The sequence below is a fragment of the Kogia breviceps genome, chromosome 20, assembly GCF_026419965.1.
Source record: "Kogia breviceps isolate mKogBre1 chromosome 20, mKogBre1 haplotype 1, whole genome shotgun sequence".
Taxonomy (NCBI): Eukaryota; Metazoa; Chordata; class Mammalia; order Artiodactyla; family Physeteridae; genus Kogia; species Kogia breviceps.
Window position 1 is genome coordinate 12,858,433 of NC_081329.1, and position 235,533 is coordinate 13,093,965.

At 40.6% G+C, this 235,533-nt stretch overlaps 2 protein-coding genes, 1 non-coding gene and 1 pseudogene across 4 annotated transcripts; all 4 read left to right on the top strand.

The window, feature by feature from the left end:
* Positions 1-58,175: 58,175 nt before the first annotated feature.
* On the top strand, positions 58,176-180,985 carry TLR3 (toll like receptor 3). 2 transcript variants are annotated; one of them, XM_067022635.1, is made up of 7 exons: positions 58,176-58,290; positions 77,519-77,653; positions 170,494-170,575; positions 172,662-173,113; positions 174,865-175,056; positions 177,255-179,107; positions 179,346-180,977. In XM_067022635.1, exons 2-7 carry the CDS (start codon positions 77,546-77,548, stop codon positions 179,572-179,574), a joined length of 2,916 nt encoding a protein of 971 aa, XP_066878736.1. In that variant the 5' UTR covers positions 58,176-58,290; positions 77,519-77,545; the 3' UTR covers positions 179,575-180,977. The 2 variants fall into 2 exon arrangements, with proteins under 2 accessions (XP_066878736.1, XP_066878735.1); XM_067022634.1 differs by lacking the exons at positions 58,176-58,290; positions 77,519-77,653 and adding an exon at positions 171,793-171,885 and having other exon boundaries at positions 170,226-170,585; positions 179,346-180,985.
* Positions 133,108-140,149, top strand: LOC131747595 (small ribosomal subunit protein uS11-like; annotated as a pseudogene).
* Positions 180,986-193,942: 12,957 nt separating the features above from the next.
* FAM149A (family with sequence similarity 149 member A) lies at positions 193,943-235,290 on the top strand. The gene is given in 17 exon segments (XM_067022298.1): positions 193,943-194,481; positions 201,018-201,080; positions 216,636-216,746; positions 217,031-217,169; positions 219,725-219,867; positions 221,445-221,570; positions 222,245-222,415; positions 222,999-223,189; positions 224,029-224,183; positions 227,813-227,916; positions 228,386-228,595; positions 230,524-230,644; positions 231,867-231,899; positions 231,901-231,970; positions 231,973-231,998; positions 232,085-232,163; positions 234,506-235,290. Coding segments are annotated over 17 exon segments (2,355 nt in total). The 3' UTR covers positions 234,580-235,290.
* On the top strand, positions 203,312-203,444 carry LOC131747635 (small nucleolar RNA SNORA31). The gene has a single exon (XR_009332964.1). It is a non-coding gene; the product is annotated as a small nucleolar RNA SNORA31 (small nucleolar RNA).
* Positions 235,291-235,533: the final 243 nt, after the last annotated feature.

Sequence of the window (235,533 nt, forward strand, 5' to 3'; positions counted from 1 at the left end):
TATGGATCTGTGTATTTAATTATTTTAATACACTTTTTATGTACTACAGAATTTAAAGTAAAATTCTAAAAATTCCTATTGTTTCCTACTGCAGAAAATGATTAACTCAATTATAATTTATTTGTAATATTAAAATACTTTAGGAAATCCAAACCAAATTTAAAATGCTTTGCTTTAAATCTCACCTTTGAAGTAGGAATAGTTTTGCTTCCTCAGTTAGATGGATCACATCCCACCCTTCCTTAAAATTTCACCTCTTCAGGGAATTTCTCATTATACATACCATTAACCATTTATACTTTCTGCAAAATCCCCACCCTTTAATACTGTCACCAGTCATATTCTGATTGATATATTTTCAAGACACCATCCCATTTATTTTTGTTTCTAGCAACTTGACTGAAAGAGTTGTATTGATACTTTGGACTTGTAAACATAGATACTTCCTTCATTTGCTGGTCCTCATCGATTTACTGTTTTGTGAGTATTGCATTTCCCTACCCATGTTAGGCCTCCTGCTTCAGTAGTAATTCCCTAACTTTACTATGCATAAGAATCCTGTGATTTGGGGATCCCATTTTCCTCTGTCTCCAAACAGATTCACAGTCGGAGGGTTTGAGCCTGCTCAGGTTAGCATACCTGCGGAAGAAAAGTGGGTGGGCCCTTCCCACTCCATATTCTTTTCAGCCTGCTCTGACTTAAGGTACTTTCCCTTAAGTTATTTTGAGTTTGCTACTCTTGAACTTGCCCCTGCCTTCAATGTCAGCCTCATATTCTACTCTTCATTCCCCAGGTTTCAGCAGTTTTGAATGACATCCCATTTCTTGCTTCCTTGCCTTGCAGATGGTCCTGCTTCCTAAAAGCTTCTCCGCCAGATCCCATCCTCCCCAGCACCTTTTGCCTCCATGCCAATCTGCCTCCGACTTTATCTTTCAACACCTTGCTCAAACAGACCACCTCACTAACGACAGCCACAGGCGGAGTTTGTAGGGGGCTCCTCTGCGCCTCCGGTGTACCTGGAATCTACCTCTACTATTACACACTTGTCATGCACCGTAGATTATTAGCAGTTTTCCTTTCTTGTCTGATCTCTCCACTGCTCTGTCTACTCCCCGAGAGCCAACCTGGTCCATGTCTTATTTGTCATACTTGGAATATTCTAAGTTTTCAGTACATTTTGAAGGAGAACCTAGAACCCTGTCTGAACAGGTGCTGAATGACTGGGTAGTGTGAGGTCTAGGTTTTAATTCGTCTTTTCAATACCATGCACTATTGACTTATTACAACTTCAGAAGATTTTAAGTGACTTTGATTAAATGTTGGCATTTTTTTTTAAGTTATCAAGAAACATCCTAAGTCCATCTGCTGTTTTAGGGTAGCTTTTCTTTTCACTGTATGTTTGAAAATGTCTTTATTCTACCCTTGTACCTGATTGTTTGGCTAGGTTTAAGAGTCTTTGGAGTCATTTTCCTTTGGAATTTTGAAGGTCTTCTTTTCTCTTGTGTCTTCTTGCCCCAGTACACCATCAGCTATACTCCACCGAAGAAGAGAACTGGAAACCTCCCAGAGCTGCTCAGGATTAGGAACCGGGAAGCTGCTAGGAACTGAGACAAATCTTTTTGGTCCGTGGTGTCCCTCATGGGACCTCTGTTCATCATTATAAATCACTGTGTGTGGCAGGGGGTGGGGACTGGGGAGGGATGGACGAGTGTTCTTTGCATGCTCTGGCTTCATCACCTTCTCCAAGCCTCTCCTCTCATGTGTAACTCTGGCTGCCATGACCCGTCACTGTCACCCTGGCCCTCTGGTCCTGCTCCACCACATGCAGAGCAGACTTTTTTTCTCCCTTCTAACTTGTTCATTGCTAAATACAGATTCCCAAGAAACAAATATGATCTTGCCACCTCATCTTTCTGAGCCAGAGGAGATACCTCATAAGTTGCCAGCAGCTGCATACCTGGGCTGCCCTAAGTCAGGTTCCCATCCTTGATCCCATCAGCTGTGGTAGGGACACTTGGCATCATAGAGTTTTCAAATATCTGCCAATACAATAGGCGCAAAGTAGCAGCTCATTATCATCTTAATTTGCATTTCTTTAATTACTGATGAAATTGAACATCTCTTCATGTTCAGCGGTCTTTTGTGTTACCTCTTCTATAAATTTCCTGTTCATACCTCTTGCCTGTTTTCTCTATTGAGGTTTGTTGTCTTAATGTAGAATTTTAAACAAAATGCCCATGAAAGGTATTTTCAAATTTTTTATATATTTAAACATTAAAATTAAATTTGTTATATAATTAAAAGTTAGTAAGTTACCCATTGATATATAAAGGGGAACCAGTAATTCACTGCTAATTGTTTTGGTTTTTATTATGCAGAATGTGGGTAAAAATCCCTGTTCAGAATTTTTTTTCGGTATGGAAGTGTATACTACCACAACCATGATATAAGAATGATTTTCTGAGACAAAATCTAAAGTCATATAAATCACATCCCCCTAAAATGTTGTCAGCAAAAGTGCCTTTCCAAATTAATATTACTTTTATGTTAAGAATAGCAAGTATCATGAAAGAAAAAGAAAGGCTGAGGAACTGTTGTCTGCAATGAACATGTATTGCTTGTAAAAAATGGAAAAGAAAAAAGGCTGCGGAACTGATGTAGATAAAAGGAGACTCAAGAGAGAAACTGAAAACAGTGTGTGATCCTGGCTTTGGCACTAGATGCCATCAAGTCTGCCATGGAGACAATAGGTGCATGTGAATATGGACTGTATGGTCTATAACAGCATTGTTTCCATTTCATAATATATTATGGTTTTGAAAATGTATATCTTTGTTCTTAGGAAACACATATTGAAGTATTTAGGGTAAAGAGCCAGGGGCTTTGCAACTTTCAGATGGTTCAGCAGAAAGAATAATAATGCGTAATAACGTCTTATGTGTGTGTGTTTGCGGTATAATTTAGCTCTTACAGCAAGAGATAGAAGATAGATTTATACCTACATAACCTGTGTACATCTATATCTGTCATTCTACCTACCTACCTATCTCTCTGTCTATCTATCGAGGGCTAACACAAATGTGGCAAAATACACCTGGTAAACCTTAGGTGAAGGATATTTCCAACTTAGTTTATTATTCTTTCCATCTTTCTGTAAGTTTGAAGTTCTTTGTTTTCAAGATTAAAAGTTTGAAAAATGGGGCTTCCCTGGTGGTGCAGTGGTTAAGAATCCTCCTGCCAATGCAGGGGACATGGGTTCGAGCCCTGGCCCAGGAAGATCCCACATGTGGCAGAGCAGCTAAGCCCATGCACCACAACTACTGAGCCTGCGCTCTAGAGCCCACATGCCACAACTACTGAATCCCGTGCGCCTAGAGCCCGTGCTCCGGAACAAGAGGAGCCGCCACAATGAGAAGCCCGTGCACCGCAACGAAGAGTAGCCCCCGCTCACCACAACTAGAGAAAGCCTGTGCGCAGCAATGAAGAGTAACCCCCGCTCGCTGCAACTAAAGAAAGCTCGTGCGCAGCAACGAAGACCCAACGCAGCCAAAAATAAATAAATAAATAAATTTTTTTTAAAGTTTGAAAAATGAAATAAAATGAGAATAAAATAGTGTTCAGAACAAGCACAGGTTTGAGATAAGATTACTTGATGAGAACGTTTATCAAAGTTAAAAGTAAAGTTGATAAGTTATAGACTAAGATGATGATGACCAATATTATGAAGACGCTACTTCGGCAGAGAGTATTAGAAACGTTTTGCACTTTCTTATTTATTTATTTATTTATTTATTTACTGGCTGCGTTGGGTCTTTGTTGCTGCGGGCGGGCTTTCTCTAGTTGCGGCGAGCCGGGGGCTACTCTTCGTTGCCGCACGTGGGCTTCTCATTGCGGTGGCTTCTCTTGTTGCGGCGCACGGGCTCTAGGTGGCTGGGCTTCAGTAGTTGTGGCATGTGGGCTCGGTAGTTGTGGCTCACGGGCTCCAGAGCGCAGGCTCACTCGTTGTGGCGCACGGGCTCAGGTGCTCCGCGGCATGTGGGATCTTCCCGGACCAGGTCTTGAACCCATGTCCCCTGGGCAGGAGGATTAACCACTGCGCCACCAGGGAAGTCCCATTTTGCACTTTCTTGAAAGAAGTTTGGTATTTCCCTACATTTATTGCTTATACTGATATAAGCCACTTATCCCTTGGTTCCCATATTGAAATCCTTCTTACTCCGGCCTCACTGCTGTAAAAATTCAGCAGGATCACTGTTGACTGAAGCAATATATTCTCCAGTCACACCTATTCCTGCAGACTCCACAGCTGGGTGACAGTCTTCCAAGGGATCCTGTCCCTGATATAGCAGAGAAGCTCTTTGTACAGCTTAAAGGATAGAACTTGAGCATGGTTTGTTTAATGGGGTAGCACAGACTGTTATAAAGCTTAGACTGAATTTTCTAACTCCTAGCAACACATAGAATATGCCAAAAGATCTTCCTAAATCTTGCATAATTAGATATGTTAGCAATAACATGAAAAATATGCTGTTAAATGGGACCAGGACGGGAAGTGTGACAGCTACCTTGGATGGGATTAGAAAGGGGCTTGGAGGACCTCTGTGAAGCAAATGGGATTTATTTCTAAGATTCCATCTTCCAAGAAACATATGCTGGGAAGCCAACTGAGTCACAGGCTATTAATCAAATGCCTTCATATCCTCTGAGGAAGTCTGACCTTGATTAGGATCCAGAATGACCTTCATAAATGAGAGATACCTGAAACCAAAACAAGCCCAGCAGAGTGAAGGCTTTATGGAAATCCACTTATTGAATGAATTACAAATGAGAAAATGATAACTGAAGAACAAAATCTTGCCAGAGGGTAAGGGATAAGAATATAAATGTCAGCTACATAAAACTGTTTTTAAAAGCCGAATATGAAGTGGAATCTATTAACACAAAAATACCGTATGTGCACCACAGAAGTAAATTCCATTCGTAGTTACCAGAACCCGCTAGAAATTCTGTATCCCCTCTAGATTAAGAGGAAGAGGAAACTGTAACAGAAGGTACAGAAAGAAGATTTGGCCAGGCTTAAATCCGGAGAACTTGGTCTTGCTGGCTAATAATAACAACATTGTTTTAAACATTTCAGGTTTATCAAGCTCTGGGCTTGCAAGTGCCTATAACATCAGGAGCTTTCCAGAATGACTTTATCTGAAAATGTCCATTAATATGTGTCAGTACCAGGTGGCAGAAAAAATCGTAGTGTTAGCCAATAACAAAAGAAAAAGCTAACCTACGATGAAACTTCCACACCCCCCAGTCCCCTAGCCCTGGTAACTGCCCCCCACAAACACACACACACACACACACACACACACACACACACACAAATGCATCTTGCTTGCCCCCCCTGCCCCCCAGAGAAAAGCACACTTGGCTTTTATTAAGCCCACAGGGCGAGAGATTCTTCGAGCCATATAGAAAAAGCTGCACTTGCTTCCAAGGAATTTGATTGTTTATACTTCATAATGATAAGCTTAAAAAGCTACCTAGAAGGAGGAGGCTGGTGGCTTTTACTGTCCTACAAGGGGCTGTGCTTTGTTCTCTGAGAGGCACTCTGACCAAATTAACAAAGTGTATCTCAAGGGACCTTTTCCGCTTACTATTGTTTCCTATGGAAACAGTGGCTCCCAGGTACCTTGTGGCGACGTGGCATAGAGCCTGACTCCACAGAAAACCATCGGGCTCTGCCGTCACCGCATTATTGAATTAGTAACGGAACACACCAGCCTCAGCAAACAACGCCTGGAGAGAAGCACTTTAAAACAAACGCTGTTGGTTTCACCTGAGCCACTGAAACAAATTATGATGCACAAGGTGAAACTTGGCAGCCTCTGTAAACTCTGAAAAGGCAGCCGCCAAAGCCCTCAGCAGCCAAACGCACAAATCTCAGAGGAATGAGAATTAGAGCCGGTCACCCTTTGCCCTTTAGAAGTACTTCTGATGCAATTGTTGAGTGAGATTTATTCATCAAAATGAGCAAATCATGAGGTCTGTGTAATACATGATTTGGTACATCTTTTAGAATCCAAGTGTCTGATACCAAATGAGAAAAATGTTGAAAAGAAACAAACAAAAAACCAAAGGCACAAAATGTACTGGACTTAGTAGATGCAGTTAAAAGCCTCCCAGTGACACAGTGAGAGCATACACAGCTAGAAAAAGTAAACGACCCGTGTGCCCTTGCAGAAAACTGGATGGGAGCTCCATTTTATCAGGGTAGAACTGTACCCCAGAATGGTAATTATTTTACCAAATCTATCCAAAGCAGAATTCATTTCCTGTGCTATCAAAAGTAAGACTTAGGTCCTAATTGCTGGATAGTTTCCTTGAAGTGATAGTTGGGTAGAATGTTCTCCTTTTGGACGTTTTCTATATCAAAGCAAGAAGATTAACTTTGTAAACAATCCTTGTGGGTTGAAATTAGCACAAAATATCATTTCACAAACCACTTTACTTTGGGCACGAGTGGGGATAAAGAATTCTAAGAGTTGATACCTAAACTGTATGTTGGAAGACATGGAGGTCTTAATGAGGGAAAGACATAGAAAAAAGTCTGTAAACCAAGGGAATAACATGTGTAAGCGTAAGATGTGTGAGGGGCTTTGGTGGACTTTCCTTCATAAATTGGGTGAAATGAATGTATCCCCTGAGTGCCTCACAGGAATTTTATGAGGATCAAATAAGATAATATGACTCAGCTTGGGGTGGCCCTCTCAGGAAACAGTCACATCTTTCTTCGAGGCTTCTACAGCTGGACTTTGAAAGTGACGCTACTCACAGACAGGGCCCTGGGGCAGCCCAGTTCCTGCTGGATTATACACTTCATGAGAGCAGGAATCATTTCTGTTTAGTCTTCACCCTTTTTCTGTTGCTTAGCATAGCACCCGGTATGCAGAAACAGACACGATGAATGAACGAATGAATGAACAGGCTGGGGAAGTCGCGGGTGAATTGTATCTTCCTCCATGGCCGCCCCTCCATTCAATCCAACAAACATTCCTTTAACCTGTACTACCTGCCAAGAACCTCATCCGGTGTCGGGTTACTAACTTACAGCTCTTGTTCTGAGTGCAGGAAAGTACAAGTGACCTAAGTAGTTACATTACAATGTGATTTGTTCTTCGGTACAATTCTACCCAGGGAGCCAGAGAAATATGACTAGTCCTGGAGCTTCTTGAAGGGGCCCGACTTGAAGTGGACCAAGAGGATTAGCAGGGGTTTGCCAGTCTGGGAACTCAGGGAAAGGATTGCCAGGCTGAGGAAGCAGCACGTGTGACAGAGACAGGAAAGCAAGTTCAAAGTTCGTACAACCTACATCGAGTGTAGCTAAAGCACAGGCTGGGGCAGGCGTGAGAGGAGATGAGGCTGAAAAGGTAGACGTGGGACAGTTTGTGAAATGTTTTGTTCTACATGTTCAGGACTTTGGACTTTATCTTTCAGGAAATGGGAAGCCATCATAGGGTTTTAAAAAGAACAAAGATGTGACCATATTTGTACTTTAGGAAGAGAGCTCTGGGACACGTTTACATAGGCAATACATTTTTAAAAAATATGTTAGTAAATGCTTTTTATTTTTTTTTATTTATTTATTTTTGGCTGCACTGGGGCTTCGTTGCTGCGCGCGGGCTTTCTCTAGTTGCGGCGAGCGGGGGCTACTCTTTGTTGTGGTGCGCGGGCTTCTCATTGCAGTGGCTTCTCGTTGCAGAGCACAGGCTCTAGGCATGCAGGCTTCAGTAGTTGTGGCTCGCGGGCTTTAGAGAGCAGCCTCAGTAGTTGTGGCGCACAGGCTTAGTTGCTCTGCTGCATGTGGGATCTTCCCGGACCAGGGCTTGAACCCGTGTCCCCTGAATTGGCAGGCGGATTCTTAACCACTGCACCAGCAGGGAAGTCCCTAGGCAATATATTTTAATGGAGCAACTCATAGGGCTGTATGTTTTTATTACTTTTTATAACTCCTCATTATCAGACATTTATTGAACATCTTTATCTGAGGTATTATATTAGGTGCCAAAGATGTGCCAGCAAAATGAAGGACTCATAAATCATAAGACACATCAATATTTTATGTTCCTCTAAAGAGAAAAAAAACTTACCAGTAAAATTGTAACACAGCGCTCTGTTTTATGTTCGAATTTTTATTATTTGTTGGAAGAGCTCTTTTAAATATATGTGGATTAAATTTCATCATCTGTCACTCTGGGCATACAAAAAAGAAAGAAGGAAAAAGATGGGAAAGTAGTTAAGATGTTCTTAAAATTCCTCACGCTCAGTGTTAAACTCCTCTGAATGGCATTTAGATGACCTCTCTCCCTCCCTGCAGCACACACAGTATTATCATCTATTTAGTAGTTTTCAAAATTTGGCATGTTTCAGAACCACTTAGAAAAGTGGTAAAAACAGAGGCCCAGGCCATGCTTTGCTCCAGCAAGCCTGGGCTTCTGTATTCTTTGCTGTGTTTCCAGGAGATTCTATGACGCCCAAAGTTTGAGAAGCACTTCTCTATGCCGTCAGGAGAGCTGCTGGCACAGGTGCACTGCTTAAAGTGGGTGTGCATCTTCTGTGTTCAGGACTCCCTGACACTCAGTGAGTTTCGATGTACGCGCACATGGCGAGGGTGGCATGAGTGCCGCTGCCTGGCTGAGAAGCGTATTGTTTCCTGGGATGTTTAAATGGCAGAAATGTGCATCTTAGGATTATTGAAAGATGATATTTTCTTTGAGAAATAGGACGGGAATTTTACAAAGTAGGCAGGGAGTACATTAAAGAGGATGTTTACTTGATTTCTGTCATAGGGAAGTGATTAAATAGATCATGGTTCCTCCACACCATGGGAGATGTTCAGTGTTTAAAAGTAATTAAGTAGTATGATATTTCCAAAATGTGTTCTGTGAGAGGCTATTCAAAAAGGGCACCACAGGCCAAAAAAAGTGTGGGAAAACCTGCAAACCATGTCTCTTTCTTAGTTTCATGGTGAACTCATACATCTTGAAAGCTCTGAGAAGACCTGGAGTAAAGATCCTATTTGACTTTTTAACAAAAAATGTTCCTATTTATAGCACAAAAGATGCTCGTATTATATTAAAAAAATCAGCATCAGCAATAAGCCCATTAAAATGTGCAGTAACAGGGCTTCCCTGGTGGCACAGTGGTTGAGAGTCCGCCTGCCGATGCAGGGGACACGGGTTCATGGCCCGGTCCGGGAAGATCCCACGTGCCGCGGAGCAGCTGGGCCCGTGAGCCATGGCCGCTGAGCCTGCACGTCCGGAGCCTGTGGTCTGCAAAGGGAGAGGCCACAACAGTGAGAGGCCCGCGTACCGCAAAAAAAAAAAAAAAAAAAAATGTGCAGTAACACAATTCCATTTTTGTAAGTAAAATCTGGGACATAGTGTCAAGGAAGAAAGGCAGTCAGGATTTACACTAAACATTAGCCATATTTAATAATGAGTGGATAATGTACGAAATTTCTTTACTTGTGTTTGATTGTATACTCTTCAATAAACTGACAAACTATCTATAATAAAACAATTATTAAAAACAATAATAATGATCGTGAAAAACATCAAAGAAAGACTTGAGTTTTACTGACATATTCTTCAGGGGAAGCTTCGATGAATATAAAGATAATTTCAGTGAGAAGGTGGGAATCTGTTTTATATGACTTTTTCAATCACATGAGACTGAGGGGAAAAAAAATGTTAGCCATAAAGTATAGTAAGAGGAGAGAAGAACAGAATAAATGTAGGCATTGGGTGCAATTTTATTTGGTCTTTTTTCAAGGTCATATATTTATGGAATCAAGATTTTTAAACGAGTGAGTCAGACTATTTTGTCTATGGTTTGATATAAAGGCCAAGTAGAGAATTCAGTGTATTGGATCTCAAAATTTTGTTCAGCTGTTGAAGAGAAATGACCTGAAATGAACAGTCTACAGCCTATACCTTCTCTGAGATAAGGAGTAGCTCTAACTAGTTAGGTGATCTTGGGTAACTTGCTTAACCTTCCTGGGACTTGTTTTTCACACCGAAATGGTATGGTTATTGTATTCGTTTCTTAGGGCTTTGTAACAAAGTGCCACAAACTGGGTAGCTTTCAACAACAGAACTATATCATCTCAGGGTTCTGGAGGCTGGAAGTCTGAGTCAAGATGTCAGCAGAGCCGTGCTCTCTCTGAAGTCTCCAGGGAAGGAGATACTGGCCTCTATTTAGCCTCTGGTGGTCGCCAGAAATCCTTGGTGTTCCTCGGCTAGTGGCAGTATAATTCCAATTTCTACCTTGATCTTTATAGAATCATCTTGCCTCTGGGTGTCTGTGTCCAAATTTCTTTTTCTTATAAGGACACATCATTGGAGTAGGGCCCACCCCGATGCTTTATGACCTCACCTTAATTTGACTACATCTGCAAGTGCCCTATTGTCAAATAAGGTCACATTCACAGATTCTGGGGCTTAGAACTTCAATATGTCTGTTTGGGGAACACAATTCAATCCATAACAGTTATGGTGTTATAATTATCATTCTTTTTGAGGAAAAAGTTGTTGCTCTCAATCCAGAGTTGGGGCTGTGAAGAACTAAAGCATGGACAGCTCTACTGAACTGAATTAATAAATGAGTGAATTCCCAGGAAATATATGGGAAGTATCAAACAAAATGTTTATTTAGATGCTTTTTTTTTTTTCCTCTGCTGAACTGACTAGAAGATTCTTCTACTGGATATAGACTGAATCTACCATTATAAAGTTGAAACAGAACGACACAAAGGGATATATCTGATATGTTGAAGAGATCCTGCCAGATCTCCTCCAGATTGATTGCTTTTTCCAGGAGAATCTTCCAAAGCCAAATTCTCCAAACCCACGTCCTCACTTCAAAATGCGTCCTCCCCCTCATGCGGGTGGTGGGCAGTCTGGTGCCCAGGTATGGATTCTGAGATCCATCTGTGGACTTGCATGTCCTCTTCAGTCATTTCTGAGCAAACATGTATGATTTCATTGTATCTACAAAGGCAGGCATTGCTTCTTAATTCAGACTCTCCCAGGCTTTACACCATTGTCTGGTTATAGGTCAAGTATAGCAGCTTCAGACCACCAGTCATCTAAAGCAGTTATTGCAGCTTTCTAAAGTGCCTAAAATCTCAGAGAATTATTAGGCACATGGAGAACATCTTTTTTGTTGTCATTCATTTTGTTCTGTGTGGTTTTTTTTTTAACTGTGTTGAAAATCATTTGTAATTTCAAAGCATGGTGTAATAGTCCCATCGCTGTGTCAATGTAATTTATTGAGCAGATTGCCATGTGCCAGGCTCTATGCTACAAGTTTTATAAATATTGAATCTGGTCCCCATAGTAGACCTACCAAGTAGGAATTATTTTTATTTGAGAGATGAGAAATTAGGCTTCAAAAAATCATAATCTCCGATGTCAGAGAATTACATGATCTTTCTACCATACTACATTTCTTATTGAAACACTTTGTAAATGAATTTTCTCTAAATGTAGAGACTCCTGTGCTTTGTTTGAGTCAGATTACTGGAAGTCAACTAGAAAGAAATCGTGATGTTTCAGGGATTTTTTTTTTTTGCCATTTATCCAGGATAAATCATCTTGGTCATTCTCATTATAGTTTCTGCATCATAGAATAAAGTATTATATTTTTTCATTGCTTTGAGGTACTGCACATAGGACTGTGGCAAGGCAGAAAGAATCATTAGAATTTAGATTATTATACTAGCAACAGTTATCACTTCGATATCAAACTGCAGAGTTGCTCCTGACATGAATGATACAATTGCTGCTTCCAGCTGTTCTGTACACTGGGTCTAAGTCTACTGTGAAGAAAGAAGAACAATGGTTTTGATTTTCTCTCAGTTGCAGTGACCTAGATTGCTCAAGATTTCCTCTCTCTGCTATAGAAAATCTTCACCTGAAACTCCTAAAAAGTGAAATATCTTAGGTCACCACAGGGAGTCTTTCTGCAGTTAATTAAACAAGTTAGCCCGAAAGCATTTAAAGTCCATGGCTTAACAAGCCAAACAGGAACTTGATTCAAACAAAATCAAAGTAGGGGGGCAGCGTTTAAGTCAGCAGTATTTAAATCAGTGACACCTCATCAAATGTGAACTCAAATCCTTGTAAATTCATTTGCCACATCAATGCATTTATAGCATAATAAACATTTCTTAGAGCTCAGATGCTCTGCAGAACTAGGGGAACTTTCTCTAATGTTTTTCTTTACATTTAGGACTTGGTCGAAATATTTTTTGTCAGAGTGACCTATAAGGTACACTCATCACGCTGAGGTTTGTGCACTTATTGACCATTAATACCTGTTATTCCAGTTACACTGGTCTATGATATACATCACCCCAGGACCACAGCACAGTGAGTCAGCATGTCATGGAAATATTTCTTGAGTATCCATTTGAAAATTCTCTTTTTCTTTGCCTTGTGCATTAGGCTTATACAAGTCATATTTTTGGAACAAAATAAGTTGGTCTTGTCAGCTGGTGAGTATAAGCAGATTTATTGAAAACGGAATTCAGAATATTTGAAACTATGATTATCTTGCAAAATCAGATAACATTCTATCTTTCCCTGATTTGCAGGGTCAGTGGGGGAAAAGGAAAGATAAAGGGCCAATGAAATCACACTAATTTATTCCCAACAAATATTTTTCTGAGTTCTGTGAAGCGTCGGGCACTATAATTAGGTGAAATAACATTAAAATAAGAACCAGAAGGCAAGATTTACTGTAAAATGTATCCCTAATTATGTGATCATGAACAAATCACAGACTTTATATTTCTCAGTTCCCTTATTTATAGATTGGGAATGGTTTGGGTTCCTGCCCCCTCCACGTCATTACGAGGATCAAGTGAATCTTTTAATTTGCTAGTATAAAGGACAGTGCAAATGGGATGCAGTTGGTTTTCCTTCTCCACTGCTACGGCTACCTGCCCCCCACCCCCCATCGGCACCATCCTTAGTGTCAGCATCATGATTAGCGCTGTGGTTGTTCTCTAGAAACAGATGATAAGGAGGGGATTTATTCAAGGAGGTTTACTGGGGAGTACCCTTAGTTATGATACCTGTAGGGGAGTGAGAGAGGGAACCTGGGACAAAGAGAGGAGGTGAACTCTCGTGAAGTTTCAATAGAGAACACAGAAGCTATGGTGCTGAAATAAGACTTCCAATTTGTCCCAAGTGAAGACACAGGGACTGGGCCTTTATACCCCCTCATCCATCCTGCAGGCTGCCTACATGAAGGGGGCATAACTTTGGGTGAAACCATTCTTGGAAAGAGACTCAGTTGTGAGCTTTCGGCAGTACATACTCCTGGGGGCTGGGTGGCTGAGCACTTGGTCCTGAAGGGGAGATAGGAGGGATTTTAGCATCCTCTAAAATTATCCTCCTCATCATCATTGCCATCACTTGGGGCTTGGAATAGCCTCTAAGAAATCCTTGGGGGCCCAGTCTTTTTACTTCTCTTATATAGCACAACAAAGAAAGAAAAGATAAAGCTGCCCTGATAGCAGTTAAGCACCACGTTATAGCTGAACCTCCAGAGCATCCTAGAAAGGCATGGGACTACGACCCACCCACAGTCGTGGTCCAAGAAGCAGACACATCACATAGTACATCAATTCCATGTCAAATATCTCTTGTCTCCACATTGATTGCCCTTTCATTTCCATTTCTTTAATTGAATGATAGATTCTCAGGGTCGGAGAGGGCTTTTGCTGATCAGTTGATGTAAGTGCTGCCTTGGGCTTGAGCTCTTCTTAGAACCCTGGCAAACACTGCCCAGCCTTTACTGAATGGACCAACTCCTGTGATGAGAGCTCCCTACATTCCCAAGCAGCCTATTCTGTTGTCAGGGACTTCATATGTGAGTGGAGTCTGCTTGCCCAGTTTTATGTTTTTTGTTTTTTGTTTTTGCGGTACGCGGGCCTCTCACTGCTGTGGCCTCTCCCACCGCGGAGCACAGGCTCCGGATGCACAGGCCCAGCGGCCATGGCTCAGGGGCCCAGCCACTCCACGGCATGTGGGATCCTCCTGGACCGTGGCACGAACCCGCGTCCCCTGCATCGGCCGGCGGACTCCCAACCACTGCGCCACCAGGGAAGCCCTGCTTTCCCAGTTTTTTTACCAATGGTCCCATTGCTGTCTTATGGAACAGTTGAACAGATTTAACCTATCCTCTACGTGTTCCATACACATTCTTTTTTAACTAAGTGTGCCTAGTTCCCAAAACTTGTTCCCAGTTTTTTTTTTTTTTTGGCCATGCTGTGAGGCATGTGGGATCTCAGTTCCCCAACCAGGGATTGAACCCGCGACTCTGCATTGGAAGCACGGAGTCTTTAACCACTGGACCACCAGGGAAGTCCTGTTCCCTGTTTGTAATAATTTAAAAACCTGTATCTGGCCTCTATCTTTTGAATATCTTCTTTTTCCTCCTAAACTGTGAAGATTGCACCAACTTTTCTCTAACCCATGCAAAGAATGAGAAAATCTTCATTCTTGCTACCATGCCTCTCTATTCATGTGACCTAGTATTAAAATAATAGACTCTAAGCGCCATATGTGAACACTGTGATGTGGTTGCTAAATAAAGCTCTGTTTTAAAGCCATTTATCTCTTAGTCTTGTACTAGTGCAGCTGGCTTTCTTTGAATGTTAGTGTAGGACTCTGCATAGACCTCGATAAAACTTAATTTTGTCTCTCATTCTAACTCTTGGAGATCTTGGTGGATCCTAATTTTGTTCTGGAATTTTTTTCCAGTACTATTAAGGTGATGACACACACAAATTAATAAAAATATTGGACAGGACAACATGGACTATTTAGAGAAAGAGAGAATGAATGAGAAAAAGTAATCCCTATATTCCATCCTCATCTTTACTCCCACCAGACACAAGGACAGACAAACCAAGAGATGACTTTGAAGGATTATATGAAGCAGATTGAACATCCCACTTTCCACAAGATAGGGGAGTGAGTTTTCCTTTAAGTTTTGCTTCCAATTTCTGTCACATAGTCTTTACTTATAAAATGTTAACAACTACCCCATACTTATGCACTGGAATAAAACATCCATGAAAAAATTATTTCATAAAGAATGTCAAGATATTTTTTCATTGATTATTAATTCCATCCATCTGCTTTGTACAATTCTCCACCCAACTTTTTGAGTGGTACCAAAGATGTATCTCTAAAGAAGATCAAATAAATCATTTGATTTTCTGATTTAAATCTTCAGTTGAAATGACTTTACCAAATTGGACTAAGAAGGAGAAGAGAAGTATAACTAATACTTTTGCAGTCTATATCTTTTAATTCGGTAGTTTTCACTATAATTTTCCCAAAGGTCCCAAGTCCATGTATGATATAATTTTAAGAGGCACAGTTGTAATTGCATATCACTTGATTACACATTTATACTGGCAATTTTGCAAGTCAAGTTGTATTCTTTTCACTTCACATTTTTTGTTATTTCTATCTCTGATTACTATTATTAACTTAGATGTAGCAAATTGAAAGAAAAATAGTGAGAAAATTCACATTCTCATTGGCCATCTAGATGCTGTCAGGTCATAGTTTGAAGAATGAGACACTGAGCTATTGGAGGTTTCCCAATTAATGAATCTGCAGGATAATCATATAGAGGCAGGAACTCCAGCACACATGTGAGGGACTATGAGATGATAAAGCACATTTTTGCTGAATTGTTCTTTGAATTACCCAATATCTGATTTTGAGTCTGCAAACAGAAAACGGTTATGGGAGGAAACAGCTGAATAAACATCATCATAAACACTGAAGAAATAGGGGCATATCTTTAGTGTGTTGGAAAGACCTCCTTTTGATCTCTGAAGTGCAACCTTGTCCAATTTAAGAAAGGGAGTGGTTTCTGCAGTAAAAGTAAAGAAGCTGAGGTCCAGAGGATAAAGGAAAACTTATCAGGACGGAGTCTTGCTGGTACTAATGCTTCTTTTTTTGAGGCACAACCTGAATAGCTCAGATTACTGCTGTTTGCCGAAGTAACATGGTTAATTATTTACCTTTCTCACCATTGGTTCAGATTCTTTTCCTATCAAACTGCTATGCCCAAACCCAAAACAAACAACCTCCCTAGAACAGTTAGTGATCATGTTAAACTGGGTTTGTGTGATGGTGGCACGACATTTTTCTATTCTTTCCCTCATGGTTTCTCTTGCTTCCAGTAACCATTCTGCTAGCGAAGGTCAGGAATAATTTGTGCTTCTATGTTGCTTGTACTTATGACTTGCTGTGACTTGGTTCTTTCTGATCTTTTAAACCTGCTCTTTAGACTTCTTCCTTATTTTTTGAGCTATTCTAATTCCTCCATTCAGTAGGGTATCTCAGATTTCACTAGAAAAAGAAGGCTGTTTTCCTACCCAAGGTTTTTCTGCTGTTTGGGTTTTTGATCATATGCTCTAAAACAGACCTAACATGATCATCTAGAGTTGGAATGATTTAATGATTGAAAATAATTAGACAGAAAAGCTGATATTTTGGGCCTTTCTCTTCTTTTCTGCAAGAATCCTTCCAGGAGAAGAGTGCTCTGTCCAAATGTGGCAGAAGAAGATTTGGTAGGTGGGGTGGGTGCAAGCAGGTGCTCCTTTTCTGTAGCAACTTTCAGTCTCAATTCCATGCTCAAAGGAAGCAGCCATTCTTATCCTTGATTTGGGGTCTGGCTTTTCCTACTTAAAGTATATCACTCTTGATCTTTTATCCTTACTGTAAAGGTCTTATGCAGTTGTATTTTTTATTATGACACCTGAAATCATTTTGGGGAAGCAAGGAAGATATAAAATAGGAAAGAAATAAGAAAGGAGTGGAGCCCAAAGGGGTTAAACAACTTGGCCGAGATTATACACTGTTAGCAGCCCATTCATTTGTTCAGTCATTCTAAAAAGGCTCATTAAGTATTTATTATGTCACACGTAGTAGGAGAGGTTTGGGGCATAGAATGGTAACCAAGACAGAGTCCTCAGGGAGCTTACAGTCTAGAAGAGAAGGCAGGTCTCTTGAGTCGCAAAGTTCTGCTCTTTCCACTGTACGCTGCCGTGTTATTGGTGCTTAAAAAATGCATTCCCTGTGTGTCTACCTAGGGCTGAATGGAAACAAAACTGTGAAGCTAGAAAGACCTCCATTTCCTCCTCTCTAAATTGAAACTAATAATAATATCTAACTTGCAGGGCTACAGATTAAATGAAATAATTCCTATGAAAGGCTCAGCACAGTGTCTAGCACATACTAGCTGTGCAGTAAATGTTAAATATTATTATTACTGTTATTGATGTTCTCTGGCTATAAATATAGTCAATCTTATAATTATTGTAACCCATTTTCAAAGTCTAAGTTGGGAATCGTTCCTGAACCAAATGAAATTCTCATCAATAATCATTAGTCTGAATTCAAGTGTAATGGTTGAGGTTTAGTATTTTCTGAAATTTACTTCTTGAAAAAATTCTTTTCCTCTCATAAAAGCAGAGTTTAGTGGGTTTGTTATTTATAAGATCTCACCTTTCTAGCTGTTACGGAGTGTTAAAAATATTACTGTACAAGCTGGAACATTTTTCTAAATTACATTTTTCTCATACATGGTCTTAAAATGGCTAATTCCAAAGAACAAAGAATAAGTCATCCATGGAGAGTGAAGTCATAATTTTATTTTTATCTCTCCTGTCTGAGTATAACTACCACAGCACATCACGTCCAAGTAATGCGAACATGTCTGGTTGGCACAGCTACAATAGCAGGACTGATAAGTAACTGATCAGCTTATTCACAGAATTCTTTTCATGGGGAGGTCACTGTCCCCTTTGTTCCTGAATGTTTCAACAAAGCTTGAACATTCCAGAAACTGGTCATTGAAATTAATTAAATGGCTTCATGTACACTGCTCCTGGGATTATCTTCTTGTAATACTGTGGCTTCTGTGCTTTTAAGTTTGCCTAATTAAATCCTTTCAAATGTAAGAAGTTAAGCAATTAGCACTACTAAACCACATAATTAATATATGCCTTAAACACACTTTTAAAAATAAAATGGTTTGGGGAAGAAAAATTTTGAGTAATAGATTACTACTACATATGAGGTACAAAGGGTTATCAGTGTCAACACCTATATGACTGTGGAATATTATCTTCATGTTTTTTTCATGTATAAAATGGGAATTACAGCACCTATGCACAGGCTTTTATAAGAATTTTCACAGGGCGCTTAATTGAATTAATATTTAATTTTGATGTTTAATTTTCAATTAATATTTAATACTAATTCTCAACTAATTTTTCTTTCAATTAATACAAAGTTAAATGTAATAAAATTCAATACTATAATTCTAATGGAAATAATTATTCTTAAATTTTGATTCAGAAGGCACTTGATGTTTTTGCATCACAAAGATAACGTCTAACTCCCTCACTGGACGAAAGGTTTCAGGAGTGTAAGCCTGCACCAAGTAGCACAGTTCCTGGCACGTAACACACACTCAACAGATAGTTCTAGAATTAATCAATGGATAATAGGAATATAAATTATGACATTAGAAATGTCAATTAATAGATATTCAGGTGATAAAATAATGGGTATACTAGCTTCTACAATATAAGTAAACACAAAATATAAAAAGTATACACATGAGACCCTAATTAGATAAACACATATATTTTAGAGTGTGCTTTTAGCATCTGTACATTTCTATGATGTGTTTAGGAACGAAATATTCCCCCTTGCTCTTGAAAAGTTTAGATTCATGAGGTGAAGAATAAAATATACACATATTACTCTCAAATCAGGCAGGATTTGATCAACACTAAATGTGTATACCCCTCTACAAGATACATGCTACTAGATCCTAAAATGAGAATTACTCTTCATGTTACCAAAATAGCGAATATAAATATTTCTATCTAAAATAATTTCAAGGTTGGCCTTAAAAATTTTAACACCAAAAATGACTGAGTTTAGATATTATGGAATATCAGTATACATTTAATTTGATTTGCACATGAGAAAAAAGTAATCATTTTTTGCTAGCAGCTGCACTACGGTTTTCAAACATATTCCCAAAGTAAAAATGTTTGTAAGTTATAAAATAGCCAAACCATGGAAGTTATAAAAAACATCAAAAATATCTCCAAAAGGGCTTCCCTGGTGGCGCAGTGGTTGAGAATCCGCCTGCCGATGCAGGGGTCATGGGTTCGTGCCCTGGTCCGGGAGGATCCCACATGCCGCGGAGCGGCTGGGCCCGTGAGCCATGGCCGCTAGGCCTGCGCGTCCGGAGCCTGTGCTCCGCAACGGGAGAGGCCACAGCAGTGAGAGGCCCGCATACCACAAAAAAAAAAAAAAAAAAAAAAAAAAAAAAAAAAAAAAAAAAAAAACTCCAAAAATAATTTTCAAGAGTTTTATGGGAAAAGGTGGAATGAAATAAAGCATGCAAGTTACTATAAAAATGTTCAAGGAAAATAAAAGAATATTTCAATTCCAGTAGAGCTCAAAATTTTATTGACTTGTAGGAGAAGGAATGAAACCATATCATCTTATATTCAGGTGAACCATTGACATTTTTCCCTGAGGAATCTAGACTACAGTAGAAAAAGAATTTCTCAACAGAACATTAGAATGTGCTTACATGAGTAAAAATTTTTATGGACATTGCTCAAAAAAGTGATAAAATGGAGAGATTTAAAATTTTGGGGTGTGTGTGTGTGTGTGTGTGTGTGTGTGTGTGTGTGTGTGTGTGTGTGTTTGCAGTAGTATTCAGCTAAGGGGCATTAAGTAATAGAAAAACACTTTGGTCAGTTCTCCTCCACCCAGAAACCAGCATAATGGCAGAGGATTCAAACTTCAATTTTTTGAAAGCCTCCCTTGAAGGTGGGAGACTGATTTTCTTCACAAGACAAAAAATCTCTGAAGAGACTCAGCCTGCCCTGTTGCCTTGAAGTTCCATAAACAATCTATTGTAGACTAAAGGGAAAATATGAAGTCTCTTGACATATTCATATGTCTCTTACTATGATAGTGAAGCTTAATTCTGGGAAACCTAAGCAAGGATATAATAAACAATGACTAAGGTCTCCAGCATAATGCTGCTAAAAAGATTCAGGGGAAGAGCTATCGCTGCCTACCTGGAACTCTGATCATGAAACCATGTTAAAAAAAAAAAAACCATTACAAGCATAATCCCAGAGCATTTTACTAAAATAGTTGGAAAATTAATGTGTTGAAATGCATATTGACACAATGAAACTAACTGAACGATGACGCCCTGTAGGTTTCCCCATTTTACACTTCTCAACATCTCCTTCTACACAAGCTTTATTTTCCACTTTGAAACAACAGCTACACTGCCAGGGTCTTTCCTGATCAGAGCAGATAAAAGTCAGCTTATAAAAGAGGCCAGGTGATATACAGAGAAAAAATAGAGATTCTGAGGGTAAATATATTATAAAATTATCTCATAAGTTTATTAAAAGCAACTTAAACAATAATAATAATTTTAAAATCAATTATCTATTAAGTGCTTACTATGTACTCATCACTAAGTGCTTTATAGAAGTCACTCATTTAATCTTTACAGTGAACCTAAGAGGTGGGTGTGAAATTTATCCCCATTTTATAGGCCAGGACACTAAGCCTCAGAAAGTTAGAAAACTTGCCAAGGGCACACAACTAGTAAGTGGCAGAGCCTTGATTCAAACCCAGGGAATGTAGCTCAGGGCCTAACACCGTAATGTCAGTAGCACTCAAGGATCAAGCTTCTCTTATCCAAGTAACTCCATAGAAAAAAAACGTATTTTGAATTTTAATGCCTGAAAGTGCAGAGATAAGAAGGAATTATGTGAGTAGTCAGAGTTTTGAAAAGATACACTTTTGCCTAAAACTGGGTGTGTGATGTAAGGACAGTCAGCCGGGATCTTCTGTCTCTACGTACTCGGTTTACAAACATGGCTAAGCTCCTACTTCTAAAACTGTATGGTACTTATGTCCACAGGACACTTGGAATAACCACCACTTACCACTTCTTAGTAGTGGATATTTGATTGAGTCTATCTTATCCACAAGGTGTTTTAAAAAAGAGATCTTACATTATTCCTATTATATCTCTTGCCTATGCATACTGAGTTGTTGATGAATTCATATATATATATACACACACATATGTAAGAAAAAAATACATAACTCTAATCTTGCTTATATGCAGAAATTGTTAAATTTACACGGATTTTTTGAATTTTACATAAAAGAATTCATCAACTCTTTATGCCCATAGAAATGCAAGTCCAAACACAGATGAAGGCCAAAGTATTTACTGGAGGTTGCAATGCCATTTACTCCTGAGCCAAGGTGAACCAGGGAATCTCAACCCGAAAAATGTTTTTGAAGTTGTTGATTTTTGGCTCTAGTGTTTTCCACGTTTTATAAACAGGGAGGCTATTGTTTTCAAAGGTCTTATAATAAATACCTTTTTTTCCCCTTAAGCATTTCAAAAACCTCAGAAGAAAAGCCAAGTATAAGGAAAATTCTCATACAATCCTTAATCAAATGTAACTAGGTTGAAAGAAGATATATGTGTTTTGCTTTGCTGAAGTGGCTTTCATTCTAATTAAGTTGAGGTAGATTATTCTTCTTTAGACTTATGAGCATAACCCCTAGTATGATTGTAACATTCCGGCAGTCAGATCTTTCCATACAAATATAACTCTTCGAGACATCTTGAGATATTGCTTTTGAAAAGCTTGTAAATCTCTATGTAGTGAATCATCATAAAAGTATTAAAATATGTAATCATAAATATGAAAAAGATCTAAGAGAAAAATTGCCTAAATTACTCAGACTATCCCCAAAAGGTATAGCTTTTTAAATAATAAAAAAACAGCATTGCTTCGAGAAAAGGAAGGATTCTGGATTCTTTTGCAGTCTGCATGGGCAAGTCATCTAACCTCTTCCATTTGAAGTGTTTTAATGTGGAGATGGTCTCCGACAGCTCCTCCACTGACCCAAGTCTAGGAGTCTGTATCCCTACGGAAATTCTGTGTCTTCCTTTGTAATGTTTCCCATTTGATGCTAATTTCTGCCATGCCAGGAAGTGCACAGTACCCGTATTATATGCACCCTGGGTCTGGCGGGCCCCTACTGTCCCATCAGCCTGAGCTGTCTTCCCGGCCTGCCAGCTGCAGTGGTCCAGCCGTAACTCGCGCCGCTCCTGTGGTTGTAGAAGCACAGCTGTGGCCTCTGCCACCTCATCTCCTTACGCGCAGACTGCCTCCCGCTCCCCCAGGGCTTAGGTAAAACCGCCGTCATAGCCAGTGGGGTTGGAGTCACAGCACATCACCGCCCAAGTCTGGCCCGATTCAACTCACTGACACAGTGGTTTCCCCAGGGGAGAACCTGCGATAGTCGGGGGAGTGACGCTGACCAAGGGAGAAAAGAGAGAGCGAAGAGCCGGCAGAGCTAAGATGTAGTAGTGCACTCCACGCGACCGAACAACAGCTCATATTTCCTTGAGAAACTCTGGCCAGCTCAGTAACGTATCACCTCATCTTTGCTTTTCCTCTTTCCCTGCCTCACTTTCAGTTTTCCCTCACTCTTACGTCTTGGGATTGCGGAGCTCCATCCCTCTCCCATAGAGTATTAGCTTAGTACATAAACTCTGCCAGGCTCTGGGTTCTAGAAAAACTGATTAAGACCTAGTAACAGTAACCGTACAGACTTCTCGGTCTTCACCTTGACACAGACCCTCTTATCACTAATAGCTCACCATGAGGGTCTGTGAATCCCTAGCATCTCACATCTGCTCACAAACAGGTCTGCTCATGTACCTCGTAGCATCGGGTGGTGTTGATTTACATGATATACATTTGTCCTTCCAGCAGGTCCCACTGTCCTCCATGCGGCATCAACTGGGCATCCCTTTCTTGCCCTGGCTTTGAGGCACAAAATCTTCAATGTCCCGATGCTACATGGTGGTATTTTGCAAGGGAGGAGAGAACATCTCTCTTTTTTATATTGTGCAGTCTGTCTTTAGAGAGATCCAGTAACAGTGGGGCCCATGCTCTGTTGTGAAAACAATGTTTTTTAACTGTCAGAAGGGAACTGAGTCAGAAGACAAATTCAAGAGGCAAATGCCCAGGATAACACCAGTACAACCCTCAGATTCAATTTCTGTCACTGTCAATTTCTGTCAATTTCTGTCACAATTTCTCTGGCAGAGAAAGAGGGCACATAGACCCGAATAACTTCCTGAGAATTTCCAAATGAGTCTCTTGACAAGGACCAAAGCAGATCTGGGAAAATCAGGATATTTTACCCAAGATTCATGCCCTTAATGCAGTTCTGGGGACTCTGGCAGTGGCCCCAGGTATCAGGTAGGAGAGCGGCAAGAGACTGTTTTTTATTTTTATTTTTTGTTGATATTTACCACATCCATGTGTCCTGCAGTCACTAGTCCAAAGAAAAAGCTCTAGAGCACTGGGTGTTCCCTAGGGAAGAGGCATGGGGGAGAGGCCAAGAGAAAAATGGAGCTTCTTCCCATGCATGGCAGTGCTTCATGTGCTTTTCTTTCTTTATAGTGTTGTTAGGAGTTGTTTTTTGATGGGATTGTCTTCTGAGTCTTGTACCATAAAGGGCACACTTATAAAACTCTAAGAAGCAAATTAAAAGCCAGTGGACCATACAGTAAGGCAGTCTGTATGAATTAAAATGTGGTGTGCTTTAAGTCTGGAGAGGTGAAACAAGAAATCTTAAGTTACTACCTAGGATCATTAGGTATTTGGCTTGATCAAAGAAGGGCCTTCAGAGGGGCAGAGTCATAAAGGCAGGGGACACTGGCACCAAAGAAAGTGGAGAGCATCACTGAGCATCAGTGAGCGGGTGGAGAAGTGAAGCATGGTGAAGCGTGTTTATTAGGTAGGATATAATCTGGTGCTCACCGTGAGTCATTTCCCATGGGAGAAGTGGAAAGAGTGGAGAAGAGCAGCTGAGCAGAGTTTCACACCAGTGCTTCCCTGTAAGTGTAGACGTACTTGCTGACAGCAGCAGAGCACAGGTGTGGCTCACCAGTCGTGAAGCTCGACAAGGAGGTTCTGTGCTGTTTAGCTTACTGGTAGAGTCATGGTATGTTATGGATAAACAGGGCCTGTTCATTTAAAGCATATTGTTTAGGTAAACAGAGAAAAGTCAGATCTTCCTGTATTACAGAAACGCTCTAAGAAAAAAAGTCAACTTCACATGAATGGGTCAAAGAGAATGCCAAAGTATTAAACACCTACTTATTTGTAGACCAAAAAAAAGTCTCTAATTCATGCTAGATGGAATCTGGCTGGCTTTTGGTGTGATTCTTTCATAAGCATCTCTCTTGTGTGGCCAACTGCTTGCACTCAGAAGAATAACAATGCTACTATCTTGCATATCTGATCCGCCACCCCTGCTATTAATTTCCTCTAAGCATGTCTGTAAGTTATCTGAGCATACAAAACCCTTTTAGTTCCATTCCAATCTTCTTTTTTCATCAAATACAAGTAGGCAGGAGGAAAGAAAATGTGTTACTCTTGGAAGAGAAATCAGAGATGGTCTTTCAGAAGTATGAAGTCCTGATCACGTTTTATGTACAACTGTACTGCATTTCTCTGGGAATTCTTTCTTTGCATATACCCAGTCTTTAAAAATAATTAAAGGGACCAGATGCATGTAGTACTTATGCATGCATGTATTCATTCATTCATTCAACCATTTATCAATGTTTGCTGTCTGCTCTGAATTGTCAGGCACTTGATGCCAAGACAAGGTGGCAGAATTCATCCTTTGAACATGATCGCACTCTTGCAGGGAAGACTGATTCATAAACTGACTTGATCACATGAATGGGAGCATCAAGAAGGTGCTTCTAGCTCAGACTGGGTGTGGGTGTAAGCAGAGGGTAAGGGAGAGGGAAGGGAGAGGGGGTGAAGCAAGGCTTCCTGGGGAAGGTGACACCTGAGCTGTGTCTTAAAGGATAGTCGGGCATTAAGTGGCGGAGGGCAGGAAGCATACCGGACAAAGTGGATGAAATGAAGAAAGGCCAAGCAGTGTCGCAGAAGAATAAAGGAAGTCAAAAGGCCAGGCCTTCCGTCTGCTGTTATGGGACTTGAATTTACCTTGTAGGTGATGCAAAGCATTGAAGACACTTGAGCTAGGGACTAATACAGAGTTATATTTTAAGAAACAGGCTGAAGAAGGGAACCCAGTTAGGCTCTTGCAAAAGATAACGAGGGCCTGAATGGAGGCAAGACATTTGAGGTCTTTGAGGGAAGTGCAGCAGTGAAATCTCTAGCACTTGCTCGTGTTTTGGAGGTGGGTGAGTTCGGGGGCTGGATTATTAGTGCTTCAATACCATTCTTTCCTTCTACACTCTTCCCCTATATCGAAGGTGCCAGAGCACTGACATTTTTGTCACTCTTTATCCAGCAGGGTCTCATGCTAGGTTCCCTCAAGTCATACTCAGGAAAGATTTAGAAGGCAATAGAGAAGGAAAAGGCATTATTATTCCAGCAGTCGTGAACAGGAGCATGTGTTTGGGTGGATGGCAGAATGACGTTTTGAGAGTGGCTCTTGGGTAATCTGCTGAGGATCACTCCATTTGGTGTTGTAGACAGCTGAGATCTTTGGTGGAAGTTCTTTGAAATTCCTATAATTTGTTTTCTTAAAGGCTAGCAGTGACTTCTCTGACCTTTGCTTCTTTAGTGCTTCTAATTGATTCTGTAATTTCCTAATTCCCTGTGTTAAATTCTTTCCTGCTTGAAATACCTAGAGTGGTTTCTGTTTTACTGAGCAAACTCTGATGGATGATACCCAGGTTTCTGGCTGACATAACCAGGTGGATGCATGAGTGAATTATAGAATTCATCCATCACTCATTTCTTCATTCCTTCAGTATTGAACATTTACTATCTGCCCAGGCATTGGTATATGTACTAAAGATATAGTCACTACTATCAAAATTATCAGTGAGCCTGCCCTCATGGAGCTTACCTTTTAGAGACAGAAAAAAAAAAAGAGTACCAGAAACCAATAATTAGGCAATGTCATTTCAGATGGTAGTAACTGTTAGGAAGAAAATAAAATAGGACTATAGGAAAGAGAATGTGTAGGCAGTAGAGTGACTAACTTAGACTGAATAGAGATAAATGTCACTATGGAGGTCACATTTCAGCCTGAATGACCTCAATGACCAAAAAGCATTAGTCATGCAAAGATTTATTTCTGGCATAAGTAGCAGCAAACTTGATTGTCTCAAGGAAGAGAATGGAGGCCCATGTGGCTAGAGCATAATGGCAAGGAGGAAAGTGCCAGGAGATGACGCCTGAGAATTAGGTAGGAGTCAGGTCATGTAGGGCCTTGTAAGCCCTTGTGAAGAGTTTGGAACAAGGCTTTAAAAGGTTTAAGCAAAGGAGCAACACAATCAGATTTGTGTTTAAAAAATTACCACTAGAGAAAACAGCTTGTTGAAGCATATGGAGCGGGTTGGATGAATGGAGTAAATATTAGAAATATTAAATCTGACATGCCTCTGGGACGTGCAGTTGGCATGAAGTTGGATAAATAAGCCTGCTGGGAAAGGTCTGGTATTGAATATGGAATTAGGAGTCATCTGCACATAGGGGACATTGGATACCCCAAGACTATATGAGGTAACACAGGGAGTGTATGTAGGAAGAGCAGAGCATCTGGTTGGAGCAGACTCTTTGGAATCTATAAGGGTAGCTGGAGTAGGAAGTTCCTACGAAAGAGATGCCGGAAGAAGCTCCCAAAAGGTGTGGGATCACGGAAGTCAAGAGAGTTTCAGTAATGGGAGTGACTGCTTAGTGATATGGGGTTTCCTTTGGGAGAGATGAAAATGTTTGGGACTAGATTGTAGTGATGGTTGCACAACATTGTGAGTTTCCTAAACGTCACTGCATTGTATGCTTAACGTGGCTAAAATGGTAACTTTTATATTATATATAATTTACCAAAATGAAAAAAGCTAAAATAAAAAATGAAATAAAATTTTAAAATGCTGGCAAGGATATATTAGAACAGTAACTCTCATTCACTGGTAGTGGGAATGCAAAATGGTACAGCCACTTTGGAAGACACTTTGGCAATCTCAGATATAGTGAAACATAAATTTCATGTAACTCACTAATCCTACTCCTAGGTTTTTGTCTAAGAGAACTGAAAACATGTGGCCACACAAAAACCTGTACATGAATGTTTCTAGGCGCATTGTTTACGATCAGTAAAACCTGGACCAACACACATATCCATCAGCTGGAGAATGGATAAATCAACCACGGTACATCATACAATAAAATGCTACTTGGCAATAGAAAGTAAAAACTACTGACGCATCCAAAAACATGGGCGAATCTCAAATGCATGATGCTAGTGGAAGAAGCCAGGCACAGAAGGCTACGTGTTGCATGTTTCCATTAATAGGACATTCTGGGAAAGGCAAAATTGTGGGGACAGAAAACAGAGTAGGAGTTGCCAGGGGCTGGAGTGTGGGAAAGACACTGGCTACACGGAGACACAAGGAACTTTTTTGGAGCGATGAAAATTTTCTATATCTTGATGTGATGAGAGTTATACGACTGCATGCCTTTTTCAAAATTCATATCACTATACCCCTAAAAAGGGTTAATTTTATTATAATAAATTATACTTTTATAAACCTGACTTTTAAAAAGGACTGAGAATACCAGTTGCTTAAGCCAAATGAAAGGGTATTGGCAACCCTATTACGAGCAATTTCATTGGTAGAGCCCGAAGCAAGAATGAGATCATAGCACCCATTTTATTCAACGAGGTAGAAAAGCAGGGCGTTCTGTGGAGAATGAGAGCGGGTCTCTGCTGAGTGCTACATTAATCAAGTTAAACTGCTGTGTGTCTTTTCCTCTAGGATTGTAATTCAAAACCAGGAAAGTTTGGGGAGCAGAACAGAAAGAGGGGGACATGGGGTAACGATTCAGAATCTCCAAGGGCATTTGTGTTTGAAAAATCTTACTTATGATATTTAATTTGGAGAAAGAGCCCTATTTGTCAAATAAAAACTAGGGAAAGTAAAGCTTGACAAAACCTTTTTGTTTGATGAGAATACCCAGGAAAAAAAAAAAAAAAAGACTCACTGTGGGATCATGGTGGCTGTGAGGATTCTTCAGTGTGGCAGGAGAGGCAATGGAGATGAGGTATTTTACGACAAAAGGGCACATAGGCTAAGACAACTAGAGAAATTCTGCCCCCTAGTCTTAACACTCATCTTGTAGTTAACGATAGGCACAATACTGATATTATTTTAATTCCTCTCACCAGCGCATATCTGAGTCTTAACTAACAAGAAACAATTTGTCTTACGATAAGAAAAAAGACTTAACTTTTATTTCTATCTACTGAGTAAATGGTGAAGTAAGTCACTTTCTTTGGGGTTGGTTGGAAGAAGTGATCTGATTTGGTCTCCGTGTGAAAACACCCTCCGTATCTTTTGGATTGAGGCACCAAATTCTCACCCTGCCCAGCGTGCAGGTGACTGCTGAGTGCTGACATGCTGGTACCATAAAATCAAGCCAACCGAGTGAGTCATGGTGACCGATTATAGCTCAGAATCCATCCTCACAGGGTCTGGGGTCCCCGTGTTTGGATCGTCCAGACATATCTCCCCTACTGCCACAGCAGCAGGTCCAAGCCAGACCTCGCAGAATGAGAAAGCGACACGTGGCATGTGTGAAATTCCCCTCCACTCTGGTCCTTCCCAGAACTGCTGTAGTGACGACTATAGTAACCTTGACTCCGTGAAGAATGTGACAACTTAAACCCCATAGACTACTTAGCAATGTGTTATTCCGGAGCAGTAAGTTGTACCCTAGGGCCCTGGAATGATGTCTAAACTGCGGAAGCTCACATCTAAGGAGACTTGTTCATCGGGCTTAAGAGACAGTGACTGAAATGTCTAGAACAGGTGGTATCTCTTACACAATGGAAACGATTTTTTTACTATCTTTTTTTTTTTTTTTTTCTTGCGGTACGCGGGCCTCTCACTGTCGTGGCCTCTCCCGTTGTGGAGCACAGGCTCCGGACGCGCAGGCTCAGCGGCCACGGCTCACGGGCCCAGCCGCTCCGCGGCACGTGGGATCTTCCCGGACCGGGGCACGAACCCGCGTCCCCTGCATCGGCAGGCGGACTCCCAACCACTGCGCCACCAGGGAAGCCCTACTATCGTAACTCATCGTTCACATTAGAACTAGCTGATTCTTTGTCATTCCACACACTTCTCACATTCATGCTGGGATGCAGGGTGGACCTGGTTGATACTCTAGGATCTGAACCATCCAGAAATTTAAGAATGCCAAAATTTGTCCCCAAGTCATGGCTTGGGATTGGGGCAGTCCAGAGAATTTGATCAACCTCGGAGGCCCCTGGGGACTATGCTTTAAACTCTAGCCTCAGATACCTCCAAATTATACAGGTACAGTAGAACAGAGGCAAAGAGCGTGTAGCTATGGCAGTTTTTTTATAAAGGCTCTAGGATTAAGGTCAAGTTTAATGGTCTCCATGGTGATTCAGTACTTCAAGGGCATTCTAGGGAAGTCAGTGTCATGTGGATAACAATCAACCTACGTTTCACCACGGATCCCCTAATATCATGAAATACAAATGGAAGTGGAAGTCAGCGCACTGGGAGGTGATGGTGGGTGATTTTTCAACTCGTGAAATCCCACTGTGACACACAATCTTAAAGTTTGCTTTGGCAGTTTGTTTTTTCATGTCGATGACTTCTGTGGCTCTGTGATTTTGAAACCAGGAAATCAACCTAAAGGGAACTTCGAATGAACAGAAATTTATGAAAAGTAAACTTTAAAAAGTATTAGGAAAATTGTCACAGAAATGAAGATTTTCATGGTTCATAATTAAACCCAAGTTTTATATGTCCTTTATATAAGGACAACTATATCTGTATCTGTATCTGTAACCTTTTTACAAGGACTCTTCCTGACAAAGAGTTTGGGTCTCTCCTCTGACTATTAAATCCAATGGGTACAGTTCCAGGCTTCATTCCTACAGATAACATATTCTAAACATCTTCAAGTTGCTTGAGATCATTAGATGCCCCCAGATGAAGCAAAGTATAACATCTACTGTGGCATTTCTACTACTGTGACTTATTTATATCAAAGAAGCAAATAATAGTGGCACACCCATGTCATAGTGACTTTGCTGCTAGCTGGTCTGGAAAAGTTTTGTTTTTGTTCTTTTGGATGATGCCCTTCAATCATGAGAGTGGTATCTGACCCTCCTCTTTAGTACAAGGACCACTGGTGTTCCATTTATCGGATCCACAGAGCACGTTCTTCCTACGCAGGGTCAGTAAAGTTCCTTCCACCTTGGCACACGCTTGTTGATCTTGTTGCCATTCCAGAGAGCAGGCACCATATGATGGACCCACGGGAGATTCCCGAGTCCACTGTGAATTCTGGCTCGAGATCTTGCAAGACACCCTTTGTAGTTTGGAGTAGGATTTTCCTTAATGGGAAAGTCTTTCTTCATTAGGTCTGTTCAGTTGACAAGTAAAGAATTCATGAATTCAAAGTGACACCCGGAATTGACTGCTCAAACTGGTGGTTAGGTTAGATTGTCACTTACAGGAACTTAACGGTTCCTCCCCTCACCCCCTTTTTTCTGAGATTCTGGTAGTATTCTCGTGATAAAATAAGTCATCTCCAATGCAAGGATAATTCTTCGTTCATACACTCTGAAATTCTTGCTCCTAAGTAAGCCCTCTCCTGTCTCCACAATTAATTCTTTTAGACGCAAATCTTTGATGCTTCAGCCCTCATGGAAGAATAAGACAGTAACGAAGCATGCCATGCTCTCACAGTGCAGGCCTGGGTCTTTGCCTATAAAAATGGAAAATTAGCAGCCCATTATTTCAGTTCCAATGAATGTGTCAGGACTATAAAGAGCCGTATTCCATCCGGTCCTCTTCACAGGAGACGGAAAGAAGACAGGCAGCGTTGATGGCCCAAACCACTTAATTTCTATTGAGACGAAAAAAGAAATAACGAGCAGGTCTGCGTTGCCAGAAACAGCAGACAAGCATACAGTTGTTAAAATTACACGAACAACTGGAGTAGAGAAGGCAATGTGCTTTCAGCAGCATCAGGGTCTCTACATTGCTTTTGGATCCACACGTACACTGGCAATTACTGCACTGTATAAGCCTTCAGATCTTCAAGATTGTATAGATACTAATTTAGACTTGGTCTCTGGTTTGTTAAGAAGTGAAGCTCGTTCACAGCGTAAGTGCAGAGTAGAAGAGAATCTGATTTGAAGATACCTAGGAGACTTTTCTTCTCCTCCTGCCTCTCCGGTGTGAGTCACCGTTTCCTCTTAAAATAAGGAGAAGTACTAAATGTGGCTTTCATGTGGGTTGTACTATTGGTAATGAGTGAGTTGGGAAAAATGCACAGCTCCCTAACCATCCACATGTCACGGGTTCTCACAGCAATCTTGAGAGATGCTGAGCTATAACAGGAAGTTTAAGATTCTGCCCCACTGGCTTGTCCCATATGTCAAGTCTAACATCTTTGTGAAAAAGTTTCTAGAGAGAAATAGGACAGTTTCTTCATGGTTGTCAGAGAAACACAAGCAAATGACAGTGTGTAGTTCTTTAATACCCTGGCATTGTTGGTTTTAGAAAACTCTTACCCCAAATGGTAGCTGACTATCGTTGCCAAGTTCAAAACCAACCAAAAAATGGAGTTTTGGATAAATATATCAAAGCACCACAACCACCCATTTGGCAGGTGTTATACAGCTAACTTTATGGGTGAAGAAATTGAAGCTAAAAACAATAAAATCACTTCTCCAGAGTTTTATAGGATGAAGTATGTATCCTTTTCCAAATACATAATGTCGAACCAGAAAGTATGTTATCCTGGTATTCTTTGAGACATGACCTTGGCTTCGTTTGTTCATAGATAGGATTCCTACCACACCCCAAATGTGTGCATTGGGATTGCGGTCCAGTGGTGATGGATGAAAGCAGCTGTATAATTCTTTCTTTCTTGTGGTTATAATAAGGACAACATAAGAAGGATACATTAATGAGATCTATCTCCTGTCCACCTTTGGGGAGAAATATGCAAACGTCTCATTTTTCAATGTGAGATATAAAATAACTGTCAGGATTTTTTTCTCTCTATTATACTTGTAAAAGTTCTCAAACAGTCTCCTAGATATATGCATATGGTATTATCCCATCATCAGATGAGGAGTAGAACCACCGAGAGTGTGCCAGAAGATTTCTTGGTGATGGAGCTGAAACCTAGGAACTCTGAACAAGCTCTAAAAAGGAAATGGAAGGAAAATCATTTTTGTTTTTTCTATGGTGAAGGCAAAACTATAGAGTATTTGGTTTGTGTCTCAGATTGTTTTTCATGCAGTCAATGACTTTATTATTTTTTTTAATTGAAGTATAATTGACACGTGTCTAGGACTTTTGGTAAGGTTTTTAATCAGCACCAAATAGGTAAAAAAAAAAAAAAAAGAGAGAGAGAGAGAGACATATATGTGTTATTCAGATGTTATTCTTAGGTTACTTGTAGAAGTCAGCCATCTGTACTACTAGGCTTATCTTAACAGAAGAGTTTAAGAAAATAGTCTCTGAAATAAAATATTCAACTCATAAATCATCCATTACAGTCTTTAAACAGGTAATGATACGAAAGAGTGTGACAAGTGCTTTTTTTAGGTATGAACAATTAGATGTTACAAAGTAAAGAGGGGAGGAGTTGAGGAAGGCGTCCCAGAGAGAGTAGAAACCTGTGCTGAGCTTTGAAGGTAAGCAGTAGCTGGTCAGCAAGAGCGTGGAGGAGGGGATGGAGGGCAGACACATTTGTGTCTGAATTTTCACAGGGAATATGGAAAAGATTAATGGCAATAATTTCTTGTTTTGAAGTTTAGCTACAAAATGCAGTGGTCCCATTTGAGTTGAAATCCCTTTTAATTATATAAGGTCACTGAGATAGGCATATTGAATTTTCTTCACCTCATCCTCCTGGGCGCGGGGGGGGGGGTGCCTCTAAATGCCTGCTGTTATAATAGCAATGCAGCATATTCATACCACTGTGAACTTGAACGCCTGGCTACAGCTGACTGCTTCAGGGAACGGCAGCTGTCCCAAGCTAGGCAAGAACACAACTGTTGCAGTAATGAACATCTGGGATACTACTTTAGCATTAAGATTTCTTTCAGTCACTTGAGGTAAATTTGGCTCAGTTGTCAAAAGATGACAAGGCACTGTCTTGGTTATCCATTTTGTGGAACAAATCACTATGTTTTAAAGAAACAAAACGTGTCTATTGTGAATCTAAATTTGGAACTAAAAGGATCTGTCCTCAAAATGATTCTCTTGATAAGAGAGAGACACAACTGGAAATTCTTGTGGTGGCCAGAGAACTCCTGCACAGCGAGGAAGAGGGGTGAAGAAGCTACTGAAAAAGAAAGAGATGCAGGGATAAGAGAGAGACAGAGAGAATGAGAGAGAGAATTTGCTCATCTCTGATTCCAAAAGCATCCTTGCCCTTGGGTGCCATGAAACTTCTCCCATAACATTAAAATGCTTTCTGCTAGTTTCAAGCTATATACTACTAGCAGATTCCTCATCCTTAAATGTAAAGCATTTTATATGCACACATTTGTATAAAGACATCTTCAAGACTATAATCTCTTTATATACTTATAAATGCATTTAAATGAAGGCATAATAAAGACCACAGTCTGATAGTTTACTCACCCCTGAAAAATCATCATAGGTTACCAGTTTCTCCAAGAATTAACTACTTTATTTTATTTGGGGCATAGTTTTTCCTCACATTACCTTCTTACATTCTCTCCCAGATTTTAGGAGCTAAATGAAAACTTGTTTGCTGTTTTTAGGCTAACAAGGATGGCGTTTCCTCTCTGAAGTCCTAAGACTTACGAAGAGTTCATTTAGGCATGCGCACATGGTAAATTTAGCTTTATCTACACAGTCCAAGTGTGTGATGTTCATAAAGCTTTTGCTTCAATGCTTATTGTGGACATGCAAATTCATCTATTTGGGGGGCCATCTTTATGTTTGTAGTGACATTTGTGAAATGTACCTCAGAACGCACAAAACAACAATAAGCACTTTACACAGAAAGCACTAGATTTTATTAACCACTTGAAATCCCTGGGGGGGAATGTCATTTCATTAGGAGGCTTTTTGGCGGCTAATCAAGGGCTTTTCACTACCTTAAGCACATTGATCTGGTAACAACTTTCCTTCTCTGAAAAACAAAACATTCGGGAAAGCACTTTCTGAGAGCGAACTCAGAGAGGTCTGTTTGTGTTTGGTATATATAAACACTGAGGAATCATCAGGAACCAAAGCAGAATAAAAACCCAGCATCTGTACCCTGATTAGATGTCAGTATTCATACTAAATCCCTCACCAGTCTCCCTACCCAGCACAGTGCTACCTGTGATGTGTGCTGTTGTCATTTATACCTGCGCTCCTAGTTTAGCATTAAGATGCCATTTTCCATGGAAAGGAAATCCAAGGAAGAGGGGATATATGTATACGTGTAGCTGATTCACTTTGCTGTGTGGCGGAAACTAACACAACATTTTAAAGCAACAATACTAAAAAAAGATTCAATTTTCTTCTAGTCCCTTGAAGTAAACTATGGTTGGATGTCAAAAGATGATAAGGCACTGCCTTGGTCGTTGGGTTTGTGCAGTGAACCACTTTTTTCTAATGAAGAAGTATGCCGGACTTCCCTGGTGGCGCAGTGGTTGAGAGTCCGCCTGCCGATGCAGGGGACACGGGTTCGTGCCCTGGTCCGGGAGGATCCCGCATGTCGCGGAGCAACTAAGCCCGTGAGCCATGGCCGCTAGGCCTGCACGTCCGGAGCCTGTGCTCCGCAATGGGAGAGGCCACAGCAGTGAGAGGCCCGCATACCGCAAAAAAAAAAAAAAAAAAAAAAAAAGAAACCAATACTATGAGTCACTTAGATGAATGGCAGGTAAAAGTGACACTGAGTCTTTACAATTTTTACCATATGCGAAAGATTCTTCCATACTTTATTAACTTTTTTTTTTCCTGTTTAACTTTGGAGGTGGCTTGAAGGTGTCCCATAAATAAAAGGTCATTGGTAATTGCACAAGCAGCTGGGGTTCTGGGAAACTTTTCACTAGGGACGAAATAGAATTACACAGAATTATAATGGCAAACGAAAAAGGAGAAGAGTGAGAGAAAGAAGATTTGCTCATTAAATCAGGGAACAGTTGTTAAATCTTTATAAATCACCATCACTGCCTCATATGAGGCACTGGATAAACAAGATGGTCCAGGTTCCTTATCTTAAGGAGCTTGCATCCCAGTGCAGGGGGAGATGGACAAGTAAACAAATCAATGGCCAATAATTTCAGATAATGAGGAGGGTCAGGAAGATAATAAAGGGTGCCATGTGAGAAGAGCGTAACTCAGTGGTCCCCAACGTTTTTGGCCCAAGGGGCTGGTTTTGTGGAAGACAGTTTTTCCGTGGAGCGGGGAGGAGTGGGGGGGGCGATGGTTTCAGGATGATTCAAGTGCATTACATTTATTGTGCACTTTATTTCTATTACTATTAGATTGTAATAGATAATGAAATAATGATACAACTCCCCATAGTGCAGAATCAGTGGGAGCCCTGAGCTTGTTTTCACTTGCCTCTCACTGATGGGGTTTTGATATGAGTCTGCAAGCGGTTGATCTATGATGGTCTCTGTGCCGTCAGACCTCTCCGCTGATGATGATCTGCATTTGCAGCCGCTTCCCAGCGCCAGCATCACCGCCTCAGCCCCACCTCAGATCATCAGACATTAGATCCTCATAAGGAGCTCGCAACCTAGATCCCTGGCATGCACAGTTCACAGTAGGGTTCGCGCTCCTATGAGAATCTAATGCTGCCGCCGACCTGACAGGAGGCGGAGCTCCGGCGGTAATGCGAGCGATGGGGAGCGGCTGTAAATACAGATGAAGCTTTGCTCGCTCGCCCGCCGCCCACCTCCTGCTGTGCGGCCCGGTTCCTGACAGGCCACAGACCGGTACTGGTCCATGGCCTGGGGGTTGGGGACCCCTGGCATAACTGAAGGACGACTTTTGTTTGGCAGATTAGAAAAGGTCTTGCTAAGGAGTTGACATTTTTGCTGAGACCTCAGTGAGTAGAAAAGCCATGAGAACGTCTGGGAGAAGAATGTTCAGGCAGATGGGATGTGTGTGGGTGCCTGAGATCAGAGGGAGTTCAGAGTGCTTGAGAAATCAAGAGAAGGCTAGTGTGGGCAGAGCAAAGAGTCGGTGGGAAACAGTGATTCATGTAAGGAGGCTGGAGAAGCGGAGAGGAGTCTGGATTTGATTATGGCAGAATTTTAATTAAATAAGTGAAAAGAGCTCTGATTTCTATTTTATAAAGAACACTCTGCCTGCTATGTAGAGTCTTGATAATAGGGAAACAATTGGAAGCAGGGCAATGACAGCAATCGTCCAGATGAGAGATGGCGGGTTGAGCGGGGTGGTGGTAGCAGAGAGGAGAATATTGAAACCGCAGGGATTTACTGGGTACAGAGGGTGGAGAGGAGCATGATTGCCAGAAACATTGTACAAGTGGAACAGAAGACTCTGTGTATGTGGAGGGGGGGGTGTGGGGAGAGAGAAAGAGGGAGAGAGAGAGGAATTAACATTAAGTGCAATTGAAACCTAGAGATGCAGCAGGAGTTGGGTAGTGACTACAGGTTAGATCCGAAGAGACCAGATTATGCAGAACCTTGAGTCTTATAGCTCATGGTACAGAGTTTAACTTATCTGAAAAGCAGTGAAGGTTTTCGGCAGGAGAGTGACATGATAAATTTGACTTTGAGCGAACATTGCATTTCTGTGACTCCAGTGAAGAGAGGGGACAGGAAGGCCATGGGATCCGGGGCTCACCATGGTGGTGGGAGAGCTCTCTGAGCAGTTTTCCTCTTCTAAACACTAAGCCCATCGAAATCCCTCATGCGGCCGAGATCACTTGCTTGCCTTGGTGTGTGATTATTTATACATAGCCCTCACGTCCCGAACTAAATTCTTTGTGCATTAAAGGTAGCAGCTTATGTGACTCATTTCTAAAGCATTTAACAAGGTCCAAACAGTGTCTGACACATAATATGCAAGAAAACGTATTTCTTGAATGACTGTTCCAGTTTTAGGGTCATTTTTTGCTCTGGGATGAGGCTTGGAGACTAGGCCTCTTCTTCCTCTGTCCCTCATTCCCAGGTCCCTCTCGTGTTTCCCTTAGCCTGGGGATGATGGCGGGGTGTCCACCCTTCTCACATATACCTGCCACCTTCTGGACAGGTGGTTAAGCCTGGACTTAATTGCAATCAGGCAGCTGGTAAAACTCCTCTGTGTACCCACCTACCCTGTAAGAACCCTTGCACCTTGCAGCTCATCCTGCTCGGTGGTCCAGGGCTGTTTTCTGTACACCCTGTTATCCCTGCCAGGGCCCACACCCTGCACCCCAGGCCAGTGGTGAGATGGGCCGGGGACAGGATGGTGAAAAGCTCTCAAATAGCTTAAATTATCTGTTACCCTAATATGTTCAATGCTGATTAGATTAAATGCACAATCCCCTCACCCCTCCACATGGCATTTGCATTTTTACAATAGGAGAAGCCTGATGGTGCTAAAAAATTTTTTAAAGAACAGTGGGCTAGATTCAGAATTATAGGATCTGCCTTCTTTCAACAATGTGTGTAATCTGAATACCAGTAAACCTTTATCAAGGGCCTGTATGTGCCAGGCAGTGTGCCAGATACTGAGGTTGAAAAAAAAAGAGATTAAAAAACTATGCAGTCCTATGAGGATATTTTCATTTAGTTGGGGACACAGATAGGTGAATAGAAAATTGCAATCCCACGCAAGGTCCTGTCCTCATTTCATGAGGGAATTTATCACTATTTGTGATCCACCATCCTTACAGATTCAACTCATAAACAAAAGACCACATGTTAAATGTACTGCTTTCATATCCACTTGGGATTAAGTCATTTCATAAATTAGTTTATAAATATCAGTGCTGTTGCATAAGATTATTATAATCACTCAGTCTCCAGGTTTCGTATTTAGTCAGGCGCCTTAATTTCATTTATTACTCTTCCTTTTGTTTGGGATTGAAATTCCAAACAGCTTTAATGGTATTTTTGTAATTTTTAAACAGAACAGGATCCCACAGGAAACGAGGAGATATGCGTCACCTCCAAAGAGAAAGATCAGCTTGTCAGCTGTCACATTTTTATTAACCTATGGAATGTTATGAATTAAAGGTGACCTCTTCGTTAAATGTGACTTTTATTTTCTCTTCATTTTCGTGTTATTTAGAAAAGACTATATTCAACGATACTGGGTTCTTTGTTTAACGTTTTAGCTGTGAAATAAAGCGTAAAAGGAAGATAAAAGTCTCCACAGGAACACAGATTATTATTTACAAAGACTTCAGAGCAAGCGTCACATGTTTTCCATCCTATTTATTTTGCTCCACAAGATAAGGCTTGGCATGCAATGGCTAACTCTTGCGTTACAGTTAATTTTAACTCCCATATCAATAAGCAGATGCCTTTTCAAGTTTTAAAAAGTATGCCATTATTATCAACTGGAGAGAATGAGATCATTGTTCTTATCATACTATAAAAAGCCAGAAGGGCGAAAACATACCTCAGGAAAAAAAATCTCAGGCAACCAACGAAATACCTTTGAGGCAAAGAATATCACATTGAATCTTCCCCACGAGAAAGGGTTAGATGCAAAGAAAGAGATTAAAAGCCCCAAATGAGTCACAGGGATGTAATATACAGCTTAGGGAATATAGTAAATATTTTATAATAACTTTGTATGATGTTTAATCTATAAAAATATAGAATCATTATGTTGTACACCTGAAACTAATATTATAAGTAAACTATACTTCAATAAATAAAAAATAAAAAATAAATAAAAGCCCTGAATGCAAGTGATCTCTCAGAAATGAAAGGATTGTTCTATGTAAGTTTATTTCATGATGCCGTTTGTTACCTGTATGGTAAGATTTTTTTTTTTCCCTGTTTGATTTGCAAACTCTTCTACAAAGCAGAAACATTAGGTTAGAAATATCCAGTTGAAATTTGGATTATTATCACATTTGAAGATCTGAAATCATCACTCCTAACTATCACTAGATTTGTTCAACTGGAGTAAGTTCTAGGGATTTGGGAGGTGGAAGCGAGAAGGGAATTATTTAACAATTTACCAAAAGAAAGTAACTTGATGGGGGCAAAGCAGACATGCTGTAGAAAGTGGGTTGTATGTAATGATAGCAGGAGTAAACATTACTAGAAGTTGGCACACAACAGGGGAAGTTTGGGTGGATGCTTTAGGATAAACCTTCACTTTGCCCTGCCCAGTCCATGGTCTTATAGCCCTGCTATCTCCCCAAATAAATGCTTAGTTTAGACATTACCTAAGGCATTCTTTCTGTTCTGTATTTTCCTGTCTTTGATGTGGCTGCCAAGGTGGAATAATTTAGAATTGCCTTTAACAGTAAAAGAAAATAATTCACATAAGTTTAATTATCAACCTCCAACTCAAGTGACCACTACGTAAGCCACCGTAACAATGGCACACTGGCCCTTCCCCTGCCCAGGAGCAAAGAAGGCCACAACCCACATGACTCCAGGACTTCTGCAGCTTCTCTCCTGTCGTCCCTCCATCCCCTGCCCTTGCTACTCCAGACCTCACCAAGACCCACTAATTAGCTTAACTAGGTTGGAAATAATCCTCTTTGCTGAAGTGCTGTATACAAATCTCAGACCTAAAATCAGCAGATTAACTATTTCCTGTCTCCCCTGAGACCCAGAAAAAAATAAAGCTCTGAGGGATTTAGGATAGACATATATATATATATAGGCTTTGAAGGCTATTACAGTCTGGGGTGGGAGCATTGAAAATCGTACCACACCACTTCCAAGAGCATCCTTACTAAAGGAATTATTCACCCACTCAGGAAATATTCATCTTATTCCTGCCTTGACTCCTGGGAGTCTCATTCCACTTCAAACACTTTGTATTTGTCTCTAGTTCTTTCTGATGTAACCTCTGGTTCTAGTCTCAAAGAAGCCTAGTCAAGCCATAGCACCATCAGATTTTAAATCGGCTCCCCATTTTTATCAAATACCTTATGCAAAAATTCTAGCTCTTTCTTGATAAACATAACTTAGTTTCGCTTGCCCATGGTGCTGAGATTTTTATTTTAGCAATGAAACAGGTTTGGCTCTGAAGTACGAACAGTTCACAAACTGGTCTCAAATGACATGATTTAACTAGGCCTTTTGCCATGTGACTTGTTGAGCTCTCACCCAGGAAATGCAGATCATGATTCGGACAAATTGCCAGGGGAAATTCCAGGTTTAGAAAGTCTCAAAAAGTAGTCATATTTGAGAAGGTTTTGATGTTTGCTAATCCCTGCACTGGTTTCTGTAGTTACCAGCCATTCGGCGTTGTAAGACCCGGGTAACTGTTACTAAAGGGCGGCTGGGGGAAGTTGGTGTTGGGTGGGTACCAGTCGAGACAAAACGGGCCAATGTTTCCAGACTCACAGCAAACAACCAAGTGTTTCAAACAAGCCAAAAAGGAGGATTTGCTACAAATCAAATTTTATTTCACTTCTAATTCAATTAATCCAATTATTAGTAACAACATTTCATTAAAATAAAACATCTTACATTGGAAATGAGTTTGAGTTATATAGAACTGCCCTTCTTGGATGCAAACGGTTAAACCCTCACACGAATATGTTACATTTAATGCACATTCAATTTTAAAAGGGCCATGAATGTGTTTCAGGGGCATAATTTTTCTTCTGCCTGTTTCTTGTCCTACCATATATATAGTGGAAGTAATAACAGAGTCAGTGAGCCTGCATTACATAAATTGAGGCTGCTCTGTTTTAATGCATTTAGTTCAAATCACTTAAAATTATTTTCTGGTGAGAGAGTCAGTTTACTTTTTCTTTTTTCCCCTTCTTTCTCCATCTCAAAATTCTGATTTCTAATCCATACAACAAATCATATTTTATGACAAATGTATTTGTTTCCCATCTTGATGGTTGGCTAGAAACCTCAGTAAAAAACAGATTCCTGCCACCTCAGAATTTATTTTATCACTAGTACTACTATCCCTGAATTGCCAGCTTCAATAAATGTACGTTTCTTAATCTGAATTGTATATTTCAGCTGGTTGTTAATTTCAATTTCACAATTTCAGAATTGCCAGAATAAAGGCAGGACTCTGAGTTCTGAGAAAATGATACTGGCAGTGCTTTAATGAGAAGAGATCTCATTCAGGTGTAATGCAATGTATACTAAATATCGAAGTTTATTTTAAAGATTCAAATAGTACTTCCTATTAGCAAAGGGTTAAACAAATATTCTTAACTAACCCAGACTGTAAATGATGTCAAGATGATCCTTATTCATTTCGTGAGACACACAGGCCCCAACAGAGCCAAAAGTGTGCTTAGGTCAGAGGGGACTTTACATCATGACTGTAAGATTTGTATCTGCCGATCTTTCATTTCCTCTAGAGATGATATAGTAGGTGAGAATCTCTGTCCAAGAAGTCAGGCAAGGAGGCATGTTCTCATTTCTCTTTGGTTTAAGTCAACTTAAATTTTATTTCAACCACTGGACTGGCAAGAGTTGAAACCTTAGTCATTACTAGAGTTTTTCCTTGAGCCCCATCCCTGCCGTGCAAAGATGCTGGCGTCTTTCTAGTTCCAGAATATGAGGAGAGGCCCCAGTCCTGAGTACAAATGCGTCCATTATCTAGCCTTTCTGTATCACCTTTAGGTCTGGGGACTCTACTGGTTATTACAACACTGGGCTCTGGATGTCCCCTGTGAAACTGGAGTCCCACTATGCCTTGAGGTCCCACTAACTCCTCAGGCTACTCACAGGACAAACACCACCCACCTCTATCTCATCTGTTGGGAAATCTCTCCCTCTGGAGGCCTTCAAAGGCCAAATCCTTTCTCCCCTCGCTTTGGGACACCTGCCTAATTTCAATTCATTTATGCTTCTACGAAAAACAGGAAGTGCCCCTAACATTCAACAGGAAGTCATAGAAGTGGCATAGAGGAGAGTAGCATTGAGTAGTAGGGCAAAAATAAAACGTTTCCACTTTCTACAGAGCAAAACCCTCAAATCTCAGGAAAAAGGGATTCGTGTTGGGGGAAGCAGCATGGAGGGAAAAAACATAGAGAACACAGAAACATTTAATATTTCAATAAATTACCCCACCACTATTTAAGATCTTGATTGTTGGCTAAGGACCAACTTCTTTGTTCTTGTTACCTGTTGTAATTTTTTCACATTGACCCCTTTCTCTAAAGCCTGCTTAGCGGAAGAGAGAAAAGCTAAGGGTATGGGGCAAAATTCAGAGGCAGGGAAATTGACTCCATAACTAGGAGGATGTCACATTGTGTCCGGTAGCCACCAAAAAGCACTGGTTCTGAACCAGTGCGTGAAATCCTTTGTCTCGGACAGTGGCTGGACAATTTGTCAGATAGAAATCTGAAGCTCATTCAATATAGGTCAGAAATGTTCTGCTATAAGTACACAGTGATAAGGACAAACAAAATCCTCTGGAGTTAAATCTAGAGGAGAAACAGTGCTGATTTTATGGAGCATAAGATAAATACACAATCACCACGAAGTTCTGAATGCTCAGACAGTTGGGAAAGAATTTGCCTTTGGTGGTGAACAAGAGAAAACACAATGGACATACATACTGGGGAAGGATGGGGACCACATCAGAGATCCAGGGACCATGCTAGGCAGGTAGTTTTCTAGTCCAAGCAGCAAAATCTACAAGCAAAGATGATATAAATAATTGATTTAAAAAATGCTATTTTTCTAATCTTTCTGATTTACTGAAGGACTGCATTGGGATATGCTTTTGGTTAGGATAGGCATTCAATTGATAGAAGGAAACCTGAAAAACTGCAGCTTAAATAAATTAAGGTTTTGTTTTTTTCTATCAAAAATAGTAAGTAGGGACTTCCCTGGAGGTCCAGTGGTTAAGACTCCACACTTCCAATGCAAGGGGTGCAGGATTGATCCCTGGTCGGGGAGCTAAGATCCTACATGCGGTGTGGTGGCCAAGAGAAAAAAAAAAAAAGTAAGTAAGCAAATCAAGACTTATGTGAAGAATCTGCTGTGTTATTACTATTGCAGTTTCCTTCTATCTCGGTGTTTTGACATCCTTAGTATATGGCCTCCTACTTGGCTCATACAGGATGGCTCCTGCACCCTCAGCTATCACATTTACACAAGAAGAAGGAGAAACAGGAAGGGCAGTAAGGCATGCTACCAACATTTCATGAACCCCTTGTAGTGACTGCAGTTCCCATTTCATTGACTCAAACTGGCTGCAGTAGATGCTGGGAAATGTAGTTTTCACTTGGGCATGTTTTTCACTTCAAATGCAACTGGGCTTCTCTTAGTAAGAAAGGAGATTGGATATTGGGTAGACAACTCAGAGTGCATGCCATAGGCACCAGGCCCAGAATAAAGTCTCATGGGCAGATCCATGAACTTGGAGATGGAGTCTCATTTCTGCTTTTGACTCTGCACATTTAGCAAATTTCCCAGCTATAAAATGAAGGGGAATTTTTTTCTAGTTCTGAGAGAATAGGTTTCTTTGAGGAATCATTTAAATGTGTCAGTTACTTTATTAATATTTTCTTCAAATAAAAGATAACCATGAAATATAAAGGCCCTTAGTACCATTTTGTTTATAAGCCTCTGGGGAATACAAAGTTGAAAAGTCTTTCTTAGTTGTTTACTGAGAGAGTAACACTTTCAGTCAACTGTACTGTACATTAGATATGAAATAATTATAGCACCTGGCCACTATAGTAATTTACAAGCAGTACATTTTCAAACCCGTTGGGCCATAAGTTGGATTCCCTGCTTATAGGAATTGCAAGATATGTGCAATCTTCAAGAGATATAAGATGCCACAGCATAACATACCACCGCCTGCCCTGGGGCTCTCACAGAAAACCCTTTGCTCTCTGGATCCGGCCTCTCTTCTTTTCATGACCCACCATGGGCTTCCCAACTCTTTATCCCAACAAAGGAGACTCATTTGAACTAATCAGAAGCCGCAACCACTCTTACAGTGTTATGTTTCAAACAGTTCGTCCCTGAACCCATTTGAACTCTGATCACAATAACTGTATCTCTAATGAGAGCAAACTGCTGGCAGCATCAGAAAACCCAGCCCAGTAAGTTTCTGGGGTCAGCATAGTTAGACAAATGTTGTACTGATGACTCAGAGAGGACCATAGTGGCCCCTGCTTTGCTTTCTCAGGTGCCTTCTTATCACCACCTTTCTAAAAGTGTTTGGATCACAGTTGTTGCCAGGTGAATCCGGGGACCAGGCCTTTTTGGAAAGTTTTAAGGTTCCACTTTGTTGAGGTGATGCTATTGGTTGGAAGGCGTACACTGTTGTCCTTTTTAAAAATAAAACTAGTGTTCATCGAGAATTTTTTTTCTAAATAATTCCATGAACATTAAGGAAAGAAGTCTCATTCATCTGTTTAAACTTTCTGAGCCCCTGTTAAGTTCCCATTCTGTGTTAGGGTTTGAGGGAACACGGTTAAGTGACATTGGTCAGTCTCTTTCTTTAGCTTCTTTCCATGCACACGATGGTGAGTACCAGACCCTCTAGTACATTTTAGGGACTCAAAGGAAATGATTTCCCAAATGGAAAGTTAATGCAGCAAATCAAAACCAAAATGAGGTATCACTTCACACCTGCGAGGATGGCAATTATGAAAAAGACAAGAAAAAAGTGTTGGAGAAGATATAGAGAAAAGGGAACCCTTGTGTTGTGCACTGTTGGTGGGAATGTAAGTGGGTGCAGCCACCATGGAAAACAATATGGAGGTTCCTTAAAAAAATTAAAAATAGAACCACCGTATGATCCAGCAATGCCACTTCTGGGTATACATCCAAAGGAAGTGAAAACAGAATCTCAGAGATATCTGCACACCCGTGTTCACTGCATCATGTTCACAATTAGCCAAGATATGGAAACAACCTAAGTGTCCATTAATGGATGAATGGATAAACAATTGTGGTCTATAGAATGGAATATTATTCAGCCATAAGAAAAAAGGAAATCCTGCTACTTGTGTGAACATGGATGGGCCTTGAGGGCATTATGCTAAGTGAAATAAGTCAGACGGAGAAAGACAAACATGGTATGATAACATTTATACGTGGAATCTTCTCTTCATCTGAAATAGTAAAGAATTGAATAAACCACAGTTCACTTAGACATTAGAACATGATGATGCCAGGAAAATAATGCTGTTGAGAAATAATAATGTGGAAAATGTGGCTACATTATTTTAAGTATAAAACACTCACATCATGGTTTCAATTCTGTGAAGAAATACACACATAAATGCAAAGAAAAAAGGTAAAAAAGTTATAGCCCAAACTATAAACTTTAGTTTTGTGTAAGTGGTGGAATTATGGAAAATCTTTTCATTAGAATGTAAGCCTCCTGAGGGCAAGGATTTGGGTCAGTTTTGTCTACTGTTTTGTTCAGCACCTGGGACAGGGCCTGGTACAGTGTAAGAGCCCAATAAATGCATGTTGAATGACTTTATATTTTTAGTTGTACATATTTATGATTTTTAAATTTCTACTGCTTATTGTAATTGAAAAATGCATGTTAGGGGCCTGCTAAAGTTAGGCATAAGCTTTAGGGCCACATCGTTCTCTAATACCATCTCCCTATACACATTCAACTCCCTATTGCTATTTTTATAGCTTTTATAAAGGACCTAATTATAAATGAATTCTGCTATATCATTAAGTATTCTAACAATTGTTTTCAGTTACTTGTTGATGTTAAACTTCCATTATTTGCCCTTGACTATGATTGTGTGAATGACCTTGCTACTAATGTAGGGACAAGGCCATTTACTTGATTCCAAAGTTAAATAGTTATTATCACATTTTACCCTACTTTGTTTTTTGCATGTTACAGGATATTGTGTTTAGTGTAAGGCTTTGCATGTGCAAACATTCATGTATTTTAAGATCCTGGATCTTTTTATTTTTATGACTAAATACCTGGTTGAATGGAATCAGATTTCATCATAAAAGTGTAGGGATTATTTAGAGAATATGCTACAGAGATAGTGTTTTGGAGATTCCCTAAAAGTTCTCACACCAGAACTCAGTGCTGAGCCACTTGTTTTATAATCTACAGAACTCTGAGGTTAAAACTCTCCTAGATAAAAACCAAACCAAACCAAACAGACAAAAACAGCAAAAAACCCCAAAAACCTATCTTGGAGCATTGAAAGAAGTCCCCCTGTGGTCAATCCATGTTGCTGTAACTGAGTGAATCTTCATGTTAAGGACATTAGTTGATGGCCCCAGTTAACAGAGAGTGGCTTTTCTTTATTCTGTGTTCAGTTTTTAAAAATCATAAACAAGAGATATGACTCTATTTTCTCTGTTAATGTGTCAAACAACCTAGAAACGGAAAGAGTAAATATGCAAGTTGCCCCTATTTTTCTCTGTTAATGTCTCCAAACAGCATAGAAACGGAAAGAGTAAATATGCAAGTCGCCCCCTTGGCGACTGCCTTCCGCCCCCTTCTCTCTCCAGACACAAGCGCTGTGAACAGTTGTGCCCGGCTCCTGAGTTTATCAGGGAGATGCTTACATACACATAAAAACTACACACTGACACATGTATACAGTTATTGCTTTGTTTGTCATAAATGTCATCCTAGAATCTGTATTGCTTTCTTCCCTTGCTTTTTTTCATTTACTAACATGACTTGCAATAATTTTTTTCTTACTTCAACATACACAAATCTAGTTGTTTTTAAGAGTTGCCTAGTATGGCATAATATGGAACTGCTATACTTTAATAACCACCGCCTAACCACTGGTGGTGGTTTCTAGTCTTTTCAGTTTTTCTCCATGAGAAACATTTCTCTGTATTTGTTCCTCTTCTCCGTATACCTTTTGGCCTGGGTGTAAGGTACTTATGTCTGACAGAATTCTAGAAGAATTGCAATAACTTTTATTTTAAGGTTTAAACATTTAATGCATTTTAAACTTTGACCTTTACTGGCTAAATGCCCTCACACTCAAAAGGGGATTTACTAATTTATACTTCCACCAAAACTGGAAGGAGTTAGCTGCCCTTGGCTGTCTCTGTCCCTGCTGCACTTCATTCTGTATTTGAAAGGAAGGGATTGGTCTTAATATGTCCAAAAGTTTTTTCTAAAAGACAGAAGGGTTATCACTGGTCTGCTTTCAGATTTAGCCCCATTCTAAATGAGCCCTCTTTTTTTGCTTGTCTTATCTTACACACTAATAGACCAGACCGTGGCAAACCCGGAAGAATAAAGTCTAAGGTGTAAGTACTACTGGCTTATTTAAGTGCAAATGTTAATAACAAATGTTATTGCAATGCAAATATTAATACCTTATGATGTTAACAACAACAAAAATAGCAATTCAGTTAAAATGAAAATTCCAGGACAAATGCTAAATAAGATAGGATGCTGGAACAATAGGCATAAGTTTTGTTCTGGACAAATTGGATTGTTATCAAACTATTCATGTCCCCCTAAAACCAAACTCCAAGAATCAGAAAATATGCTGATGACGTTAAAATAACATGGTAATTTTTTAGTTGATTCTTTTTAGTCATGATTGTGTTTTACGATTTTTTTCAATTTTGAAATGCAGTTTCTCTTTGACAATGAGACCCTAAGTCAGACATATGCTTCAGTAAAAGAATAAAATTATCTGTAATAACCTCTGTATCATAAAGGATAGAAATATAATTACATTTTCTTTAAAAAATGGCTCCTGTGAGCACAGATAAACAGCGGCCATAATAATGTCATATATATAACTATCCATGAAAGAGCCAAAAAGATAAAACCTATTATTACAATTTGCAATCTGTTAAACACATTAGCTGTAAAATTAAAGGCCGATTTTAAAAAAACTTTAAATTTATCGTTTATAAAAGAGCCGAGATAAGCAGAAAAAAAAGATTTGTTTAATAAGTTCCCTTTTCAAGAAATTACTGCAGTTACATAACAATTCAAATGCATTTACAAACCATAATAAACATTAATGCTCTCTAGTCAGTGTAAACCACGAATCAGTATCACATATAGTTGATTTGATCATTTTGAAAGTACAACTATCTCTCCTAAAAATCATAAAATTTAAAAAAATTAGATAATCATTGAAAAGGCAGAATTCAGCAGTTAATGTTCATTAAAAATAGAAATAAACGGAGACAACCAAATACAGCAACTCTTTACCAAAAAACAAAAACACATATTATCCAAAGGCATGACATTAAAGTGTTTTCAACTAAAATAAAGAACTAGACAGGAATATTTCCTACTACTGTTATCACCCTTGAAGGTTGTAGTATATATCATTAATGTATAAAGTAATTATATAAGCATTGAAAAAGAAAAGATCAAACTGTCTCTTATTTCTGGTGATATTTTTTATATTTGGAAAAATCAAATGATTCTCACTAAAAAGAAATGATAAGAATTAGCATGTATATCAGATAAATAATAAAAAATAGTGTTTGCTCTACTTGAGCAATTAAGTAGAAGTGGGAATGTGAAAAAAATTATTAATGTAATTTGAAAAGCTGTAAAATTTTCAGGAAATCCATATATGAAGATCACTATAAAATCTATGAAAAGAACTGAAAACAAACAAAGCATTTGATCCAAGCCCACCTTCTTCCCACCCCACCCTGTCCCTTCCTCCTTCTCCCCCATCTTGGTAAATGACACCTCCATCTACCCAATTTATTAGGCCAAGAATCCCAGAGCCATACCTGGTTCCTCCCTCTTTCTCATCCCCACATCCAAATCCTCAGCAAGTTTTACTGAGATCGTCTCTAATTACTTCCTAAATATAACTACTTCCCATCACCTCCAAGGTCAAAACCTTAACTCCAGCCATTTTGGCCCCTCCAGGATCATGGGACCACGTCCTAGCCGGCGTATCTGCTAACACTCTCTGCTTTCTGCGTTATGTTTCCATCTAGCAGCCAAAGTAACCTACAGCTCAAATCTGATTCTACTACTCCCCAGTGAAGACCCAGTTGTTTTTCACTGTAGTGGAATAAAATTCCATCTTCTTATCTTAGCCTACACCATCTGGCCTCTGCCTACCTCCTTGACATCATCTCTTACCCCTCCCACCTCATTCAAGCTGCTGAAGCAGCACCTGTCTTTCTGTCCCTTGACCAGGCCGAGTTCATGTCTATGTCAGGTCTTTCTACAGCTGCAGCAGCTATTTTAATACCAACTCTCCAATCACTTTTTGTTTTCTTCATGAGGACTTACAGCTATCTGAAATTATCCATTTATGTGTTCCTGGGTAAAATATCTACCACGAACACTAGACAGTAAGCACCTCAAGCACAGGGTGCTCAAGTATCTGTCTTATTTCCTGCTTTACCCCATGCCTAGAGTTACTGTGGCATATAGTGGGCTTTCAGTATATACCAGCTGTGTGACTGAAAGAATAAATCAAAGAAAACTGGAAATGTTCCCACTTTACATTACAGATTGAAGATTTGAGGTTTGGCAAGATATGTAAATTGCCCATGATTAACTAGCTAAGATTTGGCCAAGTTCAGACTCAAGACCAGTTTTGTCTAATTCTTGTGCATTTCCCCTCTGCGTGCTACCTCCCCACTCTACTTCATTGCTATCTGTAACTTGATTCTTCAAATTCCATCCCTCTAGGATAGGAAGAGGAGGCCTGTATATCTTGTTTTTCAGTGAACCCAGCTGCACTTAATGATTTTAGGACAGTGTTTTAAGTGTACTTTGAATCTTCAAATCAAACGTGGGTTGTGCTGACTCGGCATAGTTGGGGAGCATGTGAAGTTTGATATGGTTTTCAAATGCATTTGAATTGTTCTATAATTGCACTGATTTCTTGAGAAAAGCAATCTTATTAAAATAAAATGAGGAATATTATGCCCTATCAAAACTGATCTATCATATTAAAACAATTATAAAGTAATGAATGGTGTCTTAAGGAAAAAATAATGTTTTATTATTTGGCAGTTGTATGTATGTCTTGAAAACATATTTTAAACAAAGAACTCAAACACTGAAAACAAACCTTCCACAAAAATAGCAATATGGTTTTCATAAACAACTAGGATAAATGCAAATTTCTCATTGATATTTTCTAACAAACATTGTGCTTAGGGCCACTTGGCACCTTCCTTTCTTGCCAGACTCTCAAACTACAGGGAAGTAAGTAGAATAAAATAGCCAATTTTCAACTGATAGCCTTGAGGCAAAGCGAACTTGAAGATAAGAACTGATAAGGGGTACCTGCTTCCGGATCCTTTCCCTCATTCTGTGATAGTAAGTGAAAGTTCTGGAAGGTATTGTCTATGGTAAGCATAAGCATCATGAAAAATGGGATGACAGCTATACAAGCGCAGCACTGAGATGAAGGAGGAGGAGAAGGGGGGTGAGGAGATACAAGGGGGGAAAGGAAGGAAGAAAAGAGGGAGGAAAGATAAGGAAAGGGAAAGGAAAGAAAAAAGAAGGAATTCAGTGAGCACAAGTCTGAATTTGTAAAACAGTAAAATTTAAACGGTGTCACACAATGATACTCCTTTCAAATTCTTAGCACCCTAGAAGGATCTAACATAACTTCAGTAAAACAAACTTTAGATGGTCAGATAACAAAACTATGATATAAAGAGGGATATTGCGAGTTAAGCAAATTGACAAACAAAATAATAGACCTTTACGGAACAGTGCATTAGAGGCAGCAATAAACAGATAATGAGAGTGAAAGCACAGGAAAAGAGAGCAAAGCAAATGGAGAGGAGATAATAGCTTTGGAGACTAGACAACAATGATCCAAGTAAACAGTATTTGGGGAAAGAATATCAACCAACGTATCTTTCTATAAGAATTTTGTACCAAGGAAAATTCTCTGAAATTAGGGACAGAAATTGTGTTCCTGGGAAAATGTATATGGAACAATTGATACCAAAATACATCTTTTAGAATTATTTAACATCAAATATAAAAAAAAAAAGTTTTCAGATATCCAGATAGGAAAAAAGGAAGTCATCTACAAGTGATGAAAAATTTAGGCAAGTCACAGACCTCTTCAGAATTTAGGAAATATGGAACAAATGAATTCTTGAAAAAATGCCAATGACTTTTGACTATGATATCTGGCCAAATATGTTATTAATCAAAGCAAAAATGTCAGTAATAGAAAAGCAATGATGAGAGGATGGTATGGGGATGTACTTGTTTCTTACTATAACACTAACGTTAAATTATGGGGGGAATTTTGGTTACAGAACTTAAGGTGTTATAAATCTTGGCAAAATGAATATAACAATATAACCAAAGAGCAGCACATAAGAAAAGGAAAAGAAAGTATAAAATTGTTAATTTCCTTAGTCTTTCATATGACTGAGTTCATCAATAATATCTAAGTTTAAAACAAACGTATAAAAAACTCAATGAACCTAACTGCTTAATGGCTTTCAAAACATTTTTTTCATTATCTTGATGTTATCTTTTGGACACTAATATATCATGTGACAAAGAAATATTTATCTGCATTTCTGCAATTCATTCAGCTTTATATAATTTCTCCCTTCCATCAGTGCAAAATTACATTTAGTACCTTTTGAGAATTAAACTGGTGAAAAAGAAATGAAAATCATTCTTTCTTCCTGATTGGAAAGGAAGAAAAAGCTGTCTTTATTCAAAACCAATATGATTGTGTGCATAAAAATTCCCAAAGAATCTACCAGAGACTACTATATTCATAGATAATGAGACAATATTAAGATGTCAGTTCTTCCCAAACTCATCTAGAGATTGAATGCAATCTCAACAAAAATTTTAGTTGGATCTTTGTAGATATCAACAAGCCAATTCTAAAGTTTATGTTGAAAAATACAGACTGGAATAGTCAAAATGCAATTTTTCAAACAAGAACAATGTTGGAGGACTCACACTACAGAATTTCAATACTTCCCATAAGGCTTCAATAATCAAAATAGTGTGGTATTGACAAAGGGATATACACATGGGTCAATAGGATAGAATAGAGAGTTCGAGACTGCCCCCCACACATATACACCAGTTGATTTTGACAAAAGTACAAAGGCAGGGGCTTCCCTGGTGGCGCAGTGGTTGGGAGTCCGCCTGCCGATGCAGGAGACATGGGTTCGTGCCCTGGTCCGGGAGGATCCCACATGCCGCGGAGCGACTGGGCCCGTGGGCCATGGCCGCTGAGCCTGCGCGTCCGGAGCCTGTGCTCCGCGGCGGGAGAGGCCACAACAGTGAGAGGCCCGCATACCGCAAAAAAAAAAAAAAAAAAAAAAAAAAAAAAAGTACAAAGGCAGTTCAATGGAGGAAAAGGATGGGTTTTTTTTTCAACAAATGGTACTGGAGCTTTTGGTTGCTCCTATTCCAAAAACATGAACCTTGACCCATACCTGGCATCTTATACAAAAATTAACTCAAATCGATCATAGACATATATATATAAATCTTTAAAATATTTGAAGTAAGGCTCATGATGGCACAAGGAATTCAGCCCACTCCAGCAGAAAGTGGCCCAGGTTCCTACAGGTCCTTGGAGCAGTCAGCGAGGGACTTCTGCACCTCTAGGGTAGGCAAGTTTCTGCAGCCACTGTCCAGCAGGAAGAAGTTTCAGAAGAAGAGACCTTTGGCCCCTTACCCCTTAAGAATAAGGGTGTAGAGTCTCTCAGGAGGGAATGAGACAGGCTGGGACCTGGGACCCTTTGCTGCAGTGATGCAGTGCTTGCACCTGGACACACCTCTCCTCAAGCAACAAAATACAAAGAAACTGTATGGGACTAAAAATAACTGTGTGCATGTGCAGTTGGGGCAAATTCTGGACAAAAGATACAAAGAGACCAAAAAACCCAACTGCCACTTTTGAAGAGCCTGGAGCAAAAGCAGGCAACTGCGTGTGCCCCCTGCACAAAACGCCACCTAATGTGTGAGCAAAACACCTAAGCCTCCCCTCTGGCCTGACCCCTGGACACACCCCTACCCTCACCCCACGTAAGGAACAAGCTTGCCCCCGCCTCAGGGAGCGAGCAAGACAGGGAACCTGTTGTTTGTTCTCGCCCCCCCTGCTGCAGCAGAGGCCCCAGTAAAGCCTTGCCTGAAAAAAAAAAAAAACCTTATAGAAGTACAGAAGAATAATCTTTGTGATCTTGGATGAGGCAAAGATTTCTTAGAAATGATAACAAAAGCGCAATCCATAAGAGAAAAAATTGATAAATTAAAAACTTCTTTACTATGGAAGCCACTGCTGAGAAAATTTAAAAACAAGCCAGAGACAGGGAGGAAATACTAGCAAAACACTTACTGGGAAAAGAACTTATATCCATACTACAGAAAGGACTTTCAGAATTCACTAACAAGAAAACAAACAACTCAATTTGGAAAATGGGCAAAAGCTTCGAAGATATACTTCACCAAAAAAGACGTTAATAACAAATGAAGCGCAGGAAAAAGATGCTTAATGTAAATCATCAGGAAAATGCAAATTAAAACCATAATGAGATACCACTACGCACCATTAGATGGATCAAATCATTTTAAAACTTGACGGTACCAGTGCTGAAGGGAACGCAGAGGAGCTACAACACTCCTGCATTGCTGGAGAGACTGCAGAATGGTTCAGCCACTTGGGAAACAGTTTTCTTGTGGCATAAAACATGTATTGACAATAGCAATTCCACCTCTAGGTTGTTACCCAAGAGAAAGAAAATTTATATCCAAAGTCCTGAGTACAAATGTTCAAAGCAGCTTTATTTATAATAGCCCAAACTTAAATGCCCTTCAACTGGTGAACACATAAACAAAACGTGCTACGTTGGTATAATGAAATACTATTCAGCAGTAAAAAGAAAGAAAGAAACTATTGTTAACATACAATACCAAGGAAGAATCTCAAAAGCATTATGCTAAGTGAAAGAAATCAGACACAAAACTACATACCCTGTGATTCCATTTATAAGACATTCCGGAAAAGCAAAACTATAGAGGCAGAAATCAGGTCAGTTTTTCCAGAAGCTGGGAGAGGGAGAAGGTGATTGATTAGAAAGGGGCAAGAGGGGATTTATGGGGTGACAGAGACATTCTATATTTTGACTGTGGTGGAACTTACAGGATTGTACCTGCCCAAACTCACAAAACTGTACACATAAACAGGGTGAATTTTATTGAATGTAATTATTCCTCAATAAGCCCGACTTTAAAAACTAAATTGACATGTTTATAGTTCCTGTATAGGGAAATTGTTCCCAATTTATCTTTTCTATCTGGATGCCCTTATAGAGAGATAAATATTAATATTAACACTAAAGATAATTATATATCAAGGTGATGGGACTTTGGGTGACATTTTGCATTCTTTATACATTTCTGTACTGCTTGATTTTTAATATAAGTGCACACTATTTTTTAATAATAGTCATTAGTCTTTTGTTTAAAGTTCAAAATAAAGGCTCAAAAAATATAAAGGATCAATAAGATCTGAACAAAGGGAATCCAGACCATCACTGAGGTTCCTGAGAGGGAAGATATGATTTCACTGGGGAATCGAATCACACTTCTTTCTGGGTTTCAGGTCATGAGCTGAGCAGGTATTTTGTAGATGAGTCATCATCTATATTGTGATTTCTTCAGAAGAGGACCCAATTCCTACATGATCTCTCAACATTCTTTAGCTCCAAACACACTCTTGACTCATAATAAATTTCTAACATTTAGTCTTTTATGAAGTCAGTATATGCCTGGAATGCTCATGTAATGGAGAGTTTCTTTAGATAGTTATTTTATTTTATCTACACAATCTTTTCTCAGTCCTTGGAAGAAATGATTACATATTATACAAGTGCATTTTATTAAATATATAACAATAAATAAATATATATTATTATATATACAATAATTTTAGTAATAAAGTTATAGTCATGCTACTGATTTCCCTACAGAAAAGCCAGGCAACTAAACTGGTAACACTGAATAAATTGATATATCAAATCCACCATCTGTTCTCAGTGTGTGCATCAGCCCTTCCACACCTGTCCTGCAATTATCTTGGGAATGATACCAATAGGAACAACAACAAAAAAATCCCCAAATGTTCAAGCAACATTGCTAGAAAAGAAGGTCTTATTTAGCAAAACTGAACTTAGAGATAATTGGAACCAGTTCACGGGCTTCTTCTTATAGCTATCAAGGCTTGAGCGAGAAGTAAGTAGTTTTTCTTTGTAGCCTTCCGATGGGATGCTGGGGACGGTAAGATGCTGTTACGTGAGCTACATAACCTGAGAGTGAGGTCCAAGTCCACTCTTGCCCTTTCACGTTCCTGCCTGGGAAATAAGACGCAACCCCCTATGGCACTTGTTGCTTTGGCTTATGCTGCTGGGTAAACAAGCCTTTGGGGGGAGAGGAGGGGCGGGGGGCTGTTCAAGACCATAACGAAGGCTTAGTTCAGAGTGCTGGGGTGTTCAGGGCCACCCACTAAGGCTTGGGGGCCAAATCTTACTCCAGATCCCTTCCAGACTCATAGACCCCACTCAGCTTATGAGATTACCTCCATTGCCAATTACACATCAAAAGGCTAGCATTTCATAGTTTACTTTTCAAATTCTCTTTAGGCCTACCATCTACATCACCATATATAAACTCAAAAAAGAACTAACCAGTTATTTTTATAACTTCTCATCACGCTCTTCAAAATTTTTAGGAAAAGATAAAATATGTAATAACGTAGACATGAACTTGAACACTTGGCTCTTTGTTTAGAATTTCTCTAGAATATTCTTGGCATCTCTGTAGAGAAAAAAAGGGTAGCGCAATGAAAGCCAAATCGTGCTTCACACACACCCACTCCATTTTCCATTACACTTTTCGGGGATATCTTTTTTAGAGAAAAAGAATTTGGTCTTATTCATATAAGTTTCCATAAAGCAAAGGATTCTTGATTTTAAAACTTTATATTTTTTTAAATTGAAGTATTTGTTTACAATACTGTGTTAGTTTCAGGTGTACAGAAAAGTGGTTCAGCTGTATACATATATATTTTTTTCAGATTCTTTACTATTATAGGTTATTACAAGATATTAAATATAGTTCCCTGTGCTATACAGTAGGTCCTTGTTGCTTATCTGTTTTATATATAGTAGTGTGTATCTGTTAATCCCATACTTCTAATTTATCCTTCCCGCCGCTTTCCACTTTGGTAACCATAAGTTTGTTTTCTATGTCTGTAAGTCTGTTTCTGTTTTGTAAATAAATTCATTTGTATTATTTTTTAGATTCCACATATAAGTGATATATAATTTTGTCTTTGTCTGACTTACTTCTCTTAGTATGATAATCTCTAGGTTCCATCCATGTTGCTACAAATGCAATATTTCACTCTTTTTTATGGCTGAGTAATATACCATTGCATATAGGTACCACATCTTCTTTATCCATTCATCTGTCAGTGGACATTTAGGTTGCTTCCATATCTTGGCTATTGTGGATAGTGCTGCTGTGAACATTAGGGTGCATGTATCTTTTTGAATTAGAGTTTTCCTCTTTTCCAGACAATATGCCCAGGAGTGGGATTGCTGGATCATATGGTAGGTTTATTTTGGGAATTTTAAGGAGACTCCATACTGTTTCCCATAGTGGTTGCACTGATTTACATTCCCACCAACAGTGTAGGAGGGTTCCCTTTTCACCACACCTTCTCCGGCATTATTGTTTGTAGACCTTTTGATGGTGGCCTTTCTGACCCTTGTGAGCTGATACCTCATTGTGATTTTGATTTGCATTTCTCTAATAATTAGTGATGTTGAGCATCTTTTCATGTGCCTCTTGGCCATCTATATGTTTTCTTTGGAGAAATGTCTATTTAGATCTTCTACCCATTTTTTGATGGGGTTGTTTATTTTTTTGGTATTAAGCTGTATGAGCTGTTTGTATACTTTGGACATTAACCCCTTGTCGGTTACATCGTTTGCAAATATTTTCTCCCAATCCATAGGTTGTCTTTTCATTTCGATCATGGTTTCCTTTTCTATGCAAAAGCTTTTAGGTTTGATTAAGTTCCATTTGTTTATTTTGGCTTTTACTTATTTTGCCTTGGGAGACTGATCTAAGAAAATACTGCTACAATTTATGTCAGATAAAACTTTCTATTTTAACGTATAGGTTCCAAAAGGCCACTCTCTCAACTTTTCATTCCTATTCAAAAGTTCTGAGGAAATCCAGGGCATTAAACATTCCTTGTTTTTATAAGTGACTGTGCTCCTTGGTAAACCACCAGACAAGCTGGCAAACACAACTATTTACAAGCAAATACAATGTGTTACAAATGAACACAGGAAGTCCATGGGCAAAGATAGAAAAGTATGAACTGAGAAAGCATTTAGGCTGACTCATGACTTGTTCCCTGACTATGTCCAAGGAGTTTTAAACCCCTGCTAGAAATTGTTTTGAAAGAAAAAGTGAGGAGGGCATCCAAAAGTCGAGGGTATTTTAAGCTGTATTGAGAGCCATACTATTCATGTGGCGTGGTCTAGTTCTGCTTCGCATCCACCGCTCAGGCCAAATCTGGTACATGGTGTTCAGTGTAGGGAAGCACGCACTCAAAGGGATTTAGGACACGTGTAACAAGAAAAGGAAACAGCGTGATGAGAAGACTGGCACTTATTAAGCATAGAGGATGATCGGCGCGATCTGGGTCATTTAGCCCGGAGCAAACCCAGTGTGGCAGAAAGGTACATTGTCACCGTCTTCAGATATTTCAGAGCTGTGCTTTGACGAGAGTTACATATTGTTCAGTGTGCCCCAAATGGTAAAACTTAGACCACATAGTTGGAAACTGCAGAGAAATGGATTTCAACTCAAGAAATACTCAGGTAACTCAAGAAAAACTCAAGTGAGAGGAACCTTCCAGCCAGTCTAAGGATACAAAGCGATGCTTGGGAGGTGAGTGTTGACTTTGTAGGTGCACTCGGGTCACATTTGCAAAGACCAGACAGCCACGCAGTGGGAGCAGTAGACAGCATCCAAGGAGCAAAGGGATGGAGTCCGTGGAACAAAGCGTGGTTGTTGAGTAGAAGTGCGGATGTACTCACTTACGCACTCACAGTTCAAGCGATGAAAAAAAAGTACATTTCTTTCTGCCTGCAGAATGCTGTATGAGCTGGGGAGAAAAGAAGGTGCTCTGTGTACTGAGGAAGGTGTTGAGCAAGCCAAATTAGAGTCTTTGAAGAAACACACTTCCCTCTTTTCCACAGTTCCACAGCTGTTATAAAGATTTGGTTGTTTGAAGAGTTGAAAAACTACTGCTTAATTAACAACGAGTTCAGTTTCAGGAAGGGGAAGTCACAACTTAGGGGCTATCCGAGACTGTGGGTTTTACTATTTAAGAGTTTGACACTGTCAATTCACACCAGGCAGTATGCACGCTTATGGACTAGAAACATTGTGCTTTGTTAAAAAAATATATATATATATATTTTTTTCTTGCAAGTGATTTGAAAAATGTTATTTTTGATATTTCAGCAAAATGAGCTACTATAACCTAAGTAAAACAGGTTAGCATTCTTACCACAGGGAACCATAACCTAGCAAAGTTTGGAAAGCAGCAAAGAGACTGTCCCTCAAGCCCTCCTCCACACACGCCCCCAAGGTGAGTCCCCCGCCCCAAGCCTCACTCTTTCCTGCCTTCCTGTCCTGATCATGTTCCTCCTCAGTTTTCTCATCTCTGCCTCTTCGTCTACATCCTTGGAAGTCTGTGGACAGGTACTAGCTCTGTCAAGAAGTACACATTTTCCCCTGATAGATGTGATCCCTAAGACCCTTTCAAGTCCTCACTGGGCCCCAAGGCCTCACTGGGCCCTTTCTAATAGTACAGAGTATGTGCATCTTGTCCCGCTGTTGGCTTGCATGCTCACCAACTCTGGGTCTGCCTTCCTTCCCATTCTTGTATCTTCTTCAATTTGGGGCACACTAGCCTGAACATAGTAGTGACTCCATATTTGTTGAATTTCAATGCCTAGAGTGTCTGTCCTGCTAGAAGATAGGCTCTTTAAGGGTAGGAACAAAACTATAAGCAATTTGTGTGTGTTTTATAATCTTGAACACAGCACATCATATATAGTTGACCCTCAAATATTGAATGAATGATGAATAAAAGAATAGAGTGAAAAAAGAAATCACATAATCTCTCCAGGTTTGTTCAACTATGAAATAAAGGAATTGAAGTACGTTGTCTCTACAGTTCCTTCCAGATCTCAAATGTTATGAGGTTAAGATTCTGTATATTCTAGTATTTCTCTTTTGCATCAGGCAACAAAAAAAGAGTGAATTTTTGTATCTCCTGAAATTCAATCTAAGAAACACTTTATAACTCTTTTTATACTTTATGTTAAATTTGATGCCAAGTTAATTTCTTTTTTTTTTTTTTTTTTTTTTTTTTTTTTGCGGTACGTGGGCCTCTCACTGTTGTGGCTTCTCCCGCTGCGGAGCACAGGCTCCGGACGCACAGGCTCAGCGGCCATGGCTCACGGGCCCAGCCGCTCCGCGGCACGTGGGATCCTCCCAGACCGGGGCATGAACCCGCGTCCCCTGCATCGGCAGGTGGACTCTCAATCACTGCGCCACCAGGGAAGCCCCCAAGTTAATTTCTTTACTCTTGTTTATATCAGAAATCCTTAAGCATCAGAGTAAACTAGAATGTTGCAATTGCCTTAGGAAATTAGCCTGAGTATACAGAAGAATAAAGATTTTAAAGAAAATATCCAGCAATGAAAGAACTTTGAAGCTGTTAATTTTTTTTTTTTTTAATAAATATTGGTACCTGTTAGCTCAGGTACAAGGTATTCCCACAAGCTTGCAGGCTGGCAAGGCCTCCTAGGCAAGAGGGCAGGCCCAGAGCCTGGGCGTCTTGGCACAGACACAGAAGAATGAATAAATTATAGTTCTAATACTCAGGGACAATATAGAAATTATGATGCAAAATTCAACATCTGCAAACAAAGGGCATGAAAGCCATAAGGAGCCACCCTTTGCCCCTGGCCAACTGGCCTTAGGGTACAAGCAGGTGGACCAGGCTAGAGTATGGTGCCTGGAAAGCCGTAAGTGGTCGAGGGTGTGCTACAGGCCCTGGGGCGGCCCCTTGCCCTCTCTGGGCCTCCTGCTTCCCCCTCCTACATTGATGGGCTTGGAATAAAAGCTGCAGCCTTTGGGGATGGAGGAGATGGGGCAGAGGACAGGAAGGAGAGGGTTTTTTTAAACTTTTTATTTTGGTTTTTGTTTGTTTTTTAAATTAATTTTATTTATTTATTTTGGCTGTGTTTGGTCTTCGTTGCTTTCTCTAGTTGCGGTGAGCGGGGGCTACTCTTCGTTGAGGTGTGTGGGCTTCTCATTGCTGTGGCTTCTCTTGTTTGGAGCACAGGCTCTAGGCACACGAGCTTTAGTAGTTGAGGCACGTGAGCTCAGTAGTTGTGGCTCATGTGGCACGTGGGCTCTTCCGGACCAGGGCTCGAACCCGTGTCCCCTGCATTGGCAGGAGGATTTTTAACCACTGCACCACCAGAGAAGCTCTATTAATGTTTTAGACTTGTGTCACGTATCCTTAAGGGGCAAAGGTTAGACATAATCTAAAATATCCACTCAGGCAGCTCTACAACATTTCCTTTTCGCAAACACCAAGCAATCAGCGTTAGTTATTCCTCAGAGCAGCGGCAGAATTCCAAATTATTTGTTTTATTAAGAAGGATTCTGATTGTAGAGCCGTGTTCATAGGAACATTATACACAACAGCCAAAAGGTGGAAGCAATCCAAATGTCCATGACTAGGTAAACGAAGTGTGGTATATATTTACATACAATAGATTATTTTAAAAAGGAAGGAAATTCTGATGTGTGCTACAATGTGGATGAACCTTAAAGACGTTATGCTGAGTGAAATAAGTCAGTCACAAGGGACAAATACTGTATAATTCTACTTATATGAGGTACCTAGAGTAGTCAAATTCATAAAGACAGACAGTAGCATAGTGGTTCCAGGGGGTAGGGTAAGGAAGAAAGAAGAGTTAGTATTTTATTGGAGGCAGAGTCTGTTTTGGAAGATGAAAAAGATCCGAAGATGAATGGTGGTGACGGTTGCATAGTAATGTGAATGTACTTAATGCCACTGAAGAGAACTGTACACTTACAAATAGTTACAATGGTGAATTTTATATTATTTATAGTTTACCACAAAAAAAGGAACAACAACTTGGAGCAGGTAAAAGGCCAACTGTATCAACTCACAAGAATGAGGGAAGTATAGAGTATGTTCTTCTCTGGTCCAAATACTCTGACCATTATTATCTAGACCAATGAAGTGACTGGTCTTGAATTTGCTAAGGATGGTCTACGTGGAGGAGAGCAATAAAGAGACAGTTGTGAATGAAACAGGGCAAGCTACAGTGATTTCTGTTGCTTCATGAGGAGGAAGGATGAAGAGATAGGTCCTGTTATGTTCAGCACTTAGGGAATGGGCTGTCTGGTGCCCCCATCTCCCACCCCAGCCATTCGTGTGTTGAAACTTTAACCAGCGATAAAATGGTATTTTGAGATGAGGCCTTTGGGAGGTAATTAGGGCTAGATTAGATCGTGACGATGCGGCCCTCATGATGGGATTCACTAATAAGTCTGTTCTCCCTCCCCTACTCACCCCTACATGCACACGCCAAGGAAAGGCCATGTGAAGAAATAGCCAGAAGATGGCCTTCCATAAGCCAGGAAGAGGGCTCTCACCCAGAACCCAATGGAACAGCACCTTGATTTGGGACGTCTAACCTCCAGAATTGTGAGAGATAAAGTTCTGTTGTTGAGAACAGCCACTCTATGGGGTTTTGTTATGGCGGCTCCAGCTGGCACGCATGCACTAGAGACGTGTATGGTAAGAAGGCTTGATGTAGGGTCCTGACGTTTGCACCCCTGTGCCTGGCGGAAGCAGGATGGACAGTTCCCACTGTCACATCCAGGTCGAGGGGCCAGGGACTGATGGCTGGTGCTGGAACACACCCACTAACAGGGCTTGAATTTGTAAACCTTCATCCTTTGCTGTGATCCTGAGGGATCTGGGCCACTCAGCACCTCATTCAGGGATATTATGAAAGTCTGTGAGGGAAGGAATCACAGGAATACATGTGCATATTGTGTGTGTGTGTGTGTGTTACGCGGGCCTCTCCCTGCTGTGGCCTCTCCCGTTGCGGAGCACAGGCTCCAGATGCGCAGGCTCAGTGGCCACGGCTCACGGGCCCAGCCGCTCTGCGGCACGTGGGATCCTCCCGGACTGGGGCACGAACCCGCGTCCCCTGCATCGGCAGGCGGACCCTCAACCACTGCACCACCAGGGAAGCCCACATGTGCATATTTGTAAAGAGCACAAATAGTATGGGAATATGTTAAAGGAGAAAAGATGAAAAAGAACAGAGCAAAAGGATCAAATGCAGAAGAAAACGTTGGCAGGAGATGTGGGGGGAAAGTGCGAGTAAAACTTGCCAACTGCTTCATGGCCCCCAGCAGCTTTGCATGACATTAAAATTCGATTTTGACTAATTTTCCAACATATTACTTGGCTGCAGAAGTAAGAAACATAAAGAGATAGTCATTTCTGCTCTTGGAAGTCTTCAAAAATAAAAATAGATTTGAAAATGTCAGTGTATCTTTCCAGTTCCACAGACATCGTCTCCAGCCCCTTTTGAGGCTGGTCTTACCCCAGAGCGGTTCTGTCCATTCCAATTAAGCCACATGGTCCATTGAAGACTTGGTCAAGGATATCACAGGCACACGGATGGCTTATCCACAAAGCACCAATTTCCCGCTTTAATTTTTGCCTGTCAGAATCAATATCTCTCTGGGGTCTTGCTTTTCGGGGCCCAGCCAATCAGCTCTACTGTGTTGACACAGCTCAGCTTATGCCAAACGGAGCTGCTGCCTCAGTCCCCATTAAGGGAACAAAGCATGCCATCATCCCAGACATCGCACCCCATTGCTACGGCAAACATCACTGTGACTTGAGACTCATAGACTGTCAGAAAATGAAGGGGGCCTGGAGACCATCTCATCCTAGCCCAGCATTCTGCCGAGACAGAACGGGAGCCATCACACAGTGAGCTCCTGACAGAACCTGGACGCACCCACACCTTCTGATTCTCAGGCCACTTCTATCAATATTTCTACCCTACCTAGTCCTGCCTTCGCATCAGTTTTTAAATGATCTCTCCATCAGATCACATTGCACATTTACCTTTAATTCTAGACTTAATAAAATGTGATTTACCTGTTGCATGCTTCCAAGAACCCAAGACACAGAAAGAAAGAAGAATGGATTAGGGCTCACTGGAGACCACAATTCTGACCGTAAACCAACCTCTTATGAGTGACAGGGCAAAAAAGGGATGTCATTGAAGCAAAGGCAACTGATTATATCAAGGTCATGGTGTAGTGGACATTGTTTTGGCAACACAGCAACTTCTGAACTCAATGCCTGTTTGAGCAATTCCCTTCTGTAGGAACACATACTCTATTAAACCATTCCAGTAAAGAATCCAAAAAAAAAAAAAAAAAAGCCAGGTACACACTTTCCCTGGCTCTTACCTAGCTCAGCCTATGCTCCAGCCTCAGACTTTGCTCAAGGGACAGATAACCCAGAGAGGTGAGGTCTGTGGAGGACAGTTCGGCGGGGGCATGAACATCCCTTCTCCAGGCCACAGTGGTCCTGGAGCCAAGGGTGGCATCTGGTGTTCCACGGTGATAGCACCACACCTGTCAGGAAGCCTAGTAATGTGGTTCCAGAGCCTGGCTGCTTTCTTGCTTAGTGTCCAGGTCTCAGTGTTCTTGGTCCCAGGTAGTACTTTGACTGTGGCTGGCCCAGACAAAGCAGATGAGAATGAAGGACTGGGGTTCTTCTCCAAGAACTTGGCCATAACAATAAGAAACTTGAATATTGTGACTTCAGCATACTGTAACATTAATAATTTTTTCAGAGATATAAAATATAGGCAAACTATAGGTTGTCTTTTCCTTTCAAAAGTATTATTAATGGAAATGTTTGATCACTAATTTGTAGCACAAATCTTCACTTGGATTGTAAATAGTCAGTAAGGATTGATTAAAAGAATGTATTAGAGTGATGTGAAATCTCAAAAAAGGTATGGCCATAATTATTCATCTCCAAAGAAGAATCAAATGATCATTAGCCCCCCAAAAAAGTTTTGGATTAGTCAAAGTGATCTCATTTAATGAAATTGGGTAAAATAAATAATGGATTCCATAGCAATTTTCTTGTGGAATTTGTTATGGGAAGCAAGTGGAAAAGATAGATTCCAGGGCTTCCCTGGTGGCGCAGTGGTTGAGAGTCCGCCTGCCGATGCAGGGGACGCTGGTTCGTGCCCCGGTCCGGGAAGATCCCACATGCCGCGGAGCGGCTGGGCCCGTGAGCCATGGCCGCTGCGCCTGCGCGTCCGGAGCCTGTGCTCCGCAACGGGAGAGGCCACAACAGTGAGAGGCTCGCGTACCGGAAAAAAAAAAAAAAAAAAAAAAGATAGATTCCAGTGGATTCATGCATAAGGAAGTACACTTAAAGAAAATGGGTAATTTTATGCACCAATGGATTCTGAATTCAATACAGTCTCCAAGAAGAGATTTAGACACATTTGCTGCTATTAGCAGATTCAGCAGATGTCAAGAATAAACAGGCTGTTGGATTAAAGGGAATAATAGTAGTTAATGATGATTGTATTAACACCCTCCCACAGAGCAGGGATTGTATCTTGAAGTAGTTTTCAAAGCAAGAACAGGCTGTAATGGAGGCTGACCTCCGTGGGGCTGGAAAAAAAGATCAGGGAAAAGGAAATGCCAATGGCCTTCTTTTTTCATTTAATCATGGACACTAACATGGAAAGTTAATTTTGAAAGCGAAGCGAAAGTTGTGATAATGGGCTTTATACCTTCTCAAACAATTACAAGAATGAAAACTCTAAAAAGGGAAGAATACCAGAGAAATATAAATATTTGAGATATTATTTATACTGAGATTAACTAGAACGTTAATATGATAAGGTAAAACTTCAAACAGTGGAATTTTCCTCAGCTAGCTTCTTTCGGAAATACAAGTAAAATTTAACTTGCAGGATAATATTTACATCAGTTATACTGAGGTTACACATTATAGAATAATTTTCTTTAAACGGTTAATAACTGGTTTTTGAGATATGGAAATCCCTTACTTCTGACTTCAACTTACTGCTCTGTTTCTAAACACAGAACTACTGTGTGGTGTAATAAGATGATTGACAAAAGATGTTCTGTGACCGCCTCCCCAATGGGTGTTCTTTGTACCCTTTTCTTAGGCCCACGTGTCTGCAGTGTGTGCTCACTTACAAAGAGCCATATCTTCTGCACATGCTGCAGCCAGAGGGTTCTTATTTGAAGGATGACTTCACTGGGAAGTAACATCAGTGTGTTGATGAATTTCACTCAACAGTTCCCAGCTACTCTGATGATACCTGTCCGCCATCACAAGTACTTCTTACGCGTCCGCCATTACAAGTACTGCTTATGCGTTGGGGGGGAAAGTTACCACATGCCAGTGATTAGTATGTATTTCTGAACCACTGGAAAAAGTGCAGTCATCTGTAGCAACCATAAATATTGACGGTTAAAAGGATATACCCCACAATCTCCTCCATGTAGCCCTGAGTAACTAAAGTCATGGAACACTGATGGATATGGGTTCAAGCCAAGATATGAGAGAATCCAAAGAGCTGAAGGGTTAACATTCTACCAGAGGCTAACATTCTATCTAAGCACATTAATACTATCACTTTTTGACATGTAAACTCTGTGTCTTTAATGAATATTTTCTTATTAACATCCCATTCCTGCAGGAAGATAGAGCAAAGATGATACGGCAGGAATCTGATAATACTTTTACTTGTGTGATATCCAGGAAACTCATTTGTATCCTAAGCCATTGAAAGTTTTAAAATTTATATTCTAAATAGATCATCCTAGCAATCGAACAATGGGTAAATGAAAGGGGGGGCAATATAAGGGAGATTACAAAGGAAAATATTTCAATAGTCAATGTCAAAGATAAGAAAGGCCTGGACGAGTGCCATGTGTGTAAGGAAGGAGAGAAAGGGAGTTGTTGTTATTTTAATTTAGGAGTTAAATCTGTCACACTCAATGATTCACTGAAGTATGGACTGGGTGAGAAAAATGAAAGAATCAAGAATAATCCTTGGGTGTTTCAGAAACAGTATTGCTTTGGGTTAGTCAGTGAATGGTGGCAAAATAGATATAAAACAAAGGCTATGAAGCAATTAATTAAACTAACTTATGACTACATCGATCTGCATGTTGGCCCTATTTCTTGGTCTTTATCTCTGGGAAAAAGTTAAAGATGAAGTAGGAATAAAATGGGGAGTGACATGGAAAAGGAGTCATTTCCAAGTCTTCAGGAAAAGCGAAGAGAATATTATTTGCACGCCGTGAGCTTCACTATAGAGACCAAGGCATCGTGTGATTTAATTAAGGTGCACTGAGCATAAATCTAAAAACCGATTGTCTAAGATGTCCCACACGACGTTGTGCTGATGTGATCAAATAGTAATATCCTGAGCACATCTTGCCTAGGGATGGTTTAATGGAGTCACACAAAGAGTACGAGACTTTGGTTCAATTTGCTGCAATATTCTGTATATATGTGCAAGTGTGCATGTCTATGCTGAGAGAGAGAGAGAGAGAGAGAGAGAGAGAAGAAACATTGCAACATTTCAGACTAAGCATCTGATTCAGCAACTAAAAGCAAGGACTAAATTTAATCCAGAGCCCAAGGATAGTCCAATGAAAGCAGTGCAATGACCAAGTTGTCTAAGACACCATTTATGGATGTCTGTTTTTTCTGGGTCAAGGCTGACCTCACTTGGTGCAAATCCAGCATTCACAATCTCAACCAAATGAAACAAGATGATAAATTAGGTTGCATTTGTTTATTTTCCTGAAGAATTAGCCCTGGAATTCCCTTAGTCAGTCTAAAATGATGAAGCCATTTATAAAATTTAATTCATATTCATCTTTTCAGAATACATGTGTTGTGCAAAATGTTTCCAAAACTAGATTTTTTTCCCCTTGCCTTACCTAAAAATTTGAAGAGAAAAATTTACAGTAAAATAATTTATGGCAGAAATGTTTTAAAAATGTTGAGGGGCTATTTTGGGGTTATTATATATCCATACTAATCACTCAAATCCTCGTGTCTATAGAGTTTTCTAGCAATGGTTATAGGATCTTTGGTTAGCATGCAAAGATAAATTTATATTTGCTAAATTATTCTTATTAAGGCAAAAGTTATAACACTTATCAGGGTTTCAAACAATGAATTACAAGCTCCTTAGCATGTAAAGAAATGTCTTTACTGGACAATTCTTACGAGGCAAGCACTGAAACAAACAAAATCTCAAGGTTAAAGTTTAATTGGTCAGAAAATTCATGTAACCAGATCATTGGAAACCCAAATTTTGTGGTTAAAAGAGTTTCATGCTTTCTGCTTATTTTAACTTTTAAATCCTCAGTTTTACAAAATGTGAAATAGTAGCTCCTTAGTAAAAGTGTAGGTATCATAAGAAAGACCTATTGTAAAAAGAGCTGTTTTGTAGATTATCTGTCAGTCAGAATTATTAGTAGTTTGCCCTCTTCTTTGTAAATTATATCAGGAAATAATATTTTTCCTGCAAATAACATTTTCAATGAGCATATTATACTTCTATCCATTCTTCAAAATCTGGGTTAAAAGTATTACTTGAGATAGAACTGTTGAAGAAAATGTCACTTTGAAATAATAGTACTTTTTCAAAGCTCAATTTCTGAGTCTCTCTTTGAGGAAGGCAAAAAGATAAATTATTTTTAAATCCTAAACTTACATTTTTTCTACTATATTAAGGTAACAATGATAATATTAGAGACTATGGCGTCTCAAACAGTTATTAAAGACAATATAAAAAGACCATCTTTGGCAAGGCTGAGATTAAAAAGGAAGACCTTCTAACTTGGTAGTTGGAATTATATATATGTATGCATAGAGATAATTAATATATAAATAGCATATAAATTAATATTGTATAATAATTTATGTATATAAATCAATTATACATATGCATCATGCATGTTCAATCCTAATTGCTTTCTGTATCTTACTAAAGCTGCTGTAATGCCTCCTAAGTTGTTGGTTTTGTATTCTGTAAATTACTTCAGTTCACCTCTGTTGAGAACCAATGGTTTAGCTGTTCTGGGCTTTGTGCAACATTCCCAAATGACATATTAATTCTATGACAAAGTAATTAAAAGCTCCTGCTCTGAAGCCGTAATTGCTGAGTTGGAATCTGGCTTTGCCATTAACTAGTTGCACACCTTCAGAGAAGTTACTTAACCTCTCTAAGCCTCAGGTTCCTCATCTGTGACCTGACAATAACAATAGCGCTGATTCCATGGGGTGTTTTGAGCATTACCTCCATGGAAGGTTCTCAGTGTGGTGACTGCCTGGTACATAGTATGCATGCAATCAATATCAGCCATCGTCACTATTATTACTAAGAACTAAAGAGAATGTAACATAGCTTTATTTTTTGTAGTGATCTTCTGTGGGGTATACCATAAAAAAATGATTTGGTAACTCTGGATCTAGAATTCAAAATCCTTAATCCTTAGAGAATAAACCTAGGCTCTGTGAAGTTTAGAGGTAACCAGGGTGAAGCATGTCACATACTGCCAGGTACTCAGTAAGTGGTAGGAGATGCTATTGTTATGGCTATCATCACGAGTTCATAATTTATTTCTTGTCCATTTTGGCTTGACACATAGATGATTGAGGCCCATGGGCAGAAGTTACCCATGGCTGTTTGGGACAGTATTGTGAAGAAGGCTAAGGCTGTGGTTAGTAAAAGTCTTTCTTTAAATTCCTTTTCCCCTCAAAAGGAGTTACCCTTCAGCTACCTGCTTATCTAGACCTCTTCCTTCCCCCTCTGGCAAATATGTTCTTGGAAAAGCATTAGTTAATTAACTTAAATAATTGAGTTTCCTATATTCTTTTCAAGCTACATTTTTACATGTTTTACACAATTCATTAAGCCAAGATAACAATGGAATGGCCTGCGTGAAAGTCTTTCTCAGAGCCTCTCAAATTACACTATAACCTTGAATCTTTCAAAGCTGGCTCTGGTTATACAGGAATCATGTTCAAGGGACTTGCGCAATGCAAGGTATCAAAAGTATTAAAATCTATAAGGCATGCAGAGAACTCTAGGATAATTTCAGTGGCGTATTGTCAAGATCATATTCGATTTCGAAAACTACTGGCCCATATGATTTTGTCTTATTTGCATTGAGAAATACTAGGAGTATTGAGCAAAAATAGTCCATCCTTCTAGAAATTGACTCCCTGGGCAACAGTATGATGTAGTTTTTAAAATTAATTTATTTATTTATTTTTGGCTGCGTTGGGTTGCTGCACGCGGGCTTTCTCTAGTTGCGGCGAGCGGGGGCTACCTTTGTTGCAGTGCACACGCTTCTCATTGCAGTGGCTTCTCTTGTTGCAGGGCTCGGGGTCTAGGTGCATGGGCTTCAGTAGTTGTGGCACGTGGGCTGTAGAGCGCAGGCTCAGTAGTTGTGGCACACGGGCTTAGTTGCTCCTCGGTATGTGGGATCTTCCGCAGACCAGGGATCGAACCCGTGTCCCCTGCAATGGCGGGCGGATTCTTAACCACTGCGTCACCAGGGAGCCCCAGTATGATGTATTTTTTAAAACTCTAGAAGCTGTTGTGTATTCATTAAAAACTACATTGAGACTGGAATTTTATTTACCTGAGAACTGTGGCCTCCTATTGTGACCCCAATTTTATAAATTTAATTAGTAAGCATATAACTCATAACTCATATATTTAATTTTTAAACATGACTTCCGAGGGAAAAAGACCTGCATACATATCCACCACCCTTACAGTATAAGAGTAGCAGGATCTCTGTTTATATACAAGAAGGAATGCTCCCACATTGGGAGACTATATTTTTGTGCTTTAGAAATGGAGACAGAGATTGAGAAGAATGTCTTAAGTTTGTAGACACTGATGAAGTACGCATGTCCACTTATTGCACTACCAGTACAACTGCAGTGGTACTGGACGGACTCCAGAGTGGGACAAAGGAAGAGGCTTCTTTGGTGACAGTAGCCTCATGAGCCTCAGGACTGGGGGGGGGACACTGTCTCTCTGTGAGAAAGTAAAAAGCCTTCCTTGGGTGACTCTCTGCCTGCATGTGACACCAGAGGCAGGTGGGAATAAAAAAGAATATTCTCTGACTCAGTATTTTCTCTGAAATTTTTGATTAAATAGATAACATTACATGCAGCCCAAAGACAGAGGCAACTTGTAAACATCCAGGGTTATGTGAGACAACCTCAAATCTGACTTTGCTGTTGTGGAGTGAACGTGATGTTTCATCGGACCAAGAAGATGAGAGAGTGTAACAAGCAGTTCCCCAGGGAGTTATGGCAAAGCTCTGGGCTTTAAACAGAGGCATAACCACCCGAGGAGCGCAGCGTCTTCTCGGCACGAAGCAATAATGCCAGCCTACCGGATGACCCAGCTGTGTCACTCCAGTAAATCAGCTGTCCCCACTTCACTGGCTTCAAACCCCTGGGGATAAAGGCTAATTTCAAGGAGTTCGTAAAACATATCTAAATTGAGCTTGTTTATAAATCATTGAATACATACACACATATATACACACAAAACATATATAATACATATGCATATGCATAATACTTTTATTGTGTGTAGAAGCTACTTAAATATATGATCAACTTTAGAGTAGTGTTTTTTTTCCTCAATCAAGAGATACTAAAAGTTATATTATTTTCATTACAGAGATCTGCCAAATGTTTTGGCTCAGAAAAATGACTCTCGTGTGAAAATGCTGGAAGCCACAGCAAAACAGCATTCCATTACTAAAACATAACACTCTTCCATTTCTGAAGCATAGTGACATAAACCTTTTAAAATGGTTAACATTTGAGTTTGAATTAGGTTTTAATTGTCCTCTGTCTTTTTGTATGTGTTCATGTGTGCTAAATAATGACCTCATGTGAGCTACCAAGTCGAAGACCACAAGGGCAAGACAAGTAGCATAGTCAGGGCCCTTCAGACAAAAATGAGTGTTCTCTGCTGTCAGAAGAATAAACACAAGCGCTTCTGGGAGAGAGAGAACGACCCTCTGCTTCCTTCCCATATGCTGTCTGAGCCCAGGGTAAGAGTCCAGGCGATTGCAGGACAGGGCTAATCTGGGACACGGCTGACTGTCCTTGCCACTCTCGCATTTACTCAGGTAAAAACAGAGCAAAGTAAATATCAAAGTTATTCTAGGAAGAAACTGGGAGATTTTGATTAAAAACGCTCAGACATCTCAAGGTCAGGAAGGTGTGTAGAAAGGGGAGCGAAACCCTGTTGTCTGCCCTGGAGATGGCTGAGGCTGGACTGTGGACATTATCCTCAAGCAAATGCTTTGGAGGAAATGATCGCTAAAGGGGAGATAGGAGAACATCAGCTTTGTTTACGCCCAGTGTTTCACACGCAGAATATAAAAGCTATCTCATCTATATAGATGCAAGAGATTATTGCTGTTTGCTCTTACAAGCAATGACTTGTTTTATACCTCTCTAGATTTACTATGCTGCTCCATCCAAAAATGGAACAACTTTTGTTATTTATTTATCAATGCTTATTTGAATTAACCTTTTACAGACATTGGGAAGTGAATTATAATGATTTGTTAAGATATCTGAGTCCAAACCAGAACATTTTAAATCATTCTTTAGCAAGACTAGTTTTGGGAAATGGAATAGATATTATTGAAGTTATTTGTAAAGTTGTCATTCATAAAGCATAGCTTAAGGAAATACCTACTGTAGCATGCTATAAAGAAATAACCGTCAATAAATAAATGAATGAAATTTGCCCATTCTTCATATGATTCTACACATATCTTGGATTATATGCAGGACTCTGATACATATGAATATGATAATATTATATCTATATCTGTATGAAAAGGCAAAGATCTTCCTTCTAATGAATGGTTTTTAATTATTACACCCCAAATCCCCACTTGAGAGAAATATTCAGTATTTATGGGGAATTGTTGGGAAGATTCGTTGCCCATCCATTCCTTCAGACACTCACTGGTCACTGTTGGTTGAAGCCAGACCATGGGATAGTGGAGGTTCAGATTAAATTTCCTTGGTAGTCTGTTTCCCAGAGTTGCCTTTTGGTGTTATAGTGTTAATTTTTATGGTGAGAAACTATAAGAAGTATCATCTCAAATCCAGCATGTGTGTATATACATATTTTTGGAAGTTTATAAACTTCATATGTAAAGATATAAACTATATATATAAAAATATGTAAACTATATACAGATGTCCACCAATGTATGACAATACCAATGTATACACACTATCTCATTTAGAGCTCTGTAGTCTAAAATTCCATGTAAGAAACATATTTTATTGAATGAATGAAAGAGTAAAATATTGAGTGGCATGAACCGTAAGATTTTACTTGCTCTGAAACGCTTAGAGTGTGGCTGTATAACACAGCTGGTCTAATACAGGCCTGTCGTATGTCTTAGCACTTAACGGACTTGGGAATAGATTTAACAGCCCTTAGTGGAAATTGGGAGACTAACACCCAATAATACCACACAGTTTAATTTATTGTTGCTGTATCATACATGTTTTTAAATCTGATTGGGCTAATCCTCTTTCATTGTTTTTTTTCTCAATGTATTTTTTTCCTATGATTTTATCTCACCCTTTAAGTTCTATCATGGCTAATATGATCTATTATCTCTATGGACAGTATCCTTAAGTCTGCTTTGCCCAGGGCAGTCTGGTTTATGCCTGTTGTCCCAGCATATTATTTCATTCTCAAAAGTGTCCAGATTCAGATGATAAACTATATATTTCTCAATTCTGTCCATTTCATTCATTCCCACAGCTGTAACCATTGTCTGACTTCCTCCCTCCCAGGTGTCCATCCAGCTCCATTACTTATTCTGTTCCATTCTCCTGCTTCCTTTCTTCCTCTGCTACCATCATTTCTACTTTGCAGTCCTAATGGATGCCCCTTTTCTGCTTTAAATATCCTAAAACATGTATACTGAGTAAATTAACTGATCAGTTCTCATCCGTTTTCCCCCAGATGTGTTACATTTACTTTGTCAAACTTCAAGAAAAATCTCTGTAGAGATTTTGTGCTTAATTGGTCTGGATATTAGTATACTTGGATATTATTCTCAATCATTTAACGATTCTTGTTTTATTCATCGAAGGATTCTTTCCATCCATTTTCCCCAAAACTCAATCAGATTTTATCCAGAACTCAGAAGCCCATACAATGCTAAGTCCATAGTGAGCTACACAATTTGGGAACCTTATTGTAAGGATACATTAAGAATAAAGAGCCTTAATTTTTTTAAAAAATTATTTATTTATTTTTGGACTGCATCGGATCTTAGTTGCGGCCTGTGGGATCTTTGTTGAGGCGTGCGGGATCTTTCGCTGCGGTGCGCAGGCTCCTCTTCTTCAGTTGTGGCGCGCAGGCTCCAGGGAGCGTGGGCTCTGTAGTTTGCGGCACACAGGCTCTAGGTGAGGGGCGCGAGCTCAGTACTTGCGGTGCGCGGGCTTAGTTGCCCCGCGGCATGTGGGATCTTAGTTCGCTGACCAGGGGTCACACCCGCGTCCCCTGCGTTGCAAGGCGGATTCTCTACCACTGCACCACCAGGGAAGTCCCAAGAGACTAATTTTTAACCTTAAATTCTAGAACCAAGGATCGCTCACTGTGGCAAATAGTTGGTGAGCCCTTTATATATTTTATGATAAAGCTAATATAATATAATCCTTTTATTCTTAAAGCTTTCCACCTAAATTCATATTTTCATTCTCATACTGTATCTACTGGGCAGGTATTTTATTCTGAATAAACAGATGAGGAAAATGAAGAGAACTGGTTTTGATCAAACAATAAAAGTGCGTGTAGAACTGTCTGTCTTGATTGCTAGTCCTATTAATTTAATTTCTTTCTGAGGCAAAATAAATTAATAAAGAAGTAAAATTTGATGTAATTAATGATATAAAGTTATCTCCTTAATTCTCAAAAAATCTCTTTGTTGTTTTTATGAAGAACTGATTTTGGTTCTACTTGGAGATTAAGTGTAGCAATTTATGAAAATTAGTAGTCAGTAATGTGGATATAAAAATACTTTGGGGCTTCCCTGGTGGCGCAGTGGTTGGGAGTCCGCCTGCCGATACAGGGGACACGGGTTCGTGCCCCGGTCCGGGAGGATCCCACGTGCCGCGGAGCGGCTGGGCCCGTGAGCCATGGCCGCTGAGCCTGCGCGCCCGGAGCCTGTGCTCCGCAACGGGAAAAAAAAAAAAAAAAACTTTGTATACTTTATCCTTTCTCAACTGGAGTAAGGAAGAAATTTATTTTAGTAGTACAAAGCCTCTAGGTTATTCTAGAATGTTAAACTATAAGTCCTATCCATATGTCTTAACAGTCAGGAAGGACAGTATGTATTGTTATAGAATGTAAATATTCTGCAATGCAGTTTAGTTGATATACTTTATAGGTACCTAAATATGGGTACTTTCCATCTTTAAGAGTTTCTACTTGGTCAAAGTAGGAGAGGATGGAGTGTATCTAAAATGAGAAGCTTAACCTAGGTGGAAAAAAACCATGATTACCACTGAGATCCTGGCAGCTGCTTTTTTGTTTTTAATCCTCCATTTCACTATGTTGATTATAAAGGAAAATAAACTTAGATTTTTTTTTTTCCCCCCCTCTGGAGAATAGAGAGAACAAAACTTGACCCACTGACTAAGCACTTGATAGCATGAATACTTTGAAATGGTAGACAACACATGGAAGCATTAAGCACTAACCTTTCAGTATTGAATGCTAACAAATAAACAGCCAGATACTGCTGACATTAACACCTATTATTGTGTCGCATTAGTTTTATGGATACAATAAACCCTCTTGGATGATGAACATTTTGTAATTCAAAGAATGACTCATGAAAAATATAGTTTTCACTTACTAAAGTGCCGTAGGATTGAATTTAGAAATGTCTTGCTGTGTTGAAATTGATTCAATTTGAATGGCAATCCAGACGCTATAATAAACTTTAAAAATGTACAAGTATGTTTTGCTTCTTTCATCTATTTGGGAAAACAGAAGCAAACAAATATAATAATGTTCCTGGGACCCACTGCACAGTTATATCTTGTTACATAAACGAGCATTATATACAACAGTCATGATTATCACTTCTATTTATGGAACAAATAAACACAAATGAAATAAAGTCAGTTTCTAAAAGATGTTAAATGGCATCCAATAAAGCACTGTAACTGAAGTTCATTGTGACCAAAACTGTTTTGAATGTTTGTATACCTTGATTTAGATTGACCTAATGGGACAACATCTGGATTTCTTTTTTAAGTATCTGATAAAGGCATATCTAAGGATTCACCAAGTGATTCTTTTAAGACACACCTAAACCAATATAGTTAGGATAGAATTCAGTTTAATCTCGGAATCTGTACTCTGCTTTTATCTGATCTCAATAATTGAATTAAAAGCCTTAAGCAGTCACCTGCCACTAATGATTTTTCTCATTTCTTCTTGAGGATTTAATTCGATCAGACTCTAAAGAGCATGATGATTTGTTGGTCATCCCAGCAAGGCAGCAGTTAGAGGGAATGATTTCTTAACAGCAAGAAATGTCTTTCTTTGGGATCTTAAAACTAGAGTTGATTTCATCATTCTGGATTTTAGGATTTATGAACGACTTTTCAAAGACTCATTCACTGCAATGATTTACTTTGAATATATTCCTAGAAAAATATTTTTTTGAGCTTTGAAGGTTAAATTTTTTAGAAAGTTCATGTAGCAAATATAACTTAATCTTTGTAATACCCCACGTGGGAGATAGTTAACTCTAAGTCACACTGAATTTAATTGTAGCAGCCCCTCATAAAACTATACACTTTACGCAAGGTTTTCAACACACACACCTTCAAATATGTACAACTATTTATATACAAACATTAACCAAAAAAAAAAAAAAGAAAGAAAAAGAAAATTTGGAGTACCGAAATAGATACGTCTTAAAGTATTCCCTTTCTAGTCTGAAATTCCATGAGTCTGTAACTGGTTTGTTTTCACTGTGGACAATAACAGGCTTGATCTAGCTTTGCCAAAGTTGCAACATCCAGCTATAAGCAAGGGAAAACACAAAGATTAAAAAAACAAACTGAATGTCCATTTTTTTCTAGGCAACTTAGAAATGAGTATATTTTCTTTCCTTTTAACTTTGGAAAAAGAAGAATCATCTTGTATCATTGCATTTCATTGTTTCACTAAATCTCAGTTGAAAAATTTGCTACAGTATCATTTTGCCATTCCAGTGTAATTTCTATATATAGAATGTCTTCATTATTTCACTCTTTCTTAAAAGTATGCCTTGATAATCTAGTCTACAGAGTTGCCATTCTAATATGTTATCTTAGAGAAGCCACACATAGCCTTGTTTTCTAACAAGTTATATAGGCACACACTGGAATGTTATTCAGCAGCTGGTTCAGAGATTGATGGTTTATAAATGTGCAAATGTCTGAGATTTGGGGATGAAAGGTACTGTTATGTTATTACCATGAATGTACGATTACAGTAAATACTGTGGTAACCCAGGCCTGAAAGAATCTATTAAGTTAACATTATGCATTCTTTGGGTTTTGAGGTTTCTGAAACTCACCCATCATTCAGTGCCAATGGACATTTATAAATACCACGAAGCCTGTCTATCAGACGGCTTTGTTTCACTTCTCTGCCCCTCCCTTTACGTCTTCCTGTCCCGCCATCTTTATCTGACCTCTTAACCAATCACAGCTTGTTTATAATCATTTGAAAATAGAGTTGAAATGTTTATACACAATCAGTTTGGAATTAATAGGAAATGACTTTATAAGGCTGTTTGATGCCTGCTGGTAAAAGAAAGCCAGGCTTGTGTCTAATGGATTTCTTTCCATCTCCTCCAGCAACAAGGCGTGGCAAAAGGATTGTAAATGAAGATGGGGTGTGTAATGAATCACAGCCCTCGAGCCTGGGACGTGGAGGACAGGGAAAACAAAGGGCTTTCGGCTGAAAGGATGTTCTGTAGAACAAGGACCCAGGTATCACTTTTCCATTTTTCACATTATTTTGAAAGGGTTTTTGGCCTTTATACTGCTTTCAACAAAATTTTTATGTAATCAAGTGAACCAAATGAACACTGGCTTTAAAAGAGATCTGAATGGAGCATTTGTTTTCGAAGCGAGTTTTGCTGTGTTCAATTTCATCTCCCATGAGTCTGTCTCTAAGGGCACTCACATACGCTCCATACATGTTTTATCTAACACCTTGCAAAGCATTTTCTTAAAATGTAAGTCTTGGGAACGTTTTGCCTACTGACTAGAAGCCTAAATGATAATCAACTCAAAAGATCATTATGATGGCATGGAAAAATCATTGTTCATTGAAAAAAAAATCATCTATTTAGTGAGACTGTGTAGGAGCAGGAGAGTGAAGTATGCAGTCACACACTGACATTTGACATCTTTTTTTTTTTTTTTTGCTTTGCTTTTTTACATTTCTTCCCTTTCCTTTCCTTCCTCCCTCCCTTTTGCTCCTTCTTTTCTTTTAGAAATATTTATTAAGAATTTCCTATGTGCTAGACTTATACCAGAGAGAAAAAATTAATAGGTCTTGCCTGGAGAGGCTTTAGGGTCTATTGGAGGAGAGACATTAATCAAATAATTGCTCCAGTGAATGTATAATTGCAGAGCAAAATAAATGTTCTGAACGAAAGGGACATAGATCTATAAGAGGGTTCAACAAAGAAACATGAAAACTAACACTGATAACTTGACTGTTTGACATCTGGCCCGCTTGTATGAGGGGCAGCATTTGAGCTGGAATATGAAGAATGTGGAGTGAACTACATGGAAGGAGGTTGGAGTAAGAAGTAGCACATGCAAAGGCCCCACGGTGGGAGGTTTATATGAACTTGTGTACCAAGATAACAGTGAAATGGCGGGTGGTTTAAAATGAGATTGGATAAGGTGTATGAAAAGGTGCTCAATATTACTTGTCATAAAGAAAATGTAGATCAAAACCACAATGAGATATCACCTCATGCCTATTACGATGGCTGTTACAACACAATTAGATAAGTGCTGGTGAGGATGTAGAGAAATTGCAGCACTTGTGTACAGTTGGTGGGAAGAGAGAATGGTGCAGGCACTGTGGGAAACAGTATGGGGGTTCCTCAAAAATTAAAAATTGAACTACCATATGATCCAGCCATCCCACTCCTGCATATAAATCCAAAAGAATTGAAATCAAGATCCCGGAGAGATATCTGCATACCCATGTTATTTGCAGCACTATTCACAATAGGCAAGATATGGGAACAATCTAAATGTTCATTGATATATATGATGAAGGAAAGGGAGTATATATAATGGAATATTCAGTCTTAAAAAAGAAGGAAATCCTACCATTTGCAACAACACGGGTGAACCTCAAGGACACTAGGCCGGGTGAAATGAGCCAGTCACAGAAGGACAAATACTGCCTGATTTCATTTACACCAGTGATCTAAAATAGTCAAATTCGTAGAAGCAGAGAATAGAATGGTGGTTACCAGGGACCTGGGCGGGGGTGGGAGGAGAAACGAGGAATAGTTGCTCAGTAGGTGTAAAGCTTCTCTGGTGCAAGATAAATACGCTCTGAAGACCTGCTGTACGACACAGTGCCTATAGTTAATACCCTACTTGGCACTTTAACATATATTAAGAGGATAGAACTCATGTTAAGTGTTCTTACCACACCAAAACCAAACACAAAAGAACACAAAGAATTTTTAGAGGTGATGGGTATATTTAGTATCTTGATTGGGGTGATGGTGTCACAGATGCAGGCATATGTCCAAACTCATCAAAACATACACATAAAATATGTACAGATTTTTGTTTATCAATTTATACCTCAATAAAGCTAAAAAAAGGAATAAAATGAGGTTGGAAATAAGGAGAGGCTAGATCACATAGGGTCTAATGGGTCAGAAAGCTGCTGAAGGGTTTCAAAACAGAGAACGACAAGACTCTATTTTTTTCATTGTAAAAGGGCCATTAAGTTGCAATATGAATAGTGGACTAGATGGAAACAAGGATGAATGCAGAAAGACTCAGTTGGGAGGTTATTTCAGAGTCCCAGCAGAACGTGGTGGCCTTCTGTTCCAAATCACTGGAACTAAATTAGAAAAATAGGGTCATCGCAATGTTATTTGCCTGTCTCCGTCTAGGAAATGTTTGTATAGGTGTGGCTTCCCCTCTCGGCAGCGACCAGAAGTCATAGCTGGGAGAACAGCTGCAGAGTTATCCGGAACACATCAGTCTCAGTGCCTGTCATGCCCGAGGTCACTTTCGAGTTAAAGCCACCCAGTCACCTGCTCAGAGAAGCACAGTGAGGCAGTTCTTTAATAATTATTATCAGAGTTGATCAAATTAGCCACCTAATTCAAGGAGGCTCTTTTTATAGGCTGATTCTTGAAGTGAATGGAGTTACGTATGTGAATGGAGCATTTGATGCCCAAGATATGTCACTCCCAGTACATCTCCCTTTGATTAGTGGTTTTCAATGGGAGCAATTTTACTTCCCAGGAGGTGTTTTCAATGTCTGGAGACATTCCTGTCTGTCACAACCTAGGAGTTATCCAGTATGTAAAGGACAGGGAAACTACTAAACATCCTACAATATACAGGATGGCGCCACAGCAAAGAATCAAACACAGAACTGATCGAGACTTCTGTATATCATGAATATGGCAGACAAAAACCAGTTCCTAACTCAGTAATGGAAACTACATGAGAAATGTGATGATTAAGGAAAACAGTTGAGACATAATCTAACAGTGTAAGTTATCTGCAGTACCTTGGATATTTATTCAGCCTTGTAACTGATACACAAATGACATGTATAGCATGTCCAAGTAAATTAGGATGAATCCACAGAGGCAGCATTTCATACATAAGACTCTAAATGAAATCAAAGCAGAAGCCAGAAGAAAAACTTTGTAACTCTTTAGATGATTCCAGGTGTCAGTATAGCATTTGCATCGCCCTCTTAAAACAAGGGACACTGGGTGGGGGAAACTTGAAGAATGAATTCTTCCATGAACTTATTTAGCAAAGTCGAGTCCTTTCTCTTATGACCCAGCATAATCAACCTGTTTCCTAAAGCATGAGTTTATGAGCATTTAGTTCAAGCTCAAGCTCCAGCTTCCCTGAAAAGTATCTCTTAGATATTTTTAGTGCATAAGCATTCTGCCTAGACATCTGTCTCAGGTCTTACTCTCTCCACTGTCCTAGGCTGTCCTGCTGAAAGCAGACTCTGGGCAGCTCCATGGGGTGAGCTGGGCACAGGCTCCGCATCCAGACAAAGTTTGGTTCAACTCTCATCTCAGCCACTTATTAGACCTGTGGTTGTGAATACACTCCTTAATCTTTCCGAGCCCTAGTCTCATGATCTGCACGAAGTAGTTAATAACTCTTCCTAAGCATTTGATAATTAAATAAGATAATATAAAGTTCATGGGCCGTTTGTCTGTAGAGTTTTTAAAAAAATGATTCTAATTTCTGGTCTGGAAAATCAGTCAAAGTGAGAAAAGTAAAATACATACTACACTAGAAGCAATTTGACACATGTAGGCTATTTAACCACTTCACAGAGCCATGGAATTATATTGAGATAACTTGAAAGATGTGGTACAGTGGGCTTGCTCCACGCTTATTAGTAACCTTTCTGGCTTCTCTTTAATTTTTATTTCAATGGTGTCTTCTTGTCATCTTTCCACACCGTGCACCTCTGGGGAACCCAGCCCAAGGTGACACATATCTAATGCTGAAAATTACATGTTGAATTACATAAGTGAACTATTGGCTTTGCTTTTCCCATGTCTTACCTTTCTTACGTAGTCACAATGACCTCTACCACTTTTATCATAATGTTTCCAGGCTCACTTGCAATGCCTTTTACATATATAATTTCCCATCAGCTTGATATTAACTCAGAAAATAGGGTAAATGATTTCTGACAGTATGAACATATATTTCAGATTCTACTAACATGCAAAAAAATTCGACTACTATTCTGAACTGTTAGTCAAAGAAATGAATTAACTTCAGATGTCACCTTCCTTGTTAATCTTCCTCAATAATACGGATAGTATTAGCATTTCCATTTAAGGAAATGCAAACTCTATGTCATTCGCATTGGCTTAAAAGCAATTCTAAGAGGAAATATTATAAAATTAGATAAAAATTGATAAGCAAATTAGATTTTTATGTCACACTGTTTTAAATATTAAAGTAGCAAAATCTTAGACTCATAGCTCTAAACTCAGGCTGTTTGGGATATTTAAATTGGTCTTCATAGTTTCTACAAAAGAAAACTTTTAAATTCACTCCTTTTACAGATCTTGAATAGCCAGATAAAAATCAGAACTCAAACCAATTCCCACCATCTCTGATGTGAGCTCCCATTTTGTGAGCCGGATGACTTAATGGAAGCCTGGGGCAGATCAATTTACTGTAGCACAAGGTGTCTCTGTCCCAGGATTTGTGTCCCTGTATTAGTAGCAAGTCCAGTCATATATTACACACCTACTTTGGCTGTAACTGGAGACAGCTGATGTACAATAGTGCTGAAAGAAGGGTACTTTTTCAACCGGGGAACTTGTAACAGATCCTGCTTAGTCTAGCGTTGCCACACAAAGTACCCCCATTCCATCCTTCCTAAAAGTGCTCAAGTGGTTGAAAGGGAAAAAATAGAGCAGAATAGATTGTGTATGTCTGAGAGAGTCTGGCCACTCAACATTCCAAGTGTGATGTAACTTAAATCTTGACTATTTTAATTTTATTTTTTAATTGGCAACTCAAAAGAAATTTATGAGAAAATAGTGTATTTGTGAATTTTCACTAGTTTCCCTCAAGAAGCTAGGCTGTTTCAGAGGCTCAAGACGTTAAATCTTGGAGCTTAAGTTAATTTTGAATTTTTGAATCAATTCAAAATGTTGAATTTTTAATCAATGCAACATTTTGAATTTTGAGTCAATGCAACATTTTGAATTTTGAATCTTGATTAAAAGGAAAGGAGAGAATGTTACTATTCTCTCTTTTTCTGATGAGAAAATTGTAAGAAAAGTCACTGGCACAAATTCACAGAATATGATAGTTCTAAAGATGGGTCATCAAAATGCTCTTCAGTGATACATTCAATGAGACTTGCTGTCGTGGGGGTTTGAATATTAATATGAAAGAAAGCTGGGGGACTTCCAGTTTTGATAAGAGCCCCTCAGCCCATGAGAGGCAGAGGACTTGAAGGAAAATGCTGACACCTTTCTTGTCAATAGCCAGTCTGACTTCCGCTTCGCTGAGGATGCAGAAGATCAGAGAGGCAGAAAGCAGGTAAACCAGATAGCTCTTGGCTTAAGTAGTATTGCTGTACTATTTGTGGGTTTCAGTTTTCCATGGTTCTCTTTCCCAGAGACATTAGACAGCTACCCTTTAATCTTTTCCTGGGCAGCTTTAATCTTTCTCCACTTAGCCATTTCTAAATTGGGGATAACACCAATACCATGAGGATTAGCTGAGCATATTTGTAGGTACTTAACAATCAGTGTAGGGTTTTGTTTTTTTTACTTTTTAAAATGTCACTTGAAAATTGACTCTCATCTCTTATGGAGCTGATCAAGTTAACCACCTCCTAGTAATGAGTTGTCTATGGACATGAAGATGAGAAACTTAAATCCTTGGGAATGGTGGCTTTGGAAAAAGATTTTATTAAATGTCTAACAGCAAAGTTTGGAGAGAGAGGGAGAGAAAAAAGGAATGGGATCTATTTTAATTGGCATAGTAAGAAAAGAGAAAATATCCATTGGGAAGACACAGGTTTATAACGATCCTGAGCTCACAGGCTACCACAAAGCAAATGACATTTATTCTTTTGTCAGCCTACCACCAACAGGTTGCTATTTTTAGCCAATTCTTTAATGCAAGAACTACCATACGACCCAGCAATCCCACTACTGGCCATGTACCCTGAGAAAACCATAATTCTAAAAGAGTCATGTACCACAATGTTCACTGCAGCACTATTTACAGTAGCCAGGACATGGAAGCAACCTAAGTGTCCATCATCAGATGAATGGATAAAGAAGATGTGGCACATATATACAATGGAATATTACTCAGCCGTAAAAAGAAACGAAATTGAGTTATTTGTAGTGAGGTGGATGGACATAGAGTCTGTCATACAGAGTGAAGTAAGTCAGAAAGAGAAGAACAAAACAAATACAATATGCTAACACATATATATGGAATCTAAGAAAAAAAAAAGGTCATGAAGAACCTAGGGATAAGATGGGAATAAAGACACAGACCTACTAGGGAATGGACTTGAGGATATGGGGAGGGGGAAGGGTAAGCTGGGACAAAGTGAGAGAGAGGCATGGACATATATACACTACCAAACGTAAAATAGATAGCTACTGGGAAGTAGCCACATAGCACAGGGAGATCAGCTCGCTGCTTTGTGACCACCTGGAGGGGTGGGATAGGGAGGGTGGGAGGGAGGGAGACTCAAGAGGGAGGAGATATGGGGATATATGTATATGTATAGCTGATTCACTTTGTTATACAGCAGAAACTAACACACCACTGTAAAGCAATTATACTCCAATAAAGATATTAAAAAAAAAAGTAGTCCTGCATTCCTTAGCACTTCCAGTAACAACATGCTTCAGAGCCTTCGCTCCTCGATATTAGCGAATTCAGACGCTCTACTTTTGGAGCTACCTGTTACAGGGACATCACCAATTGCACGAAGCCACTCTATAGCTCAAAACACTAGTTAGCATTGGGAAGACAGGAGTTGTTCACGTCATGCAAAGCATTCTTCATCTTATGAACAGATTCAGTTAGCAACATAGTCCCTTAATAAATGAGCTCTTGGTGCAGCTACCAGTCACCACAGCCCTAATCAGGCACAAGATAGCTACATACAGTGAAGTTTACCTACAGTGGTGGCTCTCTGGGGAGTCATGCACTTAGCTTTAAAGGTCATGGTTAACTCTACTGTGTGATTATTCTTCATTATAAAACAATTCTAAGACATCAATTTCATTTTCTTCTGTCAGGTTGTTGATAATGGTAGTTCTCAGTTACCCCTCTCACTGCCTCAGCCCCCTTCACTGACCATTACTTGAAATGATTTATAATGTACTGGTGTCTGGGGGACCACACCAGGGTCTTGATTCTGCCTCTGGCTCTGAGCAAGTCAAGGAACCCCCCCCCAGACCCCAGTTCCTTCTTCGAAGGTTCCTTCTAACTCTTACACCTTGAATTCCTTGGAATAAATCATATTCTGGTGATTTTCTAATTTTTTCCAGGACCCATCACAACCAAGATACCACATTTCTGCTGCTTTCCTTCTTGTTTTATTATTTGTAATTAATGACAGCTATTGACCCCCTCCTTCCTCCATAAACGTAGTTGATTATAATTTCCTCTCCATTTTTTCAGAAAACCTGTTTATTTAAACTTTATAGACTTTCTGTATTTCTTAACATGTAGTAATTGTTATAGTTCCCAGAGAATTAAATGGATTACAAAGGGATTTCACACAGCTTTTCCTTTAAAAATGGATATTCTCATATGAAATAGATATTATTATTATCATTTATAAATCAGGAAAGGAAGATCTAGGAAGTATAGTTACCTGCTTAAGGCTTCAAGATCATAAATTGAGAGGAGTGAAATTTAAAATTCACATTATCTTACTCCTAACTCAATGAGTTAGGACTTTGAAGTTAGATACAAACTCTGGCTGAAGCTTTCTAACTAAGTACAAGGAAAAGGGAAAGCTATTAATCTCGCTGAGCTTTAGTTTTCTCCTCTGTAACATGGCAATAACAATGACTAAATCTCACTGAGGGCATAAGGATTGAAGGAAATAAAGTTGAATGTCCATCCTGCATTCTTCCATATTCTTCTATTCTGGCCAGCCTTGGATCTGTGTGGCTCAAGTTAGAACAGTAAGCCCTGCATCCTTTCCTGAAGAACTTATTCTCTTGGATCAGTCATAATACATTTTTATATAAACCTTCTTATAAAACATTTATGAAACTCTGCTTGAGATCTGATAGTCAATGAATACTCATTTCCATGGTGATGATTACTCTGGAATGTAGGCTTAACAACATACTACATTTATAAGTAAAAAAGGCACAAAAGGAGACAAAGATCTCTCCTCTACCTACTTCCTTAGATATGGTATTAGGGTTCTAAATTAGCTTCTTAAACTTAAAAAAAAAAAAATCTAAATTTTATTTTTAAAAAAACAAGAAAGAAACAATGTCTCTTATTTTCTTAGATACTTTCCTAAATCCTTAAAGCATTTGATTCTCAGGACATGAATTTCCTACAGAAGCTCAATCAAGAAAGTACCATAGATTAAGAGGTAGAAACTTCCAGTTATAAAATAAAGGAAGTCATGGGATATAATATACAGCATAGGGAATATAGATGACAATAACTTTAGTAATAACTTTGTGTGGGATTGATGGTAACTAGACTTTTCCTGGTGACCATTTCAAGATATATAACTATCAAATCACTATGATGCACATCTTAAACTAATATGATATTGTATATCAATTATATTTTAATAGAAAATTTTTAAGGAAAAAAGAAATTACCACATATTAATTCATTCCTCTGTAATATGTGTTACACCATTAGAATGGAAGCAGCACGAAAGCAGAGACCTGGTCTGTGCTGTCCTTTACTCTGGCTCCATAGCCTAGGGCACAGCTGTGAACCTAATTCAGTGTCTAAGATATTTGAGAAATGAGAAATGAATGAACAACGAAAACGTGAAAACCCTCTATGTATGTGAGGATAGATATACAGAGATATAGAAGATGCTCCTCTGCCCTCAAGGAGCTTGCTGTCTACTTCAGGAGACACACCTGACAGAGAAGAGAGGAGTACGTACTACTGAGTATAGGGGTGGTGTCAATGAGTGGCTAGGGAAGGTACGTGCCTTAGGAGTTCAGGGAAACAGAGGTTCACCGTAGGGATGGAAAAATCACAATAATCACGCTGACAAGGCTTTTAAATAGATACACATGGCATTAAAACAATGACCATATTCATGCTCAAAAGATGCCACCATTTAAGTTCAAATGAATGCTGAAATCAAAAAAAACAAAAAACAAAGAAACTTGCCATGATATAAGAACATAGCTCTGTTAGCCTCCATGACATTCAGTTGTCTTATTCTTCGTTTAACTTCCTGGTACACAGTGGGATTTGTTGAGGCCACTTTGGACGTTGTCCCAAAAGCAGTCATTCTGCTTTCTGAGAATTAACACATCCACTGATGTCACTGGTCCATAACTATGTGTATGTACAATTGGCTGTGGATTGACAAACACACATCTTGGAGCCCTAGCCCTAGATATAGCACAGGATATAGTAGGTGGTCAGAACTCAGATCAGTACAAGAAAGGGACACACTTAAAAAAAATAGAACATTGTTTCTAATTTTAAAGATGAAAATACTCAATGGGTAATTGGAAAACAGAAATGTATTTTTAAATGCATACTACTACTTAGAGATAACCATTAAAAGAACTTTTACTTCTGTTCTTAAAGTCACAGTCCCATGTTCAAAATATATATAAATAGGTATATTTATTCATGTATATTTGAAAAGTACATTTTGGCAATATATTATGATATGTATTAAATGTCAAATGTCATTTACCCATTCTGCACATTTTACTGACTGACAATTGTGTCAGGCTCTGTACTGTATCTGTAGTTCCAGGGTCCATGGGAGCGAACATGATTCATTCTCAATGGGGTTACAATATAATGAGTGAAGCAGATCTTAATGTGATATCAGATGATATTTTAATTACAAAATGTACAAGCAATATTGAGTCCACATGCAGGGTTATAAGGTACTATAAGAAAGAACAAATTAGGACATAATTAATCCATATCACAGAGCATGGAAGTTTCCTCCGACACAGTAGGATTTAAGGTGGGAGGTCAAGGATAAGAAGTCACTCCTTTGATAGAAGGAGGAGTGGTATATGGGAGGGAAGGATTCCAGGCACAGGGAACAAAATACACGAAGACTTTAAGGGAGAACCAACACTTGCTGGAGGGCAGGACGTAAGATGGAGAGTAGGGTGAAATGGGATTGGAGAGCAAGGCAAGGACTTTATCACCCAAGACGGCATACCCTGTTTGGGATATTGTGTGAAACAAATGGAGGATCATGGATGGATTTAAACACAGGAGTGGGTATGGTCTGACTTACATTTAAACAATTATTATCCTGGCTGCAATGCCATGAGGGTATTGGTAAGAGGCTCCATCATAGTTTCCAGGGAAGAAGTCACAGTGTCTTGACTAGGGTAATGGCAGTGGAGGAGATGGAGAGAAGTGGGTGAGTTCCTGATATGTCTTGGAGGTAGTGCCTTGAGGCCAACAGGATTTGCTGCAGTATTGGGTGTGGGAGGTGAAAAGCCGGGGAGGGAGAGTTATAGAGGGCAGTTTTTAAGTTGCTGGTAAGATCATCTCAGGGGTGGTCGAAATACTGAATCACGTAGATATTGAAAGGAGATTTGGTTGGAAAGAATTTAGTTTTGGACATTCTGAGTTTGAAATGTCCACGCTACATTTTTTTTTTATAACCACATAGAATTCTATTGTATGAGTCAAATTTAAAAAACAAATCGACCGGGCTTCCCTGGTGGCGCAGTGGTTGAGAGTCCGCCTGCCGATGCAGGGGACGCGGGTTCGTGCCCCGGTCTGGGAGGATCCCACGTGCCGCGGAGCGGCTGGGCCCGTGAGCCGTGGCCACTGCGCCTGCGCGTCCGGAGCCTGTGCTCCGCAACGGGGGAGGCCACAACAGTGAGAGGCCCGCGTACCGCAAAAAAAAAGGTCTTTTAACTGCCTGACTTTTGGTGTGTTAGAGAAACAGGGGTTTGAGTCCCATGTTCTGCCATTTAAAGATGAACTTGGGGAGGTCATTTTACCTCTCAGCCTCAGTTTTGTCACCTGTAAAATGGAGCTAATAAGAGACCTGACTTCATGATGTGATTGTGAGGAGTAAATGAGATAATATGTGCAAAGCACTTAGCACTATACCTGGTGCACAAAATGCAAAATCAATGCTTGTTGTTATCATTCTTCTTCTTCTTTAAGAATCAACACATTATGCTGATAACTTACGAGAGTGATAGTTTTGCGCTTATTTACTGGAGTGTTGTACGTATCTACCTCCCTATTCTCCAAATATCACAAAATAACCTACAGTTGTAGTTTTTATTATTTCATGTCAGTGGGGAAGAAAAGTGTGTCTCTACTGTAATACTAGGATTACGGTTTTAAATTGGAAGATTTCAAATCTCTTGAGCTTTCTGTTTCAATAAAATATTTCTTCTTATCACTGTCATACATTAGTCTGATCATACAACTTATGCAATATGATATTTCCTTAATTGTTATCCATTTGTTTCCAAACAATGTGAAAAATCATAGGTTCTCTGTTCTTCCTATAATATAAAAAAGGCAAAATTCTGTGATGGAAAAAGTAGCAATGATCTGCATAAGAAATTCTGTGAATTTCTGCTTCTCCCTTTCTTAATTAATGCATTAATGCAACATATTTTTATTAAAGTCCAAGTGCCTGTGAAATGTATGTCTCTGAAAACTCAATGCATTAATATGTCCACCCTATTGAAACGTGATTTCCTTAATAGCTAAGTTAGTCATACTGATTAAATAAAGAATAACACATAAATATATTTAAATTGATAAAACATATACAGTTTTTTATGATATAATTATGTGAAGACTTCTGTGCAAAATTACATAAATGACGATCATATTAAAGAATGTATTATCATGATATTTCATTCTTATTCAAAATAGAGGAGGAAAAAGGAGGAAGGAAGGAAGACAGAGTGGGGAAAGTGGGAAAGGAGAAAAGAATCAATCTGTCAACAAATGTTAGTTGAGCAACTACAATATACTTAATGCTATCTCAGAAGCTAGGAGAAAGTTTTTGTCCTGAAGAAGTTTATAGTCTGACTATGATAAAAAAGATTAGACAAAAAATAAAGAAAGGAAAGAAAGAAAAAGAGAGAGACAGAAAGAGAGAAGAAAATAATAAGGGTATGTAACAAATGGTCTGACCTCAGTTTACAGGTGTTCAGAGTAAGGAGATAAAAATGGGAGAAAAACAGTTCCTTTATGAGCTTTTCCCAGTGTACCTCTCAGTGAGGAAACCTCCTTCATATTAAAAACTCAACAAAAACACCTTAGGACACCAACTGGAGGATGGAGCCCCAAGGTCAAGAGGCAAAGAGGTTACTTAGAAATAGCTGCACAACTCTGCTTACGCGATGAAGAGGGATTTGTGTGATGGAGGGCAGAGAAGGCAGTGAATACAGGGCGAAAGGGCACTGATCCCCTAAGAACGTGGAGAAATCGTGTTGAGGACATTCGAGGGTTCGGGAGATGGTGCTAAGTCATCTTGGCATAACCATAGTTTTTACAGTGTCGGCAGCCACTGCCAGCAAGAGGGAAGGGCCGTGCGTCTCTGCTCCTCTTAATTCTGTAGGCGAGGGTGTACTTTGGCCAGTTACGACTGCTGCTATGAAAAAAAAAAAAAAAATTCCCCGCACATTAAGTGTTAGGTTGGCTAAATAGAGAGCTGTAAACCTTCACCAAACCAACGCCATTAAGGATCTAAGCCAACTACATGGCCTTTACTCTTCATCCAGAGCCAAGCTTTTATTAGAAAATGTGAGAACACAGTCTCCCGAAAGCACTGTCACTGCATCGCAGGGCTGAGTTCACTGGGAGCGTCTGAGACCAGCGTCGGTGCAGACTTCCTGCACAGATGAGCCACCCTGTGTTCGGGTCTCGCCCTTTCTATGATTTATCCTCTGAAGGAAACACACCCTTTTCCAACCGCTCATGAAAAGTTTCTCAAAACTTTTATCATCCATTATAAATACAGATGTTTAGAAATCACTTTGTCAACTATCCTTCTGTGATGTTTTCAGCGCTCTGTAATGGATGCCTTAGCACACATAGGGAAGGCAGAATTCTTCTTAAGCCTTCTGGTTCAGAACGCTCCTAAAAACGCCTTCCTCTGCTTATTGTTTGTGTCATTACCACATGGAGAAAGCAGGTAGATTCCGTGCACTCAATGCTCTGGTGGATATTTTTAGCCTCTCAGAAAGACAAAGTTGATGAAACATCACTGTAACTACTGGCGACCAGTTTCCTCAAGGAAGGTGTGAATCGCTAGCACCAGTACTGTCTTCAAAGGCACATGGATAATCATATCTTCATGTGGATAAAAACATCATCCACCCAATGATCTTATGTCTACATTAGAGTGACAGCACCTCTACTGTGTTATTGCGGAATTACTATGAAGTGTGGGGTTTAGTAGTAACCATTAAAGTAGCAGAGCCATGACTGAATAATCTCTGTGTGTCTATTAGTTTCCTAGAGCTGCTGTAACGAAGTACCGCCAGTTGTATGACTTAAACAACAGGAATTTATTATCTCACAGTTCTGGAAGCTAGAAGTCCAAGATCAAGGTGTTGGTGGGGTTAGTTGTGGTTGGTCCCTTCTGAGAGCTGGGAGGGAGAATCTGTCCCAGGCCTCTCCCCTGGCTTCCAATGCTGGCAATCTTTGGCACTCCTTGGCCTGTAGATGCATCGCCCAATCTTTGCCTTCATCTTCACATGGTGTTTTCCATATGTGTTTTCCGTATGTGTGTCTGTGTCCAAATTTCTCCTTTCTATAAGGACACCAGTCACATTGGATTAAGTGCCCCCACCTCCTCCCAGCCTGACATCATCTTAACTAAGTTAACAACCACCTATTTCCAAATAAGGTCATATTCTGAGGTCCTGGGAATTAGGACTTCAAAATAAGAATTGGGGGGGGGGGGGCACACAGTGTAACTGATAACAGTGGTTTTATGGTAAAAGTAGGCCACCTGAAATCAGAATCCTTCTTGAAAAGATTATAAAAGGTATAGAAGGTAACCTCTGACTTGCTCTTAACTCTCTCTAGCCTGCTATGCTGCACACTCTCCAAAGGTTCTAGTTTTGTTCTAAATCAAAAGGTTATTCTTCAAAGTGTTTTTCTGCAGAGGAAATAATAAACTCTTGAGGGAAGACACATCCTCAAACTTTACCCAGTAAATTTCATTAGAGGACCTCTCTCTAGCTGGCAATTTTGCTGATTTTTCCCTTAACACTCATGTTCTCATTGGATAATATAGTAACTCAAAAACCATTTGAATAAGGGTCTAGAGAATGAAAGAACTTTCCTTCTATTTTTAATGTATTCATTCCACAAATGACTTTGAAGACCACTCTTGATGATATGACCTCTGCAGACCCTTAAGGATAAAAACACAAATAAGAGACTCTCCTTGCTACGGAGGCTTGTACTCTAGTGGTAAAGCCAAATAAAGATACCCTTCTCGAATAAAGACAACCTACTTGCGTTAATTTAGAAAAATTTCACCCTTCTACAAAGCAATGTGAGATTTTACACAGTAACAAAAAAAAATTTAAGGAGGAAAACAAGGCAGTCATTCATATTTGAGTCTGACCCAATGCTCAAAACGAAGTCCCTTTTCCTGAAAATTGTTCCATGGTCCCCTACATGCATCCCTAGATGACTCTAAAAATAAGGTACCTGATCATGACTCTTGCAGATAGTTTATTACAGAGTTAAACAGTTTCCCCATTATTTGCATTTCAGATGTTTTGGTGGCACCTTCTGTGTATCAGCTGTGTTTTATCTATCTCAGATAAATGGTTAGATATCAAAATAAACCAATAACCAAAGGCTCTTGTTCTTCTTTCTCCAATTCTTGAGAAAAATTCAACGAAACACAGTTCATACCGGCAAACCAGTGGGCAAAGTACCAATTGCCCAATAGGCCATGTAATAAAACCCAAGCCAAATTCAGTAACTGAGAAGCTTTGTGATCTTCAAGGCACAAGGGGCTTAATCCAATATATCCACCATGTCCATGTTCCTCTGCCCCTACCATACAGGCCTAAGCGACTATTTCCAGCGCAAAATTTCCCATTTATGATTTCGTGCTTAAACATCACTTGTCTGTAATGCCAAAGGGGAATGAAAGCCATGGGAGACTCTGTGCTTAAGAGATTCCTTGACTTTACATCAGTTTGCTTTTGCCTCACATGCTTGTTGAGATGAAGAGACAACAAAATCATAACAAGTACATAAATGGAGTTCACTAGGTACCTGCACCTTTCCAGGTGCTTTACCGATGTTAAGGTATTTAATCATCAGAAAACACACCACAAAAAAGGACAGCATTTTTACCACTGAGTAACTACTGTTTGTACCCAAGAATGAATTCTTGAGACATACTAGCTTTAACTAGGATATTTATACTGTTAATTGCCATCAATTTGAAACTATCCAGTTAAAAACTAGTAAAGTGGGCTGTTTTGAGATGTGTGCATAGGTGGAAAATGTGACTCACTCTCCATAGAGAGACCAACAATCAAACTGAGATGTAACTGACAACTAATGCAAAGCACCATGGGAGAACATGGAAAAGAAACTTAGGTTTTCTCTGAAAATTGAGTGGTAGGGGAGTGCACAGGTTACGTTTTTAATGAGGGGGCATCTGTTATTCAGACTTAGTCCCAGATGTACCTAAAGTAGTAAGCATGAAGCCTTCACAGAAAAAGGAGCAAGAAATGTAGTTTATTTTGGCTCTGACTGGCTGCAGTTTCACCCACCTCCATGCTTTCAACAAACATTTTTAGAGGGCCTACTAAGTGCCCGGACTACAAAGACTTGGTCGAGTTTAGCATAAGCAATGGACACTGTGATAAAGCCACTATGCTATGTTATAAAGCTACTACATGTATACCCAGAAGGTGTGGCAATTCAGAAAGGAGAGATTTAGTAGATGGCGTTGGTGGTGGGCTTTTAAGACAGAGCATTAAAAGTTCACAAGTGTGACATATTCAGAAATTAATTTTCAAGTACATCTTCCAATCTGACCTATATCTTGAGCCTGCGTTTTCCAAGCTGACCCCTTCTCCTACTGATAATAGAATAATAACCATAAAGCTCATACTTCTGTGTTAGTGCTAATTTTAAATATGCTGTCTCTTTGTCAGACCACAGGTCCCATTTCGGGGGCCAGAAAATATGGTCATTGTGGTTAATAGAGGTGCAATTTACAGCAGATTTCCCTTGCCCTCCAGTTGCCAGAATGTGCAAGAGCCTTCCTTTCCCCCCTCACTCCCCATCTTCTGCCTCACTGCTGAGAGCCCAGCACAGCACTGGCTATCAACTACACTAAAGGTGAAAATTCCTCAGGACATTAGACAATCAGCATGCTTTAAAAAGTAAATTCAGGGCTTCCCTGGTGGCGCAGTGGTTGAGAATCCGCCTGCCGATGCAGGAGACACGGGTTCGTGCCCCGGTCCGGGAAGATCCCACATGCCGCGGAGCAACTAAGCCCGTGAGCCATGGCCGCCAGGCCTGCGCGTCCGGAGCCTGTGCTCCGCAACGGGAGAGGCCACAACAGTGAGAGGCCCGCATACCGCAAAAAAAAAAAAAAAAAAAAAAAAAAGTAAATTCAACTACTTAGAGAGTAATAGAACTACATTCTAAAAAATTCCAGCATGATCATTTTAAAATTTCTAAATTTCATTGAAATTCTGCTCACAATTATCTTCTTGAATAATAAGTTATTCTATTCCAACATGGTATTTGTTTGATTTTAATTAAGACAGAATTTACTGTCTGCTTGTTTCTTTAATCCGATTTTAAGGAAAATTCACTAGTCTTACACTAGTGTGAGAGTGCGTGCTTTAAGAGATTTAGATGAAAATGCTTCTTATACCTTTGAGAAGTGCATTCCCTGTCCACCTTAATATCTTTTTGTAAAATGTATTATGTTCTGCAATTTACTAGGTGTCCATTTGTGGGTGAGTTAATGTCTCTCAACTTCTTTTAACTCAGTCATACAGTAGGATTGATACAAAAAATTTTAACAGAGATATTGTAAAAATTAACTACAACGGCAGCTTACCCATCGGCCTGAATTCAAATCTTTTGTTTTGGCAACACCGTAATGTGTTAATCTCAAGGTCGATGGGCTTTTATGGTTATGATCATGACAAGCCCTTCAGAAGTGAGGAACCCCATCCATACCTCCTGGGCATAAGAACACACACTCTGCCTTTTTGAAAAATACCTCTAGGTCTGTCCTCCTGCCCCAAAGTGGTAAGAGATATATTTAGCAGGACTCCACATTTTTTGTTAAATCCTCTTACACTCTTCTCATTCAAGAGCTCGTCAAGTGATGCTTCATTAAAACCATGAGACATAAACCAACACTTTGCTTTAGTAAGAAAAGGAAGAGAGTGGAAGTGATGATTACGATATGATGTGAAAGAGGGCTGCTGCCTCCGATGGCATTGGAGGTCGGTCCCAGAGACGTGTTCTGTACAGTCAGCTCCTGCATCTCCTGCTTTCTGTGCAGCGTCAGTGGAGAATTGCTTATCTCTTTTTACACAGAATATCTCCTCTTCTCTCTGCCCTTCCAAACTCAGTCTCATTTTTCTAAATAGCACGTTTATTTTACTGCCCCTGCTCAGATACTTTCAATGGCTGCCCCCTTCCTAGATTCTAGAGAAGTAGTTCTTAACATTTTGCAATTCAGATATGGTTTTGATAATCTCAGAGAACCTAGGATCCTCTCCCCAAGAAAAACGCACACACACACACACACACACACACACACACACACACACACACACACACACACACTTACTTTGACTCAGTGCTCTAAAGCCTGTCCATACACTCCAGGTTAAACCATTTGCTCAAGAAAATAAGAGCCCATATTTCTTACCCTGAAAATCAAACCTCTCTATCACCTACCATTCATTTCCAATGACTTGGCCATTGCTGAAATCTCAGTTGTAAAGTATCCACTCTGACAATTATCACTTATCATATTAGATGACTTGTTCTAGTACTGCTGCTCCGAGAATTATTTATTTCTCTGAGATTTCTAGGGCACCAGCACTACTAAGTTCTTGCTGTCCTCAGCTCTGCCCCCCATGAGGCACTTTTCTATACAACAGCATCGTTGCCATTACCCATTCGTGCAATCATGCCCCTGTTGTCTTCTTTAATTCCCTTGTCCTTTAATTTTCCCTTTGTATGCTTGACCAGCAATATACCCATCTGGTTAAACCCAACTCTCTAACTACTTTCTGTCTGCTTCAAATAATGAATGCAACTAAGGAAATTCACACAAGCATGCTGATTGGTCTTACTTTACATATACGACTACACATTTCAAATAGGTCTTGATACTGTCTGGCAATTCTAACAAATTTCCCAATAAATGTTTTTGTTCACATTCCTAGAGGACTTTTAATCTTCTTTCTAAACTTCCAGCTTCCACCCTCCAGCCACACACTATCAGTTGATGATCTTGCTTTATACTTTTTTGAGAAAACAGAAGTATTCTGATGAGAATTACTTCATCTTCTACTCCAAATACACCACTTGACCTAGAATTTCTCTTCTCCCCCACTTTATTGAACTATCTCTCCTTCTCTCTGTAAAAGACAAGCCATTCCATTGTGTAATGGAAGTTGTACCTCTTTCACTACTCAATAAGTTCTGCCATGCAATTATTTCTAATGTCTCCGGGACCATCAGTTTCTTCCCCGTCACTGGAATGGTTAAATCAGCGTTCTACTACGCGGTAATGCTTCCCATCGCAACAACAAGACGGTGCTTCCCTTGGCCCCTGTTGCCCTCTAACTGCTGCTACTCCAGCTCTTTACTCCCTTTCCCAGCAGAAATACCTACACTGTTTGTCTCAATTTTCTTACCTCCCATTCTCTTGACAGTACACTCAACCCTTTCGTCCCCACCATGTCAATGAAACCATTCCTGTCATAGTCACCAACTCTCTCCATCTTGTGAAATCCAAATGTGAAGTCAAAGCCCTCTTCTTCCTTGACCTCTCCGTAACCTTTGACCCAGATGACATTCTTTTTCTTGAAGCATTTCTCTCCTTATCTTCTAGGACACCACACACTCTCTGGGTTTCCCTCCTACATCGCTGGCTGCTCTGTCATTCTCTACCTCTACCTCAGGGATGCTTCAGAACTTGGGCCTGGGTTTTCCACCTCTTCCCCTCCTTTGGTGATCTCACACGGTTTAAATGTCACTAAACACCGATGACTCCTAAGCATGTATCTCCAGCTCCAACCTCTCAGTTCATCTCCAGTAGAGTCAACAGCCCAGTTACCACTGGGAAGACCAGTGGGAGTTCAAACTTTAAAAGGCCTGGACAGAATGACTGATTTATTAAACCCCTTCCCCACAAACCTCCTCCTTGCCCATCTACCCTTCAATCCTCAAACACTTAACCCATCCTATAGGTTCTTCCACCAGAACATATCAGCGTCCTATTACATCTCGCCGTGTCCACAACCAGGACCTCTAACTACCCCTGTCCAAGCCTCTCACCTCTCACTGGACTCTGCATTCATCTCCTCGCTGGTCACCCTGCTTCCACGCCTGCCCTTCTGCAGTCCAAGAATAAACTTATAAAACAGAAATCAACTCATTTCATTCTCCTGTTTAAAATTCTCTAACATCTTCTCAGCACGTATAGAATAAAATCCAGATTTATTACCATGATCTTTATCGACATTTATACTGTGACCCAACCTACTTCTCTGACATTTCCTGCACCCCTTTCCGGCCAAGCTGGCCCCGCCAACTTGTTCCTGCGTGAGGCCTTTATCCTTGCTGAGTTTTCTACTGGAACACTCTCCCCCGGGGTTTTGCATGGCTGTTTCATTCCCATGATTCGGGGTTCTGTTCTTGTTCCTCTTCAAAGAGCTCTTCTAGATCACCCTATCTGAAAACACTGCACCTGTTTATCCTCTAGACATGTAGTTGTCAACCAGGGGTGATTTTGCCACCCAGGGGCCCATTAACAATGTCTGAAGACATTTTTGGTTGATGCTACTATAGGAGGGCGCTACCGGCATCTACTGGGCAGAGGCCAGGGATGCTGCTCAACTTCCTACAAAGCACAGGACAGCCCCACAGCAAAGAGTTATCTGGCTCCAAATGTCAATAATGCTGAAGTTGAAAAACCGTGCCATTGCTCTGCTTTATTATTATCACAGCACTTACTAGTATAATAACAATAGCTTACATTTGTTTTAGATTTACCATGTGCCAGACACTGTTCTGTAGATACAGTAAAAATTATAAAGCTTTTCATGTATTTTTCTCGTTGATCCTCACACCAACCCTACGAGGCAGGTACTGTTATTATCTTCATTATATAGGCAAGACACTGAGGCATGGAAAGCTGAAATATCTTGCTCGAGGTCAAACTGGGGAACTAGGATTTGAGTCCAGACTGTCTGGCTCCAAAGCCTGCCCCTTTAGCCATTACATTATAGGGCTGTGAGATTACATTTTTGACTTTGTGTCTATTATCTGTCTTCTCCCCCTAGTATATAATCTCCCTGAGAACAGGGTCCTTGGCTGTCTTGTTCATCCCTGGACCCTATCTACCTAGGCATATAGTAGGCACTCAAAAATCTTGAATGAGTGAAGGGTCCCACGTAGCCTTCCAGCATTACTTCCCATGATTTTCGAAAACAAAGACAATTTCCCAGGTAATGACATCCTTCCTCTCTGTCCTTGAGGCATTCTGCTTTCTTTCCTTCTCTGTGACTCAGCCCACACTCTCTCCCAGGTCCGGTTTGCCCTCCTTACCCCTTTCCTCAATCCTTGCCCAAATGGTACCCATTTCTCCAGCTTCACCTCAAATCTTACATAACACATTTCAGGTCTTTACATACATATTGTCTTCTGGTGGAAAGAATTTTAGAGATCATAAAGTTCAAATGATTTATTTTACATTTGAGAAAAATAAAACTCAGAAAAACTAAATAAGATACTGACAAAAAAAACCCTTTCTCTTTCTTCTGTTTGGAATTGGCATATAACTGAAATGCTGGTGGGAGGAGATAATTTGTAGAAGCTTCTGGGACAGCATGTCCCCTATAGCTTAGCAAAGTACTCTTCCTCAAGTACTGCCTTTACTTAGCTGACTACATTTCCCCAGTTTCATATTTTCTTTACTCCTAACCTTCAGGACAATGTGTCCTCATGTTCTTATTTAGAATAATTTCCACCTGTGCCCTGATTTATTTTTTAAAATATCAGAAGTATGGTTCTTGCCTTTAGGGAGTTTAGAATAGACAGGGAAGAGACAATGTGTTTTTATCTGAGGTCTTCCTTTGTGATTCATGCTGGTTCATATTCTGAAGGAGTCACTGGAAGAACAGGTCATGGCTCTCCAAATTGTTCCGATTATTTCTGGGAGTGTGACAGAAGAAATGTGGTTTTGATTTACACCTAGATGATGAACAGATGTTGGCATACTTAATAATTAGGACAAGAGAAAAGAAATTCCACAGTTAACCTGTATGATATCATCAATTTGTTCTATAATATACATGGTTTAATTCAACAATAACGTATAGAAGGCTTTTGGCACTTCTTCTGATGGAAAGGAATTGGATAAATGGTGTTTCTAGTGAAATACTCTCTTCTTAGGTCACTGAACACGTGCAGGAAAGATATACCTGGAAAAGACTCTTAGGTTGTTTAAGGCCATTTCAATGTGGACAAACCTAGTACTTATTTGGAGAACAAGATATTCCACAGGGTGACAAATTACCATCCTTCAGACTACCTGAGGGTTCAAAGAGGAAAACCTTTCTGTATAATAGGAAGATCTGGCAGTCACCACCTTAACCAAAATATCCAGTGCAACATGACTGAAGTTGGACATCATTGAAGTGTGTGCCTCCAGATGTGATGCCATGTAAAGCATCACTTAGGACATGGCCTTTCCCCATACTGATAAACAGTTTCTACTCAAGCTGAAAGAACGAATTTCCAGTTTATAGGAAACAAAGGGAATGAGAAACAATGTAAACATCATCGCAAAGAGACAGCCACACAAATACTGATTGTGGAACATTTACAAGGTTTGCTCTCTTCAAAGGTCGATGTCATGGGGAAAAATAGTGGAGGGCAGTATACTAGATTGATAGAGACTAAATGCATGAACCTCAAATATAACCTGGTTGAAGAACAAAAGAATACAATCATTAATAAGGAATAATGGAAGAAGTTTGAAAATGAAACAGACATTAGATGATATTAGCAAACTACTTATTTTCTTGGTTGTATTATAGAATTAATGCTGTGTAGAATAATGTCCTTATTCTTAGGATATCAATATCTATGAGAGAAGTGTGTCATGATGTCTGCAACTTAATTTCAAATCTTCTTCAAAATGCACACACATGGGGATGTAGCAATACCGCAAATATTAATTAAATCTAGGTAGCAGATACCTTGCAACTTTTCTGTTTGTTTGAATGTTGGATGTAAAAATGTTGAGATGAAGCTAACGGTGGTCTTCTGGAAAATTACCCACTAAAGCTATGTCCCACTTACATTTGTTTGCCTGCATTCTTTCTTAGGAACCATTTTATGAAAATTTCCTATCCTGTAAAATTACTTAAATAGCCATCTACTTCCCCATTTCCAAATCTGCTGCAAATTCTAATTAGTGATTGGCAAAAAGTATTAGAGTGCCCCCAAAAGAGATATTAGGTACAAAATCAAAGCCATTGTATAGATACTGGCTTGGGAGTATCACGATCTGGATTCCAGCACTTATACTTCCATTAACATGTGTATGATATTAGCCAAACCACTTAAATACCTACATAGATTGAGCCTCAATTTCATTTTATTTCAAAGGATCTGGATTTCATGGTCTTCCATTTCTAACCGATGATTCCAGGCTATGAAATTGTATAATACAGTGAAATTAGATACTATAAAGACATGGCATGTCTAGAATTTGGAACTGCAATGCGTAGTGCAGAAATCACACAGCCCTTTGAGGCATTTATACTTTTTACACTGTAGAAAATTGAAATGTGGCACAGAGTCATAAATATTTAACAAGAAAAACTAGGCATGTGAAAAGCATTCAGCAATACATGTGTGTGAAACTTTGCTGAAAGCAGTCATTGGACAGGCGGATCAAGTGACTTTATGTCCTGGAAAATGAAGACAAGTATAAAGGAGTATGAGTCTGTGAATTTTTTGTAAGTCATTGGTAAGCCAATAAATATTATGAAGAACCTAGGGGCAGGACAGGAATAAAGACACAGACATAGAGAATGGACTTGAAGATATGGGGAGGGGGAAGGGTAAGCTGGGATGAAGTGAGAGAGTGGCATGGACATATATACACTACCAAATGTAAAATAGCTAGCTAGTGGGAAGCAGCCGCATAGCACAGGGAGATCAGCTCGCTGCTTTGTGACCACCTAGAGGGGTGGGATAGGGAGGGTGGGAGGGAGACGCAAGAGGGAGGGGATATGGGGATATATGTATACGTATAGCTGATTCACTTTGTTATACAGCGGAAACTAACACACCATCGTAAAGCAATGATACTCCAATAAAGATGTTAAAAAAATATTATGGTGTGTCTAGCAATCATGAAACGTGTTTTCCCATTAATCCTATGACACAGGTAAGTGTAGGATTAGTACCGCCATCAACAGCTGAGACATTTAATGTCAAATATCTGTTACAAATCACCGTCTTACTGAATTCTTCAAATGCAGCAACTAACAATTCATGGGGAAAAGGGCCCTGATCTCAAGGCTTTCAAGGATGCTCTGAATATGTGATCATTAGTGCTCTGGGGACCTTGGAGATTATGAATCACGTTGAACTACGCAGTCACACACACCAGTGTGTTCCACATTGTACTCAAAAGTTAGTGCTGATTTGGAAAGGGCCCTGAACATGAAATAGAATATTGACCTTTAGCGATTATTAAGCTACGTGCTGGAGCAGCATTTGTTTGATTGCTTTACTCTACCTATTTGACTCTGTCAGCTAGTTGATACAGTGACGATTGCATTGAGAGGTTGACCGTTTTGAGAAGTTTATAAACCCCATCAGATCTCTTCTAACAGGATCATGTTGAATAAATGAGGAAGCCACGCCAAATGTACAGACAGGACTATCCACACGTAAAAAGTATGCCATATTAATTAGCAAAATTTTAAACTATCCCTTCAAAATTTTGACTCAGGTTAGGTCAAAAGGAAGCACATTTAATGAATGGCATTTTACATCAAGAATGATAAATGATGGTAATTCAAATCCCAAGTTATATCCTGATCATTGCACAATTCTGGCAAATCTCAAAGGATATTTGATTTCATGTACAGCTCAGCTCCTCTTATGGCATTTCATTTATTACATTTTTATAGGAAATAGGTTTTTCTTTGCCACTTTCATTACAGAGGATTCTTGCTTTTCTCCTCATTTATTCACTCAACAAACATTTTTGGAGAACCAGGAAAATATAAAAAATAAACATGGTCCATCTGTTAGCAATATGAACAGGAGGCTAAATGAGATTGAGAAAGGACATCTATCCCATGCCGGGTAAGCATGTAAGCTGTAAAAAGAATGAGCAGGGCTTGCTGCAGGATGTGACACACCAAGACGGAGGTGTTAGCGGAAGGAGTAGGGAAGTGACACGATGGAGGGGGTGGGGGACGATGAACCAGGTAGAAGCAGCAGCGTTTCGAAAGGCTTGAGGTGGTGTCACAACAAGATGTGTTTGACAAAGTGCAAGTAGCTCAAAATGCATGAAATACAGAGTGGGGTGTGCAGAGGCAATTAGGAGAAAATCTCACATATTGAGAGGTGATCAAGAAAGATTTTGTGACCCACGAGGGAAGCTGGACTTTACTCTGAGAACACAGAGCTATCTAGGAAGTTACTAGCATGAATAAAGTGTGTTTTCGAAGGAGAATGCTGGCTCTTATGTACAAGGTGAACAGGGTGGGTCTAGAGATCTGTACAAGGTTGTTGCCATAATCTGAACAAAAAAAAAAATCTGAGAATGTGAATTAAGGGAGTGGTTAGGATGAGGTAGTTTGAAAAGAGCAATAAACCCACAAACATGTTTGTAAGTTTAGCTCTCTCTGAAAAAATCTGAACTGTGTGAAGCGTAAAAGTTATGATAAGAGTTATCTATAGATATGAATTCCAGAAAAAAATCAACGCATGACATTTATTGAACAGTCATGTTTCGAAATATTTTCCCTCGGTAGACGATGTTCTAATCAAAATGGTCAGCAAAGGGAATACAAACCAAACCGAACAAAATGAAAAACAAAACAAACTTCCCTCTCCTCATCCACCTTATTTTCTCTCCTAAATAACAGATTCATTCTTTAAAAAATACATCAATGGAAGAAGTTCAACGCAGTGTATGTGTGAGCCTGGTTTTGTGAACACATCTTTAATATGTAAAATGTAAAGGGCTGGATAAGATAATAAAACCTTCTCCAAAATGTCCCTTAGCTTTTTATTTTATCAAACAGATAAAATATAATTCAGTAACATAAAATGCAAAATTATGACCTGCTGGACTGCTCTCTACTCCAGAACTTGTCCTTCGTCAGTGTGTCAGGGTGATAAAACCAGACACTCTCCTTGGGAAGTAACCCAAAATGGGTCCCTGGGCTATAACTTAACACTATCACTGCCCCAATTTCTACCTCATCCTCCAACAGTCACACACCCAGAGTAAGGACGGGGTCAGAGGACAGAGGAGAATGCTTCCACAGTTCACAGTCCCGGCGTCTATAGCTCTCCCCTTCCAGTCTGCTTGAATTCCCTTCCAATCCTCTCCCTACTCCCTCATCCAGGGGAATGCAGCCCCCATATGAAGTTAGTTTTCAGAGTCCACAGTCCTGGAACTCTTAGGGGACGCTCTCTAGGTGGGGAAATCTCACAGCCCTCGGTTAGTTGAGCATGGAATGGATTTTGTCTCCTCTAGTACCTAAGTCCCCTTTGCTTTCAATTTCTTAATTTTCCTCTAGTTCCAAACTTTGGGGATGATGTCGTGTTTTTTCTTCTACAGTAATTCACCTTTCCTCTAGCCTGAGCCATCCCCCACAGTTTACTTAAAGAGCCAGAACAGCAGAGTAAAAACATGGTGTGAGCACTAGAGTTAGGCAAACAAGTTCCAATCCAAGCCTTCTCATTTCCAGCTCTATAGACTTAAACAAGTCTGGCCACTCCTCTGTTGTCTCATCTGTAAAACAGGGATTACAAAATCCTTTCTCCCTTGGGGTTTTTACAGTACATTTAAATGAATCAGTTCATATAATGTACTGAGCATGTGGTCTAGCACTAAGGAAGTGCTCGTGTGAATACATTATATTAATCCCGGAAGTGATTGGTTCTTTTTCTATCCATCTAGACCTCTCTGGTTAGTTTCTTTGGGAACTGAAACTCATATTAATGCAGTCCTAGACTCCTTCCTCAGGAATTCGCGGACCTAGCTTCTCCTCTGCTCTTATTTTTAATGTTTTCTATCAGACCAACTCTACTTACCCGAACCTCTCCAATCTCGATCAGCCCATTCTGGTTTAACTTTGTTTTGCTTTGTTTATTTGTTTACATTGTATCTTCTCTGAAATCCCTAGGCTTCATTATAATTTTCTCCCTGAAATACTGGCCCATCTCAGGGAAGAGTTTCACATCTTATGACACCCATTAGTCTTCCCTGTCTACCTTGCTGTTCGCTCATTCATTCAAGCTATGCTAATCGCTTTTCTCTACATTCAAGGAGTTCAAAATGTAATGGGGAAGATAGACAGTATATATTGTGATCAGTGGGATGATGAATTCCAATCTTCATTCGAGAACGTGTGTAAAATGCTTACCTAAAAGAGCACCTGGCAGATAGGAAGGATCATCAAATATTAGATATCCGATTATAAGGTATAAAGAATATCACTGAAATGAAGCACATGACTGCAGTTCTGTGTTCAGTGATGAACAGGAGATTTCTGGAAAGTGGGAGGAGGAAGAAATTCTGCATTCCTTGTCAAGGAAACAACACGTATAAAGGCAAACATGGTGGAATGCCGACGAAAACAGCACTTGGTGTTGGCAGACTCCAAGAATTTCTAGGGAATAAGGGGAGAAGGAGGCAGTGGACTGGAGGGGCAGGAGGTGAGGCTGCTAAACTAGGCAGATGTCAGATAGTAAAAGTCCCCTTTAGACTATGCCAAGTCATGCATTTGGACTTGACTCTGGAGCAGAAAGAATTATTTGCAAATTATTAAATGCCTACTCTGCAACAGATGGCATCATAGATACTTGACATTCATTATCCTATTTAAACTTCAAGTGAAATACAAGGTAGATAGATATCAGTTTGGTTTCATTGTTATGGAAATCAAAGGGTTAACTGAGAAAATAGTACAGACAGGATGTGAATGAAGGTCCACTGGATTGAAATTTCATATTCTCTTACAGCACATTTTGGAAGAGACTGGACTAAGTTAATGGGAGGTGAGGAAATAGCACTCAGATATGTCTTAAGAAAATGAATGGTGAATAAATTTGATTTTTAAAATCATAACTTTGCAGCAGTGTGGAGAATAGATTGAGGAAGGAAGAACCTAGAAGCAGAAAAGCCCATTAAAACCTGAAGCAGTAATATGGTGAGAGGTGTAGGAGTCTAAACAAAGATAATGGGAAATTCAGAGAAAATGCTGAATCTAAGATCTATTTGCTAAAAATAACCAACAACATCAGCATTCTCAAAATGCTCTCTGACATTTCATCACATGAAGCCCAAGTTACGGAGGCTTAACCATCTCACCGTAATGATCGGAGGACAAGAAGAGGGGAAGGAAAGACAAAGAGTTTTTGCTATAAGGGGTAACTGGTCCTATTAAGAATATTTGGGGAGTTCCCTGGTAGCCTAGCGCTTAGGATTCCGGGCTTTCACTGCCATGGCCCGGGGTTCAATCCCTGGTTGGGGAATTGAGATCCCACAAGCTGTGCAGTGCAGCAAAAAAAAAGAATGAGGTTTTTAACATCCGGCTACCGTTCAAAATTCAACCTATTTTTTTATAACAAATAAGGAAACACTCCCAGAGCTGGTGAATAAAATGAAATTAGAGGCAGGTAAAGGATAAATTCTTGGAGAGGTGCTAATCAAGGGAGAAAGTTCTGGTTTTGCCACAGTTAGTAACAGGGGAGACCAGCATGGGCTGTAGAAGCTCTATATTAATGTGCAGGCTGAGGGTTTGGAGGCAGTTTTTATAGGTTATTTCACAGAGATTCTTTATTCAACTCAAATATTTACCTAGTGCTTCTGTGTGCCCAGTAGCATGGCCGGGCAGTGATAAATGCCCCTTCCAGGATCCCAGTAATGATTTTTTTTTTAATGCATTTTTGGAGCCTTAAGAAATATAAGAAAGACCATGCTGGGGACAATACTTTTAATTTTTAACACACATTTTGACTTGTCGAGGATTTGTTTTTTTTAAATGAGTGTTTCCTGTTTTTCCACTAAGAACAGGCAGAGTGTGCTTTAGAGAGAGACACTTCAGAAGTTCACAGGGACCTCTACAAGGGGCGATTCCCCTCCATAGTGCTGGGGGAGGGAGCTTGAAAGTCCCTGTGAACAAAATATGAATGGACTAGAGTCCCGGATGGTTCAAGAAGAAGCTGAATGTCCACCAAACAAACATACAAATGTCTCCCTGTGTCTGCCAGTTGGAAAATGTCTAATGGTACAGTTGAAAGAGGAGAAAGAAGGATGGTACCTTAGACTGATTGATTCCCAGGTCATAAACCCAGATGCTCCCTTCAAATGATCCCATACTGACATCATACTAACACAAAACAAGGTGACCTTTTTTGGTAGTGCTCCAGCAGAATCACTCCCTTGTTTTCCATGGCCTACATCAGAGGGATTTCGTAACAACACAGTCCTGGCTGTTCACCGGCAGGTACCGTCACATCACCACTCGGGCATATGAAGAAACACTTACGCTTGGCTTCCTTTCTCAGTCCATGACAAGGATTTTGAAAAGTCCTAAGAAGGGTTTACAAAATCATGAGGGATGGACCTGGACTGCTCATGCAATGCCTGGAAGGTGGCTTTATGAGTTCCCTAACGAGGATGTGGGTGCGGCTGATCAGCCAGCTCATTGGAGAGGCCCGGCTCGATGACAGGCTAGCGCTGTCCTGTCGTCGCTGCCCTTTGTCCCTCTTAGAAGCCAACCTCCACCTCCCAGTAGGTGGCAGGTACTCCTGGTGTCCTCTGGTGGCTGTTCTCACCAGTCCTCCCTGACATTGCATATTCTGGACTTGGCTCCTTCACGAATGAGAGGAAACTATTACTTTACCAGAGTGGACTTACCAGATTTGCTTGGCCAGTTCCCGGGTATCAGCAGTACCACGAGGGTGCCAGGACACATTGTCCTGAGGCTTCTGAGAGATGCTGAACACAAGGAAATTTTTCCTAATTCACAGAGGTTATTGCAAGGTCAAAAGGAGGCTATTCATTCAGCCACTTTACTCCTCACGGACCTTAGGTAGCTTGGTAGCTCAACGTGCATACTCAGTCAGCTTCTTGGGGAATAAAGTGTGTTAATAAGTTGAACAAACACTCGTGTAACGTTTTCTATGAGACAGGCCTTTTGCTAGGCAGTGGTAAATTTGAAGTCAGACTCTAACTCCAAGCTGGAGAAGGAAACAAACAAACGTCCCCAAAACTCTAAAAAGAAGACAGAGTATTAAAAGAGGTAAAAGAAAAAAGTTAAAAGAGCTCTTTATAGTGTTACTTTATCCAGAGGTGTTTGCATTTCAGTGGTATCACAGGTGGAATTTAAGACGCTGGCCAGTGAGTGGGGGGTTTTTGACCTTGGGACGATCAGGACCCTCCCATTAGCCACACGGCCAGGGCGGTGCCCTAAACGTTCAGTCCTCAAGTAGCAGGCAAGCAGGTGCGGGAAAGAAGTGAATGGGAGTTCATTTTAAGTTCAAGAAAATCAAGGAGGTACAGTTGAGTTACCTCAAATGGGGAGAGTTTGAAGGGCTTCACAAATGTGAAGGTCACTCCTTTTCAGAGGCTGTTTCGATGTTCTTTGTTTAGATCTAAGCTGAGCATGCAGGCAGCCAGAGTTAGTTTTCAGCAAAGCCATCCTCCACATCATCTCCTTCCATGCATCCTGGCAAAAATTATCCTCATAAAAATAAACGTTTTGCTCTGTCCCTTAGATTTTATTTTCTGTCCCCTTGTTTATTCCCCTTCAAGCCAGTAGATAAGTTCTTCCTAAGAACAGCATGAGGTCACTGCTTGCAGCAAACATCCTCATAGATGACCAAGGAAAACAAAGTGTGTATGTATCATGTTTCTCACCAACATTGCTGCCTACCTAGGCTTTCTACTTTATTTTGGACCCAGAGACCAATTTTATGTTCCTAGTCAACCAGGTCTCTCTGTAGGCATTAGTAAGCTATCCTGGTGTGATAAGATGTTTTCCAGCCTCCAGTGAGTGCTTCTTTTCTCAGTAGCATCCCTTTGGCCTGGACTCCCCACCTCCCCACTTTTTTTTGTAATCTCTCTCCTACTCAGCAGTCCCCTATCAGCATCTGCTCTTAGGTCCTGCCCAAAGACCAAGGTGTAATCATATCTTCAAGTAGTCCTGCCAAGGCTGTTTGCATTTAAATGGGATTCAAAGCATTACACTGAAGGCATTGCTCTCACAAGGCAGAAATTTAGACATTACTGGGGAGATGGAAGAGAATGCAGGGGGTGGAGGACAGCGATGAACTAACAAGGGCCTTTCTCCTGCTTCTACAGTAGCCAATTCCGTCTTCTAAGTGTAAAGAGTACTCACGTCTGTACCCAGTCAACCCCAAGGAGGTCAGACTTGACTTCGACATCATATCTTTTCAATCACACCCTTCTCCTCTTTACATAAACTACTTATAATTATGTGGATTCCTCTGACTCTCACAAGCCAGCCAGGTAGGGCTAATCTGCCCTGGTTCACAGGAACCTGGCAATGCTGGGACTTATTAAGCCAGATCTGTCTGGAACCAAAGGCCAGTCCCCGTCTATTATTTTACCCCCATACAGCTTCAGAGGAAAATGCCCCTTCCTTGCTTTAATTCCATCCCTTTAACCTGTCTCTTGCTGACCTGAAATGCTTTATTGATTCCAACCTTATTTTCCAACACTTTTATTCTTCCTTTAATAGAAATACATGTTACATCATGTCAGGTGTAAGGACACTTCTTATAGTTCAAGTACAAGATATCACCCTTCTATATTCTCTTCTGCAGAATAGCACTAATTCCTATATTCCCGTTACCATTATCGAAGTTGCTACTGAATTCCCTTTGGCCATCCAATTAATTGGCTAATTTTGCATTCGCCAAAGCCATGTCTTTTAAACATAGAAATGAAAAGGCAATAATTTCACATGTATAAAAAAATTCTTATTTTTATTGTATAGTTGATTTTTAAATTTTAAGACTTAGAGTTTTAACTCTTATATTATTTTATTATGATGAACGTATTATAACTAAATGGTGACTTTTCAAGTTTAAACAGTGGTTTAAAAATATTAGCTGTACATATTAGTTTTATTGTTTATATGATATTCTATAAATAAAATCATGCATCTTATAAATATGTATAGAACCTGAAAGTCACTAAGTGTATCATAATACGTAATTAATGATGTTACAGAGACAAAGTGTGTTTAGCGCCACAGACCATAATTAATAAATAAATGAATAGCAAGGGTAAAAAATAGCAAGGGTAAAAAAATAATACCACTGGCCTAGAAATTTAGAAACTATAACCAATGCCTTAATATTCCCCCTCTTTTAAAAAATACACAAAGAATTTGCATTACTTAAGAGAGCTTTCAGAGACATAATATGAAAACGTTAGTCCTGATAAGTACCTATAGAGATTGAAATGTTAATGGGCCATGCTTTTCAGAGATAACTGGAAAATGAAGCAAAGCACTTCCTGCATTCATTTCTGCTCCCTGAGACAACAGTTTATCTCAACTTCATTCAGGCCACCATTGATCATCCCCCAATGTGTAATTTCAAATGTCCCACAGAGGATAACATAAAACTTGCCAGTGAAACCTTTCTATACGACTAACAATTTAATGTCTTAATCGTAAGTTAAATCTTGCCTAATGTATGGTAAATGATGGAAAGCCCCTGTTACATCCATTCCTTCCAACAGATAATTGATGCAGAGGAGAGACAAAAGAAGGGGCTCCCTCTAAAATATCAATGCTCCACGAGCATTCTCATGCCTCACCTAATGCAATATGTTCCTCATGGGGTTTTTGTTACCCTGTAGCATATTAAATTATCCTCCCAATTACCTTGGCAACTAACACAAGAGCTCCTAATATGCGACGACTTTTGGACGATTACACCAGCTGTCAGTAAGAAATGGTAATTAAGGTATCTTAATTATTGAGCACGATGAGAATATGCAAAGTGTTTGTTTTTTTATAAAACTTGTGTCTAAAGCATAGAGGGATCCTCATACTGACAAAATTCTCTTTCTCTGCCTGAGATCAGCGTTGTGGTCCCTTTTCTCTCTGGGGCTGGGAGACAGCCAGATAAACTGCAGCGACCTTTGAGATATGTGGTCCCCCCCCCCTCCCGTCCGCCCCCCCAGTTCTTTCCCTGGGTCTCTTTAGTTATAAAGGTAGCAGAATGTGATGATTTAAAGCCACATTTTTGGCCAGCTTACCTTCAGAACAATAGCAACAATAACAAAGAGTCAGTCCTAATAAAGGGTCTTTGAACAGTCAGCCTAAGCCACGTAAAAGTGTTCCTTTATTCTGCTTATTACCGTCTCCCCCAGAGGTTAACCGTCTTAGACGGCTGGCATTTCGACTGAGACCAGGAACAAAGCATTACTAGAGAGCAAAGAGATCTTCCTCCAGCGCCAGCATCTCTGCTTCCCGTAATTCTCAAGAAATAGAACAACTCAATGAAAAAGAACCGATACCTTTGAACGAGAACATTCCAGCACAGGAATAGCGTCTTGTTGGCTGCTGAGGAGTTGCTTGGGCATATATCTCTCTCTTCTTAGCTACGGGGTCTGCTTGGTGACTTCTGCCAACATAGGGAGGGTTACAATATGTATGTGGTGTTCGTCCGCAATAAAAGGAGACTAACCAGCCCGGCTTGGCGCTGCTCACCGGAGGCATCAGATCTTTAGACCCTCGCCATCCGATTGGCTGCTTGCTACTCTCACTGTACTCGGCTGCCTTAATCTTCCACTGTGTTCAATATATTTTCCCCAGGGATAGTCAGAGAGTTGCTGGTTAGGGAATTGGAGGCAGGTTAAATTGAGCTGGTTTTCAAAAGCAGTGACATGATTTCCTATGACCATGTCTAACGTTTAATTTTTCTAAAGTTCTACATAACCTACCCGGGAGAAACCTAATAAAATGGATATAATTTAACAAGAGCAGTTTTATGTTTCCTCTCTGAAAATACGTTGAGCTTAACGCATGCATAACACAGCACCGAAGTGATCAGGTGGCATCTTGCAGCGTGGCATGTCTGTATAATCAATATTAAATCAAAACAGATGGGGGTGACAGAATATATTAAGAGGGTTATTAAAAATACCAGGCAATGCTGTTGAATAAGGCTGCTGAAGCCATCTCAAGAAATGTTATAAATCACTTACACAAAATGTTCTTACAATATTTATGGTTGACTTTATATATATAGCTATGTTAATGAAAACCTAAAGATCAATGGCAGGCAGTAAAGGCTTTGTTACCATCTCTAGAAGAAAAGTACCAGAAAGAGATATCAAATCTTGTATTCTATGAAAACAGGCCAGATAAGGAAAGAATTAAAAAGTACACCTTTATCATCTCCTATCCATATATTAGGTTCAATTTTATACTTGGCTTTGGTCAAGGATTTAGAGCAGAGTATTTAAAAATACCCATTGGTATATATATTTTTTTAAATGAGAGGCTTCAAATTAAAGATGGTGAATTGACTGCATATATTTAACCTTCTGTCCCTCGCAAGACCTCACTAATATGACAAAGTTTTTATTTTATAAACCCACAAAGACAAAGAAACAGGGGAAATTTGCAACCAAATTTAGAGAATTGGAAAGCAGATGGATAGGTGGGAAGCGAACAGGGAAAGCAGGGAAAGCTGAGTCCCAAGATAGTAATGGAGAAAGCTGAGAAATGACAGAATGACACCAGCCCAAACAAGCTCTGGAATTGGTGACATAATGAATATTTGGAAGTGGAGATAAGGTGGGGCTAAAAACCGCAGGTGGTCTGAACACCCATCCCTCACCTTAATAGAACACTGGAGGTTTATTCTCTGGAGAGACTAAAACAGTATCTCTGAACTGTCATGGGTTTAAAAAAGGTACCAAAATGAAAATATGAGAGTTAATGGGAAATGGGTCTTTTTTCCTGCACTCAGCTCCTGGGAGACAGGTAGCGGTGTGTAGACTCTTCAGAAAGGACATTTGAAGAGTGCGCTCTGGGGACTCCAACCAGCCCAAAACGTAAGACTCAAAGGAGCTAATATTGGACACTCCCTAACAAATGGCCCAACCAGATGACCCAGCAGTGAAGCCGCACTACTCAGCCCTACGCAAGAGACTTTAGCGCCTCACTCTTATGTATGACAAATACCTAATATCAAAGCAGAGAACAGAACAAACAAAAAAGAAGCAGGCAAGGGCTTCCCTGGTGGCACAGTGGTTGAGAGTCTGCCTGCCGATGCAGGGGATACGGGTTCGTGCTCCGGTCCGGGAAGATCCCACATGCCGCGGAGCGGCTGCGCCCGTGAGCCGTGGCCGCTGGGCCTGCGCGTCCGGAGCCTGTGCTCCGCAACGGGAGAGGCCACAGCAGTGAGAGGCCCGCGTACAGCAAAAAAAAAAAAAAGAAGCAGGCAAAAAACAGGCAGAAAAACAAATATGGAAAAGGTAAACTGGAGGACACAGTGGGTGTATAGGGAGAACAGTTAAATACTATCATTAATGCCCCTATCAAAATAAAAGATGCACAAGCAGCTCTCACTTTGCATGATTCCAAAATGCATGAATGTTAGTTACACAGTTTAGTTTATAGCACCAGTCCCCTGGTAATACAGCTCAAATGTCGGTTACCATGGAGTATTAACTAAGGGTAATTGCATAGTGTACAAACTTTTCTGTTGGCTCTTCTGCCCAGAGTCGCTAGTAGTAATAGATGCACATCATGATCAGTGACCAATCACATCACTTCTTTCAAAGTCTGTTGGTGATTGTGACCAGTCACAATCACTGCGCATCTGTTAGTTCACACACGGACTGCGGAGTATGTAGTTATGTCACCCCGTTGTCTCCGACTGATAAACCCATGTGACGTTTTCCAGAATGGCTGATGGAAAGAGGAAGTTGGCCAACAGAGATAAAATGAAAAAGTGATAACACGGGAAGTGAAATTAGATATGATTAGTAAATGGAGGTACCAAAGCAAGATAGGAATGGGTTGCATAAACTAGATTGCAAAAGTCCAGTGAATATAAAAGCCAAGGTAAAGTTGCTTGAACACCTTTTAGTTTAAATTTTACTAGGAACAGAAAGCTGCTTACGGTTAAAGATTGTAATTTTAAAAAAATTAATTTGGTTGGCAATCAGGTCAAAGTGTTAATGGTAGTCGCCACATTAAAAGAAAATGATAATTACAAGAGAACGGAAGAAGAAATTTTATTACCAGTAAAGGCTAGTTTCGTTGTTTCAAAAGTTGGCATGAATTGATTAATGTTAAACTATCTTGTGAAATTGCTAGAACAGAAAAGGATGTGGCTATGAAATTTGCACCTAGATTCCAAAGATTGGTTAAGGCAACTGGGTATGATAAATTGGCAAATATTTTATATAGATAAAAGTGTTTGTGATGAAAAGGAGGTGTTTGTGATGTTTGAGAGGAAAATAATTTACATTAAAGGCTCTTGGAAATACTTCATGACACTTAAAAGCACAAAGGATAAATGGTGGGAAGCTAACACAAACTTAGAAAGGAGTATGACAATTCACCAAGACCAGGAGGCAAGCACTGTTTTCAGAAAGAAAACACGTTGATGTTTAATCTTTTTAATGTTTTAAATTACAGCATACTAAGTAAATATTAGTTTTACCATTTTTAATTTTTTATACGTTTAAAACTGTTAGCATGAGGTTTAATGTTCTGAAAATATTGTTCCAGTTCACAGAACAGTTGTTATTTTCCCCATAGATTATTAAGATGGCTTTGCATGGTTTCTGCCTGAATGCTCATGGTCATTTTTACAAACGTGTACTACCGTGCAAAATGAAGACTGACTTTATTTTATCTGAGATCCAAGAACAGGCAGTTACAGGAAAGAAATACATGGAACATTTAAAAAGCTCTTGGGAAATCTCAAGAAAAAATATGGGAAGATAAAGTTGAAGAAATATTCTTGAAAGTTGAGTAAAAAGGTAAAAAAAGGAAAATCATGAGAAAAAAAGGTAAGAAAATTAGAGGTTACAGTTTAGGAATCCAACATCTGGAAAACAAAAGATCCAGCAAGAGAGAGTGAGGAAAACAAAAGGAAGAAAACCATCAAAAAATAATTCAAGAGAAATTCCCATGAGTTTCCAGATTGGAATTACACCATTAAAGCACATGATTGCCTCATGATTGTGGAATTTCAGAAAACTGAGGACAAAGAAGATCCTATAGACTTTTGAAAAGAAAACCATGCATTTCATGTAAAGGATCAAGAATTAGGATGGTATTATTCTCCTCATTAGCAACACTAGAAGCTGGAAGGCAATGGAAAAATGTCTTTAAAAGTCCGAGGGAAAATCATTTCCAACCTAGAATCCCATATCCAGCCAAATTATCTCTGAGAGTTCAAACAGAATAAGACATAATTTTTTGATATCTAAGGTCTTTAAAATTTCCATCTCAAAATTTTTTTTCTTAAGAAGATATGTCCCAGCAAACTAAGAGAGTAAAACAAAAAAGAGGAGATGCAGAGTCAAAAGAACTGGGATCTAACATGATAAAAAAGTCAAGGAGCCAGCCACCCCTCCCCCAAGATGGTATAGCAGTAAGATTTTAAAATAAATGCTATGTAGCCAATCCAGGGAGCCCCCAGCCCAAATCAGAGCAGGCCAGAAGTTTCCAGGAGAGATACTGCTGGAAGATGAAACTGATAGGATGTATAACCAATATTTTCAGAAAGATGCACAAGAAAATAATCCGTTGATGATGGTTGCCTCTGGAGAGCAAAACTGGAGGGTCCAAAGTGGGGAGGGGAAAACATTTTTTCCTATATATTTTCTATACTGTTAAGTTTTCATCATGAAATTTTTAATGAAATTAAGTAATTTTCAAATGCTGTAACTTTTATCCAAGAAGAAAAAAAGTGCACTTTTGCCATGTAAGTGCTTGCACTTCTATAGTAACTTACTAATTTGATCTTCATATTGAATTTATTTTCTAGTTTACAAAAAATAAGACTTTGATCAATATAAAAATTAGAGTAATGTACCAGGCTAAATAAGCACGTATAGTGTTTGTTACACGTATCATGTCACAAACATAATGTATTTCAATAATAGACATAAATTACTCCTTAAGATTTCCTTGAATAGTGAATACTATATGAGTAAGATATTCCTTGAAAACCCTCCGAGGCACTTACTATGGGTAGAACTCCTTGGGGGAGGGGAGGGGATGTGGCCGTTAGTCTCTGGAGGTGGAACTAGAGAGAAAGAATTCAGAGATGGCTGCCAGCGAGATGGCTACCGTCCTCTCACTAAATCAGTAACGTTACTAAATTTATGTAATACTTTCTGGGAACAGAATCTTCATGAAGGGGTGAAGAGGTTGGGCTTCTGGTCATTATTATGGGACGAATAGAAGCAGGTCATATTGATATAGAATCTCGGAGGCAGAGAAAAGAAGTTACAGGGACTGAGAGAAATCGTGTGGAATGCTTTTGATGGTAATTGCAGTGGAATTGTAGTTATGGTCAGGGCTCTTCAGGGTCTTCGTTGCTGCAGGCAGACTTTCTCTAGTTGCGGCGAGCGGGGGCTACTCTTCGTTGCGGTGTGGCTTCTCATTGTGGTGGCTTCTCTTGTTGCTGAGCACGGGCTCTAGGCACACGGGCTTCAGTAGCTGTGGCATGTGGGCTCAGTAGTTGTGGCGCACGGGCTTAGTTGCTTCACAGCATGTGGGATATTCCCAGACCAGGGCTCGAACCCATGTCCCCTGCATTGGCAGGCGGATTTTTAACCATTGCACCACCAGGGAAGCCCAGAAAATACTTTTCAAATCAACCTTTTTGGTTAGAAAATAAAATAAGCATTCCTTTAGCATGTACCTTTACCTTCAGAATATAATCTGTAAGACTAACTTGTTATAAAAGATGGCTTTTCACAGCTGACATTTCTATTCAATCATATATTCATTTAGTTATTCATCAAACATCATATACCTCCTTCATATTGGTACCCGGCTTTGTGTGGAACTGGATTTCAAGGTATAGAAAGGAAGACTGAGGGAAGAGTAATAGAAAGAAGAGACTGATCCATCCTATGGTATAATCCATCCGGTCCATCCTGTACCCTCCACTTCATATGATACACCCAAGGATATTACATACTCGGAGATGCCCTTTAAGTTTACCTCTTCCTATGCCTATGTAATCTATACAAGCAGATGCTAAGTGATCATGGACTTTTCCTTAAATCTTGGCTTTTAGAAAGTAATTGAAAAATAAAGTAACTTCTGCTGTTATGGAAGTGAAATAGCTAACTTAAAATGGCAGACTGTGGGACTTCCCTGGTGGCGCAGTGGTTGAGAGTCCGCCTGCCTACGCAAGGGACACGGGTTCGTGCCCCGGTCCAGGAGGATCCCACATGCTGTGGAGCGTCTGGGCCCGTGAGCCATGGCCGCTGAGCCTGCGCGTCCGGAGCCTGTGCTCCGCAACGGGAGGAACCACAGCAGTGAGAGGCCCGCGTACAGCAAAAAAAAAAAAAAAAAGGCACACTGCCTATTTAACTAATTGAATTTATACATTTCTAACAGAAACTTTACTGTAAAGTAAGGGCATCTCTAAAGTTTTGAAATATAAATGTTAACTGACAGTTCCAAATCCAAAAACAAGGATACAGATAATTTTGACAATCAACCAATGGTATAAAAAGGCAGCCCCTTTCCTTCCTCAGCACACTCTGTTTACAGTAGTTTAGTTCTTTTGAGTCTGTCACTGCTTTTGTCTTCTCACTTCAAAGCCATATTCAGCTGCAGATCTCAAACACAATGCAAAAGGCTGGTGTCTGCTTACTAGAGCTGAAATGCTTTGTTTCAGAATTGCCTTAACATCTAAACTTATTGGTCTAGATTTACCACCTTGACCTACTTCATTCATTTATTTTCATGAAAATTGAGACTTCTGGTGCTGATTCGTTCACATGAAAGGCATCCTTTAGACCAGTGTGCAGATAAAACTAATTATTATTCTGGTAAATTTCTCCATTCATGTTAGCTCTTCTGGTCAATAACCAGAGGAAATAAAATACTTATATCTCTATACATTATTCTGGGGAGCACTGAGGTTTCTACTTTAAAACTTGTTTTAAAGCACCAATATAATCCCTGATAAAAAATAAATCATCCCTCAGCTAAACTTCCTATTGTCTCCATCTCCTTCAGATACATTTAAATCATAACCACCTGCTGTTGACACTTGCCCCTACCCCTCCCTCCACCAATAAAGCAAAGGAATATGGGAAAACAGGTGGAAATTGAACTGAATGCATTTTATTCAAAGCATCTTCCTTTCTCTTCCTTCTACTCTGGCTCAAGAATAAGAGGGTAGAGAGAAGTTTAAGGAAGGCCAACTCAGGTACTGAGAATCAGAGGAGAAATAATGAAAATTAATAGTATGCACTTTCTAGGAGAAAGCTGGTAAAGATCAAAACACAAAACTGTTACCGAGAGTCAACGCTTCCTTAATACCCACAAGGGTCCCTTTTATGGTGTTATGGTTATGGTGTTATGATGAAAGCATTCAATATCATTGGTATTCAATACCAAATGAGTTACATCTATTAGATAAAAATTCATTTGTCTTTAATAGATCAAATATAAATATAACTAACCAGTAAAGCATAAATCAGCATGAGGTAAATGGAAACAGTTTGGTTAGTTGATATGATTCCAGCAAACCTAGAACTGAAAATTTTATGTGAGCTTTTGCTGCTCAGTCACAGGAAAATGACGATATCCATTATATTTTTAACATATTGAACACTTTTGTAGATTCCCATTCTTAATTTATCAGATTAGAATCCCAGAATGGAAATCAATCCCTGATGTAAACAAAGGATCTGGTTATGAAATTGAAAACTAAAGGTCAGTACTTGACAAACTAACTTTTTGCCAAAACTGTTCAACTAGAATAGCTATGGTCGTATCTGTTTCATGAACAGGGGTTCCTGGTAAGATTTCATTTGAAGAAAGGAGTCTATTGCTAAAAAGAGGGTTGAAAATCACAACTCTAAAGTGGTAGCATTGGAATCTAAGTGGCAAAGTACCAATATGCTGTCAAGCATGATCTTTTCTTCCCTCTAAAGAAAGTTGAGAGTTGAGAGTCTGCCTGCCGATGCAGGGGACGCGGGTTTGTGCCCCGGTCCGGGAAGATCCCACGTGCCGCGGAGCGGCTGGGCCCGTGAGCCATGGCCGCTGGGCCTGCGCGTCCGGAGCCTGTGCTCCGCTACGGGAGAGGCCACAGCAGTGAGAGGCCTGCGTACCGCAAAAAAAAAAAGAGAAAGCCCGCGTGCAGCAATGAAGACCCAAGAACGAAGACCCAATGCAGCCAAAAATAAATAAGTTAATTAATAAATTTATTAAAAATAAAATAAAATATATTGAAATTTACTCCCCCCAATACTATAGATTTTATAGAGGTGTTTCTGGAAAACACCTCTTAAAAAACTTTTTAAATACCAGAAAAAATGCAATAAATATTTAAATGCTTCGTTGAACATTAACTGAAGGATCTGACTCTGTTACTAGGTGCTTAAACAGAGCCAATACATTGAGGCCCTGGAATTGCTTGCTGACACCAGGAAGTTAGTTTTTAGTTCTAATGCAGGGAGGGATAAGAGGCGAGGCTTTATTTAGGTCAACACATGGTAGAGAGTTGGAACTGAGACTTCTTCATAAATCTAAAGTCCTTAAGATATTAGGCCTTTCTTGATAAAAGAATGGGTTAGGAAAAGATCCTTCTGTTGTCAGAGGGAAAGACACTTCTTTCTTAGCATCGGATCTGAGTGAGGAAAAAAAATATTGTAATTTTAGGCATGGCCTCATAAGAGTTTGTGCTTCCCCCATGATCTTTCAAACCTCCGAATGAGAAATTAAGATATTGGCTCAGGATTGAGGACGCCCTCAGGCATATGTAGAAGCAAGTTCTTTCTGGAGTAAATGGTGCTTCAGCCGAGATCTCCTAGAGACTCACTAAATTGAAATTAGTCAAGTAGGCTAGAAATGGCTCTCTTCCTCTTAAAACTTTCTGGAGAGCCCTATTCTATCAAATTTTGTTGGGCTAAAATATTTTTAAGGTCACTTCCAAATAGGGCTTTCTGTCTGTCCAACGTGGCTTGTGCCAGAGATCTAAGACTTTTGCAAACGATGTTGGTGCTTGACACACTGAAATTAACATGATAGAAATATGAAAAAATATATTTATAACTTTTTAAAAATCCTTACTATTTATTTATTTTATATATATATATGTATTTTGGCTGTGTCGGGTCTTAGTTATGGCACGCGAGATACTCACTGAGGCGTGTGGGATCTGTCATCGCGGCGCACGGACTTCTCTCCAGTTACTGCGGTGCGCAGACGTCTCTCTAGCTGTGGCGTGCGAGTTTTTCTCTCTCTAGTTGTGGCGCACGGGCTCCAGGGCGCGTGGGCTCTGTAGTTTGCAGCACGCGGGCTCTCTCATTGAGGCGCGCAAACTCAGTAGTTGTGGCACGTGGGCTTAGTTGCCCCGCGGCATGTAGGATCTTATTTCCCCGACGAGGGATCAAACCCAGGTCCCCTGCATGGGAAGGCGGATTCTTTACCACTGGACCACTAGGGAAGTCCTTGAAAAAATATTTATATGGAGAATTCCAAACTAAATAAGCAGCTCTTGTCCATATTATTAGAAATCTTACCCTATTAAGAAGATGGGCAAAGTCTCAACTAAAGAATTAGCAACCAAATCAGCATTAAATTTTACTTGAAACATTTTATATAAGCAATCTGGTTCTCAATTCTGCAGAAAATGAAAACAAACATGTTTTGGAGGTTGTTTTGAATTGAACAGAATGGCGCTCACGCCTATATTTTCCAATCCTTGCCAGGTTGTGGAAACCACTCTAGTTAACGTGATTGAAACCCTCAGTGGTGGAGTTTCTTTTGCTTCAGTTTCACTAGAGCTTTACGGCAGAAAATATTTCCAAATGGATGGAAATTTCAATTCCCACTGACTACTTTTGTCCCTGCATTCCTGGAAAAATCCATATCAAATTGTCTAAGGCATTTCTGGCATGTCTAAGGCATTTGCCTGATAATAGTATCAGGCAAACTGTGAGCAAGTCATTTATGCTCCCCAAATGAACTTTTAAGGTGAAGCTGGGCTGAAAGTAAATGAAAGGAACCAGAGACAATTTTTTAAAAATGAAAAACACACAAAGTTCAAATCATTTTAGAAATTCAGTTGCACAGATCTAGCAATTGTTGCCATTTATTCTTGAAAAGCCTAGAAGATAATTCTTCATTAACTGCTTTCAACTGGACAGGTCAATCGCTTCCTTGACTCATTTTAAAAAAACACCAACAAAACGTTTTTGCAATTCATTCCTGCTGGTCTGCTAAGGCATGCTGCTTTGCCACTTATGTCATTCTCTGAGCTCTTATAAGGTGGTGGAATGAAGTCAGGTCTAAAGCTTATTAGGGCCTTGGAAAGGGGAGTGAATGTTTAGGGCACCAAGAGAAAGAATAATTTCTTTCCACACTAATACAATCCTCAGAGAAGGTTTGTTATGTTTAATCGAGTTGAACTGCGATGAGTTGAATCAAATTGAACTCAAACTAAATGAATCAATTGTAGGTCATACTGTTGATTTTTAGAGTAAAATTATTTCTTTCTGAAAGAGTCCTTGAAGCCTGTCTTTCAACAGGGGCTAAGAACATCTGTCTGTAATGTCTTCCTGGGAACAGTTAACAGATTTAATTTAGGAATGGTTCCTCAATATCTTTATTATGCAATATTAGTTATCTTTCATATCCTTTTTTTTTTTTTTCAGTTCGAACCACGAACAAAATAGTGTTTCTTGCTTTGCTTCTTGTCAGCATCTGACTCCACAACTCAACTATTAAGATCTGGGAGGACAGGGACTGTATGTTTTCTTCACCCCTCCATCCCAGGACTGCCTTAGTGCCTGGCATACAATAGCTGCTTAATAACTACTTAATAATGGATTAATTAATGAATGAAAGTAACCAGAAAAATAAGCTATTCATAATTATGTAATTATCATGGCACCTGAAAAAAAAACTTAAAGGAAAATGTTAGTCTTTACATTTATTCTTAATAAAGTTGTGGTAGAAGTTGTTTGTCTCAATATTATCCTCTAGTTTTAGGTATGTAGAAGTAGTTGATGTCTTTGAAGTTCACTAGTCATTGTTGACATTGATATTTACAACAGGAACAAACTGGTTTGAGAATTTGCCAAGGAGTTAGGGCATCCAATATATATACTGGAAAAAATGGAATAGAATTGAATTTATTTAGCCTTGACAGTGGACATATCCATTTTATAGGTGAAGAAACTAAAGCCCAGAGATGTTAAGAAGCTTGTCCAAGGTTAATGTCAAGGCTGACACATCTGTTCCACACTTTGGCCAGCAGCTGTTTTGCCCATGCCATTACTGTCGTTGAGATTTGGATGTTACCCTGATCATCAATAGAGTACAAACAAAAGTAGGACTCTAAAATCCCTGTTCTTTCCAATATTCTCTTTTGCCTCTCACCATATTTTGAATTAGGAAACCTGAATATAACACAAGATCTCCTGTATATTAGCCATAGATTCCATAAGACATTTCTCTCCTCTAAGCTTCAGTTTCTTTATAAGTAAAAATGGAAACAACAAGTACTTACTTTATCAGATTATTGTGAGAGTTAAACAAAAACTCTCTTCGAAAGGTGATACAATGCCTGGCTCTCAGGAGACATCATTCAAATCCAAGCCTGTTGTGAATTCCATATATTCATTGTTTGATCCACATTTTCCAAACATCATCCTGAAATACATTGTCTAACCCTTTCTTCAACATCAAAACAGTTGGGACCTATTAAGTCAGTTTTACCTTATTCACTGTCTCCCAAAGTGCCCATGGGATTGAGCCTCAGTTGCCCACAGTGGCAACGGACGGCGTCCACTTTATTGGCTTTTGACCCTTGCAGTTCCCATTTCCCCACCTTCCTAGGCTACGTCCCCAGATTCACCACATAAACTACTTGCATTTAAACTGCTTGTCTGGTTATGGTTAAGGGGAACCCAATTCAAACAGGGCATGTCTTCATAGACTACCTGACACTTCTCTCCCAGCAGGTTCAATCTTCTCTCCACGGTAGTATCACAACTTCCTGTGTCCTAAAAGGTGGTACAACTACTTTAAGAGGGAGTATGTTAGAAGCCTCTGGTTGGATCATAGTAGAGCCTCCACTGGTACCCTGTGTTGCCATTTCTGAACTTTTACCTCATTGCCATCCATCTCTGTATAAATGGATATTTGCTCTGTGAATCACGTGTTCCTTGTCCTTTCTCTTGTGATTCTGCTGTCATTTTCAATGTTTTTACTCCCTTGTTTTTGTGGCCCTAGCCCCTGCCTAGAGATACCTAATTTGATGCCATCCAAAGTCAGGCAATAGCTCAGAGGGTATTCAACTTTGTACCACAGCAGCCGTCCAGAGTTCAAAAACATCGTGGCCAATTCAGACCCTAGATATGCCATGTAAAGAAGCACTAAATAACTGCCTGGCAAGCAAATCCTGAGGGTGCTGAGAACCAGGCTGGACACAGGTAGAATCACGTTTTAGACAAAATGAGAATCTAGAGGAGTGATTTCCCCAACTTACCTTATGACAGTGAGAATTTCAAAGAAGAGGCATCTAGTTTCTTGAGTAGTTTATTCAGCATTACTTACAAGACACCTATGATCCTAAAAGGTGAAACAAGAACCAACATTGACCAATACTAATTATAAAAAGTGATATAATCTTCAGATTAGCACAATGCCAACATAAAGAAGACTGCCTTTTTCAGCTTTTCCCTCCATAAAGAAATTATAAACATGTGTAATAAGATTTTAGGTAACCAGATGGATTTTACCAAGATGAATCAAAGACTGTTGCTTCTGAAGTATATTTTTCTTTAAAGTTATTAGTGCCTATTTCTTTTCAAAGTTCAACGTATAGTAAGATATGAAATGACACATTCTGCTCAGTATTCATTGTGGTCATGGAATCTTAAGAGTTCTAATACACTTGCCTAAAATATTACTTTACTAAAAATTCAATTACACCTTGAAGTATATGGAAAATTCCCAGAATCTAAGGATATGAATTTAAATTGGGCATACTGTGCTTTTATTTATTTACATCAAAAACTCAAGTTATCAAAGTATTGGCAAAATAATTTTAACATCCAATAGGAAAGGCAAAATAAACATGTCTGTGATTTAAAAAAAAAACAACACTTACATTCCTGAGAGAGTTTGGTATGCTTGAAAATTAGGTACAAAATTAAGCATCTATAAGTAGAAAGAGAAACAATTCTAGAATCAGATGGTCCTGGATTCCAGTTCCACCACTTATATATATATTCTGTGTGATTTTCAGGCACTGGTATAGACGGGGAGACTGCAAGCTTGTAAAGAAGTCATGGAGGCAGGGGAAGCCTCAGTGGTACTGTGTCAATGATTGGCTTGTGATCCAGGCAAGTGGGTCTAGGAGTCAGCAGGGCATCGACACCTAGTAGGCGGTCACTGCACACTGCTTTACCTGACAGACTGACAAACCTTTAAGTTTATTTCTCTTTCATATAACAGCACTTAGTGAACAGTGCAGCCCAGTGAGGAACAAGCTTCCTCCCATACTGTCTTTAGCATCCTCTCTCCACGACCGGCGCTGAGGTTAGGTCACCCACGGCTCCAGCGTGAGTGAGGGGAGAGAGAGAAGCACGTGCTCCATGTTTTAAAGCCTGATCCAGAGGCAGGTGTCACTTCCCCTCAAATTCCATGGGCGAACTTAGCCACGAGGCCACCGCTATCTGCGAGGGAGGCTCAGAAATGTCATCTGTATATATAAGGGCAGCCACGAGCCAAGATGTTGCATAGTTTTTAAAGAAAATGTGGAAGAAATCTCGGTGTATAAGTAGCTGTGTCCCCCTCAGACTCTTCCAAGCATCACGCAAATATTTGGGTGTGCTTTTTCCATTCACAAGACATATCCCTCTGCTGTCCAAGGGGGCTCCTTGGAGTCCCACCTGTGCTGGGCCCAGCTCGAGGTCTAGGTTCAGATCTAGATCAGGGGCAGTCTTTTTGATATGGTCCAGAGGTAACTGCTCATTGCCCAACGACCTATAAGCTAAAAGGCCAGTTCTCTGTGTCCCCTTCACATACACATGCCCACACAGGGGCGGGGCAGGAGCAGCATTCCCACAATGAAGCCTTCAGTTTGGAAAAAGGAGGAACAAAAGGCAGATTCACTGATGGCCCTTAACTGGGCAGGAATTGTGTAGATTCTCTGCCTTGACCATCGACTGTGTCCTTGGCGAGTCCATCCTGTCGCAGTGGGTTCTTCTCTCCGAGTAACTCTAGATCATCATCTTCCTTAGCCCCTGGCTGTGCCATTTGAGGAGGGTCTTCTGCTTCCTTGTTCATTGTCTCCATGTTGAATCTGAAGTAGGTATGGAGTGGATGCTTGCTTGGAGGTTAAATAGTCACAGGCATGTTTGTAAGCCAGGTTTGTGATTTCAAAACCTCAGCAGGCTTCTAAGTCGTTTTATTTCTTCCCATCAGCCCCAGGTTCCAGTCACCATACACAAAGCCCTTTTCTGCACATAATTCTTAGGCCAGCCTTATTTCCTGGCTTTGGGACATTCGTCTATTCCTTATTTTAGAGGGACCTATTTTGATGACATTTGAAACAGCGAGTTTATGTGTAAAGGCAACACTCAATCTGATCTTTTTTTGCTTTTGCTTAACAGTAAGTCTTTGAGAAAGGTTCTGAGGAACAACAGCTATGAATCTACTGTTGTTTGAAGTGTAGACGCAGGAGGTATTTCCAACCCCATCTGTTCTATTTCATCTCTGCTTTTAAACTTGTCAATTCTTGCCCGTGTTTATTTCTTTCTTGTAATACCTTGCTAAATGCAGCAAGGACTAACCAACACAGATTAACGTTCTAGCACTCTGGCTACAGATTTGGTAGGTACACGTGGTCTGTCTTTCAAGTTATCACAAGGGTGTAATTTTACAAATATTTTACCAGAGTATATCCAGTCTCCTAACCTGGTATATACATGCCCTCACCTCCCACCACGTGACTGCTAATCACACCTATTTTAGGTCCTGTTATGTTAGCATCCAATTCCAAGTGCCAATTTCTATATTGGTTGTAGAGAAGCTGGGCTACTAATATAAAGAAGTAGCATGAAACATCGAACTAAAACAGGGTTACCATGTAATTTATTTTGATACAGTGAAAAAGAATGCCATTTATAATTATGCCAAGGTAACAGGCATAAGACAGGACTGTCCTAAGCAAATTGGGACTATATTCACGCTATTTAAAGTTTAAGTGTTTAAAGTTGGAAAGTTTGTTTCCCCCTCTTGTGAGAGGATTGAGGTGTGTGGTCTGGATTGGCGGTGTCTCCTCTCTAAAGCTCTAAGCGGGCCTTCAGGGAACCAGGTTCCTTCCATTTTCTTTTACCTCCATTCCGTAGAATGCTTTCCTCACTAGTTCAGTGATTCCTCAGCGGTTTAGCTCAGAGAAGAAGTATGGAAGTGTCCCTGACCAATATTTTAAGACACAGATCAAGTGGCAAACAAGATCACTTCATCCATATTGTATTGATGAGAACTGAGCTCCATGGTCGCACCTATATGCCAGGAAGACTTGGAAATGCGCTGTGTGATTGGGCAGTTACGGGCCCAGCAACAACTCTAATGCTATGGAAGAATGGAGGAGAGATTCTGTGCTATGGAAGAATGGGAGAGAGATTTTGGTGGATTTTCAGCAGCTTTACCAAAACAGCAATCTTCTTTATAAAGAATTATTTCCTCACTTGCAATTTAAAGGTAAAATTCTTAGTGTTCCTAGGCTTTCGTGAGTTATCTATGATAAAATCTACCTGTCTTTATAACCTCCAGTTCATTTACTAAATATCCTGATTTGAAAGCTCGGGGGCAGAAGACCTAAATAGACATTTCTCCAAAGAAGATATACAGAGTGCCAAAAAACACATTAAAGGATGCTCAACATCACTAATCATTAGAGAAATGCAAGTCCAAACTACAATGAGGTATCACCTCACACCAGTCAGAATGGCCATCATCAAAAAATCTACAAACAATAAATGCTGGAGAGAATGTGGAGAAAAGGGAACCCTCCTGCACTGTTGGTGGGAATGTAAATGGATACAGCCACTATGGAGAGCAGTATGGAGGTTCCTTAAAAAAATAAAAATAGAACTACCATACGACCCAGCAATCCCACTACTGGGCATATACCCTGAGGAAACCATAATTCAAAAAGAGTCATGTACCACAAGGTTCATTGCAGCTCTATTTTCAATAGCCAGGACATGGAAGCAACCTAAGTGTCCATTGACAGATGAATGGATAAAGAAGATGTGACACATATATACAATGGGATATTACTCAGCCGTAAAAAGAAACAAAATTGAGTTATTTGTAGTGAGGTGGATGGACCTAGGGACTGTCATACAGAGTGAAGTACGTCAGAAAGAGAAAAACAAATACCATATGCTAACTCATATATATGGAATCTAAAAAAAAAAAAAAAGGTTCTGAAGAAGCTAGGGGCAGAACAGGAATAAAGATGCAGACGTAGAGAATGGACTTGAGGATACGAGGAGGGGGAAGGGTAAGCTGGGATGAAGTGAGAGAGTGGCATGGACGTATATACACTACCAAACGTAAAATAGATAGCTAGTGGGAAGCAGCCACATAGCACAGGGAGATCAGCTCGGTGCTTTGTGACCACCTGGAGGGGTGGGATAGGGAGGGTGGGAGGGAGACACAAGAGGGAGGAGATATGGGGATATATGTATATGTATAGCTGACTCACTTTGTTATAAAGCAGAAACTAACACACCATTGTAAAGCAATTATACTCCAAGAAAGATTTAAAAAAAAAAAAAAAAAGAAAGCATCTTAGGGTGAAGCTTTAACCAAACTTATTGACATATGTGGTCTTCCACCATTATTTTTCATACTTATACTTAGTTTTGTGATAGTTTCATAGTGTACTATCTATCTTTTCTAGGTTGTCTATCTTTGATAGGATATCTATCTTTGATCTCCTCTTTTCTGGGGGAGTTGACATTACTTTCAATTATTAAATACCAAAATCTTCATTGTTACATTAGTAAAAGAATCCTACTGAAGGAAAATCATTTTTTTATCCTTCTCTTTTCCCTAATACCTTAAACATATTTTAGATTTTTCCTCGTAGTGCATAAGAGTTGAGAGACTATTTTAAGAGGAATAGACATCCAGTGTACTTTGCTGGCTTTTATTGCTTTCAAAAAGTTACTGAATCTTATCTAAGAGTAATAATCATTAAATCATCTTCATTCCATCTTAGTAGGAGCACAAACATTTCTTTCTGTGGTGGATTCTAATCCCTCTATGCACCCAGTAGGGCTAATGGCTGATCTGATTCTTCCTGTTCCCAGGGATGAGGATTTTCCAGCACTTTTCATTACCCTCATAATTAACTTTGGGGCTTAGGGATTTACTAATTGGAGTCTTGACAATCTCCTACTGGTAGAGAGACTTGTTTTGGCAGAACCACTTAGAGGCAGTTTTCTCGAGATTGGGACGACTTAAAGGTTTCACTGTATTCTGAGGGTGCTGAGGTTCAGTTCTTAGGACTTGTTAATCCTTCAACATTCCCTATTTCATTTCTACTGTTAGGAACCAAAGAAGCTCCAACTGCCTCCTAAAGTCTCCATGTCAGTGGAATAAAAATTGCAAAGTAATCAAGTACAGCAAGGTGCTTTTGCTCCTTTAGTTTCTCTGGGGCACATTGTCCTTTCTTAAACTCAGTTAACTCTTCAAGTGAGCCAGCCAGCGTAGCGTTCAGACTAGGTTACTGCTGCGATAGCCTGAAAGAGCCAGTATACTTTGCAGAAGTTAGGACGTTTAGAAGTAGAAACGGCTGAGGGAGTCTGACTCACTGTTGTGCTGAGATAAAATCACTTTGCATAAAAACAGCTTAAAGGTGAAAATGCCAGTTTATTAATGTATTGTACAACCATGAATGTATGAAATCACTAAGTGTGAAATGAATGATTAATGAATAAAGGCTGAAAGGCTCACACTTAGACATAGATTATAGTCACAGTAAAGGTGACATCTGAGGACACCCTTCTGATCCTGCTGTTTTACTTCCATAAAATATTATCAGAAGTATGCTGCTGCCTTTTTTTTTCTTCTCTTTGGATTTCCCTAATACAGTATAGAAAAGTAAAGCCTTTAATTCAAGGGAATTAAAATGAAAGAGTCCTTTCAGAGTTCCAAAAATATTACCCAAACTCTGCCAAGATTAATATGGTCAGAATTTCCATGAAAAGCATACTTTCGGCTTCCCTGGTGGCGCAGTGGTTGAGAGTCCGCCTGCCAATGCAGGGGATATGGGTTCGAGCCCTGGTCTGGGAAATCCCACATGCCGCGGAGCAACTGGGTCCATGAGCCACAACTACTGAGCCTGCGCGTCCGGAGCCTGTGCTCCAGAACAAGAGAGGCCATGACAGTGAGAGGCCTGCGCACTGCGATGAAGAGTGGCCCCCGCTCGCCACAACTAGAGAAAGCCCTCACACAGAAACGAAGACCCAACACAGCCAAAAATAAATAAATAAATAAATTTATATTAAAAAAAAAAAAAAGCATACTTTCATGGGAGTTATTCGTGTTCAGATGTGTACGAAACATACTAGCTTAGCACTCCTTTCTGACAGGTATGCGCCTGAACAACAGATTAATTTGGTTTATCCTACTATTCATATTCCCATGCGCGCTGTTACTGCAAGTTTTGTCATTAGAAGTTGAAGTTTAACGTTTTTTGATTTAACATTACACATAACAGTCACTTGCATTTTATGAGTCTTTATTGTTTATATGTTTACATAGTACTCCCACATGTTGGAGGCAACTCTGGCAGGTAGTATTATTATTTCTTTTCCAGTTTTTAACAACTAAGAAAGCAAAGTACAGAGGACTTCAGAGACCTAAGCAAAACCGTATAGCACGTAAATGGTAAATTAAAATTCAGGTCTCCAAGTTCACTTATTCAGCAGACAGAAAATTTCTGTCTGCCATATGCCAAAACTGTAATAAACTGAATAATATGAAACAACCAGTTGCGTTTAACATAGTTGGAGTTAGGGACCTCCACCTTTTTCTAATGTCGCACCTTAATTTCCAGACCCTGCACTGGCCGCGTCAAATGGTAAAGAAAAAAAAAAAACCTCTTGAAAAACAAGGTCAAATCTAGACTTGGAGTCTCTGGGTCTGCCCAGGAGAGCTTGAAGAGGAGGAGAAGATGATTGGAGCATTTACGGTAACTATGCTGCCTTTGAGAGATACCATCGTTGTAACCAACACCGCGGTCTCATTAGCGCAAAGTCTCATCTGGCTTTGTGTGAGATTTTCCATCCAGTCCTTGGTTATTGTCCTTTGGTGGAGAGATCTGGCAAATGATATTTGAGTGACCTCATTTCCCTGAAACATGGGCTTAAGCCAGAAACTGAGTTCTGCAAAATGGACATGGCTTGGAGGGAAAGGAAAATATGGAGACAGTGCTATAAATGAGAGGTTGTCCAGTGAACAAATAAAAAATATCGCAACCTTAAATATGGCATCCCTTTTTAGGGTCAGTTTAACAGGTGATGCAGTTCCAGGTGGACTGGTTAGAAGAAGAATTTACCAAATGTAGAAGTGTTAGATTTGGTCAGCTGTAAACCAGATTTGTTACCGAACCCAGGTCCGGCTGCTGCTGCGTGAAAGCCAATCCTTGAGAGACAAGTGTTGGTAGGAAAGGACAGGTTGCTTTATTTCTGAGGCCGGCAACTGCGGTGAGGGGGAGGGTGGACGCCTGTCCAAAGGCCAACTCCCCCCACCCCCCGACAATCAGGGAGCAAGAGCTTTTATAGACGGAGGGAGGGGCTACGTGCAGAAACAGTCCGTCCAGTCAGCTCTGACAGTTGCAACTGGTCATTGGTGGTCCGACCAGCATCATCTCCATTGTTTTAAGGTACAGTTAATCTTTAGTTCCAGGGTCGGTTTGTTTCCATTTCTCTGAGGCCAGTTCTCGGAATTGAGGCAGCTTATGTCATGGCTACAGCCTGGTCATCATGTAGTTAACTTCTTCCGCCTGGTGTAGGTTTCAGTCTCTACAAAACAGCTCACAGGATACGGCCCAGAATATTATCTATAGCCCTTGAGGAGGAACTAAAGGTCCTTGACTTTGCTTAATGACTAAACTATTATTATTTGGTCTCCTTTGACGGTTTTCCTTCGTTTCTGCATGTTCTCACTTCTCTGATTAAACTTACTCTTTGGCTAAAGTTTTCCCACAGACAAAAGGCAGGCGGAGGACCTGGGGGGAGGGGCGGGAGGAGGGCAAGGGTCCTGCTCCGTTTCAGATTAACTCTAATGACAATCAAATTTCCCATAAAATGGTCCTTTAAATGTGGCAGAACATACATAAGACTTGCATCGTACTCTACTTGAATATATTTGCAATAAACTATCAATAATACCTGTAGGTAAATCAACTATACTCCAATAGAAATTAATTTCTAAAAGACCTGTAGGTAAAAGAAACTTCAAAAAATCACCAGTATATTGACATAAGTAAAAGGCAAGAGTAACTTGTCTCTTGGAATATCCTACCAATAGAACTATAATGTCTCAATTGTGAAAGGACTTATCGTGTGATGTCTTCTATAGAATTAGATCAGAATGGTAAAGACAGACACATACATACATACTCATACAAAAAGGTGTAACAAATGAGTCTAAAGTATTTATGGAAATACATATATGGAAAAAGTAATACATCTGGAGTAAATTTAGGCAGTAATGTGTATCAGCATACAGAAACCAGGTTTTCTCTTTGTAAAGAACAACAAAAAGGTGGTGCCCAGTGCAACGTGGTGTGACATGGTATGGCGAAAAGGACAATCCAGCTAGACCTCTGTTCACATTTCAGGTAAGTAAATTTTTATACGACTTCAGACAATTTTCTTAATCTTCCTGATCCTCAGTTTCCTCATCTGTGTAATGAGGTTGGTAATAAAATAAGAAGTGCTTGACATTCAGCAGGTATGTTCCCATTCTTACTCTTGGTATAGTTGTTGCCTATGGTGGAATAAGTTTTGGCACCCAATACCTGATTTACTAGCAGGGTAGAACTTTCTAAGTTCAATGCCATAAATTAGTGTCCTGTGATATTTTTAACAACCATAGTTTTTTCAATTTGAAAATTTTTATGAAATGCACATTTACATGTTAAGTGTATAGCACTTTCTACCATATGTTCACAGATGGACTCATCTCAAACTACTGCATTTTCACAAGTCAGAAATTTAACATAGCTCTGCAAATAATCTAGAAAAAACTACTATTCACAAACGGTATTGCTTGTCCCCTCAATTTTCAATACTTTTAACTAGCTCTCTTTTGTGTTCAGGTCATATACCAACCCCCTATTCTTGTGTCAGAGATGGATGGATAGGAGGAATGAATGTACACTGGATTATACCTCAGCAGAGTAACTAACACGCTCTTGTTTGGTTAGAATGAGACCGTGACTGTGGCTGATTTTAGGATGTTGGGAGCCACATTCTCTGAGTTGACAGCGTAATTGCTTAAAATCTGAAAAACAAGGATTCAGATAAAACCGATCACTCACAAACACAACACTTGATGCTCTGGACTTTTTCGTCAGTTATAATAATGTTGTGGGAGCTGCCGGGTTTCAGATACGGGTCACTGGAAACCTTAGGGCTGAATTCCATTCAGCATCTTCTCATCAGCGCAGCCAAGCACTGGAGGCATGTGCTAGTGTCTACGGTTCCTTGGACTGGCTTGCGTTTAAAATGTTCACAGCTGTTTTATTTGCACTGACGTGTAAAACTCTAGGAGCCATTCCTTAACCACTTGTCTTCATGCCCATAAAAATCCTAAATATTTTTCCTTTATTCTCTAGGTCAGTTAATTTGTTCATATTTTCAATTAAATATGTTGACTTTCAAGCTTCATTATTTTCGGCATTATACTCTTGCCTTTGGCCTATAAAAATCCGCTTTATGTATAACTGTAGAAAGCAAAACATTACTCGGTAATTTATAAGACATTTGGGTTTTCCTTTAAGTTTACAGTAGCAAGTTAGCATGATTAATTGTGGGTGAAGTGAGCCCAAATCCAAACACCCTAAACGGAGTAACTTTTCAATGACTGGAAAGAAGATTCAAGTTAGCTTGAAAAGATCTTCTCTTTTTGCTGCTCATTCAAGCACCTGCCTTTGATAACAGCGTCCTGATTTTCTTTTGGCAAGCCGTGACTTTCCTCTTTCCTCTCAGCCCTGTGGACTGGGGGTTCCTGATGCCACCCCAAGCTCCCGGTTTGGGGGTTAATCCTGCTCTGGACCATGGGCAGCTCGCATACTTCCGGCTACAGTGATTGCATTAAGGATGGTCACGTGACTTAAGCTGTTCTAAGGGGAGTCGGTCTCAGGATTGTTATTGAAATATTAGGGGAAAAGGATCTTTCTTTCCTATGGGGCTGCTGAGATACTATCACAGGCCTGGGGAAATGAGAGACATCTTGCCATCACGTTGAGAGAATCGGGCCCAGAATGAAGCCTGCATCTTAAAAACCGGAGCTGAGATCTAAAGACAGGCTCCTTGGAGTAGCTAGGATCCCTGGGCGAGGAAAATCGGGTGGCATCCTGTGGCACGGGGGCCCGCCGGGGCCGGGGGCGTGGGGCTGGGGTCTTTCTGTGGAAGACAAACCAAGTGCCGGGCGAGAGGAGCTCGGCGGGCCAAGCCAGACTCTGGTTGGCGCCCTGTCTTGGGAGGCGGCGGTCTTGCTTCAGGGAAAAGCCGGTAAAGCAGGGAAATGGCACCTCGCAAGGGGAAAGAAAAGAAGGAAGAGCAGGTCATCAGCCTTGGCCCTCAGGTGGCCGAAGGAGAAAATGTATTTGGTGTGTGCCACGTTTTTGCATCCTTCAACGACACTTTCGTCCACGTCACCGATCCTTCTGGGAAACCATCTGCCGTGTAACCGGTGGGTTGAAGGTGAAGGCTGACCGAGACCAGTCATCTCCATATGCTGCCATGTCGGCTGCCCAGGATGCAAGGAGCTGGGCGCCACTGCCCTCCGCATCAAACTCCGGGCCACAGGAGGAAATAGGACCAAGACTTCTGGACCAGGAGCCCCGTCAGCCCTCAGAGCCCTCGCCCGCTCAGGAATGAAGATTGGGTGGGTTGAGGATGTCACCCCCCTCCCCTCCGACAGCACCCGCAGGAAGGGGGGGGGTCGCCGTGTTGCCGTCTGTGAACAGGACTCCTCAAGTTATTGTTTTCTGTTAATAAATTGCCTTGATGTAAGCTCAAAAAAAAAAAAAAAAAAAGACAGGCTCCTTGCAACAGGATTTATTCTGGGTTTGCCTGAAATAATAAGACAAAATTTCTCCTGATCCCCCCTATTCCATCTATTTATTTTTGAAACGTTAAAACGATTCCGTAATAAAAAGATACAAGTATAAAATTTAGAAACTTTGAACCATCCTGAGTGTAGTCTCATTTTAACAATGTGATCATATAAGCACTGCCCTCTCTTCAATTTCCCAGTCTATAAAAAGAGGGAAGCCATATTGAGATGTCTGCATAATAACAAGCCTATTTATCTATGCTGAATGATAGAGGTAAGTGGTAGCTTTCATACCTCCAGTGTAGATGAGCCCACAGACTTTCCTGACAAATTATTGTATGCCTAAATCATTCCAATACTTACCTATATACTTTCTTTTTTAAAAAAAATAAATGTATTTATTTATTTTTGGCTGTGTTGGGTCTTCGTTGCTGCGTGCAAGTTGCGGTGAGCGAGCTTCTCATTGTGGTGGCTTCTCTTGCAGAGCACGGGTTCTAGGCGCACGGGCTTCAGTAGTTGCGGCACGCGGGCTCAGTAGTTGTGGCGCACGGGCTCAGTAGTTGTGGCGCACGGGCTTAGATGCTCCGCGGTACGTAGGATCTTCCTGGACCAGGGCTCAAACCTGTGTCCCCTGCATTGGCAGGTGGATTCTTAACCACTGCGCCACCAGGGAAGTCCCCCCTACATACTTTCTTTACTCTTTGTCATCCCTTCTCTTCTTCACAATGTCGTTCTCCTGACACTTGTAAGACGCCTGTGACATAAGAACCTGTTCTGAGCATCTCTTGCAAAGTCCTCATAAACATGGCAGCTACTTTGAGGATGACATCCCCACTTAATTCTTCTCCAAATGTTCTGAAGGGGTTTCTTCAAATAATTTAAAACCATCTATAGTTAGGAATAAAAACTCTGAAGGTGACTTCTGAAGATTTTCTCCCTTCTGTTAAGAGCAGCTTTAAGAGACATATTTTCATTCTCGTACTGCATGCTCCCCTACTTCTGGTACCACTTCTGGGTGTGGGTGGGGGTGATCACGATTGACAGTTGACCTACTATTGCATAGACGTTCATGTTTGTGACTAAAGAAATAATCAGAGGCTAAGATGGCCACTCAGGTGGCAGTGATATGATCTGTAACATTCACCCAGGGGTGTTTTTTTAGAGCTTTTAAGAAATACATCAAGTGAATAATGAGTTAGGTGGGGCCTCGCTTGGAAGAAACCTAATGGGAGCATAATCAAAGTAAATAAAACTGACCAAGAAACTGTCTGGAAGAGAAGCTGACTTCCTGGATCATCACACTGCATCTACCAGAGTTGTAACTAATGCTCATGAGGAAACTACCTGGTCCTGATGTATCACGTTAACAATATCTGGAAGAATCTTTAACCTCATTGCTTTATGAAGCCAATAGGAATACTTGAGAGGGTGCTCCAAAGCACGCCAAGGAGTAAGAACGATCTGCGATACGCTCTACAGCTGACTTCAGTATGAGTCATCAAAGGCAACAGAGCCAATACTGTAAGGTTTCTAAATGCCCGATTTCTCCAGATTGAGAAACTAGAAACAGTCTTTAGTCAAGCTTGATTAACACATTACGTTCTGATTGGGTCAGGATCCCTCATTGTTTTTCCTTTTGCTCCAATTCCGCTCAGCGTCAATTTGTGGTCCAAGTTTGGCCCCATGCCAGTATACAGCAGGGCGCGTCTTTGTTGATGTCATTTCCAGAAGATCCTCATCCTCTACGTTGGCCAGACCTTAACCCTATTTTAAGTACCGTTGTCTGCCACTCCTGAAGAGGTTTGCTCTTTCTAAAACCGCCTTCAGAATGTCTCCTGCTAGTTGGTGGATTGACAGGGAATGGAATTTTCCTGTGTTTTCAATCTTAGAGCTCATTGTTTTCTGGAAGCAGCATTCTACCCTCCTATTTTCCTCGCCCCTGTTTGACATTAAATACGCCTCCAATAATTTTTATTCATTGGGAAGTATATTACAAGCATTCCTTCTGTGTTTTATTTATCGTATTATCTGGTCTTCTAATAGGACACTCTACTTTTTCTTTTGTTTTACATTCTTCCTCGCTGCCAACTAGCCTTGAACATATTCTGTGCGGTATGTGGAAGATAATGTTTACACTCCCAATCTTGAAAGAACTTCTCCCTAATCGTTTAATGAACTATAATTAACCAAATGCATCAATGTTGCAAGTGTAACATGTGACACTCACATAGACTGAAGACAGTAGAACTAAAAATATTCACAGCTATCCAGACTTTGCCATATACTTTTGCAATTGGTAACTTGGGTTGGAGGGCCAGCTGTACAAATGATTTTGATACAGCCGGAGATGAGAACCACTGACGTGAGTTTTGTTAAGAAGCACTTCTTCAAAAAGTTCAGCACAGCTTAGCTTTCCGTCATGGGCCCCGGACTGACTGCAATGCCCTGAGTGCCCTGGTTCAGGAGCAGCTCGGGTCTGCGGCTCCAACACTGGTCTCATACTGAATCCCCTGAGCGCTCCCAAAGAGCACGGCCCAGCCCAGAACCACGCGCACATACCAACGTTTCTGGGCCTTACTGTGCATCAGAATTGTCTGTGGGTAGTATAGAAACCATCTCACCTCCTCAGAGAACCCATTTCAAGTGGTCATGGGTGGGGTCAGGTGACTAAATATTTTCAAACTGGGTAGGTGGTTCTGGTGAGCAGCCAGCATTCAGTAGCACTGGTGTGTCTTTGCCTGTGCACACGTGCGCATGTACCATATACGTACGTGTATTAACGTGGAATCTACTGGAGCCTCGACTGAGAGTGAGTATGGATGTGTGGCTCTCTTTTGAGGCCTCCAGGGGTCTGTTTATCTGAGGAGCCAATTTTAAGGGAAGAGGGGAACGTAAGTCAAGCCTTCGTCCCAGGGACGGACGGAGCGAGTCTGTGTGCAGCATGGTGTCCACTCTTCAGCTCTGGCCCTGCCCCAGTCCCACAGGCTGAGTCCTGGACAGGGAGAGCTTTAAGGGAAAAACAAACAAAAAAGAACAGCTATTTCAGGTTGCACCAGGCAACAGAACGAAACACAGGGCAATCTCCCACCTCACAGATGGCCTTTTGCTTGGCTTTTGTGCAAGGAGGCCGCCCACGCACTGCAGCAGTGTCTGAGGTTGGGAATACGGGCACAGCTCGTGGCTCACGGCAGGATGTGCCTGGCGGAGGTCTCCAGGCATCTGATGGACAAGGAAACCCACTACTCCACCAGTGACCCGCACATACACACCTAGTGCCTTTTATAGGTGCCTTGAAAGAACTTGGCAGGATGTTCCATGTGATCAGGTGTAACTAAGGAAGGGCTAGTGACACTGCTATTACTATTATTATTATTATTATTAATACTTAGCGTGACCCTATCTATTTATTCAGGCTAGAAAGAACCAGAGCACACGTGCGCACACACATATATGTATACATGCATGTGTATACATATAATATACGTGCACATGTAGCATGTGTGTGCACTTGTGACACATGTGTGCACATGTGTGATGCATGTGTATTGCGCTACACTGCAGCGTTCCTGTGCATGTGTGTATGCACGTAGCACGTATGTGTGCGCACGCATGTGTGTACGTGTAACATATACGTACACACACACACAGGGCCACCATTACATGGGAAGGTGACTGCAGGTTCACACTCCCAGGGAAGCAGGAGGCAGAAAGTCAATATGGAAGTTGCCCTCCAAGCAGAAGATGATGAGGACCCTAAGACCTAGTGGACTTGGCCCTTCTACAACCATAAGAAGTCTTACGACATGAAAATGGACCAAGTCTGCAACACCAACACTGGAGTCATATCTTGTATGATGTGTAAAGACATACACACACACACACACACACAACTACAGGTTTTATGAGTTTGTTCTGGTATTGACCGAAATCCCTTCTGTCTTGGAACTGTTGAAAATTATAACCAAGAATATATTTCTGACCAGGAATATATATTATATATATATATATATACACATTTTTTTAAATTTTAAAATTCTTTGTCATTTCTAATCTGTCTACAATGGACTAGCTATTTTCTCGTTAAAGTGCATTTCTTATAGCTATTGAAAAATCTAGTAACTGTCTACAGCAAATAAGTCACACCTCAAGCACTGAACACCTACGTAGGAATTTTGCCTCTGCCCACTTTTGTGTAATGCTGAGACCAAAGTAGATCTGCCACCTTCCAGAGCATTCTACAAAATAAATGTCTCTCAAAGCTGTACATTAGCCAGAAATGTCTTCTCTCCATGTGAACTGTGACAGAGCATGATTGTATATAGATGGTCCTAAATTGGGGTGAGAAGGAAGTCACTTCACCATAAATACTTTCTGAAAATGTCTCTCCCACATTGCAGACAATGTTGATTATATGTTACTTCCTAAACGTCACTATTAGATACCCTGGTCTTTTCATCCAGGTTTTACTATTTAACTCTTCAGAGTTATACATGCAGAGAAAGGATTCAGAGTGCAATGAACATCTCCTTTGAGACGTTTTAGGGGAATTAACTTCCATAAGAAGTTTTGAAATTTTGTAATTTAAAACATCAAGTCTATAAATTAATGACACCTCTGGGATTAGCCACTCCGGATATGTGGGTCTGATGTTGAGCTTGTTTTCTAAGCTCTCTGGGGAGGACATTCCACACACTCACATATTTTGTCATGAGATTTTCTTTATTAAGGAAAGAAGCTCAAGCATTTACAAAAAATCATTTCAGACAACACAGAAATTGGATTTACTTTCTGTTTCCTTTTTAACTGACAACTCCCCCCTTTCCTGTTCCCACCAAAGAAATTGGTATTGATTGCATGCTGTGCGAAAAGAGATAAAAGATGTTTTTATCAGGAAATTCCCTGGCAGTCCAGTGGTTAGGACTCTATGCTTTCACTGCCAAGGGCATGGGTTCAATCCCTGGTCGGGGAACTAAGATCCCCCAAGCCATGCAGCCAAAAAAAAAAAAGATGTTTTTATTAGAGTTCATGAAAATGACTAATTAGATGTTCAAGTTTTGAGGCCCAATAATATTTTCACCATCCACAAAATTTTTATGGATTCCACACAGACTTGTCAACACCTTCATTACTATTCCTTTCAAAGGTTACATGTGACTATTCCATGTGACTCCAACAGACTGGTAAAATACAAGAACTTGATGTCTTGGATTTTTATTTTGTTTTCCACAGATTCATTCTTTTGAGAATCTAGGGACATAGAATATACAAGTTTGGATGGCTGTGGGTTTGATTAATTTAGAGTGAGGAAAAATCATCTTTTACCCTCTCTTTTATACTCACACACCTAAACATACACACTTTTAACTCCATTTTTTTTCCTGTACATAGAGGTATAAGAAGTAGACCAAGTGATATCTAGACTCCTGGGACTGAGAGTCTATAATTTTATTAAATGTATCACTCATCACTGATCATGACCAGATGTACAATTCCATCTTAATTGAGACTATAGAAGGTAGCACTCTATAATCAATAAAACATAATTTAACTGAGAGCACATTATTAAATTTACCAAATACCTAGAATTTTTGCTCTTCATTTATTTAAAAAATCATGATAGTCAAATGATAAGCCAGATTTTAAAATGCATATTTTAAATCCACGATTTCCTGACTATTTGATTTGATCAGCATGTAAAAATCCTTTCCTCTCACCTATTCTATATCTAAACTATTGCAGGATAATAGCCTGTTAAAATCCGATGACTGTCAGATCACTTAGTCCTATACCCTTATTCAGAGGCAAAATAGTAAAGACTAAAATAAAGGGACTCAGTAAAGGTCACCTTCAGCTGGATCAGGTCAAACGAGGACTGGAACACAGACCTTCAAGACAGAGGTATTTCTTTAGCATTGGCTTACCTCCAGCGCAGTTAACCTTCAGGTTAATGCTAATGAAATACTACCATATTATCCAAATACAAATTAATCATACTCAGCATATTATGCTATTAAGGAAAGAAGTCTATTGAAATACTTTAAAACTATTTTTAACAACGGAGTCATTAAAAAGGATTTTCTGGCAAGCTTATCTTAAGTAGAGAAATCTATTAATCTGAACGTTTGCCTCCAAAGTATTCTTATTATTCAAAATGTGATTCATCGCAGGTCTAAACCTAGTACATCTAATCCATGGGTGTTTCAGATAAACAAACAGCTGGAAGCAGATTGCTTTTTGTCTGCTTCTGTGTTTTTCCTCTCTCTAGCTCTTCAGCTTACCTGCTTGCAATAACCATCACACACCCTTGCTAAATGTTATCACCGGTCCTCGTCCTGAGACTCACCCTAAGTGCCTGGGGCCCATGGAGCCACACAACACCGTCTCTGCTGCATCTCCTCCGTCCTCTGGGGAGATCACACATATTTCTACCATTGATTGGTAACAGCTCTGTTAATTCCACGCCAGGATGTTCTTTCTCATAGATACTCATTCATTCAGTAGGGTTTATAGAGCCTCTCCTTGGTGCTGGGCACTCTCCTGCTCTGGTGTGACAGCAGCGGATCAATAGGTATTATTAATAGGATCAATAAGTGCCCCTGTGCACTTGTATTCCAGAAAGAGGGACAGAAAAATACCTCACTGGATATATAAAAGTCATTAGTACCATGGAGATAAAGAAAACATAGATAGGGCTTCCCTGGTGGCGCAGTGGTTGAGAGTCCGCCTGCCGATGCAGGGGACACGGGTTCGTGCCCCGGTCCGGGAAGATCCCACGTGCCGCGGAGCGGCTGGGCCCGTGAGCCGTGGCCGCTGAGCCTGCGCGTCCGGAGCCTGTGCTCCGCAACGGGAGAGGCCGCAACAGTGAGAGGCCCGCGTACCGCAAAAAAAAAAAAAAGAAAGAAAGAAAGAAAACATAGATTATAGGTAACTCCTAGCAAAAGGGACACTTTCCAGAAAAAGAAATGTAATCTCACTACATGATTATTTTCTGTAGTAAGTCAAAGCTACAAGAGCCACGATCATGTAAATAAGTGTTAATACAATTAATAATCGATACATATTGCAATAGTGGAATTGGTGATGAAAAGAGCATAGTATGGCATTAGATAGCTAATCTAGCAGCTAAATCCTCATCTTCCATAACAGTGAGGTAATAGATATTGTCTAAAATATATTGCCTAATTGATTAATCAAAAATAACAGCATAGGGCTTCCCTGGTGGCGCAGTGGTTGAGAGTCCGCCTGCCGATGCAGGGGACGCGGGTTCGTGCCCCGGTCCAGGAAGATCCCACGTGCCGCGGAGCGGCTGGGCCCGTGAGCCATGGCCGCTGAGCCTGCGCGTCCGGAGCCTGTGCTCCGCAACGGGAGAGGCCACAGCGGTGAGAGGCCCGCATACCACAAAAAAAGACAAACAAACAAACCAGAAAAAAAAAAAAAACAGCTTAAATATATTAGTTTCTATTGGGGAGTATTAGTTAAGAAAGTAAAAAGTGGTTTCCCCTGGAGAGTACTTTGATGAGAGGTTAAGAGTAGGCTGGGGTCTGCTGTTTGCATGATAAGCCTTTAGGGCGTTTGACTTTTTTCACAAACTCTGTGCATCTATTGCTTTAAAAAGTTTTAAAGATAAAAAGTAAAAAAATGAATAGAAAGAAAAAATAGACCTTGATGAAACTGACTTATGACCTACAGAAGGATGAACTATGTTGCTACTGACTACAGCAGAATCAGAATTAGAGGCCGGGCTACATGAATGCAGAGTCCACAGGCTTCATTTGTGTGATGCACTGTTCTATGTGATTGAATGAATACAATAAAATAGCATCATTGCACTATAGGAATCAACCAGTAAATGACAGCTCTTAGTATTATAATTCAGTACCACTGATTTGATGATTGTGTGGTCTTACTCTCTCTCAATCACATTTTTCTCATCTGTAAATAAATAACACCAACCTTAAAGAATTTTTGTGTGAATTAGGGAGATGTCTGAAGATCACCAAGTCCCAGAACTCCAGAGAGGGAGTAGGATAAAGATTTGCCTTCGTGTTGCTTCCCCAAACCTGTCCATGACACACCTCACTCAGCTGCGCCCCGGGCAGGGGCAGGTGGGCAAGTAGAAAGGAGACTTCAGGAGACTCCTTCTGAGTCCGACATCTTTCTTCTCATCTGTGGCTCTGCTCTTCTTAAACGAATTACAGATTTTTCATTCCTCCAAACGGCATTTGTTATTAATGTAGTGGTTGTTTTTTATATGCCAGAACCACAGCTACAGAATCCCTCAAAAGCCAAGAATTAACTTATTTTGTTCTCCACTGTTTTAAGATACAGGTTTTATAATTATTGAGGTATGGAAAAACCAAGGCATCGAGTTGTCTGGTAATCTCTGGGGTAATTAGTGCAGGAATTAGGCCTGCGTCTGAGAGCCCAATAGAGAAGGAGGAGGTCAGGGCTGTGGGCTCTGGAATGATTGGTTTGCATTTTGAAAGATGAGACTTTTGAAAGGCGGAAGGCGAGTTGTTTATTATCTCTAGGAACTGGTTCACCCTGGAAGAGGGAGTCCCTCCTGGGTCAGCCAAGACCCAGATGCAAAACATCAAAATACAGACAATACACAAGGTAAAAACTTCCAATTATAGGATGAAAAGTCCTGGGGATCCAGTGTACAGCATGGCGACTATAGTCAACAATACTCTATGGTATCCTTGAAAGTTGCTAGGAGGGCTTCCCTGGTGGCGCAGTGGTTGAGAGTCCGCCTGCCGATGCAGGGGACACAGGTTTGTACCCCTGTCCGGGAGGATCCCACGTGCCGCGGAGCGGCTGGGCCCATGAGCCGTGGCCGCGGAGCCTGTGCTCCGCAATGGGAGAGGCCACAACAGTGAGAGGCCCGCGTACCACAAAAAAAAAAGAAAGAAAGTTGCTAGGAGAGTAGGCTTTAAACGTTCTCACCACCACAGCCACAATAAAGAAATAGCAATTATGTGAGGTGAGGGATGTGTTAACTAGCCTTAATGTGGTATCATTTTTCAATATATACACATGTCTAATCGCCACACTGTACACCCTAAACTTATACAGTGTTATACATCAATTATATCTCCCTAAAGCTGAAAAAAATAAGAAAAAAAAATGAGACATGGTTAGTACACCTACATTGTTCAGTGTCAAATAACACTTGGGGCAATGGAATATTCATATCTAGTCTCCCCACTTGGAAGGAAAAAGGGAAATATTAGGGAAACTTTTAATATCGAAAAGTATTATCCACTAAACACTCTCCACATTTTGTAACACAGAGCCTTGCTAATCAAGACCATCAAGTTATCGATGGATATTTTATTGTTGTTGTTATGGAGTTTCCCTTATATGCGTCTCTGCATTTGTAAAGTATGAATGCTTTATATTTTATAAATGGTTTGAATGCTTGACTCTGTTGAAAGAGTCCTGCTCTGCAAATTGTTTTGAAATCCCTGAACTGATCAGCCTAGAAGCTTAGCTAGTTCCAGGGCCTTCCATTATTCCAATCCCAAAGTCTTCATATCAAAGCATCCTTTGCTTATTTTACTACCAAAGAAAATTGCATTTAAACCATTTCTGGAAATTTTTAACAGGTGGCAAGTTTCTGCAGGCTCTTCTGGCACCATGTATAACTGACCCTTGACCTTCCATTTTCTTAAACTGATGAAAACATCGCTGTGTTAATACAGATAAACAAGTATTTCTTAACTGCCCACTCTGGGAAAATTCTGTGTTAAAAGCTTGATTTACTAATTTATTCAACACATATTTAATATGTCAGACACTTTTGCAGGCATTGAGGTTACAGTAGTGAACAAAATAGACAAAAGCTCCTTTATGGAGCTTATTTCTTATTGGGGGGGCTGGCAATAAACAAAGTAAAAATTGATGGGGTGTCACAGGGTGCTAAGTGCCACGGGGTAAAGGAAGCAGTGGGGAGGAGGCTTGGGGAGAAAAGGTCTCTGTAGAGGTGACATTTTAGCAAAAACTTGAAGGATGCATTGGAGAGGATTGTTGTAGATGGGAAAGGAGAGGGAAGGAGCTGGAAATATAAGAGGTGGCAGTTAGAACTTGGGATGCTTGAAATGGAGGTTATGGAGAGAGTATCTAACAGTGATAAAATCCATTCCCTGACCTGCAGAACTTTATGGTCTCATTAGAGAAATAAGGTTGATTAACATGAAATCACTGGAAATAGGTCATTAAAGATGGATTCTGCTGTATGGTTCACACAAGCAAGTGAATTCTGTGTTAAAACACTAAAGGATACTTACCTTAACATTTGCCGGAATAATCATTAACCAGATGACAGGCTTGGTAACCCCTAAAATTAGGGCACGTTCCCACAATCATCATCACGACTCTCTCCAAACATTTCCTCAGTGTTTACTACATACAGTTTACTCGGCTGAGTATCAGGAACTGGCAAAGCCATGCGTGTGAATTTCCCGAGGGAGGGTATCTTGTGTGATCCGTCCCTTGTGGGGGAATGTCCGGCATAAGGCTGTGATGGGATTTAGAGGTGTCTGAGACGACAGCTCAGGGGAGGTCTGTGGCTGAAGGAGAATGAGTCAGGAGTTGTCACAGATACGTGGTGATAAAGAGAGAGGAGGAGAAAAGTTTAGCTTTGATCAGTTGGTCCCTCAACCTGGAAGTATGGGGAGAGATTGTGGGAAAGTACAACTCCTGGTCTATTGAAGACCCCAAGGAGAGTCAACAGCTCGGGCTCCCAGGGACACAGCTCCCTTGTCACTATCCTCTTCTGTAACACGGGCAGCAGCTGTAGAAGGAAGCCTGGCTCTTATGGGGCTTTGAGGATAACAGACGTGAACAAAGGTGGGTGTGCAAGGCAGAACCAGGAGGGTGTTGCTGAAACAGCTCCAGGATTCCCAGCAGTAGCTGAGGGAAGCATTGGACGTCGTAAGCAGGGGCTGCCTGGAGAGCGTGTGTCTGCAGGAAGCTGGACCAGCAAAACAGATCATTGCTGTCAATGGGCTGTCGGAAGGACTCACAGCCTGTAGCTCTGTAGAAGCCAGCCTCTTATATCAGTATATTTCAGTTCGTAGCTCAGCGCTGTGTAAGTCATTTGTAGTCAATTTTTATTGAATTGAAACAAGTTATCAATCTAGTCTCTCTGGAAATTGCCTTCATGCACAAAGTAGCAGAAGGGATACAGCCAGAGGGATACAGATACTCAGTTCCGAGGAAGGTGAAACCTTGAAACTCCAAATATGAGTGAAGACTTCACGTATGAGATAGAGAGTGTGGCCATGCATGGCTGCGTCTTGCTGCAGAAGCTTGGTAGACGAGTAGTTATTCTCTGCTGTCAGCATTGTAACCACAGCACCGGCCATGCTGGCAGCGAAGGCAGGCAAAGTTAGGGATCATTACTTTCCACAGTAAAAACTTTTACAGGCTACTTTTATATCCTCCTGGAAACACTCAATTGTTGTGCAATCGTCGGAAGCATCTTTCCACCTACACACCCGTAGAAGCATTTTGAACATCAGTTAAAATACATGATACTTGAGGTAGTGCGATACGTATTTTCACGTGGTCGTTTTTAAAATACTATATTTTATGCAGTTGTTAATCACAGGAGCAAAGGTTTTTTCACTCTCTCTCTTCTTTTCCTACCCTTTGTAATTTTTTGGATGGCTAATAGTGATCACAGCAATCCATTCACCATTTTCTTTTCTCTAGGAAATGAATCGGGCTGAAAATCTATGAGCCTGGGATAACACTTACTCATTGATAGCTTAACGCTTAGGGAGAAGACTAGGTTTGAAAAGACTTAGTTGGAACCCCAAAGTAGAGACTGGTTAATGAAAGAGAGAGTCTCCTCCCTCACCCAAACCGTACCACCTGGTGTAGATCGGCTAGTGCTTGGGGCTGGCAGATGAGACACTGTCTAGAACTAGGGATTCCTGACATTTACCTCTTAGGGGCACTGTGTGAAGGGGTGGGATCATTTGATTGCCAGGTTCCAATCTTTTCTCTTAGAACAAGAGACTGGTAAGATGTGCAGAGAACAATACTGCACTCCTGTGGTCAGAGGGAGAATCGGACAGCAAGACTCTTGTTTTTATTTTCCTGACTGACGCTGTAACTCCCAGAGCAATCTACTGCTACCGAAGTGAAGGAAAAAAGTGATACAATTTACGGGATAAAATCCAGCCCCAAATAATCCTGGTTTTGTCTGACTTGCCTGGGTCATGTCTACTGCCTGGGCTGATTCAGCCTTTGGGACAGTGAGTCGTGTATCCTTTTTATTCATAATTCAGATTTTCTAATGGCAAATTCAAGATGTTTCTATCTCCATTAAGTATGTATGTAGTTAAATGAGGAAACAATGTCTCCCGTCCACCCGATGGGATTACGACGAGGATCAAGTAAAAGTATATGAAAACAGTTTAAAAGTATAAAGCTCTGAACAGACATTATTATGGAGGAAAATGCATGTTTATCTGTTATCATTGAAAACAATTCTCTAATTCAGTCCTGTGTTTTAGAATTTTCACCTATAATTACAACATAATAATGAAAAAATATATGTATATGTACACACACACAAATTTATATTCTATGCAATTACCTCCCTTCTAGACCTACTGATGAAAGTTTCTCCAGGAAGAAAATTCTTTATTGGTGATTTAAAAAAATTTTTTTTAATTTTTAAAATTTATTTATTTTTGGTTGCGTTGGGTCTTTTTTGCTGTGCACGGGCTTTCTCTAGTTCCGGCGAGCGGGGGCTACTCTTCGTTGCAGTGCGTGGGCTTCTCATTGCGGTGGCTTCTCTTGTTGCGGAGCACAGGCTCTAGACGCATGGGCTTCAGTAGTTGTGGCACGTGGGCTCTAGAGCGCAGGCTCAGTAGTTGTGGCGCACAGGCTTACTTGCTCCGTGGCATGTGGGATCTTCCAGGCCAGGGGTCGAACCTGTGCCCCCTGCATTGGCAGGCAGATTCTTAACCACTGCGCCACCAGAGAAGCCCCTTTATTGGTGATTTCAAACTTCAAAAGATATACGTCCTTACTCTTTTATGATTCACCCAAAGGGATTTTCGTTAAGGACTGTATAACCCACATTTTCAGAGCATCCTCACAGTTTGGTGCAACCATTATTACAAGCACGCACATACTCGGTATGGAAGGAAATGGACAGTGGAGTTATAGCCCCAAGACAGTGACATAGTTTCCTACTAAGTATCACCACCAGCCGATCTTTCTTTAAATCACTTCCAGGTTATTAAAATACAAGGAAGGGAATGATCATAAATAACAGCTTGGATTGCTGAATTTTTCATTACATTAGGGTTAAAAATTGGGCGGTGACACTTGGGTTAAAATTATTCAATGTGGTAATTTTTTTTTTTTTTTGCCTTCACTGGAAAAATATTCTCAGTAAAATCTCAGATTCAGAAACAAAACAAGAGGAAACATATTCTCACATGCTGTGCTTGGAAGATGGACTATGAAGGAACATTTCCAACCAGGAAAACAATTACTTAAAGTAATTTGGGGCGGGTTCTTCTATAATGATCCTCGAGATATTGAAGATCATGTCAGGCAAATGTTGACAACTGTTTCACTTCATGCTTATTTGAAAGTTCAGAATAACAGCAAAAGAGGTCAAAGCGATGCTGAGACAACCAAGAATGAACCAGCTGTTAATTTGCATGTGGAATGAATTTTCACTGTGCAGGGCTCAGCCCACCCAGCCCTGCCCAGGTAGAACCTTAAATACCAAGGAATGAGGATGTTGGTGTGCCAGCGTTTACAGTGCCACACTGGGGGATTTTCTACAGCATCATTTTTTCATTCCCTTCTATAGTCTGATACTGTCTCTCTTCACCAGCTTGATTCTTTAGTCAGTAAAGGGAAATTTTTCAGAGGCTGAAATATTTTTCTCTATTTTTAGAATAAAACGTTTGTGCCTTTACTATAAATTTTATATAGTTCAAAAGTTACCCTTCAGAGTGTATTGCCATCAAATTGAATATTTTAAAATACATCCCACAGCTTCCCGAGCGCACAGGCTCACCACGCACATCGGCCGTGCTTCTCTTGCTCTGTATTGTTCTGCTTTGGAACTTGTGGCCTGTGTGTTTTTGTGTGTATACTGTGCCCGGCTTTCAGAAATGCTATGCAGGTGCCAGTGGAGACCGAACAACGGGGCTGAGTCTGGAGGCGTCCAGGCAGACTCTGCCGATGGCTCACCCACTTCATGAGACCCCCCTGGGCAGCCTAGCTTCCTGTCCAGCCCCCTGTTCCTGTCCGTGCCTGTGTCACCAGCTTCTGATCTTGGGTTTGTCCACAGACTGATGGATGTGCTCACACACCTGGGAGTTGACATCTTCTGCTCTGCGAAGATTCTGACTACTGTCGGCCTAGGTTCCATGCTCTCGCTCGGGCATCTGACTGGCCAGCCCCTGTTTCGCTGCACTAGTCCTGTCTTGGCACTGACATATCATACTGGGCTGAAAGGGGCCCCAAAGGGAGAGCTTTGGCAACTGCTAGCATCACTTTTCTTTTCAGAGCAGTACTGCCATCTCCTCCCAGTGGCCTGAGAAACCGGTAGCCAGACACCCAACCACTTGGGGTACAACAAATCTAGAGGTTCAGAAGAATACAAAGAGGGCAAGTGTGAATGATAGCATCCTAGATATTGGTTTCAAACTTCTGGTTTTTTAGAAAAAAAAATACTGATTTTAATCATATACAATCTACTAGATTCCCTTTTCCTAGTCTGGTCGACCTAGAACCCGGCCGACCTTGCAGAAGTGCTGAGGTCAGTCAGAGCTGAGCGTGACGAAGACGGGTTTGACCCGCTAGATCTCAAGAAGAGAACTCTGATCCGGGCTAATCCTGGAGTAAGAGTAAGAATTCCATTTCCTTATTTGTGAGTGAGGAATGGAAGGAACACTGTTCTGTGTCCGTCTCCTCACCTTTTCCGTCTGGAAAACTCTTGCTCAAAATCTCAGAAATAACTCCAATAATTACACGTCCTCGGTGCCCATAAATCCTATTTACTCAGGTCTGTATTCTCACCGTGTTTGGTTCCACTCCTATTACGGGCTTCACCGCTCGGCTTCATAACGCTTGTTTACGTGCCTTTGCTCCTTCTGGATTGTGAGTGACTGCAGGGCAAAGACTGGGCCTTATTCCTTCTGTATCCTCAGCTCTTTACATGGTGATGTGCCAAGAGCAGATGCTTAACAAATGCTCGGTGAATTAACAGATGTTTCACATCGGAAGCTTTTAGCAGTGCAGGCGCTTTGATCTCTTGCCAGGGAGAGCAGCACACTCCAGACCCCAGGGCTGGATCTCTAAACAGAAACAGAGAATTCTGCTTCCACTTAGGATGTGGAGAGCTTCAAGAAGTTGTCTCCCCCCAACTTCAGCCACGAGAAGAGGCCAGCTAATCTACAAAATCATTAACATTTGGGGGCGCATCAGAAAGCAACCAAATGAACTCAATTCTGAAGAGGGACAAGGCCATTGAGGGGAGCTGGGTGGCAAGACTCACCTTGACAGAGTGCGGGAGGAGGATGGAGCCGCCATAAAAGCAGGTTGGAAGAAAACAGCTAAACATTTTCGCAAGTTCTTAAAGACCAAGGACAGGCTAGTGAGATAATTTGGAATGTCTGGGAGCCTGAGCCACGGGGAGCAAGCACCCTCACATCTTTTCCCCACTCGTCCTCCCCTGTGGGCGCGTGAGAAGGATGAGGGGGCAGAGCGGGAAGCAGGCCCTGACACCGTGATCTGCTTCTGAGCGAGCAGCACAGGCCGATCTGCTGCCCCGGGCGGGGGCCAGAAGATGCTCAGGGGCGGGTTCCAGCACTGGGCACACAAGGAAGGAATGTAGTTTTTATGGCTGAGTAATATTCCACGTTTTCTTTATCCATTCATCTGTTGATGGGCTCTTGGGTTGCTTCCGATCTTGGTTACTGTGAATAATGCTGCAGTGAACGTTGGGGTGCAGGCGTCTTTTCGAACTAGTGTTTTTGTTTTCTTCGAATAAATACCCAGGAGTGGAATTGCTGGATCCTATGGTAGTTCTATGTTTAGTTTTTTGAGGAACCTCCATACTGTTTCCATAGTGGCTGTATCCCTTTACATTCCCACAAAGAGTGCACGAGGGTTCCCTTTTCTCCACATCCTCTCCAACACTTGATATTATCTTTCTGACGATATCCATTCTAACAAGTGTGAGGGGGCATCTCATTGTAGTTTTGATTTGCGTTTCCCTGGTGATGAGTGATTTTGAGCCCCTTCTCATGCACCTGTTGGCCATCTGTATCTCATCTTTGGAAAAAAGTCTGTTCAGGTCCTCTGCCCATTTTTTTATTTGGGTTTTTGGGGGGGTTTTCTGACATTGAGTTGTAAATCTTACCATTTGCAGCAACATGAATGGACCCGGAGATACGTTAAGTGAAATAAGTCACACAGAGAAAAACAAATGCTGTATTTCACTCACACGTGGGCTCAAAAAGACAAGACAAATAAACGCACAGACCCATAGATACAGAGAACAAATGGGTGGTTACCAGAGGGGAGGATACGGCTGGGGGGATGGACGAAATAGGTGAAGGAGATTAACAGGTTCAAACTTCCAGCTGTAACGTAATCAAGTCATGGGGATGTAATGTACAGCACAGAGATAATAGTCTATAATATTGGAACAACTCTGTGTGGTGACAGATGGTACCTAGAATTATTGTGGGGAGCACTACATAATGTTATAAAACTATCAAATCACTATGTTGTATACCTGAGACTAATATAATATTGTGTGTTAATTATAACTCAATTTAAGAAAAGAAGGGGCTTCCCTGGTGGCGCAGTGGTTGAGAGTCCGCCTGCCGATGCAGGGGACGCAGGTTCGTGCCCCGGTCCGGGAAGATCCCACGTGCCGCGGAGCGGCTGGGCCCGTGAGCCGTGGCCGCTGCGCCTGCGCGTCCGGAGCCTGCGCTCCGCAATGGGAGAGGCCACAACAGTGAGAGGCCCACGTACTGCAAAAAAAAAAAAAAAAAAAAAAAAGGAATTGCCTTGGGGTCATTACCTTGGGGTAGTTTCCATGGGGAGAGGGGCAGGGCTGTCTCTCGTGGCAAGGCTGTCAGAAGCTTTGCCATCAGGAGCAGCAGCTGGGAGAAACAACACAGCACGGATGTGTCCCTGTGTTAATCTTACTGCCACCACCTGCCTCTCGGTGTCCACAATGTGGAGGTCGGACGAAGAGCTTCTGGTCAAGCGATCTGGATGCATCTAATGCTTCTGCGCCCAGACTGGCTGCAGAGCCCCTCTCCTCACTGCCTGCAGCTGCTCATTGCCTCCGTGGGACCGCAGTCAGACCTTAGCTACGAGGGAGTCTGGGCAGTGTCATTTGAATTGTTTAATGTTTGGCTTTTCTGCTGCTGCAGTTCAAAGAGGCATTGTAGCTAGAGTTCAGGAAGGGACTCTGTAAGTGGGTTGGAAGAGGAGTCAGAAGAGCCAGTCCATAATATGTACTGCCCCTACCATCCAACTAGATAGACTTCCATCACGCTGTTTATTTCTTCCTTCTAGTGCCAGAGCCCTCAAAACGAAACAAAACACTCATGGTTGTTTGTTGGTTTTTATTTGCTCCATGCCTCCCTCTACCTCATTCATTTATAATTTCCACTCATGCAGGGACCCTGTCCCCCTTGTCCTTCAGTGGATGCTCAACTATAAACCACAGTGCTTACCGTATAGCTGGCCCTCAGTAAATACTGGAGAAAAATCAGCAGAGCCTTTGAGAATTAAATAAAAGCAAGCGATGGCCCTTTCCATGGAAAAATACTTATAGGCATGACATTTACATTGCACTTTCTGAGATTCCCCAGGAAGAAAGTATAGTGAGGAGATGAAGATGAGGTGTGCCCTTATTACTTTGCTATAAATGTAGCGATTTTGCTCTTAAAATGATTACACTGAATGTGACACCAAGAGTAGAAAGGCCAGAGTAGAAATGTTTCAGGCCTCGGTGCAGGTGGGAGAGGCCCACGTGTCACTGGCAGGTCACTGCCCTAGAAGTGCAGGCCAGCAGCTAACACCATGTTTGGGAAAGGCTGGCGGCGGGCAGAAACTGCAGTGTATCTCCATCTGGCATTGACACAAATTCCTGGAACCCGGGCCAGCTCGTTTTTCACACTGATTGGCTGGCAACAGAAAAGGAAGAAAAAGAAGTCTTAGGTCTTAGGGTGCATTTTTTTCCTTCTCTTTCTACAGCTTAAAGGAGGCTCAAAGCCTAAGAAGGGATTCGCCGTCCTTGAATAATAGCCAGGAAAGGAGATTAATACGAAACGAAGGTATGTGAGTTTCAGAGCACTGGGGCAGTTTTCTGAGTTTTAGTATCAGAGGAATTTAGGGCTCTGCCTGGCATTCAAGTTCCTAGTTCTATTGGTATCGCCCACTGCGTAGCTCAGGAGCCCCCATTCGCCTTCCCTTTTCTTTCACCAGAAAGGGGCTGAGGTCAAGGTCAGTCACAATGTCACAGTGAGGTGGTGTCCCAGCCCCTCCCGGGAGGGATTAGGGCAGGGACCCTGGCCCAGGCTCTCACCTCAGGCTGCTGGTGGGGGAATAAAGAGGAAGGGGGCTTTGCTCGATCTGGCTACCCAGGGGCAGGGGGGAAAGTTCTGGTGCCTTTGAGAAACCTGGACTTGGCCCAGAGACACACTCCTTTCAAGTGAGGAATTGGTCAGACTTCCATATTTCAAAGGAGAGTCAGCAGTGAAGAAGCAAACAAGTGTTCATCAATCAAATGGTTCCAAACTCCTTGGTAACAACTGGCTTTCTGCGTTAGTTCTCTTTTTCCAGTGGGGGTTCTTCTTTATGATCTTCCCTCCTAAAGCCGTGTCATTGGGCCAATTTAACTACCCTTATAGACTCATTTTTCTCCATATGAAATATGGCCATATTCTTGAAATAAAAGTTCCTTATACTCGTCTCCCTTCATATGAGGGATGGTTCAAAATGAGTATGATGTTTTTCAGCTTTTTAGTTTTTAGCTTTTTTAGTTTATGATGTTTTAGCTCAGAAATGCATTTTCTGAGCTATTTCCTTTCAGACATCATTTCCATTTCTGGTAAATCTCAATGGCTGGGCACCCCAGCCTTTGAGGTGGTAGGTTTCAGTGCTTCAAGGGTAAAGTGGATTCCTGCTTGCAGCAATATGCTTTAACAGTGGAACTGGAATTTTGTTGCTGTGGGCTGCAAAACAATAAGAGCAAAGGCTAGACTTTGGAGAGAAGGGAATGAGCAAGAAAAAAGAGTGAGCCAGAGAGAGTGAGAGAGACAAGGAGATGGAGACAGATGAAGAAAGCTGGGAAAAGAGAGAGAATGAGTTTCATGAACCTCTTAAGTACGTAAAGATGCTGGACTAACAGAGCTTCAGCCCTGACAGTAGGGAAGTTACCTTGTGCCGAGCAAGGCAAGGTCAGGAGACCTCTCCCGCCTTACTGGAGGAGGTGGTGGATGCCGGGAGTTTTGAGGGAAGGGAGCAAACGGCTGTGTCTCTCCCCTTGGTGTTGGGAGAGGGTGGTAAGAAGAAGAGAGAGGCAATCTTGGAAACTGAGCATCGACTGAAGGGGGATTTTAAATTAAAAAGTCAGGTTGAACTAAATCTGGATTCACCATCCTGTCCCATCATCACCGACCCCTGCAGACTGACGACACTCCTGAGTGAGATGCATCAGTCACAGAGAAATTGAGAAGCCGCATTTTCTTTACCCACCTGAGTGCAATGTGGATAATTTTGTTGCGCAGTCACACAGTTCAGCTTAGCCGGTGACTGCACGTCTACTTTGTTGATGAAGAGTCTGTGAGATGCAAAACGAGACCATGAAACGATATCCGGAATCATCTTGAGGATCAGGTCCTTTCTTTGTACTTCAAGGCACTGAGGCAGAAAACCTAAAAAAAAAAAAAAAGGAAATTGGGCACATCAGTTTCTCCCTAACCCATAACCCCCCACAGAGGGGCGCAGTTTTCCTCCATGTGAACTCCAGTCAAGCCCAGGTCAGGTCAGTTCAACCTCTTGAGTTAATTTCAGCCATGATGGGTGTTGAAATTAATGTCCAGGCCCAAGATGCAGCCACTCCTGCCCGGGTGACACATCAGTAAACCAGGAGGTAGATCACTTTTGTGTCCCTGTAGATACTCCTCTTGACCAGAAGCGCAGTCTGTGCGAGCAGCCAACTCCCAAATGCCGAGGTGACTCTGGGCTCTCTACTCACTCCCTGTTCCTTACTCATTTTCTGTTTTCTCTTCCATGTTCCTTGTTTTTTAACCTATAAAAGCGTCCTGCCGGGCTTCCCTGGTGGCGCAGCGGTTGGGAATCCGCCTGCTGATGCAGGGGACGCGGGTTCGTGCCCCGGTCCGGGAGGATCCCACGTGCCGCGGAGCGGCTGGGCCCGTGAGCCATGGCCGCTGAGCCTGCGCGTCCGGAGCCTGTGCTTCGCGACGGGAGAGGCCACAACAGTGAGAGGCCCGCATATCACCAAAAAAAAAAAAAAAAAGCGTCCTGCCTTCCGCCACATTTTACAGTTCTGTGGATGCTTGGGAACAGAGACTTACCGTTTCATGACGTGTTAAAGTTTGTTTCTATTACCTAAATTGTCTTCTTTAATCATTTTTAGCGTCTGAAAGGACTTTGCTTTGGAAGAGCAGCTCATCAACTTTTATTTCTCTTTTCTGAGAATCCCCAGATTTATTTTAACCAGTAGAACAATCAGCCTTCATCTCATAACTGACTTCTTTGCTGTGACTTGCAGACTGCTGTCAAGACTAGAAGATACTCAAGAAAACAAGAGCAGGAGACCCAAAAAGGCGACTGACACACTCTGAGGGAAATTAAACCAACTACCTAAAGCAGATTCTAGTACCCTCTAAGGAACATAAATATGTGGTGAAGAAAGCAGAGGAAATTGTCTGTAGTTGAACAGGCGAAAACCAACCAACCAAACAAACAAACCCCAAACCTATCATTTCTTTTAAATAAATGTTAGTTCATTCATTAAAACAGTACCAAATGCATGAAGATTGCTACGTGCATATGCTGGGCTGCACCCTGCAGGCCCGCAAACTCTGTACTTGCCCAGCTCAAGACCGAAGAAAGAGTCCAGAGTCACTGACAGAGGCATGAATGGTTCGCTCGATGCAGGGGTAGGGAGGGGGTTAGGGAGGTTACCGGTGATAGAGGGAACTGACAATTGAAACCAGCAGAGCAGCAGGGCCCTCACTGCCCCTTGGATAAAGTATCATAGTGGAGATAGCTCTGATCCAAAGATTAGAGCAGTCGCTAGCTGGGGTCGGGGACAAGTATGTAGGCAGCTACTGATTAGGCTCTGTGAGTAGGAGGGAAGGTCAGTCAAGTGAATAGGGTGTAGGTGAGGCAGGGACTGGTCGGCCAGGGGATGTACAGGGAGCAAGAGGGCAGCCATCTTGAGTGGCCTGACCATACAACCTACAAGTGTTATTATTTATTCAGTGTACACATTATTCTTTTTTCTTTTTTTTTTTTTTTGATGTGGACCATTTTTTTTTCTTTAAGTCTTTATTGAATTTGTTACAATATTGCTTCTGTTTTATATTTTGGTTTTTTGGCCCCGAGGCATGTGTGATCTTAGCTCCCCAACCACGTTTCGTACCCGCACCCTCTGCATTGGAAAGTGAAGTCTTAACCGCTGGACTGCCAGGAAGTCCCCATAATTCTTTTTTTTTTTTTTTTTTTTTTTTTTTTTGCGGTATGCGGGCCTCTCACTGTTGTGGCCTCTCCCGTTGCGGAGCACAGGCTCCGGACGCACAGGCTCAGCGGCCATGGCTCACGGGATTAGTTGCTCCGCGGCATGTGGGATCTTCCCGGACCAGGGCACGAACCCGTGTCTCCTGCATCGGCAGGCGGATTCTCAACCACTGCGCCACCAGGGAAGCCCTCCCCATAATTCTTAATTCACATACGGATTCCCAGTCCCCTGCTGTAGCATTGTGGTTCGTTCCATTCGCGCTTCCGCCCCGCCCTCCAGACGTAGGGAAATACTTCTAAAGATTTATGATGATTCTTAAAAAAAAAACAAAAAAAAAACCCCACAACATTTCTGGCTATTTTCCTAATTAACATCTAAACGTATACCCATTTACATTATTACAAGTAGAATTAAATTGTTATGAAACGCTTTACGGTGTGAAAAAAACCGTTATTTTTACACGTATCAACTTTTTGATAAATAATTCTTAAATATACAATTACCTATCAAGAACTTGGTCATTCTTAGTTTTAAATATAAAGAAGTAAATAGGGGGACTTTCCTGGTGGCGCCGTGGTTAAGAATCCACCTGCCAATGCAGGGGACATGGGTTCGATTCCTGGTCCCTGGTCCGGAAAGATCCCACAGGCCGTGGAGCAACTAAGCCCATGCGCCACAACTACTGAGCCCATGTGCCACAACTACTGAAGGCTGCGCGCCTAGAGCCCGTGCTCCACAACGAGAGAAGCCACCACCATGAGAAACCCGCGCACCACAACGAAGAGTAGACCCCTCTCGCTGCAACTAGAGAGAGCCCACGCATAACAACGAAGACCCAACGCAGCCAAAATTAAATCAATAAATACATAAATTTATAAATTTTTTTTTAAAAAATAAGTAAATACGCTTTTGTACATACTCGATGGCTATTTTAATGGACTGGCACATGATGGGAGAAACTTTTCTCCCGACATTTCATGTAAATAGTGGGAAAGAGGTAGAGAAATTATTTCTCTACATTGCAGAACATCAGTTATCTGTTGATAGAGGCTGATGGTTTTATTTGCATCTAAGACTGTCGACCCTGGACTATCCTCCGAAGAATTAAAGCCAATTCATTTCCTATGTTTACCTGATACTCCCCAACGATCCAAGTTACCAGTTCAGTTTTATTTTTACAAACTTACTACTCAGATTCAAATTTCATTTGCAAGCTGAGATGCATCCAAATCTGCCATTTCAATAAGTATCGCAGTTAATCTATTTTAGTGAGCAGAAACGTAAGGCATGTAAGCCAGAGATAAATGTGGAAAACAAAATACAGAAACACTGGCAATTAAAATGACACAGCAGGGAAGCAAAGGGAGAGCCACGGGAAAGATTACACGAATGAATTACTTTGAAAGGGAGGAATTTGAAGGAGGGCCCTACATTCAATTACTGGCCAAGGATGATTAAATGATCAGGACAAGCAAATAGAATGGGAGGTAGGGGGTCGGGTGGAGAGAGAACAGGAAAGTAAATGTTAGAGGTCAAGGGAGCTAGTCCTTCATCCACTTAGCAATTCCTTCATTGACTGAACAAGTGCTTATTTAGAGTAAACTTTGTAGAAGGTTATGTGAGAGATGAAATACAGGAAACAGAAGGGAAGAAGAACAAAGGGATAAACTGGTCTTGACCGAGAATTATGGGCTCTTTAAATTGGGAAAGTGAAGGTAGAATAATCTGATTCAATTCGTCTGTCACAGGAGGGAACTAATGAAAAGTTGTGTTCTTCTAGGCAAGGATGTAGATAAGAGAGATGAAGTTGTAGGAAAAAGGAGCAATGTACGGGGAAGGCTGGGAAAAAATGGGAGGGAGAAACGCCTGTGATACAGACAGGCAGGCTCACTGTCGAGCTTGACCAGTGAAGGGGAAAGGAAGGATGCTGAAGGCAGAGGTTGGCCGCAAGCACAACATACCAGCCTTCCAGAATTTAGAAGAGAAGCAGCCCAGCATATGGATGTAAAGCAAATGTAGACATCAGTCCCTGGAATTTCCATAGACGTGGGAATATCGCTGCAGGTCCAAACAAAGAAAACAAGAAAACAGAGAAGAGGAAAGAGGGCAACAAAGAGCAAACTCAAGAGTCTAAGTACTCTAATCTCCGAGTATCCTATTCAGTCACTGAATTTTTAAGTGAAATTTAATTTTGCCAGTGTTTAGAATTTTCACGTAAATGAAAAAAAAAAAAAAATGATCTCTTCGCTCCATCTAGCGTTGCATCTTGGAATGACATGCTCCTCGACGCCTCTCACAGCCCGAAGGAGCTGCAGTGGCTCACAACCACGGAACCGGAAGTTGAACGAGGGACAGGGTCGGATGAGCCTCTTCTGTTGCGTAACCCTGAGAAGTGCTCCAAAGCAGATCGTGCATTCCACGCACCACGTGAGTTTTCTCCATGGTATCCAAGGATATCCCCAAATCGGAGGCAAGGCAGTAACTGTGATCCGATTACTGACTTGGAAGTTCAGATATAGGACACGACTCTAGCTCCCAGTGCAATGAGAATAAACATAGCCTACAGGTTAACTTGAACATCAGCAACTACATCGTAGACTATAGAGAATTATGTGTAATTCTAGAAAGAAGGAAGAAAGGGAGGAGATAGAGCATATCATACTGTGTATATAACCGTATCTGGTAAAAACAAACGAATACATTGAGTAAAATACAGAGTCATCAGGCTATTTAATTGTAAGAAGCATATTGCTAAAAAGTATTAAATAGGAAAATAAAATGATCACCGAGAGATACTAATAATAGTAATGACCATTCATTGAATATTTACTATATGCCAGATGTGTACATACACTATTTTATTTAATCCTTACAAAAGCCCTCTAAAGCAGGCATCACTGTAACTGTTATTCAGATGTAGCAATTAAGGCCACCCAAGGTCACACGTAGTCATTAACTGACAGAGCCATGATGTGAACCTCAATCTTTCTGACTGAGGTTAAAAAACTCTGGTTTTCACTGCTGTTCTATGCTGCCTCTTTCTGTCAGAAATGCTTTACATTCATGACTAAGTATAAATCTAAAAACTCAACTTCCTCTTTATCTGTTTCCTATTTCCTTAATCTGTTACTTATCATTTTCATTAGACTAGTATAAAACTATATCCAGAAGTGATCATTTGATGTCGTGAAGAGTGCAATGCAGCTGAAATGATCATTGAAAACTTGGACCACACCTAAATTGTGAGGCAAAGGAAGAATATTTTCATAACTTCATATCTCATTTGCACATGCTGAGGTGCAGATCTCTGCATCTGAGTGGCTGATGGTACCACTACCAGCACATCAGTCGTGTGAGAAGCAGGTACCTTACAAATGAGTCTTTTCTCCAGAAACCTTGACTCACTGACCCCATGAAGCAACGGCAGATCTGCAGTCTCCACACAAAAGAGAAGATTGTCAAATTCTCTCCTTGCTTAGCAAACTAGCCAATTCCTAAGGATCCTGTCCCTTTTGCTATGCTTCATTAAGAACTTTCCAAAAACGTAGACCAAAAAAATGGGAGAAATGTGCTCTCAAGTTTCATTTGATTGGTTCACAAGCACTCTTTAAATGGTCTTAAGTTAATTATATTCCTGCTGAGAAGAATTTTGTTCTATACATGGACCAACCATTCCATAATGCTCTGGGTCATTAAACCCCTCAAATTTGGGGGGAAAAAGAAATATTTTCTCTGTGAGTGGATGTAGAAGAGCGTTGGGCCAAAGTAGCATTTTTTTAGGTCTCCAGAGCCTCCTAAAATAGTTTGATTTAGGATTAAAGTATGTTTATTGCTAAAGTAGTCACTCTTGATAGTAGAACTTTTATGGCAGCGAAATGTTTAAAGGTCTCATCTACCTCTTCTAAAAAAGAGGTAGAGTTGATTTTTCTCATACTTTAAGGATAAAGACATTGGTAAATTCAAGTCAGCAAGAAAACAAAGAAAGGTTTATTTCCTTAATATTCCTGGGTTTAAATGAGGGGGAATTTTAGGGATCTGGCTGAATGTAAACTTCCACATCCATAAGCTGAAAGTTTACTTAGGTCTGTCAAATGCCACATCCCTCTAATTTCTTCTGCGTGAATGGTGATATGATGCTGGTCTTATGGATGTTGATAGCTTATCTTCACCCTCTGATACTTTGCCAACTAGTTTTGTTTTTGATGCGGTCCTTGGATTTGGGGTTTTGCTATCTAATTGCTCTACCTGCTTTTAATGTGATGATTCAGGGAGAGTCAAATACTCTCTGCTGCCGCTGCTGTAGCTTCAAAGGTTGCTCATCTTCATAGTCATTCTTTATTATAAACACAGAACATGGGCACGATAAAAGTTTAAACAACATGGAAGAGTTTGCTATGAAAATGAAACCCTTTTTCCTTTCCATACATACCTGGAGTTTTCCCACCCCAGCTCTCTGGAAGTAACTACTATTCACAGAATCTTATGTAACTTTCTAGACCTTTTCTAAGAATATAAAAGAATATAGTTTAGAGATATAGGTCTTTTTTCTCTTTTTACACAAATGGGGTCACACTATACATTATTTGGCAATTTGGCTATATCACTTAACCACATAACTTGAAAATCTTTCTAAAATAGTCAATGTATATATATACCTACCTCATTTTATATTTATATATATATACCTACCTCATTTTTAACTGCTCTGCAAGTATTCTGTTTATTGAGTTAGCAAATACTATTGGTCAATACCCTATTGGTACAGTGAACGTTTTTTTTAACATAATGTTTTGATCGTTTTGGAGAGTGTGTTAGGAGCCAAATTCCCCAAATGAAGTGAAAGAGTATGGAGTGGGGCTTCCCTGGTGGCGCAGTGGTTGAGAACCCGCCTGCCGAGGCAGGGGACGCGGGTTCGTGCCCCGGTCCGGGAAGATCCCACGTGCCGCGGAGCGGCTGGGCCCGTGAGCCATGGCCGCTGAGCCTGCGCGTCCGGAGCCTGTGCTCCGCAACGGGAGGGGCCACAACACAGAGAGGCCCGCGTACCACAAAAAAAAGAAAGAGTATGGAGTGGAAAAGCCTTTTTAAGCAAGAAACACAATTCAGACGCTGTGAGCAGATGTATAAATATGATTTTACCAAACTTTTTTATGTCCTAAAACAACACTCAAAAAAAATCAAAAGTCAGGTAACAAACCAGGCAAAAATGACAGGGTGTAGAACAAAAAGTTAATTTTCTTAATATTAAAAAACTTACAAGGGAGTTCCCTAGCGGTCCAGTAGTTAGGACTCAGCGCTTTCACTGGTGGGGGCCCAGGTTCAATCCCTGGTGGGGAACGAAATCCCACAAGCCACACAGCACAGGCAAAAGCAACAAAAAGCAAAAAACCCCAAAAACCAAAAAACAAAAAACAAAAACTTGCAAGTAATAAGAAAAATATGTAAAAACAGTAGGAAAACTGGAAAAAGACAATCAGATACTTTAGTGAAAAACAAATACAAATAAACAAAGATGAAAAAATGCTCAGCTTCACTCACAACATTTAAAATACACCATCAAACAGCAACATGCTATCTTCCATTTATCAAATTGTCAAAGTTTAAGTATCCTTGAGACTATCTGAAAGCGGGAACTCTCAAGATCTATTTGGCAGGAATATAATATGGTGATGGATATGACATTTTGGATGAAGATTGAACAATAACTATCAATGTTAATGGCATACCCTTACTTTTAAAACATACACTTTTAAGTCTCTTAATATCTTCAAGTAGAGTCTTTACCAGTGATATCTCCTTAACCAGTCTACCCTTTGATGTGCTGGTGGTGTGCCCTGGGACATATGGGCACTGGCTATAACAGTATCTGAGTGCCACCAGGTGGTGATTTTACAGATAAAATCAGGTACTATTTTCCTGGACTGTATCTATGCCTACTCCTCGAGAAACATGACAGCGTTAATCTGATGCAATTCTTCTTACGTGCTAACAAGCTGTTGTACACAATTAATTTGTTTTGAGTGTTCAAAACTCAGAGGTACAGCCTATCTAGTTTTCTTATAAGAATTACTTGATTTATCTTAATAGTAAAAACAATAGCTATAGTTTATTGAGTACACTCTGTGTGCCAAAGAGTTAAGTTTAATTATCCCTAATCTTCACAATAATTCTGTCAGTTGGTTACATTGTCTCTAATTGACAGAGGAGGAAATTCGTGCTCAGATGAAAAAAATTTCCAAAGATCATAAAGCTAGTAAATGGCTGAGTCATGATTTGAATTTAGGTTTGATTAGCTCCAAAGTATCACCATATTTGCCTTTCTCAGTAGTTGGGAATCATATTTTGGAACTCACATGTGGTAAGATACCTACTTTTGTTATTGGTTAGACTTACTAAGTTTTTTATTCTTTTTGATGCTATTGTGAATGAAATATTTTTCTTTTTTTTTTGGCCTCGCGGCTCGCGGGATCTCAGTTCCCCAACCAGGGATTGAACCCGCACCCTTGGCAGTGAAATAGAGGAGTCCTAACCACTGGACCACCAGGGAATTCCCATGAAATTGTTTTCTTAATTTCTTTTCAGATTATTCATTGTTAGTGCACAGAAAAATAACTGATTTTTTTATGTGTTGATTTTGTATCCTTCAACTTTGCTGAATTTGCTTATTCTAACTGTGTGTACGTGTGTGTAATCCTTGGGGTTTTCTATATATAAGATCATGTCATATGTGAACAGAAATCATTTCACTTCTTTCTTCCTAATTTGGATGTCTTTTATTTATTTTTCTTGCCTAATGGTCCTGGCTGGAACTTCCAATACTATGTTGAATACAAGTGGCAAAAGTGGGCATCCTTGTCTTATTCCCAATATTAAGGGAGAGGCTTTTAGTCTTTCATCAGTGGGTATGGTGTTAGCTGTGGGGTTTTCATAATAGCTTTTATTATGTTGAGGAAGTTTCCTCTATTCCTAGTTTGTTGATGTCATTCAGTTTTGGTTTGTTTTGTATTTTCTAATGTTGTCTTGACCCTGTTTTGAGGTCCTGGCTAGAGGCTAGTTAGCTGTTAACTAACCTAAATGATTAGTTTATACCCTCCAACAATATAACTGCCAGACCTCCCACCTTGACCCAAGAAATACACCAAGATATTATTGTCACAAAAATTACAACTCATATTTTAACACACTCTTTAACTCCACCAAGATATTTTTAGAGACTCCAGAAATTTCAGTTCTGTTTTCTTGGCTGATACCATATAAATGAGAAAATCGGTGATGGGCTGGCCACCAAGACTCCTTATACTTCTTTTCTTTTTTTTTCTTTTTCTTTTATTTTTTTTAACATCTTTATTGGAGTATAATTGCTTTACAATGTTGTGTTAGTTTCTGCTGTATAACAAAGTGAATCAGCTATATATATATATACATGTATCCCCATCTCTCCTCCCTCTTGCATCTCCCTCCCACCCTCCCTATCCCACCCCTCTAGGTGGTCACAAAGCACTGAGCTCATCTCCCTGTGCTATGCGGCTGCTTCCCACTAGCTATCTTGGTAGTATAAGTCCATGCCACTCTATCTCTTCATCCCAGCTTACCCTTCCCCCTCCCTGTGTCCTCAAGTCCATTCTCTACATCTACATCTTTATTCCTGTCCTGCCCCTAGTTTCTTCATAACCATTTTTTTTCTTTAGATTCCATATATATGTGTTAATATACGGTATTTGTTTTTCTCTTTCTGTCTTACTTCACTCTGTATGACAGACTCTAGGTCCATCCACCTCACTACAAGAAACTCAATTTCGTTTCTTTTTACAGCTGAGTAATATTCCATTGTATATATATGCCACATCTTCTTTATCCATTCATCTGTCGATGGACACTTAGGTTGCTTCCATGTCCTGGCTATTGTAAATAGAGCTGCAATGAACATTGTGGTACATGATTCTTTTTGAATGGTGGTTTTCTCGGGGTATATGCCCGGTAGTGGGATTGCTGGGTCATATGGTAGTTCTATTTTTAGTTTTTTAAGGAACCTCCATACTGTTCTCCATAGTGGCTGTATCAATTTACATTCCCACCAACAGTGCAAGAGAGTCCCCTTTTCTCCACACCCTCTCCAGCATTTATTATTTGTAGATTTTTTGATGATGGCCATTCTGACTGGTGTGAGGTAATATCTCATTGTAGTTTTGAGTTGCATTTGTCTAATGATTAGTGATGTTGAGCATCCTTTCGTGTGTTTGTTGGCAATCTGTATATCTTCTTTGGAGAAATGTCTATTTAGGTCTTCTGCCCATTTTTGGATTGGGTTGTTTGTTTTTTGATATTGTGCTGCATGAGCTGCATCTAAATTTTGGAGATTAGTCCTTTGCCAGTTGTTTCGTTTGCAAATATTTTCTCCCATTCTGAGGGTTGTCTTTTCATCTTGCTTATGGTTTCTTTTGCTGTGCAAAAGCTTTTAAGTTTCATTAGGTCCCGTTTGTTTATTTTTGTTTCTATTTCCATTTCTCTAGGAGGTGGGTCAAAAAGGATCTTGCTGTGATTTATGTCGTAGAGTGTTCTGCCTGTGTTTTCCTCTAAGAGTTTGATAGTTTCTGGCCTTACATTTAGGTCTTTAATCCATTTGGAGTTTATCTTTGTGTATGGTGTTAGGGAGTGTTCTAATTTCACTCTTTTACATGTAGCTGTCCAGTTTTCCCAGCACCACTTACTGAAGAGGCTGTCTTTTCTCCATTGTATATTCTTGCCTCCTTTATCAAAAATAAGGTGACCATATGTGCGTGGGTTTATCTCTGGGCTTTCTATCCTGTTCCGTTGATCTATATATCTGTTTTTGTGCCAGTACCATGCTGTCTTGATTACTGTACCTTTGTAGTATAGTCTGAAGTCCAGGGGCCTGATTCCTCCAGCTCTGTTTTTCTTTCTCAAAGTTGCTTTGGCTATTCGGGGTCTTTTGTGTTTCCATACAATTTGTGAAATTTTTTCTTCTAGTTCTGTGAAAATTGCCATTGGTAGTTTGATAGGGATTGCACTGAATCTGTAGATTGCTTTGGGTAGTAGAGTCATTTTTCACAATGTTGATTCTTCCAATCCAAGAACATGGTACATCTCTCCATCTGTTTGTATCATCTTTAATTTCTTTCATCAGTGTATTATAGCTTTATGCATACAGGTCTTTTGTCTCCTTAGGTAGGTTTATTCCTAGGTATTTTATTCTTTTTGTTGCAATCGTGAATCGGAATGTTTCCTTAATTTCTCTTTCAGGTTTTTCATCATCAGTGTTTAGGAATGCAAGAGATTTCTGTGCATTAATTTTGTATGCTGCTACTTTACCAAATTCATTGATTACCTCTAGTAGTTTTCCGGTAGAGTCTTTAGGATTCTCTATGTATAGTATCAGGTCATCTGCAAACAGTGAAAGCTTTTCTTCTTCTTTTCCGATTTGGATTCCTTTTACTTCCTTTTCTTCTCTGATTGCTGTGGGTAAAACTTCCCAAACTATGTTGAATAATAGTGGTGAGAGTGGACAACCTTGTCTTGTTCTTGATCTTAGTGGAAGTGGTTTCAGTTGTTCACCATTGAGAATGATGTTGGCTGTGGGTTTGTCATATATGGCCTTTATTATGTTGAGGTAAGTTCCCTCTTTGCCTACTTTCTGGAGGGTTTTTATTATAAATGGGTGTTGAATTTTGTCGAAAGCTTTTTCTGCATCTATTAAGATGATCATATGGTTTTTTCCCCTTCAATTTGTTAATATTGTGTATCACATCAATTGATTTGCATATATTGAAGAATCCTTGCATTCCTGGAATAAACCCCACTTGATCATGGTGTAATGATCCTTTTAATGTGTTGTAGGATTCTGTTTGCTACTACTTTTTTGAGGATTTTTGCGTCTATGTTCATCGGTGATATTGGCCTGTAGTTTTCTTTCTTTGTGACATCTTTGTCTGGTTTTGGTATCAGGGTGTTGGTGGCCTTGTAGAATGAGTTGATGAGTGTTCCTCCCTCTGCTATATTTTGGAAGAGTTTGAGAAGAATAGGTGTTAGCTCTTCTCTCAATGTTTGACAGAATTTGCCTGTGAAGCCATCTGGTCCTGGGCTTTTGTTTGTTGAAAGATTTTTAATCACAGTTTCAATTGCAGTCCTTGTGATTGGTCTGTTTACATTTTCTATTTCTTCCTGGTTCAGTCTCAGAAGGTTGTGCTTTTCTAAGGATGTGTCCATTTCTTCCAGGTTGTCCATTTCATTGGCATATAGTTGCGTGTAGTAATCTCTCATGATCCTTTGTATTTCTGCAGTGTCAGTTGTTACTTCTCCTTTTTAATTTCTAATTCTATTGATTTGAGTGTTCTCCCTTTTTTTCTTGATGGGTCTGGCTAAGGGTTTATCAATTTTGTTTATCTTCTTAAAGAACCAGCTTTTTGCTTTATTGATCTTTGCTATTGTTTCCTTCATTTCTTTTTCCATTATTTCTGATCTGATCTTTATGATCTCTTTCCTTCTGCTAACTTTGGGTTTTTTTGTTCTTCTTTCTCTAATTGCTTTAGGTGTAAGGTTAGGTTGTTTATTTGAGACGTTTCTTGTTTCTTGAGGTAGGATTGTACTGCTATAAACTTCCCTCTTAGAACTGCTTTTGCTGCATCCCATAGGTTTAGGGTTGTTGTGTTTTCATTGTCATTTGTTTCTAGGTATTTTTAAAAATTTCCTCTTTGATTTCTTCCTTGTACTTCTTTTCTTCCTTTCTGCTCTCATGATCAATTGTTTTCTATTCAGTTTAGGGCAAAGTATGTCCAATCTCTAGAAGTCTCCTCTATTATTGTATTTAGGGCCCTCAAATATCCACCAAAAACTGAACTCAAAACTAATGTCAAGACATCAAGGGGTCAATTGTAATATAGTTTTAAAAAATGCTCTCTTGACCCAGTTTTGAGGCCCTGGCCAGGGGTCAGTCAGCTCCTCTTCTTAAAGAACTTACTCATTTCCCTTGTGGGCCTTTCACACTCCAGCCCACTGGTACCACAGGTAATTTAAACAGAAAGAAATTTTACTATTTCTTTTGAAACGGTATTGATGTTAAAGTATACATTCAACTCTTATATAGGCCTATTTCTAGGTAAAGAATAAGATTAACATTTTATACAGGCTGTAAACTCTAGCTTACAGCTTTCTGAATTTCACTAGGTTTATGTACTTTTTCTCCAAATCTTTAGCCTAGTAAACCTCCCCCTCCCCACCTTCCTTCCACTTTTACTTCTCATTTTTTAAGGACCAGTTCTCATATTCTTATTATAAATCATCCCAGATACAGATACAGCTTCCTGTTAGAAAAGCAAGAAGCATGTTCAAAAGCAACTGCCTATCCTTTTCAACACTGGACACTCTCTTTAATTTTCTGTGTTGATTCAAACTTTGCATTATAAAATGGAGATCGACCTGCATGAGCATTAAACTGTCACCAATGACCAGTTTAATCTGATTACAGTAAATTATTAGTTGCTTTTGATACTTTGAACTTCTTTGTGTTAAGTGTGATTGTTAATGGCTTTGTTTGCCATTTATGACTCTATTCACTGGATGCCCAGTAGGCATCAGTTCATTCAAATTTAATTAGGTTATTTAAAGTGTAGGATGATATCATATTGTATATCAACTATACTCCAATTTAAAAGAAAGGGAAAAAAGTAAGAATAACAAGGGCAAATGCTCTTAACAGCAGATTTTGATTTGAAATCAAGCTGCTCCTCATATAGACAGGGGTAGCACCACGAGGGATTTACTCATAATAAATACTGGAAAAATGTCCAAGTTGAAAGTAAAGAAATAAATAGAAAGAAAGTAGGATGATAGTGAAGTTTGGTCTGGAATTTTATTTTATTCTATTTTGTTTATTTTTTGCCGTGCCACGCGGCATACGGGATCTTAGTTCTGTGACCGGGGATCGAACCCATACTTCCTGCAGTGGAAGTGTGGAGTGTTAACCACTGGACCTGGAATTTTATTTTTCATATTAATAACTGAATATCAAATTTAAGGCATAGAGTTTGAAGAGAACTTCACCATATCCTGAGACTGTCAGTGAAGGAGAGTGAGACCCATTCACATGAACCCACCTCCCAGATTTACAAGAGAGAGGAAGATATCACCACTTTTCATCTACCACATAAAATTACAAAAAAATAAAAAATAAGGAAAAGCTCAAGTTAAGCTAGAAGCTCTGTGTGTCAAATGTTGGTTTCTTTTTCAGAGGGGAAGTTCAAGTTCAGTCCTGCTCAGTGGACATGAGTGAGAGTAACAAGAGGGGCACAGTATTGTTTCTTCTCATTAAAGTTCTTGCTGAGTTTGTTGTCTGGTTGACAACAAACTTAATTTAAACCAGCTGAAGCTCAGTGAGCAGAAATGGAAGTGACACTGGCAAGAGGAACTGCACCTTTACTTTAGAGAAAGGCTTCACAAAGAAAAAAGAAAAAGAGACGCCTTCTGGAATTTCAGACAGTTCAGAGCAGGACCATGTCCTTTCTGACTGGTGGCTGTGAAGGGAGACAGATCAACACAGTTCAAAATGATGGTCTATCTGATGCTCTGAGGGAAATGTAACTGTTTATCTAGGTCCATAATATACTCATCACATTGTAAACCCATGGGAAGTTTTTGTTTGTCTGTTTTGGAATCATAGTTAACATACAGCATTATATTAGTTTCAGGTGTACAACATAGTGATTCGATGTTTTTATACATTATGATCACCACAATAAGTCTAGTTACCATCTGTCACCATGCAAACTTGTCCCAAGGTTATTGACTATATTCTTTATGCTGTACATTACACACCAGTGACTTATTTATTTTGTAGCTGGAAGTTTGTACTTCTTCATCTGCTTCACCTACTTCATCTGTTCTCCCGCCTTCCCCCGTCTGGCAACTACCAGTTTGTTCTCTGTATCTATGAGTCTGTTTCTGTTTTGTTTGTTTGTTTGTTTGTTTGTTCTTGTTGTTCTGAGTCCACATATGGACATACATCATAGTTTTGATTTCATTCCCTTAAAAAGGGAAAAATAAACTTTTTCACTGTAGCACCTACCACCATAATAGCTAAATAAGTTAATGCATAATTAAGAAATATACCCTGGAGAGAAACTGACCTGTGTTGTATTTAGAAGCCAACATGAACTGAGGACTATTAATATCTGAATGAGAACTGGTATTATGCCTAAACTGATTACTGCATTATGAGACTACCAACAAAAATTATTTTTTCGAAGCCATTCTTTAGTTCAACCAACATTATGGAAAACCTGACATTTACAAGAAGTCCTAAGGCATAAGAGATGGGTGTGTAGGGTCGTGGGAGGAATGCATTTCATTTATCTGATGATACCTAACACATCACTCCAGAATTTTTTGTTTTAAAACATGAGTCATTTATTTGTTTACTCCTCTGGAATTTTGGCAGGACTTATGGGGACCGCACATCTCTGCTCCATGGGGCATCAGCTGGGGTGACTCAACTGGGATTGGAAAATCCACTCCCAAGGTGGCTTACTCAATGGCTGTCTTCTGGGTGCTCGGTTGGAGCTATTGGCTAGACCCTCGGTTCTCCTCCGTGTTGCCTTGCACAAGGCTAGGCTGGGCATCTCACCACACAGTGACTGCGTTCTGGGAGGAAGAGAGACAGTCCTAAGATGCAAATGCTTATCCTGCCTTGGCTTGCTGCATGCTTACTAACATCCCGTTGGCCAAAGCTAGTCACGTGGTCAAGTCCAGGGTCAATGTGGAGACCACACAAGGGTCTGAATACTGAAGAGCAGCCTTGTTCATTGGAGCCCAAAGTGACAGCCTACCGTGGAAGACTGGCTGGAGAGTCACACTCAAAGAGCACACCCTGTCCTGCCTTCAGGGACTCACAGAGAAGAAACCTTTTGAATAGTAGTAATGTTTTACTGCACATCCCAATGGGTAGATGTGGGGGACAGTCGTTTGCCTGCTTATGCCGTTATATCATAGATGTGACGGCAGAATCAGAAAAGTGTAACCACAAGGTGGTCCAGCTAAGGCTGGAGCCCAGGAAAGGACATTTTGCACCCTGATACCAGCAGACTTCTTGTGCTCAATTCTGCAGTCAAGTCAAGCTAATGACATGTTTCAACTGTTCCAGGCTGTTTTCTTACTTTACTTGTATAAAGCATTAAGGCAACTTGCGGTATGTCCTCAGGCAAATCCCTCACCTAGCTGTTTCGTTTTCCTCACTTCTCAAACAAGGGAGCTGGATTCAGTGATCTCTACAGTTCCTGCCAATTGTTATATTTTACTGTATAACATTATAGTTATCCTATGATGTTATATCAACAATGAAAATGTGTTACTTTTTTGACAAGCATTTTCCTTACACTAGTTGAAGTCAGTAAAGCTAATTGATAACTAAATAGTGAATCTGAACTTTCTCCAGGCTTATCTATTTGTTCCCTAACAGATTCTGACCATGTAAAGTGGAGAAGCATGTGTTAGGACCGGCTCCTGGCTTTGCCAAGGCCAGCTCTTTCTCTGCTGTGAAAATTGGTCTCTTTGATCAAAAGGTTAATTTCTGCAGTATTTGTCTTACAAAGTTACTAAGAAGATAAAGTGAGATAAGAGAAGTGAAAGTGCTTAGCTTTGATTAGGGACTGAGTTTTTTTTCCTGTCCCTCTAACAGATTCTGACAGCCATGAATCAGGCTTTGGTTTAAAAAAAAAAAAAATAGAGGAATTCGCTCTCAGTTAGATATTCATTAACCTCTAGAGCCCTGCCCACATCAACCGGCGAGGTCTTAATTCTTTCAACTTTCTCAGTTGCTAAATCTGTGACCCTCTTAATAAAACCCAAGGGACTGTACAGAAGAAATAACAAGATATTTTTAAGAAACAATTTAAAATACCTCTTGCTGAGATTGTGATTTTTTTCCTTTGCCCTTCTTAGAATGTACCAAGGAGAAAAGGTGGTTGTTTTTTTTTTTTTTTAACTTTAGTTTCACTTTCCAGATTGCAGCAAACTTCCTCACTTCCCAGATGAAAACGACTGGATTTGGACTAATGAAAAAAGGAACGGTCAGCTGCCGTCAGAGTAAGTGAAGGTGTGTATTTTAAATTCTTCCTGGGATAGGATGTCTCATGTTGGGTATAGCTAGAATGCTTGTTGGCTTTAGCATTCTTTGATCTTTCTTGCATCTGGTGCTTGAGATCGAGTCAGAATCATTCAACATGGAGAGCAGAAAAAGGGGAGAGAATATAGGTGTGAGGAGACTTGTATCACAACTCAGAGGACAAGGAACAGCAACAGTTTCTCATTAACATGATAAAACATTTTATGCAGTTTTTTTTTTTTTTCCTTTGTAGTGTTCTGTAACTGGGAAAGCACTTTAGGAAAGCGATGGAAATCATTAGGCAACAGCCTTTTTTAAAAAATCACATCTTTGTCTTAAAGATGCAGAGCGCTGTGAGCTTTAAAGAGCTTATCTCCTTTTCTCAGTTTACTTGGCTGGAGAGGAGACAGGGGCTGGCTTGACAAGGAGAAAACACTTCAGGTATTCCTAGGAGTAAGAAAATGGCTTTCTTTGGCTTCATAAAGGAAAACGGAAGAAGATGAGACATGGAAAGATCTTCAGATGTGTAGGAGGGTCAGAAATGAGCAAATATGGGCTGGTCGGCCTCGGGCGGTACTGGTTTCAGGAAGTTGGCTCCCAACTTTACAGTAGGATTATGTGTTAGTGTGTGTCTGCAGACAGATGTGCCCGCATAAATTTAGGGGAAAAAATATTGTGAATTTACAAACCAAACTGTACAAGCCAAACTGCAAATAATGATTAAGCACCCTGGCGGCAGATGCCAGGTCCCAAACATGATGCAATATTGTCTTTTACTTGGACAAAGAAATGTGTAATCCTAGGTTTTCCAAAATTGCAAGGCCCAGTGAATCTACTTTTCATCTCTTTTAAACTTCCTTTGTTTCTGTTATGTCTCATGAAACATCAACTCTTCACTCTAATTTCATTCTCTCATTTTTTGTTTGTTTGTTTTACTATAGCACATTCTAGAATAACTTTTTCATGCAGATTGCCTACTTATAAACTTACTGAGTCTGTGCATATCTCAAAACGCTTCTTCCCCTTATCTTTAATTGTTCAGCCTCATATGAAATTGGGGGTTCAAAATTATTCCCCCTGCACGTTTTGAAAGCTTAGCACTATTGTTTTCTAGTGGCTCATGTTGCTGATGAAAAGTTTTGTGGCAATCAGGATCTCTTTCCTCTGGAAGTAATTGATCATATGTTCTCTTTAAAAGGTTTTAGGATTTTTTTTGGTGGATGATCACGATTCTGACGTTTCAGAAGAGTCTGTGTCTTTTTCCTTTTTCACTCATCCTGCCTGGCATTTGGTGAGTCTCCTCCATCAGGTGAAGTGTATCTTCATCTCTGGGAATGTCTTTCAGTCCTTACATGTTTTGTAAATGGCTTAATCCTTCTCAGTAATTCTTATCTCTAGCTACAGCCCTTCCAGAAGAGGTAAATGTCACCTAGGCAAGGAGGGGAATATATTTCGGGGACTATGCCTGTGAGTTGGTAAATAGAGGTAGTACCCTTATGGTACTGGAAAGAGAGTTTTCAGAATAGGCTTTAGAACTATAAAGAACAATAGCTTAACAATAGATTGTGACAATAGATTGTTACAATCTAATTGTAACAATAGATTAAATGAAATTAAAAATAACTAAGGAAAAATGTGAAGAGGATGAGGAAATAGTATAATTAAGTTCCTCATCTTTTTGGTGGGAAGAAACTACTTAAAGTCCAGAAATGAAGAAGTAGAAACATAAGCATATTATTTAGGTTTGTGGAAGTGACCATGAGAATTAAAAGTAGAGACAGTCAAGAGGTTTACCTTGGAACGTTGCAGCTGGGGTGGAGGTGAAGAGTGAGGAGTGAGTTTGTTTTTTGATCCTTTGTTGTGCTGATTGAATTCTTTTCATTTGATGTATTACTTGTATAATATGTACTTGTATATCATAAATGTTACGAGTGATGAGATCACATTTGTTACATATATTACATATATAGTCACATTTGTTACATATATTACAAGGTATAAACCAATGCATATGGAAGTACATGTTATTAATGCTGCCCATTAATTTTTATGTTTTTCTTTTATAAGGCAAAATCATGAGCAGGTATTTGCTTTATCGTATCTACTCCTTTTGGGGACTGTTGCCCTTTTGGATACTGTGTACATCTTCTACCAACAAATGTACTGTTAGACATGAAATAGCTGACTGCAGTCATCTGAAGTTGACTCAAATACCTGATGACCTCCCAACAAACATAACAGTGTTGAATCTCACTCATAATCAACTCAGAAGGCTACCACCTGCCAATTTTACAAGATATAGCCAACTTACTATCTTGGATGGAGGATTTAACTCCATCTCAAAGCTGGAGCCAGAATTGTGCCAAAGCCTCCCTTTGCTGGAAATTTTGAACCTCCAACACAATGAGCTATCTCAGCTTTCTGATAAAACCTTTATCTTCTGCATGAATTTGACTGAACTCCATCTAATGTCCAACTCAATCCAGAAAATTCAAAATAATCCCTTTAAAAACCTGAAGGTAAGATGGAAATTAATATTTCCATGTAAGAAATGAAAAATATGTCATCGAATATTGTTTTCAAGTCATTTGTGCATCGTTAGACTTCGTATCTAAATATCAAGGTGAAGAATAAGAAATCTGATCGACCCAAATGGGAAGGGGGGGCTCCACACACAAATATGGCCATTATGATTGGAAATATTTTCAAGAGAGCAAATACCGTAATTTTTTTTTTTTTTTTTTTTTTTTTTTTTTGTGGTACGCGGGCCTCTCACTGCTGTGGCCTCTCCCATTGCGGAGCGCAGGCTCCGGACGCACAGGCTCAGCGGCCATGGCTCACGAGCCCAGCTGCTCCGCGGCATGTGGGATCTTCCCGGACCGGGGCATGAACCCGTGTCCCCTGCATCGGCAGGCGGACTCTCAACCACTGCGCCACCAGGGAAGCCCCAAATACCGTAATTTTAAGGAACTCTCCTCTCTTGCATCCTTCCACTAGAAGTAGAACTTAGATTCAAGAGGTAGAGACCAGAGAGGAATCAGAATATCCCATGAAGAATGGCAAATAAACTCTCCACACTGCTGATTTAGTACCTGCAATAATGAAAAAATATGTCGAGACCAAATTCTAATTTAAATAAAATTGACAAATTGATGCATGATAAAGCCAACTGTTCAGCTAAAAATTACATACTTTTGATTTAAGAAATCTTCTACAGTATTGCTTTTCAGTAGCTACCACCTTTTTCTTGTCAGTACTTTGCTTGAATTTAAATCTGTGAAAAAATATGCTAGTGTCTTTAAATCTGAGGCAATTATTAAGTGCTTTTCGTATATCAAAGCTATTTTCAGAACTCTGTTTTCTTCATTTTGTGGGCTTATAAAAAACTGAGCATTCCTCGACCTCAAATACCAAGAATAATATACACATTTAACTATTCTTAGAAACATTTATAGAATGATTTGCTTGCTAGCTAGGGATTTGAAATTCTTTCTTGTGCCTTCTTAGATTCTGATGTAGATGAAATGATGTCTTTGGGCACAAAGACCTCAGAATCTGGTTAATTGCTGGCAAAATGTTATTTTTATTTTTAAAACATAAATAGAAGTCTTAAGCTCCTTGATAGACATTTCATAAGATATTGCCCTAACATATATCAGTTTTTCCTTACATTTTACCTGAGTGGAAGTTTAGATGTTCAAAGGTAGCACAAAGTGACAAAACATCCTACAGCACAGACAAAACAAAAAAATAATGTTCTGTACTAGTCATGATGCAAAATTTACAGAACTACCTATCTTTCTCAATATGAAAATCTTTTAAAAATTTCATGAACAGCAGCATTCTCCTCATGCTTTTTAAGAAAATATTTCTTAATCATTTTTTTGTTGTTTAGTTTCAAGGTTGATGCATGACACTGTTTGATAAGCCACATGAATATTTCTTACATCATAAATAAATGCTTATTATAAATAAATAAGTAAATAAAAATGCTTATTATGAATACTCCTTACATCATGAATAAATAAGCTTAAGTCATTTTATTTTGGTAAGAGAAATAAAGTGATTCTTTGAATTAAGATATTAGTCTTTGTAGCAATGGTATTTTCGATCACAACCAAGATTTTTTATTACTCCTACCGTCAGCTTTCTATAGAATAATAAAGATGTGACATTTTGCTGTCCAGTTATTTCTAAGATTCATGTACATTTAAAAGAACTATTTTTCATGGCAAGTCTGTAACCTATATACATATTTTTTTTCCCTCAGAATTTAATCAAATTAGACCTAGCTCATAATGGTTTATCATCTACTAAATTAGGAACTCAGCTGCAACTGGAAAATCTCCAAGAGCTTCTACTATCAAATAATAAAATTTCTGCACTGAGGCGTGAAGAACTTGATTTCCTTGGCAACTCTTCTTTAAAACGATTAGAGCTGTCATCAAATCAAATAAAAGAGGTAAGATAAAAAATGTTGTGTTGTACTTTTAAGTGTGGGCAGTCCCTAATTGTGTCACATGGGTAAGAATCTAAAGGTAGAGATAGAGAAAGAGGTGATAAGCTTTGTCATGTCTTCTAGAAATCCTTCACACTTACTGCTTAGGGCCATTGATGTCATCCTCACAAGAAAGGGAGTTCGGTAGCAATTAGGAGCTGGAGCTCTGCTGTCAAACTGAAGTGGGTTAAAATCCTTGATCCATTACAGACCAGGACTTTGGCCTTGGGGAACTTAACCTCTCTGGGTCTAGTTTCCTTGCCTGTGAAGTGGAAATACTACTATCTATTGCACAAAATCCCTGGACGAATTAAAATAGTCTGATGGTTAAGAGCACAGGCTGTAGAGTTGGGTTAGCTGACTCCCTATCTGAGCTTTATCTGTTAATAATTGTGCAATTGGGCAAATTATTCAAGTTCTCTCTGCTCCAGTTCCCTAGTTTTAAAATTGGTATAATAATAGCACTTCCCCATAGGCTTATGTGGCAAAGAATTTAGCACAGTGCCTGGCATTATAGGTAAGTGCTCGATAAACAATAACTAGCGTTATATTTTTACAAGCACCTTCCTATATAATGGAATAAACCTAACCTTCTCTTTTTGGGTCCTTGATCTTCAATTTGCTAATTAGTTTTGCATACAGGTGTGTCTGTATTTTATTCCTTTACAAGCCAAGAATAAGAATATTGGGCATTCTAAACAAAATCAGATTTTTAAAGCTATATGAATTTTCAGATTAAAAAATAGACTGTGAATGAAGTTATCCTGAAATAATAATTAAACATTTTATGCAAGCTACTCAGGTTCATTTTTGAACAGCAGTTTTTTGTTTGTTTAGAACATTTATGGTAGAAATATATAAATAAATGTAAAATATGTAAGTAATGAGGAGAAAAATAAAAATTATCCAAAAGCTCATCGCCCAAGGACAACCAATGGTAACATTTGGATATGTTTGTCTGCAGCTTTTCTCCGTGTAATAAAAGAAAACACAAGAATAACTGAAATTCATAGAGTACTTAACTGTGTGGCCAACACTGTGACAGGTTCTTTTTAAATACAATTTTGTCTAGTCCTGTAACCAACTTACGCTTACCATCGTTTTACACAAGAGTAAATTGAGATGAAGAAAGATTAAGGAACCTGTCCATAGCCTCACAGGTGATGGACTGGTGACAGAGCTGGGTTTCTGGCAGTGTTAGACCAGGGCCCCACGCTGCTAGCAGCTGTGCTGTGTTGCCTCTCTGAAGATGATGGTGTATCCTGCCTTTTAAAAGTAATATCATAACATGACTGTCCTCCATGTCATTAAGAATTATTCACAAGCTTAATTTTAGTGACTGCAAAATAATCCTATCCTATAGATTCACCATAGTTAATCTAATCATTTCCTGCTTTGTATTTTGACTCACTTTCTTCCACATTTCTCTCACGTCATCCATTGGCCCTAACATCTCACAAGTGACACAGAAGAAATCAGAGCCTCTTTGCCCTCCCAGGAGACGTGACCTCTATCCTCTCTGGATCCCTTGCCCCCTGGCCTCTGCTCTCTTGCTCCAGCGCTGAGTCTCGTAGCAGCCAAGGCTTCTAGTGAGGGACTGGGGGGCAGAGTGGAATGGAGCTGGAAACACGGTAACGAAACAGTCAGGAGAAAACCTTGGTGGGAAGACAGAGAGGGTCGCTGGAACTCAGAGTCATAGAAAGGAAAGTGCATGTCAATGTTTCATAGTAAAATCCGCCCATTCATTCCAGAATGTTCACTGAGATCAGTGGTCACGAAGAGAGAAACAGGATCTGCCCCAGAGGTGACTTTACAAATAGTTTATTAATTACAATAATACTCAGTGTGATGAAGTAAAAGTACCAGGAGACTTAACTTAGCCTGGGAGATCAGGGAAGACCCTCTGGAGAAGTGGCATCTAAGCTGATAACATGGTTGCTGAGTAGTAGCCAGTGACCAGGGGCGGCAAAGGGCCGCGGAGCAGGAGGTGGGTGATACAGGTACAGAGGAAGGAGCTGGGAGACAGAGGCGGGGAGAGAAATCCCAGAGAAGGTGGCGAAAGAGGGAAGGGGATTGAATAAAGAATATGCCTGTTTTTCAAGGGTCATACAGTCTCATTGTGTTTTGGTTTTTAACCTCTTTTTTTTCCGTCCCACTCTTAGTTCTCTCCAGGGTGTTTTCATGCAATTGGAAAATTATTTGGCTTCTCTCTGAACAATGCCAAACTGAGCCCCAGTCTCATAGAAGAGCTCTGCTTGGAATTATCAAACACAAGCCTTCAGAGTCTGTCCCTGAGCAACAACCAGCTGTACACAACCAGCAACACGACTTTTGCTGGGCTGAAGCAGACAAATCTCACAATGCTCGATCTTTCCCATAACAGCTTACGTGTGATTGGTAATGATTCCTTTGCTTGGCTTCCACATCTAGAATATCTCTTTCTGGAGTATAATAACATAGAACATCTGTCTTCTCGCTCTTTCTATGGGCTTTCCAATGTGAGATACCTGAATCTGAGACGATCTTTTACTCAACAAAGCATTTCCCTGGCTTCACTTCCCAAGATTGATGATTTTTCCTTTCAGTGGCTAAAATTTTTGGAGTATCTCAATATGGAAGATAACACCTTTCCAGGCCTAAAACGCAATACTTTCACGGGATTGACAAGGCTGAGGAGTCTAAGTCTATCCAACTCCTTCTCAAGTTCGCGAACTTTAACAAACGAAACGTTTTTATCACTTGCTGGTTCTCCTCTGCGCGTACTGAACCTGACCAAAAATAAAATCTCAAAAATCGAGAGTGGTGCTTTTTCTTGGCTGGGCCACCTAAATGTACTTGACCTTGGCCTTAATGAAATTGGGCAAGAACTCACAGGCCAGGAATGGAGAGGTCTAGAGAATATTGTTGAAATCTACCTTTCCTACAACAAGTACGTAGAGCTGACTAGCAACTCTTTTGCCTTGGTTCCTAGCCTTCAACGACTGATGCTCCGAAGGGTGGCCCTTAAACATGTGGATAGCTCCCCCTCACCTTTTCACCCTCTTCCTAACCTGACCATTCTGGATCTAAGCAACAACAACATAGCCAACATCAATGATGAACTGTTGAAGGGTCTGGAGAAACTAGAAATTCTGGATTTGCAGCATAACAACTTAGCTCGCCTCTGGAAGCGTGCAAACCCTGGCGGTCCTGTTCATTTTCTGAAGGGTCTTTCTCGCCTCTGCGTCCTTAACTTAGCGTCTAATGGCTTTGATGAGATCCCAGCAGAAGTCTTCAAGGACTTACGTGAATTGAAGAGCATCGATTTAGGATTGAATAATTTAAATATCCTTCCACCATCTCTCTTTGATAATCAAGTGTTGCTCAAGTCATTAAGCCTTCAGAAGAATCTCATAACATCTGTTGAAAAGAACGTTTTTGGGCCAGCCTTCAAGAACCTGAGTGATTTAGATATGAGCTTTAATCCATTTGATTGTACATGTGAAAGCATTGCCTGGTTTGCTAATTGGATTAATAATACCCATACCAACATCTCTGAACTATCAAGCCGTTACCTCTGCAACACTCCACCTCAATATCGTGGTTTCCCAGTGATGCTTTTTGATACATCACCCTGCAAAGACAGTGCCCCATTTGAACTCCTTTTCATGATAAATACCAGTACCCTACTGATTTTTAACCTTATTGTACTGCTCATCCATTTTGAAGGCTGGAAGATATCTTTTTATTGGAATGTTTTAGTGCATCGAGTTCTTGGTTTCAAAGAAATAGACAGACATCCAGAACAGTTTGAATATGTGGCATATATCATTCATGCCTATAAAGATAGGGATTGGGTCTGGGAACACTTCTCCCCAATGGAAGAAGAAGATCATACACTCAGGTTTTGTCTGGAAGAAAGGGATTTTGAGGCAGGTGTCCTTGAACTTGAAGCAATTGTTAATAGCATCAGAAGGAGCAGAAAAATTATTTTTGTTATAACACAGAATCTACTGAAAGATCCATTATGCAAAAGGTAGGTGAACACTCTGAAATCTGAAGTGTAGTCTCATTTTTAAATTGAACTTTTAAATATTACTAACATTATTACTCACAACTCAAAGTATTTTAAAAATAAAATTAAGAAGAAACATAACCTGATTTTCAGTGACAGATTATAGTTAATTACAAGGGAAATGTTCATTCTCGAGCTTTGGGCTGTTAAAAGCTGTATATTGATATAGACCTTAATTCAGTTATTTTTCTTAACTTAGATTCAAGGTGCACCACGCAGTTCAGCAAGCTATTGAACAAAATCTGGATTCCATTATATTGATCTTTCTTGAGGATATTCCGGATTATAAACTGAATCATGCGCTCTGTTTGCGAAGAGGGATGTTTAAATCTCACTGCATCTTGAACTGGCCGGTTCAGAAAGAACGGGTAAATGCCTTTCATCATAAATTGCAAGTAGCACTTGGTTCCAGAAATTCAGTACATTAAATTTATTTAAAGACTAAATTAAAGGAGTAACTTTCCTAATTTAAAAAAGGCCCATGGTAAATTTACATTTTACTTGACAATAATGTAAATCTGTTCATTCATATTTATAAATAAGAATACCACAAGTATCTCTCTTCTATGGATATATATCTCCCTATTTCAGGCCTTTTATTACCAATCGAGTTAATTTGACCCAAAATGAACAGATAAGAATATCCCTTACTAATGAATACACAATTGGGTTACTGAGGCCTATCAAAACCAAGTTTTAAAGTATTCCTCATTTAAAGAAAAGTTAGAGGTATATGAGTGTTTGTGATAATTATATTTGGTTTTTTTCTGATGCACTCAGAATAAAATATAACTTTTATGGGTACAATGCCACTTCAATTATGAAAGAGTAAAATATACAGGCATATTTTTAAAAGCTGAATTACAGCAATTTTTCAACTGAAAAACTTTGTATTTTAGTGGTGCCTGTCACAGTGTTGATTTTGTTAAATGTTAAATACCATTTTAATATACATACTCAGGACAGAAAACGTTTGCACTTCATTTTGATTACTTAACAAATAAATATGTTAATAAATACTTATGTTTCCTGATATTTGGAATTCTGCTATATGAGGCATTATTAGAAGGCACTATTCTTTTACTTACAAGTATTGCAGGAAAGCTTATTTCCTAAAGGTTAATTAGTAGATTGGCTTTGTGGAAACAAAATACTGTCTTGCCCTGGTCACAGACTTAGGAGACGGCCCTGGCCAAATCACGTGGTTCCACTGGGATTTTTTTTGACTGCTGATCTTGAAAATTACAGTGATAAACAAAATCTTAACTATTCCCAAATCATTACTGATGACGATCCTGGTATAATACATTCCCGTAGAGTATATTATTATACCATAAAAAAGTATGCTATGTGTAAATTAGTCCTTCTGATAATTTTAAGTTTTATTTTCGTTTTACAATAAAAAGAGTCTGATTATTGGAAATAGACATGAACAGCTTTTTAAAACCTGTATAGTTCTGGTATTCAAATATAAAGGAGAGTTGAAATGATCATGTTGAGATAATTTCAAAACTTGAAGCACTCATTTGTCTGCTGAATTTAGGGAGCATTTGAGATGTCACGCTTTGGAACTTTGATTTAAATAGCTCCGTATTTTCAGGGCTAAGTTCACATAATCCTAAAAAAACGTAATACCCGCTGTACTGCTGGTTCTGAAGGACTCTACAACAACATGAATATACAGAGAACTCATTTTCAGTCTGTCATTATACACCACCCTCACACTTGAGACATGTGTTTTATAGGTTTTTTTTGTTACGATTTGTTTTCTAACTGTGAAATAATCCTGTTTCATTTTGGCATCATAAAATAAAAATCACAACTAGTTTTTTCTTGATGTATTTTATATGTTATCTATCAATATTCTCAACCTCACTGAAATATTTCTAAATCTATTATTATTATTATGAATTTATCAATATATTGTCAGTTTGTGGAAAGCAGAGCAGGAAGTAATTTTGCTTTCTTTCTCTTGTTTATTTGTTTATGAGGTAGTTGATTACATGTGCACAATTTAAATTGAGCTCAAATGTCATTTTTTTAGAAGTTGCTTAATATTTATGAGGTTAGGCTACACAAGGGGTGGCCTGTTTAACTGAATATAATTAAAACTAGTAAAAGGCATAAGCCTTGACTTGTGTTTGACCCACACAGGAAGCAGCATCCTGAACTCTGCAGGCTATCCTCTCTAATTGTTCTCAGGAGGAGTCCATCTCCCTTGGGTTCAAGACAAAGGGAGGGCAGAAAATGATGTTTGTCTGACCTATTTGATTTACACACGTGAACTGACTTGTCTGAACGCTCTCAAGATGTCATCATGTAATCGGTTCACCCCAACTCCTTCCCGTTTTCACTTTTTTTTTGTTTGTTTTTTTTTTTTTTTTTTGCGGTACGCGGGCCTCTCACTGTTGTGGCCTCTCCCGTTGCGGAGCACAGGCTCCGGACGCGCAGGCTCAGCGGCCATGGCTCACGGGCCCAGCCGCTCCGCGGCACGTGGGATCTTCCTGGACCGGGGCACAAACCCGCGTCCCCTGCATCGGCAGGCGGACTCTCAACCACTGCGCCACCAGGGAAGCCCTCCGTTTTCACTTTTAAAACAAAATCCATCTGAATCAACAACATGGAGTTTGAAATAAATCTAGGAATTTAGATTTTACCTAAAAATGACACCTTTGGGACTGTAGTAAGAAGTAGATGCAATCAATTTGTTAGTGAGTCGGGGGGTTGTCAATGCCATTTATTTAACAATGTTTACTTTTCCCAATGTCTACCTTAGATTATTTGTAGAAGAGTCTCAGTAGTAAGTGATGGTGATCATGAGAAAATGTAAAGATGTCCCAACTCAAGAGCTCAAAATACATTTCTTGCGATCTGTAGAGACAGCGGGCATCAGAGATCTTTTGGGGGTGATGAAAATGTTATAAAATTGGATTGTGGTAATGATTTCACAACTATGTAAATTTACTAAAAATCGTTGAGTCATACACTTAAAACAGGTGAATTTTTGGTACAAAATTATATATTAATTATATGTTAATAAAGCTGTCCAAAAATTGCATTCATTGAGGAGGTAGCTACATGTGCCAAGCCTTGTGCTAACTAAGCACTACGGAGTATGATTGGATATGAAACGCAGTGTAGGAAATGGGGCAGTAGCAGTTAGGGTGGGAAGGGATTCTTGGGGATAGACCTGGACAAGAAAGGCTCCATGGAAGAGGATCAGACCTTTCAAAGGTGGGTAGCGTTTTGGTGAGTGAGGAGGAGGATGGAAAGAAGGGAGGGAGACATGAGTCGGTGTTGGGGGACAGTGGAGATACTGTGGAGGATGGAGCCATGCTGCACAGGGCGTGGCAGAGGAGTTTAGATTTAAGGGGTTAGGTATTTTGAAATTGTAACGTTATAGGTTTCTATTGGCAAAACCAGAAATTATAATAAAATTCCCTCTTGGGAATTTTACTTAGATTTATGTGACACCTAGTTGAATAGAGGAGCGTAAGTTATAATTTCACAGTCCAAACAGCCAGGCTTACTTTCACATAATAGAAGGGGGTGTGAAGTGGTTTTTTTCCCAATAAATATATAAATCTGTATTAAAATAGCAAAGCATGATAATCAATTGATCATTAGTTACTAATTACACCAGGTGACATGTTAGCCATTCTTAGCGCTTTTGCAACTAAGCTTTGATCCATCTCCCTGTCCAAGGAAGAAACTTGTTCTGTTATATCACACACACACACACACACACACACACACACACACGTTTAACAAACAATCATGAAGGAGGAGTCATGTCACTTTTCAATGGTGGAAATTTTCCAGTTCTGTGTGAGAATTTCTGGGAGACCTGTTTTGAGTTCTTAGCTTGCTTTTATCTTAAGTCTGTTCCCCAGGAAACAGACTCCAAGATGGAGATTAACTGAAGCAGGTTAGGGGAGGGCTCTGATTTACAAGGGAGTGAAATAAGCTGGATTGGGAAGAGAGAGAATGATGAGCTCTGAGTCAATTGCAGTTGCAGCTGAGGCCTTAGTGGACCCCATGGGGAGCTCTGGAGTGGGAATGGCCCTACAGAGTTGACGCAAATCTAGGCGTAGGGGCTATACCCTCACGTCAACCAGTCATTGGATGTAGACAGCCCCAGGAAGGAGGTATGACTTGAGCAAAAAGCTTTGCTACAAAGCAATTCCAAAGTAGGGGCTCAGTTGTGAAACATCAAAAGGCAACACTCTGGGCACCTGGAAGAATAGATGCCCAAGCCCTTGACGGGGAGAGCTTGGTGGTTCACTACAGCATCCACTACACCTTCTAAGGTATTTATCGTTCCATTGGTTTCTTTAAGCACTTCTGCAAGGTTGCAGGCATTTTATTTTTTAAAAAGAAAGTGTCTTCCAGGGCTTCCCTGGTGGCGCAGTGGTTGAGAATCTGCCTGCCGATGCAAGAGACACGGGTTCGTGCGCCGGTCCGGGAAGATCCCACATGCCACGGAGCAGCTGGGCCCGTGAGCCGTAGCCACTGAGCCTGCGCGTCCGGAGCGTGTGCTCCGCAACGGGAGAGGCCACAACAGCGAGACGCCCGCGTACCGCAAAAAAAAAAAAAAAATGATAGCATTGTCCCACTTCCTTAAGTTAAGTTTCGTAATGTTTATCAGTGTAACTATATTTGTTCAGTCAATCGAAGTGATGGAGAAACAGCAAGAATTTCAGTTTACTTTTATTGGTGCTCTAGTCCAGACAACTCTTGTGGGAATCCTTTTTTGATATACCACCTGCTGCCCTACACACCATGTGGAAAGAATCACTTCACTACTTATGCATCCATAGTACTTTATTCGTACCCTTAGTCCAACTGCACATCGGGTTCTGCACACTGTTTAGATCTGACTCTATCCCGAACCCCCAGAGCATGAGCATCTTGAATACAGGGAACTTCATCTTACTCATCTTACTTGCCTTGATATCTAGATGAATGATTGGAACATAGTAATTTTTCAAGCAAGAGTCTGGGCTGAAAAGTAAACGTTAGATTGGTGTTGTGGCAGTGGAAGTTAGCTTTTTTTGAAACATATTCTTACCGTCAGGAAATTTTGTATTTGGTAGTTATGTTTCTGGGAGAGAAAATAAACAGAGGATCAGGATGCTCCAAAACTCCCTCCAACCTCTTGCAACTCTGCAATACCTATTCCAGAAACCTGCCAGTGTGCCTCGTGGGAACGGCCCAGGGAGCTCCAGGTCCCCACTTAAATAAAACCTTCGTTTACATTCTAAGTTTTCTTGGGATCTTGTCTCTTTCTTTTCATGCTTCATCTCTAATCATCTCCTCCTCTTTATGTAGCACCTGACACACAGTAAGCAGTCACAAAATGTTTGTTGATTGAATGATTAAAGGATTAAGTGAATGAATATACCATGATCTTCAGTCACCCAGAACTATCTGCAGTTCCCCAAATGTGCTTTGCCCTTTCAAATTGCCATCCTCATGTAAATGTGGTCTGCTTTCACTGCTGTCCTACCTCCTTCTTTCTTGGCTAAATTTGGCAGTTTCAAGGGTTAGGTCAGGTATCAGCTTCTCCTATAAGGAGACCTAACCCTTGACTCAAGCCTGACCTAACTCCTGAAATTTACAGCCTTCCTAAACACTCCTCCTCCATAGGATGAGTTAGTAGGACTTTATCTCATACCGAGTGCTCTTGTATAGGAAGGCTCAGTCTCCTAAGTACTAGGAGTGCCTGAGGAAGAGTCTCAGGAGAGAGTAACCTTAACATCCACCGTTATTGATGCAAGCAAGAATCTGTACAAACCCTGGTAGAGGAAAGGGCTTTGCCTCAGCTGTGGCCTTGGAGCGGGCTCTCAGGTCAGACACTTTTCTCCACTCTACCTGTTTGCTGAAGATAACCCTTTGGTGCAAGGGGATTTAAAGAGGGTGTGGAGTTTCTGCCCTCCTGGAGCTTCTGCCCTCCTGGAGCTTGGCCACTCTCCCTGAATCTACAGGTGTTCACCAACCCAGAAGCTCTCCAACCCTTGTACTTTTGGGGTTTTATGGAGGTTTCATTATATGAGCAGTGTTGATTAAATCATTGACCTCTGGTGACTGAATTCAGTCTTAATCCCCTACCTCCTCCCCAGAAGCTGGGGGTGGGGCTGAAATCTCCAGCCCTCTAATCACGTGCTTCACTCCCCTGGCACCTATAGCCCCAATCATTCAGTTCTTTGCAAGTCACCTCGTTAACCTAAAGCCAGTTGTGGTGGAAAGGGACTTGTTATGAGTAACAAGACAGCAACTTCACTTTTATGGCTCTGAAGTGATTTCAGGAACTGAGAACAAGAAACTAAATATTATAACAAAAGGCGCTCCCATTACTCTTACCACTAAGAAAATTTCAAGGACTTTAGCTCCGTGCCAGAAATGAACAAAGGCCAAATATATATTTCTTATCATACATCACAATATCACAACCCATTATCAGATGTATGGTTTTCAAATGTTTTCTCCCATTCTGTAGGTTACTTTTTACTCTAGTGATTGTATCCTTTCCTGTGCAGAAGCTTTTTAGTTTGATGTAGCTCCACTTGTCTATTTTTGCTTGTGTTGCTGGTGCTTTTGGTGTCGGATCTGTGCAATCATTGCCAATACCAAAGTCATGAAGTTTTTCCCCTGTATTTGCTTCTAGTAGGCTTACGGTTTCAGGTCCTATACGTTTTTCATCCACTTGAGTTGACTTCTGCGTATGGTGTAAGATAAGGTCGACGGGTATATGAAAAATTCTCAACATCAGGGAAATGCAAATCAAAGCCACAATGAGATATCACCTCACATCTGTTGAAATGGATATTGTTGAAAAACCAAAAGACAGCACGTGTTGGTGAGGCTGTGGAGAAACTGGAACGCTTGCACAACTGTTAGTGGGAATGCAAAATGGTGCCGTTGCTGTGGGAAATAGTATGGAGGTTCCTCAAAGAATTACAAGTAGAAATACCAGAGGATCCAGCACCCCCACTTCTGGGTATTTATCCTGTAAAAAATTAATAAACAAAGACCAGTGAGGATAGCTGAGCACAACAGGAAGAAGAAAGACTCCTCTTCTTTCCTGGCAAGGACTCAGCCAATGAAAAGCCAGGAACTATCTTTACTCCCAACTTCCTTTTCCACCCTAGAAAGATGGTCTCCTTCCCTTGCGGTGCAGCTCACCGTGGTTACAGACCCCAATTGCAATCCTCTCCTGTTCCCAAATAAGTGCATTTTTGCTGGAGAGCTATCTGGCAGTCTATTTGTTTCGGGTCAACAATCCAAAAGCCTTAAAATCAGAATCTCAAAGAGATATTAGCACTCCCAGGTTCATTACAGCACAAGAGCCAAAATGTGTAAATAATCTAATTCTATATTATAATAATCTAATATATAATGTGTATTTATTTATTTATGAGCCTCTTAAAGGTAAATTTATTTACATGCACCCTGGACGGTAATTAACACACTATGACATTTTGTCCATGCTATATAAGAAATTACTTTTTAAAAAGGAGATATTCAAAACTGTCCTTGAACTCACATTTCTGTGACTCCCTTCTTAATCCTCCTCTTTTCCTTTGTGTTCATTGACCGCAAGGCTTTCAGCAGCTAGGGAATGTTTCTTGCTAATTACCATAACAACAAAGAAATGACCACTAGAGGAGTGCAAAGAAAGAAGGTCCTTGATTGGATTCCTGGCAAATTGATGAGTCATTCCCCAACAGTGCTGTCATTTTAAAAAACTGTTTAAATTTATCATATTATCACTGTGCTTTTGAAAACTTGTTTTCCTCACAGTGATCTTTTCTTGCTACACTTTAAAAGTCAGAACTCTAAGCGTCATATCATTTATAATCTATTGCTCCACTGAACTTTAAACAATCCAAGTGTTATAAGTCAGTATAAGGTAAGAATATTTTAGGCCCATGATGCATTGTATACCACTCCAAAATGTGTGACTCTGGTATAAAGGTTATCTTGAGCTGAAGAGAATTGAGAAAAAGCAGACCCAGGATGAGCAATCTGCACCCCACTCCCCATCTATATGAAAGCAGAACAGAAATTCCCCTTGTGAAGGTCAGCTCCGTACCCCCCATGCCAGGAGCGGGAAGAGGGGAGGCGGCACCACAGAAAGGTCTACATTAACAAGCCTGAGTACGCAGCCTTACCTTCCATTACTTTCCACGTATATATCCCGACCCACAATTTGCTGTCCCTGGAAACTTGAAGTCCTTTTCCTCTTGTCTTGTTGATCTCGAGTGGCCTCAGCCTGCAGCAGCTTGGAGCAGAATTTCAGTTGCCAGCCAGAGACGGAGGTCCAGCTGCGACCAGGCCCCTGGCCCATCAGCTTTGTAGAAATGAATTCCCGCAAAGAAACGGAAAGGAGTGAAACAAGTACAGTGTTTCTTAGGAGTTAAAAGAGTACCTGTGGATAGGCACACACAGGCGGACTCAGAGAGAGAGTCGCGCCCTCGTAGTAGCTTTGACTCACTTACATGGGGCAGTTCTTCCGGGTTTCCTTCGGCCAGTCATCTTGCTTTGCCTGGTTCTGAGTCTGTATCTGGTTTAACTCAGGGTCCTTCCATGTGTGCGCGCATCTCTTAGCCAAGATGGATTCTAGCCAAGAGGCCTATGGGTAGGTTGACATCACTCCCTTTTTGAACTCCAAGGAGCCTTTCTGCACATGTATAGTCAGGAAGCTCTCCTTGACCTTGAGAATGAGAAATATGTGGTCTCTATCTTTTATCTGGGCAGGTCTCGCCTCTCCTATTGTTCTCCTGCTACTGTCTTCATCTCGGAGTATCTGTCCACAGGGGACAAGCTGTAGCTGCTCGGCTGGGGGCCCATCTATCTCTGGCCTCATTGTCACTTCTCTTTCAACTTATTCTTCTCTTGTTAAGATGTTCTATAAGCTCGATTTCTAACCACCCTTTTGAGTTACTCATCACTGAGTTCTCCTGGGTGTATGTGGGAGAATCTTAAATTGGGCAAACCCCCTGCCATGGCTGTTCCTTCAACTGAGTGCTGCCCACCAAGGGCTCTGTCTGTGAGAGAAATCCTGGTGCTTGGTGTCCTCGTGACATGGGGTTTTGCATGCAGACTGATTTAAAAGGTACCTCTTGTTTACATAATTTGCATAATTTAAAAACATAATGTTGCCAAACTTTGGAAATGTTAATGTTCAAACTGAAAATCTCCACTACCTGTAACTTTCCCTCTGGATCAGTATGTGGTTTATAATCCAGCCAGTGGTTTGATCCGTTTCAGTGTAATTTCCATGAGCTCTGCTTCAACTGGAGAACTAGTATTTGTGAATTTTTTGTACGTAAGTGTCTGTTACAAATATTTTAGCAAACACTTTCTGTTTCTCTGGCTTGTGCATATCTTGGCTGGCATTACAGAAAAGTAGTGCAAACATTATTCCCTTACTGGGAAACTTCTTAATTTTTCTCTCGTTAATTCTATCTTTGGTCAGTCTTTTTCAGGGCCCAGCCAATGGACCTAAGGTGTAGAGGGAAAAAATAATTTTCTTCCTCTCCTACAATTGCAAAACTTTTTTTAGAACTCTTAACCAGTTCTTCAGTTATGAAGTTTCCTCTCTGTCCCTCTTTTGGAGCATCTTAGTTTGTGAAATGTTTTTCATGAAGAGTCAAGGATTTTTACTCTCTTTCTCCCCAGCAATTACCTTGCTTCTGTGAATTTTTTCAGAATTCAATTTACTGGTGTTTCACAAGACTGACATGTATTGTGGAACACCAGTTCATGTGCCCAATGCAGAGTAAGGCCAAACAATGTGCAAGGTCAGAGTTTGGAGCAGAGAAAGGTTTACTGCAAAGGTCAAGCAAGGAGAACAGGTGGCTCATACTCAAAAAACCCAAACTCCCTAATGGTTTTCAGGAAAAAGTTTTTATAGGCAAAATTTAGGGTGAGGGCTGCAGGGTATGCAACTTTCTTCTGATTGGTTGGTGGTGAGATAACAGGGAGGTGTTCCAAGACTCCGCCAGAAGTTACCGTCCTCCACCTGGATGGGGGCCTTAGTTCCTGCAGAACTCAAAGATATTATTATGTGTATCCATTGAGGAGGAGCCAGGACCCTGCTCTAATGGCTGCACTATTGTTCCTTGATTGTTCCTCCTTTGTTTCTGCATTCCCTCATTTCCCCCATTAGTAACTGTTTGAATCAGCCTTTTGGAACCCAGGGAAGGTCTAGGAGGCTGAAGAAACCTTTTCCTACAAACAAGAAACGGGACATGGAAGGATTTGTACCCAGGAGGACCCCACAGGGTCCTGTTCTGTTTCATAAGTCTTGCACACCAGTTATTATGTGCTAAAACTGATGCTTTATTCTGAGTCAAACTCTCAAGCACAAGGCTGCTGTGTACCTCCAAGTTGTCTTTTAAGCACAAACTTGGACGTGCAGACCCTTGAAGTGGACAGACTGATGATGAGACCTGATGCCATTGAGCTCAGCAGCCCTATTGCACGCACAGATTTCCTGTGCTCGGCTGGAGGGCGACGCAGCCCAGGAAAGGTCAGGGCACAGCTTCAGGTGGCTGCTGCCTGAGTCCTGGGCTTCATCTGTGCTGTGATAAAGAGCATCCTTTCAATGTAACCTGGTGTCACATGTGATGAAAACTAGCATCTACTGAGAGCTTACCCTGTGCTAGGCTCTGTTCCAGTTCCCATGATGTAACTATCAAAGTCCCATTATTTGCGATAGGAGCCATTATCACCCCTGGATTACAGGTGAGAGACTTGGTTGTCGGCCAGTAGCAGAGATAATACGAACCTAGGAAGTCCAGCTCCAGGGGCTCCCATACCACACCGTCTTCCTCAAAGTGCTTAGTGAATATTTGTTGAATCAGCAAATACCTCTCCTTGTCCAGAAGTTTAGTGTTTTATTTTAATAATAAAATTTGATAGTACTTTTCTTTATAGAATATTGGCCTTGGTGTCGTGCTAAGTGAGACAATCTAAATCCCTAAACAGATTAATTCCTCAGGTTATTTGTTTTAACTTTCAGGTTTTCAAAACATAACATTTCTTGGGGCTTCCCTGGTGGCGCAGTGGTTGAGAATCCGCCTGCCGATGCAGGAGACGCGGGTTCGTGCCCTGGTCCGGGAAGATCCCACATGCCGCGGAGCAACTAAGCCCGTGAGCCATGGCCGCTGAGCCTGTGCGTCCGGAGCCTGTGCTCCGCAATGGGAGAGGCCGCGACAGTGAGAGGCCCGCGTACCGCAAAAAAAAAAAAAAAAAAAAAAAAAAAAAAAAAAAACATAACATTTCTTCATAGCAACATGGCCATCACTTCCTAATACTTTCTCAATGATGTAGCCAAGTATTATTATACACATCAGAAAACCAGTTCATTAAGTTGTTAATTGACCACTGTAAGCGTAAGAGTTTTATCACATAAAACATGGCTGTGACATTTCTAATAAAGTCCGTCTAAAATCAACACTGCCAAAGTTAGAAACAATGATTTACTGCATTTACTTTCATTTCCTCACTCTGCCTGAGCCAGACCCTGTGGTGCCTCACCTGGGGCTCATGTTTTGAGAATGGCATGCTACAGGTAATTAACAGACAAGCCTGGTAGCATCTAACATCTGTCTGAAAGCCTGTTGATGGATGAACAATGGGTATAAAAGACCTACCATCTTGTGAAGAATTGTTTATCCTGTTTGCAATTGTCTGTCATTTTCAAAGGACCCTCAAACAAAAGGATCAATCATTCATCCATTGTGCATTCTTCATGAAGCTGGCTGGCCAGAAGTTTACATCCACTGTTTAACCCACAGTGATATTTTACCCCGTCCTTTTTATATTTTCTGTCATCCTCCCTGTAGATTTTTTTTTTTCTGTCGCACAGTGCGGCATGCGGGATCGAACCCTTACCCCCTTCAGTGGAAGCACAGAGTCGTTTTATTATTTTTTTTAAACATCTTTGTTGGAGTATAATTGCTTTACAATGGTGTGTTAGTTGCTGCTGTATAGCAAAGTGAATCAGTTATACATATACATATGTTCCCATATCTCTTCCCTCTTGCATCTCCTTCCCTCCCACCCTCCCTATCCCACCCCTCTAGGTGGTCACAAAGCACCGAGCTGATCTCCCTGTGCTATGAGGCTGCTTCCCACTAGCTATCTATTTTACGTTTGGTAGCGTATATATGTCCATGCCTCTCTCTCACTTCGTCCCAGCTTACCCTTCCCCATCCCCATATCCTCAAGTCCATTCTCTACGTCTGCGTCTTTATTCCTGTACTGCCCCTAGGTGCTTCAGAACCACTTTTTTCTTTTTTTAGATTCCATATATATGTGTTAGCATACGGTATTGGTTTTTCTCTTTCTGACTTACTTCACTCTGTATGACAGACTCTAGGTCCATCCACCTCACTACAAATAACTCAATTTCGTTTCCTTTTACGGCTGAGTAATATTCCATTGTATATATGTGCCACATCTTCTTTATCCATTCATCTGTCGATGGACACTTAGGTTGCTTCCATGTCCTGGCTATTGTAAATAGAGCTGCAATGAACACTGGTACCTGACTCTTTTTGAATGGTGGTTTTCTCAGGGTATATGCCCAGTAGTGGGATTGCTGGTCGTATGGTAGTTCTATTTTTATTTTTTTAAGGAACCTCCATACTGTTCTCCATAGTGGCTGTGTCAGTTTACCTTCCCACCAACAGTGCAAGAGGGTTCCCTTTCCTCCACACCCTCTCCAGCATTTATTGTTTGTAGATTTTTTGATATGGCCATTCTGACCGGTGGAAGCATGGAGCCTTAACCACTGGACAGCCCAGGGAGGTCCCCTCCCTGTGGATATTTTTAGACAATTACGATAATTGTTTTAATTTGTAACCAGCGTTTTAGAGACAAATATGCCCGCTGAAGACTTTCACAGAGGCACCAGAAAGAGTCCATGCTCATGAAGCGCCCCAAATATTAATTACTACCCCAACAGTGCATTTGTGTTCTAGGGCTGCTATAGCAAAGTGTCACAAACTGCGTGGCTTAAAACCACAGGAATGTATTCAGTCATAGTTCTGGAAACTAGAAGTCTGATATCAGATGCCAGCAGAGCCACGCTCCCTCTGAAACCTGTAGGGAAGGCTCTTCCTTACCTCTTCCTAACTTAGGGCGGTGGCCTTCAGAGAGTGACCTGCCTCAGCTTACAGTTTCATCACTCCAACCTGTGCCTCTGTCATTACGTGGTGTTCTCCCTGTGTGACTGCATTCAGATTTCTCTCTTCTTAAGGGTATTGGATTAGGGCCCATGCTGATGACCCTGTCTTATGTTGATTTTATCTGTAAAGATCCCATTTCCAAATAAGGTTACATTCACACAGACTGGGAGTTAGGATTTCATCATATTTATGGGGAACACTTCAGCCCATAACAGATAGGATACATGCAAACACACCTCAGAGACAGACTGCTTTCAAGGCTGGGATTTGCAAGAGGAGGAGCTTTTCTGTAGCCTTATTGACAGTATCTGCCTACTTAAAGAAAATCATGTGCATAGAGGGAAGTGGTTAGTAATGAAAGCATAGAAATATCTAACGTTAGAGAGCTGAAGACAGGTGGGTGAATCCCGCAGTGTTCACGTAGGGTTGCTCTTCCAAGGTGGAGGAGGGTGATTTGCTCCTATGCTTACTGTCCTCTGTATATGAAATATATATCATACATATGACTCACTCCCCTTGCTTAGATTCTGTGCTCACCTAACAATCTTCCAACTTAATTTGACCGCAACAGGAATTCCTCCCCTAGGGAGAGAGCAGAGGACAGCACTGCAGTTATTAGTTAACACATGAGTCTGGGCTTATGCATCAGTATTTTTGAGTCAGGCTAGTGGGGCTCCATCCTAAGAGGCTGGTCAGCTATGAAGGTCCTGGGCCTGTAAAATCAGGAACCCTGAGACATGGCAGCAGACAAGGGCTGCTCCCAAGGAACTGGGTGAGTTGAATCAAGCTTCACTCGGCAATGACCCTTTTTGCTGCCTGTTCCTTCAAGTTAAATTACATATGTTCAGAATCAACCAGATGATTAGCAGCTTAAACCTGAAAGCTCATGCTCCAGAAGTGATCTGAATACATGTTTTTATTAACCTTCCCTCCTATCAGAGAGCTGGCCATGGTTCCTTTGGTCTTGTCAGATTGGGTAAGTCCCAGATCTTTGGGAATCAGGGTTATCGTTCCCAGGTTTATGGTCAAATTCCTCACCATCAGCCCAGAGTTCTGCGAATCTGGTGCAGCTCTAAGGGTGATGGAGAAATTGGAGAGTGTTCCTTTAAGGCACGGATCAAGGAGGGGAGCCAGGTGTCCGTTGTAGACGCAGCCCCAGGCTGCAGTCTGGGGCCCAATTAGCAGTGAGCTAAGCAGGCTTTTTGTTTAGCGTGGCAACCGCCTGCGCGGTCCCGGGGGCCCGTTGGGGTATCTGCGGCGGGCGGAGGTCCGGACCTCTATCCTCAGCTCGCGGTGGCGTTGGCAGCTGCAGAAGTCGCCTCCGTGGGCTCCCGGACCCCTGGCCCTCGGGGTCTCGCAGCACTAGGGCAGAGAAGGGACTGCTCCCCGCGTCGGGGAAGGTCCGGCCGAGCGGGGCCAAGCGCCCGGGGCGGGGGAATCCTCCGCGTGGGGAGAGAACCAGAGGCTCCCGGGGTGCGCGGCTTGAGGGGACCCCACGACCCCCGTCCCCGCCCCGGCCGCCTCGTCCCGATCCCTGCTCCCCGCAGACTTGAGGTTCGGGCAGCAGGCAGGACAGCACTTCCAAGGCCAGGACATGAAGGTCGTTGTGCTGGACCTTGGGTCTCTCTTTGCCAAAATCTTCAAGACCTCGACGGCGCCCGCGGCGGTTCCCTCGCCGGTCGCCTCCTCCAGCCACTCGCGAGGCGCAGCCACCGCAGGGCCGGCGGGCACCTGGCTTGGCACGGCCCCGACCTTGACCCTCCTTCCAGCCCTGCAGCAGCCGACCCCCGCCCCGCTCCATCCTCTGCTCGCCGCCTCCCACCCCCGGGTCTCGGTCGCTAGCCGCACGGCAGAAGCGGGAGGGACCCGCCTCCGGCTGCCCAGTAGCCCGAGAGCAGCCGAAGTCCGGCCCTCGCCCCCACCCCTGCCCGCGGCCCCCTGCAGCGGCGCCGGCGACGCAGCCGGCTCCCCGGCCCCCCTGGTGGCCGTGGCGCGGCCGCCCTGGCGGGGTCTGGGCGGCGCTGCCGTCCGTAGGGGGCCCCCCGGGCCTGGCCCCAAGACCCTGTTCTTCACGCTGCAGGACCTCGGCGAGGAGTGGGCCTCGGACAGCGGCTCGGAGGACGGCCGAGCAGCGTGAGTAGCGGCTGGGACCAGGCAGGTCCTTCCTGGGTTGGGACCCCTGCGCCTCCACCTGTCACACCCACCTCGCCAGGCGCCCGTTACAAAACTGCACTATTTGCAGTAGCTTCCACTAAGTGCCCTGGGTACGTCCCTGCACTTTTCTTGGATCCTTATTCCTCGGCTTTCTTTTCTTTTCAAACACAGGCTGTGACAGGCTTTTGATCAACTTTCGCGGAGGTAATCCTCTGCTGTTCACTAGCAGAGAGGGAGGGAAGATGAAGCAGGACTTCATCCGGACAGAGGAGGACAAAATTTTGTTTCTTTTCTAGCTGAAGCTTTGACTCAGGGCATTTGATAGTCAGGTTTCCTTCAGCACTTTGAAAGGAGCCTTTCTCTAATGCAGGATACGGCGGATGTGCAGGGTACCCGATACCTACACTGGCGGCTATAATTTTAAGAAATGGTGAGACACAGGGCGCCTCCCTCCTTTTCAAGGATCAGCCCCAGTTCTCATCCTAAGTGGAATTTGTTTTATATGAGACATCGAGTTGATTTCCATATGTATAACATCATCTGACACAAATGGATTTGTATCATATAGCCTAGAGCTCCTGTGTTATTGCCGTGGGGCCCTGAGGTCCTCCGGAAACGCTGACCGACTTCGTGGGAGCCAGCTCAGTGGGAATTAGGGGACACTTCCCTCGACACACACACACACACACACACACTCACACACACACACTCACACACTCACACACATTCACTCACACACACACTCACACACTACCCTTTCACCACCAGGAGCAGTGATGAAAACATTCCTCTTGTAAAATGTGGATTTTAGAACAAAGGCAGATTTTATTTTTTTAATGAGAAGATATAGCTCCTCCTAAGTGGGTATGAAAATGTTCAGCCTTCTTGAATTTCACAAAAGGATAGTGAAATGCTCAAAGGCAAACCAGAAAGTCCCGATCACGGATGGAGATTTCTGTATTGTACTCTAGCAAAGGAAGAATGGTCAGGCCTGTTAGCAGAGAAGCTCTCTTCTCCCCACAAAAATGGACTGGAAAACTTTTGCATTAAGACTGATTCTAACTCAATCAAAATTTAAATAACTTATTTTCACAAAACTGCGTGATGTTCATCTCAGTGCTAAAGTAAGTTAAAGAGTAAGTGGTTCCTTTTCATTTAAAATTTTAAATTATGAAATAGATGAGTCAACTGATTTTTTTTTTTTCCCCTAAGGAAAATCAATTGCATTTGGATAAGTGGCTAGAATACATATGTCTAAGGAATTAGGCCTTTGTTATTGGCTACTGGTCCTTAACATTTATGCAATTAATGTTTTATGAGCAAATAGATATACACACTGACCTTAAACTCTAGTCTTAGTGTTTTTTTCCAACAGGCACTGAAACATTCAGCATGGCCAGTGGAAAGCACTGGTGTTGGCTTCCGTTCTTGAACACCTTAAAACATATTTGCATTGTCCAAAAATGCTTAATGGATACGTTTTGAATAACACAGTATTTGGCACTATTTACACTATGCTAATCTACATTAGCAAAGATATCCAATTGTACTGAAAGGGCAGACATTGAATTTTACACAATTGCTTTGAGGAATAATAGGTGTTCAAAGATCTTCCTAATTATGTGCCTTTGTTCTCTCCATGGTACATCCACAGCCCTTCAAGTACGTTAGTTTTTTTTGTTTTTTGTTTTACATATGCAAATAGTCATGTTCCCTTCCTTCCATACCTCATTTCTTTTTTTAATCATGAAGTTTACAAACGGATAAGGGAACAGAAAGAAAGGAATTTTTCCTTCAGTCTTACAGACCTTTTGCATCTCGAAGTATAGTTTTTTCACTCCGGGGTTTCTGGGGTGGCTATTTATAACACTGAATAAGCAAACATGCTTCAGCGCTGGACTTAAAGTTTACAACTCCTACCTTATCTGTCAGTTTGCAGTTAGCGGCTGCTAGTTACTAGCCTGCCTGATTAATAACAAAATCGTGTACTTGGTTTTCTCAAGCCCAGGGATGCGGAGGGTGGAAGATGGTTAAAGTAAGAATAAGAGAGGGAGGGGGGAAAAGCACAGCTAGAGAGAATGTGGCTACATGGAAAACACGTGCAAGCAAATCTTGAGAAACTTGAATCTAATTTGAAGACCACCACACTCATTTACAAAGAAAACTCCTCATTCACAGTTTATATTTTTTGGAAGAAAACCCATGTATTTTACCTTTGACCTGATTCTGTCCTTGGCCTTTGTTAAAACAAAAAATAGTGAAATTAATTTGAGCGGGGAAATAGACAAACTTTCAATTCAGAGCCTTTTCATTTTTCACTAAGGTGCTATGTAATAGCATGAGTTTTGATCTCTGATTCATGGATTAAATAAATGACAGGCCACAGAAGAGGGGTTCTCCCTTTTCAGTCCACAAGACATACTGGTGGCCACATTTGAACCAGAGGCAGAGATACTGAGTGGCCTTATTTACCTCACTCTCCTGCGCCCCCAGCTGTGTGATTCAGCACTTTCATCCTCACCTTCACCTCCCTGTGTCTTTCACATATAATGTTGTTCCCCGTCGTTCACTCTGGTTTCTGGTCTCCCCAGCCCTCTCTCCTACATTCCTTTGCATTTCTGGTTTGAACTACGCAGTCATCACCTTGTAAAAGGACTTTTCGTTTGTTCTGCAAATACAAGAATCTCTAACAGCAGATAAGGTAGATAGATGGAGAATTGCTGTGTATGTTGGTAGAGTTAAACTTCACATGGTCAGGAAGTATTTCTATCTTTTTTAAATTATCGCTGATAACAGAGAGTCATTGCTCTTTTGAGTGATTGAGTTTTCTTGTTAAAGTCATGTAAGTGTGGAAATATCATAGTTGGTGCCTGCAGGACTTGTTAACTTGACTGCCAATAAAATGAATGCAGGGACTCCTCTGAGGCAGCCCAGAGTTGGAGTGATACTTAAGGACCCAGGCAGGAATCCGGTGAGTTGGATTCTAATCTCAAACCATTTGCTAGCTGTGTAATTCTGGGCAAGCTCTTCAGTTTTCCAAACTGTAGCTTTTCCACCTTGACAAAATGGGGATAATAATAGTTTCCTCATAGGGATGTTCCAAAAATTCACTGAAATAATATTTTAAGTGCCTAACACATGGAGAAGTGTTTAAAAAATAGTATCTGATTATTACCTGCTTCTTGGCACAGGAATAAAAATAGAAAACATGTTTCATTGACGAATACATTGCAGGAGAAAAAGAGAGCAACAGAAAAAAAATTCATTGATATTTATTGTACAACTGTAATAAATGGCATCTTCTAGTGCAATTATTTGGGAGAACAAATTGCAGTACACTCTAATCTTTCATCATTTTCCCTGTAAAATTTACAGAAGATAAAGGTTACTTTAATTAGTACTACCACTCATTGCTGTACAATACCTAGAAGAAAATGTATTTGCCACCCTGGGATCAAACATTTTTTACTTTTCGAGACACTGCAAACTAACCAGTAGCATCACAAATCAAATCGTACATAGCCAGTACTTTGTTTGTATAGCTCTCGTGCATTCCTACCCAGTGATCGTACTATATATACGCACAGCATATTTTTTTTTAAATGACAAACTCTTTGTCCTGTGACACTTAACATACACCCACAAGAGGCATTTAATAAATACTTATTAAAAGAATAAATGAAAATATTTTCATCACAAAATCCACTTTCATGGGTTCCTAACCTTATAAAAATCGAGAGGAAATTTATATGTCCTTCTTTACGAAATTGTCTTGGGCCTTTCTGTTTCATTGTCTTGGAGTTTTCCCAGAGTTAGTAAATGCTTTCTGCTGGGAGTTTGCATTTCCACAGGGATGAATGGCGAGCTCAGTAGACAATTGTCATATGACTGTTACTTTCTATTACAGTCATATGATCATCAATTTCGTTAAAAATAGTAATGAACTTGACTTGGTCATTCATGTCTAGCATTTGCTTAAACCCAAGAAAAGAATTTTGTTCTTAATGTCTTATACAGTAGGTTTTTAAGCTTTAAATGATCTTCTTTACTTTATTATTATATTTGAAGTCTCAGAAATTGAATTTGAGCTATTATGTTCTGCTGTGTATTTAAAAAACACATTCTGAATTTTTTCTAATATGATAGGTAACGTGTGTACTTGATATGTTAGCAGTTACCAGTTAGTTACCTGTTACCAATCCATGGTTAGTACAGAAAGTGAGGATAAATCTTTAGCAAAGTTTATAGCAATTGACAGAGTAACTTTATGTCTGTTGACTGATAACAAAACTTTTGGGTTTGTGTTTTGTGCATCTTTTTTTTCCATTTTACTTTCTAGTAATTTATTTTCATTACACTTAAAAAATTATAACATCCACAATGAATAGGAAAAAAATTTTAATGGTCAGACTACACATTAGTTTGAGAAGCACTGAAGCAGACTTTATTTAGACACCTTTAGACCACATGAGCAAATTTCAGGACACCAAGAGAAAAAAAAACAGCCAAATGATTATACTACCATTCTACTCTTCCTAAAGTAGAGGGCTAAGCAATATCTGAACAGTATCCTCTGATTAAAGATGAAATTCTTTAAATTGTTCAAATGATAGAGTTGAGAATATGCTCTAGTCACAATGTCTTTGGGAGCTATGGCTGTGAAGTTACAACTGGTGGCCAAGAAAACACTGCTCAAAAGGAGGGGGTTTCTCACACTTACTGCTTTTTTTTTTTTTAAGTTGTATGCCAATGGCTACCTCCCATCAGAGGTCTCCTAATTCATTCAAAACCCGTGATGGCGGGCTTCCCTGGTGGCGCAGTGGTTGGGAGTCCGCCTGCCGATGCAGGGGACGCGGGTTCGTGCCCCGGTCCGGGAAGATCCCACGTGCCGCGGAGCGGCTCGGCCCGTGAGCCATGGCCGCTGAGCCTGTGCATCCGGAGCCTGTGCTCTGCAACGGGAGAGGCCACAACAGTGAGAGGCCCGCGTACCGCAAAAAAAAAAAAAAAAAAAAAAATCCATACCAATCTTGTAAGCTTAGGCTTAAAAAAAAAAAAAAAAAAAGCAACAATAGCGTAAACATAAAGGAAAAAAACCCTACTGCATTCTCTGCTTTCTGAAACAATAAGCATAAAAGCCTTGGATCACTCAGTGTAGGAAGGGACAAAGGAAAATGAAAGAACACCAGGGAAAAAAATATCAGTTAACATTTTAAAATTCTCTATCACATATCCTTCATGCACAGAGAACACTTTTTTCCTCCTTAACAGTGCAGTGTAGTTATTTGTTTAATTCAACAATAGCCAAATCACACACCTCTTTGGATATGAATAATTTTGCAATCCATAAGCAAGAATTTTGCTTTGTAACAAAATATTACCTGAACATTGTATGGTCCTAGGAATACTAGGCATTATACACATATTAAATAGAGCATGAGTCATCAAATACTATGTGCTATTCATTAAATAAATGAATGAATACTGTTCATTAAATATGTATTGAAAAAATTCAAAACATGTCCCTTTATTTTTAAAATTTATTTTATCAAAGTAAAGTTCATTTACAATGTTGTATTAATTTCTGCTGCACAGCAAAGTGATTCAGTTATACATTTATATATACATTCTTTTTCATGTTCTTTTCTATCACGGCTTATCACAGGATAATGAACATAGTTTCCTGTGCTATACAGTAGGACCTTGCTGTTTATCCATTCTATATATAATAGTTAATCCCAAACTTAGAAACAGTCAATGAAGACACGTTTCATAAAGCACAGAAACTAAAGAAAGCCTTGACGTGATTAAACATCCAGTTGGGAGCTTGGGAAAGAAGCAGATGGTCTTTGGTAATGACAAGAAAAACAGTGAAGCTAAGACTTTCCCTACTGTTACTTAATAAACAGATTATTAAGGCTAAGTTGAACTCAAAATGTTCTTCTTATATGCATATATACATATATATTCTTCTTAGGATCATTGTCTTCTTAAATTTATTATAGTGCCAGTAATAAGGATGAGGACAAGTCCCATCTGGGAGCTCACAATTTACATCAGGCTTTTAAAGCTAATAATGATATTTCAGAGAATGTCACAGATGCATAGAAAGTTGAAATAAGGATTTATTCAAAAATGCAACATTTCATTCAAATTCCTAACACTGGACAGTGAAATCCTAAAAACCATTCATGTATATGCAAAACTCTTCCTAATCCAGTTAAATTAAGAGTCTACATTGAATAAAATGAATCCCTCCCTCTAAAAAACTAGTAATTTCATTCTAAATTAATGCATAAGAAGTAAATCCTAGGGAACTTTAATCTTATAGTATATGAAGTCTATTTTAAAGAAACGGGTGATGTATCCTCAAGAAAAAGTCTTGGTTTTATTTATTCGTTTAACATTTTTAGTAAGTGTTTCACTGATTGATGTGAACGTTGCTCAAATATGTATTATTCTACAAAGCCAGGGTTCTCAGCATTTGAAATAACGACTAGTATTTCCATGTCTACCAGGTGCCAAATGCCGTGTGCATGTTCTACAGTCATTGTCATGAATCCCCAAAACAAACATACAAGGTAGGAATTTTATTTCCATTTTATTTACATATGAAGAAACTGAGGTTCAGAAAGGAGAAGTGGTCTAATTCACGTGGTTGTGGTTAATATGTGGAAAAATGTAAGATTCAAATCCAGGCAGTCAATTTTTACCATCCATGCATATGTGTAACCAAGTGTTTATAAGATGATAATAAGGGTTAAAGTCTACTTTTATGGTAATTGATAGTATTTTTCCTGGAACAAACTGACTCTAAGAAATTATACTCTTTTCAATAAAAGTAAGTATGGAAAATAAAAATAATGTTAATAAGTAATCTAAAAGTATTTTCCTCAAAATATTATTTCTAGTAGTACTGATCAGGAGACCAAAATTAAAGCATACTTTTGTCCATTTTGAAGTACAGATAACAAAGTACTTTTATCATAAAGCTATGACATCTTTAAAATAAAGCATTAGTTTTGTCATTTCCTAGTTTATTATATATGTGTTTCTTATAAACTATTTTGTGTACATTTAATAGTAAATCAAATACTTTATTCGTACAAGTAAGGCAGATAATTAGCAAGTATTGTCTTACTTGGAAGAAAAACGGAGAAGAAGCAATTAGATGTGGTCCTTGTTAGAGGAAAGAGTATATATACATATACATTAGCATTTTTTAAATTAGACGTTTCACTTAAGGGTTTAGAAGAAGCCTTATAATTAAATATTGAGGATAAGGATATGGAATGTAGGGAAAGGGATAGTCTTGGTAATGCTCTATTTTTTGTTTGTCTGTTTGTTTGGGTTTTTTTGCGGTACGCGGGCCTCTCACTGTTGTGGCCTCTCCCGTTTCGGAGCGCAGGCTCAGCGGCCACGGCTCACGGGCCCAGCCGCTCCGCGGCACGTGGGATCTTCCCGGACCGGGCCACGAACCCGTGTCCCCTGCATCGGCAGGCGGACTTTCAACCACTGCGCCACCAGGGAAGCCCAATGCTCTATTTTTAAAAATGCTAATCACTGATAAACGTAGTCCTAAATTTCTTGGTTCACACTTCACACAAGTGAGATTGAGGTGAAGGACCATGATTTTAGGTGATAGGTGAGTAAGAAGAAACTGTGCTCTGTATAAGATTCGTATAGTAGTTTTGTCTTAAAGAGTAACTCAGCTAAATGTTATAAAAAAAACAAAACAAAAACAAACAACACAGCCCTCTGTGGAACACCTCAGTATGCAGTAGTTTTTTTCCTTCTTATAATGAGGAGAATGTGGTTTTATCTTTGTTTTAGCCAAGGATTGTCCTGTGTTTGATGGAAATGTGTCTTCTTATGTTCCAGAGCTCATGATTTTTGTGAATTCAAGGTCAATATGAAATTCAGTTTAGGATTGGAATGCTTATTTTTACTATTTAATGTACTTCAGTTCCTCATTTGCTTAATATGGACACTTTGAGTTTAGTATCGTGTGTGTGTGTGTGTGTGTGTGTGTGTGTGTGTGTACTCCAAATACCCTTCTAAGCCATATACCTGTCCCTGTTGGAAACCTCTGTTTTTACCTCAAGCCGACCATGAAGCAGCATGCAACCCTGTTTTCCCCATAAAGTAATTGTGAATTGTTCTTGCATTAAAGAATTAGGGGGAAATTTTATATTTTACTGAAGATTCCCTTAGCAGAGCAATGGAGATTTATATCACACATTGTGCAATATTTCGGTACAAAAATTCCCTTCATTCTACTTCCACCAGTGGCAAACTATTAATAGATTGTTTTAGAAAAACCATCACCTGAGTGCAACTAGAAAAGCTGGACAATAAATTTAAAAAACCAGTCCAGAGTTTTGGTAAACTGGAAATAGAGCAGCCTCACAGGGCCTGAAACCCAGATTTAAATCTTCTTAATTCCTGACAGGATTAAGATGATTTGGGATTGCTGGAGCCCCAAGCCGTCTGCTATAAGAACCAAATTTAATCCCCACTGTATTTAAGATAGAAGAAACAACTATATACTGTTCATCAAAGACACAATTTATGTATAAGAATACAGAAATGTTTAATATAAATGTATGGATGAAATGTTTGTACATGCAAATTCTAATGAAAAAAAAACTGGGGTACCTTTAATAATATCAGACCAAGTAGACTTTAAAACAAGAAGAATTAGTGGAGGTAACAAGGGTCATTTTATAAAGATAAAAAGGTCAATTCATTACAAGATATGAAAATTTTAAATTTGTAGGCACCAATAACATAGTTTTAAAAGTATATAAAAATACATCTATTTTTGACAGAGCTGGAGCAGTTAACATCTGCTCCTAAGGTTTCTACTACAGATGCAAGAAAAAGTGTTTCATACTTTCTGTTTGTTGAACTGTGGCAGCCAGATTGAATGAGGAAATAAAGTAATTACCATACATGGGGAGGAGAAAAATATACAACTCAGAAATGATCTTGTAAGCAGTGAAGAGCCTATTTTACTACAGAAAAGGTAACTAAAATTTGAGTTTAGAAAAAATTATCTATTTATGTCTACAGTGACAATTGACAGAACTAAGAGAAGAAATAAGCAAATGCAAAATCATAGTGGAAGATTTTAACATACCTTTCACAAGTTGATAGAAGATATATAGAAAAAGTTGAACAATACAATAATTACTCAAAAGGATATCAAATTTATTGTAAAGGTAGTATATATATAAAGCTTATTATAAAGCTTTAGTATAAAGCTACTAAATATTATAAAGCTTATTATAAAGCTTTATATAAAGCTTTAGTATAGGGCTACTAAATTTATCTATCTATGGTCTTTTCAATAATAGTGCAGAATGAATTGTATATCCTTAAGGAAATAAAAGAAACTTGATCACCTGTGTCATACTTCATGCAAAAACAAAAATTCAAGTGAATTGTAGATCTACATATGAAAGAAAAACCAGTGAAACTTCTAAATAGTATAAGAAAATACAGGAGATGATCTTCCCGTCTTAGGGTTAGGCAAAGATCTCTTAAGTAGGACTCTCCAAAAAAACGCTAACCAGAAAGAAATTACACCATGTTAAAATTTTAGGAACTTCACTTAATCAAAAAAGACCATTTACTAGAAGGTATTTAATTACCCCAGGGCAGCTTTGTAAGGCCAGCTGGCCCTGTAATTGTAATTAATTGTTGGATAGGAGGTTCTTTGGAATTTGTTTTTGAGTTGAGCTTAGCTTCTGTTCTTGCACTATTATTTTTGTGAAAGGTTGGAAGACAAAAACATAAATAGTTACAGATTAAGGCTTAGAAACACACACGTAGTATTTCCACAGCAGAGAACTAGTAATATTAATCATCTGACAAATTATCCTGGTACAATATCATTTTCCAGTTTAGACTTCTTTTTAATAAAGAGCAAAATTTTATAGAACTGTTATCCATTTCAGCAAATTAAGCCATCAATGCTGAAAAAAATTTTATTTCAGAATCAGAAGTTACTGAATTTCATTGACTAAGAGTCTGTTGATTAAAGCCACACTTTAATTTTCCATTCCACTAAAAAGAAAAATGTTACCTATGTTAAATGTGAAATCTGCCTAAATGTTAAACTAGGATACAATGCTTTCTCATCAATTAGAATTCTAATTTTATTCTGTAGTCTATAGGTGTCAATTACATCCAGCTGATTGGTGGAGATGTTGAGTCCAGCTATGTTCTTACTTGTGGCGAGCATTGCCCTCTGAGGAAGGCGCCATTAAGACTCTCATAAGCCTCAGGGCCCGATTGTACTCTCCTTGGTATGCATCCTGGACTTTATGGTATGAACGTAAAAAAGGAGATGGCCTTTGGCCAGATCGCTCCAGGGACCTGCTCAGTTACTGGGGGTCCCTGGTTGTTCCCTAAAGCTAGGAAAAGCAACCCTGGAGGGGAAATTGGTGCCTTTGAGGGAGAAGCCAATTAACCAGCTGATGCCGATAAGGCGTGACTAGGCCGAGAAGCCAATCAACCAGCTGATGCCGATAAGGCGTGACTAAGCCGAGAAGCCAATCAGCGAGCTGATGCCAATAAGGCGTGACTAAGCAAATTCCCTGCTTTAGGGGTATATATACGGCTACGCTTTGTTGTTAAGCTTCTTTTGCAACCGTCAGTTGTCTGTGCCCTTCTGATCCCATACCTTGGTGCGTTCAGTTCCCTACCCCCTCTCGTCGATTGTTGCTGCACTTTGAGGACCCGCCGCGGCTGGCGGCAAGTGGTGCCCGAGCAGGGACCGGACGAGAGGGACATCTGAATCTCGGTAGGTGAATCCCCGGAGTGAAGAGTGAAAGTGTGGCCACATAGTAAAGTTGATAGTAACTCGGGGCAATAGTCAGAAGTAAAAAAATATGGGACAAAAAGTATCCAAGAAGCGACCTGAGATCACTGATCAAGAGCAGGAGTTGTCCACCAGTGCTTTCCAGGCTTTCACAGCTGGAAATTATGATGTCTGTCTGCAACATCTTGCCTGCCTACAAGATATAAACAAAGACGATTATAAAATAATTTTGAATACGGCAGTAGCTGAGTTTTTCAAAAGTAACCAGACAACAACAGATAGTTTAAGACAGACACTTAACCAATTGAAGAATCAGGTGCACTCGGCTGTTGAAGAAATGGATGGATTAGATGATGTTGAAAACAGTATGTTGTATTACAATCAAGCAGTCATCCTGTATCATGTCCGACAGTATATAGAAGCCATATCCGTTGGTGATAAAACTTTATCAGTTCATAGAACCTTTTGAAGAAAAATTTTCCCAAGCAGTGTGTTTTTTGTTCATAGACCTGTATATATTAACCTACCAAGCTGAGAAAGCTTTACATCTTCTTGCTGTTCTAGAAAAAATGATTTCACAGGGCAACAATAACAAAAATGGAAAGAATGAGACTGGTAATTATAGCAACAAAGATGGGTCTAATCATAAAGCTGACAGTAGAGCTCTAATAGAAGCTGCAAAGTCAAAGATACTATTTTTGTGTTGAAGTATATGTAGGAAGACAAGGGACTTTACTGGCCGGCCATAGTTTAAAGGTAGTTTGAAGTTTCCCTCCTTTTTTCCTTTTGATTTTCCCCAATCTGATTTTGAATTCTCAAATCTGGTGCACCTTAAATTATAATAATGGTACCATTTTAATTTCTTCAGTTTCTGTTACTAATAATAGTTTGGTTTTTTTATAAGCATTGGGATTTTGGGAAGTTTGCATTGTCTTATTCTTATCAATCGGTTATTACTTGTGTTACACCCTCATATGCCTTGCTAATAGGAGATTTACAGGTTGAGTTTACTTCTGGTTCCTTAGGATATAATATAACTTGTCAGAATTGTATTTTTAGTACTTGCATTCTGCCTATGAAAGGAACTTTTTCTGTTATGATGTTAAAACAACCTTCCTATGTAATGCTGCCTGTAAATATTTCTGAACCATGGTATCATAGTACTAGCATGCAAGCTTGGCTAGAATTATCTGAAGCTTTAAAAAGACCTAAACGATTCATTGGAATATTAATATGTAGCATATTAGCCTTAGCCGCTTTAACAGCCACAGCCGCTACCGCCGGTTTAGCATTAAGTAAAACTGTACAACAAGCACATTATGTTAAACAATTGCCTAAAAATACCAGTATTGCATTAGCATTACAAAGTCATATTAATACTCAACTAAAAACTGAGGTTGATGAGTTAAAAAATGCTCTCATAGGTTTAGGAGACCAAATTATGGCTTTAAAATTGAAAATGCGTTTGATTTGCTGTGGCGAGCATTGCCCTCTGAGGAAGGCGCCATTAAGACCCTCATAAGCCTCAGGGCCCGATTGTACTCTCCTTGGTCTGCATCCTGGACTTTATGGTATGAACGTAAAAAAGGAGATGGCCTTTGGCCAGATCGCTCCAGGGACCTGCTCAGTTACTGGGGGTCCCTGGTTGTTCCCTAAAGCTAGGAAAAGCAACCCTGGAGGGGAAATCGGTGCCTTTGAGGGAGAAGCCGAGAAGCCAATCAACCAGCTGATGCCGATAAGGCGTGACTAAGCCGAGAAGCCAAACAACCAGCTGATGCCGATAAGGCGTGACTCAGCAAGCTATGCTTTGTTGTTAAACTTGCCTTGCAACCGTCAGTTGCTTGTGCCCTTCTGATCCCGTACCTTGGTGCGTTCAGTCCCCTACCCCCTCTCGTCGATCGTTGCTGCACTTTGAGGACCCGCCGCGGCTTGGCGGCACTTACTGATTTTCTGCTTGCCGGAACTGTCCATGTGATAGAGGGGTGTTGAAGTCTCCAACTAAAATAGTGGATGCACCTATTTATCACTCCTTGCAGTTTTATCAGTTTTTGCTTCACGTATTTTGACCCTCTGTTGTTAATGCATATACCTTAAGAACTGTTGCATTTTCTTGAAGAGCTGACCCCTTTATCATTATGCAGTGCCCCCTTTTATCCCTGATAACCTTCCTTGCTCTGAAGGCTGCTCTGTCTGAAATTAATGTAGTTACTCCTGCTTTCTTTTGATTAGTGCTAGCATGGTATGTCTTTCTCCATCCATCTACTTTAAACCTATATGTGTCTTTATATTTAAGACAACATATATTTTAATTGGTGCCTTTAGACCGTTGACATTCAAAGTGATTATTGATATAGTTGGATTAATAGCTACCATGTTTGTTACTGTTTTGTATTTGTTGATTTGGGGATTACAAATAAATTTTAACAGGTATATGAATTCACAAATAAGAAACGCACGACTGGTGAGAATTAACTATATTTTTAATGTTTCAATTACATAAAATGAAATTTAGTGGTCTAGCAGTTATTATAAAGTCTTCATTATCAGCTCTACTAATTGAAAGAATAAGTCAAATCAAACAGAGAACGCTTTTTGGAAATTTTTACTATATTATACTATACTAATTTTACTATATTTAAAATATTACTATATTGATGTTGCACTTTGGTAAATTGAACGCGTCATAGAATATATTTAGGTAGTTGTTTTCGCTTTGAAAGCCTGATGAGTTCTTTATAAAAAATATTTATAAAACAGTTTTTGAGGGCTTGTTCCTTCGTTCACTTTCTACCAGTAAAAGTATTATAAAGTAACTTTAAAAGTAAGAAAAAATTGCTGGCTATTAAAGAATGTTATTGAACCCATTTATCCAATGCATTAGTTTGAAACATAAAATTTATTGTTCTGGTTCAAAGCAGTATAGTATTGGCTATTTCATATGATCTTATATAAAAATTATTGTCCTGATAGATTTCAGCACTTATTTAGAAATTGTTGGGTTTATGAATAACCAACTTAAGTATTTTATTTTGAGTAACATACTATTTCTATATCTTTTTATAATTTTATGAGCTGTACACCTCATATATGACTTATTACTGTCTAAGTTTTTTATACTCTTCATATTAAAGTCTAATAATTCTTCTTTCTGCTATCTCTCTTCAGATACAGCATTTCTCTACCTTTTAAAACTTTTAAGTACTCTTTGCTAAATATAGTGAGCCTTGGTTTCTCCATATCATTTGCAGAGGGCTTTGGAGGTGTGTGCCCTGCATAGAAGATTGAAATATGGTGTTCATTAAGCTTTCTCACCAACAGCTTGAGTTAGAATGTTGGCGGTGCCATGCCATCAACTTCTTTGTGACTCAGTTTACCGATCTGCAGAATGGCACTGATAGTATTCCCCCTTCAAAGAATTATTGTGAAACTTAAATGCGCTAATTTATATCAAGTGCTTAAAATCGGGCCTGGGATGTTAAGTATTCAAGAAATGTTGGTGAATGTTGTTATAGAACGCATTTTGTATAGCTATAGGAGATATTCATAGAACATCTTTTCGATAAAAAGAACTTCAACAGAACTCTGCAAATTAGGCCTGAGATGAATCCTAGAAAGGGTAAACTTTTGAAGTCAGGCTGGACAGATCTGGATAAAACTGCTTCCCTTTGGTAATTAATGTTTCTCGTCCTTGGTTTTCTTTTCTGTACAAAAAAAAGTAATCATCTTTCAGGTTTGTTGTGAGTTTTGGAAGTAAGGTATGTAGGTCCCTGACCGTATTTGCCTGCCAACGTGAAAGCACTCCATCGGTGGAGGATGTTAGTATCGTGACACTTTCTGTTGGCTGTGCAGACTAGATATTTTTCACTGAGATAGTGATTTCCGATCTAAACAGGATTCTGCATCTGTACTAGAATGAAAATTCACTAAATCCTAAATCTTGCAAAAACATAATGGAATTAAAATCCTGCTGGGCATGGTTTTCAAAGTGCTAAAGGAGTGACGTCTAGTGGTTTTCTGGCAGTATTGCATGCAAACATTTCAATTTTAAGGAATCGGGCTCCCATAATTGTGGAGGCGATGGAAATCCAAAATCTGCAGGGTAGGCCGGCGGGCTGGAGACACAGGGAAGAGTTTCAGTTGCAGTTCAAGGCCACAGGCAATCTGCTGGCGGAATTCTTTCTTGGTCTTCAGATCCAGAGGACATGCCCCAAGGAGGAGCCCCCTCATCCTTACTTGGATGTGATTGAAATGATGACTTCTTAGGCGATTCTTGAGGGGCTTGAGTATACCAGGCTTGTGGGAGGAATGTAAATAACGTGTGGCTGGAAGGGGCTTATGGCAGAGTAAAGATTCTGCAGCCGCTGTGGCCCTCTTCTCACTATCTTCCAACGCTTTGAATCTGTGACTTGCTTTCATAATGGAGAACGGTGGAAATGACAGTATGTCTGCTCAGGGCCAGCCTTTAACAGAGCTGGCAGTTTCTGCCTTGGTTTCTTGGAACCCGGAGCTGCCACATAGGAATTCTGACCCCCCACACGGGAGCGACTGCTTGCGGGCAGTCTTGAGGCTACATGGGAGAAGGGCCCAGCTGCGCCCAGCCTTCCTCATGCCCCAAAGTGCTAGTATGAGGGTGAAGCCCTTTTGGACCCTCCAGCCCAGCCCAGCGGCCAGTTGAATAGCACTGAATAACCCAGGTCAGTGCCCCACGGGGCAGAAGAATCACCCAGCCAAGTTTTCCTGGGATCCCTGAAATCTGTGGCTTGGGAGCATAGCCACAGGACTGTTGTTTCACCCACTAAGTTTGGGGCGGTTTGTTAAGCAGTAATAGATACCTGGGGCATTCACGCAGGCCACATCTTAGTTGAGTGACCTCGAACATGTCATCATAAGGTGTCTGCCTTCAGTATTTTCATCAGTAAAATTGGATAACAGTATCTACTTACCATGGGTGTTTAAAAAAAAATTAAACAAAAATAACATATAAAGCAGTTAGCATCATAATATTATTCTCTACTTTTTTTTTTTTTTTGGCGGTACGCGGGCCTCTCACTGCTGTGGCCTCTCCCGTTGCGGAGCACAGGCTCCGGACGCGCAGGCTCAGCGGCCATGGCTCACGGGCCCAGCCGCTCCGCGGCATGTGGGATCCTCCCGGACCGGGGCGCGAACCCGCGTCCCCTGCATCGGCAGGCGGACCCCCAACCACTGCGCCACCAGGGAAGCCCTTATTCTCTACTTTTTTTTTTCTCCTGTCATGTCTCCTTTCATGTAAATAGTATTAGCAGGGATGTGTTTATTTTAGGTACCATCAGTTTTCCTGATTCACACACAAACACACACACGCCCTACACATATATATATACATATGTATGTATCATTAATTTCAGAATTTATAACCACTTACCACTTTACAGCTGATGATTTGTAAACATGGTGAGGACCCTACTATCCATAGTTCAAGAAATGGGTCATTGTTTTGCTGTTGGTAGTTGGTTTCTTATTATCATCTTAGGGTTGTCCATTAGGAGTCAGATTCAAAATAAATAAACTGGATTTTTCACTATTAAATGTAATAGGCATGGTTTACCTCTGTGAATGCTGAGCTGGAGGAATAGGTGGGCTTCTCTGTACCTGTTCAGATTTAGAAGGCCTGAGCTCTCAAAGGAGAATGGATGGCCACGGCAGGCTGGACTGTGTTCCAGCATCCCCTTCACTCATTGTAATTATTTTTTTTTTTTTTTTTTTTTTTTTTGCGGTATGCGGGCCTCTCACTGCTGTGGCCTCTCCCGTTGCGGAGCACAGGCTCCGGACGCGCAGGCCTAGCGGCCATGGCTCACGGGCTTAGTTGCTCCGCGGCATGTGGGATCTTCCCGGACCAGGGCACGAACCCGTGTCCCCTGCATCGGCAGGCGGATTCTCAACCACTGCGCCACCAGGGAAGCCCAACTCATTGTAATTATTAAGAATCTCTTGCTGGGAGAAGGCACGCGACAGGTGGCGTCTGCCCTTGGACACGTTACTTTGAAAATTATTAGTTCAGCCAACTCACCCGTATTTCTCTCAGTTTATGAAAATGGTGGCTTGGCCACTTTGCTATCTCACGGCACAGAATCTGGTGACTCTAGTCCTGGTATTATTGTATGACTTCAAGACTGAAACAAGCACATATTAATAAACCAAAGCACAGGTGTACTCTCCGGTTTGTAGAAAAGTTATTGGACTGGATGAGATAAAGCATCTATTTGAAGATCAGAGAGACAGGACGGCATCCGAAGGAAATCTTTGGTGCCTAAGTAGACCTAGAGTTCCTGTTAATCAGATTAGCATGTTGCATTTACCTGGCTGAGACTTGAATTTTTTTAAACCTCCCTCTACCTCCCCGCCCGCCCCCACCACGCCCAACTAGGAATCCTTCGATGGGGGGGGGGTGGTAATGTGAAATTGTCTGTATTTCTCCGGTTCATTCAAATTCTATTTAAAAGGATTAAGGACAGCAAACACCTGTCTGGGCAGCCCCGGCGAAGGGGTGGGAAGGCCAGGCCGGTGCGCACCGGAGGCCCAGAGAGGGCAGCGGGGCCGGCGGGTGCACAGAGGCCCAGTGGCCCGCGGTCAAAGCTCAGGACACTGGGTTATAAAATGTGGCCCCTGGCAGCGGGAAAGGGGGCACGGCGTGCTTTTCCGGAGGTCGCGATCCGGGGAGAGCGGGACGCCGACCGAGGGCAGAGGGCGGCGGGTGGGAGCGGGGAGCGCCGCCAGGCTCCTGGAGAGGGGACGCCGCGGGGCCCAGCCCGACCCCGGCGAGGGGCGCGGCGGCCAGCGGAGGAGGAGGAGGGAGGGGCGGGGGCCGGGAGGCGTCGCCGCGCCGCGCCGGAATCTGGCGCTTTCGGGGCCGAGGGCGCCGGGGCGGGGGAAGCAGCGCCGGGCAAGCGGAGAACACCGCGCCCATGGACCGCGCTGCTCGAGACTCGCGGTTCCCAGCGGCGGCGGCGCCGCCGCGGCCGCACGTGCAGGGCTAGCGGGCGGGGCCGCAGGGCTGGGCGGCCGGGGAGCCCGGGCCCCGGGGGCGCGGGGGCGCCGCCTGCAGGGGACCGGCTTCGGGTGGCAGCGCCGGGCGGCGCCCAGGCCTCCGGGCTCTGGGCCTGGCCCGCGGGATGCGAGCCCAGACCTGGGGCTGATGGTGATTGGGTGAGTCCTGATCTGGGAAGGGCGGGGAGGGGGAATGAGCTTGCCTTCGTGTCACCTTTTCGTGCCACGCGCGTGATTTTTTCCTGCTTGCAAAGTCAGAGTCCATCTGGTCTGTTTCCCTGCATCCATTCCTGAAATCTCGTGCTGACGCCATCAGGCCCTCCGGAGCCAAGATGCTCACTTGGTCTGACAAGCGTTCGTGGCGTCTGAGATGACTTCTCTTCAGTCCCAAGAGCCGGGAGCCTCGGTTGCTTCTAGAATGAGCTTGTATAAGTCAGGGCTTACCATCCTGCGTACCAACCCATTCAGAATGCAGTACTCATTTCAGACAATCTTTTTAAGCAGAAATATAAATTTTGAAGGCTGCCATCACTGTTTAATAATTGAATTTCATTTTTAAAAATACATTTATCTATTTATTTTTGGATGCGTTGGGTCTTCATTGCTGCGCAGGCTTTCTCTAGTTGTTTCGGGGCTGTGCAGTGTGCGAGCTTCTCATTGCGGTGGCTTCTCTTGTTTTGGAGCGCAGGCTCTAGGCACGTGGGCTTCAGTAGTTGTGGCATGCGGGCTCAGTGGTTGTGGTTCACGGGCTTAGTTGCTCCGCGGCATGTGGGCTATTCCCAGACCAGGGCTCGAACCCTTGTCCCCTGTACTGGCAGGTGGATTCTTAACCACTGAGCCACCAGGGAAGTCCCTGATAATTGAATTTCTATAGGGCAAAGTGGCAGAGGTTTGTGGGCTATCAAGAGGTAACTTTTAAAAAGTAAAAGTAGATAATCTAGTAATTTCTTTGACAGCTGGAATGGAGTGACTCGGGGAGATTGAGACTGAGCTTTAATTTAACTTTGATGCACCAACAAATTAGTGCAATATAGTTTAGTGGTTGCACTTCAGTCTACCCTAAAACCCAGATCCTGTCCTGAAATGAACAGCCTTTAACCTACCGACTAGCAGCATTTTATCATCTCCAAAATGTAAGCCATATGGACAGGAACTAGTGTAAAACTGTTATGTCTACGTTTTATGTAATAAAAGCTTATTAGACATCCCAGCACTTTCAAGTTTTAAGATATTTATAGACACATACTGTAAATTGTGTATACTTTCCTAGACTCTATAGATTACATGAGTTGATAGTTACAGGGAATTAAAGATGTTCAATATTATGCCTGAAATAACTACAATGCATGGTTAGAGGACAGAGAAACCACAAGATTCAAAACAAAACGTAAAAAGAGAAAAGGCAAGTTCTATACATTCTGTTCTTCATTCACAATGTCAGTAATGTGGATCCTGGAGAGACATGGAAATCAGATGGCTTGGGTCCTGGAACCAGCTGCAGCCCTATCTGCTTTGTGACCTTGGAGAGTCATTGAGTTTATTGGGCTCAAATTCCTCCTCAGAATTCCTCTGAACTTTGTGGTCAAACGTATATGTTATTAAGCTGAACTCTGACGTTTAAGACATTCCACAGAAGCATAGGGACTTCGAAGGAGAGGAGGCAGGGAAGAGCCGAGGAGAAAAAAGCTGGAGAAACGATGTGGAGGCAGCTGGTGTTTTCAGGCATCTGTTTTACGGTAATCCTTCCCCTACCGAGCATCCCTGAGTCTTGAAGGCCTCCTGTCCTCAGCTACACTTTGAAGTGTGTAGAAATGCTGATCTGAGCAAGGATATGTCAAGAGAGGAATTCCTTCTTCCATTTTGTTAACAGCTTTCTTCTTAGTTTGAAAAGTCACCTCTTTTCCCGCTTAGAAAAGGGCGAATTTTCTGAAGGAAGAAATTATTGTTCATTGAAAACAAAACAAACTGGCATGAGTCTGATTAGTGAATTTAGCTTTCAAGTTGCACAAAAGGCAGAGAAGCTCAAAGAAAGAAAGGTGGATGTGAGTGGATTAGACACTCCATACCTGCTACACTAAGAGTTGTGGATCTTTTTTTTTTTTTTTTTTTTTTTTTGCGGTACACGGGCCTCTCACTGTTGTGGCCTCTCCCGTTGCGGAGCACAGGCTCCGGACGCGCAGGCCTAGCGGCCATGGCTCACGGGCTTAGTTGCTCCGTGGCATGTGGGATCTTCCCGGACCAGGGCACGAACCCTTGTCTCCTGCAACGGCAGGTGGATTCTCAACCACTGCGCCACCAGGGAAGCCCCTGGATCTTCTTTCTTCATAAAGGATGAAAAATTCTCCGGCAATATCTTGGATGTGGAGGATATTTTCATGTCCAGTCACAATGTCATCTTTTGTATTAAGCACAAACATTCTGAGTAATTAGAGGGCCAAAGCACGCTCTTTGTTGGAGGTACTAATTTAATCTTTGCCTAGTGATTCTTCCATTAAACAGAGAGCGTCCCTAGGTGTCAGGCAGTATTTTAAGTGCTACAGACAGAAGATATTAATAAAGTATCAGGAACATCCCAATAAAAAACTAAAGTCCCAAGAGAGATGTATATAATAGGAAATGCCGGGAGAGGTGAAAAAGCAAGAAAATGGTGTTTTCATCGTGTGGCATATGCCAGCAATAATAGCAGTGAAAGCAACCTGATTTACCTGGCTTGATTATGTAGACACTTTACAGACTTCATCTAATTTAAGTCTCACAACAACTGGAGAAGTAACTTGCTCAAGCACACAGCCTGTCAGTGGCAGAGCAAGATTCTAATCCATGTTGTTATTCTATGGATATTACAAAAGAACAATATTTTATCTAATTCATCACCCTGAGGTTTAAATTTCTTTCTCAATAACAAGCAAATGAACTCATATACCAGTATATATTTTGTGACATTCAAAGCAGATCTATTTGACGTAATTTTTTGTTGATTGCCTCTTTTATGTCATAAGCATTTTTATGTTTATCTAGAGTTATAGAGTCACGTGGAAATAACTGAATAGGGCTAGAGGTAAAGCAGTTTATTAGCATAAAAGCTTGTCCTGTATTCTTTTCTCTGCTACCCTTTCTGTAACAGCTTTATTCTCAGGATTGCTTGCTGTACTTACGACTGTTGAGCAGTAAAGAGAGGAAAAAAATCCTATCATTCTGTTATTCTCTCTTGTAAAGACATCTATATGATCACTCACCTCTGTTTATAGTAATTAATTTGTTTTAAAAATTCTCTCTTTTGTAGAGTACTGTAGGTATACAACTAAGGACAGAACTGATTCTCTGATTAATATTTTTTTAAAAACTCTATTTATATACAGAAATATAAATGATGAAAATTAGGTACCATTTAATTGAAAGCAAAAGCAAACTTTTTAAATGAGTGGTGTCCCTGTTAGAAATATTGAAAGTTGACTTTTTTTTCCCTAAATGACTATCATATCTTAAGTTAATATAAAATATAAGTTATTTGTATGGGAAAATATTATTTCTGTAAAAGAACAGAAGATGTTTACTGTTAAACGTTAGGAAGGTATTTGACTAGAGAGAAGTAAATGTTTTAAGAGGTTCAATGAAAGGACATTTTAATGATTAACACTAACTGGGCTATACTAGCCAGGTTTAATGCCTTATTTAAAATTGAGAGATTTCTTCTGTTTTAGTTTTCCATTACTCTTAATATTTTAAAACTCTCTACAAATCAGGCTACAAACCAAGCTAGAATGCCAAACTAATGTTTGTGTGTTTCAGTCATTTCTTTTATTTCCGTGTTTAGTGATTCAAACAAAATTGATATATTTCGGGATTAATAAGGAATTATTGAGTTTTTTTTTTTGCAAGGCAGGTTGGCTTTTGAAAGCTCCAGGGCACCTGGTCAAGGGATACGAGGGACCTGAAATCTAGCTCCTGTTTTCATTGCCGAGTTTTGGAGTGAGTGTGTATCCACCTAGGTTTGGAGCAACTTTTACCAGTCTGGCTGAGTCACAAGAAGTTGTTTTTTTCCCAGTTTACATAACAGTTCATGTAGGTTAATAACCACCTTGATTCTAAGAAAAAATAAAAATGGTAGGGAACTAGGCTCAGTGTCTTGAGGTGTGTGGGGGCTGTGTGTGGGCACACACGTGTGTGTTTAGGGGGCCATGGTAGGAGGAGAGGGGCAACTATCTGCAAAGGTAATTTTAAATGTCTTAATGAATACACTTATTACATTACCGATACTTTTCATGTTTTATTTTATTTTTTTCAGAAGAGGACTGCCACAAGGATCTGGAAAGCAGAGTTTTGCCGTGAAAAGCAAAGATCCTTTACCTACACATTTTACAAGAAATGTACAGAAAGCCATTGATAAATATACCTGGTAAGAATTAGTCTGTTAAATGTGTCTGATTGCAAAATGAAAATGTGCCCATAATGAATATGGGAAGCAAAGTCACTGATGGGCCATGAATTTCCACAAGTAAAAGAGGCACTTTTCTTTTTAGCCACCTGAAATGTTGCACTGTATACATCTTTTAAAGTCAGTGTACTGTGGAAATTAACCAATATATTTAAAGAAAGAAAGAGGAAGTAGGCACAAGGTCAAGCCACTTCCCAGTATGACCTTCTCAGTAAGTGTTACTTACGTTACACTTCTTCCTACAGTGAATCCGCGTCATCATTTTCATCAAGTGGAAGCCCCACGCCCACAGAAGCTCCCAACTCCTGGTCTGGGTCTGGGACACAGAGGTCAACCACAGGCTTATCAACCGAGAGGAGCTCCATTTACTCTTGGAGAGATGATGTATGTCTCACAAAATTTTGGATAATCCCATGGTTACAACTTATAATGATGATTTACTTTCTTCTTCTTATTATTTTTTAAATTTATTTATTTATTTATTTTGGGGTGTATTGGGTCTTCGTTTCTGTGCGAGGGCTTTCTCTAGTCGCGGCGAGTGGGGGCTACTCTTCATCGCGGTGCGCGGGGCCTCTCTTGTTGCGGAGCACAGGCTCCAGACGCGCAGGCTCAGTAGTTGTGGCTCACGGGCCTAGTTGCTCCGCGGCATGTGGGATCTTCCCAGACCAGGGCTCGAACCCGTGTCCCCCGCATTGGCAGGCAGATTCTCAACCACTGCGCCATCAGGGAAGCCCTACTTTCTTATTTAAAAAGAAATCTTCTTACCAATTTTAAAAGCATTACCTAGGCCACACATACATATACATAAATATAAAAGCACTTACATGTCACACATGAGAACTGAAAATACAGAAACTCTAAGGAAAAATAAAAATTGCCCATAATCGCATAATCCAGAGTCTTAGATGTTGATAGTTTTGTTTTTTCCACCTCCCAACCCTCCCCCTCAGGTTGTTATATATGATTTCTTGTATAATACCTATGGCTGGATATTCAGGAGAGACGCTGACAATTAGGAGCTTGAGTAAGAGAAGAATTGGGGGAAAATAAAAGCTGTAAAGAAGAATCACCACGATCAGGGAATTTCCCCTGAATATTCTAAGTCAGATATTTTACTTCTAACGCTAGCTGGAAGATGTTAACCGTCACCCTTTAGGGCGACTCCACTGGGTGGGACTTGAAGTCTGCAGCCCAGGCTTACATTCAGATCTCTGTGATTGTGCGGTGGCCGACCTCTTAGCCCCTCAAGGGTCCATGAGAATTCCCAGACACCGGCCTTGGTGAGGGCCCTGTGGCTGTGGAAGAGCCCCCAGGGTAGCTCCTTGGATGTTCTGACTCCTGCTCCTTTCTTGTTTGTGTTCCGGTTTGCATTGCCTTCTTTAAAGGCCGCTCTCGCCTCTCGCCTGCACGGCACGCGGGGGTCCGCTCCCAGGGATGGTTTTGTAGCAGCGATTGTGCAGGGGGCCAGAGGGAGAGGGCCGTGTTGAGGGGGGGAGACTGAAGGGGGGCCAGCTGTGAGTCAGGCCCTTTCAGACAGGATGGGACTCTCACTTGGGATGAACAGCCCGCGCCCTCACGCCCGCGCCCTGCCGCCCTGGCTCTTTGGTCAAAAGTGTGCCGCCGGGAAGACGGCTGAGGACCATTGCTTTACGAAGCGATACGGTCCAAATCCTGGGATTCCTTTGGTACAAATTTTCAGGTAATTAATTATCCATAGAGAGTCTTATGCCTTCCATGTATAGAATTTTCTCCAGCCCCTAGACAGTAAATTTTGCTTTGAATCTAAAAACATTCATTTACTTTTTGATAGGTAATATTTGCAAAAGCAACAAAATACAAAAGACCGAACAATGAAAATAAGCCCTCTTCCACGCTCCGGCCACCCAGTCCCCTCCCAGGAGGCAAATGTTCTTCTGAGTTTTCTCCTTATTTTCATTTAAAAAGGGGTAATTCAACTCCCCTGCAGTCTGGGGATCTAGTTTGTTATCAGTTGGGGGGAAGAAGTAACATGGAAAATATCGACTTTTTGCTGGGAAAAATCTATGAAAAGCCTATGAAGATCAACCTAAATTGACCATTTTGCATCAGGTATGTCAGGCCGAATACGCACTTCGTCGCTCTGAGTTGTGGGTTAGATTTCCGGTTCACCTGCCACCCCCCAACCCCCGGGGAGAAAACTGAACGGGGCCCTCGCCCTGCAGCCCTGGTACAGTGTTGGCTCTTCCAATTGTAGTTATGTTCATTTTTTCCTCACTGGCTGTGGAGGCAATAGGTCTGTTACTTCTCCATCATGGAGAATATACAGGCAGGCTGGAGAATATACAGGAATGGTCTCACTGACCCTTCACTGTGGTCATAGCACAAGAACCTCTTGAGGCCACACAAGAAAAATGAATGCTCTGGCTCCGCCCTAATCACCGCATCTCTTAGGATACCTAAGGTGGCTTTCTTTTTCTGTTTCCTTGATGAAAAGAAAGTGAATGGCCCTTTCTATGAAATAGTTTTCCTTTTCATTAGAAAAAAAATAGTTTGTAATTTGTAGATGTACTTAGGTGTCTCACGCCCAGCTACATGACGGACACATGTCTGTGTACACATATGTGTGCACGTGTAAGTGCTTAGGTATATGGGGTGTGTGTCTCCGTTATTATCAATGTCTGTGTCAATATGTATGTTCATACCTGAAACTATGTCTATGTACAATCTTGAAAAAGTCTCATAACTCTAGTTATGAGAATTTCTAGTAGTAGAAATTATCTCTATTTAACAGTTAAGGAAACTGAGTCTCAAGGTGGGATGTAATTTTTCATAAGAGTAAAAATTGGAGCCCTGGTATGTCTGGGAGGGCTCCCTCCTATATAAATCTGTAAGTGTCATTGACTCTGAAGCCTGTATTTACAACTTCTGGTCTTGTAACTAAATGTGCATTTCTATTTTAGGAGTTTGACAAAGCCAATGCACAGAAAGTACAGCAGTTATTCTGGGAGGTCGAGGAAATGTTATTTGAAGGGAAAGTAAGCCCTCAGACCCAGAATCTACAGGCTGAATGCAGTGAGTGGGCAAGAAGGTCCCTCCATCTGAGGTAAGGAGGTTGTTCATAGTAATTCTCCAGAATGTGTTTGGGAACCGCTCACTCTTGACCTGTTCAATAAATTGGGTATATTTTGAGTAAAAGCACCTGTCAAAATATGTATCTGGAACACATGTCCTTTACTGAGAAATCACATCCTTTGCAATGGTGTCTGAGGAAACCTGGAGACATTCCAATACTCAAGTGCATTTTAATTTGTGAGAAGCAAATGTAGCTCATCCCCAGGAAGGCATTGCATGCATCACAAATGCGAGAATGGAAGAAGGGCAGGAGTTGTCCTTTACCTTCACACTCACTAGTCTGTGAGCAACACGTATCTGCCCTTGAGAGCAGCGCGCAGGGCGGGGTTGGGCGGGGGAGGTGAACAGAGTGATTATTTGCTGAGTGATTGGATAGATGAACCCGACCATCTCACCAAGATTCCTTATGTAGGAAGGATCATCTGTTTTTTTTTAACATCAAAGGTGAAAGATGTTGATTGAGTAAAAAGGGAAGATCTTCTTCCTTCAGTTACTCAGCCAAACCTACTTAGAGGGGAAAAAAATAACCCATGTCAGTTATCTGAAGTTCCTCTATATTATATCTGGGGAGAATAAATTAGAACACTCATACAAGTGTTGATAGGTCCTCTGGTTACCTCAACTAAGTAACTTTTTAAAAATCTTGACTAAATAGGTGTTTATTTTTCCTCTCCAGTCCCTTGTAAGCCCCTGCCTTGGTGTGCGCTAGATATCAATGACGGATGCGGACTTTCCTAGGCATCGTGATGCACTTGCTTAAAATCCAGGAGCTCAGATCTGTTTCTTTCAGTGTTGTCTTACATACTTAAGATAAAAATGAAGGAGGAGAGGGTAGAAAAAAGAAAAGATGACAAGGACTGTAAGCCTAGTGTATATATTTACATATTTTCTGCATTATGTATATATCAGTTAACTTTTTTTTTTTTTTTTTTTTTTTTTTTTTTTTTTTTTTTTTTTGCGGTATGCGGGCCTCTCACTGTTGTGGCCTCTCCCGTTGCGGAGCACAGGCTCCGGACGCGCAGGCGCAGCGGCCATGGCTCACGGGCCCAGCCGCTCCGCGGCACGTGGGATCCTCCTGGACCGGGGCATGAACCCGTGTCTCCTGCATCCGCAGGCAGATTCTCAACCACTGCGCCACCAGGGAAGCCCATCAGTTAACATTTATAGAGAGCTTCTGTGTGCCCAGCATTACCCTAGTTGACTGAATCTGATTACATTATCTATCAGCCACTCGTTAGTCCTACAAGGGCACTATTATTCTACTTTGCATACAAAATCGAACTGATGAAATCAGTGGCTCAGGGAGCCTGAAAACTTTGCCTCAAGTCCCTTCATCAATGGCGAGAACTGTCTATCCTCTTCCCTCAAAGCCTGTGGTTTTCCTGTGATCCCGTTACACTGCTCGTGTACTAGTATCGACCTCATCACTTCATACACGCTTCTTCAAAATACTATAGGGAAGTCCATTACCCAACTTCTAAAATTGCAAAACATCTTTCCCTTTCCAATCAAAACTATTAGTTTCCTTTTTTTTTTCTTCACTTGCAGAGTATTAGGAAGACAGCTCATCCTGCCCACGGATGAAGGGGTCCAGCATTTCCAGGGCAGCAAACCTGCTTCTGCCGTCCGCAGACCCTTCTCTGACGACTGTGAACCCAGCAGCAACATCAGAGAGTATGTTGCTAGAAGTTACTTTTGAAAAGTATTTTAAATTGCATTTTAGTTATACATTTTCATGTCTGTCTGAGCCATGAGCCTTGACTCCAACAATTTGGAAGTTTAGATTTCAATGAAGAGCAGGTACAGAGCTTTCTTTTTTTTACCCAAGATGCTTCTGATTTGCAACTGATGATGGTGATGGTATGTGTGTGTGTAATACAAATATCAAGGGAGTTAACTTTTAAACTGTTCCAAAGGCTCTGAGAGGCAGCCTAGATGCAAAATCAAAAACTGCTTTATTGTGATGGATCCTAAGCCACAGGGCAGTAGCATAATAAATAAAGCTCTATTCCGTTTTCTTTTGCTCACTAACAGATTTTGCTAGTGAGCAAAACTCTATGCCATTCACACGTATTCAGGACTGTAACATGATATCCCTTCATTACAGCAAAGAGGATACAAACTTGTAGAATAATTTAGACTTTTAAGAAGCCCTTAAAAATTTGAATGATGTCTGAGCCAAAATGTTGCTTTTAAGTGTATGACTTTTGTCAAATGTAATATTTAGTGATTTTTAAAATTTGGGATTCTGTGGCTTTATGGATAATTTAAAGACCCACCATGATCACGTAGACATTGTACTGTTGACGTTCTACAAACCCTCACGGAGAATCTGATTTTCCCCATAGGCTTTGCATCGCCGGCTCTCAAATAGTTCCGGCCACACTCTCAGCCCTCACCCTGCCAGGTCCTGTTGGCACAGGGCTTGTGGACCTCACGGCATGTTCATCCCTGGAAGAAGAGGTTTATGATGTGGATGGAAAGATTGAAGAGTATTTCGCTTTTGACAGAAAAGAAGAGTAAATAGAATTTTATTTGACATTGACTTAGTACAATAATATTTATTGGGCACGTAGTTTGATTATATGCTCATTTAGTGTTTTGTGCATTTTTCACTTATGCAAAAGATTTTCCATCCTTTTGAGAGTAACGTGCTCCCCAAAGCTTTTAGATTCCTGGCAGGATGTGGATATGCTAGAGCAGCGTCTCCCTTTCTTACTGACAACGTGGTTCAGACAGAAAACAAGACTTGTGTTCAGCATGTTGTCGAAAGTGGAAAGGCAACTAGCGGCCTTTGTCCCCCGGGGCTCCAGGTGCCCTATACCTGGCCACCCAGGGGGCAAAGGGGAAAGTCCAGTCTCTGCACTAAATGCCTGTTTGTTTGGTTCTTAGACAAAGCTATCAGTATTGCATAATAAACATTTGCCTCCTGATTGAAAGCTGATACATTAAAAAAAATAGCAAAGTGCTGTTTAAAAAAGAATGTTGGGTTTATTTATATATGAACGGTGTATATATATGCGTGCATGTTGGATAGATAGGTGGCATTGTTTGAACTTCAACCTTTGATACTTTAGTAATGAGAACGGGTTTTGTCCTTAGTGACGAGGACTGTCTTGAACAAGACCCAGCTCATCACCACAGGACGCGGCATAAGCATGGACTTCCTCCTGTATCCCCGCATGACTGTGTCAGAGACGCGGCGGCTGCAGAAGTGTTTGATCACGTCTGGACAACTGTGGTGGAAATGCTGGAAAAGCTGATTAGAAAAAACTGGGAAATTACACTCACAGGTACTTAATTTGTAGCAGTTGACCTAATGAGAAGAAAAAATAACTGCTGTTCCTCAGCTTTCCGCCCCACCTGTTTGGCCAAATCTAGGACCTGACTGGGGTGAGAAGGGAAGTTGGGTTTTGTGCCTTTATTCACAAGTGAGCTTTAATCACTTCAAAAAGGACATTCTCATTTTTTGAGCTATAAAAATAAGGTAGAGGCATTCCTGAAAAAAACACAGAAATACACAAGAAAGAAGCTACAAGTCACTTTTTAAATTCTGATTTTAAAAATTACCTAACTAATCCCTAATAATGGGATATTGTTTTTAAATTATAGATGACATTATTTATAAAATAAAATGTAAACAAAGCTAGTTTATTAGTCACTTCCTTTACCTGTATAAAATGTTCTCTAAACTACTTGAAACTGAGCAGAAACAAATTATGGAAATGTCAGTGGTGGCTGGTAGTGACTAGAGTTAACCAATCTGTATAACAGGGAAATAATCATTAAATATTAATAATTAACTTTTACTCAATTAAATTTACTTAATTAAATGTCACTTTTTCCAATCAAAGGGATTCGTTGGGATATTGTAAAATACCAAGAATCCTTCTTTCCCCAGTGTATAATCCCGATTTTTCTACGTACCACTGGAATGACAGTCATTTCATCAGACGCTCTTGGAAAAGTGTCAGCCCATTGCTCTGTGGGGTCTGTCCTCTCTATAGGAAGGTTCAGCAGCCACAGCAGACTCATGGTATCTCAAGAACAAATAGTCTCTTTGAACAGGGGATTTTAAGTACATGTATTTGATAGTATTTTTCTTAATAATATTGATTTTTCATTGGCACAGACGGAAAAAAACAGAAAGAAAAATTGAAAGTAGCTGAGAATAAATCTCCACCTATGTTCATTTCCCGTATTAATGCTGATGTGTCCAGTGTTCCCCCATCCAGAAGTTCTGCAACTCGAAGTGTGTCCCTGGCTTCTCATCTTAACCCACCTCAGGTAGATGCTTTCCCACTCTCTGTCTCTTTCCTTCAATCTGTATATCTCTGGCCTCAGTTTGTCAAAAGTGCCATTCTATTAAATTCTATTATCAAGATATTTGGGTCTGTTGGCCAATAAGACTAAAAGTCAAAATTAATTATTTCATGGAGTTGAATGGAATTGCCAGATTCTTTGATAGAGTAGGGACACTCAGATTTGAGACTTTCCACCTGCTTGGAACTGCAGAGCTGTTTCCATATTTTTGAAGAAAAAAAAATGTTTTACCCCTATAGTTCTAGCCAATTTGAATGTTACAGATGTTCTCCTGTCCTCTCACCAAAGTGATGAAAGACTCGATCAATGAGTATATGTTGGGTTCATTCAACGTTAATTGAGTTTGTATTAAGTGAACTGTATTAGGTGTTTCAAGGAAATGTAGAGATGAGCACAGCATATTCCCTGACCTGGTAAAGTGAAGAGTATGATACAGGTCAGATGCAAAGTCTTCTGTGAGCGTTGTGCAAAAAATGAGTTGTAGGAGGGCTTCCCTGGTGGCGCAGTGGTTGAGAGTCCGCCTGCGGATGCAGGGGACGCGGGTTCGTGCCCCGGTCCGGGAGGATCCCGCATGCCGCGGGGCGGCTGGGCCCGTGAGCCGTGGCCGCTGAGCCTGCGTGTCCAGAGCCTGTGCCCCACAACGGGAGAGGCCACGGTAGTGAGAGGCCCGCGTACCACCAAAAAAAAAAAAAAAAAAAAAAAATGAGTTGTAGGAGAAGCAGGGAGAAAATGATTTATTCTGCCTGGAGTGAGGCTTTATCTTTTTGGTTGGAGGTGAAATTTGAACAGAAACATGAAGAAATGAGCAGGCTTTCCTGGATAGGAATTCTGAGTGGGTCAGTTCAGACCCACACGGAGGAGTGAGGGAGGGGAACAGTGATTGGACTGAGGCTTAGAGGATGGGATACTGGGACAAGCAGAGTCACTGGGGCAAGACCAGGGCGTTTGGCATCAAGAGACCTATGAGGGGAATTATCTTGGACATGTTGTTTAACTTTTCTAAACTTCAGTTTCTTTATCTAGAGAATGAGGGTAATAATATGTTGTGTAAGGGATTGTTGGGAGGATAAGTCATATAAATATGTGAGAGCTCCTAACACAGGTATATACTGGGAACTCAATGAATTTTTCTTGAATTGTGTCCCTATTCTAAGATCTAGTGGAGGGGCTTCACTGGTGGCACAGTGGTTAAGAATCCACCTACCAATGCAGGGGACACAGGTTCGAGCCCTGGTCTGGGAAGATCCCACACATCATGGAGCAACTAAGCCCTTGCGCCACAACTACTAAGTCTGCGCTCTAGAGCTCGCGAGCCACAACTACTGAAGCCTGTGCTCCTAGAGCCTGTGCTTCACAACAAGAGAAGCCACCGCGATGAGAGGCCCGTGCACCACAACGAAGAGTAGCCCCCGCTCACCACAACTAGAGAACGCCCGCGCGCAGCAACGAAGACCCAACGCAGGCAAACATAAAATAAATAAATAAAATAATTAAAAAGAAAAAAAATGATCTAGTGGAAGGTGAGGCTGGAAAGGATGAGCTTGCTTATGGGAGACCTTCAGGAGTACTAAGGAGTTTGGACTTTATGTTTGCATAGCCTGTCTGCTGTGGGGAAGCAGAAAAAAGATAAGACAGGATTCCTGGTCCGTACAAGTTCACACACACACACACACACACACACACACACACACACAGAGGCAACCTAGAAGATATGTTTAGAGTGGATGAGAGTTTGAGCTTTGGATATAGACTACAACTTTGGAGTCCAATGTCACAAGCTATTGACTCTTTGATCTTGAATCTGCCCCTTTCTTTCAAAGCCTGTTCTGTTATCTACGGGATCTATGAAATAGGAAGCCATGAGAATTAAAGGAGATAAGACATTTAGTACAGGGTTGTGGCATAGAGCAGACTAAGTGTTAGCTTTGATTATTATAATCAGATGCTAATTATAGATCATATCATATTTTATTATATATTGTAATTAGATGTCTTTTAGCTCATAAATGCTGTGGGGCTCGGAGGGAAAATAGCATACCCTCACAAAGTAGAGTAATACGTAAACTAAATCCTAAATGACAGGCAAGGTTTATTAAGCTGAAAAAGAAAAGGGAGAATGACAAGGCAGAGACAAAAATATGCAGCCAGCATAGGAGCAATAGGGCCCGAGGTTCACAGAGCAGTGGATTAAAACAGAAATATCTAATAGGATTGTTTTACCCTCTAGCTTAAGGGCTTTACAATTCGTCTCTGTTCGTGCTGTTCAAAAGAAACTTTTGGAATTGCTACCAGTTTAATGAACCTTTTGGTCTCTTTAAACTGCTCTGACAGGTTCAACAGTGTTGCCCACTTTTCACATTAAAATATGAAGTATGAATCGCATATAAAGGAACAGTTGATGACAACCTAGAAGAGAACCTTTAACTATCAGGCAATATAAATACACTTGAGAAATACGGAGATTTTTAAATCTAAGGATTTTTTTTAACAGATATTTTATAATGTTTACAGTTTTTTAAAATGCTTTTTATGGCTATTTTGTTGTTTGCATTTGGATAAAAGTTAAAGTGAATGGGCAACAAAGTTTAAAATAAAAATAAAATACTTGTAGAGTTTATTTTGAAATAGTCGAAGCATTTTAGTGATAATCACAGTAGGTCTTAATTTATTCCTTTAACATTTACTTTTATGTGTATTCGGTATGAGGAAAATGTGATCGGGGTGCCACATTTTTCTCGAACTCCAATTCTAGTTTCAGAAATCCTGTTTGCCTGAAGCTATGTATTATTTTAAATCCTAGCTGGTCGTATTACAGGATGGAATAGGAAATTAATAATTATTGAGCCCTTCCTTTGTGCTTTCACCAAGGTTATCGAATTGAATTCTCCGAATAACTCTATGAAGTAGGAACCATTATCCCCAGAGTAAAGATTAGGAAGTTAAAAACCTTTTCAAGATGCCCAAGCAGGGGGCATTGACAGCTGGGATTCAACTGCAAGCCTTTCAGACTCTGGGCTCAGGTTTTCCCAGGCTCTGGAGCTGGTCCGGGAAGCTCACCGGGGTGAGGTGTGAGGGGCTGGGTCGGAGGCGAGGTGCCAGGCAAGCTGACCAGTGGGAGCTGGGACACCTTTTCTCTGCTTCTCCAGACTCTCTGTTTACGCTCTTCACCCTGGTGAAGGCGAACACGCAGCGAATGAACAGAGGGCTCCCTGCCCTGCAGCTTTTGGGAGCTCAGAGCATGGAGGAGAATGAGGCCTGGCTTGTTTCCTCCTGGCCCTTCTACCAGGTCACAATGGGTTGGTGGCATTTCTCCATCAGCTACCCTATCCAGATTCCGGAAACCTCTCCCTTACTTCTTGCCGCTCTGAGCCTAGGTGCGGTGATATGTCCCTACTGTTAACAAGCCTTGGAGAATTGGTCATTCCTTATTCATATCTCTTCACACGTCTTTAGAAAGTATAGTCCCTTTATTAAATGCACCTCAGATTAGCCAGCTTGAGGCTGCCCTTTGCTTCCTGCAGGTTCCTGACAGGTATCAGTAATTGCAATGGCTCTGGATGCCTTTTCATTTTTATTGTTTTCACTTTCCTCAGATTCACCGCTTCTCCAATAATTTTTATAGTGACTTGAATGGTGTGATGACAATTCAAGCAAAACCACTTCAGCAGAGACCTACCTATTTTTCAGATAGAACACAGTACGTACGAAAAATAATCGCCCAGCCCCTTCCCTGCGCTGGACACACTCGACCACTAAAGACCACAGAGGACGAGATGATAAGCACTGCATTTAACCCCATGCCCCAAATGCGTCTGAGCACATACAGCCAGTGTGTAAGAGTGAAAACAGTCTGTTCTAATGACAGCCACAAAACAATTCCCGTTAGCTTGGGGCCGATTAGGAAAGGGAACTGTAGCTGTGAATTCTTAATCTTGCGGGCTATATGGGTTGATTACAAACAATGAGAAACTTAAAACAATGAGATCTTTTCCCCCTGTCGATGATCCTTCACTGAAATTAAAATTGAACTGGAAATGCTGGTCTGTCCATTCATTCAACAAATAGGACTAAGTTCTATGTGCCAGGCTGTGTTCTAGACAAAGTCTAGTAATGAGCAAATGCGTAGAGCTTACATCTGAGTAATGAACTTGACTTCCCTCCCCCAGGAGTGCACAAGAGGAGAAATCACTGGGTGGAGGGGCCGGTGCTCTTTCCCCGGCCCAGCACCGTCTGGCACGGATCTTGGATGCTCGCGGACTACAGACCTCTGCAAAGAAAACACCGGCATACGGGAGGCTGCCTTCCCTTACCTCAGAGTCACAGAGAAGAAAAATCCCCGGTGTGTACAGTGACGAAGTTCTTAGGGGAACAAAACTGTAAGTCTCGTTTCTCTGGTGGTAGAACAAAGGTCACGGAGGATAGAGATGCTTGTCAATTAGGGTTTATGGTTTATTCTGGACAAAGCATCCCCTGTCAAATCTTATGTGGACAGTTTTCTTAGTAGCTCATCATTTGGATATTTAACATGAATTTGTTGCAGTAGTACACTTAGCTAAATACTAGAATATAAAGTCAGGCCATGTATCTACAGCACAGGCAGCTAAGCACAATGAAACTCTTGATGGAGAGGGTCTTAGATGGGTTTCAATGGCTGAGTCTGTAAAACTAATCATTAGCTAATGCTTTTATATATACATGATTAATACTTTCATTGTGAGGTGTAAAAACTGATGTACATAAGATGCTGTTAAAATAAAAGGGACACATACCCATTAGTTTTTATGTACCTTGAAGGGCGAGTTTCATTCTGTGTAGGGAATTTCAGAAAAGCTTTTGACCTTAGGGATCAACATCAAATCATTGCCTTACTAGAAAGGAATTTGTCTCTTCCTTTACTGTAGAATTACGAAGGAGCTTTCCAGTTTTCTCACTCACTCAAGTGTGAGGCAATACTTATGTTAACAACAGCCAGTGTTTGTTGACTGCTTTCATGTTTCCAGCACTAGCTAAATGAATCACATTTATTAGCTTCTTTGTGACCTACCACAAACTGTGTGGCCCTATTACTGAAAATTTTCATTTCTTCTATATTTTCACTATTATATTGTACAGTGAACATTATCTTACATAAATTTTAGTAAGGATGTCTTTAAACTGTTTCCCAGTGGTGAGTCCTAGAAGTAAAGCTACCAGGTCAAAGGTTATGGATATTTTTAAGGCTCTTGAAATATTTTTCCAAAGTTCTTCTAAGAATGGTTCTACCAATTTATAGACCCACTAGAAATCCACAAGACTCTTTCCTTGCAGCCTGTAAACTTTAGTTAGTATGTATATTTTAAAACTTGATGAGGGTCTTCCCTGGTGGCGCAGTGGTTGAGAATTCGCCTGCCGATGCAGGAGACACGGATTCGTGCCCCGGTCTGGGAAGATCCCACATGCCGCAGAGCAGCTGGGCCCGTGAGCCATGGCCACTGAGCCTGCACGTCCGGAGCCTGTGCTCCGCAATGGGAGAGGCCACAACAGTGAGAGGCCCACGTACAAAAAAAAAAAAAAAAAAAAAATTGATGCGTCAAGAATTGTCATATTTTAATTTTCATGAATTTATTATTAATAAATGAATTAGAATCTGTTTCTAGAATATCCATCTCTATTCTCATGCACAAATTAGACAATTTAATTTTTCCGTGTTAATATGTGGTAGGGAAGGTCTTTTATCATCATTACTCTTTCTTTGTTGAAATTACTCACCCATGTTGACAAATACATTTTACAATCTGGTTGTCAAATTTTAAAAAAAGTATCACATTGGACCTCATAGCATTAAATCTATTAAAAATGTAGGAATAGGGACTTCCCTGGTGGCGCAGTGGTTGAGAGTCCGCCTGCCGATGCCGGGGACGCAGGTTCGTGCCCCGGTCCAGGAAGATCCCTAAATTTCTACAGTGCTTGTATTCAGAACCAGACACCGTAGCACTATATTATATCAACTGCATTGCACTGTAATCTAATTACTTGATTCGTTTTCAGTACTTGGTAATCTTCTTAAGGAGGGAACTAGACCTTCAGGAACTTCCGTGTTCTGCGCAGGCGCTGGCATAGCTGAGCACCCAGGAAGCACAGGCTCGCAGTCCTTAGTAAACACAGAGGTGGCTGGGGCTGGGGCTCAGTCCCCCACCCATCTTCCAGAAACTCAGCTCATCCTCCTCGGCGTTTCCTCTGGGAGGCAGGTTGTGATGAATAGCTTCGCGGTAAGGTCTGTCCGTCTCTGTACCTGGGCGCTCGGGTCACGTTGTTGTGTTTACAGGCAAACTGGCGTGGACCGCACGGCCTCCCCACCAGTTCAGACCTCAAGGAGCAGGTTGCCACCAATAGGCCCAGAGACTGGGAAGCAGAATACGGCAGTTCCCGGATCACGCCCTGTGTCTGTAAGACAGGTTTCTTAATATTTAAGTGCACCATTTACATTGTTTGTTGGAAAACAAACAAACATAATTTGGACACTTCCACATGAACACGGTAGCATAAAATGTCTCCATGAGCAGTTTCTTGAAAGTAACTGGCTTGTGAGAATTTATAGGCGGTAGGAGGATTAATTCAATATTTTGTGACATAAAAACACGGCCCGAACTGAATCAGAAAGTCCAGGTGTCAAGGCGATATCTGATGGTCAGACGGTGTAGTGAAGGAGATAGCGTGACGGTTACGTCAGGGGACAGGCAGGTCTGTGTTTCCTGCCACACAAACCCTTGATGTGGTTTGCTTCCAGTTAACCTCCCTGAGCCTTAATTTGCTCCCTTATAACAGGGCGATAATGATTCCTACCTCAAAGAATTGTTATAAGGATTGAATGAATTTATAGATGTTAAATGATGCCTGGCATAGATTAAGAACACAGTAAGATACCCTGCCATTTTTCCTAGCTCTCATGTTTACAGTTAATCTTTGCCACGTTCACTGGAATGTAGGTGCAATGTCTCCTTCACCCAAGCTTAGCTCAGCCACGCAACCACAGAAAGTCTGGGGAAGGTATGCTGCCGGTAGAAAGCCTAACCAGATTTCCCCCAGATTTATAATGACTGCTCACTTCACTCCGCTACGAGTAACTTGTGTCTATTTTATAAAACACAGAAGCCCCCCAAGTGTGGGAACATAAAGCCTAGAGAGAGAGAAACCAGCTGAGGCGGGGCTTTCTCTCGCATTCCTTCTACCTCCTTGAATATAACAGTAAAACTCTTTCTCAGAAGGCAGAGTTGCAAAGCTTTAATATTTAACTTTAGAATATCGTGGCTTAGAGTGGAATCCTAAAAGCAGTCAAATATCACATTTAAAAAAAAGTCAGATGCTTCACAAATGCATAATAACATTTCTATCATAGTTTAATATTAAGAATTATATGCGGTTAAGGTTTTTAATCCATATTTACTTATTAAGACCCTACCACTTTACCGGGTTAAAAACGACAGTTGCATAATTAACTTGATATGTGTGTTTAGTGGACCTTATACTTAGCAATATCTAAATAGAAGTTTTCAAATAAGCGAGTGAATGGATGATAAACGAGCGACTGATTGAAGCATATATAGATTTTCTTTTGTCTCTTAAAGGATTGCATTTATTTTAAACAAGAGCATATCATCCTTCATTTAGTTCAGAGGAAGGCATCCGCAAAACCATGTGTTAAATAAGCACAGTACCTGTCCGTGTAGAAAGATCACCCGTTCAAGAAAGATCTCTGGCCATGGAACAGTTTTCAAGCCCAGCACAACCCATACATTTCGGGTCGGTTCTCTGTTAACCATAACTTTAATTTTTAAAAATATTTGAAACAATAAAACTCATCCCTCATTTTATTTTTCTCTTAACAGTCAAATACGCCTCGAAAAGGTTCATTGACACTGAGGAAATTTGCTGGTCACACGTGGACAGGTCAAGGTTTTTTGACAGGTCAGTGTTCTCCATATACAAATAAAATGATGTAATACGTGAAGTTTCAAGTTTTGGAAAGAGAAATTGGAGATTATCGACCTTGAGAGGACAGTTTTGACCAAGAGTTTGTCATCTATGGCTATATCTCAGGAATCTCCATAAAGAGCAAAACTGCGAAGACAAGCACTTCTCTGCTGTTGGTTAAAAAACAAAAAGTAACTGAGTAAATCTGAAGATCGAAGTGGTTTTGGTAAACGATTCATGATTCAATTGGGCAGCATCTCATGTGGCAAACAGAGAGATATTCTGAGGCGTTGCAGGGCATGGAAGGCTTTTATAAAAGGAAGGCAGGACAAGTAAAGGAGATCACCAGCAAGGAAAAAAGGAAAGTTCATTGGAGGAGAGTAAAAGTTCAAGTGATGATAGCTTGTCTTTGGCTGAGCTGCTGGGTTTTGCATTGGCTGGGCTTGTTGCTGGTCAAGGGGGACGTCTTCCTCCCTCCTGCCGCGGCAGGAGTGTAGCTGCGCTTCCCGTCTGGGAGAGCAAGGCACTCTCTTCCCCTTGGGGTCGGTCAGTTACTCATGTCTTCCTGGTGGGGTAACTGAAGGTGAGCACTGGGTAGGGCATGAGAGGTCCCACTGTTGGCCTTCCGACCCCAACTTTGGCTGAGGTTTCCTTTTATTAATTTGCACAATCTTAGAGGAGAAAATGCCCAAAGTTTCCTAATAATTTAGAGCCTCACCCTCATAAAAAAGAAAATGCTGTCTTGAGTCTTATGAGAAATCAATGTCTCTCTCTGCTGTAGAGTTTCCATGCTTTTCTTCTGCATGAAACTCTATTTTTAGATTCTCTTTGAAGATCTCATTATAAAAATGCTTCACAAAATTAATACAAATCTTCTAGTTGTTTTATGATGTAGAGTTTTACAGATAAATACTTATTCTCAAGTAGTATGCCACTTAAAGAAGGACGTTTCTAGACTGAATTCAGGCCTATGATGTTTCAATTTTCACAACCGTTACCAACATTTTTGTTCAAGGAGGCAACGTAGCATCGTGAAGAGGTGTGTGCCACCCTGGAGTCAAACGCCTCGTTTCCATCCTGACTCGAGCACCTACTAGCTGAGCACTTTAGGAGAGCCTCAACTGCTCCGGGCCTCAGTTCTTTTATAACAGACTAGATGGAGAAAACAGTTATTGGAAAAATGTATGGAAAGGACCTAGCTAGATGCCAAGCATACACTGTTTGCTCAAAAAATATGAATCATTTGTATTATAGATAATCTCAAATGTAGAGGATAATTTGCTGTTTTAAGGGAAATACTTGATATATTATCACTTTAAAATAAATCTAGTATAATTCAAGCACTGGGACAACTCAGGTTTATTACTGTTTATGTCAGCCCTTCTCTAGTTCTGTAGCATAGTGATGTCGAAATTTCTTTATTCTTTTGAGATTCTTCTCCTATGCTCATAGCTCTAAGCTGCTGTGTCTTTTTGTTGCTTTTTGCCGTGTGCATTCCCCAGGAGTATTCACTGTCATTTTCAATGACAATAGTTCTTTCTGTAAAAGGCACCATGGTATGTGAGAGACCGAACAGTGACGGTTGATAAATATGATTCTGCCGATGGCCGGTAGACAGTGGTGCTGAGGAGTTTTGATGAATTCAGTTTCTGAGTTGTTGACTGCAGCGTGCTAAGCGGAGATGCCGAATAGTTTGTTGGACGCACAGGAGTAGAGGTTAGGAGAGGAAACTGGGCTCTGAATTTGTTTAAAATCTGCACTCTTAATTTTTCACCAAATACTAAGGCACTGTATTCTCTTATCAATAACTTTGTGACAACTATCATTATTGCTGGTTGGAGGCCTTTTTCATGTCTGTAGAAGTGATTGAGTGTATGTAAGAGAGATGTTCCTGTATTTCTAAAGATTTATTTTCTTCTTCTCTGACAAGCAGGCTTGTGGTCTCTTGCTTACCTTTGCTTCCAGGTCCAAAAGCGCAGGGGCTATTAACTTATCAACATTATTTCTGTAGCAGAAAAAAAAAAAAAGAAGAAGAAGAAGAAAGGAGAAGCTGAGGGGCCAACAGGGGGAAGGACTTCTTAAGGTAGCTGACAGTTTTCCGGGGGAGCTCATGGCCAGGACCGAGGCCCCGCAGGGGGGGAGCACCCCTCTTTCTTCTCAGCACCCAGAATGGCAGTTTTTCCAGACCAGATCACTATTTCCTGATTTGTGTACAAGTGACATTAAGGTTTTTTTGTTTGTTTTTAAAATATCATCTGCATGGAACGTATATAACAGGATCCTTTTGAGACCTGGGGTTTGTAACATTTTAATGGGAATTTTGCTTGGTGTTTCAGGTTCACAATTTCCACCTAATTCCTTTCAGAGGACAACGTTGACTTTCAGAAAGAGATTCCAAGTGGCGTCTTGATGTGGCTTCACCAGGACTACAACACCTGCTGGAGCATTCAAAGCCTCAGGACAGCATTTATCACCTGAAAAATGGGAGAAGTATTGTAATGTATCCGTCTGACAGTCCGAGATGTTAGACTACCTGAGAGAAATGCAAACAAATAACAACTTGATTTTGAACACTTTGTGCTGTAAAGAGAATACAAGTCAAACTCACCAACCTTCTTCATTATCGGAAGCATCCAGTAAAGGTTCTCTAGGCTTTGCTCAGAAGAATCTAATACGTGTTTATAATTCATCCTTTTATTAATTATACACACACACACACACATGCTTAGTGCGTGTATTCACACACTACTTAATATATGAAAGTATATTATCTAGGAATATGCCATTTTATCTGAGTGAGTATGTAACTTTATGTCGACATTTTTTTGTCTCATTCTATTATTAATTCCATCGAAGTCCTAGTCACTAATAGAGATTACTCCCTCCTTTAGAAAACAGCAAAGTCATCTTTGGTACAATATGACAGGTTGACTAATGTTCAGATTGTTCTAGTCACTTTATACCTTCTTAAAAAAGCACTTTAGTCACGAACCTCTTTGAGCAATGGCAGTGGCTGTCTTAAGCCAAGTTTGTTTTACTAGTTTTCATCCTCAAATTCAGGCAGTCTATTTAAAATATAATAAAATAAAATATAAATGAATATAAATGTAGTTAAAATATATTGCATATGGTCTCCTCTTTATTGTTTACAACGGAAGTGCTTGTCCACTGGAGGGAAAGCTTTGCAGCAGCTTCCTTCCTTATTTCATTATAATCGGGTCTCTGCTCAAATGTCACCTCTGCAAAAGGCCTTCCCCCCGGATCCCTCTGTTTAAACAGTATCTCTCCCCTCTGTCCTCTAGCCCTGCCTCATTTTCCTTCAGAGCATGTGTCCTGACCTGACACTAATACAGAAAATGGAACA

Excerpts from the sequence above, each read along its gene's own strand:
- TLR3 (XM_067022635.1), top strand. The coding sequence starts at position 77,546 with ATGAAGATGGGGTGTGTAATGAATCACAGCCCTCGAGCCTGGGACGTG. Across the intron at positions 77,654-170,493 it reads TCTGTAGAACAAGGACCCAG|ATTGCAGCAAACTTCCTCAC; the intron begins GTATCACTTTTC and ends TTCACTTTCCAG. Across the intron at positions 173,114-174,864 it reads ATCCCTTTAAAAACCTGAAG|AATTTAATCAAATTAGACCT; the intron begins GTAAGATGGAAA and ends TTTTTCCCTCAG.